Consider the following 249,866-nt stretch of genomic DNA (forward strand, 5'->3'; position numbering starts at 1 on the left):
CTTTTAGTTTAAAACCATCACCTCTCGTTGTGTCCTGTTAGTTATCACTGGGGTGACATCCTCCCTACGAGGGGCTCAGGGAGAACTGTGTTCATTGCACTTTTCTGCTCTCCATGCCCAGATGTTCTGCAGAACCCTTGCAGTAATGCTCACCAGCTTCCGCTTTCTACCTTCCCAGTGAATTATGGCCCCGTGATTTTTGCTCTGTAAAGGCTGAAACCTCAGAGTTCACGGGGAGTTTAGTGTCTCCATACAGTGACATGCCATGGCAAATGCATTTGGCTTCAGCTGCGCTTATCGCACAAGGCAGGCTCAGTGCTGAGCTGAATCAAGTTAGCTCCTCAGGACAGAGAGCAATCTCTTCTGCAAAGAAGAAAGCAGAGCAACACCCAACACTAGGGCCATGCTTGCCTTTTTCCTCTTGGAATGATCATGAACTTCTGGCAGATCCCTCAGCTCCATGCAACACTATCTGAGCTAACCAGAAAAAAACAGCTCAGTCAATGGGGAAATAGTCCTCAAAGACTGAAAGGGTTTCCTGGGGGTTTCAAATGCAGCAACTACATTTTCTTCTGTGCAGTTTGCACTTTGCTTTCAAGGTGGAAAAGCCACAGGTTTGGGGTGTCTGTGTGCGGGAGTGTGCATGGGCTTGGGAAAGGAAAATGCAGGATGGATCAGCCATGGGATGGTCCCACACAGTCCTTCCAAGATACTCTGGGGGGTCAAACACTTCTGAGATCTGTTTAATCTCAGTATCTCTTCTTTTAGTGCTGCTGGTTTCCAAGAGATGCCCAGTGGTTGAAATGCAGTCTCAGATCTCAAGGATGCTCAGATGCCTGATTCTCTACTTGTTTCCATGGGCAGTCCAGAAAGCAAGTATCTTTGAGCTCCTGGGAATCACTGTTGGCAGAAGAGCAGTATTGCTTCCCAGCAGGAGAGGTGCTAACCTCAGGATGCATTCCCCAGAAATCCGGGCTAGGATATCCTGGATTGGATACCTCTGATGGGTAGTGTGAGAACTGGATATTAAACCACCAAGGCTGGCTTGAGGTGTGGACAAAGAGGCAGACAAATGACACTGTTTCTGCATGGATTTCCTATAGAAAAGCAATGAAAAGCTGTGATTTGTCTTCCTGTAGAGTCCTTAAAGCCCGTCTGAGAAGGGAACCAAGCAGACAGGAAGTGTGTGCCCAGTGTAGCAGCCACTCTCCAGAACACAAACCAAGCACACAAGAGGGTTCAGTAAAACCCACCCAAGCTTGAACCTCCCACTGTCTGATGGAAAACTACCATAGAGAAATAGAAATATCTTCTGCAAATTGAATGTGAGAGTTTAGGTTTGGGTTTTTTTATGTGAACATGGTCATTGTGCATCACTATTATTTTACTGCAGTTGATTCAGACCCGCAGTTCTGGGACCAGGACAAACGCAGAGCAAAATGAAATCCCCTGACCAAGAGTCACATTTCCCTGCCCACCTTCCCCCTTTACCTTGTGCATTAGCCTAATCTAAAGAAGAAGCCCTGAGGTTTTCTCTGTGACAGAGAAAATCAAAGACAGCAAATGCCTGACATGCATTGCTGGAAGGGCATTCCTCAACAACTTGGGGCTCAGGATTTCGGTAGCCTAAATTATTTTAAATATTTGTAAGGGAAAAGAGAAATTTTTTTTCTCCAAAAGTTAAACCTGAGGTTAAAAAATTAAAACAAAAATATTAAACCTTCCAGCAAAAATTAAACCTGAGATTTTTGCATAATTGCATCACTCCAGCAATTGTGATTATAACCCCCCCATCCCGAAAACAAAGTGTGAGGTCATGCAGGAGCTGACTTGGCATTCAGCTTTCTCAGCTCTTCCACTGGCATCTCAGATCTTACTTTGGTTTTGTCCGCATCTCGATTGAAATTTCACTCACCAATAGACAACAGTTGAACTGTTGAACTGAAAAGGGAGTCACCAGCAAGGCGTAGCAAACTGTTCTCTCTTATCATGGTGGAAATCAAGACTAACTTCATTTGAACAACAGATAATAAAGCTGATGTATGGGAAAGAATTAGATGCTGGAGTTGTTTAATCCTTCTATAGACAACCTGATCCAAAGCCGGGGAGCTCTGGCCTTCTGATGCATTTGCACACTATACCTGGCATTCAGGAGCTGTGACTGGCAGAGCTATTTCCCCCAGGGACAGGCATGTGACTGAGTCAGAGATTGGTTTAGCCAACCTTGGGTATATAATAGGCACAGAATAGTCTGTTCCACTTTCAGCCCTTCTCCTTCTGCCGCCAGCAGAGAGAGGAACCCTTGCAGAAAGCCAATGATTCACCAAAAGCAGGAGAAATGACTCATTGCCAAGGATGTAGTGTGTCCTCATTGCATCTTAAGATCATCCAGTTCCATCCCCATTGTCATGGGCAGGGACACCTTCCACTAGACCAGGTTGCTCAAGGCAATGAGCAAATGCCCTTTTGTTCCTCAGTTTCCCTTCCCTTTCAGAAGAAGACTTACACCGTTTCCCTTTGAACACTACAAGAAGACAAGGGACTTTGCTTTGGCAGAGCGTGCTCATGTGGGTTTAACTTCTACCGTTCCCCCAAACCTCTTTGAGGTCCACATGAATTAAGTAGCCCTCAACCAACAACTCATTCATTCATGCTAAAAAAGTCCTCTGACAACCCGATGCATGTCCTCAAAGCCCAGGGCATCATTGCTCCTTCTGCACGTAAGGTGATTGATGGTGGCTCTGCTGATAGGGAATGGTTCCATCAGCCAGCACTGGCCACAAGGTCACAGACCAGAAGCTGGGCAATGAGCTCCTCTTGGTCTACCATCATTCCTCCGGAGCTGCAGTGTCCCAATGGGTTGCAGAGGATGGGGTGGGTCTCCAAAGGAGGTGAAGCTAATTCACGTCCACTCCCTCAGAACACACTGCTCTGGTGTTTGCAAACTCCCTCTGTTCTTTACTTACCCTTTGGGATCTCAGGGGATGCCCCATGACAAATTGGAGCTCCCTGGTGAACCGATTGCTTTTTTCTTCCTTTTTTGTTTTTTTCACTGCTAAAGATGAAAGATTTAAAATGCAATAATGTTTTGTCTAAATTCTTGTGGAAATAGCTTCTGACCTTTCATAGAGAAATGTGGTTTCAGCTTTCCGGTAAGAGAGCTCCCAGCTAATGATTTAGCTCTATTTTCTAATAAATAGTTGGCAAGAGACGACCACTCTTATACCCTTTGTCATTAGGGACCTATTATTTATGACTCAGAAATGAATCATTAGGCTTGGCAAACAGCAATTTCTTTGTGGCCAATGTATTTTTCCACTCGGTAGCAGAGTGTGCTTGTAAATTCTTCCTCAAAATTACCCTTAAAGTATCTCCAAACAGGCTCTCCCCCACACTGCCATAAATTCTCTCCACTTTGGTGACTATTGGTGGTCTTCCCACCTCGGGAAAAAGGCTTTCGTTTTTGTTCTTAACGCCTTTCACATTTCCTCCCAGCTAATTACACTTTTATTTAATCAGGTAAATGCATTCTGTTTTCCTTATGGTCCCCCCCCACCCCTTTTCAGGATGAAATGTTTCCTTCTGACGGAGCCTTCCTGTCTTCTGTATCCTGGCTAACTCAAGGCCTCCGAGCAATTAGAGCTGGAGAAGAGCTTTGCACTTACACTCACTTGGTAAAGTCCCCTTGCCATCGGCTCCAAAGAGTCCTTTTCATGGGAAGGCATCATGACACGTGCTGGACACGAGCCATCCGAAGGGAAAATATCCCCAGATTCGAAAAGCCTGCAGGAGAAATGGCCAGCCAGCAACTCATTTGCTCTCTCCCTCTCATTCTTAAATCATTATTCACCTAGTTGAGAGACTTCTTGAATCCGTTCCTTCCTTGTGCTGTGAGCGTGACTCAGAGGACATAGAATTTATCAGCTAATCGGGGCAAGGGAATTTAAAACAACATTGAGGGGTATGCTTCAGGCTTTGTTCTGCATGCAGATTTTACCAGTCACTCACTCGTGTCCCAATCCAGGAGACTGCTTTTTGTTGAAGAATCAGCCTGATTGTAAGGATTTGATCCCAATCCCAACTTTTTGGACATTTGGGAAACTGCAGATCACAGGTGGGGCATCAGGTTATGGGGGATTTCCAAGCAGAAAGCAGAAGACAAGAAGATTTGAGACAAATCAGGGGGAAAAGTGCAACTGGAGGCTTGTGAGTGTTGCAACCCTGCAGTGACTATCCAGAACGGTGGAATAAACCACATGTGTTTAGACTCACAGATTTTAACCACCAGATCACTTAATCTGACCTCATCCAGAGTGATTTAATCTGTAGGTTGGGATCCCCTTAGTGTATCTTGCTTACCTGTAACATCAAGCAAAGCCTTCTTTGCCTTGGCTATCAAGCAAAAGGAAGTTTTGGGGTAGGGGGCAAAGGAATGTTAAAGCTTGCCAGTGTAAAACACAAAATAATCACTGCGAATAGGTTTTGCTGGCCAACAGCAGCAGACCAGCTTAGTCCTGGCCCAAATAGAGAATAATGCTCTTTTCCCAGTCCGAATAGCAATTCTTACTTTAAATACGTTCAATTTAGTTTGTCTTCTTATTCATTTCCGTTCATGGAAGGCCTGCAGCTAAAACATACATAATCTAAAGAAAAAATACCTTTTAACTGAAGCTTGCCTCTTGGCTTGTTGGGTTGGGGTTTGAGTTTGGTTTGGAAAGAGAGCAGCATTTCATTCTTAAAAGGTGACTAAAAGTTAGTCCATAGGTCAAGTGAGAAAAGATGGAAGTGAGGAGTAGAGCACTGAAACCTTTGGGGAATAGAAGAAGGAGCAAAAGGCTTGCATGAACCAAACAGACATAGATTGTAACAGAGAAAACTATAAATTTTAGCATCAGAAATCTTTTACAAAGTAATTAAAATTGAAACACAGGTCTGAAAAGTGTAGACATGAACATGGAAACACCTTAGATGCCTCCTGGATTTGTTGGAAAAGGAGAAGGGGTAGCTGAAGGTTGTCACTGGAATATCTTTGAGCTGGAATACAGAGAAAACAAGACACACACCCAAAAAATCAGTTTCTTTCTGAAATCTGGGATTTCATTTAAAAAATACCACAAAGTTCTGGAATCTCCTGATTTTGATTTTTATTTTTAAAGATGAAAAAAACCAACCTCTTTCAATAAAAATCTGGACAAAAATAACTTATTGTGGTCCAGGATGTGTCTGAGCATCTGTCATATGGAGAAGATCACTGTGTTCCCTGTCGGATCAGATCAGAGAGTCATCTCATGGGACCGTCTGCTTGCAGAGATGTCCTGAGCAGACACTTTAACAGCAGCTATGAAAACTTCTCCCCAGAAAATTACAGTTTCACCTGTTTATGGAGAACATTCCCATTTATTCCTTCTTCCCTTTCTCCCAGTTTCAATCACATGTCAGGGTGGTGCTCCAAGTTAAAAGGATTCTGCTTTCTTCCTAAACTGTTTCGTATTTCTTTTGATGCTTAATGCTGGTTTTGTCTGGAATAGAGCTCATTTTCTTCCCAGTAGCTGGTATGGGGCTGTGATTTGGATTTGTGCTGCAGTGTTGATAACACAGGGGTGGTTTAGTTATCAATGAGCAGAGCTTACACAGAGCCAAGGCTTTTTCTGCTCCTCGTCCCACCAGCGAGGAGGCTTGGGGAGGACACAGCCAGGACCCAAGGGATATCCCAGACCATATTGTGCCATCCTCAGTATATAAAGCTGGGGGAGGAAGAAAGAAGGGGGGACATTGGGAGTGATGGGGTTTGCCTTCCCAATTCCCCTTACATGTGGTGGATCCCTGATGTCCTGAAGTGGGTGAAGTGATCACCTGACCACAATGGGAAGTAGTGAATGAATCCTTCTTTGCTTTGCTTGTGTGAGCAGCTTTTGCTTTACCTGTTAAACTGACTTCATCTCAACCCATGCGATTTCTTACTTTTACCCTTCCCGTTCTCTCCTCAATGGGGGGGACTGAGCAAGAGGCTGCATGGGGCTCAGTTGCCACTTGGGGTTAAACCATGACAGTCCTTTAACTCAATACCTTTGCTCCCCATGTAGGTAACTAAGCTTTTGTTGACTCCTGCAGAGCTCTTCAGCCGTGGAGTAGTCTTCCAGAACCAGAAAGCTTTCTCCAGGTTGAGAACACAATCACCAGTGTCAGAACGATACCTTTGTGAACCTGATCCAGTGCCTTCACAGCAGAATGCATCCAGAAGAGCCAAGGTTTTTCACTATAGAAGCAGCATCTCTCTGCCAGACTCCATCCCTGGCAATGTTCAAGGCCAGGTTGAACAACCTGGTCTAGTGGAAGGTGTCCCTGCCCATGGTAGGGGGTTGGAAATGGATGATCTTAAGGTCTTTTCCAACCCAAACCACTCTATGATCCTATGACTTGCATATAACGTGAAGTGAACCCATACTGAACCTTATTTGAGGTTTGTAAAAGTTTGAATAACCTTTTTCTGCTCAATATTTTCTTTGTGCCTCAATGTTTTCCAGTTCAGGACAGCATTGAGAGCATCTGTGCCAAAATTCAGGAGAATAAAACAAGGAAAGAAACCCAACCAAAAAAGAAACCACCCACAGAAGAGCCCTCTTCTCTCCTGGGCATTCCTGGACCAGCTGGAAGCTGAAAACACTGGCAATTTCACAGGGAATGAAAATCTACAGACCCAGGAGGTTAAATAAACAGCATCCAGGTTCTTGTTTGTCAAGTTGTTTGCCAAAGCCCAGAAAGAAATACAATGGAGGAGTTCATCTTTCCTTTTTTTTCTATCTGTTTACCTAAGTTTAATCCCGCTAAATTGTCCTTGTTCCTGGAAATATGTTATTTTGCTACATATTTAGTAAGAGTGAGCATGGATCTGGCTTGTAAGGAAAGACTCACCTTAGGGACCGTGGCTGCTGATAAGGTGGGCATCTTGTCTAAGCCGTTTGTCTGGGCCTATTAGTGAGAAAAGGTCACCTCCAAAGGGTGGTATTTCTAATGCATGGGTGCCCAGGTAGATGAGGTCAGAGAAGTTCATAGAATCATGGATTCATAGGATGGTTTGTGTTGGTGAGAACCTTAAGATCATCTGGTTCCAATCCCCTTGCCATAACCAGGGACATCTCCCACTAGATCGGGTTGCTCAAGGCCATGTCCAGCCTGGCCTTGAATATCCAACCTACTGGACATACTGCAACTGGCCTTGAAGTTATCTGTAGATAAATTGGAAATTGCTATGGAGAGCAGCTTCCTTGATAGAGACAATGCTGGTGACATGACCCAAGAGCTCGTAAGATCAAGATCAGGTCCTCCCTATTTCAGGCATGAAACACACTGCTTAACATCTGATGGGCGTCCTTGGTGCACCGCAGTTCATCCATGCCCAAAGCGTTGAATGCAGAGTTCAGTGCTAGGAGGAGCTGTAGGGCTCCTCAGAGAAGGAAATCCGGTGTGTGAATGATGCAGCAAACAGGGCAAAAGCTTCTAGTGACAGGCACAAGCAGGACAGCACCTTGGCAGTGACAAGCCACCCCACACTTGCCTTTGAGAGCAGCAACTTCATGATGTCTTGGACTGGGTCAAGTATTGCCCAGTGTGCTGCTGCCATTCATAGAATCCCAGCATGGTTTGGGTTGGAAAGGACCTTAAAGCTCCTCCAGCCCCAACCCCTGCCACGGGCAGGGACCCCTTCCACTGGAGCAGCTTGCTCCAAGCCCCTGTGTCCAACCTGGCCTTGAACACTGCCAGGGATGGGGCAGCCACAGCTTCTCTGGGCACCCTGTGCCAGCGCCTCAGCACCCTCACAGGGAAGAGCTTCTGCCTAAGAGCTCATCTCAGTCTCCCCTCTGGCAGGTTCAAGCCATCACCCCTTTCAAAGACACATCCTGCTCCTCCAGAAGTGGTGCTGGAGGCAGAAGGCCACTTTTTTTCCCCATATCCGACCACTTTCTAGTTTATGTTTCTTTTTCTTTCTCTTAATATGGCTTCCTTTGTTATTTTCCACCCATGTTTGTCTTCCCCCTGAGGAACAGCACCGCCTCTTCCCTACCCTGAAACACAGGCGAATTGGACACGCTGTTCCACAGCAAGCCCCCCAGGGGCAGTGGGACATTATTTTAGTCCTGTTTACGCTTGCGATCATCAGGCCCAGCAAACACCCACAGGCTGGAAACCCATCCTGATCGTTGTGAGTTGTTCTGGGCTTTTTCCCCTGGTGGAAAAAGTCTGTTAGTGATTAATCATCACCAAAGCCTTGGTTTTCAGCAGCGCTGAGATGTCTATATTGCATCCAGGGAGTCACAGACAGTGTGAGAAGAGGCTGTATCACGGGGATGCAACAGAGAACCTGGCTCCAAGAGCTATTTAAGTAACTCAGCTTCTTAAAGTGCCCTGCCACTCTGTTCTCAATAGATAAAGTCACTCCTGGCCATAATGGTCCCAATGGGGATATTTGCTTCAAACGTTCCAACCCTCCAGAAAATTCCGAATTAGCATCTCCTCATCCTGCCAAAATCCAGTAAAACAAAGGTATTATTTATAACACAATATAAACTGGAGACTAAGTAATAAAGCATTACTCTAGCCTTTGATGCACTCAGATTCTGTCATCCTTTCTCATGGGTGCCCCATCCCTGGCAGTGTTCAAGGCCAGGTTGGACGCAGGGGCTTGGAGCAAGCTGCTCCAGTGGAAGGGGTCCCTGCCTGTGGCAGGGGTTGGAACTGGATGATCTTAAGGTCCTTTCAATCCAAACCATTCTGTGATTCTATTTATCCCTTTATCTATTTATTCATCCATTTCTGTACACACGTTATCTGTTATCATTGCGTATTTATCAGTCCAGGGCCATACATGCAAATGCACACACTGTTTATGTGTGTTCTGCCAGCCTTTGGAGCAGCAATAGACCTCATTTGGTTCAATGCCATCTATCCCCACTGGAAATAACCAACAATGAAGAAAACAGTTGTTACACACTGACAGCAGTGTGTAACAGCCCAGGCTGCCTGGCTGTAGCATCTATGGAAAAGTGTAAGGATGTGGGACCTACGGTTGTTTTAAAGGCATCTCTAAATCACTGAACTGCAGAAGAAGCTGGTTTTCAGAAGGAGCTGCAGAAATAGTCTGCTCCTCCAGCTGCACAACTGGGCAAGCAGGGAGGGGAGGAAGATGCATTTAGTCCTAAGGACACACAAAGCCAACACCAATGTATAGTCCCAAAGAGCTGAAGGACAGAGTATTGCTGGTGTGGGAAATGAGCTGTGGAGGTCACTTCAACAACCAATGGGTACAGCTGCTACCTGTGACCAGCAGCCTGCAAAGCAAGAGTGAACACCCCATCCCCAGCAGTGTTCAAGGCCAGGGGCTTAGAGCAACCTGCTCCAATGGAAGATGTCCCTGTTCATGGCAGGGAGGGTGGAACTGTATGATCTTAAGGTCTTTTCCAACATAAACCATTTCATGATTCTGTGACCTGCAAAATATGCCTGCATCCATCCTTGAATCATTTAAAAAAGCCATTCCTCCCCGTGGAGTACAAGTGGCCACTCTCTGGTGCTTCCAGCAGACACATCCTATCATCCTGAAGGGCCTCCAGCTGAAATATAGCTCTGTGTCTGAAAAAGGGCCCAAAGCCACGCAGCTCTGTGCACTAAGCCCTGACACATTGCTGGAAAGGTCCCCCTCGCTACTCTTCCAAGAATAACAAACCTTTGCAATGTACTCTCATATATCATCAACAGTTAAGGACAGTAACAACCCAAACAGCCATCTCTCCAGGGATGGAGGGAGGGAAAGACGACTTATTAGGCCCTCGAAGAAATGTAAACCCAGCACCGTGCTGGCCTTGGAGCTTCTGCCTGGTTTTGAGAGGCTTTGTGTGATTGGGACTCCTGGTCTCCTCAGTGGCAGTGTGGCTTGAAGGGGATGGATGGTGCGCCCCAAAGCTGCCAAGAACATCGCCTTGGATGGATGGATGCTGAGACCCAAGTCTGTGGCACCTCATGCTTCCTCCCCTTCTATTTCTTGGACCTCAGGAGGCATTGATCTCCATCCAGCCCGTGCTGTGGACAAGGTGCAATCCATGCACTAGGCAGCGGCATGGGGCTCTTTGGTGCACCCGCCTGTTGGGCTGCTCTTCCCAAAGCCCACGAGCCAGATTCAGGGGCCAAGCACGCCGTGCAATTACTTAAAAGCAGCTAATTGTGCCCCAGGACAGCTGAATGGGTGCAACAATGGTTTTCCAAGGCCTTGCCAGCCCTGCTGTCCTGTGATGTGGTTTAACAGGAACAAGAAGCCTACTGGGAACAGCTCTGTGGTGTTGGCCCACGGGCACTCCAGGAATGGAGCAGACAGACAGGCTCTAGTTTTCAGCCGCGCCTGACGATCAGTCAGCTGCAAACAGGGCTGTCTGGATGGGGTTTTGGGTGGAATTGCTCCCATGGTTCTCCTGGAACAAGTGTTAAGTCCCCACTGCAGGGGCTGTAGCTTGCTCTCCTCCCTGTCCTAAGGACGGCTTGGCTGCTGCCATGTCATGTGTGAAGACATGGGACATCAGGGCCATAGCCTGAGGGGTGTGAGAACAGTGTCACACCTCCAAATCAGCCCTTCCATGTGGAAGTAAGTGCAGAAAGCTCATAGGAATGTCTTTTCCCATCCGGTGCCCCTGCTCCTTCTCCCTTCCCAAGCACCTTGGGGACTTTTCTGATCTACTTATAAGTCTTCAGAGCAAAGGTAAGTGTTGGAGGTGGTTGCTCTGCTCTTTCATGTGTCTATTAACCTACCCAGGCTCATGAGCTGGGAAATGTTTCACAACCCTTTCTTAATCTCCAAGGAAAACCATTGGATTTGGACCTCAAACACGTAGGATAGAGCTCTGCTAAGGGCTAAACACCCACCACTTCAAGCAGCTCCCTAGATGAACCCTTTACCCATGTACCCTATTGCTCCAAGGTATGTTTTTGTTCATTATTGCACAAATCCTGCCCCATGCTCTGCTGTTTTGTGCCGTGGGACCATACCCACCATGATCACATCCATCAGGTAGTGGCTCGCCAACCCCAGCTTTGCAGCTCTGCTCCGCAATAAGCACTTGGGAAGAACAACCTCTGTTAACTTTGTGCTTTTTGGCACGGGTTGGCGGACCAAGTGGTTCCATATTAATCACACGTCTCTCTTAGGTCCCCGTTGGGCTTCCACGTGAGGCCAGGATCAGGCCCCAGGTTTCTTAAACCTGGCTCCTCGCCTACACGCGCTGCTGGGCCAAGGCACGTTCTGAGCTGGCCTGGTGGAACATTTTGGATGGGACAATTTTCCATTGGCAAAGGCTGCCTCAATGAAACCCAAATATTTTGCGGGTGTAGCTTAATTTCCATGAAATTCTTGACAAAAATTCCCCAACCCCTTTTCCCCCTCCCTCACCCCATCGCTGCAACTTTGAATTTGCCATTTCCCCTTTCTCCTTTACTTTCCGGTTGCCAACGCGCTTCATCTGATAAGGCAAAGCCCGCTGTGCGCAGACATCGGCGCTTTGGGGGGCTTTGTTTTGACTTCTAGAAACTGCTTTTGGTAACAGCTTTACTATTTCATGGCACGCTGTGATTTTGATGTAAAGCATTTTTGTCTTGTTGAAACGAAATCTGCCACGATGTCAAAATGAGGCGGTCGGGTGCTATCAAATAGAAACAGCCCGACGATGCTGAAATGCAATGAGTCGATGCCATTGACAAGAAGCGTTTTGGTATTTCCAACCAGAGCGTTTTTGGAAGTGCCATTTCACAAGAAGTTTCAGATTTTCACTTCAGCGTTCCAGTTTGGAACAGAAACAAAATATCAAAAAACTGGCATTTCCCTTGGGAAGGAAATTTGATTTTCCAAAAAGTTTTAGTAATAACCTGGGTTCAAGAGAGACATTTTAAAACCTGTTATTAAAAAATGATTGTTCAGCCAGTAAAAATGGTGTGAAAGGAATGGATTTAAATATAGATTTGCAGGTTTTTTATGTTTCCCCTCCGTAACCAACATATCTTTTTATAGCTATATTTCACCTTCCTAGCACTCCTTCTTTGTTACAAGTACCAGGCATTTTCACCCTTAGATTCTCCGACTGACCTGATCAACAACTGTGAATAATTGTTCTTATACTTTCATTTCCCTGAGACAATTGCAGCTTTGATTTCAAAACTGAAAAGGAATTTGTGTGTGAAAGCTTTGTATTTTCAAAATACACCATTAGATTCAATCAGAAGCATTACCTCTTCCTCCAAGCCTTGCATAATTGTTAATGCAAAACAACTGATGCAAGAAAAATGCCTGTTGTTCCCAGTGTGTGCAGAAGTTATGCTGAGGTTGCATCACGTCCAGCTACAGCACCGGTCTGACACCACGAGAACAGCCGCACCGAGTCAAACTGAGGGCTTACCCCATCTCTGACAGTGACCAGCCCCACATCCATAGGAAAAGTGCCTAAAGAAGAAAGTGAGATTAGAGCAATCCTCTGGGATTGTGCTACCCCAGGAGTGGGGAGTCAATGATTTTGGAATTTACCAAGATTAAATTTACATCTGGACTATCATGTTTAATAGCCACGGATGGATTTATTCCCCCTAATTTATCTGAGATATTTTCAATTCAGTGGACTGGGGTATGTTAAAATAATTCAATCTGAATTATAATTCCTGGTTCTTTTTGTTTTAAAAGTTCATGGGGGAAAATGTTGCTCACAGTCTCATTTTAACTTTTTCATATTTTAAATTACTTTCCTTTTATCCCTTCTATCACAGTCCAGTGAGCTGCATTTTATACCAGACAAGACTGTATATACCATTTAGATAGATAGCTAATATTTAGATGCTTCTTTTAACTCTTTAATGCGTCATAATTGAGCTGGAAAGACCTCTTAGAGGCAGATGTTTTTTGGTCAGAATGCTGTTGTTTCTAACTCCCCTCAAATAATAGACTTTATTCACTTTGTATGCCATAAACGTGTTTGGGGGGTGATCCATTTTGGAGGAGCAATTTTCTATTACACTGATGTAGTGCACCTATCGCATCCTCTCTCTTCAATATAGATAATGATGCAGGGAAGACAGCATGGAAAATACATTATGTCTTTATGGATAAATTGCTCTGTTATTATGTGTAGTCATAGGTAAGGCTGCAAATTTAGGTTCCCAATCCTAACTAAGGTGCTTAATTGAGAAGAGACCTGTTGGAAAGGAGACCAGGAAAAGTTTCATTGAAGAGATGAAGATAAGGAGCTGGTGGAGGGATTCTTGGTGAGGAAGTGGTATCTAATTCGTAATCCAATGAAACCTAAAGCAAAAAACTCCCATGAACTGCAATTTAGATGAAATTATTTTAGTATGTTACAGGCAGCCCCTGATGTTTTTCTCTCCTGTTCATAAAATCAAGAGCAGTCACCATAAAATATGGGGACGGCTCTTTATTAACTATATGTGAAAATGAGTGCACGTAATCTCTAAGGGAAACTCCTGAGTCCGGGCTAGCAGTCAAGCCTGGACCCTTAAATCTTAATAAACTAAGACATGACTTCTTCTGGACGGGGATCAGGAGGAATCAAAGCCAATTGCCTTCTTCCTGGCTTGGATCTTAAACGCAGAGCCAGCCTTTGCTTGGGGTTAGCAAGCTGATCGTCAAGCCTTAAGTAAAATAACCCGTAAAGTTAACCCTGCAACACGTACTCGTGTTGAGGGGAGGAGCAGGTTAATCGGCACCTTTGTTTGTTTGCTTCTTTTTAATACAGACAGCCCCAGTAAGCCAAATGCATTCCAGATGTTGCTCAGTTGACCCCAGAGGGGTTATTTTGCATCGACTTTGATAGAGTCATGCTTGGGGGGAATTCATTTGCAGACCTGCCACCTTCCATGAAACGCTTGCCAAGCCTCCCTGCCACAGGGAAATCTCCCTGCTTCGCTGGGCTGCCTGGCCCTTCTCACTGCTGCCTCCTCCCAGAAAGGCAACTTGTTCAAAGGCTCTCTGTGCTCCTGCACTCATGGAGTATCTCTACACAAACATGGGCTGCACCCCATCCCACGTCCATGCTCCTGCATGGCTCACACACGAGGTCACACTCGGGTCTGGAGCAGGTCCAAACACTCAGCAGAGGCAGAGACTGACCATGCTTGGAATAAAGCAGTGATTCTAAGTCCTGGACAGATCATGCATGAGCATCTCTTCTGCACAGAGGTTAGACTACCTGGTAGTGTCTACACTAGTAAACAAGGAGCAATCAGGGTACAGTCTTGGGCACTAGCATATGAGACTCCAGACATCTTTTTTCATGCTCCCTCGCCACCATCACTTTTCCAGGCATTCCCATGCACAGCTAAGAGGGTAGTAATGATGTGTTAGATAGCTCCTAACACATAGAATCACAGAATCATCTATGGCGGAAAAGATCCCTAAGATCCTTGATACCAACCATAAACCTAATGCTGCAAAGTCCATTACTAAATCATGTCCCTAAGTGCCACGTCTACACATCATTTAAACACCTCCAGGGATGGTGACTCCACCACTTCCCTGGGCAACCTGTTCCCATGCTTGATGGGATGGATGAGGTCACCATTTTTGGAGGAACATGAGTTTAGCTGTGAGGACCTAATCCTGGCTGAGCAATTGCTTTGCACTGGAACCAAAAGGCCCAAAAGATTTTGTGTCTTGGTATCTATATAGCTTTGGGACTGTGGCACCACCAAACTAGCAGCCTGGACAGACATTCCATGGATGTGGGGCTCAGCACAGTTTGGTCTGACCTTGAACTTGCTCTTTCACCTGCAGTGTTGGTATCTCCATGCACCCACTGGATGAGGAGTCAATCTGGGAGTCATTCTCATAGAGTAAGAGAATACTCTATCTTTAAGGAGATAAAAGGTTTTCCAAAGCTGGACAGCTATTGCAGTCATTGTGGGGCTGGGTGTAGCTGCATCCAGTCTGGGTTCAGATCCAGTTCAACCCATCACACAGATAAAACAAATGTTTTGTTACCAGAACAAACCAGTCAGGACCAACACCCATCAAACTCCAGCCTCGGTTCAAAACGGAGCGATGAAATGCAAAATTAAAGCTATTGTTTTGTGACCATTCGTTTATTTTCTGACTTTAACACCAAAAATTTCCCCAGTGCTTCTTTTTGTGTGTGTTGTCAAATAAACACAGGTTTTTTTAGGAGCACTTTGTTTGGTGAAATAAAGCAACATCTAATACATCCTCTGTCACGCTGCGTGTCTGCAACAGAATGATGAATGCGAGGGCTGAAAACGCTCTTTCAGCACACACTTGTGTTGCTGGAGCTGCCAGAACAACTTTTGCTCGTTGACACGGCTCTGGCATGGCGTTTTTATGCTATTCCCAGTAGATTAATATGTCTTTTTTTCCCTCATTGAGACATAGCTCATCTGCAAATGAATCAAAACTTGGCCCAGTCCTTTGGGGATCTTTCCTTCTTTCCTATATCTCTTCTCATTTAGAGATCTCACGAGCTCTAAGAAGACATTCCAGACCTTCATCTGATCTTTCAACTATAGACACAGTCAACACCAGTTCTGTGACGCTGTCTTCTGCTTCTGTGTGAAGTATTTCCATCTGCCTGATATTGAAAAAGATTTATGTAAAAGAGAGATTTTTTTTTCCCTTTTTTTTCCTCCTTAGTTGTAAGTAATTTTTCAAAGGCAAGCAGAAAAGTTCCACATTTCCCATTGATACAAGAAAGCACCCAGCACAAAAGTCAGCTTTCAACAGCCTTCAGACACTGAAAAATGTTTGTTTTCACCTTGGTCTTTCCAAAAGCTTGTGACACATCTAACACATCTTTATCCTCTTCTGGCACAAAAGAGATGGTTTGAGACATCCATCAGCAGCCAAAGCTCCCGAGCTCCAGGGGTCATGCAAATGTGTCATTAGTAGGGTGGAAGCTCTATGAGAAATAAAGGCAATACTATTAAGAAGGAGGGAAATTGCAGCATAAGAGAAGGGAAGATGAGGCAAGCGAACCAAATTAATTGGTGGCAATGACAAAGGTGGGCACAAGCATTTCTTAATGCTCTGCCAGTGGAGCAGAGGTTGCATAGGCAGACACCAGCTTCTCCTGGACTGTGCCATGCTGCCTGGAGGCCTCTAAACCAAGTCCTGTGCTAATAGGGCTCTTTCCTGTAATTCCATTGGGAAAAGACTGTATGTTTTAGGAAGAGAAGAAAGAAAAAATTATGTACTCCCCTCGATGTCAGTGCTGGGGCTTAAGTGTGCCAATATAAATGCATTTGGGCAACAGAGGCTTTATTGTTCCCATGGCCCTGCTATTTTCCTAAGTGAGTGAATGTATGCTTTGGAGAGGAAGGTTTTGACAGTGCTGGTTAAAGACATCATACGTTAAAGGGAGTTTGGATGTTACCTCCTTACTCACCCCACCTGTCACTAGGTCACCCTGCTATTCGTCAAGAGGGAAAAATCTGTGTTTGCTAGGAAGCGGTCATGAGTTTGAGAGAACTCCTGCAAAACTGCTGTTTTGTTTTAACAGGGGGAAAAAGAGGAGCTGTAGTCACTGTTATGTCATCAACAGGACCCTGCCGCCTCACAAAACCTGCTGGAACTTGCTCAAGACATACAATCACAGTGAGCCTTTCAAGAAGTGATCATCTGGTAGAATTTAGGGCAGCTTCCAGGGGTCTGGTTTCAGGGGAAGTGCTGTCTGGGTGCAAATAGGGAAGAGGGAGCCTGTACAGATAGAAAGCAAGCTCCTAAATATCCCTTCCTGGGAGACATGGGACTAGCTTCAGCCTCTTCCTCACTATAAACCCGGAGGCTTCATTCTTTGAGCATGCACTTTGAGGTGCTGCAAGCATGCAATCAGAGGATTGATCAGAGAGGGTGAAATTCCCTTTGAAAGGTGACATGACCCAAACTTCAGACCACACAAGACTGGCATTTCCACTGTCCTTCATGTTTGTGCCAGCTCCTTGGAATTCCTCTCAGTGGTGGCTGGACGTGCTGGGATACAGATGTGGTTCCCATAGGCACAGCAGCCTGCCAGCCATGTGCCACACCAGATGGTGACTGCTCTTCATGTTAACACATCACTTCAGAGACCTCCACAGCCTCTGCAAAGAGGGAGGACAGAAATGCAAAGGGAATGGTGCTGCAGTCACGACCTTCCCTTTGACAGATGTGCAGCTGCTTCTTCTCCATTGCAGACGATTCCCTTCATCTCTGCAGGAGAGAAGAAATGTGTCAACCCATTTGAAGGTGTCAGCCAAGGAAAATAGCATACAACCTGGCTCCTAATTCAACTGCACATGAAAGTGGATGGGCTGCTCTACCTTGTCTGGGCGATGGTATACTGTAAAGATGCATACTGCATCCGTAAAGATGCATAATGCATACAGTATGCATACTGTAAAGATGTAAAACATAAACCTGATCTGTCCAGGCCCGGTCTGAACTGGTCCTCAGTTAGTCATGAAGGAATATTTGTTATCTCAAGAAGCAAGAAGAATTAACGTAGATCAATTTAACAATGATGTGTTCTTGTAGGGTTTGAAGCAAACCAGTGTTCTGTGTATCTAGGAACGCAGTGGAATCTGTTAACTATTAACATCTATTAGGAAAATTCACCTCTCTGCCCCAATAAAGTAAGGATACTCTGGAGAAGATGCATACAAGCTTCCTGAGCACTGCAGAGATCAAAGGTAGGACACATTGTCCAGGATCCTTCTATCTACCTACAATGGTAGCGTTACACGTCTAACACTTGTTCCTATGTTCTTGCCTCCTTGTACACAGCAGAGTGATATCACCTTTCTATTTACTTATTCAGCTGAAAGCCAAGGGGGATATCAAACTTATAACACGTGTCTGGAGGTGAGCAGGATACTTGACCTCCGTTTCTGGTCAATGAATATCAACAATATGATTCCTTTGTTTGGATGCCGGTGTCTTAGTGTTGAGGTTTTCTGGTGTGTTCAAGAGACCTGTATGGATTTCCTGGAGTGTCTCAAATGGGAATAAATGATTATGTTTAGCCCTTGACAACTTGCTTATGTAAAGACTCTTTAATTTTGGTCTCTTAATCTGCATGCAGAACAGTACCTTGGCACTTAATCATAAATAGCCATTTAAATAGAGCCATGAGCCTGCAGATAGCCTCATCCACCTCTGATACAGATACCTGCAGATGGGATAAAGCACATTCTGTAACTACCAACTTCTATCGACCAGAGACAGATCCAAGACGATTGTCTCAGAATAGACAACTGGCTGAAATCAGATAAACTGATATCCAGCTTGGTTAGATTTAGATGAAACTCCATTCTCCATCTGCATATCAGCATCTCCATGTCAGGAAAGGCAGCAATATGTTATTTGTAGCATTTGCTTTGGAATTTGGTGTGGAGAAATGTCCCTTTTGAAGCTGAATTGGCACAAGAAACCCTTCCAGGAAAAAAAAGGCATGCAATTCCAGTGGGACTGATAAGTGTCAGAAATCCCCATCAGGAACATGACATCAGTAGCAAAGGCCGTGACAAAGTCCTGATAGTGGCATTTCTGAGAGGCAGCGTGTACAACTTAAAAGCACAGGAAAGTAGCCAAGCAACACAAGACAACAGTACTAGCTTAGAAATATCTCCAGAAAGGGATGTTTTGGTCAGAATCCAAGGGGAATGCATACAACTCCCATAAAACTGCCAGATTAGAGAAGGGTCTTTCACATCTAAGGCCTCGATGGGAACAGAGACAGAAAACAGCAAGTTACCCTGGGAGTGCTCCTTGGATGGGACCTTTGGAAGCAGAAAACACTGCTCAGGCCTCAAAGCAAAAGCAAAATGTGGGGTGAAGAACAGAGATAACAGCGGGAGGTGCTCAGTGTGCAGAATGGGAAAGAGCAAAGGCACAAGGCAAGGTTCAGACAGATACACAGGTAGTATGTCAGGACACAAAGGAGTACACGGAGGAGTTCAGCTTCTTCCAGAGCAGTGTTTAAGGATGGAAGGAAATCACTGGCCTTTGCCACCAGACACCAGCGATTTCATCATAACACAGAAATGGCTGCGCCGCAGACCTGAAACCGATCCCAAATTCACACCTCTGATGTCTGAGCTGTTGAGACTGCAGTGTTTGACCTCACTGCCTCTTGGGGAACATTGGCAGGGAAAACACCAGGAAAACCTCCCAGCAATTCCTCCCTTGCGCAGTGCCAAAGTGCAAAGCCGCGGGAAGACCCACAGGAATGTGCTATCGCTGTTACCAGCATCAGTAAATCCTTTATCAGAAATGAGCTCTGCGACGATACAGCCAGTCCTTCGTTTCACTTACTTCTTTTCCTGAAGAAACAACAAAGTCCCAGCGATCTGCATAAAACCACAAGTTCCGCTGGCACTTGGAGGAGGCTGGAAGGGAATGAATCCCAGGGCTGCAGTACGGTATCAGCTGCGCTAAAAGGGGACTGAGCAGCGCGTCCAAGGAATGTACAGCCAGAAGTTCTGAGAAAGAGTCAGATGTGCTATGAGAGGGATGGGAGGAAGCGTAATTTATCAGCTTGAGTAAACCTGCAGGTTGAAGCCATGGTCTGGATTGCTGCGTAGAGGCATAGGATGGTTTGGGTTGGAAAGGCCCTTAAGATCATCCCGGTTCCAGCCCCCTGCCACGGGCAGGGACACCTTCCACTAGAGCAGGTTGCTCGAGGCTCTGTCCAACCTGGCCTTGAGCACTGCCAGCAGATACTCCCCAAGGTCAGTGAAGATGGAAATCTTGCCTATCTGAACGGACAGGTTGGTGGGCTGCAGGACACCAAAACCCTTGGAGGTTTCATGGCACCATGAAGGAATCAAGCCCAGGAAATGCCAGTGTGAGGCATCTGTGCTGCCAGCTGCAAACCAGCAGACACATCCCAGGAGGAGTAACACAGGATGGACATTACTTAGGGGAAATCATCAGCACCCAAGGAGCACTGCTTGATGAGGTTGTGTCCACTCTTGGTGATACCTGTATTTAAAAGAAGCATCCAGCACTCCACATGGACTGCAGGCATGAAACCTGGATAAACCTTCTTAGTGCTGCTTGAAAGCATTTTTAACTTGCCTTTTCCTTACCACCTTTTATCACACGAGGGTTTGCAGAGGGTGATACTCTGTGATGGGTGCAATCAACTCACCTCCCATCTACCCCAGAAACAAGGTCCTCATTCAATGCCTTGACCATCGATTGCTGACAGGCAGAAGTTGCCATGCAGAGCTTCAGAGCATCACAGATACCTTGGGGTCAAGATATAACATCAAGAAATAACTATGCTAAAAGGAAAGTTGACCCCAGCAGGCAACAATGGGAGCTCTCCTCCCATTTCCAGGCTCTCTCCATACTCAAGCAAGGTGGTGTTACACGTTCCCTTTCCTTTCCCTTTTTCTATGCAGCAAGGTCACCAGCTGCTCCCCCCAGTCTGACCAGTCCTGCCCTGCACAGACACTGATGTGGCTGTGGAAATTGAAGGTGTGAGAGATGCCAGAGTTGAAAGAAAACACAGAGGGCCCTGGGTTTGCCTATTTATAGCAGACAGTTCAGAGCCTGCCACTTAAATATACATTCCTGATAAGTGAATAATCTCTGGCAGGGCATAAAAATAGCTCTGTGGCTCCAACCATAATTACACGGTTATGGTTCAGCAACCTGGCCTGTATCAAATAGACTACAACTGTAGCTGATGGGAAAGGACAGAAGCAGTGAGGAGAAGGGGGACAATTTAAAGTTCAGGGTAAAATATAGTGCTGGAAAAGCTAAATATGACTATAAAGCTGCAAGGACTGCGCTGAGGAATGCTGCAAGAAGTCCTCTCGATTTGGGGACTGAGCAGAGACAGAAAGAGGCTGCACACTTTGCATCCTGCTGGGAGGAAGATAACCTCTTTCTATCCCCATATAAAACACTGAGCCTTCTTGACCTCTGATGGTTTAGGGACAGTTGGTGGAGGCATCAAATTCATCTCCTGATAGCCCTGACAGGGAAGACAGGAAGGAGGTGTCAAGACAGGCTAGTCCCAAGGTCCAATCTGCCCAATATCCTGCCTCTGATAGCTGTAGAACCTTCGTGTTTTCTGAGGATGGTGTGGGAAATCCAGAGAAGAGAGATGTGGAGCATCAGCCTTTTTTGGCTTGGTTTTCTCTTTCACTGGGGAACTGCCACAGGAGCTGGATGAGCCGTGCACCCGCTGCTTGTTATTACAGTGTCTCCCAGCTTCTCACCCATCACTGCTCAACCCCACTGACATATATTACCAAGAGAAACTCTATAAACTAAGAGAAGAAGAGAGCTGAGCTCTACTTGGTGCTCTTTCAAACCACAGCATCTGAAGTGGCACAGGGCAACATCTTAGATGTCAGATCATTGGACCACATGGTTTATATTAATCACTTGATTACACAGAAAACCTCTTTGCTTGCTTCCAAACTGTGCTTTAACACAGAGCTTTGCAAAGTCTAAGTTTAGGGAGGTGTCTGGTAGGAGGCAGCTTCTATTTTCCTTCCCTGAAGAAGTCCAGAGCCAAATCAAATATTCCACATGCACTTTGGTTGGGATGTTTGATATTCTTAGGATTGTGTGACTTGGTGTGATCACTGAGATCCCAAATGGCACTGCAAATGGGTGAAGTGCTGCACACTCCCTGTCACTGACTGCTAAGTGAGTTCATTGCTTGCTTTGCAATGAACAGTGAACCTTAAATGTCTCCTTCTTGCCCCATTTAAGCATTTTGGTTTAGAGCACAGACATTCACAGCTGATCTCCCATGAAACGTGTCTGTTCCTCCATCACTCAGCCTCTCCTGGAGGTTGTAAATCAGACCATGAATATCACAGCTTGAGTCCTTCTATGGGCGGATATGAATCATCCAAATGATGCCAAAGGCTCTTTGTGTCCCTATTCTCACCCTACATCCAAGCAGAGTAAAGATGCTCTAAAGCAACCATTGCCTGCTGGCCCTAGCTGAGGCCTGAGCCAACCTCAACAACTCTGAGCTCTCCCTGAGGGTATCTGAATGTCATTTTCCCCCCATGGACCGGGTATATAAAGCTTATGGGACCCCATGGACCATGTATCCAAAGCTTATGGGACTCTTCTTTGAAGAGGGCGAAGGGACGGTTTGCAACCTTTCCACCATGGAACAATAGGGCAGATGTTACCACTCACTGACCATTGTGAGACACTTTGATTGAAAAGCTCTGTAGGATTATAATGTATTTGAAGAGTTTAAAAGTCCAGAGACTCAGCTGGTGCTTGGAAACACTATCAGAGCCAATGCTTGACCAGCCACTCACAGTTTATTAAAGGAAAAGCCTTTTATACTCGACTCCATCCTGCCTTAAGTAAGTACTGCTCTGGTTGTGCCGCACTACGAAATCTTTACTCACATCCTCGTGCCTCACCCCAAAGACACCACTTGTGCTGTGCATGGACACACGTAGACATTTGGCATAGACACCTGCTTACCCAGTCAGTCGAGCTCCAGCACTGCCACCTCTTGGCAAGGCCCTTGAGATCTGGCTACCACTGGACCTGGCAAACAGCTATTTCAGGAGAAAAGTGCCAACATTACAACTGGAAAGAAGGCATTAAAGCAATGCTCTCTATAAGCTGATGGTATGAGCCCCCTGCCCCACAGCTTGAAGGAAAGCCACAGTCCCCCATGTCCCCCCTTTTCACACGCAAACAAACCTCTCCCGCTTGTTAACTCCGGTTCGCCGGCTCCCCTTCGGGGTTGCATCCACGTCGGCACTGGGGAATGTGTTTGTGTTTGTTTTGACTTTTGCCCTGAGCCACCGCAAATCCTCAGGGCCAGATTTCAACTCGACCCTGTTCTGGGGAAGGCAGCCTGTCATCAAGGCCTTTATTTTCTAGGAGGGGAAACTTGTACTTAGCATTAGCCCCGGAGGAGGAGGGAGAGGAACTGCTGCTCTTTTTTGCCTTCCAGTTTGGGGCCCTTTGCTCTGTCCTTGGCCTCCTTGTTTCCAGGTTCCTCCTGGACGTGTCTCCTCTTTGCCCTCCCTCTGGAGTCAGAGCTGCTGGAGGCTGCTCCCAAGTCCCCCACCTATGGAGGAAACCACAGCACCGTGTACCCTGCCCAGATCCACGGACGGCAGCATCCCAAGGTCAAGCATCTCCTCCAATACTTCTTGCTGTGCTCAGCCCAGGAACAGCCATCAACCAGGTTGCTCTGTTTCCCATGAAAAGGGGTTTTGTCTGTATTGATTAACTTGATTTCTTTCTTTTAAGATGATATTTTTTCTTTTCTTACTGCCAAAGCCACTGGAAGGGGTTTTGATTTGCCGACCTCCATGCCAGGCAGGAAGCATGAAGTCCGTTGAGCCTGAGCCCATGCATAGCCCATGTACTCCCACTCCAGGACCCAAGTGCCCAACCCAACACAATGGATCTAAAGCTTGGCTCTGCAGAACAAACGCAGGCTGAGGTGCCAAGCGTTTCTTGTCTTACTCTGAGCTCATTTAGTCTATAGCAAATAAAAGGCAGTTGGCAGATGAAGGTTTGTTTGCTTTTTCTCCTCCCTTACATCCAATGACACAGTCTTGACCTGCCAGCCAAAAACTGGAGAGAGCTCACTGTTGGCATGGCCAAGATGGCAAAGGAGAGCATCCTCAGTGACCCAGCTCAACACCCCATGACCCTGAGCACTGTGCTCCTCCTTTTAGCAGCACTGTGCAAGTCTAACAAAGAACAGAGCCTGGCCTTGGACCTTCTTGTTTCTAGATTGCCAGTTTGTCTGTATTCAGCAGAGAGCTCTTTAATTCAGCAGACAACAGCTTAACAAGCTCCAATGGCTGGAAACCGAAGCCAGACAAATTCAATCTGGAATAAAGCACACTTCTTTCTCTTTCAATACGATAATTAACTACAGGAACAACTTACCTAAGGCTGGTGTGGGTTCTCCCTTTGAAATCAAGACAGGATGTCTTTCTCAAACACATGCATGAAGTCTCCTGTGAGTTATAGTGCAGGAACTCTGGGGCAGGCAGCGGGATTTATGTGGGAGGTCAGGGATCTTTCCTTGTCTTACATTCAATGAATCTACCATTTGCTACAGGAGTGGGATCCTTTTCCCCTCTGAAAGGCTGCATTTCAGGTGATTGATGTCCAGCAAGATTCCTTTAGTCTATCAATCCAGTTCAGGTTTTCTTTTCTTTATTCTAAGCTTTATCCTCATAGGTAGAGGACACCACCAGTGACTTCAGTGCCAGCTCAACGTCCTTTTCACCACACTGCTTTGTAACTGCTGCTTTGTCTTGCAGTAATCATGTTACATTTCTCTCTTTGAAGAACTAATGATTCTTTGGTCTCTTTTTCTGCTGTACCCTCTGAAGCATCCATCAACATGGAAGGAAGTGCTTTGGCTCCTCTTACAATGGTGCGTGTAGTGAGGTGTCTGCCACACATACTCCTTTTGGCAGAACCACCAACTTCCACATGATCCTTAGCTGCAGGAGCTCAGTGCCTGCCTTTATTCTTCCAGAGCAGCTAGGAATTCCTGCTCAGCTGCAGACACGTATGGATTTCAGCAAGCCTGCAAGAGCGGAGCTAATGTTTTATCCTTGACAGTGAGATCTATACATTGGTTTGGGGCCATTCCTTAGTTCTGGGGTGCTGTAAATCTAAAATCCAATGCCTCACTTCGTTTCCAGCTAAATTAAGTCTCAAACAGAGAGGTGGGAGCAGCAAAAGTGTTTATAAGACATTTCCTTATTATTTTAATTATTAGTCCTGAACCTCTATTATTCCAGAGGTTGGCCCATACATCCCTGCTATGGGATAAAGCCAAGCCACGGTGTGGGTAAATCTCTGAGTGCTCCCTGCCCCAGCTCCATATGTCCATACTGTTTCTGAGAGGCAGCCTGCAGCTCCAGCTACCAATATTCATAGTATTTAAGAGATCACACTGCTTAAAGACTGGATTCAGGCTGCCTAGAGATTATATCTGTCATTTCAGTAGGAAACATCTGGGCTTGTCTAGGGATGGCCTCAGGCATCTCATCTGCCTGGGGCTGGGGTACCTGGTGGGGCAAGGCTGGTTACAAGTCATGATCCCACTCTTGGAGACTGCTCTGTCTAGCCAGAGAGCTTAAAAACCTTCTGCTAGCAAACCAACCTGCCTTCTGACTCCATAGAGAAAGAAAATAGTATGGGTGTTTGGGGGTTCATCATCTGATGCTCCACAGCAGGCACCCTCATGCCAGAATCTTACTGGCAGGATCATAGACTGGTTTGTGTTGAAGGGACCTCAAAGCTCCTCCAGCTCCAACCCCAACACCTTCCACTGGAGCAGCTTGCTCCAAGCCCCTGTGTCCAACCTGGCCTTGAGCACTGCCAGGGATGGGGCAGCCACAGCTTCTCTGGGCACCCTGTGCCAGCACCTCAGCACCCTCACAGGGAAGAGCTTCTGCCTAAGAGCTCATCTCAGTCTCCCCTCAGGCAGGTTAAAGCCATTCCCCTTGGCCTGGCCCTACAGGCCCTCGTCTAAAGTAAAAAGAAACCCCAGACCTGCTCCCTGTCCTGGCACAGGGCAGGTTCCTGCATTCTCCAAATCAAGCATGTGCCAGGCAAGAAGGTAGCCCAAGAGGCTGCAGCCAGAACACACACACACAGTGCCAGGCTGTGCACCCCCAACACTGCAGCTCTGCCAGCCAGCAAACTGCCCCTTGGCTTCAAGGGTAGGGAAGAAACAGCAAAACTGGGCTGGGGAGGAGGAGCAAGGACCCAGGACCCAGCTGGGTGAGTCTCTCACATCAAGCCCATGATGTGGCTGAAACTCAAGAGCTTCCATCCACACCAGAGCTGTGCTGAAAGGCTGAATCCTGGGATAAGCCCAAACTGGTAGCAAAAGATTTTAGGCCATTAAGGTCTTTTGCTGTCTCCTCTGTGCCCAGCACTCCCAAATGCCCTGTGTTCCTCTCCATTCCCCTCCTTAGCCACCAGCACTGACTCCATAAGCCGCAGCCGAGGATGGGAGGAGGAGCTGGGGAGCAGCAGAAAAGGGGTATCAGTAGGAACCCTACAAGCAGAGAGCTGCAGTGAGTCCCCAGGCAGGAGGGGAGAGGGAAGGTGTTCTACATCGTGAGTGATCACCCCAGGCTGGCCTGAAAGTAGGACAAGCTCTTGGATAGAAGTGGGAATGTCACAGGGATGGGCCAGCCAGTCACAAGATGCCATGAAAACAGCCTTTCCTGGCATGGACTTCAGTGATTCCAGCCAGAACAGGGAAGCACAGAGACACAAAAAAACAGTGGAGGAAGAGGAGAGAAGCAACCAAAGCACCTACAAAGGCAGGTCAGGGCAGGAGGAGACGTGGCCTGAAGCACGGGGCCACCTCAGAACGTCCCCCAGCTCCCTCCTGTCCGTGCCCAAGGGACAAGGGGGACGTGCAGACTGCGAGGATCCAGCGCCTCGCTCAGCTTTGATGAAGGGGTTTTGCTGAGAGCCAGCTCCCAACCGCAGGTTTTAGCTGTTAGAACCTTCCTCCCTCCCCTCCCCAGTGTTCCCACTCACATCTTCACATCCCCGGGCCTATGGCGGCTGCCACCCAAACCACAGCCTAATTTGATGTGTCAACATGTCCCGCAGAGGCGCATCCGCCTGATGGAAGTGGTTATAAAAAGAAATGTTCCTACTATAAATGCCTTGGGATGAAATAAGGTTGTAAGAGGAGAGGGGATGAGAAGGCCACATTCTCCTTTTCGGGGAGTGTCTGGCATCTCGCTGCAGAAACCATTCAGGATTAGGGTTTCAGAGCTTCACCCAGCCTTCATCCAGCGCTTTAGCCATTGCAGTGGCTATGAGTGGTCCATAACTCACCCTGTGATGTGTCTCCGGGAGATGTAGCATCCTTTGGGCTGCTCAGTTATGTTCAGCAACAAGGATGAAATCCTGGGGATGGAAAACATATGCGTATGTAAACACATATGGAATATGGATCCCTGCTGGTTTAACACAGCAGCTGGCCACAGATCCCCTGCTCTCCCAGTTGCCTCATGCAATGCAAACTTGTCTCTGACAACTGGTTCAGACTTAGGAGCCTACCAGCAGCCAACCCTCAGGTCCCACAGCCTCTCCAGTTGCTGGGCTGTGACCCTTGGTGCCACTGGTACCTGGTCCTCTGACACCTTTCTCATAGGCTCACAGACTGGTTTGGGTCGGAAGGGACCTTAAAGCTCATCCAATTCCAACCCCTGCCACAGGCAGGGACACCTTCCACTAGAGCAGGTTGCTCCAAGCCCCATCCAACCTAGTCTTGGTTTTATATGCAGCTAGACCCTTTCATCCCCTTATCCCTCTGTTTTCCCCACACTTGCTCATCCCCAAACCACCTTGATCCCTGTCATTGTCCATCTTTGGTTTCTCCCTCAAAAGTCACATTATATGTTAAACTTACCACAATAAGTCTTATCCTGAAATGCATTTCCTCTGAATTCCCTTGGTCTGAGAGGTGCTCTGGAGACCACCTCGTCTTGACTAATAGTGATGGATGTTACCCCATCCATCTGGCCCCCTCGGACAGCCAGACCTGGGTTGTCCTTCGCATTTGTGGAGATGAGCCCTTTTTCACCTAATCTAACACCCACAGCCTCTTCTTTACCAAGGAAACCCCATTCTCCTGCAGTTTCCAAGAGGCACATACTTGGGAATTCAGCCTGCAAATCTTCTGCAGGCAAGTGCCAGAGCATGTATGCAGCATCAGCACCACATTTCAGCCTATCTCTGCATGGGGACATCCATAGAGCAGCCAGGTATGCTGAAGAAAACCTTCTCCTGATGCTGTCTCCTCTTTCTTATGATAGACTTTATAACTACAGATATCATTCCCTCCTTGCCAGTGCTTTGCACTCTCCAGCATCTTTCAACCCTAAAGCTCTCATGGCACTTGAATGACTTCTTTGCTGCTTAGGTACCTAATCCAGCCCTAAGGGCTGCAATCAGTGGGACAAACTGCTATCAATCACAGCTGTCATATGATAGGAGCCTCTGACCACTTGCACCACAGCCGAGTTACAGCACACTCAAAGCACTGAATGTCTTTCTGGCATGGTAAAAAGAGGATTCTTGAATCAAGAAGCTTGCCTAGGCTTTAATCATCAGGCAGCAAAAGCTGGGGCGGAAAGAGGCACCATCCCGAGCCTTCTGTCTCCATGGTCCAAACCCCAGAGCAGCTCCAGGACACCCCTAAGCAATCAGGTGTGCAGCACCCTGTGCTGGACCCATCATTTGTGCGCCTCGGGGTTTGCAGCCCTTTCACTGCACAGCCCTCCCTCGTCCCAGCGCCCTGGAAGCCAGGGTGCAGAGAGCAGTTAATATCACCTCAGCTGGAATACACCAATTTGCTCGTACTCGGAGCATATTCCTTTTCACTAAAGCCTTTCTGTGGTTTTGGCTGGGTGCCGGCCCCGAGCCCCAGAAGCTGGCAGGCCCAGCACACGCACAGACACACACACTTGAAGCGGTCCCAGCGCGAGGCTGCTGGATGACAGCAAGGAGCTTGTGAATTTACTGGCTAATTAGGAGACGGGCACATTTGGAAAGGGAGGTGGGAGGTGGCGGCAGTGACTCAAGGGGTGGCAGGTTTCCATCTCCTGATGGACCATCCTCGCTGTACTAGAGCGCGCTGAGCCGGCGAGGAGAAGACAGAAAAAGGCTTTGTCCCAGCTCGGGCGTTCAGGAGGCTGCGGCTTCCCTGTGCTTTGCTTTGGTTTTCTTTCCAGGGGAAAGGTGTTAACCTCCTCCTCTTCGTCCCTCCTGGAAGCTTTCCCACTAGGGTAAAGTACGCTGCCGTCTCTGCTCCCTCATCCTCTTGTGGCATCTCCACTCTACAGAGCACATCACATACCTTATCGTCATTGTCACCCTGCCCATGAAGGTGCTCGAAGCTGGAAGTACCTCCTGCTTAACGGGTTGGACTTGATGATCTTAAAGGTCTTTTCCAACCTGGTTGATCCTATGATTCTTAATAACTTGTGTCTATTCTCAACCCTGAACATCTCACCTCTACAAGTCAAGAGGCACTTCCTTGCTCACAGATCATAGAATCATAGAATAGTTAGGGTTGGAAAGGACCTTAAGATCATCAAGTTCCAACCCCCTGCCATGGGCAGGGACACCTCACACTAAACCATGGCACCCAAGGCTTCTTCGAATCTGGCCTTGAACACTGCCAGGGATGGAGCATTCACAACCTCCCTGGGCAACCCATTCCAGTGCCTCAGCACCCTCAGAGGAAAGAATTTCCTCCTTAGATCCAATCTAAACTTCCCCTGTTTCAGTTTTAACCCGTTACCCCTTGTCCTGTCACTGCAGTCCCTAATGAAAAGTCCCTCCCCAGCATCCCTATAGCCCCCCTTCAGATACTGGAAGCTGCTCTGATGTCTCCACGCAGCTTCTCTTCTCCAGGCTGAACAGCCCCAACTTTCTCAGCCTATTTGATGCATAAGGGATGCCAGTCTGTAATCAGTAACTAAACCATTCTCAGCTCACATTTGCAGTTCATAGAGATCATGAGTCTAGCTCCTCAGACAGGCTACAGCAGTCCCAGGAAGCCCCACAATCACAGTGCTCCTCTCATGTTCTCTAGCAGCTCAGATATTCAAGAGCTGTGATGCCCACATTCAAGAAAAAAGGGGATTAACCTCCAAATTCTGACTCTTAGAGGGCACAGAGGTAACATTTCTACTTGGGAATGGTCACCTTTCACAAATTTGGGTTGGTTTTGGGTTTTTGTTTAGTTTGGATCAAAGCAATTTAAGTTTCAGTTGAAACAGCCCAACCTGGGCTCAAAACATGAAGGGTATTTTTTCCCTTTTCCTAGGAATGTTCATTTTGCAATGTAAATTGTTGCTGGTGGTCACTTTGTTGCCAGAAGACTAATTCTAGGCCTGAAATCTGTGCTTCTCACTCTCCAAACACTCTTAGCCATAGGCTGTTAAAGGGAGCAAAGCCACTGCAGCAGCAATTCAGGGATGATCTCCAAGGAAGCTGTGAACAACACAACTCTTCAGTGTTAGAGCTGTGAAACTGGCATTAAGAGGAAGGAATGGACTTGTTCACAGTAAAACTCTCCATGGAGCCTTCTCCAGGATGCACAAGGCCTTAAGTAAACCCAGGAGTTAACCCTCTTGGAGATATCTGTTTGGCAAGTCTCAATAGTGACCAGACTATGGGGCAACGTCTCACCTGCCTGGGTTTGCAATTCAAAATCCTGCTTCAGGACTCTCAGAACAATGAGCATTGAGGAATGCTTCTAACATTTTCTCCCTTTTAAAATGCTGATTTAGGCAGCACTATGTCTCCCAAAGGACTGACAGACAGTGATGGTTAGTGACCTGACAAAGATCCCAATAGGAAGGATGTGGAGGAATAGGGACTTCAGTCTGACTGGTAGCAACAAGTGCCATGGAATCACAGGCTAGTTTGGGCTGAAGGAACCTTAAAGCTCCTCCAGCTCCAACCCCTGCCACGGACAGGGACCCCTTCCACTGGAGCAGCTTGCTCCAAGCCCCTGTGTCCAACCTGGCCTTGAACACTGCCAGGGATGGGGCAGCCACAGCTTCTCTGGGCACCCTGTGCCAGTGCCTCAGCACCCTCACAGGGAAGAGCTTCTGCCTAAGAGCTCATCTCAGTCTCCCCTCGGGCAGGTTCAAGCCATTCCCCTTGTTCTGTCCCTACATCCCTTGTCCCAAGCCCCTCTCCAGGTTTCCTGCAGCCCCTTTAGGCACTGGAGCTGCTCTAAGGTCTCCCCTTAAGAAGACTCTTCTCCAGAGCTGAACAAGCCCAGCTTTCAGCCTGTGTTCTGGCTGTTGAACCCTCAAGTCCCTTTCATGGTTGACCAGCATACATAGGCAAAAGCCAAATCATGGCTGCTACCTGCAAGAGCTTGTTTTCTTTATAATCACAAGGATAGGTCAGACAGGAGAGATAGTTTAAGGGTTATGGTAGAAGCAAGAGAGACCAGAACAGTGCTATATTCAACCAGCAGCCCTAACTTGCCTGACAGCCTAGCACTGACCAGAGAAGCAACTTCCAAGCCTCCTTCCTTGGCTCTGAAATTCCAGGCAAGAAGAATAATAATGCAGTTGCAAAGTGCAGTTATCTAATGTGCGGAGGAAGAGGTGATCAATGCATGACTGGGGAGTCAATGGAGATCCCACAGGTCTCTCAATCGTACACACCGAAGGGAAGATGTCGTTTCCTGATGTGCTACCATGCAATGCTCATCACCAGAGCTGGCTGCAGGCTCTGGATGCAGCCTAACAAGCGCTGTTCAGAGGTGGGTAATTGCTTTCCCTAAGCTCCTGGCTGTGCTGGTGCCAGCACAGCCCAAGATACTGCTGGCCACCTTCGCTAACCAAGGCCTGTTTATCACCAGGACCACCAGATGCTCTTCAGCAAACCTCCTCCCCAGGCAGACACCTCCCAGCCCCAGTTTTCCCCTAGTCCATTCTTTCATAAGGAACCTTAAAGGCTCTTAAAGCATAAAGACTCTTCTAAAAGAACCTCACTGGTTCTCTACTGATGAATGACATGGCAACTTCTGCACCACATCTACCTTCCTCAGTTGGGATGATTGGAAATCCCATTTATCACACGGCACTTGGAGTGGTTGGGTTTTGTTGGTATTTTTTTGCCCAAAATGGTCCCGGATCTCATAACTTTGACTCTTCTGCCCCAAATTCACCATGATTAAAATCAGTGACCAGGTATCAAAGTTCAGTAGAAACAATCAGGTAGAAGGATGTGTACACAAGGCATGGCCACTTAAGCTTAATTTCTTTAGGTGGTCAGGCCTAAAACTCAAACTGCATGTAATCCCTTGGAAAGGGAGCAACAGAACACTGGATTTTGGTTAATTGGGATTTTGAGATGTGGGGTAGCCTGGAGGAAGATGCAGTTGCTTGCAAAGCATGCCTAGTATGTGGTGCTGCTCAGCAAAGGAGAAGTAGATGGATCTGAAGCACAGAGTACTGTGCAGCTCTTGCTTTTAACCAGTTCCCCTCCTTTTGGGCATGTCTCCAATGAGTTTAAACAGCCAATGGCTCTATCACAGGTATATAGCAAGTGTAGGAGCCCCTGAAGTTCTCCTTGTGACAGAGTGAGGCTCCATAGCTCTTGGGACAGAGCTCAGCCGCTGCAGGGTCTGGGATGAGCTCTCAGCGTCCCAGCCGCACGTCCACATAATTCTCAGGGCAAGGGCTGAGCAGTGCTTCTGTTTCTGATCTTTTTTTCTCTGCTGGCTGCGAGGGAATTTGTCTCTGGGCCAAGCCATGTTAGAGAGCAAGAGTGGCAGAGGCAGGAAAAAGGCGGATTTGGCATCACGCTTTCGAGACTGTTCATTAGGTAGAGCGCAGACATTGGATAACGTTCATGGAGCCTCGACATATCATCCAATTTCCTCCTCCTGCCCCTGGATGTGAACACTTCATGGAGAAAGACTGGGAATTCAGGCAACAGCTGACAGGGAAAAGGTCTCATTTCAGAAAGCAAAGGGCAAGGACAGCTCTTTTCCCCCCCGTCTTGGTACATTCAGAGCTTTCAGTCTCCCCTAATTAATGCTGATTTAAATTGCACTGAAAGACACACCCTGTGCTGTAAAACACAACCCTCAGGAGGTGCAATAGCAGCCCCTTTCTGACAAGCATCTGGAAGGTAGAAGAGGTTGTGTCAAATTCTGGGCCCTTGAAGTGCGCAAGCTGGAATAAATCCGTTCAAAAGGATAGTTCTCGGAATGGAAAATCGTGGGAAATTAAAGAACAAAACACTCCTTGGATGTAATTCTCATGAAGCTTGAGAGGTTTTCATCAGCATGAATCCGAGTGCTGTGAGACCCTGGGAAAAGTCACCCACCTGGCAAGCCAGGCTTTGTCATTAAGCCCCATTTGGAAGAGGGGAAAGCCACCATCTACAGGGTCATGTAAGGGACTCCTAATTAATGTCGATGGAGGATATAATGTCTCCCAGCTGAGACACATGATTTGGTTTCAATTCTGACAACTCCAAACACATGGAACCTACAATTATTTCCACGCTACCTTTCCTCAGTATCTCCATACACAAAAATCACTGTTTGCAGAAGACCTGCCTATAAACAGCATTGGGGATTGTTTACACCCCTCTTTTGGTCTCTGGAAAGAGATTAAAGAATCACAGATCGGTTTGTTTTGGAAGGGAGCTTAAAGCTCCTCCAGCTCCAACCCCTGCCACGGGCAGGGACCCCTTCCACTGGAGCAGCTTGCTCCAAGCCCCTGTGTCCAACCTGGCCTTGAACACTGCCAGGGATGGGGCAGCCACAGCTTCTCTGGGCACCCTGTGCCAGCGCCTCAGCACCCTCACAGGGAAGAGTTTCTGCCTAAGAGCTCATCTCAGTCTCCCCTCGGGCAGGTTAAAGCCATTCCCCTTGGCCTGGCCCTATAGGCCCTTGTCCCAAGCCCCTCTCCAGCTTTCCTGCAGCCACTTTAGGCACTGGAGCTGCTCTAAGGTCTCCGGATCCTGCATAGAAAGGCTTTCATAAGAAGTCTGGAAAGAAAAGAAACTCAAAAGCTGAAAACAGACTCTCCCTTTAACCACAGTCTTCCCAAACATCATTACCTTCATCTTTACAGTCAAAAATCAGTGGGAAATCTACAGCAAATATTTCAGCTGGAGCAAAGTAGAGGTGAAATTCCCCACAACTCTTCTCAGTTGCTTCTTAAGACACTGTTTCCCAAGTGTTCTCTGCATGGCATTTGCCTCTAGCTTGAGAGTACCTACATTACCTTCATATAGCTGCCCACATTTTCTTTGGAGGAAGCTCGGAAGAAAATGCAGTATTTCATTTGTATCTCAGTCAAACCAGGGTAAAACATCACATGGGCAAAGAAAAAGTTCCTTTTAGCCTCATGACTATGCTGGCGTATCAAAGGATTGCTACACATACGAGACCCCCAAATTTCACAAGTCAGTCTACCAGGTTTTACCATCACCTCTCACCTACACAGGGTAATACAGTCTTCAGGAGGACTCTGCTGTCTTCTTCTATTTAGAGAAAGCAGATGGCAAGCTGCTCCTCTGTTCAAGTTCTCAGCAGTTAAACTCAAAATGAATTACAACTGAAGAAGTCATCCCCCTCACACATGGACTTACTTGAAGCATTAACAGACAGTGGAACTAATCACCATGACAGTTGCAAAGGGCAAGAATACAGAAAGATCCAAAAAGTTAGCTGGATGCCAGATATATGAGCTAAAGGAATATCAAGACCGGATGGAGATGCTAAGTGTTGCAGATGGTTTAATTGCCTGTTCGGAACAGGTCTGGAAAGGGTTAAAATCTCAGAAGCCATGCCACATCACTAATAACCTATTACTTTACAAATTAACCTGCACTGGCTTTGTTGATATATTTTCTGTATTGCTATTCGAAGCTTTCTGTTTGGGTCACCAGCACAGACAGGACACGCAGCTGAGCCTGGGAATAGCCTACAACCATCATTCCCTTATGAAGGGAAAACCCCGTGATCATCATCTCCAAGGAGCAGGTGATGAAGATAAGGTTGAGAAAGCTGGGGCTCTTCAGCCTGGAGAAGAGAAGCTGCATGGATACCTCAGAGCAGCCTTGCAGTGTTTGAAGGGGCCTACAAGGATGCTGGAGGGGGACTTTTCATCAGGGACTGTAGCAACAGGACAAGGAGCAATGGGTTCAAACTTAAACAGGAGGAAGTTCAGGTTAGATAAGGAAGAAGTTCTTTGTTGTGAGGGTGTCGTGGCTCTGGCACAGGTTGCCCAGAGAAGTGGCAAATGCTCCACCTCTGGCAGTGTTCAAGGCCAGGTTGGACAGAGCCTTGGGTGACAGGGTCTAGTGTGAGGCATCCCTGCCCGTAGCAGGGTGTTGGAACTGGATGATCTTAAGGTCTTTTCCACCCCAAGCCATTCTATGACTCTAAGATGGAGCTGGGCTCCCAGGCCCCAGCACTTGCATCCCTGGAAACGTTATTAGCTTTGGCTCATTGACTTCGTATTCATGACTTTCCAAGTCCTCCTACCCACCTCTTCCTCCAGGGACAGCCCCACCCTGGCGATGGCTTTTACTGCCGCCTGGCCCAGCGAGTGACAGAGTAAGTGAGAATCCAGGAGGGAGGAAACACTGGAGCCGAAGACATCTCCTCAACCAGAGCAGACACCGCTGACTCAAGAACCTCTGAGCGTAAGCCAGCCGCAGTCAAGGCTGGATGCGCTTGCGACACTTCCTAGCTCAACCCAAAGTGCCGGATAACCCAGGGAAGGGAGGGAAAGATGGAGTAAAAGAGTGAAAAAAGGGGATCCGGGGGGAAAATAGCTCACTGCTCAGCATGAACTAGTTTGTGTGACACGCTGTGAGGTGCTGCTGGGAAGCTACTTCATGCTCCCATCCCTGTAGCAGCATCTCTGCTCCAGCGTATGCAACGGGCTGGTCAGCAGCTCTTCCCAAGAGCTGCAGATGCTTAATGCATCTTGAGAGACAGCCAGTCCTGGGATGGGGAACAGCACTAAGGAAACCATCTCTCGATACATAAACCCTTCAACGCCATAGGGAAGGAGGGGCAGCCAGTGGGAACAAGAAGATCTCTTCAAGAAAGCCCTTCTGTATTTATCTTGTGACATTCACCTTACCTGACTTCCAATCTCCGTGTCAGTCATCCAACCTAAGCTCACAGCCTGCGCTTCCTCTGCCAGGAGAAAGTAACACATCCCAAGGGCTGCTCATCCCACCCCAAGCTGGATGTTGAGGAGGATGTCCTCAGAAGTATGGCTTTGTTTCCAATGACAAGGGCATCCCATGTAACTGCTTTATACCAGTACATCTAACAAAAGTTATTTCCAATCCTCTGCCAAACCTTGCACTGCCCATATCCTTAAAGCCATTGTGGAAATCCAAGGATATTACTTGTTAGACTAGAAAACTCACAGATATTTAATTTAGCCCAAGTAGGGATGATGGAATCCATGACATCATTAAGCTTCATCTCTGCATGAATAACCAGACCTTTTAAAGCTAACAAAGTATTCTGACAGAAAGAAAGGAAACATTAGGTCCGATTTGTTTCTCCATAGTATCTCTAGGACACAAAAGCTAAAGAGACAGTTAAGTTTCTATCATTTGTCATAATATCTAACAAAAATCAAAAGCCTTAAGAGAAAATGGACAACAGTTGATTGGAAAGTCGATTCCAACTTTTCTGATATCAAAACTTAAATACTGTATGAAACTGATTTCTAAGATAGAAGTGCACTTTCTGAGAAGAGAGTCTGCCTGTTACAGCGTTTCTGAGTAACTCGATTATGTATAAATCCAGAGAAAACAACAGCTCCAGCAACACTTCCCTGCCGAAAGGGCTCCTTGCCTACCTCCATCAAACCGCTAGCATCCTCACCATGTCTGTTGAAATGGGGTTGAATGGCAACACAAAGCTCAAAGGCCAAAGGGAAGTTGAAATGTTTGGATTCTTTGTCATTATCCAGATCACCTTCCAGGTTGCCTTTGCAGTGATGGTCCAGCCACATGGTGGGAGCAGCAAGACTTTGCTGTTAACAGGGTCTGCATCACATCCCTGCTTGAAACACCTTCACTGTTTCGAGATCATGCATTTAAATAGGTCAGGACCCCACAGATCTCTCAGTCAATGCCTCTAGAACTAAGAGAGCAGAATCCTACCCTGTGAGTACATTATTTAAGTCAGTCTGGAACAGATTAAGACAACCTTCCCCCATTTAGTACAAGTTCATCAATGAGCAATATGGCTTTGTTGTATTTCTGGACCTTCCCCAAACAACAGTTCAGAATCAGGATCACTTGCTCCAAAACCCCTCTGCTTTTGATTTTGTGGGGGAAAGGATTGACTGATAGTTACAAAACCAAACCAAGCCCAGTTTTCCCATTCTGCTCTCCGCAGGCCCAGTGGTTCTGCTGAAATAGCCATCCCTGCAATGCCCCACTCTTCTGCTTTTGATCTCAGCTGGAGCCAGGAAACACCAAAGAAGCCACAAAACAGGATGGGGAAGGGAGGAATGGGGAAGACTGAGCAAGAGAAGTTAATTGGACTTTTCTGAACCACAGAAAATGTTCATGGGATGATCTCATTTTATGGGTCTATAATCTATGCGCCAGTCCCTCAATCATCTTTAAGGGCTGAAATACATCAACAGTTTTCCATGGAATTTGGCAAATAAGGGAAGAGACCATGAAGTAGCAGGAGAAATATACCTTCCATGCATTCAGGGCTGTAGAAGCTTCCAAGATCAAAGCACCATCCAGGAGTCTCTCCATCAGTGGTCTATTTGCTACTTCTGACACTGCCAGCGGTCTCCAAGAAGAGATATTTCCTGCTTACTAAAAGAACCCAGGATTATTTTAAGCACAATTTTCTATGGACAAGGTGAGCTTAAAGTTTTTCCAGCTCCTCCATTACCTGCTTCCTAGCTGTCCTGTGTTCAGCATGGCTTTTAAGTCTGGATTCAACATCATATCAGGGCTTACTCAGTGTTGAGGTGCTTCAGAACAAAGGTTTCACTTCACAGCCATTGTCAGCATCTGCAGACCATGCAACTTTTGTGTTGGAAGCCTATGAAGGAGGGTGGACTTTCAGGGTTGCAGGATCATCAACCGCTGCTGGTGCCAGCTGCCACAGTAAAAAAGGTTTTTATTGCTCATAGACTGGTTTGTGTTGGAAGGGAGCTTAAAGCTCCCCCAGCTCCAACCCCTGCCACGGGCAGGGACCCCTTCCACTGGAGCAGCTTGCTCCAAGCCCCTGTGTCCAACCTGGCCTTGAGCACTGCCAGGGATGGGGCAGCCACAGCTTCTCTGGGCACCCTGTGCCAGCGCCTCAGCACCCTCCCAGGGAAGAGCTTCTGCCTAAGAGCTCATCTCAGTCTCCCCTCTGGCAGGTTCAAGCCATTCCCCTTGGCCTGTCCCTACATCCCTTGTCCCAAGCCCCTCTCCAGCTTTCCTGCAGTCCCTTTAGGCACTGGAGCTGCTCTAAGGTCTCCCCAGAGCACAGCAGAGGGGCAGGATCCCCTCCCTGAGCTGCTGCTCATGCTCTGGGGGTGCAGCCCAGCACACGGAGGGGTTCTGACTCAAGCACACACTGAAGCCAGGTCATGGGGACCTTCTCATCACCCACCCTGGAGCAGAAGCTGCAGAAGGTGGTACAAGAGCAGGTACCTCACCTGCAGGGAAGAAACAAATAGAGCCAGGGGACACACACTGAGCTCTGCAGGGAGTGCAGGGAGAGCTGGAAGAGCTATAGTAACGACACTGCTGGAATTGCATGGTACAGTGATGCATCCAGAGCTGACCTGGGCACAAATTCAACTACCCAACTACCCATAAATCCAGACCAATTCCATCAACTTCCCATCCAGATGACACCAGATTATTCCCAATTTAACCTTGCAAACCATCACTGGGTGCTGACAGAACTCACCCTATATATCATACAGCAGTATTTGCTTTGAGAGTTTTCTTCAGCTTAGCATGATGTAAAAGAAAGCTTCCTAAGGGGAACCCCAGCTGTGTATCTTTTCAATGACTGTTCACTGCCTAGTTCCTGAGCCTCATTTCTTCCCTCGCCACTGAGAAAACAAAAGGAGAAGAAAGGAAGAGAAAAACGAGCCTTACAAGCCAGCAATGGAAGTGATAGTCATTGATTTTTCGCAGTTGTTACTCAAAGGCCAGGATTACAAGTTCATGGGGAGGCCACTGGCACTAACCCCAGTCTGCAGTTAATGCGTTCCATCCAGAGACTCCCTTACAAAAGCCATCCAGCTCCTCTGGATCTCCGTGATAAGTTGAAGCTACCCCTGCAGATAATGGGAAAAACATGTTCAAAATGCAATGCACCTGCCCGATTACACAAAGACTTTCCCAAAAGAAGAGGGATGCAGAATGTATGGGTGCATAACCACTCACTGGATCCAGCTGTCCCACCACATGAAGCTATCTCTCTGACCTTGGCATCAGAGGGCTTTCAGGAAAGAGTTAGGGTCCTTTCGGTTGTGATTATTTCCCCACCAAAAGGAAGGAGATGCTTTAGTCTGGAATGTACGAGGAGCTGACACATACTGTGGGCTTTTTTCTTCCCCCTCCAGTGGATGGTGCCAAAATCAAAGGTTAGTTGTTTCAATTGCACTCATCACCCAAAACCGTGCTTGTTTTGTATTGGAATTGTCTCCAACGTTTACACCTGAAAAAGGGGGGGAAAAGCAAAAATAAGATGAATTTCCAGTGGCCTGGTTTGGAAAGCTGCAGAATAAGATTCCCACCAATTGTCTGCAGTAACTCCCTGCTTTAAAAGTAAATAAGTAAGAGACCAAACACCCATTGGATCATCCCTTCCATCTCTCAGCTAATGTGGATTCCTGCCCCTGGTCACATTGTCCATTTTGATACTAAAATCTGCAGCCAACGTGGCTCACGCACGCACACCACCCACCTCCCCAAGGACAGCTCCAAGCCAAGTAGATTTCAGTGATGGCCTAAGTGATCATCTTCATCTCATCCTATTGCCTCATCATTATAACCTCATCAGACCACACTAAGCAATACATTACCCTCCACGGTGTTGACCTCTTCACTTTTGTTAAGCTATTATCATGTCCCAGATTTAGCTTGGATCTCCTTTCCAGCTCACATTCATCACAGACCCCGGGTCCAGTGCAGGATGTTGCACTTTAAATCTTTCTTCTTAAGAAGAGCCCCGCCAGCTCTTCAGTGATAGCTGCTTCTCTCAACTCTCTCCAATTTGTCCACGTGTTTCTGGGCACATGTTGCACAGAAGTAAACACAGCAAGTCAGATTTACTGAAGTATTCACCCTGGGTTAGGCCAAGGCAACTTCAAGGTACCAAACTCTCGCCAGGAGACCAAGGAGCAGATGGAACATCTGGTTTCTCCGAGCGAGAGCCCATCTCCCTTCACCTAGCTCGGTTGGAACAACATGTGGAGGTAAGGCATGAGCCCTAAGGTCATTCAACAAGCCATTCAACAGAGCAGTTGGTGGGCAACAGCAAGTCCAAAAGTGGGACCCATCTGCTCAACTTCATGTTGCCTCCTTGACTGAGTTGCAGTTTTCATGGCTTTGTAGTAAAACCCCATTCATTTCCTGCTTATTGCAGGGGGGTTCCTGCTCATGGCTGGGGGGTTGGATCAGACGACCTTTGAAGGTCCCTTCCAACCCAAACTGTTCTATGATTCACATGGGGCAGCATGATCGAGGGATGAGGTCTTGTATGTATTTAGTAATAAGAGATCATACTGCTTCCATCCAAATGAGATTTAGGCCAGCTGATGAGAACATACACATACACTCACAGGTATATACAGATGTGTATCATGGGTACAGAGCCAGAGAAGGGGGAAAGTCCCGTGAGGATCAGCTACAGCCTCAGAAGGATTTCTGTAGAAACTGGTATGACCAAGCCAGAAACGTGTCTTTACTTCACTGATACGACCCAGACAAATCTATTCACTTGGCTCTGCCAATCACTGCAGACAACGGTTTTGCTTTGCTGTCAATGTACAATCATCTCAGGTTGGCCCAAAATACTTGGCTCTTACCAAGTTATTTTGGCCTTTCTTTCTTTTTGTTTTCAAATCTTAAAAAGCCACTTGCCCATGGACAAGATAAAGGGCTTCAACTCCCATTTTCTCTTTCCCCTCCCCTAGCTCTCGTTTCCACCTGAAATAATTCCACTGAGTTCCAAAGCAGCATTTTTCCGGATGGATTTAACTCTCCCCAGAATTATTGCCCAGCTTTATTCTTCTGAAGCTGTGGTTTTAGGCAACCTTGAAAACATTTAAATATGTAATTATCATAATTTACAATTCCCTCAACTACCCCCTAGACAGCAATTCCTGCACAATAGCCTTTCCCCTTTCTCCTACTATTCCCTAGCCCCTCTGCAAGAGCAGGGGAGAACAGCATACTGCACAGCATAAATCATAATATCTAACAGATTTCTGGACCACAAGTCTTGTCAGACCTGTAGAAATATATCATATTAATTACACCTAATAGCAACTATTGCCTATTAGATAACATTTTATGTGTACACACGCTAGTCTTTTATAGAACCACAAAGAGGACTGGAAGCCAACAGTACTGAAGTTAAACCTTTGCCTGAAGAGCTCTTTTGCACGCATGTCACTCTGATTGAAAACAAACAACACTACCAGTGCAGCGAGCTCTCCCCCACCGTAATTGCAATGGGGAAGCAATTATACTATATACACATGCCTCTGCTGTGATCTGCAAAGGGAATCTGCTCTTGATCTAACATAGCTCAACATTTTTACCACTGATGTAAAAGAACATATGAAATAATTGCTGTTAAAGATGACACAAAAGGGAGTGAAAAAATATATTGCGTTACTCTCCTGGCATTTTCCACATAAATCAGACAAAAGAATGTCTCCCATCACTTAATATCCAGTTTATACGTCTAAGGCGGTGGGTGCTGCTCCATTCTCACCTTCTCTGTCACATATGTGTGTTCTGGGGTCACCCTTTCATGCAGCCAACAGACAAGGGAGTACATGAGATTAATACCAGTTAGGCTTGAAGGCACCTCAAGAGGTTCATGGCTGCCCCAAATCAGAAACATGCATACCAGACCCATATGAATAACTCAGTGCTGAGACCCCAGAGGGCTTGGCTGGGCTTTCTGCAGCAGCCTCTGGGTCACATCAAGCTGCCATTTTCTGCCCCAACCACGGGCTGGCTTTTGCTTTCTACAGGGCTGTGATTCCAGAAACAAGGAAAGGTCACATTCAGCAAGCACATTCCCAGAGAGTCTGAAATCCCAAGACACGGCTTGAGGTCACAGATGATGAGATGGGACCCAAAGTCCACCTCTGGGTGCGTACGCAAACAGTGAGAAGGAACGTGGCATGTCCTTTATGTACGGCGTTCATGAGACGTGGCTGGAGAGACTGTCACATTCTGGCGTCCACATTCCAAAAAGGACATTGGGGTGGGGAAATAATAATTGGAAAAGGTTCAGGAAAGAGCTGTAAGTGCAGTTTGAGGTCTGGGAAACCTGCCATAAGTACCTCAAGCTAATAGCATATCCAGGAGAAGGTTAAGAGGTGACTTGATCACAGCCCACAAGTACCTGCATAGGGAAGAGATTTCTGATAGCAGACAGCTCTTTAATCAGCCAGCTGATGACTACATAATGAAAACCAAGAGTCAGAAGCCAAAAGGAGGCAAATTCAGGCCTGAAATGCAATTGAAATGTTCTGACAATGGGGGGAATTAACTTATGGAAGTGTCTCCCTCAAGATGCCCTGGGCTTTTGGTTGCCTGGGGCTTTAAATCAAACCACTTATCTGTCAAAACACTGGGTGAGATCCACATCACCTCTTTCTTTCTGCAGCTGCTAAGGAGGAGTCCAAGTATTTGGTTTAATGACCCCCAGAGAGGGGAAATTCCAGATGACAATTTGCCCCCTGCTTTTTACCTTTTCCTTCTTTTAGAAAGAAGTATCTATCAGTGTTTTCCCCTCCTCGAAACTGCATTAGCATACGGAGATATCAACAGCTCTTTCCACCTCTCGGGAGGCACCAGGCAGGTCATGGCATACTCTATGGCAAATACATGGATTTACTCCTGAGAGCTGCTCATCCGTTTGGTCCTATGTCAAATGCAAGGCCTTTAACCCATGGGGCTCACGGGCCAACTGCGTGTCCACATTGATCGGTTATGCTTGGGTTGGAGGCTACAGCTCCACTAAGCTTCCTGCCTTGCGTCGCTATGCCTCACTGAAGACAACCTAGAAGAGCTGAAGAACAAGAGCTCCAGACGTGTACGTAAGTACAGGAGCACTCCTTCCCCGCTCCAGCACAAAGGCAGCCTGGAAAACCGAAATCACTGCTGCTTGCTCTGGGAATTTCCACATGGTTTGCAATCCAAACTCCATTTACGGGAAAGCTCAAGCAATGGCAGCATCCAACTCCTCGAAGACCTGCGAGCACACTCCAAGGCAGCGCCAGGGGAAGGCAGGAGTCTCAGTAGTTGGGATCATTTCCAAGCAAGGGTTGAAGCTTGGATACAACCAGCAGCTCAATGAACAGCATAAGCATCCCTTGGGTGGAACCAGCATTCGTCTACCGTAGCCGACGGCTCCGCACGGTTGCTGGAGGATTCATTCCTTTAATTAGTGTTTGAGAGACGCTCAAAGACGACAGCACGAGGGCTGTAACAGCAGACAGATGAACGCTTGGAAGTGTTGGTAAACGGTGTCAGGAGAACAAAACCCTGCCCTTTCCTGCTGAGCTCCTGGCTTTGCAAGTTTAGCCAGAGCAAGATGGTCTCCGCAGGCAGAGCCTGGGGTTGTTACAAACCAAACTGCAAAGGGAGACCATAAACTTGACTCCCTTTCATCTCCCTCACCCCAAATAAATCTTGGCCATTTGCATTTAGTAGCCAGTGAGCTATTAGGAGACAGTAGACTTTCCAGGGCATGTTTCTGAACTGCAACAGCAGACAGAGCAATTGTTGCTTGGGGACTCATAAGGGTTTTTACAGTTTCCATAGAAAACTGTGAGGGTTTGTGGGCCTTTAAGTTTGCTTTTTAGCTGAATTCCAGCCCGGTGTCTGTTCAGACCTGCCTCCAACATCTCTCCTTCCTCCTTTTTACTGTGCACTAACTTTCAGACAACCCAAGCTCACCGCTTGCTCAAATCTGTCTCATTCTCACAAATTGCCTCTAAACTGCTTGATCTGGCAACAACTTGCAGCTCCAGAGCAGGCACGTGTGTGCTGGCCACAGCTCAGCTCCCTGGCCAAGTAAGGCTTGAGCACTCACAGCTCTCCCCATTTGCTTATTGGTATTAGTAGGGACGAGGAGGGATAAGAGGGAGAAGTTTGCAGCCGCCTCTGGTCAGTGTGGCTGGGGAATTGCTGCAGTAAAAACCCATCCCAGGGGGTTCTAAGGGCTTGGAACAGCACCAGAAGGTGTAAGGGAATTGGGGGATTTCGCAAAACTATAGCAGCCTATGTAAGCAACAGCTCCCGTGGGCTTTAGGAGAGCAAACCAGACTGGTTTGGAAGCCCTGGGGTGCTTAAGCAATAGTCTAAAACACCATCATGTAAGATGGCCAAATGACTCAGTTTCTGGTGATTTCTCGCAGCCACGTCCATCAGAAACAGAACCCAGATTTCCTGCTGCATGTTCACCCTATAAAGCTGGAGAGGTGGGATCAAACCACTCCTCAAACGTGCAAAACCCCAAGACTCCTGGACTGTGGAGGTTTGAATTGGACTCCGAGTTAAGGGACTGGACCCCAATCCAGTTACAACATCAATCTACCAAAGAGCTCGTGTTTGGAGCATCTTTCACAAAGCAAAGTCCAACTCAAGACAGTGACTCAAGTGACCTTTCTGGTTGCTGGATCAGACCCTGTCTCCTACCATGCAGGAAGAGTTGCTGTCTCCAGAGGCAGAGATGCAGTAGATGCCGATGCTAGACAAGAGCAGCCTTTGGTTTTGCCATGATCCTGCTGGCGCTGAGCAGAGCAGCCAGTGCTGCTGTTTTCTGCAGATCTGAGAAACTGGAAAAGAGATTTGCTTCAGGTCAGACCAAAGCAGAGCTACTTCAAGATCTTCAGCAAATCAAAGAGCTGTAAAAGTGTCACTGCGGGGTCACACGCAGCCCATCACCAGGCTTGGAATGAAATAGCTTGTTTCCTCCTTGAGCTTATTAAAAGCTTTTATTAAAAATACAAATGAACATAAATTTTTACAGAAAATGTCACTTTAAATCTAAAGTTGAAAGTTTTTGGTTAAAAAGACTGAAATCATAGAATTGTTTAGGTTGGAAAAGGCCTTTAAGACAATCGAGCCCAGCCATTAACCCAGCGCAGCCAAGGCCACCACTAAACCATGTCCCTGTTTGCTGCATCTACATGTCTTTTAAATACTTCCAGGGATGGTGACTCCAGCCCTGCCCTGGGCAGCCTGTTCCAATGCCTGAGCACCCTCTGGGGAAGGAATTGCCCCTAATCTCGTCTAAACTCCCCCTGGTGCAGCTTGAGCCCATTTCCTCTTGTCATAGAATCATAGAATGGTTTGAGTTCGAAAGGACCTTAAGATCTTCCAGCTCCAACCCCTGCCACGGGCAGGGACCCCTTCCACTGGAGCAGCTTGCTCCAAGCCCCTGTGTCCAACCTGGCCTTGAGCACTGCCAGGGATGGGGCAGCCACAGCTTCTCTGGGCACCCTGTGCCAGCGCCTCAGCACCCTCCCAGGGAAGAGCTTCTGCCTAAGAGCTCATCTCAGTCTCCCCTCTGGCAGGTTCAAGCCATTCCCCTTGTTCTGTCCCTACATCGCTTGTCCCAAGCCCCTCTGCAGGTTTTTGCAGCATCAAAGCCGCAATCATCAGAGCATTGGAAGGCATAGGAACACCCCTCACACCCATGGTCAAAGAGCAGAGGTTTTGTCCATAAGCAGAGCGTGCATACAAGCTGTGGCATGAAGTTGCATTAACACAGTGTAATGACTCCCTGATATGGCACACAACTGTCAGCCCCATCTCAGGCTGTGGAATTATAGCAGAGGAGAAACGCTGCCCCAGTAGCACCCAGTCCAGCAACCACTACCAGAGGGACAACTGCTGCCCTGAGCTTCAGCCATGCTCACTCTGAGGCCGTGTCACTGCATCAGCACAGGGAACAAGGAAAGTTCTATGAATCTCCCCCCAAAACCACTTTGGAGCAAAGCACAGTTAATGGGACTTGTGCTCCAGAGTCAGCTGGGGACAGTTTAACATCGCTCCTTCTGCCTAGGTGACGGACTCGGTCTCTGTTACAAAGCCAACATGCTCAATTTAAGGAACACTGATCCCCCCCCCCCACCTTTGAGCAAATCCCTTGCAGCAGGATATTGTGGAAGCCAGACAGGGGCCACTCTTAAAATGAAATGCCACGAGCACAAAGGATAGTGCTTACAGCAGAGAGCCCGGGCGGCTCCATCCATTCTCCTACGCTATCTGTACGCACACATTCTATAACTTTCCAAGTGCTCTGATTCTCTGCCAGCCGCTGTAAATTTCACCTGGAGAAGGGGATCAAGTCCAGGCCTCATTAGGTTTTTATATCCTTTCTGATTGCTTTTGCAGGCCTCCAAACCTGCCTCCGAGGGACCCCAGGGTTCAAAGATCAAATAAATTGTCTGGCAGATTTATCAGGTCTCATGGTAGGTAGCCATGTAGTAAGCTTCCTTTGCCTCTCTCCCCTTCCCCCTCTATGCAACAGCAGGAAACACAAGGGACATTAAGAAGATGATGGGATGGCATCACCTACTTTGTCACCTCTCTGGTTGTAGGATGCTGAGCGCCCGATGCCTTCTGTGCAGCTTTCGCTGGCAGAGAGCAGTAGCAGCACAGGAGGAGAGCAGGCAACAGCAGCAGAGTGAAACAAGCCCGAAATAAAGCTGTTAGACCGAACATTAAGGATAAAAACCCCAAAAGGCATTTTCAAACCCATCCCACTGTTTCTCACGGAGCTTTCCTCTGGGTCCGCACCCTGGAGTATCCCTGCAGAGGCTGTTGCAAAGCAAGGTGCGAATCGGCGCTGCCAGATGCTTGGAAGCTGCTCTGATCCCAGCAGATCGTTAGCTCCAAGAGCTGCTTTTACCCTCATTACACAGCTTCCACCCCTGTGCTGGCATGCAGCTGGCCAGGAGGAGAACAGGCAGCACAGCCCCGTGTCTGCCTCCAAAAGGCCATGTACACACAGGGCTTGGGCTCTCCCTCCCCACTGCACTCCTGTAGCTAAAGCAGAGGAACAAGTTTCCTTTGTTCCCAGTTTTCAGTGATTAGCCAAAAATCAAGAACAGGCAGAACTGCTCTTAGGTTCTCTTTGAAGAACTTTCAAGTTGCACACTCTCAGCCTGGAGCGGAGTCATTCCCGTTCCTGGGGGATGGCACAGCCCAAAGGTCCTGGTTAGGAAGAACAAGCCTGAGAACCTGGGACAACACAGGGCTCCCAGGCAGTGAACAGCAAAAGCAAATGAGGAAAAGCAGGCAGGTTTGAGGAGCAGCAGTGGGGTTTCAGCTGTGATGGGCTGAGGATACAGCAGAGGCAGTGCTCATGTGTGATCAGTGATGTGGCAAGGGAAGTAGTATCGATCAGGAAGAGAAACCCTTAAGGCTTAAAACACAGGCAAAGCCAAGGGGACATGGTTTTGAAGGCTGTCACTATGGAGAAAGAGGCTTCCTACCACAACAGACACCTTCTGACTGTCACCTCCAACAGACACTTGACTGTCCTGCCATTAGATTGCATGAGATTTTTGGGTGTCAGGAAAGCAACATACATTCATATTTATATTTACACTTCCCCATCACCCTTTATGCTTAACAGCATCTTCTGCCAGCCAGCATGGGGTCATCTATGCAGACATCACCCTCAGCATTGCCTCCCCTCTGCTCTTCACCCTAGAGCAGCAATACAGGGTTGAGCATCACCTCTTGACAGCAGCAGGGAAGGATGTGTCAAGAGGCATGGGGTTTGCACACGGAAGAGAGCAGCTGCAGTATTTAACATGAGGGTAAGCAGGTTGTAAAAGCAGATGAAAACTGTTCCGAAGCACAAACCTGAGCAGCTCACGAGACCCAGGGATGTTCTTGCATCAAGCTTTGACCGGTCAGTGTCGTGATTTCCAGATTTATTGCTGCAGTTAAGGGGATGAATGCACAGGACCAGCATTAGAGACGTTCTTGCGCTAACAGAAACCGGGGGGGGGGAAATGCGTCCAAGCATTTTATTTAGATATTTTTAGATATTTTAGATTTTAGATTTTATTTTTAGATATTTTTTATTTAGATATTTTTAGAGAGAGGTTTTGTACCACAGGGCTCCCAAAGCAGACTGATGGTCTCTTGACCAGTTTATTCACAAGATGAGCCAGGAAAGAAAAGCTTTCACACAGCAGCTGAGCCAGGAGCAGAAACAGGGTGGAAATGAGTAGAAACACAGGACTGGGCAAGACCAACTGCCCTTTTTTCCAAGGAAAAATGGATTCAAGGGGGTCACTAAGTCCCCAATTCATCCTCTCACCCCATTTACCTACTGGGGTAGCAGGCCATACAAATGGGAGCTCCCAAAGCTCCACTGATGCTTGCTCAAAGTCAAAAGTGAGTTGAGTATTGTCTCCATCCTTAGACTCCAAGCAGAGTTATACCTGCATGGTGGCTAGTAAAGACATCCTAAGGTGACTCAATTTGAGGAACACCTTGGTCCCTAGCCAACATATGCAGAAGACAACACCAGAAGACCTCAAAAAGGAGCATTGACTCCTCCACAGGGCTGTCTTCTCCCTGATGCAGCTGCTCCAAAGCCGCATCCAGTGGCCTCCTACCCATCTGCTCAGCTCTGTGCAATACAGAGTCTCCTGGAAGACCATCAGGGTCACCCACAACTGCCAGGCCATGGAGACTGTGCCAGCTTTGGCCTCAGCACTGCATAAAGTAGTCTGTGGTCAGCCAGAGCCAGCTGGACCAGGCTTTGTCCTCATCTAAGCCCTCAGATGGTAACCCTGAACCCAGTTAATCAACTGTAGCCTTCTGCCCCAGAGCTGCTGTTCTTAGGGGAGGAGGGAAATGATTTCTATATATAGGTCAGTGAGCACGCTGGGAATGGAAGATTCTTTATGAAAAGCCCTCTTCGACATAGACAGCATCAGCTGTGCTTTCCAGGAGAGGTTTGGGGGTTTTCTTCTCCCCCTTTTCAAATGATTTTTCCATGCACCAGCTGATCTGGAGTTATCGAAATGAATTTCCACAGGCATAAAGCTTAATCTGCTCTCCTTGCTGACTTCCATATATTTTTAATATGTCAAGCAGTGGAAATTTCTCAGAGCGAGTCAAGGGAGCTGTGAGGTTTATACTGCTCTGCAAGATCAGAAATAGCTTATCCATCTAGCAGACTTGCATAGGAAAGCAGTGCATTTGAAATGGGATGTTTGAAAACAAGCAGGAGGCACAGAGCAGTCACCGAGATGGAGCTCCATTGTGGTGTCCATGCAAAATTGGGATTAAAGCAGGCAGAACATTTTCCATTGATTTTTTGTAGCGTTTTCCCCCCTGCTTTAGTAGGGACTTGCACTAAAATACTAATCTGTTCTGATGAAAACAGAATTTAAGTCCTAAATTGAAAGCTTCTTTTTTCCCCAGCGAGCAGCCTGTATTTCATCCTTCCATCCAGATTTTACATTGATGGTTGCTCATTTCCTGGCAATACCACTTGTGTTAAACGTTGTGCACAGGTCTCATAGAGCAATAGCTCCTGCCTGAACAGGCTCCAGAAAGCAGAGCTCAGGGAAAGATGAGGTGATGCATAAGGCACACAAGAATTAGGGGTTTCTTCTGGGCTTGCCGGTCCCACCCACTATAGATCAGGTATGTCAGGCCCTGTGTTAGGACCTAGGTTTTCCCCAGATGCCATCCCCACACCAAGAGCATCCTCGCATAAGGCCATAGAGGTGTCAAAAAGCCATACCTTAAAAAGGATGGGACCATCTCGCATGCCCATTACTGAGCCAAATGAGGATGCAGACCACTGCCTTGTGAGATGCAAGTGAACAAGAAGGTCCCACAGACTCAAGCTCGTAGTGTCTATAAGGTGCCATGGCAGAGCTCATTCTCTTCTGCTATGAACAGCTCAAGTTTGGGTCCTAGAGTAAGTTACCAGACACCTCTTGTGCAAATCAGTAGACTGCTGTAACGAAAAGGAGCTCAACTATGCACCGTCACCTTCACTTCTACCATGCCTGGTGACCCTCTTCCATGGGGGCCTCTACCACTGCACCAATGCACTCCACAGCTTGCAGGTCACTCTGCATTCAGGAGATCTGATGAAGACTAGATACCCATGACATTAATGGTGAGAGTCCACTAAAACCTAATAAAACATTGCCTTTTCTTAAACCTGGAGGAGAAAAAAAAAACTTCTATTCCCTCAAAGCTTGTAGAACATAGCGTTCTCCTTGTCTAGTCATTACAATCTTAAGTACAACTGTCTCCACTTCAGGTTGGAGGTCCAATTTTATCTTCTTCACAATATTTCTTAAATAATCAATGGAAAGAAGCACCTCCAGAGTGAGATATATCTCATAAAGAAGAATCCCACCCTAAATCCTTTGGAACCTCTTTTACCTTATGAAATCCTAGTGAAACAGCCCCCAAGTTATTAGGGAGGGTGACAAAGAGACACTGTAATTGCATTAGACTTTCTGGCTAAGAAAACCCACCACAGAAAACAGGAGGGTGGAGTTTCTCTTCCACTGCCCAGGCCAATTTCAACACAGAGAAATCCCACCCATGCTCTTTTGCTGACACAGAAGGCTTGCAGTATCCCTGCTGCCTCTCCAGGAAGGAAAGTGGGTGGAAAAATTACATCATGATTCAGTTTCTGCCCCCCTTCCCATTTTATGTAGACATTTAATGCTAGAAAGTGGCTTTTACCCTTTTATTTAAGGGGGTCTAATGCTAGAAAGTGGAAGGAGCAGCCAGCATCACGGTTACAGGCAGCAAGGAGGACTCCATCCAGACAACATTCAATTGCTCCATTGTGCCTCCCATAACAAAGATTCAGGGGGGACCTCATCACAGTTTTCCAATACCCAAAGGGCAACTACAAGGAGGATGGAGGTTCTCTCTTCACAAGGAGCCTCATGAGGGGACTAGGGGTGATAAGAACAAGTCACACCTCAAGAGGGTTTGATGTAAGAAATAGAACGGACAAAAACGAAGCCTTCCTTAAAATGAGAGCCGAATTCAGCTCAAAGTTTCCTTCACAGCTTCCGTGAAGACACAGAATCATAGAAGAGTCTGGGTTGGAAGGGACCTTTTAGGATCATCTAGTCCAAACCCCCTGCATGGGCAGGGACCCCTTCCACTAGAGCAGCTTGCTCCAAGCCCCTGTGTCCAACCTGGCCTTGAGCACTGCCAGGGATGGGGCAGCCACAGCTTCTCTGGGCACCCTGTGCCAGCGCCTCAGCACCCTCACAGGGAAGAGCTTCTGCCTAAGAGCTCATCTCAGTCTCCCCTCGGGCAGGTTAAAGCCATTCCCCTTGGCCTGTCCCTACATCCCTTGTCCCAAGCCCCTCTCCAGCTTTCCTGCAGCCCCTTCAGGCACTGGAGCTGCTCTCAGGTCTCCCCTTCAGGAGCCTTCTCTTGTCCAGGCTGCCCCAGCCCAGTTCTCTCAGCCTGGCTCCAGAGCAGAGCTGCTCCAGCCCTGGATTAACACCTGGACCTCATCGTTAGGGTGCTCCTCAGGCAACATTTCCTTTTCCCAGTCTTTTCCCTGTTCGTCTCCTCATTTTTGGACTGCCAACCTAATGAATTCCTACCTCCCAGTATCACCCTGGTATCTGCCTGCTCTTCCTCCAAGCTGGTGGGCATTCACCTCCAAACCTCACAAGCATACAAGCAAGCCTGCTAACAAATTAAGCTTCCCATCGTTCCTCCAGCCCAGCAATCAGAAGGAAAACACAATGTTTTCTGCATCAGGCACTTGAAAGAGCACAGATCACCTACAAGTATTTTTATTGAGGGAGTTTTGTTCTTGTTCCGAACTGTAAATAGTTTATGTCTTCCAGGTGTTGGCTCCTCAGCTGGGGATGGAGTGCATTTCAGCAGCACATCTGGAATATGCAGGTGTGTGCAACTGGCAGCCAGCATGAAGCTAAACAGCTGTTGGACTGGGGGAAACTGGAAGTCATTCTCAGTCCTAATGAAGATGGTTCCTTATTAAACTCAGAGCCATGGCATGGAGTTGCACAGGCCTGGAGCACATTTGCATCTAAGAGCAATTCCCTCACAAACACTTTTGGAGGCTTAAGTAATGGAGGACGGCAAACAGCTGGGGGTAGAGAGGTGACAGAAAGCAGCACTGGAGAGCTTTTGCATGGTCAACACACACCAGCTTTCAGACACAACACAAAGCTGCTCTGTGGATGGTGAAGGACTGGGAGGTCTCTTCAAGGGCAGCACAACACATTAAGCAGCACAAGACCAGCACGGTCAAATCAGGATGAGGAAGGGAGAAAACTGTACCCACCTGTAATTTTAAGAGGTATTTAGAGGAGCAGAAGTGTTCACTTGGGTTTGCAAAGAGGCCAGATGCTAAATCACATAAAAGCACAGGATCAAACAGCCCACCCAGATGGTCAATTCCTCCTCCCGTAGAATAGTTTGAGTTGGAAGGGACCTTCAAAGCTCATCTAATCCAACCCCTCCGCAATGAACAGGGGCATCTTCATCTAGATCAGGTTGCCCAGAACCACATCCAGCCTGGCCTTCAATGTCTTCGACACTTAGTGATCTCTCACTGTAGTTCAAATGCAGTCTTAAGACACAGGATATCTACAGGATGAAAAGACATCAGCTATCCTAGAAGGAAGAATAATCTCCCCAGGGAAGTGATGATTCCCTACTGTTGGGCACTGTTAAGACTGGGCTGGGCAGGGTTTTGTGCCATCTAGCCTAGGTCATGCTTTGCCTAGAAAGGTTTGACCAAGGTGATCCTTGAGGTCCCTTCCAGTTGGGAATCTGTGATTCAATGAAGGCAGCTCTAAGGTGCTCTGCCCACAAGCACCAGGGCCAGCCAGGAGCATGTGGCAGAGATGGGGCCAGGGTCAGATCAGATACATCAGACTTAGGCCAGAGAAGTTTAAGAGCTGATAGCAGAGGAGCAGAAAACCCGGATTTGCCTTTAGCGTTCCTTATAACCAAGTGGAAATTTGGCACCTAATTCTTCTCAGCCAGCAGCAAATCCCTTTTCCCCAGCTCCATATACAGTGCAAGTCAACTGGGCGGCACTGCCACAGAAAGGCACAGTTCTGGTTTCCCACCACCCCAGGGGGTATTCCCAGGGCCACTTCATCTCAGGTCAGTTCTCCAGACAGGTTCACTCACCACCCAGTGTCAGATCTTTGTGCCATTAACAAGGATCCAGTGGGACTGGTTTGATCACTAGGTTACCTTACAGCCCAGGCCTTTCTTGGTACTGAAAATGAATCAATTCAAATCGCATGTAGAAATCTGAATACGGAAGAGCTAACAGCAAACTTCCTTGCTGCGCAGAGAGGAGAGGCAGATCCTTTTCAACTGGACCATTTGGTGAACGGGTCTTTGAAGCATGAGTTCATTTCCTAAGGAATGAATAATCACTCATTGCCCATGGGCAACTATCAGCTTAGAAGCTCTTTGCTGTGCATCTTAATCCTCCAATCCATAGGTAAAGAGTGCTGAGCCAGTCCCTAGCAAAGCTAGAACGAAATCAGTTTTAATCAGGTTTAATCACCTTCCAATAAAGACCTTTTTTTTGCTTTTGAAAGGGAAATTGCTTCTAAGAAAAGCCCAATCTGCTCGGTTTAAGAACGTGTGAAAACAAACCCTTGGCCTTAATCTTCAAATTTCCTGAACTTTAGGACTTTTTGCAGTGCTCTTAATTAAAATTGGTTGGGTTTATGTATATACATTGCAGCAATAAACCAAGCCTTAGGTGCCTCCTCTGTAGTGGAAAATGGGCTGTGGTAGAGAGGGAACATCTGCAGCCCCTGGAGTCATCCAAGGCCTGGCTGCACACGGTTATTAAGATGTCAGCCTTAAAAACCAGAGAACAGGTTAATTCCCAGAATTATCCCTCTAACGTTGGGCAGATCTGGACCATCTGAAAACAGAGGAGTTATCACTTGTTCTCCCTCCCTGTGATGGCTCCCACCAGCTCCATGATGGATGGAGTGTAGATTTCACCACTCCATGCATCGCCACCAAGCAGGTACATGGGGAAGGGTTCAGCTTTCGTGCTTTGCAGTACATCATGTCCTGGCTTGACGCTGTTTTACTGTAGGCTACAGGCTGGTTTTCCATCAGACTTGGAGGTTTTCACTAAAACCCCATCTCTCTATTTAAAATAAGGTCATATTTTCCACAAGAAATAGTGGCTTACTAGTAAAAGGACTCTAAAATGCTCTGAGCCAGCTACCAACCACTCAAGTTTGTGGTTCTCTTTGCTAATCAGCTCAGTAGCAGCTCAATCTCCCAAAGTTCATTATATAAGGAGAGACACCAAAGGGAGACAATACCCACTGTGAGAAGGGCACAATCCTTCCTGGGAAATGCAGTCTGACCTCAGAAGACAACCTACAGATAGACAGGACTGGAGAAGATGCCTGACAGATTGAAGCAGCAGCAGCTACTGCATCATCTTGTACCTCCAGCACAGGGTCCATCTCCATGCATGCACATGGCCTACATCAACAGGCCATTTCCACTCCATACCACAGTAGATAACTCGGAGTATCAAATCCATAGTCAGGACTCTGCTGTAACTGGCTTCTGCTTGAACTGAAGGGCAAAACCAGCTTAAAATAAAACCTACATCATGCTGACGCTAGCAAACATATGGTGTTGTTATAAACTGTTATAAATATTATTCATTGTTATAAATAATATACTGTTATAAATAATATATTAATTATAACATATTGATATAAATAATATTTATAACAATTCTAACAATATTTAGAAAAATAAATAATATTTAAGATATTGCTATAAAGCTAAGGTCTCCATCTTGTGCATCAAGTCATTACTAAGCTTTAATTAAACATGCACATCCCACAGAGCAATGAATTCTCAGTTGGGTCACACTGCAGTCTTAAGCTCCAAAGATCCAACTTAACACATAGCTTACCATCAGGACCCATGTTAGAAGTCTAATGAGTGGAGAGGAGCCAGCATGACTGAAGGATAACCCAGGGGACCTCAGTGAAGTGCTTTGCCTCTTCCCAGCAACCCCACAGTGCTCTGGACTCCTGAAGGTACATTCAAGCCTCCAGAATGGGTGGTTCGAGCACCAAGACCAAGGGTTTGCCTGCACGGACACCTCAGCCAAGCTTGCACTGGTGAGGTTCACCTAAAAGCTGGGATAAAGCTCTCGGAGCACCAAGCGTTACTGCTGGTGGTGTCCAAAGGACAGCAACCATCATTCCTTTTGCAACCATGGGAGACCCAGACACAGGACATTTCTAGGCTCAGAGGTTAAACCCCATCGTGCCAGCTCCCAAACACAAGGAGGCGCATCATAGCCATAAGCTTCCTGGGGCAGGAGCTGTTTCTTTATTACACACTTGAATATCACCCACATAGGGGCTCCGATCCCCAGGTTTGGTTCTGGATGTAAAGCCATTTCCCACAGAGCTGTGCCTGCCAAGAGGCATGTTCCAGACCATGCTTACCTCATACATGAAATGGGATCATAGCAGCACAGGCTGCTGTCTTAGATGGGTCACAACAGCTTGAAAAGAAGACATTTCAAGTGCATCCTTTGCCAAGTACACAGGGCCAAGTTAGAAAGACCAGTCCTGAATTGTTTGAGCACATTATAATATAGAGAAGAAGGAAAAAAGTGTTTCATTTTGCCACATTCATATTGAATGCTTAGGCAGATCTTTTCCTTCTATTTAACCTAATGGGCTAAAGTCTTTCAAAAAGCCCTTACCATCTGACAATGGAGGCAAACAATTCTTCAGCAGAGAGGAGACTTGTCCTGGAGGTCAGGCTCTAAAGGTACTTTGTATTTCTTCTTGTTCCTCACCAGGCCAAGAGGTGAGCTCTATCACTTGCAGTTTTCTCCTTGCAGGTCATGGTTTCTGATGATTGAATACCCTGGGCAATTCCTTACATTTTAAGCAGCATTTTAACAATGGACTGAGAGCAGTTCTAGACCTCAAAGCATGTTTCCAGTATTCATCCTCTTCATTTAGGGTAATAACCTTCATAAATTTGAGCTCAACTTAAGGAGAAATTATTCCATTTGATGGAGGTAGTGATGGATGATTCCAACATACTTCTATGAGGATTCTGCTATTCAATAGACTAGCTGGCTTAGACCTAAGGCAACAGAGCTAAATTTTACCTTCCTCCAGGCATTTTAAGCTGAGTTGGAAAACTCTTACCCCAAAATCACTCAGGGAACCTCACCAGGCTTCCCTTAGTGCTAAGGAAGCAGAAGCCTACTGGGGCCAGGGGATACAGCACAACTCACAAGCGGTATCTGGCTCTGGGTAAGAGCTATTGGACATCTCTGCCTGTTCCTCCGCAGACCACAGCTTCATCCACAGCAAACCATTTCACACCACACATCATCCCCACAACATCTGCATGAAGGTTTGTTGAGACACTGAAGGAACTGGATGCTGACCCTTAAGGTGTCCCTTAAAAACACTGAGCAGCTTCCTCTTCCATCACCTCCCACGGGACAAGACCACAGGGATTTGTACAACCTGAGGAGCCACTCTCCCTGCCAAAGCATGAGATGGTGAAAGGACAATGAGCTACAGTGAGCTGATATCATCCTCCCTACAGGGCTCAGGGCTGCAGGTGGAAGGAGGACAGACACTAAGAAAAGAAGGCAACCAAGGAAGCAACATCACAGCACAGCAGCATCAAAGGAACCAGATTCCAGAAATGAAGGACTGAAAAAGGCAGACAAAGGTTTAGAAGCCACTAATAGATGGTAGGGCAGCTGGGTCCCCTTACTACTGCAAACCAGCTATTGTCACCACAAGGTACCAATAACCCCCCCTTAGAAAAGAGAATCGGTGTAAGATTCTACTCCAGACAGCCAAAAAGTAGACACATACACCTAAGGCAGCCATCACAGACATTAACTCAACAGTGTTAGACACAACTTCACAATGCAGCTAAGGTTTAAAACCCAATCAACAAGCTATTGACCCAAAACCCACCATGAACCCATCAGAGAAAAAGCCTCTCACCTTCCCACTACTCCTCAGAGCTCTTTTATTACCTCCCTCCCAGTACCCACCCTTTTTATAAGCTATAATGATCAGCCCTGCCCTATACAGCCTCCCCAGCCCTCCTATTTCCAGTCAAACCTGGCACCATCAGGAGCTCATAGGGGTCAGCTGCTGAAGAAGGGGTATTTCCTCTCTCTTTGCAAGCTGTTTTTTTCTGCTCTTCCCCTTTGGTTTTTAGAGGTGTTAATACTTTAATGACCTTGAAGGTATCTTAGCAGATGCAAGACTGCCCCTTGAAACCCCCTTTCTCATCCTAACATGCTCTTAATAGTGCTTTGGTGCTTAAATACCATAGCGAAAGCTGATCCCAAAGGCAGGTCAGCCTATGCTATCAATTGCAGGCCTTCGGCTGAAGCAAAGGGATGTTGCACAGAACCAGAGCAGGGTTCAGTTTTGCATGGGCGTGCTGAGAAGCATTCTCCTTCCAATTGGAAATCCCAGGATTTTCCACTTGTTTTCATCCAGGGTCAAAATAAAAAGTTGAAATATAAAATATCCTCCTGCAATCATGTTGAAGGGCTACTGTGGTCTGTTCCAGGAACCTTTCCTTGCTGATGTGAAGGAGGAACTGGAGATTTCTAGAGCATGAGCAGCACCTTAAAGTACTACTGGGAGGTGAGGGCATAGGAATTAACATACGCTATTAAAAATTGCTTCTGCTCATAGCAGTGTGCTCGAAATGGTCGGTATTCCATTTTGGACCAACCTGCCTTTACCTTTGTAGCGAATAAAAGAGGGAGAAAAGTACTGTGATAGTGGTAGTAAATGACTAATTTTAAAGCCATCTCTAACTGTCCTTCTTCTGAGCCACTGCAGCTTGGCTGCTGGCATGGGCAGAATGGGATGATGCTTAAATGGCAGTGTGTAGTGGATTGGAAGGGACATGGGAGCTGTTCCCTGAAAATGGATTATTAATGCAGGATTAGGAGGGAATTGGAGGCAGGGATTTGACATTGAAATGCAGGGGGAAGCAGCAACAGAAGGGGTCAGCATGTGATGCTTCCCATGGGAGGAAGGGACAGGAGTGAAGGAGTCATTCCATGTTGGGTGACTCTGGTTGAGTCAAGGGGAAAGAGAGGTACTCTGCCATAGGAGAGCCAGGAAAAAGCTGGAGGGTGGTTGAAAGACTCAATGACCAAATGAGCTGAAAGGAAGGAAGAGAGCATGGCTGAAAGGATGTGGGGTTGATGGAGGAGCAGGAGCTGGGCTAAATGAGAGAGGCAGCAATTAGAGCTGAAAGAGCAGAATGAAGGAGCCTCTTATGGTGCTTGAAGTCTTCCCACTGACTTCCTCAGATCCCCTTGAAAAGCAGCCTGTGGGTAGGTGAGGTGATGCAATTGAAAAGGTAATTGAAAAGTCCACAAGCAGTCTGTGTTTTGTGCCTGGTTAAGAGCTCAGCACCATGTCTTTAGCCCAGAAGATCCCAGGTTAAAGATTTAGGGATGCTTCTGGAAAGTGTTACCTATTTCAGTGCCTAAAGGGATGTAGAGGAAACCTGCAGAGGGGCTTTGGCCAAAGGCTTGTAGGGCCAGGCCAAGGGCTTTAACCTGCCAGAGGGGAGGCTGAGATGAGCTCTTAGGCAGAAGCTCTTCCCTGGGAGGGTGCTGAGGCGCTGGCACAGGGTGCCCAGAGAAGCTGTGGCTGCCCCATCCCTGGCAGTGTTCAAGGCCAGGTTGGACACAGGGGCTTGGAGCAAGCTGCTCCAGTGGAAGGGGTCCCTGCCCATGGCAGGGGTTGGAGCTGGAGGAGCTTTAAGGTCCCTTCCAACCCAAACCAGGCTGGGATTCTAGGATTTGATTTAACCAGGCCACCTTGGCACCTAGATCTTGCTGGGCTTTAAGGAGGGATCACAAATGTGGGAAGATCATGGTGCCAGGGCAGTTTTTCAGTGAGAGCAGTGCGTCCACAGGTATTCAGGAAGGAAGTGGCAGGGCTGAAATGCTAAAGGAGAGTTGAATTCCAGCAGAAAGATTTCCAGGCTGTCTCGGGTAACTTCCCCACCCATAAGTTGGTATTTCAATTATCAAAGACAGTGATGGGCATGGGGGCAAGTTGGATTGATGCTTACTTCCTTCAGGAGATTACTCCAAAGGGAACTTCACAAGTAGGATCTGGTCCCTGCAGTCCATCCATGTCCCTGTACCTGTCCCCACACGCTTTGTGCTCACTCAGGTGTAGCACAGAGTGGGATGGAGATGGCAGAAAGCCACCAGGTATTCCTTGCCCAGTCACCACAGTGGCTCTTCCTCTTGGCTGCTGTTGGGAAAGGCTGTGTGCACTGTGGAGACCTCCCCAGAGGCTGGGATCATAGATGCTACCGTGTGGCATTTGGACAGCTCCAGCATCTGCAGTGCCCTTTCCAAGGAGATAAATGTGCTGGCTTCCCTCCTGCCTCCCTCGATTTCCAGGAATTCCTCTGCCTTCCATTGAGTTCCCACTCGCACACTCCCTTTCTCTGCCAACCCAGTAAATAACCTGAATTGCTCCCCAAAAATACGCAGCGTTTCATCTGGCATTAAAAGAAGTGATGCGCAAGAGGCTAGAAATGACTTTAGATGCTGAAACTCTAGGTGTTAATGGGGAACACGCAGGCTGGCCAGCTGGGCTTGAAGGCAGGTAGACCTATGAATGTGGTTTTTATCAACTCATCTAATTTCCTTGACAGATGTGGGGGGAAATAAAATCCCTCTTTGATTTCTGCCTCTGAGCCAGACCTGAGGGATGAGAAATCTCGAGCTTTCAATAAATGTTTAACATGGATAAAAACTCTATTTTGGGTTCTGCTGTGTAAAAACAAAAGAAAATGAAGAACATTGTCCCTGCTGGAGTCGAGCTTTGTTTCTCCTCTTGAATTCTTTTTCCTTTCCACGCTGTGAAGGGAGCACGCCAGGGGTCAGGCACAGTTCAGGAATACATTCAGTCCAGGCAGGGGTTTATGATTCCCCTCTGCAGGAAGATTGGTTCTTCCCCGACTCCCACATCCACAAATGAAATGAATTTCTTCCTTAATAACGAAATCTGGCCCGTTCCAACACAGAAATGGCACCAGTACAAGGTAGAAATGAGTCCAAAGAAGATGGTCTTGAAATATCTGCTACTGCTTGTTCTTCGATTTCCTGCAAGAGCTACAATCTTCCATTAGGAGTTTTATATCAAGGAACGGCTTCGCCAGCAGTTGTTTGACTGGAGCACAGTGAAATGCTCTAACCTGGCTTGCTTTCCCCTAATCCCCTAAAAGGGGATTAAAACAGATGAGTGAGTTCCTATAATGCTGAATAACTGTGAACAAAACAGCCTATGGAGGAATAGAGCAGCCCATGCGATGCGCAGGAGCACAGGGGGAAAGACAAACAAGTCTCAGTTTCATTATTCATGCCTCTCCAATTCATTGTTTCTATTCAGCCACCCGTAGGAGACAGTGCAACAGCATCATCTAGGCCTCAGGAGTAGAGAAGAGCCCCCGTGAGCTTGGAGGAGAAGCATCTGGCCACAGGGATGTACCAGGAGAGCTGTTGGGAGTGTGGTAATGGAAGAAATCATAGAATCTATGAATCCCATGTTAGAAGGGACCTCAAGGATCATCTGGTCCAATTTTTCTAGGCAAAGCATCACCTGGACAGCCCAGCACCCTGTGCAGCCCAACCTCAACAGTGTCCAACGCTGGGGAGTCACCACTTCCCTGGAGAGATTATTCCAGTGGTTGGTTGTTCTCATTGGGAAAGATTTTCCTCTTGTGCCCAGTTGGGATCTCCCCAGCAGTAACTTGCGCCCGTCACCCCTCATCCTTTCCATGGGACTCCTTGTACAAAGGGAGTTTCCATCTTTGTAGCCACCCTTTAAACACTGGCACATGGTGACAAAGTCTCCCCTGAGCCTTCTCTTCTCCAGCTGAACAGTCCCAGCTCTCTCAGCCTTTCCTCACACACTTCCTAGCCCTTGGATCACCTTTGTGGCCCTTCTCTGGACCCTCTTCAGCCTGTCCATATCTTTTTTTATATGGTGGGGTATCTCCTTTTCCACCTCTGGATGGGAATGGAAAGAAATACCCCCTCCAGAATACCCATTTCTGACAAGAATGGTTCTGTGCTGGCCACAGCTGGTTGAGGTTGGGAGAAGACCCCTGGGCAGCCTCAGTACTTCCCTTTGTGCATGGCCCACGCTCTGCTTGCTGTGGACGTTGGAGACCAATCCCTCTCTCATTCCCCGTTCTACATCACCCCATTTTTGGGGGTGATATTGGTACTAGCTCTACCCCACAAACCTCCCTGCCTTGTTGTCCCCCCTTACCTCATGGAACAGGTACCGCTTGCACAGCCTGAAAGCATCCCAACAAAACAGATGTAGCAGCAAGGAAATAGGATAATCCAGGCAACCAGCAGTCCAGGACCGAGCCATGGCCCACCTATAGACTCCGCACTGTCCAGCATCCAGCCTTGGATCTCCTTCCAGCTGATACCATACACAGGCAGCCTATTCAAGAGCTTGCCTTTGGATAGAGCCTGCTGGAATCTGTGCTGTTTTTACTACTTCTTCAGGCCAGTTTTTTCTCAGTCTTGGCCAGCTCTCCTGATTTCCAGCCTCATATCACACTCTGGTATCGTTCCATTTTATTCTCAGCAGCTGCTTGAGCTTCCAGGCGGGATAGACAGGAACTGAGTGTGTTCTTGGAGAAGCCTCTCGCTTCAGGGGTGGGTGATGGTTGTGCAGCCAGCCTGAGATCCATCAGTAACAAAGAAACTAAAACCTCACACCAGGCTCTGCATCACTTCATCCCCGAGAAAGCCACCTGATGGGAAACCAGGGGGAAACGTGGTCTGCTGAAGGTCTTTCCTTACTCTCTCCTCACTGCCTTATTTTCCTACCTTGACCAAGCTGTTATCCCTCCCTTTGCTGCTAGTCCATGGGGCTCTGAGAGGGGATGTTGGTACCACATTAAGGAGCTGGCAGGGCTGTGTGTGCTGGGCATGATGCCTGCACCTCCTGTTGGAACCCTGCCGCTCATAAGCCCTGCTGCTTCTTCAGTCCTCAGCTGGCAGCAGCACGAGCATCCCTGCTTGTGCTCCATTTCCTAATGTCACCGCACCTTGAGTGTGCACTCTTCATGTGACAGCACTCCTATGAACCATGCGGAAGCATTGTGTCAGAACAAGATTCATCCTCTCCCAGTGAAGCTCAGACTCCTTTATCCAGCCATTTCCTTGCTCACTTGCCCAGCAATGGGTTTGTGTACAAGCAAAGAGAGATAGGAGACTGAGCTGAGCTCTGAGGCAGAAGCTCTTCCCTGGGAGGGTGCTGAGGCGCTGGCATAGGGTGCCCAGAGAAGCTGTGGCTGCCCCATCCCTGGCGGTGTTCAAGGCCAGGTTGGACACAGGGAGATATGGTAGGTGTGCTCCAGCAGTGCTGGGCTCTGTGCATCTACAGGAGAGCTCTGATCTTGGAAGGGAGAAAGGAAAAATGTCTCAGTGACTGTTTGATAGAGAGACCACCCTTCCTGCAAGACACAAAAACACAGGATGCCTTGGGAATCTTCTGATTAACCTGCACTGGGAGATGCCTTCTGCACAGCAGAGAAAAGAAACCCCAGATCCAGTTGCATCTGAAGGGGAATTGGGTGCTTGGAGGATAAATACCCATTTTCATTTTGGAAAGCAGACCAGGTCACCCACGGGCTCTGGCAGAAGCTCATTGGGAGCGGGGAAGGGGGTCAAGGCTTTGGTTTCACCTCTCATTGGAAATAGGGCACTCGCCCCTCATTCCTTCCCCTGGCAACAGTTTGCTTCATGCTGGCTTGGGGGAATGTCCCCTTCCAGGCCAGCCCCTGTTTTCCTGCAGGATTGCAGGTTCTCCAGGTTGGCTGCCCAAGAAGAGGCCAGATCTCTGCAGGGGCTGCTGAGAACACAGCTGGAGGTGGCAAGCCTTGCAGAGAGAAAGAACTTGCTGACAGTGTTCAGCTAGGGAGGGTTTATTTGGCTTCTTTTTGGGTGGCTGTTCCAGGCCTAAGGAACTCCCTGTTCTTTGCACTCCAGAAGCTTCTGGCATCATAAAACATGGAGCCGAAAGCCATGCATGGGAGCTGGGAAACAGAGGAACGGAGAATCAAGTGGGGTCCTGCAGGTCTATTCCTCTACCTTCTGGAGACTCCATGTAAGGTCCTTGAGGGAGTTGCGGATGGCTGGGCCTGAAGACGAGGCTGAGACACCATTAGCAGCTTTTTGCTGCTGGGAGAATGAACCTTTTCCCTCAGTCTGCTGCCATGAGCTATTCCCATCGTGGCTGAGCTGGACAAGGCAGTCTGGAAGCAGGAGAAACCTGGAGTCATTGTTCCTGGAGCACATCCTTGCCTGAGATGTGCTCCAGCAGCCTTGGATCAAGCTTGCTGTGCTTCAGCTGCCACTGTGGATCAGGTTTTTGTGGTCAGGTCACACGTTTTCTTCTCCAAACACCTCTTGCTTCTAATATAATCTACTGAAGTGCAAGGGGATGGTGCCATAAAGAAGTGATGTGTAACCCTTGCTATCAACAGGCTCCATAGCTTTGCATACGAGCTGAAAGCCATATGCCTTAGACCTGCCTCTGTCTCCAGAGGACTCCTGGAGACCAATGCCTTCAGGAAGGCATGGAGACCAACTCGCCATGCCCAAAGCTTCATTCCCCACAGCAAAGCATTGCTGGAAAGGATTCCATGTTATTTTACCCCCCAAGCCAAAGGCTTTAACACGTCACACAGTAAAACTTCAAGCTGGTGCCTTGTCTAAGTGCAGGGGTTGGAGGGTCTTATGAGGAAGATTTCATGATTGGTTTCCATTTGTTTCATTGTTTTTCCAGGTTGGACAGAGCCTTGCGTGACATGGTCCAGTGTAAGCAGTCCCTGCCCATGGCAGGGGGGTGGAACTGGATGATCTTAAGGTCCTCCAAACCATTCTATGATTCTAAATTCTCAGGTTATTTATGGATGTGGCATGAGTCTATTCTGTCATTCACCTTTCCCAGGTCCCCTCTGGGTCCAGTCTGAGAGCACTTTGTGCATCCCAATTTGTTCCTTAAAATCTTGATCTAAATTCCATTGCACATGTATTAATCTGGATGATTTCAGAGCAGACCTGGAAAAAAAAAGTGGAATTGCAACTTTTTATTGTCACACCCCTTATTATTATCACATATAAATAGCACTTCCTTTGGGTCCCATGAAGGTCACCAATCTAATTTGGGTAATAATGTTCAACCCCAAAACTGGGTGTTGAGCTTTCTTGCCTATGACTTCACTTCTTCACCTTTTTTGCCTTTTCACTTGCTGAGAATTCCCAGGAAATCCAGTCATTCAAATTTCCTTATAAAAAATCCACAAAAGATGTTTGCTGACAAAGCCATTTATCTCCCAGCAAATGAAACCTGACCTAGCCCAGCCTGACGTGAAAGCAGCCTTTGACTCCATAATGAAGACTAAAAGGGCTTTTGTTTAAAGAGCTGCTTTTTCAAAGTGGTCTCGAAGGCTCATATATCAGTAGATTGGCCTGAAAATCGCTGCAGTGCCTTTGTAGCTGAGGTGGGTCTCGTGGTGCAAATCTGGAGTCACTGTCTCTGGTGGGTTGGGACAGATCCTTCCCCAGTCTACGTATTTGGCATTTCTGGCCTCCAGATTTTACTGGTTCTTCTCTCAAGCTGTAGACAAAACAAAACAGGTGGGACTTGACCCAAAAAGTGAGCTCATTGTCCTCCTCGGAGCCAGGGAACGGCATGGAGAGCATTCCCTGCTCGTGGCAGTGTGAGAGTTCCCTTCTGGTCCCTTCAGGCTGCTGCTGTGTCCAACATCTGGCACGCAGCAATGGAGATGTCTGAGCAGTCAAGGTTCAGGTCTCTTCTAAGCTATTTCAAAGCCGTGCAGCCAGAGAAGCTGAAGTTTTCTCTATAGCTGGCATGAGCACCCCTCCACGAGCTCTGGGTAGGACTCATTTGTGCCCCATGCTCATAGGGAAAGAGAAGCAATGGAGAATATCTACTTGTCCCTTGCGGGGTGAAGTCCTTCCTCCAGGACTGGGTTTCAATATGCCAGATCCCCAGAGGCTGGGGAGGAAACCTCAGACAACGGTGTCCAGGCATTGAGCCAGACCCCGAAGAGCCCAGTTGTCTCCTCGAGAAGGCCTCCATCACAACTGAGATAATCTAATCTAATCTAATCTAATGTGGTTTTGTGACAGGAGGGGACTCCTGGATTCAGGACACAAATGCCTCCTGAGACCTTCTCCAGAGAGGAAAGCTTTAGTTTAAATGATGATCCTTTAGGAGTGGGAATGGGCAACAAGCCAGCCGACGGTTGAAACCAGTAGAGAGCACTATAGGCCACCATTCTCCCACTCTGTCCCAAGACAAAACCAAATATAGAAGGACAGAAACATCGATCTTGTCCTCCAGCAGAGATTGAGCCACCAGGATGCTGGGCCACGATGGGGACAGGGACACCGCTCAGCTCCAGGAAAGCCCATTTACCAGCAGCAAGGTGTGCGTCTGCTTCTCAAGCACCGAGTAGCTTTGGCAGGATCTCCACTCCTGACGGCTTTAAACAGAGCACAAAGGAAAGGCTGTTTAGGAGAAAAAAAAAAAAAATAAAAGAAAGAAGAAAAAAGTCCTTATTTTAAAAAAAGCAAGAAGAAAAAAATTGTTCACATTTAAAACTCTTTTTATTGCCCTCATTGCTTAAGATAGCGTTACCATAAATCGACTCGACCATAACAGTATTTGGAAACCAAAAGGATTACCACATCTATTAGAATATTTAAACCATATGTGTGGGGCTGGGAGCTCCCAGTCCCACAGAGCATGCACACACCGGCCAGCAAGGCTTCTGCTCCTGTTGGCAAGGAGCTCCTCACAGAGGGGAGGACTCTGTCCCTCTCTTGATGTGGCAAATTGGGCATTTCTTTGTTCTTTGAAGGCAGCATTTAGCCAGGGGCCACGATGGAATTCATCGATAAGGTCAAAGCCACACAACTCCAGCATCCTATTAGAGCCTGCTGCCTCCTGCAAGGTGAGTGACTCCAAATGAGCAGGGAGAGATCGCATAAATTCACCTGGTTCCTTTAGGCTCCAGAGTAGACCTGAGGTGGAGCATTGTCAATGACCCCACTTGGAGCATTGGGTACAGTTCTGGTGTCCCAACATAATGGAGCGACTGGAGCAAGCCCAGAGGAGGCCATAAGGATGATCAGGGGCTGGAGCACCTCCCATATGAAGACAGGCTGAGAACATTGGGGCTGTTCAGTCTGCAGAAGAGAAGCTGCATGGAGACCTCAGAGCAGCCTTCCAGTAACTGAAGGGGGCTACGAGGATGCAGAGAGGGACTCTTCATCAGGGGCTGTAGCAATGGGACAAGGGGTAGGGGGTTAAAACTTAAACAGAGGAAGTTTAGGTTGGATATAAGGAGGAAATTCTCTCCTGTGAGGGTGCTGAGGCACTGGAATGGGTTGCCCAGGGAGGTTGTGAATGCTCCATCCCTGGCAGTGTTCAAGGCCAGGTTGGACAGAGCCTTGGGTGCCATGGTTTAGTGTGAGGTGTCCTTGCCTGTGGCAGGGGATTGGAACTGGATGAGCTTTAAGGTCCCTTCGAAACCATTCTGAGATTCTGTGTCTGTCTTTAGGACTCCAAGTTATGGAGTCTTACGGGGACACCAAATTGGTTATGAGTAGAAAGCACGCAGATGTTTCAATGCAAGATTCCCCATGGACAACATTTGTTTTTTGCCAGAGCCAGCAGCAACCCCCAAAACACCTCACCTTTCTCCCTCCTTGTATTATTATAGGCTGGCTTGAGACCATGATTGTACAAACACCTTCATCGACATATTGGGATGGGAAGAGCAAGGATGGAGCCTCCGCAGCAGGCACAGGTCCTCCCTAGCCAGGCTTGGTGAGGAAGGATTTGTGTCATGGCATCCAGGCATGAAGTCCAAACCATGTGAAATGAAGCATTGTGTAGGATTCATGTTACGATGATGTTCAGCAGCACCTGGAGTGAAGATGACACCACCAGAAAGCGTGTGGGCTGTGGGAAGACAGTGAAATACCTGATTAGATAGCCTGTAATTATCTATAAGCACTGTACCACCATCTAAATGGGGTGAGTTGTCCCATCTCCTTTTGAGGCTCTGTTTCAATAGCTGATGAACCTGTCCTTCTCCAGCCCTCTGGTCTGACCATTCTCCCATCGTGTCTACCTAAAGCAGCATTTTTCTAGTCAAGTTCCAGCAAAAAGGGCTCTACCATTTCTGAAAATGGCATCATTAAAACTAAACCATTTCACACCCCAGGGAACAGAAGAGCTTACAGCAGTTTCCCCAGGAAATTCCAGCTGGAACGAAACTTGAAGCCAGGTTTACCCCATTCATAGACACTCCTGCTCTCCCAGTTCAAAAGTAACTCAGGATGGACAAGTTATAGATCTCCCATTCGCTCCTGCTCTCCTACAAGGAGAATGCTCCAAATCATGGCCATCACAGCCTGCAGGGCTTCCCCAGGCAGGGGTCCCCTGACTAATGTGGTTCCTGAGGTCAGGAAAGACCATTTGCTTTCCCAGTGCCAAGGATGAACAGGTCGAGGGAGGGCAGCTGGGTCTGAGGAGGGATGAAGCACGAGAGGAATAGGGTTTGGAAGATAAAACCTGGGACACTTGGAGAGGCTGGGAAAGGACCCTGGGACAGGGAACAGGAGAAGGGCATTAGAACAAGGGCAGACGGTGCTTTCAGGCACACGATGAGAAGGGTTTGGAGGGGAGATCTTGGGATGGTCTCAAGGTGAAGACAATTGGATATCACCCATGAAAAACAGATTTGTCTGATGGAAGAGATGGGTCCTCATGTGCTATAACAAACCTCTTTGGAGGGCTTGGCATGTTTTAAACCTTCACTGAGTAAGGATGTAACACCATAGTGAAGACAAGGGGGACTGGCCAGGTACCCCTCATCCTCCCTTCCCAAAGATGCTCTTTAAAAACATTTTAGAAAAGGCCATTAAATGGTCCCCAATGCTTGAGCATGTGGGAAAATTGACTCCATCCCACTCTGTCCAGGTCCCAAAGTAGAACATGGGCATCTTCTCTGCTTTCTCATTTAGATCTGTCTTCAGTTAGCATCTTGGAGGCAAACCAGTCTCATCTGCAAATACAAATATCTGGATGTCTGTGCAAAGAGGCCCAGAAAGGGAATCCCTGGAGAAGCTCTGTGAGGACAAAGACATCTGCATTCAACAGGGTCACACTCAAATGCCTGTCCAGCACCCGTGAGCTGTCCTCGGCCCTAATGTGGCATCTTCAAGGGTGGCCGCACATCCAGATCTCAATAGGGGATGGGAAATTGTGCATCAGAGTCCTCCTGGCTCCACATCTCACCCTGGGAGGGTATTTTCCAGGATTAACTGGAGGGGGTCTTCTCTCCAATCAGCCTCCAAGCCTTTTTCCAGTGTTCCCTCCAGCCTGGCAAGCAAACTGAGAGTGTCCTGGTGAGGTGGAAACTGCCTTGAGGGGGGGAATGGAGAGGAGATGCTTGAACAGGCTGAGGTGGAAGGATTTTTCCAGCCAGGATATAAGCTGGGGGTGGGGATAATGTTATATCAGAGGCTCCTCGTCCTCAGGAGCTTGGTGTCAGGCTGATCTGTCCAGCTCGTGTCCAAGGGACAGTTAATAGAGATAGCCCTGGATGGGGCTGGGGGGTCCCTGTCCCAGTTCACACAGGCTGGGAAGAGCTGGAAGGTGAGACCAGGGCTGCAGACACTGAGGTTTAGCCTCCAGCTCCAGCCCGAGCCTGGTTCCTGCCTCATCCGCAATGGAAGGGCTCCCTCTGGTGCAACCAGGAATCCTCTCTGCCTCCCTGCTTTCCTCCTTTTCCTTCCCCAGGAAAGGCACCTTTGCTGCCATGTAAGTGTCTGGAGGGAAGAACAGGGCTCACTCAGCGCATCCTCTTCTTCAGAGGCAAGAAAACCCAATTCCTTGTTCCCCCATGCTCCACTGGAATATCCTGCCCATCCATGCCTGCCCTAGGAGAGACCATACCCCAGGAAACCTTCCCCAGGGGCACAGGGCACCCTAACCCTAACCCAAAGCTTCATAGCCCTCTGCTTTAAATCCAGTTACTTGTGGTTGTGTCCAGTGAGATGTGAGCCCAGGTTAAGAAATATCCCAGTGCCTGGGTACCAAACCCAGCTCCCTGCATTGCTCCCACCTCTTTCCTTTATCTGACTGGAGCTGGACCCCTGAAAGTGAAGTGGGAGAAAAACTCCCGAGAGGAGCTTTGGGATGGGGCATTCATTACCCACGAGAGCTCCACCAAGGACGATCTGCAGCTCGAGGTGTTGCTTGCCCTCTGAATGAGCAATTCTCCTGGGTTTAAACAGGCTGGAAGGACAAGAGGTACTTAAGGACATGGTGCTGTTGGAGCAGGTCCAGAGGAGGGCCATGAGGATGATCAGGGGCTTGGAGCAAGCTGCCCTAGTGGAAGGTGTCCCTGCCCATGGCAGGGCTTGGAGCTGGAGGAGCTTTAAGGCCCCTTCCAACCCAAACCATTCTGTGATCCTCAGAGAAGGGTCTGAGCTCTGCTCCCCTGGACCTGCCAAAAGGTCATCAAACAGACGTGTCCAGAAGATGCCACAGGACAAGAACCAGGAACAGGCTCTCATCTCCACCAGCTCCGCACTGCTGCCTATCACCACCCTCCTTATCTGCTCCCAGACACCAAGCCAGGCAGGCATCAGCCCTCAAACTCTTCACCCATCTGAGGGCTCAGTGCGCCCAGTGCAGAGCCAGACCCTTGCCTGCAGGTTTCCATCCATACAGGGTTTAAGTCATTCCCTCCTGCTCACAGGCCCTCCCTTCCCCGGGAATCACTGCACTGCTTTGCCATAGCCAGAGGTGGCTGGAGAGTGGTGCTGGGCAAAACACACCCTCATGAAATAGCAGGGAAAGGGGCCTGCGAGGCAACAAGGATCAAAGGTGCGCTGCAATATAGCAGCTGCTGTCACGGATGTCTTACAGATGTGGAGGGGCACGGCTCCATCCAGGGCTAATTCATCTTTCCCTCACAGAACCGATCTGGCAGGGGAGGATTTGAAAGTTCCCACATGATTTTTGTTGTTTGTTTCATCTTTTTCTCCTGGTTGGTTTTTTTCCCCCCCCTTTTAATTAAGTTTCTCCTGATTGCAAAACCAAATGCAAGAACTCGCGAGGCTGGATGGCCCCAGGGAAATGAGCTCTTGACAGAATTAGAATTCCTGCCTCGCCGGTGCACTGAGGGAATGTGCTGGATGTGAAGGAGTTGAGTGTATTAATTATGGCCATAGATGGCACTGGGATTTAAAAAGACAGGAAAGGGATAATTGCCTTTAATGTCATTGGAACGGAGCAAAGGGGTCGGAGGTGGAGCCCAGTGCAGTCACAAGAGGAAGAAAGCTTGTATAACCTTAATAATATTTAATAACTGTTTAATGAATTATTTAATGATTGTACATAGAATCACAGATTTTTTTCTTGAAGGGACCTTAAGATCATCCAGCCCCAACCCCTGCCACAGGCAGGGACCCCTTCCACTGGAGCAGCTTGCTCCAAGCCCCTGTGTCCAACCTGGCCTTGAACACTGCCAGGGATGGGGCAGCCACAGCTTCTCTGGGCACCCTGTGCCAGCGCCTCAGCACCCTCACAGGGAAGAGCTGCTGCCTGATACCCAACCTACGAGTGTATTTTAACCTGATTTTCTAAGGAGATCAATCTCATGCTGCAGCTTTAGGCTAATTTTGCATTAGCTGGCTTATTGCTGCATAGGTAGGGGTGTGCACATGCTGATTTCCCTATAGGCATTAAGGTAGCTGCTGTTTCAACCTAAGGGAAAGGAAAAAAAGCCAGTCCAAGAGCCCTGCTGTGATGGAGCTCGTCCTGGGAAGGACCTGGAGGGGCAAAGCAACCAGGGCTGGTGCCAGACTGAGGATGAGGATGCCTGGGACACGTTTTTATCTAAGAAAGCAGCAACTGGGATGAACCAGAGGACCAAGGGCATTTTTAGTGGTACCCTCCACACCCCAGCCAATCTCTGCATTGGGATGAACCTCATGGTCTCCTTTCAGCAGAAGGACAAGCAAATAGCGGTTGGACAGCCTGGGGTGTCAGCTTGTCCCCTGTATCCCCACTCTCCCCACTGCATCCTAGCTCCATGCCTCCATGTCTTCTCCTGGTCTGCACTCACTGTTCCCCTTGTTTCTAACCTTGGCAGGAAGAGCAGAGCTTGGCTGGGCCATGGTGCATGAACCTCCTTATGGCTTGAATCCATCTCTCCAAAGCTACATGAGAAGGAAGCTGTGCTGGGAGACCTGAATGGGCGCTTGCTGTTCTCTGGCCAAGGGGAGAGCTCCAGTTTGGCAGAGCTGCCAAATCCATAACCAAATGCATTGAAAAACAGCAGCAGTGAAAGGCCCAAAGCTCCCTCCGTCTTCTGAAGCTCCTTTCTTGGCAGTATCCAGGCAGCTCAGCATCCTTCCTGGGGAAATGGGCTTTACATTCCAGCCACGCATCTCTGGACTTAGGGTTTTCAGACAGAGCTGTGCCTCTCCTGCTCTATGCAGCCCCCTGTCAGACCTTCCTCTTGCTGGAAAGGCCAATTTGCTGCAGGGAATGCAAACAGAAGCTCACCACAGAGGTGGGTGATGTGTTACACAGGGGCTTTGATGTTGCTTTTATTTCCTTTAACTATGGAAAACCACCCCCAAAGATGTCATAACATGTGCCAGGATTCAGTGTGGGACAGGCAATGGAATAAGATATAAAATATGGAAAATACGAGTGTGTTCAGAGAAAGAAAGAGGGAGAGGGAGATACAGAATTAGAAAAAAATAGTGAAAGAATGAAAAAGAGAGAAAAAGGGACAAAGGAAAAGGGAAAAATAAAGAGAAAGAGAAAAGGAAAGGGAAAAAGAAAAACAGAGAAAGAGAGAAGGAAAATAGAAATAGAAACAGAAACAGAAATAGAAATAGAAATAGAAATAGAAATAGAAATGGAGGAAGGGGAAAGAAAAAAGGAAAAAGTCAGCAGCAGAGAGTGAAAAAGCTGCCTGGGTTCTTCTGGTTTGCATCTTGCAAAGGTTGCTCCTTCTCTTCATTGCAGGTGTTTATTGTGAGACATGAACATCAAGATGCATCATCAGATCCCACATCCCAGCACACCAAAGAGGGCACTTCGCACGCCTAAAGGACTTTGCACACCTAAGGGACTTTGTGCACAGAAGGGAATTAGCTTTACAGTTCTCAGACCTGGTCTCAGCTCTTCAAGTCAAACCAGGGTAAAGTCATACCCAGGTCCTCAGATGTGTTGGTCTCTGCACCCAGACAGCGATGCTCCACTGAATGATGAGTTCTGACCAGCAGTGATCTAGAGGCCACCAAACAAACAGGTTATATCTGAATCAGATCCTCTGCCCTTGGGATTTATTTGATGCAAATGTCCAGAACTGGCTTTGTTAAAAAGAGAAAAGAAAACAAATATAGATCCCAAGGTTCCAAGTCTCAAGCTTTGGCTCTTGATTTCTGTGGCAATTCAGGAGTTAAGCTTAGTCTATGGGGTAAGCAGGACCTTAAAGTATTATTCCCTGCGCCGTGCACCTGGAATCATCTCCCATCACAAGTTTTACAGCTGACAGACCACTGGATTAACCTTTCTAAGGCAGCCGATAGCCCCCTGGAGACCTTGCACTCTGCAAGGCATATCCGCCAGGAAGGCTTCCAGTTGGACCAAGCACAGGATACGACCACGGTCCTCAGAGCATCATGTTCTAATAGCTAATTGCTGTCACCACTGGAGGAATGAAAAGTGCTTTATTTCCACACCAGGTCTGTGGTGGGTGCTTGTGACCAGACCGATGCAGCCGTGGCATGCTTCTTCTCTTATTTATCTCTTTCACACTCGCTTTGAGCAACTTCATCTGGGCTGGGGCCCCACTGTGGTAGGCAGGCTATAAATCCAGCCCTCCACTGCTTCAAGCCATGGCTAACCACCCACCAGCCTGCATGGAAACTCCATGACCCGCTCCCTCACACCTGTGAAATTCCTCTGGCTCCGGAGCAGCCCGTCCTGATTCCAAACAGCCACAGGGACATCACTTCAAATAGGGGGACACCTAAACCTTACATCCAACACCGTCCGTGAAGAGGGGTGTCCTGTGAAGGAATAGGTGAAGAAGGAGGAGGAAAACTGAGTCAGGTCAGCGACCAAAGCCGTGGTTCCTCCACACTTAGCAGTTTTGCTCCATGTATTTCATTTATGGCTTGCTTTATTGACCAAAGGAAGCCCTGGAAACCTTGCTTTCCTTTGCGCCGCGGTAGCAGCAGCCCGGTGAGACGTGGGACTGACCACAGGCACATCTGAGTGTAATTCCCTACAAATTCCAGTCAGTGTTTTCCTAGTGTGAAAACTAATAGTAAGTAAGCAAACCCCCTCCTCCCGGGAGCAGCTAACCTCGCTGTTACCCGAGAACATCCTGCTCAGCTCCACCAGCTACTCGGCCTCTCCGGTGGCACCTCTGGGCTTTGCTGGGTTCAGGTTGTTGTTGGCGCAGCAATAGGACGAGGGGTGATGGGTTTGAACTGAGATTTAGGGTGGCTCTAAGGAAAAAGCTCTTCCCTGGGAGGGTGCTGAGGCGCTGGCACAGGGTGCCCAGAGAAGCTGTGGCTGCCCCATCCCTGGCAGTGTTCAAGGCCAGGTTGGACACAGGGGCTTGGAGCAAGCTGTTCCAGTGGAAGGGGTCCCTGCCCGTGGCAGGGGTTGGAGCTGGAGGAGCTTTAAGGTCCCTTCCAACCCAAGCCATTCCATGATGCTATGATGTTTAGTTTCTCCACCGCCTCCCTATAAGTGTGGGACTTGCTGGCTGCTGCTGGAGATAGGGAGGACTTTGGGGAGCAGCACCGCACCTTGGAGCTGGTGTCACCGTGGGTTTGTGGTGACCACGCTGAGTTGCCACCCTGGGTCGGTTGAAGCCATGTGGCTGTGGAGAAAGGGAAACCTGCAGAGCTGGAGGAAAGAGGGAAGAGAGAGGCCAGAGCTGAGCGGACCATAGGAGATAGGAGAAGATGCTGAGGATGGGATGCTCCTGCTCTGCTTTCATGGAACTTCCTAACAGGCATCACAGCAACCCTGTGGAAGGGAAACGGAGGCAAAGAGGCCTCCAAGACCGTGCCTACAGTCAATGAAACCTCACACAGAGCTGGGGCTGGGTGCAGCCCCTTCAGCAGGACCTGTCCATCCCATTCCAGCCCAAGCTGGTAGGAATGCAGCAGGGACTCTCTGCCTGTTGGGCAGTTTATCAGCAGACACAAGGACTCAGCAAGGCATCCTCAGCATCACTTCTGCCCTGCAAGGCAGGAGCCATCCCTGGGCAGCAGGGACCATTCAGAGGGGTAAGTAGGTGGATTCAGACACACTCAAGAGAGAGTTCCCAATGAGCTGCCCTTGCTCATTTGGTTAAAAATAAATGCTGACAGCACTATCAAAAGGCTCTCAGGAACTCAGAGGTGCTTGAGCCCTGTCAAAGCTTTCTGGAAATAGCTTCTTTTCTGTCTAATTAAACTAAGAATTAAAATAGGGCAAGAAACAGCTCTTAAACAAAACCTACTGGTGATGGAAGCATCATGCTGTAGAGCATCCAAGCCTCTGACAAAATATCACTCAGTGGCAGCTTCTTCCCTTGTTTTCCGTCTTGATCCATATAAAAAGCATCTCCTGTTTCTTGTTTGCCAACGCATCAGGAAGGGAACGAGTACAAAGCCTTTTGAAATGGTTTAGTAATAAGGGTCATCTTGTTATAGCAGAGAATTCATTCAGAAGATGCGTCCTCCACGAGGCTCTTGAACTCATTTTGCTTAGCAAGGTGAGTCAGTTTACAGGAAGGATGTACCCTCTCCTGTGGCGTCTTCCAGCATGGGATGGATCCGGCAGCATCCTCTCCAAGGCAATGGCCCAGTCAACACTATTGCAACTGCAGGGCTACAGAAATCTGTCCATCAACATCTTCCATCTTTCAAAGTTGCTCCCACTTTACCAGCTCTAAACTGAACCCATCTCAATGGTTTTAGGTGAATTTGTATCCGAAGCCTTCTTCAGAAACTAAAGATTTCAGAAGTAGTTTCAGAGCAGAAAATGTGGGAGTGCTCTGGTTTGAAAAGTCCTGAACAAATAAGATTTCAGCAATAACATTTCTTCTCTATGAGGTATAATTCTTCAGAGAAAAGGGAAAATGTTCTTTTCTTTCCCTTGAGAAAAGATAAACCCTTGCTTCAAAAAAGCTGAACTTTAGTCTATGTAGTGCTTTGCCATTTTGCCATCAGTAAGGAAGCAGTAGAAGAGAAGGGAAGTCAATTGAGCTCCTCTATAACACTTTTCCTCATCAGAAGGCAGAAATCATCACTCATTTTGGGGAAAAGGTAAACCAAGGCAGGCAATGGAAATGTTTGCAAACCAAGGTCTATTAGGAAAGAGAAAATGGCCATGAAGCTTTTGGTTTTGATAGTTCTAGTAGGGTTTTTATTTGCTTAGAACCTCCCCTCAAAAAGAAAAGAGAAATATCTCCTTTTTTTCCCCCATTTTTCCTCTCATGAGGAGAAACATCTTTGTTAAGAATAGGCAGAATAAAGTCATTAAATCAGGGAGATTTATCACTGTTTATTACAGAGATGAAGCAATGTCAAAGTTTCTGAGCAAGGTCTAGGACTGCGTGAGAATGATGCAAAAAGATGGGCTCCTGCATCAGAAAGCTTAAAATAAGAGGGATTGAGGAGTGGGAAATGGAGGTGGAGAGTGGGAATTGTGGTCACGGACAAGTTGGGAATGGGAAGAATGAAAAGTGAAAAGAGGAGAGGAAGAGAATGAAGGGTGGGTGGGATTCAAGGACTGGGACATGGAAAAAGCAGAGACAGGGCTCACACCAGCCATCACAGCAGGCAGCATCTGTGCTGGGTGTTTCCAGCAGTGGGAAAGGACAAAGCTTCTTTTCCTAAAGCAAGAAATGAAATCCAGCAGCACGTTCTGCCTCCTGGAGCTGTTGAACTCCTCCAAATTCAACCCAATTTGCTGGAAGGGCGAAAGTCTCAAAACCAGCTTTGTTTTGGAAAAGCTGACACAAATCAGTACCTGGGTAGAGGAGGAAAAGAGCCAAAGGGTGGTCCCAGCGAGGGAAGGACGAGGAAAGCACTTCCATGCCAGGAAAGGGGAGCAGGAAGGACGTTCATGCTGGGTGGGAGCCCTCTCAGGCAGCATCTTCCTCCCTTTTGCATCCTTGCCGTGCATTCCCCAATGTCTGGTCTGTGTTGTGCCACAGAAGCAGGGAGCATCTTTGCTGAGGGTTTGCTGTGTGTGCACAGCTCCGTGGGTGTGTGTTTTCATGTTCTTTCTCCATTCTAGAGGGGGGAGAGGTTAAAGCAGCTGTTTCTGCAGAAAGGAGAACCCTGGATTAAGGTAATGGTCAGGAGGCAAAAACTTGAGGTCCTGCGATTTGTTCTTCTGGTTCTGTAGCTCAGGACATTGCACAGTAACGGCTTGGACATTTGTGTCCTGCCACATGTATTTGTGCAGAAGCTGTGGCTGCCCCATCCCTGGCAGTGCTCAAGGCCAGGTTGGACACAGGGGCTTGGAGCAAGCTGCTCTAGTGGAAGGGGTCCCTGTCCATGGCAGGGGTTTGGACTTGGAGGAGCTTTAAGGTCCCTTCCAACCCAAACCAGTCTGGGATTCCATGATTCTATGTGTGTTGTGTATGGACATGTGTTTCCCACGTGTATATAGAGCACAAGACCCATGGTAAAACACAACAGGGGGGCTGGTGGGCTGCAAAACCCTTTCACATTGTGGGCAATAGCATTTCATATGTTCTATTTCCCCCCCCCCAAAAAAAGGATGATAAACCAGGAGTTGCTTCTAGTGATGGGACCTGGCACTAGGAAAATCATAGAATCAACTAGGTTGGAAAAGACCTTTAAGATCATCAAGTCCACTTTGCCTTGTTGAACCTCATACCAATGAGGTTCAATACAGGAGGGTCAACACAGAGCCATAGTACCCACCTGTAAGAGCCAAACCAGACCCTGACTGGAGGGGTCCATACACCAGAGACACAGACCTTTTTCCCTCAGATGGCAAGGAGAAATCAGGGAGCTGTGGTAAGAACTGAGTGCAAGCCAAGGAAGAGCAGCAAACATCTGGCAGATGTTGGCATCTCCCTCAATGTGGGTTTCAAACTCCTGACTTTAAAGCAGACATCCAAGACCCACAGGCTGAGAGAGTCACTGTTGTAGGACACCCAGCCTCAATCCTCATCCTTCTGGGTGTTCTTCTGGCCTCCATCACGTTGGGTGGGAGTTGTTGTGTCCCGTTGGACAACTTCATGTTAGCAGAGAGAACTGATCAGTGACATTGGCTGCGGCCACAGCCCAGATGCATCCAAACCCCTGGATTTTGGAAAGGCTCCTGTGGACAGGAGAAATCCCCCACAGCCATGAGTCACCGGCCAGCAGCAGGGGACGTTGCCAGACATCTGAAGTCCACATGAACCTCTGATGATGGCATGCAAGCTCACTTAAAAGCAGATGCAGGCAAAGGCAAAGAGAGATGGAGCCAAACGTCCGCTTCCCCACAGGGAGTGAACACATTCAACCTGGCCAGCGTAGCGGGTGACAGCTCAGCCTCTCCATGCTCCTTCCCAGATGAATCTGGGATCATGACTGGAGCATCCCTGAATTCCTGGGTGAGACTAGACTCGGTATGTGTCCATTGCCCTGTGGGGTGGCAGGTTGTGGCACACAGAACACCAGCAGCTTGAAGGAGGATCAGAGGAGATGGGAAATGGGAGTGGTGAAATCAACTGGTTTTCCTTGATTAAGAGCTTAATCAAAGCCTTAACGATGTAAGGAGTACAGTCTGGGGTTGATGCCCTGATCAGCAGAGGGGTAGGAACATCCCTAGACTCAAGTTTTCCCTAGGCACTGAGAGGTGAGGTTTCACCAGCCGCAGGAGGTTGCCCCTTGGGGGCTCTCCACTTAGGGCTTGCTCAAGCCAGTGACCACAATCCTAATAGACCCCTCAGCACCAGAGTGCATCCCATACTTGGGTCTCCATGGATTCTTGGGGCTCTAAGCTAAGGCAGTTTGGATGATGCAGGTCCCCAGACAGAACCTAAAAGGCATCATAAGATCAAGCCTCACTGAAGCTGAGCAGCAATGTGGTGAGATGCTGCAAGCAGAGCTTTATATGGTCGGAAAGGCTGAAGAGCCTTTGATTTAAGGCTATGATTGCTCATCTTGGCCACAACCAACCAACCCAACACCAAGCCTACTGCTGTGTTGTGAAGGCAAGATCTCACTGAGGGACACCCTGCTTTCTATGAGACTTTTAAATGGAAAACTGAGTTCCACCCAAAGTCATGGAAGGGATAAATCAGTGCAGAGCTGAGGCTCTGGTTGCTCCCAAGACATAAGATCTCTTGCATTAGACAAGAGCAGCTCTCTGGGCGGGTTGGCACATTCCCAATGCAGATGACCTTTATATGGAGGGTCTTTAGAGGTCCCGTCCAACCCAAACTGTGAGTCTGTGATGATTCTATACACAGTGGATATTCATATGCATCACCATGTGGGAAAACTCAGGTCTCCCTGGAGCCACCTCTTCTTTTATGGTTGATTTTTCTTTCCCTCTTTAGATTTCCCTATGCAGACGGATGGGAGCTGAGGTGGGTTGGGAAGGAGAGGAAGAGGGAAGCTGACTTTTGTTATCCAAGAAAACGTGTGTAAAAGGGGATATTAACCAAGTTATAAATACAGAAATGAAAGCAAAAGTGTCACCTCCCTGAACAATGGGGGCATTTATGGGATAAAGTTACCGCAAATTAAGGGCTGGCACGAGCTGACTTGGGATCATAATTTATAGCGTAGCCTAAATCCTGGCTCGCAGACAAGTGGGATAAAGTTGAGTTCATTGTGAAGCTTCTATTTCCATAGCACAGGCAGGGTGAGCCCAGAGAGCGGTGGAAGAGATGACTTGAGGGACCTGGGGGAGGCTCTGCCTACTTTGTGGTATTTATTAGTCCTACCCAGAACCTTCCTTGTAAAGAGGGAAGCCCCAGGTTGGACTGAGGCTGCGTGACCTCCCCGACCAGCTGGTACAGCTGGGATCTGAGGAATGGGGAGTACCTCCATGCATTGGTTTTAACCCAATGAAGTGCATTTAATAGCAAGGAACTTCTTCCCTGTGCTGTCCAATGGGACAAATCTTCCCAGGCACATTCATAGAATAGAATTAGAGAATGGTTTGGGTTGGAAGGGACCTTAAAGCTCCTCCAGCTCCAACCCCTGCCATGTGCAGGGACCCCTTCCACTGGAGCAGCTTGCTCCAAGCCCCTGTGTCCAACCTGGCCTTGAGCACTGCCAGGGATGGGGCAGCCACAGCTTCTCTGGGCACCCTGTGCCAGCGCCTCAGCACCTTCACAGTAAAGAACTTCTTCCTTATCTCCAACCTGAACTCATCACCCCTTGTCCTATCACTGAATGATGCAGAGCCCCTCTCCATCATCATGGCATCATGCCCCATCCAGCATTATGGTGACATTCTCCACTAAGGAAGGGATGGAAAAGGGGCTGGAAGCTCAGCTCAACGGTGTTGAATGGATGTTCAGCAATAAATAAGAAATTGCTATTTGAGGTGGGAATTCACTCAGCCCAAATTCCACCAGGACAAGTGGAGATGAGGGCAGGATTGCTTGGCAAACACTGGACCAGGGGAACTAAATGAACGAAACTTCTCCAGGTGCCAATGTGAGATGATGGACAGGCTAAAGGAGGTCATGGTCATGGATGAGGCCCCGTTGTGCTTGGTGCCATAGAAAAGCTCTGCCCTGAGGAATGCTGAGTCTATAATTGAGACAAGAGGTTTCAGAAAGGAAAGCAAAAACTATGGCGAAACAAGGAAAGTGCATTAGCCAGCAGGAATAGCAGTGGCCCAGCAACCCATGGGCTTCCATAGGAAACACAAGGTTTGCAGAGGGATTTCAGGGCATGAACTAGAGGAATTTTTAGAGCCCCACCTCTGGGAAAGCTCCTCACTCTCTCCTGTGTCCTCAATGGAGAACATGACCATCTCCACCACTGGTTTGCTCAGTCCTTTGGTTTAGAGATGGGTGCCCACTTGCTAAGTCTGCATCACTTGGTAGCAGAGGTGGGCCATCACCTCTTTGAGGTGTAATGGGATTTCAGCCCATTTCAGCTGTATTAGGATTTCAGGGCTGTAGCAATAAAAGAACCTCAGTAGTAGGAACATCAGTGCCTCTTCATGTCCCCTCCCCATCCAAGGTACTGCCTTTGCCTCAGTTTCTCCTGCCTCTGACAAGAGAAGAGGAAGGTAAGTACAGAGTCTTCTATGGCAGGTTTGGATACAGGTGCAAAGAGCTCTCCATCATGGTTCACAGTTATTGCCTTTACCCTCCAGAATAAATATGAGCAAAGGTTTTTATATTATATAAACCATAAAGCACTAATCAGAGCAATTTTGTGGCTTTGCTTTTCTTTTTTATAATGCAAAGGTAAAATCTTAGCGCAGATTTGTAGCAGCCAGATGTGTGTGTGCAAGGCTTTTATGTAGCTTCAAATCAAGGCTGATTGAAGCATGGCCACTTGCCAGCGGTTTTAAAAACTCCCAAAGCCAAGCTCAGCTACTGGGCTCTAAAAATAGCATTTACTGATAAATTCCAAGCTTAATAGTAGCCTCCGAGGGGCTGTTTCTAGGCTGCTGTCTGCCTTGGGACAGGGTGTATGGGGTTACCAGGCTGGTGAGGTGATGTCTTATGGTGTAGGCTTCTTGCTGAGCTCAAATGGCAACTTCAACGGTGGGTCTGGATGTGGCTCCTGAGGGTGTCAGACACAACTCCTTCTGTTCACAACAGCAGAAGGCAGGGTTGAGTTACAGTAAGTACCACGTGCCCCCAGGGATGGTGGAGAAGGAAAAAGAGAGGATTGTGTCTGGAATCCAACGTCACAGAGCAATTATGGTTTGTCAAACATCATGGATGTCCACTGCAGAGATAATGAGGCTGGAGGGTTCTGTGGGGGCTGGGATTCTTAGGGAAACACTCCATCAGTTTCATCTCTTAATACTGCTTCAGGTTAGTATTTAAACAGGCTTGAAGGTCCCATGCTCCTGGACAGATTGTCCAGGCATTGCCGGTCAGGGCAGAGGAGGAAGAAAGAAGAGATGTTACCTTCTGAAGACCTTCCCTTGCTTGCTTTGCTAGCATAAGATCAGAGCTTTAATGTTTTGGACCAAATGTTCACCTACCCCAGCATCCCCTTTCTTGCAGGGTCCAGAACAGATGCAAGCAGAGGGAATCTAAGAAGGTGGCACACATTGCATGGGTCTTCTGGTTACATCCTCCACTAACCTGGCCCTCAGCAGGGGAGGGATGAAGCAAGAGTTTCCATTTAGACCATGGTCTTGTTGCCATCTTCATTACATACAGAAAACAGGCAAGTTGACTGTTGGAAGTAGGAGGAAACTCAAAGTAAACCAAGGAAGTGGCCCTTTATATACGGTAGAGCCAAGAGACAGAGTGGAACTCTGAAAACCAGAAGGTTACCTGGCTTCTGGAGATGACAGGATGAGATCATGGGGACAAAAAGCCATCAGGGTCTGTTGAATACGAAGCTTCAATCTCTCTCATAGGAATTCCGTGATTTTCAAATCACTGGAGTCAAGGAAACTATTCTGCAGGAATATTCCTCTATGTTACCTTGTTATTACCCTCATACTGGTTGGTCCAACCTAATACAGTTGCACTTTTGTCCGTAGGAAATGCCATTGAGCTTGGCAAATCAGCCCTCCCAATGTCTCATTCCCCATGTGTCAACTCGGAGCTGTAACACTTCCCTGCCCAGGAACAGTGATTTATTGGAGACTCCAGAGCAGGGCAGTGACTCAAGGCTTGAGGAATGCACCTTGCGTGGCCAGGAAATCAAACACCCAACCCCTTTCATTTAGTCAAGATGACTGGTGACTTTTCCTCTAGTCTTAAGGATCAAACCTAGTCCACATTAGGTGCCTGGCCTCCATCTATGGTCAGTGGGAGAGATCAGCAGCTCCAGAGGGCAACGGCTTAAGCTAGATCTGCAGCTTTTGTTCCTACAGCTTCCAGACAAGAGGAACCAAGCGTTGCATTAGGATGGCTCGGAGCCTGGTGCAGGTCAGTCCTCTCCTCCTGAGGTTTCCTATGCCAAGCATATCCCTTTTGCAACAGACCCTTTCGAAATGATTTCAGGGCTGACAACTTGAGGCTCCGTTTTGGGTCTGCAAACTAAATCAAGGATTTCAAGCAGGGTTAGTGCCACAGTCTGAAAAGAAAAGGGAACTTTTGGTTTCAAGTCAAACCCAAATTTGCTACATTACACACACACACATACACACAGGCTTTCTTTTTCTGACTTGCTTTGTTTTCCACACCAAAAAGTCTTTGTTTTCCACACCAGAAAAACACATTTCCTCACTTACTCCAGCCCCCACGTTTTCAGGTCACTTGCTGAAGAGAAAGATCTGTTGTTCACCTGTCTCTGGGCACCATAATGAACTACTCCCTTGCTTGGAAGAACATGAACAGGCTCCAACTGCTTCAGATTTGGGCATTTGCACAAACTCTTGCACACAACCTCTGTCCGTGGCTGATTCCTCCATGGATTCCTCCCCAGGAAGGCTGATTTTCCCCACTGTTGCTTGATCTGCAAGCAGGATGCTCCAAGCCGGACCAGGCTCTCCTGTTACTAGGAGTGCTCAGGCTCATTGAACACAGCAGAAGAGAGAAGCCCCAACTGCAGAGATCTAACCTGGGAGCACTATGAATGCCTCTTGCTCTAGATTGGGTGTGAGCCCCCCCCCAGGACTCTGGTACCTGGATGGAGTGGGAAGGAATGGTGGGAAACCACTGGAATGGGAAGCAGGGACCAAGGGATGGGAGAAGATGCAGGGTTAGAAGCTGAGAGCTACAAATACATGAAAGGTGGGGATAAAGGAAGGGGGGAACAGCTCAGAAAATGCTTTCAACAGCACATGACAATAAAGTATTTGAAAAGAGAATAAAACTAAGGAAAGAATAAGGAATTAGAGGTTTGGCTGTTCTGTAATGTCAAATTTTGCCCTTTATCTCTATTCAAAGCTCCCATTGAGGCCAGGGCTGCTGTTCTGGCTGTCTGGAACCTCCAAGGCAATAAAGTTGGATAAACTCCTCAGCCAAACTCCCTGGCTGGTAAACCAGAACTTAAACAGCAAATAAAGAGGCAGAGGAGAAGGGAAAATGTTATTGGCATTTTCTCAGCTGAAAAAAAACAAGATACAATGAGCAGGAATGGCACAATTTGGGGCTAATTTTGGCAGTCTGAAAGGTGGGCAGTTATATCCATTGGCTTTCAAGGAAACCCACCCCAGCTCCCAGTTCTTGCATCAGTTACCTGGAGTCTGCTGGGATCCAGCATCCAGAACCTTTTCCCATGGAGGTGGATCCCCACCCTGCAGCTTCCCATGGGCAACTGGGAACTGGAGTCTTCCCTTTGCTCCCAAGTTGAGCTTGCTTTATGCATTCCTCACTTCTTCAGTTGCCCAAAGAGGTGGTGGATGCACCATCCCTGGAGACATCCAAAGCTAGGCTAGATGTGATTCTGACCTACTTGAAGCTATCCCTGCTCACTGCAGGGGTGTTGGACCAGAAGGCTTGTAATGGTTCCTTCAAACTCAAACCAGTCTATGATTCCCAAAAGCAGACCTAAACTCTGGGATCATTGATCCCATGGGGACAGGGTTATTTCAAGCACCACTGGACCCATCCAGTTGTGGTCCCCTTTGGAATGAAGTCTTCCCAGCTCCTTCCTCCTGCCAAAGTGGTGGGGACCATCTGAACCTGGCTCAGCATCCTTGTTCCATACCTCTGTGACAATGCAAGGGGCTCAGCAGACGAACACCAAGGTCATTGAGCCGTGGTACCCGCGATTCATTCCTGCTTGCAGTGACACGTTTCCCATGGTGGCACTCAGCCTTGTGCACAGCCGATCACCTTCATCACTGCATTGCAGCAGCCAGAGTCCAAACTGCTGTGGAGCAAATGCCAAACCCTCCAGAAAGGTCAGAAATCATGCACAGATGAAATGTGAAAAAGGCTGTGGTTAGACGGGAGATTCTTGGACGTATCAGTCACTCCAAAAAACCTATTCAAGATGCTGTAACAGCAGCAAATGATGGATTTTTCCTTCTTTTTTTTTCTCCCCCCCTCCCTTTCCTTAATCATAGTATTGAAAATTCCCTGCCTGAAAGCTTTCTGATGGCAGCATGACGGGAGCTGAACGTGCTCTTTATGTGACAATAATGACTGTATTTCCACTGGATTAAGTGGCATTAAACTGGCTTATCCTGCCTTTTTTGTTTAGCTGCAATGAACCTAAACAGTATGTTCCTTGCACGGTAGGTCAGGAAAAGAACAGCGATGGCAGAGCCAAGAGCTGAACCTAGCTCCCATTGAGGACAACCCGGAGCCTCTGTGATTTTGGATGATGGAAAACACCCTTCCAGGCTAAACTCTAGTGCAAAAGGAGAAGAGCCTTAGTGCCTGGAAGAAAGATTCCATGGGAAAAGCAGAGAAGGAGTGGGACACAGACGGGAATTCATGCCTTTAAGCCAGGCTGGTTATCACCTACAACAGGTAGGAGATGAGGTTGTCCTGGTGGCACAGCACATCCCAGGCTCATCGCTCTCACACCAGCAAGGGCACATAGCTCATCAAGCAAATTAACCCCCAAATGTGGAGACTTTGCCCCAGAATAACCCTTCTTTTCCTTCCATTCACAAGCGCACACCTTGCCTGCGTGCAGCACCAGCAAAGCAGGGATTGGAAGCGGTTTGGCATCCACATCCCTTCCATATGGCCACGGGACATGAGGCAAACAGAAGCCAGGCTCGGAGGTAAAGACTAAACCAGAGAGGGGGCCTGTGGCCTATATGGCAACAACTGTTAGTTGTTTACCTTCCCTGGCCATAAAACCCCACCATGGAAATAACGGCTGGAGCTGGCAAATCGGGCACCAGAAATCACTTCACTCGTAAAAAAATTATGAGCCCAGAAACAGAGGTTTGGAGGGGGAAAAGGTGAAAAAAGCCAGAGGAGCTCTTGTCTTCAGACAAACTGCAATTAATGGGGGTCGTGTCAGGGCATGGAAACCATATAAAACAGAGCAGAGAGGGGAAAACTCTGACTGAGGAAGCCAAGATGAAGTGAAGTTGGATTTGGGTCAAGTAAGCATTAAAACACTGTCAAGAAACCTGCTTTTTTAGCCAAAAAATCAAATTCCAGATAGAAGCTCAGATAGAAAGAGGTTCTGCTTTTTTAAAGGCAACATCCAGCACGAACAGACGATCCCCAACCATGGCTGTGCTATTGCAGGGCTATAAATAGCTTCCTTGTTAAACCCATCTCAGATCTGGAGTTTTAAGCATTGCACAACTGTTCACACCAAAGATCCTTAAGGAGAGACTCACCTTTGCTCTGCTCCTCTGTGTCTATTGTCCTAAGTGATTTATGTGACATTATGGGGCATAATCTCTATTTTTAAACTCAATTTACATGCATGAGCACTTTAAGGGCATGGGATTGAAGGTGGGGCATGGCATTGAGCACTGTTGGACTTCACTTCCCGGGTGGTGAAGTCAGGTCCTGAAGTGGGATGCGGATTTATAACTCATGAAGGGAGATGTGAAACACTGACTGCCTTCATGAAGGAAAGAGGTAGAATCATAGGATCACAGAATAATGGAATCATGGGATGGATTGTGTTGGAAGGGACCTTAGAGATCACCCAGTTCTAACCCCCCCACCATGCACAGGAACGCCTTCCACTAGAGCAGGCTGATTTCCAGCACTTCCATTTCATTTATTCTTCAGGATTTGGGTTTTCTTTCAAGGCAAGGACAGTACAGGGTGAGGTATTAATACAGGAACACACAGACCTCAAATCCATCCTAAGCTCCATCAGTGATGAAGGCAGCCCTGAGCAAGCCTGTTAATGATGATGGTTCTGTGATGATTTAATATTTCACTCACTTTATTACGAGAAAAGATGAGGTTTCTCTCTATTATTCTCTTCCTTTTTTCCTTTTTCTTCCCTTTGTTTCCTCTTTCTTCTTCCCAGAGGTTATGCTCAGGGCATAGGAAACAGCTGGAAGGTGGGAATCATCTCAACCTGCCTCTTGAGCAACTTGACCCCATAATTTACCTTGCAACAGGTATTTATGGAGCAGCAGGGAATGGCACCCAGGCTCCAAAGTGGGCCAGATTCCCATGGTATCCAACTGTGAGTATTCACAAGCTACAACCCTCCAGGGGAGAAAAGGAAGAGGAGAAAAGGGAAAAGGAACGCATTTAAAACACCATTACCGTACACAATTAAAGCTACCCCTTGCCACAGGTTGTCTGGCCTGGATCTGGCCTTTCACATGAAATCACTATTACTTTGAGAGCACATTCTTCTCTTTCTCGGAGGGGATGGAGGGGGGTAAAATTTCAAGCAGGCCTCCAAAGCTTGCTGCACCTCGAGCCTGTTTTGAAACTTAAACCCTCTACACCAGCGGCTGCCTACTGTACCCAGAGGCGCAGATGCCTTGCGGCTGTGATTTAAATCAAAGCCAGGCACTGCTTTTCATTCCCATCTTCAAGCCCCTGCTGCAAATTGACAAACAATGGCCTTTGCCAACAGCTGCTAACAATGCTGCTAATGAGCATTCATCGGGAAGGAATAAACAGAGGGACATGAAAAAGCTTTGGGAGGGAAGAGAAGGGAGAGAGGGTATTTTCTCAGTTGCCTCTTGGCATCATTAGAGCCCATCATTTTAACTCCCAGTCAGCAGCTCCCCTTCGCAAGAGCAAACTGGACAGGAAGGGGGACTGTGTTGAGAAGTCCTGTGGGCACTCAGGAGCCTTAAACTCTGGCGACCACCGGGATAATGCCACCTCGCAGAGACTTCAGGTGGCTGTAAGGGGTTTGCTGGGTCCCCTCTGCTCTTGTGAGACCCCGCTTGCAGCACTGTGAACATTTCTGGTGTCCTTAACAGAAGGACATGGACCAGAGGAGGCCACAAGGATGCTCGGGGGCTGGAGCACTTCCTGTATGGAGCCAGGCTGAGAACACTGAGGCTGTTCAGCCTGGCAAAGAGAAGCTGCGTGGAGACCTCAGAGCAGCTTCCAGTGTCTGAAGGGGGCTACAAGGATGCTGGAGAGGGACTCTTCATCAGGACAAGGAGTGGTGGGTTCAGACTGAAACAGGGGAAGTTCAGGTGCTTTTAGAAAATGAAAAAACTGAGGCAGTCCATGTAGTTGGATCAATATTCCAAAAGAATCCCGAGTACCTGAAGTCTCTTTTCTGGACACCAGGATCTGAAGCACCATAAAGGTAAGTGTGGAATGTCTTTTAGCCCAGTATTTCCCCTTTCATTGTGACCAAAAGCAGATTGTATGACCAGGGCTGTGTAAGTGGTGCCCCTGAGCAGACTGGAGGCCAGGCTGCCATGAATTCCCTCCAGGAGCACCCTTAAAAACCGGCTCTGGATCTGCCCAGTTCATGGGGAAGTCACAGGGATGATGTGAAGCAGAGGATGGTCATGGATCCCTTCCAGAAGAAATCCCTGTGTTATCCACTGGGATTTGATCAAAGCATTCTGTGCACTGAATTTAAAGGCATTCTACCAAGCGTGAAAGCTTGTTCATGCACCTGAAGACTGTTGTGAGATTTAGGCCATCAGATCCATGTTAGATCTGGTGAAAGCAGCCCAGACAAACCCAGTGAATGTCCCAGAGAAACAGCAATGGAAGGACACTGCTCTCAGAAGGACTGGTCCCTGCTATTTCAAGCACCACATCACAAAGCCCTATTCCAGATGCATCAACCGGTGGCTTTCTAGATCCAACCTGTGATGCTTTGTGTGTCCTTTAAAGGGTTTTCATTCAGGTGGTGTGGGCAGGTGAGGACCTGGAGGACCAAGAATCACAACTCAAAGACTGTGACAAGACAGAACCAGCTCTTATCAATCTTATGATGCCTAAAAACACCTTCAGAGGGCCCACGGCAGATGATCTCTCTCAGAAGATGCTATCACACGAGAGGTCATTTGTTCAGAAGCTCTGAGAGGGATTGTCCCAAAGCCTGAAGAGCTGAAAGGAGTCCCTGGGTGAAACCCAGCTGGCAACAAGCAGACAGAGCTGGTTTTGTCGCTGTGGTGTGTTCCACATTGGGGGCTGAGCTTTACTGGGACTCCCAGTGAGTTACCAGCAAACCCATGAGCCTCGCCTGGGACGTCTGCTCCTACAGCTCCTGCCTGTTCCACTCTGGTGAAATCCATCTCTGATCTTCTCTCGGGAGAGGAGGATTTCTCTCTCTGTGCCATTTTTCCCATTCCTCTGGCAGTACCTACCAAGCCACAGACCTTAAATGCTGGCCGGGCTCTTGTGCTCGCTTCCAGAGCACTAAGATTTACAAGGAGCCCTGAAGAACCGGTAATATCTCATCTGGGATGATAGGGGTTTGAAGGGACGTTTCTCTTGTGCTGTCTCCAGCAGCCATGCAGCTCTCAGCCCTTGGGGGAATGTCGGTCAGAGACTTTCTGCACGGTTTGGTTTGCATTCCAGTATCTATATAAAATCCACTTAGTGAGGATGATTTTGCATTCCCCCTCCATGGGTGAATGTGTTGGCAGGAACAGTTGAAGAACAGCTACTGGGGAGGCTTGTCTGCAATGGAATTTCTGAGTTTTCAATGTATTCCACCTAATCGTGTTACAACCCCCTCGCTAGAGAATGGATCTGTGTCCCCCTTGTGTCATGGTGATGAGCTTCACTTGCTGTATAACCCATAAACCAGAACACTGAAGGACTTGGGCCCATAGAACTCGTGCCACAGAACTTGGGAAATAGGGAATATCTGAGCCTGGAAGAGCCCTCAGTCATGTGTCACACCCTTGGTCTGGAAACTCTCTGTTCCTGACCTGCACACAAGCTTGTCCTGACCATCCTGATCCATCTTCAAGACCATAAGCTGGGGTATGGAGAATAGCATCATCACAGAAGCAGCAGCAGGGGCTCCAAAAGGTGCTTAGGACCACATAGAGGAATTGCACAGGGTCACCAGGTAGAATCTGGGTTGGGCAACCCCTGGTATCAACACAGGCTGTTGGATGAAGGGATTGAGAGGAGGACTTGGGGGTGTTGGGTCAGGAGAAGCTCCCCATGACCTGCTTCAGTGTGTGCTCGAGCCCAGAACCCCCCCTGCAGCCCTGATCCAGCTCTGGGGCAACAACACAAGAGGGACATGGAGCTGCTGGAGCAAGTCCAGTCCCCCTGCTCCTAAAATGGGTATGGGTATGACCTGGAGGGTTGTTCCTGCTGTTAAAGTGATGCTCAGGGCTTGCTAATGCTATGGAGCTGCTGAGCTTCACGTGATGGTAACTGAACTCTTCAGAACCACATCAGGGGGCATCACCTCTCCACCGGCTGGAGGAGGAGCCCAGGGAGCATCACATGGGGCCATCTGCCCTGTAGATGTTTGAGGCTGGGTGAAACGACCTACTTTTTGGTGCTAAGGAGTCTGTGCCATGAGAAACCCGAGCAGTTTCAATCTTACAAATCAGCTATTTTGACATAAACCGAGTCTGGCTGCAGAAACTGAGCTCCTTTTCTGTATCTGGGCCGTGTTCTGCTTGGCCACCTCTCTGCTTTTGGGTGCCTGTCTCCCAGCTGTTGTACCAAGGAACCGCCAGCACCGCTCGAGCTGGCAGCGATGGGGCTTACATGGGTAAGCACAGTCTGTTCCCACCTCTTTCCCGCAGTGAATTCTCCCATTCCTTGCTCCAAGAAGAGCAGATTTCCCTTCCTTCCCTTCAGCAAAGCCCTTGGAAGAGCCGCGTGCGGCTCTTTTTACAGCGTCTATTTTTAAGCCTCCTGGGGACCAGGCTGTGTAAGGAATCGAAGCCCAGCTGTAAGGGGAAACCAGGAGAGAAGGTGCCAAGCAGACTTTGGTCTCAAATGCATGCAGAAGAATCCCTCAGAAATTGGTTCCAGATAAGGGGTGACCCTACCGGCTTTGGCGGCTGCGCCTCACCCAGCTGCCACTGCACCAGCCCCAAGTGCATCCAGATGTGCCACCACCGCCCCCCTGCACACTGGGGCCAGAGCTATGAGACTTTCCAGCCTTGCCGTGCTCCCCAGCACCAGGAGGAGCTGGGCCGAGGCGTGCTGACATGATGGATGGTTTGCTGCCCCATCCCAGCCTCTGGAGAGGTGGTATTTTTGGGTGTTGGGAATGCTCCGACAGCTCGGTTCTCATTGTCACGGTGTTACAGTCAGCGATCTGATTGCTGCAGAGGGAAACAGGCCAGGCAGTCACAAGACTTGCCCCATCTTTGCTGCTAACTGTGCCTGAATGACCACTGTCAAGCCCCCTTGTTCCTTATTGCCTTGGTTCATCTCCATCTGTCTCCTCTGAGTGGACCTGCAAGCTCTTTGAGGTCCGGACTTTTGTACCTACACCTGGGAGAGCTCGGATTTAAGTTAGAACATATAAGAAGAATAACATGAATGAGCTCAACTGGTAGATAACTACCACACAGCAGCTGAAATGAGCCTGTGTTTAGGACATGACAAATATATTTGTGGTTAAAAATCAAATAAACACACCATAAACGACAGCCCATCGAAGAGTCATTGCTGGAGGTTTCTGCCATCTAAGAAATGCTGCGTCTTCCCTGAGATTTATTTCATTGTGAATTGTATGAATTAAATGTATTGCCTTCAGGGCCACCCAGCATCAAATGTCACTAGAGCAAGAGCCTGTACAGGTTTGGAGATGGAGCTACTCTGCCCCAAATTGCAGAATCAACAGGCAAAGCATCTGAGTGGAGGAACTGCAGTTGTAAGGGTAGCAGATACCAAAGTGAAGGCCACAGCTTCCAGCAAAGTAATTTAGGTATCAAAACCTGTGGCTTACAAACAGCAGTTTTCCTGATTCACGTTCTCAAGCCATTTCTACTCACATTCCAACCTGGCCTTGAGCACTGCCAGGGATGGGGCAGCCACAGCTTCTCTGGGCACCCTGTGCCAGCGCCTCAGCACCCTCCCAGGGAAGAGCCTCTGCCTAAGAGCTCAGCTCAGTCTCCCCTCTGGCAGGTTAAAGCCATTCCCCTTGGCCTGTCCCTACATCCCTTGTCCCAAGCCCCTCTCCAGCTTTCCTGCAGCCCCTTCAGGCACTGGATCTGCTCTCAGGTCTCCCCTTCAGGAGCCTTCTCTTGTCCAGGCTGCCCCAGCCCAGCTCTCTCAGCCTGGCTCCAGAGCAGAGCTGCTCCAGCCCTCGCAGCATCTTCCTATATGAAGGTAACTCCCATTTCCCTACCCAGTGAGTGAACTGAGAACATTTAACTCTGTAGAGAGCCTCTGAGGACTTTCACACGCCTTAAAACCTCATTGCCCAAGGATTGTGCCACTTCCCGTGTTTCTTGCCCTCGTGGTTGCAAACTTACCTGGATAATGTGAGCTGATGATCGTAAGCAGAGGGTGCAACAGCCCAGAAACAGGGGTTTCAGAGGGGTAAATGAACCCAGTGAAGGCTGTTCACAGCTTGCTCGTACCCGCTTTGTTACTGGTAGCTGGAGCTGAGAAGTCCAGCTCATGGGCTTCCCATGAGATCTCAGGCTCTCTCCCACACCTTCTCAAGGGCCAAAGCACACACCTCTTCCCAACCTTCCAATATTCACACAGCATTCCAAATTAAAACGCAGAGCCCGCGGCACGTTCCAGAACAGTGTGTGAAATATGCTGACTTTAATATCACACTCACTAATACAGGGGCTGCTGGGCTGGGTCCTCCCATTCATAATCTACCTGTGGCGGGTGCAGAACTGAATTTCCCCTTGAGCATCCCCAAGGACCTCAGGGAGGACCTTGGCTCCCACATCCGAGAGGGAAAGCAATGAATGTGTATGCGTGTGAGTGTGTGTATGTGTGACCCTGCATGGAAGGAGTTGGAATCGGATTCATTGAGGTTGGAAAAGAGCTTAAAGATGATCAAGTGCAACCATTCCCAGCACTGCCAAGGCCACCACTGCCCCATGGCACTGAGGGCCACATCCATATGTCTATTAAACACATTCAGGGATGGTGCCTGCAGCCCTGCCCTGGGCAGCCTGTTCCAATGCCTGAGCACCCTCTGGAGCAGGAATTGTTCCTCAGCTCCATCTAAACCTGCCCTGGTGCAGCTTGAGGCCATTTCCTCTTGTCCCATCCCTTGTTCCTTGGGAGCAGAGCCCAGGCCCCTCCTGGCTCCATCCTCCTGTCAGGTCACCCCATTACAGGGCTCCCATTGAAGCTGCTGGGGAACGCCAAGGAAACATTCCCTAATGTGCTATATGGTTCCAATGAATTTGGAACATCCTCACAGGCCAAGGCCAATGTCCCAGAGCCATCAGCATGATGGTGATCATTATTATTCTGAGTTACTGAATGGGATGGAAATGATTATCAGGTTTTTAAAGTTCTCAGGATCCCAATATTATTATTATTATTATTATTATTATTATTAATTATTATTATTATTATTATTATTGTCATCGTTATCATTATGATTATGATTGTTATATAAGGAGGCAGGGGAGCAGAACTGAACCCCCCCATATTTCAGGTGACACAGCTTGACCTCAGGGGTTCTATTCACCCCAAAAGAGCTGAAGAGCAAGACGTGCCAAGCAGCCTGGTGAGGACAGCAGGGCAATGCCTCACCTCCGAGCTTAATCCATGGATCAAACCCATGTATTCCCAGCTGATGCATTTAACAAGGATTTCGACAACATGAGCTCAAGTCCCAGCTCTGACAGTCACTGCATGAATTGATTCATGTCCCTGGCCCCTGTTTTCCCACAGGGACAACCAGGCAAGTCAAAAAAATAATGAATTTTCCAGTTCAGCAGCAGCTCTAAACCCCCCCCCTTTCAAATGAATTCTCCTAGAAATGAAATGTTTTCCTTTCAATCTCAGGACAGCTTTTTCTTCATTTCTTCTTTTTTTTTTTTTTTTTTTGTGCTTAAAATAACTTGGAGGAAATTTCAAAACAGGGACTTGCTTCACATCGGGACAGCAAAATGTTTTGTTCCCAAAAAGGTCGAAGCAAAGTAATTCCACATTTTCAACTGGGCTTCTTTGTCTTTTCTCGGCTTATTTTGAAGCAGTCTGGTGGCACAAAACCCTAGTCACAAAAAGTCCATAGTTTACCAAATTTTCACCAAATTTGCCACCAAAAAAAGAAAGAAGAATCCAGGCAAATCCCAGTGTTTTGCCTGGCACTGGCTGAGATTTACACTCCAGGAGGGATGGGGGGAATTCATCAGTCGTGAGCCTGAGCTGCTCCAAGGAGCCATAAAGGAGTTCAGACTCTGAGGCTCTTGTGCAAGCTGCCATCTACTCTTTGACCCCTCCAGTGACTATTTCCATGTGCTCCCAGTGTGTTTGCAGTGGGAAACAGTGGGAATGCCTTTCCCACTTGTAGTGCTTGGGCTTAGCACCACAGCCCAGCCCATGTGGGTACCACACACAGGAGCATGGGGATGGCCGGACCGTGCCAATGAGGTACGTTCCCATCATGGTCAAGCCAACAAGGGTGTTTTGTCATCTGTAGTGATGGATTCTGTGCTTCCATTTACATGCTCTATATTTGGGGTCAAGTCAAATCTGCTTTCAGAGGTATTTAAGAGCTGGAGACCAGACAGGGTGAGCTGCCTCCCTGTCAGACCCTGCCAGCTCCTGGTGATGAGCAGCTGAGAAGCTGCTGAGCTGGGTTTTGGCAGAACAGAAGGTAGCAGAGAGCCCTGGCATCACACAGCAGCCAAGCTGTGATGATCGCTCCGGGGATGAAGTGTTTTGGTGCAGACCTGACAGACAGAACACCAACCCAGGTGGTGAAACGGGCACGGGGCATTCAGCAGTGGTGAACCCGCTCCAGACCAGCTCCCTGCTGAAGAGGGGACCGTGGTAGATGTGCAAAACAAAGGCAGTGGCCTGGTGAGGGTCCTGGAATTACCCTCTCTGGCATGACACCACGTTGGCTCCATCCCCTGGATGAATAAGAGAATCATAGAACGGTTTGGGTTGGAAAGGACCTGAAGATCATCCAGTTCCAACCCCTGCCATGGCAAGGACACCTCACCCTACACCATGTCACCCAAGGCTCTGTCCAAGCCGGCCTTGAACACTGGAAGCAATGAAGAGAAGCAACAAGGCAAAGGGAAGAAGCCACCATTGACAATCGGTGGTGCTGCAGTGCTGGGAAAGGTGGAGGAGTGGCAGAAACACCTTCAGCACATCACCAAAGCTGTGGTCCTTGTGCAATCACAAGGCTCTGGGAGCTTGAAAGAGTGCTTTGCTCTGCAGGGCCTGATCCTCTGCTTATGATGTTCTCCTTGAGCCTGGTCATCCATCCTGGTTCCCCCAGACTGACCCAGGGCTGTTCGCTTTGGGCTATGGATGTTGGGAGAGGGTCTCTAAGAAGAGGATAAGAGGAAAGGAAAAAGGAGAAGGAAAAGGGAGGTGAAAGGGAAAGGGAAAAAGAAAGGAAAAGCAAAAAAAGGGGGATGGAAGGGGAAAGGTAAAGAGCAGGAAAGGGAAATGGGAAGGAAAGGGAAAAGAAGGAGAAACGGAAAAGATGGAGAAAGAGGAGGGGAAGGGGAAAGGGAAAGAGGGGAAGGGGAAAGGGAAGGAGGGGAAAGGGAAGGAGGGGAAGGGAAAAGGAAGGAAAAGGGGAGAAGAGAAAGAAAAGAAAGAATATTTTTGTTGGAAATTAAACCACACAGAAATGGATTTGTTCTTATTAGACCACAGAGCAGCTAATGAGAACCAGACATCCCACCTCTCAAATCATTTTGGACTGGGGATGGGAGCCCTGAGCCAGGGCTTGTTCCTGCCCCAGGTGAGCATCCCTGGGGAGTCTCCTCTCCCTCCTTCTGCTGTCTCCTGTTGTTTCTGCATCTCAGGTCTCTGATATCCCCCTCCCAAGCAAAGCTCAGACACCAGAGAGGCCCAGGCCACCTCTTGCCCCAGTGGGAAGCACCATAAGGCTTTGCCAAGGCTGCAATCACTGTCTGCAGCAGCAGGGTCTGTCCTGGGTGGTATCTGCCCCCTTTTATCTTCCTCCAGCAACATTTTGCACCTCTTCACAGCAGCTTTTTGCTACCAGGGATCAAAACCCTTCTCTCCATCAGCCCCTCAATGCTTTCCCTCTTCTAGGTCCTCCTCTAGGAGCCACCAAGATGTGTGTTCGTGGCTTTCACATTGATCAAAGCCATGGGTATCCGTTTTCTTTTCTTCATTTGGGGGTTTTATTGTTCCTGTAAAACACTCCAGGGTTCAGGCCCCCCCTGCTCTCCTTTTGGAGGTCCGGGTGCTGGTGGTGTTGGCAGGCCATCAGCAGGAGCATGGACCTCATAAAGGAGCTCAGCGTAGAACTTCAGTCATGCATTAACTTGGCACCCCATCCACGTAAACGCAGACCCGACTTCCATTACCCCAAATCCCAGCTGGAGCAACTGGACTCCTATCGTGGCAATTAGTCTTTTGTCCAAGTTGGCAACTCTCTTCCCGTCAAGGTTTGGATGATTTACTGCGCTGGAATGGGCTGGTGAGGAGCTGCTGGGAAGGTCTCAACTGTTTAACTCTGTCGGCAATAAATCTCCGCTTTCCTTGCCCATCCTCATCCCCTCTTTGCCTTGTTCTCATTCTCTTGCTGCCAACATAGACCAGGCTTTTCCCTTGCCACTGAGTCCACTGGGTGGTTCTGGCAGGGAGGTCCACAGCGAGCCCATGCCTTCCTGCTCCGTCAGGATCATGGGATGGGGACAAAAGGACGCCCTGAACTGGAGTTGAAGAGCAGATGAGCAGCAAGTCAAGGGAGGGGATTGTCCCCTTGTGTCCAGCTCTGGGGCAGCAGCACAAGAGGGACGTGGAGCTGTTGGAGCGAGGCCAGAGGAGGCCATGGAGATGCTGCGAGGGCTGGAGCAGCTCTGCTCTGGAGCCAGGCTGAGAGAGCTGGGCTGGGGCAGCCTGGACAAGAGAAGGCTCCTGAAGGGGAGACCTGAGAGCAGCTCCAGTGCCTGAAGGGGCTGCAGGAAAGCTGGAGAGGGGCTTGGGACAAGGGATGCAGGGACAGGCCAAGGGGAATGGCTTGAACCTGCCAGAGGGGAGACTGAGATGAGCTCTTAGGCAGAAGCTCTTCCCTGGGAGGGTGCTGAGAGGCTGGCACAGGGTGCCCAGAGAAGCTGTGTAGGCTTCCCCTTGGCACCGAGGTGCTGCAGCATCATCCCATCGGTGCTGGATCCTCAGGCATTACCCTAAATAATGCAGCCTGTCACAGCTTGGGCAAATGGCACCAGGGAAAGTCAAAATATTTTAACAAAACTGAAACCTTCAACCATTTCCTTTTGTTTCAGAACTTGCCTGTGAACAATTTGTAAAGGGGTTTGAAATGTTTTGCTTTGAACATTAACGTTTTGAGTTATCCCTGTTAAAGTTTATGATGGTTTAAAGAAGTTTAATCAAGTTTAGCTGTGATTTTATTAAGTGGGGGTTTATCTTATTGTTATTTATTCATTTTCCAGCCAATTTGAATCTCAGGTATTTGGGGGGGTTTCAGTCTTCTTTTTCACTTCACTGAGAGAAACGTTGAGTTTCCAACTTGGCCAATGTGAAGAGGGCTTTAAAGTTCATATCCTTTGTTTCATCAAGGCAGAAAAACAATCTCAGCTGTAGCTGGAAAAACTGATCAAGTGCCACACAAAAAGCAAGGACTACCTGGGCAAGAGAGGGGGTTGGTCTGATTGCTTTATCCTCATTTTTCAGAGGGAAAAGATAGGAAAGAAGGTCAGTAATAACTGCACTAATAATCACAACAATGATATTATAACAATAATATTATAGCAATAGTATTGCACTAATAATCACAACGATATTATAACAATAATATTATAACAATAGTATTGCACTGATAATCACAACAATGATAATAGCAATAATAGCAATTATAACAATAATGCCACTAGCATGTTTGATTTGGCTAAAACAAGAATAGCTGCAAACAGTGCTCGCTCAGTTGCACGTTTTCATGTTGAGTTCTACTGTTTCTACCACAAAAGACAAGGAGTGACATAAAACCAGCAGTTTGGGCTGGGAGCTTTGGGGCTGTTCAGCCTGGAGAAGAGAAGCTGCGTGGAGACCTCAGAGCAGCTTCCAGTATCTGAAGGGGGCTACAAGGATGCTGGAGAGGGACTCTTCATTAGGGACTGCAGTGATAGGACAAGGAGTTTAAGCTGGTTTAAATCTAAGCTTAAACAGGGGAAGTTAAGATTGGATATAAGGAGGAAGTTCTTTCCTGTGAGGGTGGTGAGGCACTGGAATGGGTTGCCCAGGGAGGTTGTGAATGCTCCATCCCTGGCAGTGTTCAAGGCCAGGCTGGACAGAGCCTTGGGTGCCATGGTTTAGTGTGAGGTGTCCCTGCCCATGGCAGGGGGTTGGAACTGGATGATTTTAAGGTTCTTTCCAACCCAAACCAGTCTATGATTCTATGGTCACTGTGGTTTCCTCTGGTCGAGCCATGGGGAGGATACCAGCTGTCTCCATCACCCATTAGAGTTGTGTCTTCTGGGATTTCTTAACAAAGCTGGTGCTGGAGTTGAAGGAAATGTCACAATGGTAAATCTCATGCAAAAATATTTATATTTTTAGGGTTTTTTACTGAAAATAAAATCTTGGAATTTCAAATCCCTGCTTACTCAGGCAGCCAGGAAAGGAAAAGAAAAAAAAATAATTAGCTTTTATGTTGTTCTCTTTTCTTTTCTCCAGATTGCATAATTCCTAAAAGAGCAATGGTTCTGAGGGGCTGGGTCCGGATTGCTCAGAGTCCCTGGGGGGACCAGGAAGGGATGAGCAGCACCAGACCTGGCCTTGGTGGCATCTCGCCCAGCTTCCAGCACTGAAGACGTAGACCACAAAGCCACACCAATGACCTTCCTTGTCCCTCCAGAGCCATGGGGCAGCTCCACATCCCAGGACAGACCCATCCCACCGCTCTGAGCCATGTCTTCAGCTGCAGTGACTCATCCCCACAGGTGCCAATTGTTCTCTGTTGACTATAGAGGAAGACAATCAATTCAGGCTTTGTTTTCCAGCCTACAGCCATCTACATTGCAAGCAGATGACTCTCCCCACTGTGTTTTCATTGGCAAACAGCAATCGTAAATCTCTTGCTTGTTCAAGAGGGGTTTTTTTTCCCCTTTTCCATATCCACCAAATCCTATTTGTCTTTATTTGCTTCAGAGAGAAGCACAACCTTGAGCCTGCTCCAAAGGACAAAGCAAAAGGGGATAAAGAGGCTGCTGCCTCCTCCAGCACTGCAAAGCCAGGCACCGGATCCAGTTTAAGTGCCCTGGCTTCATACTTTTCATAAACACGGGATTTGCTGTTTCCAGAGAAAACCACCAAAAGGTCCCATTATCAGGAGGCAGGAGAAGAGATGAATTCCTTTTACACATGCTCTGAGGAGAAGGACAAAGAGGGAGGCTGGCTTTGGAAGAGCTGGGTCTTTCCTAAGCGGTGAGGTTGTAATTCTCCATTCCTCCTGGGCTGGCAGTCTTTGGGGACAGGCCTGGGCACAGTCTGATGGCAAACTACAAGTGGGAATGGAGGAGACGGTGTAGGAAAGAGGCAGGAATGACCAAAGAGTGAGGGAAAGAAAAGGGAAGGTAAAGTCTGGTTGCACATGGCTTAGGGGAATGCTTTGAGACCTCACTTGGAGCACTGTGTGCAGTTTTGGTGTCCTCAACGTAAAAAGGACATGGAACTGTTGGAACAAGTCCAGAGGAGGCCACGAGGATGATCAGGGGCTGGAGCACCTCCTGTATGAAGACAGCCTGGAGAAGAGAAGGCTGCGTGGAGACCTCAGAGCAGCTTCCAGTATCTGAAGGGGGCTATAGGGATGCTGGGGAGGGACTCTTCATTAGGGACTGGAGTGACAGGACAAGGGGTAATGGGTTCAAACTGAAACAGGGGAAGTTTAGACTGGATCTAAGGAGGAAATTCTTTCCTGTGAGGGTGGTGAGGCCTGGAATGGGTTGCCCAGAGAAGCTGTGGCTGCCCCATCCCTGGCAGTGCCCAAGGCCAGGTTGGACACAGGGGCTTGGAGCAAGCTGCTCCAGTGGAAGGGGTCCCTGCCCGTGGCAGGGGTTGGAGCTGGAGGAGCTTTAAGGTCCCTTCCAACACAAACTAGCCTGTGTTCTATTATCTATGATTCTATGAGACACTGACTTTGCTTGGATAATACCTAATACCAAGAAATTAATTTGAGGTACCCAGTAATCACCTCAAGCAGTTCTGATCCAGGTCTTTCCATCAGAAAAGCTGATTAAGGTTCACTTCCTATCAGGGGCTTGTACAGGACCCAAAGGTTTCGGTAGAAACAGTCTCTCACAGCCTAAACTTGATGCCAGGGCAGAGTTAATCCATCCACAGCAGAAGAAATGCCTGCTGTCACCTAGTGCCAAGGAGCTGAGCAGCCTGGGGATCCCCCTGAAGTCAGCCCAAAGGCCAAAGCAGAGATCAAGATGCACTCAAAGGCAGAAGAGTTTGCTCTGCAGCAAAGTGTGTTTAAAGCATTGGTTATTTGAGGAGGCTGGGATGTGAATGGGAAAAGCAGATGGGGAAAGGAAAGCTCGTTTTCCTTCTGGAAGCTCATGCATGGTGGAGACGAGGACACGGTAGTTTCACGCCCCATTGCTTGGGTGTCTCCATCCTCACTCAGTGCAGAGCAGAGCCATGCACTGATCAGCTCAAATCACCCCCTAACTCCATGGAGTTTGGCTTGTCTGGGAGGAAGAGAGGCTGCAGCAACAGGGATGAGGCTGGTGGCTGTCCTGGCAGTGATGGCACGGGTTATCCATGGAGGAGCTGATAGGAAGCTCGGGCTATCAGGCCAGGAGCTCCAGAGCCAACGGAGCAGCCTTTATACTCATCATAACCCTCTGTACCAGGGAGGCCATTCCAGCAATCACCATTCTGAGTCTGGGAGTGTTTTAAAGGGTCAGACCTCGAGTGAAGACTGAAATGAGCTGTGTCACTTGCGGCCAAGCCTGTCCCCACCCTCCCATCGGAAGATTGATGGACTTGGGGGCCAGGAGGCCACAGTGTCCTTCTTTACAGCCCATCCCATTGTGTCAGCGCCATGGACCAGGCGTGTTCCCCTCCTGTCAGCAGGCAATGAGCAAAACCAACCGCAGGCCCCCTCCACAGGGGTTAAACCAACAGCCACAGCTCCAAGTGGCTCCACAAAGCAGGTTTATGGCAGTGCCTTGACCCCGTTCCCACCCTCACCCTGCGCCACCTCCCTCCCCTTGAGCCACTTCATTGCAAGCCACCCTTTTGGGTGGAAACCTCTCGCTTCTGAGCAAATGAATAGAAAACGGTTGTTATTGAAGAGGAAAACCAGGTCAGCTCCTTTTGCTGGGCTTTGTTTTGTGCGAGGTTAAGGGAGTTCAGCCCCTCTGTGTGGTGGCAGCGTTCCAGCTCCTCATCTCGCTGCCCTCCGGCTTGCGGGGCTGAGCCCAGGCGGTGTGAAACACAACGGGGTGTTGTCAGGGTGTCCCCAGAGGAGCTCCCACACTCCATGACTAACCCCAGCCTGGAGTCACACACAGCATCGAGCTCGGAGGCTGGGAACCGATAGGAAAACCATCACAGGGGTGCTGGAGCAGGGGAACGTTTTGCAATCGACTTCAGTGCATCCCCATGCACAGGCAAGCCCTGTCCCCTCATCCCATCTGCCTCTTCCTCCTCAACAAGGACCATCTTTATCATGCCTTCATGATATGGCTGGTCCCCCTCTGGGACTCCCCATTGATATGTGGGTATGAGAGGCTGCAGTGGGGCTGGGCAGGCTGGGTTTGGACAATGCCAGCTCAGGGTGCATGCTTGAACCCTCAGATGAAGCCTAGGACACTCAGGTCCCCTCATTCCCTGTGTCCCGATGCCAGGCACCATCCCAAAACGTGATGCAGTGGAGGGGGTCTCTGTGCTGAAGCAATGGAAAGTCATTTGAAGATCCAGGCACAAACAGCCCCAATCCCACCAGCAAATCTCTCTGCATAACTGGAGCATCTCCTGGACACAGCCTCTTGGTGCTGAACAGCTCCAAAAAGGTGTCAGAGAATTAATCCTCGGCTCACTCTGGGTGATGGGTCCTTCTGTCCAGGGAGGAAACAGACCCAAACCCAAAGGGATTTGCTGCTCTTTGAGCCAAGTCCAGAAACCATAGGACCACTGAATCAACCGGGCTGGAAAAGCCCTTTAAGCTCATCCAGTCCAACCGTTCCCAGCACTAACCCATGGCACTGAGGGCCTCATCTGCATGGTTTGTGAGGAACAGAGACAAGCAGGGGAAGTGCCTTTCCTTGGGTTGGGAGCTACTGGGGCTGAGTCGGGATATTCACATTCCAGGAGCTCAGGGATGTGTGCACATGCACAGAGCAGAGGGATGGGGTGAACTCCTTCTGCCCTCCCCGCTGCAGCAGGAGGGTGAAACCTATGGGATTCTTTTACCCTGTCCCATTCCCATTCCCTCACCTCCTCTCCAGCCACCCCTGGCTTCCCATGGGTGCATTTTGGGTGTTCAGGTTTATAGACAAAATGGGCATCAGCTTCTTCCAGGAAGATGCTGGAGGTTGGCTCCCAAATACAAAGGCAGCACAAGCTTCCCACGGCTCCTTCACCCACCCCGCTCGCATGCTCGTGTCTCCTCCTGACTTAAAGGATGCTCCAGGTCACAGATGAGCCTTGTGAGCCACCAAACGTGGTCAACCAGCTCATGGGACGAGTTGTGGGACTCCACATAAATCCTGCACCGTGTCCCAGGCCAGGGCAGCACTCACGAAGAGGGAAGGTGCTGGAATTCCATGCACACAATAAAGCACAGCAGAGAGGAGAAGGTTTCAGAGCATTTCATTTGTAACCACAGTGCATTTTGCATTACTGCATATAAGGCAGAGAGAGGTGATACGAACATCTTTGAGCCATTTCAAACCCTACAACAGAGAGCCATAGGGAATACTTCACCCAGGTCCTGCCTCCTGGCTGGCTTTGGTGGAGAGACATAACCAAGCTACAGAGGGCCCACAGCCTGGCAAAGAGATGGATGTGGCTGTTCAATGCCAATGGGATCAAGTTGGTGTTTCCAGCCTGCTCTTACCCACCACAGTCCCATGGAGTCTTCTTGGCCCTGCGGCCTTGACTGGGAGCACAGAGGATTGCATCGCATTTGGACTATGACCTTTGAAGGTCCCTTCCATCCCAAACTATTCTATTCTATGCAGGGATGTAACCCTTTCATTATCCTTATGGAGTTGGGTCCCCTGGATCCTGCTCTCCCATCATCAATGACTCATTCTGGTTTGTCAGGGGAAAGCTGTTGGGGAATAAAATATGGTTTCTCACTGGGAGAGGCTTGGGGAGGTAACACACAGATGTGTTTTGGTAGGGTTGCTTGTCTCAGCTGGCGTAGAGGGTGGTTGCTGTGATAGGACGGGTGATGAGCATCCAGATATAAGCAGTGTTGTGCATTGGGGCACTCACGTCTTTGGGGCTCTTGGCACCAGGATTTTGTTCCTGAAATAGGATGGGGTCCCAGAGCAATAATGCCAGGGTGGGAAATGTCACAGTCGCTGCAAACCAAAGCAAGGAGTGGAATCATGGGCCTGACCTCCCCCTGTGGATAGGAGAGCAAGGGATGCCCGTGCTCGCCAGCAGAGCTGGTCCTGGTGGGATTGGTGCCAGGATCAACCACACCAAGGTGCCAACACAGGCAAACTTTGTCCTCAGCTCACCAGGCCCTCAGGGGGAAAGCATATGGGAAAGCTCTACCAAGACCTGGTAGCTTGATAGTGGTTAATAAACGGATGGGAATGAGGTTGGGAACGAAGCATGTAACTGCACAACAAAGGGGACACCCTCCCTGGGATGTGCAAGCCCAGCGCCATCCACACCGCTCAAGCTCTTGGGATAGGGATGCTGGATCAGCCAGGCCTCAGCAGCAAGGACAGGTCTCTATAGCTGCACATTGTCCATGGCAGACACCGTGTGCTGGCACGGCTGTGAGCTGCCCCGTGCAAGCCGGGTGCTGTTACAGTACTGAGTAACAAGGGATTTAATGCTCAACGCAGGACATCCCAATCCAGCAAAGCAATTAGGCGTGTGCCTGGCTTTTCTCCCTGCCTTCCACTAAGCCCAGGCTTAAGTGCCTCGCTGGAGCAGGGCAGGAGCTGACATTAGCACAGTTTGTCCTGAGAAACTCTGATCCCTCGGGATCACTTCCCACTGCTACTGCTCTCACGTCACGCTGAGCAGCGACAGCTCCAGGGGGCAAATGAAACCAAGGGAGACTCCTCTCATCCTGCAGAAGGATGGGAGGGAAAGACCTCGAGGAAGAAATCCTTCCCTGGGAGGGTGCTGAGGCGCTGGCACAGGGTGCCCAGAGAAGCTGTGGCTGCCCCATCCCTGGCAGTGCTCAAGGCCAGGTTGGACACAGCGGCTTGGAGCAAGCTGCTCAAGTGGAAGGGGTCCCTGGGGCTGGAGGAGCTTTAAGGTCCCTCCCAACCCAAACCATGCCATGATTCCATGATGCCAGCAGAGGTGAGGGATCAGAGGGAAACAAGCCCCAAACCCCATGAGCCAGACTGTGAGGTCCTTCCTGCGCACAGAATTCAATGGGAGCTCTGATTTAGCGATTCCCATCGGCTCCTGCCTGCGTTTCGTGTCTCAGCCTTTTCCCTGGGCCCTGTATCCACGGTGTTTGCTCTCCCTTTGGAAAGGCAACGTGGCAGCCCAGGCTTTCAGGCCGTGCAGCACATCTTGTCTTCAGTAGGCTTCACACATCCATAAACCAGGCAACACACAGTGCATGGGGAAGGAGAAGAGAAGCGTGCTCAGAGGTTGAGAGGGTCTGGCTTGCACGTGCTGCCCACACCAGCAGCCCGCACCTCCTCTAAGCTCTGTAACACGGCTCCATGCAGGCTGCACGTGAAAAGGCCCTTTTGTCCCCCACCCCCTTCAGTTCTGCTTAACCAAAAACAACCCCAAAGAGAGGACAGACACGGAAGGAAAACAAGAGGCGTTTGAGGGTAGGTATGGTTGGGATGCGCTTCCGAGGCGGGTGCTGGGGGTGGGATTCCTTGTGTTGCACCAGCGTCAGTGGGATCTTCATTTGGGCAGCAGCTTAGGGCATGAGTGAAGCTGTTCCTTCTCCACCTCCACCTGCAGATGGGATCCAATGCAGAGCCACGGAGTCCTTCCAAAGCCCCCAGGCAGGCACCGGACCGTCCAGGCTCTTCCCAGCACAGCTTCAGTTGAAAGGCTTCACCAGTTTCATAGCAGCATAGTTCTGCAGGGATGGAAGAACAAGGGAGAGAACTGAGCTGCAGCAGGTACAGCAGGGCGGCTGTGGAGGTTAAAGCATCTTTGGGAGCACAGAAGTGCAGATGGAGCTGCCTTCAGGGCAGGAGTGCTGCCGAGCTCCCAGCCCAGAGACAAGCAAGCAGCAGTGCATTCCTATGAGCAAGGATGGTAAAAAGGGTAATACATGGCAGAAAACAGGTCTTGCCTTCTTCTAACAGAGGCTTCCAGTCACAAGCCCCAAGCAGCAAGCACCAGGAGTCACTCCTGGGATTTCTTTGTTCCTTCCACAAGTTTTGAAGATAAATTCCCCCCTCTTCATCCCCCCATAAGGAATGTGGCACCTCCCCATCAGCTCCATCCCACTGAGCGCACAGGTGAGGAGACAACACCCAGCTCTTTGCTGTGCTGTTCCTGGTGCCCCTTTGCCTCCAATGTCTCCTTGTGCAGCTCCCCCAAACCCCAAGGTTCTCTATCCAAGCCCTGGCCTCACATCCTTATGGCTCCATCTCCCCACAATCACCCCAAAATGGGTAACCTCATAGAATAGAATCCCAGCCTGGTTTGTGTTGAAAGGACCTTAAAGCTCCTCCAGCTCCAACCCCTGCCCCGGGCAGGGACCCCTTCCACTGGAGCAGCTTGCTCCAAGCCCCTGTGTCCAACCTGGCCTTGAACACTGCCAGGGATGGGGCAGCCACAGCTTCTCTGGGCACCCTGTGCCAGCACCTCAGCACCCTCACAGGGAAGAGCTTCTGCCTAAGAGCTCATCTCAGTCTCCCCTCGGGCAGGTTCAAGCCATTCCCCCTGGCCTGGCCCTACAGGCCCTTGTCCAAAGCAAAGATGTTCTCTGCAGGGTGCTGCTTCCCACGAGGCAAATCCTGCACCCAGGATCCCACCAGCTGGGTCGGAACAACAAGAGGATGGTTCTCAATCCCTGCCCCATCCTGGAGCAGTACAGCCCCAGCCCGCAGGTCCATGGACTATCTCCAAAGCAGGCAACCAAGGACAGCAAACCTATTGCTGAACCCTTGTCCTCTGCCTTCCCTGCATCCCTCAGTGCCTCAAGCACCTCCTTCTGCAGCAGCATTGGGTGTGGGGTTTGTTCCTCAGAGCAGACCCTGCAGCAAGACCTTGCTGTGCCTGTGTTCTGCAATCTACTGTCTCTGTTAGTGCCCAGTGAACGATGGGGCTCATGGAAAATGAGGTGTCGCAGCATTTTAGCCTATGGGACCTGCAATTCCTTCCTTGAGAGGAGATGACAGCCCTGGGATAAAGAATAAGCTGTGTAAACTCTGCTTATCAAGACCACAATGAAATACAAAGCCTCCTGCTTAGGTCATTTGGAAAGAGCTCTATTTGAAGCAGCTCTGATTCAAAGCCCCACAAGCACAACCCAGCCAGTTTGGAAGTCCCTCCTCAGCACATTGAGTTTAATTGGTACAGGATGTTCTAGCACCCTGTCACTTGAAAGCAAAACAGCTTTGGAAACAGCACATCGTGCTTGTTACCCACAAGATCTTTGGAGGAACAGGGGGGAAACAGAAGGGAAAAAGCCCCCAAAACACAACTAAAGTCAAGCCTGACCATAGGCATCTTGATAAATTACAACGTGCAGCAAATGAGGAGGCAGTTTGCCAATGAGGACTTCTAGTAACGCCATAAATCAAGCAAGCAGCGTTAGGGCACTGTACCAGAAGGCATTAAAAAGGCCTCCAGTGACACATAACCTTCAAATTCATTATCCATCCATTTGTATCGCAGAGCCTATCCACCAAAGCACTCCTCGTTGGATGCTGTCACTGGTGGTATAATGGAGGGCAGCAAGTTTGTGTCCAGCTTGGGCTCTGTGTTAACAATGTGCTGAAGGACATGGAACTGTTGGAACAAGTCCAGAGGAGGCCACGAGGATGATCAGGGACTGGAGCACCTCCTGTATGAAGACAGGCTGAGAAAGTTGGGGCTGTTCAGCCTGGAGAAGAGAAGCTGCGTGGAGACCTCAGAGCAGCTTCCAGTATCTGAAGGGGGGTGCAAGGATGCTGGGGAGGGACTCTTCATTAGGGACTGCAGTGACAGGACAAGGGGTAACGGGTTCAAACTGAAACAGGGGAAGTTTAGATTGGATCTAAGGAGGAAATTCTTTCCTGTGAGGGTGCTGAGGCACTGGAATGGGTTGCCCAGGGAGGTTGTGAATGCTCCATCCCTGGCAGTGTTCAAGGCCAGGTTGGACAGAGCCTTGGGTGCCATGGTTTAGTGTGAGGTGTCCCTGGCCATGGCAGGAGGTTGGAACTGGATGATCTTAAGGTTCTTTCCAACCCTAATGATTCTATGATTCTATGAAAGCCAAGCAGGATTATCCATCAGCACAGGGCAAGGACTGTCGTTGGAACTGATGGCAATGGAAGCAGGGCTGGGCTTGCAGAACGCAAACAGAGCTTTCAAAGGCAGTAAACACGTGAATGGTGCTGCAAGGCAGAGCTGGCTCCAGCGGGAAGGAGCAGTACCTATCCCTGTGGTCACAGCCACCGACATCCTTACAGTAAGCACTGCTCTGGGGACAAGACTTTGCTGTTGTATTCCCTGCATGTTACAGAGGCAGAAACTGCTCAACGAGGGCAGATTTAGGTGGGATATCAGGACAAGCTCACCCCTGGGAGGGTGCTGAGGCGCTGGCACAGGGTGCCCAGAGAAGCTGTGGCTGCCCCATCCCTGGCAGTGCTCAAGGCCAGGTTGGACACAGGGGCTTGGAGCAAGCTGCTCCAGTGGAAGGGGTCCCTGCCCGTGGCAGGGGTTGGAGCTGGAGGAGCTTTAAGCTCCCTTCAACCCAAACCATTCCATGGTTCCATGATTCCAAACCCAGGAGTTTTACAACCTTTTCTTCTGACCTTGTGCAGCCCAAGGCTTTGACTCAACCATCCCCAGAGCAGAAGGCAAAGCTTTTCTGAGCTATAGCAATGATGGATGAAAGGTCCATCAAATCCATTGGCCCTTCCCAAAAAGCCTGCAGTGCGCCATAAATGAGCACTGCGGAGCAGGAGCATGGGGTGGAATTGGACCATATCTTGGAGGAGGACATTCAATCTCCATACATGGATGCCTCAAGCAACAATGAATTAACCACAGCCTTCAGCACATTGTTCCAATGGTTCATTAACCTTCATCTGCCAAATTAGCATCCTCTTTCCACTGGAAGAGTTCCCCTCACTTCATCATCCAGCTACTGGAGCTCATTCGACGTTCATCTGTTGGTTAAGGAGTGTTCTGAGCTCCAGTTAAACCTAAGGATAAGGAAATCATATAGGAAATACCCAGGGATCACTGCTCCCAGAGTCCTAGATTGTGTAGACCAGAATGACAGCCACTCTGCAAAGCAGACCAGGAGTAACCTGACACTAAGACTGGGTGGAAGAGCCCAAGTGAAACTATGAGGAACCTCAGAATATCCAATTTTCATCATTTTTTCCCATTTTTCACAGAAGCAGACAACTTTTTTAACGGGAATTTGCAATACCAAGCAGTTTTCCACCCAAACCCAAAGGTTTTTCCAGTTGGAAATGGCCTCTCAGCCACTCAAGGGAGTTGCTCTGTAAACAGTTGTGCTAATGATGACTGATTTCTTATGGACTTGTGCCTGAGTTTCCCATACCGTTGTACTCCCAGCTCCCCACGGATCCTGATCACCTCCTCTTCCTCCCAAAGCCCTCCCAGACCCTTCCCCACTCCTGCAGGTCTCCCCCTGCTCCTTCTGGATCCCACCAACGCAGCCAATGCACATTCCCTGCCTGGAAAACAACTGCTGCTTGCACAAAGCTCCCCTGGGAAAGAGGCTTTGGGGAGGAGCTGGGATGAGGAATGGGAAGATCTTTATTCCAGCCCATGATCCAGCACACGTACTCCGTGTCCTGAGGACAGCAGAAGCCCAAAGGCACCACATCTTCAGAGGTTTCTAGTTCCATGTAAAGGCTATTTGCGGAATAACCTGGAATACAGCCTTTAGGAAGTACTCCCCTGGGGTGTAAAGCATCTCTTGATGGGTATTTGAGCAAGACCAAGGCATCAGCTCCATCATGCACTGAAAAGCCTGAGCTTTTGAAGGGAATAGGTGGTTTGGAGAACCACAGCAGCCCTTTGCCATTCCGGGTGGAAGCACACAACTTCCAAATGGGACATTTGCTCTTACGCCCTGACCACAAAGCTGGGACTGTGGTTGGAAGCTTTCAGCACTGCATGGGGAATAGAAATGAATAAGAAGAAAATCCCATTTTCATACTAAGAGCCAACGAAAATGCCCTGTGTTTGTGTTCAGGGGAGATCCCATCTGCTTGGGATGGAGGTGACCTATCCAGGGTTAGCTTAGCTGACGGTGTCTTCAGGCAGAGTCCCAACAGGACAAGATTTGGAGCCAGATTTGGGACACAGTGGTCCAAGGAGGAGAGGCTGTAGGCAGGGAGGGATTTGATCTGCAGCAGGGATTCAATCTGCAGCAGGGATTCAATGTACAGCAGGGATTCAATGTGCAGCAGGGATTCAATGTGCAGCAGGGATTCAATGTGCAGCAGGGATTCAATGTGCAGCAGGGATTCAATCTGCAGCAGGGATTCAATGTGCAGCAGGGATTTGATCTGCAGCAGGGATTCAATCTGCAGCAGGGATTCAATCTGCAGGGAGGGATTTGATCTGCAGCAGGGATTCAATGTGCAGCAGGGATTCAATATGCAGCAGGGATTCAATGTGCAGCAGGGATTCAATGTGCAGCAGGGATTCAATCTGCAGCAGGGATTCAATGTGCAGCAGGGATTTGATCTGCAGCAGGGATTCAATCTGCAGGGAGGGATTTGATCTGCAGCAGGGATTCAATCTGCAACAGGGATTCAATCTGCAACAGGGATTCAATCTGCAGCAGGGATTCAATCTGCAGCAGGGATTCAATCTGCAGCAGGGATTCAATCTGCAGCAGGGATTCAATGTGCAACAGGGATTCAATCTGCAGCAGGGATTCAATCATCTGCAGCAGGGATTCAATGTACAGCAGGGATTCAATGTGCAGCAGGGATTCAATCTGCAGCAGGGATTCAATCTGCAGCAGGGATTCAATCATCTGCAGCAGGGATTCAATGTGCAGCAGGGATTCAATGTGCAGCAGGGATTCAATGTGCAGCAGGGATTCAATGTGCAGCAGGGATTCAATGTGCAGCAGGGATTCAATGTGCAGCAGGGATTCAATCTGCAGGAGGGATTCAATGTGCAGGAGGGATTCAATCTGCAACAGGGATTCAATGTGCAGCAGGGATTCAATGTGCAGGAGGGATTCAATGTGCAGGAGGGATTCAATCTGCAGCAGGGATTCAGTGTGCAGCAGGGATTCAATCTGCAGCAGGGATTCAATCTGCAGGCAGGGATTCAATCTGCAGGCAGGGATTCAATCTGCAACAGGGATTCAATCTGCAACAGGGATTCAATGTGCAGGAATGACCGTGGAGGTCCTAGTGAAGGTCCCAACAAGCAGAAAGCTGTGGAAGAGCTCTTCATGCAAGGCCACAGCAAAAAGGGCAATAGAAGCAGGAGAAGAGTAACTCCACTTCTGTATATGCCCCTTAGCATCCCTGTATCCCTGTTCCTTGCCCTCTGCCTGCTCATACTGATGGTCCACATGTCCTAACAGGATTCCCTTGAGGTTTCCCTCCCATCACCCACCCCTTTGCCAGGATGAGAGGGGCAGGACACACACACAGAACCCTCTACCTGCAGTGTGGGACCTCAAAACTGCACGTAAAGTGGCAGGATTACATCTACAGTGTCAAAAGCAGCGAGGTCCTTACTTTGAACAGGACCTGATGGTGCTCCCACAACACAGATCAGAACAGAAGTGAGGAGGGCTTGGTTTTCCATGCATTTAATCAGGGATGTGACAGCGAGCCCTGCCAAAGGTCAGGATGCCAGGGGCATCCTCATAGCAAACCATCACCAGCGCGACAGCTGAACTTAGCGCCTGATGGAGCAGGAAAGGAACCAAATCTCCAAGTCGATGCAGAACCAGTGACCTCAAAAATCCAGGGGAAGCAGCCAAATAGACATAAACGCAGGGAAATTCCATGAAGCACGGCCTGACTTTGTCAAAACACAACTAAAACCTGACCCGACCAAACTGAAACTGAATACAGCAACAGTGAGCTGGAAAGAGGGACCCTTCCCAAGCGATAATGAGTGTAAATCAGTATGCAGAGTTTGCAAAGTTTTCTCCTCTTGACGTTGGTTTTATATGATCCCACTGGAATGGCTGCAAAGCCACTTGCATCTGCAGGGAAACACTGAGTTCTGGGTCAAAAAGGCTTGGTTTCTGCCACTTGACATGGAGGGAGTCTCTAGGAATGGCTCCAAGCACAGTGCACGCACAATTATTTCCTCCTTTGTACTCTTTAGCACCTCCAAAACCCATTTCTCCAGTAGAATTACCCCAGCTTTCCCCATGGATACAAGGATACAGAGGTAGGGAAAGCCTTGATCTAATCCCAACCCCTATTTTCTCAATGGGAACAACGGAACATACACGACTTCAGATCATCTGAAAGTGATTATGATGGTGAGCAGAAATTCCACACCTCGCTCTTTGCTTGCACATTGCAAGCGCACAAAGGCATCTGCAAGAGGCAGCCACGTTCTCTCACATGAAGTTATAAAGTACCCCAATGAGCTCCTTTAGATATATATACATATATATATATATACACATAAAGAAATCCTAAACAAGGAGGAGAATTTGTTAAGTGCTGGAAGGAGAGAAACGGGTTGTTTTTCTTATCAGTCTGAGAGGAGGGGAAATGGCATCCAAGAGCCAGCATGAATTATTCCATTGTGGTTGAAACAGAGGAGGATACAAACCCCCATCCATGGCCAAAGTGGAAGGCAAAGGGCTCTGTTATTTATCTATTTCGGTTTGCCAGTTTCAGCAAGGCAAGAAAAAGCCACTTTAGTGATGAATGAGGTGAAAACTCTTCCCCTTGTTTCAGACATTGCATTGGTGCAATGTGCTCCAAGCCTTGAGAGTGAGACGGGGTTGCCCCAACATCTACAGACTTTAAGATCTTTAAACCTGCATCTTTAAGCTCTTACAGACCAATGTGGGGTTTGCCACTGCCCAGCCCTGTCAAATGCTCAGTTTCATTCCTAATGCATAATAATAGCAATGAAACCTGAAAATGCAATATCCAAAGGGGCTACAGGAAACCTGCAGAGGGGCTTTGGACAAGGGCCTGTAGGGCCAGGCCAAGGGGAATGGCTTTAAGCTGCCAGAGGGGAGACTGAGATGAGCTCTTAGGCAGAAGCTCTTCCCTGGGAGGGTGCTGAGGCGCTGGCACAGGGTGCCCAGAGAAGCTGTGGCTGCCCCATCCCTGGCAGTGTTCAAGGCCAGGTTGGACACAGGGGCTTGGAGCAAGCTGCTCCAGTGGAAGGGGTCCCTGCCCGTGGCAGGGGGTGGAGCTGGAGGAGCTTTAAGGTCCCTTCAACCCAAACCATCTGGGATTCTATGATTCTAATGAGGAATTTGCTTCATTCTTAACTAGGCTGTGTGTTTGTCAGGGATTTTCCCACCAACCTGCAGCACCTCCACTATCAGCTGCTGGAACCTCATTGAAGACCATCAATTAAACCTCAGCATCGTTACACATGAATTGAAACACGGGCACAAAGAGGTTAGCACCTTGCAGTGAGTCTGCAGCAGAGCCCAGAACACAAACTCTCCTTCTGACCCATCACGTTGTCCATCAGAGACCACCATGGCACTTTGCAGCCACCTGTGCTGGGACCATCTCTGTCACCACAGAGCCAACCTTGGTCACCCCCCCTGTCCTCTCCCACCCGTATCGTACCGGGAAGGCGTAGATGAAGATTCCCAGGAAGAGCAGCAAGATGAAGAGCACGATGGCCAGGATAACCACCCACTTGTACCGCCGCCACAGGATGTACTTCAGGGTCTTGTATGGGGAGGTGAACCAGAGGAAGGAGGTTTCTGGGCGCCTGGAACCAAATGAAGTTGAGGTCACTTCCGAGCCTCACAGTGGTTTCACCCTCCTGGACCCCCAACCCCATGAGCATGACCTGTTGTAACGTGCTGGCTGCTCATCCTGCAAACCCACATCCAAGGCCAGGCTGGACACGGGGGCTTGGAGCAAGCTGCTCCAGTGGAAGGGGTCCCTGCCCATGGCAGGGGTTGGAACTGGAGGAGCTTTAAGGTCCCTTCCAACCCAAACCAGTCTGGGATCCCTTTGGGTGGACTATGTCAAATCTCCACTCCCAGCCACCCTGGATGGTCTCAGCTCACAGAGTCTGAGCATCACCAGCTCAGCATTGGAGCCTACACAGGAGCAAACCCATTGCAGACTCCAAACTGGGAACCCAGGTTTTCAATTGCTCCTTGGGAACTCTGAGCCCTGGTGGTTACTTTTCCATTCAAGCTGCTCTTACTTGGGGTCCTCCAGCTTGGGGTTCATATTCGGCTCATCCCGACCCATGCCAGCCGGCCGCTCCTCGTGCTCTTGTTCTGCCACGATTTCCAAAGTCATTTCCAATTTGCCCTGTGTGGGTTAAACAAAAACCAAACTCATGAACGAAACCAAACCAGGAAGAAAAGGGAGAGGTGAGAAATGACCAAAGTACGATGCAAAACACTCACTGGAGAAAGAAAAACTGCCTTGAGCATAACCCAACCACTACCGACGAGGACCACGAGGAGCCCAGTAAAGCAGATTTCATACAGATCCTCCACTGCTCACTACAACATTCTCAGATGCTCCAGGACATCTCAAATGTCACCAACACCCAAGTTCATGTAACCAAGTCCATGATCTTATGTTGAATGACTGAACTCACTGCCTGGACCCCCTTACCTGCATTGAACACTTGCCAAAGACTTGAACGGGAGCCCAGATACTTGCACTTAAATAGATCAGCTTGCTAGCTGGAACCTTTCCATGCTACATGTCACAACACAATATCATTAAGAACAGACGAGGTACAGAGTCAAATTAGGTGGCAAGTTCCAAAAGCCACAGCAAAAAACCCACAGAAGAAATCATTTCTTCTGATGCTTTTGCACGGTGCAGGACAAGTCCTGGAGAACATCCAAGTGGCAAAAGCTGGTCCAGTCTGTAAAAGGTGCAGCCCATCACTGTGTTTCTTGCCCTGGCCGTGGCATCCTGCACATGCTTGGCCTGGCTGCATCCCTTCTCAATGCTTTGAGTGAGTGCCCCTAGGAGAACATGTCAAGAGGCCACCTTACCGCCAGGATCTTCTTCTGATCCTGCTCAGCAACACAGGGCCACCATCCCTTGACTGTTTTCTGCTCAAAGAGCGACACAAAGCGGCTTGAAGGCCAGGTGTCATCTACTAGGTCCAAGGAGCACTTCTCAGCAGTCTTGGCAGGTTTGGGCATCCTGTTGAGATCCATCTGAATGGAGCCTGCAAGGAGCAATGTTACTGGGTAGACATCTCGGTGCAACGAGTCCTTAAAATGTGGATTCCTTCCCAAAAGAACTATTCCCTGTGGCACCCTCCTGACCTCAGGGAGCTTGGGAAGATGCCCACATAGCAAGGGGGAGAGAAGGATTAAGTGTGGCTCTATTTCCAAGCATAGGGTTAGTTCTAGCCAGTGCCTATTCCTAGGAATTGAGCACTTGGCATTTCCATGGCAAGCTGGGCTTGTTCAGCCTAGAGAAGAGAAGGTTCCTTAAGCGGAGACCTGAGAGCAGCTCCAGTGCCTGAAGGGGCTGCAGGAAAGCTGGAGAGGGGCTTGGGACAAGGGATGGAGGGACAGGCCAAGGGGAATGGCTTTAACCTGCCCGAGGGGAGACTGAGCTGAGCTCTTAGGCAGAAGCTCTTCCCTGGGAGGGTGCTGAGGCGCTGGCACAGGGTGCCCAGAGAAGCTGTGGCTGCCCCATCCCTGGCAGTGCTCAAGGCCAGGTTGGACACAGGGGCTTGGAGCAAGCTGCTCCAGTGGAAAGGGTCCCTGCCTGTGGGACTGGAGGAACTTTAAGGTCCCTTCAACCCAAACCATTCTGTGGTTCTATGTCAGAGCCAGAATGGGAAACACACCTTGGAGAGGTTATTTCAGTGCTCAGCCCAGGTAATTCACCAAGGACAGGATTTGAAAGGACCGTGATCACTTCCTTCCTCTGTGAAGCCTTTGATGTTTGAAGGATTTCAGTGGCAAAAAGAATGGTAGAACAAGATCCAACCAAAACCCACTCATATTCAGGAGCCTGCAGGTTCCACACAGATAATGTGCTGCATGGCTCTATGTCCTTGCTATTAGAGGGGTTTGGTTTCTCCTCTCCTTGACCTAAACCTAGATCTCTTAAGTTTACCAGCACTGAAAGAGGCAAGCGTTGGACTGAGTTGTGTTCATGTCTGAACATCCAGGTCAATGATCCTCAAATCAGGTCAATGGCCTCAGCCCACATACATGTAGCCCTCTTGAGCCCATTTCCGCACACATTCAGACAAGTCATGGAGAATGAGGGTGTTCCTGGAAGGTGATGCCTCTGTTGGATTCAGTGATGCTCTCAACATTATGTCAGCCCAGGAACAAGCCGCTGCAGGCTGAGACTGGAAATCTGCCTAATACAAACCACTTATCATCAGTCCTGAATGCATCCCAACACTGAATCCTCTTCAGGGGCTTAAACTGGTCTTCCACTTACACTTCCTTCATATCCGGAGAGAACTCCATAATTACTTCATCCCTGTCTGCATCAATGGGGATGGAGACAAAAAATTCTCCCAACTTACCCAAATAGTCATCAAAAGAGAACTTGTCGTTGTCCCAGATCTGGAAGATGAGCTGTGGTGGAATCTTGTTTTCTGTCTTGTCCAAGCTCCAGAAGTGCTCCTAAAATCACACCAGACAAGAAAACAAGGACAAACAAAAGGCTCATAAATAGAAGTGGGCAGAGCCCGGTTATTCCCATCCCACAGCAGTAGAAGTCCTGTGGGATAATGCTCTCATGTGTCCTGCTATGTTTCTGCAGGGCCAGAGCCACACGGGGGGACAAGGGGGGGGGGCTCTGGCCAGTTCTTGGACAAGGCTGCTCAGTGGAAAACCCAAGATGCTTCTGGAGGTGAGTGGGCATCAATTTGTGCCTTAATATAGTGACAATACTTGGGCAAACAGGCACCATGAGCTTGCAAATAGGAGTTTTCAGAGTGAGAGCATCGTATCAGATAAGGGTGACTCTAAGGTAAAGAGAGCAATGGGTGTTGAGTGATAACGCTGCCCAACTTCACCTTCCTCTGGGAAATATAGGAAGAACACTCAAATTAGCACTTGTAGTAAGCAATTCAAACACATCCCTTCCCCTCCTGCCCATCTCTCAGCCCAGCTCTGCCAGCCAGAGCCCTACACAAGTCCGGATCCATCTCTGGTGTGATCACTGTCAGGTCTGTTGTAAGTGGTTTGTGCACAGTTGGCCAACTCCAGCCCAACAAACACCTCTACTACTTGTAGTACCTGTGGTTCCAAGTTTAGCTACTAAACATGAATACATAACAAAAGAGAGCAAGGCTTTCAAGGCCAGGTTGGACACAGGGGCTTGGCGCAAGCTGCTCTAGTGGAAGGGGTCCCTGCCCGTGGCAGGGGTTGGAGCTGGATGTGCTTTAAGCTTCCTTCCAACCCAAACCATTCCATGGTCCTATGGTTCCTCAGTGCTCAAATGACTTTGTTCATCTTTTCTGCACATCCCCCAGGTTTTCACCCTCAGGACAGGTGAATGCTGGAGCTGGACATGACATCCCAGTTAATCTGCTGTTAGCATTACCTGGGTGCTGCCAAGCTACACACACTTGTTATAGTTCCTACCACATCTAAGTTCAAGAAAGGAGCGATTCAGAGCACAGGAGAGTCATGACTCTGGTGCAACGGATGAAGCAGTGGCACTGTGACACCTGATTTCAGTCCTCACCCTGTGAGATCTGTCACTGTCTCTATATCCTTCTCATTCCTGTTAAATGGGCAATTGTTTGTCTATCATCCCTGCCACCAGAGCTGCTGTGGCAGCCCATGGAAAGGTTTTGGAGCAGCTCCACGAGCCTATTGGCAAAGCACCTCGAATGCAAATTACACCATGAGCATCCCCTCTGATTGTCATCATTGACCTGGCCCTTGCGCAGTGCAGGAGCCATCACACATCCATCCCTTCTGCAACCCTGCCACAGTACTAAGGAATTATTATTATATAGGAATTATTATAATATATTATCATTATATATGAAGAATTCTTATTCTTTAGTAGTAGTAGTAGTATTAACTGCTTGGGAGACAGCATCCATGTGGGAGCTCAGCAATGGGATGAGGTAGCGTTTTCTGCTTCCTGGGATGGAGATGATTTACAAAGCACCCATGAGAAGTCTGCAACTGCAGTGGCCAGGTTACTACAGTGAGTAGGTGAACAGCAAAGCAGATGCTCTGCCTTCGGGACGGTCACACCAACATCCCTCAAAAGCCAGTTAGGGGGGATTAAAAGTTAAACGTGGATTTAAATCAGATGTATCTCAAAAGGAAGGTTTGAATCCCATCACTGTGACCATGATCTTGTGCTCCCATCATTGTAACCTAGGGTGGATTCGTGTCGCTGCCCCAGAACTTGCTATTTCTGTGGCTGCAGGCAGTGATATTTCCCACCAGGATCTAACACCACTTTGGGATGCCACAAGATGCCTTAGAGTTAGGGCCTAAGGGGTGTGAGGACAGAAGGAGAGAGTCACAGAAAGCCAAGGTCTTGTTATTCCTGGCTCAAGCCAAGGCTTGCAAAGAGGAGGCAGAGGCACGACCCGTGTGTCCTGGCACAGCTCAGAGGTGTGTCCTGTGCCCCATGGGTCCTGCCACACGGCACCATCATAAATGGAGCAGGTTTCATTAAACCCAGGAAATGCAGCATTATCCACCACACATTTGGAGCTCCATAAATTCACCAAGGTGGCTGCAGGACCCGGACTCATTCTATAGTCAATAAAAACCAGGGGGGGAAAGACTGGGTCACACTCCATAGGAACATAAATACCCAGGCAGAGAGACTGTGGGAACTTAAAGCCCATTGAGGCTGTGGGCACTTAAAGCCTCTTGAGACTGGGTTCACTTGAAGAGATCGCTCTGGGTGGCTGTATTTCAGTCCAGCTCCATTCCCTGCCCTGCTCTGGGACAACGTGCCAGCATTCTTGCAACAGAGCGTTTTATTTATGCATTTTAGCTACAGAAAGAAAATCAAGTCAATGGAAACTTCCATCTCTCCCCCTCTGCCCATTGCAGTGCATTAGAGTGTGTGTTTATGCAAAGGGGGGGGGGAGATTTCCCAGGTAATAAGTCATTCTAAATTAAAAGTGCTTAAACGAGAAAGAGCTTGTGGTGATGGCTGGGTCCTGCACTGCAGAAGGGTTGCTAGTCATCCAGAGGAGAAAAACCCTGGAACCTTGTGCCAGGTTGATGATCCTACCACGGGTTATCATTGAATCCCAGCCTGGTTTGGGTTGGAAGGGACCTTAAAGCTCCTCCAGTCCGAAACCCCTGCCATAGGCCTTGAACACCGCAACGGATGGAGCAGGATGGGGCTTGGAGCAACCTGCTCTAGTGGAAGGGGTCCCTGCCCATGGCAGGGGTTGGAGCTGGAGGAGCTTTAAGGTCCCTTCAACTCAAACCATTCCACGTGACTATGAAGGACATGCCCGCACTCCAAGCAAACAAACCCCATACCTTGGCCAAGGAGATGCTCACTGCATCCCCTGGCTTCCCCAGCACCGCTGCTACCCCTGGAGCAACAACCCCTTAGCTGGGGACTCCCTGGCTGATGAAGGATGACTCAGGCAGGATTCGACCCTTTCCAGGTGGCAACGTGGAACTTGTTGGCCTTCCCTGTGGAAAACCCCTGTGCATGTGGTTTGGCTGGTGGTGAAGTTCCCTCCTCGGAGGCCCGGGGAGCTGGGGACCAGGCAGAGCTGGAAGGGCAGGCAGGGAAGGAGGAATTCGATGCTGAGCTAAGTTTATGGGTCCGTTTCAGGCAGTGAAAGTGGCCTAAGGATTAAATCCACCTACAAGAGTTCGCTGTAAAAACAGCCCAGGGCAAGGAATTAATTTCCCAGCCTTTAGCAGAGAATGGGAAGGACAGGGCTTGAGTTATTGTTTGGGGGTTTGCTTTGCAGGGCTGGGGGGAGAGGGGAGGCGGAGGCTGGTGGGTATTTTATGGGTGTGAATAATGCAGCAGGGGAGGCAGGGAAGAAACAAGCTCACAGCACCAGGATGTGCTGACAGCACCTCATTTCCTCTGGAATGCCATGGAATACAAAAGTAAGGAGGAACTTGGAGGTGGGGAGACCCCACCGTGTTCACATCCAAGGAAGCTGGTCCCATCCCATGGGCATGTGGGAGAGCATAAGGTCCCTCATCCCACAGCAGCTGGGGAGCCCAAACCATACAGGAGACCCCCTTCATAGGATGGCCAAGAAGAGGTTCTTATCCTGCCAGAGCCAGGACAATCCTGCAGGGCCATTCCTTCGAAGTGTTGAGAAACTGCTCCTCTGACCCTCATCCCGTTGGGATACTTCATGTACTCATTACAAGCAGACAGCCCATAGCACTCATTATTGCACTCCTACTGCACTAACTCATCTCTTTGACCTCCCTGTGGTTGTTAACTCCAACAATGGCATCACAGGTCTCATGGCACTTGGCTTTCTGCATCCTCCCATCATCAGGATGGCAGATCCCAAGTGTTCAGCACATGCTGAACATCCAGGCACATTGGCAATAGCTACAGAAAGACTCCAGGCATCATCACAACTCAGTGTGAAATACCCATAATATTCACCTTGGGGCACACAGTCTCATTTCAGCCCCTAGAATCACTCACTGCAATGCTATTTTCTCAGCCTCCCATGCCTTCCTTCTGGCAGTTTATCAGGCTTTGCCAGGAACATAGAATCATGGAATGGTTTGGGCTGGAAGGGACCTTAAAGCTCCTCCAGCTCCAACCCCTGCCATGGGCAGGGACCCCTTCCACTGGAGCAGCTTGCTCCAAGCCCCTGTGTCCAACCTGGCCTTGAGCACTGCCAGGGATGGGGCAGCCACATCTCCTCTGGGCAATCCCATTGCCAAGCAGGAAGCTCCAGGCTCCCAGTCCTGGCCAGTTTATGACCCACGCTGTTGCACCTTCAGCTCTAGACAGAGCCAGGCTTTGCTCACCCCTTTCCATACATCCGTTGGAAAGCAACGTTCGCAGCAGTAGCTCCTGCCTGAATATCAGAGGCTGCTGGTGCATCCCAGCTCACAACTGCTGCCCCTGTCCTACTACAGAAGGCATAGTCTGCTTGCTGCAGTGCCATTAAAATACAGAGTAGGTGACAGCCGTGTCCAACTCTGCCTTCCTCTGGAAAAAAAAGACACTCAAAGCCCATTCAAAATACTGCATTTTGGGTAAAAGAGGAAGCAAAGGAACACTTTGTGTTTCACTTTGCTTTCTGGTGTCACCAAGGAAAACAGGGATAAAGGACAGGGCACAGGAGAGGGAGAAGTCCAGCACTGAAAGACAATAACCTTTTCTTTTTGCTTTCTGACCCCAAAGAGAACGAATATTTCAATCTAATGAAATATGAACTGTTTCTAACAAAAAAATCAGTGCTTAATACTCAAGATTTCAAACTAAAAGCAACCGGAGCACAGAGATTGCCTCGTCCACCCCGGCCCACTGCAGCTCAGAACTGTCAGCACCAGGAAGATGTCAGGACACTGGAAGGACTCTGCAGACAGGGTAACCAGGATAGATGGAAGCAGATGGAGCTGGGAAAGCCTCAGTGCCAGGAAGGGGGGGATTCATTCTCCACTCAGCAGCAGAACAAAACAAGCTCTGAGTTACAGCTCCTTGTCTTCCCTCATTAAATGCCTTTACACTTTTCCCTCTAGGTGGGTTTAAGACCCCAAACGTTCCTCTTTCTCATACCAAGACCTATCTCTAGTATGATTCAGAAGTGGTGAATGCTCCATCCCTGGCAGTGTTCAAGGCAGGTGGGACAGAGCCTTGGGCAATATAGTCTAGTGCGAGGTGACACTGCCCATGGCAGGGGTTGGAACTGGATGATCTTAAGGTTCTTTCCAACCCAAACCATTCTGTGGTTTCTGAGATGCCATCAGCTGATCAGTTATAGAAAAACCCCTTGCACATGTCAGGTTTGCTGTTACATTCAATGCCCAAACCAGCAAACTTGGAGACTTCAGCTGCACCTTGCAGAAAGAGGGGCTCAGTTATTCAAAGAGATATGTGCAAGCATCACTATGGTATCTCACTGCCACATTCCAGGGGTTAACCTATAGAACCACCTACTCCTAGCCATGCCAAATGCCAGCTATCCAAAGGGCTCCAACTCAAAGACAGTGTGGGTTTGTGCCCTGATAGGTTGCAATTCATCTGCTTGAAACACTGATGGGCCCCTTTAGTTGAGAGCACGAAGTGGAAGAAATGGAATGATTGTAAGAGCTCCTTGAAGAGCCTCACCACAACCACCCCAACCTTCCCACTGAATAAAGCAGGCAGGTTCTTCTACAGCAGTGGGATGGGTCCTCTTCCAACAGCTCTCTGTCTCCACAAACCAGAGTATTTTGTGTGCTGGCATCACTACTTCATTTTCTTGTTGACACCTAACACCATAGTCTTAGCAGCGGAACAAGCACGAAGACAACAGCTCTGTTCCTTGGTCTGGTTTCTGCCACTGCCATGGCATGACATGGATTTGCAGTTGCCAACAAAGCTCCCATTCACACTCATTATGTTCATCTCTTGCAATTTATTTTAGGCAGCGCTTCTCAGATGCTATCATATGAACAACCCGGCCAGGTCTTGGAAGCTCCAACCTAGTGGTTTATTGCCAGCTCTGTCCAAGCACCACTGGTGTTTAACTTGTCCATTGAAATCCTACCCTGAATGTTCATTATGGCATTTGTTCAGACACCCGGTGTTAGGCTTTTTCTGCCCCTCAGGACAGCCAGAAGGAAGCTTTGGCAGCTCCATCCAGCTACGGCTGCAACGGGCACTTGAAGCTGAACATTGCAAATGCAATGTCATGCATTTTGCCCCTACAAAGTGCCCATGCGATGGTCCCTGGTTGGACCATGACCATCTGATAATGCTGTCTGCACATCAACACCTGCCAGGCTTAGACCTGGGGATCTCAAGTTTAAACCCTGCTCTTCTCTCTGCTGGCTGGCAGTAAAGCATTGCATTCACCAGGGCCCTGGACCCGCCTGTTCTTCCCCTGTTTAAGTCAACGCACAGTGTCATGCAGCCCATGACGTACCCAGCTCCCCCTGTGAACGAAGAGCACTCCAACATGCAATGGGGATTGACCCTTTCCCCAAACTGACTGTGATTTGCAACCTAAGGACTGTCTTCTTGGAGGACTTGGCGAGCTACAAGGGTGCTGTGGCCACACAAATGACATGGCTTGACTTGGCCATGGCTGCTGGAGAAAGGCGGCACAAGAAGAAGTGAGAACAGAGGGAGGAATAAATGCTGGGAGGGGGTGGTAGAGAATCACAGAATCATCATGGAATGGTTTGGGGTGAAGGGACCTTAAAGCTCCTCCAGCTCCATCCCCTGCCATGGACAGGGACACCTTCCACTAGAGCAGCTTGCTCACCTAAACCAGGGGCACCCTCACTCTTTGGGGAGCGCGTCTGCAGCCTGGGTTGGGGTGACCCTTTCCTGCAGTGCTAAAGGGAGCTCCACTGGGCGAGGAGTGAGCGGAGCAAACAAAGGAGAGCAAATGGGAGCTGCTGCAGGGAACTCCACCGGGTGCAGGTGGCTTTTAGCAGCTCAGCCTTTGCCATCGGAGCGGTTTGATTTAAGCCCCACTTTCCCTCGCCTGCGTTTCAAGTCGGGCGCATGGGCTTTTACAGCAGCAGTAATGAACCTGGAGTTCAAACAGCACATGGCGAGATCAAATATTGCCAGCAAGGAATGCGTCCCACAAACACAGAACATGGCTTTCCCATTCATTAGTTTTGCCTTTACAGAGAGCTTTTACAAGCTGTTTATTTTCTGGTACAGTGTTGGCAGACATGTGGTCGGAGGAGAAGCAATATCAGCACAGTGGGATGGAGTTTCCGAAGCGGTTTATAGGGGGGTCTCTGCTTTTTCAAAGGGGGATAATTGAATGTAGTACACACTGTACTTTTGATTTGTTTAACATGAAGCGTGAAATGGGCCCAGCTCGGATCCTGTCCATCACTTTAACTACCCAGCCAGCCAGTTGGAAGCTCGCAGGGATCGTCTGGCTCCAGGGATGGGGAATTTGCTCGGCATCTTCCCTGCAAACACCCCAGCTCCAGCCCAGGCCATGCTGGGACCTTGCTGGCCCCACAGAACAAGCTGGGATGGGGGGGCCCGGGTGTGGCTGCAGATGGTGCCACTGCAATGAGGTGTCTTTGGGCACCCTGTGTTCAGTGAACGCTGAATGTTCATGGTCCTGTTCCCAGCAGCAAGGCAGGGAGAAGGGATGAAGAGTGAAGGGGGCTGAAGGGGGCTGAGCTTGCAGGGAGGTGTCACAGAACAAACTGTCCCTGCTGTCCACACAGACACAGAAATACTCCTCTGCGTCTCCACACGATGAGCAGGAAATGTAAGTGAACAGATCTCCTTTCCCTACAGCATCCCGAGAGACAGTTTTCACCAGCGTTGTCCCATGTATGTACCCAACTCCATCCCCATTTCCTTCCCTCTGTGCAACTCCCAGTCCACATTTGATCATCACATGCACTAACTTGTCTAAGGACACCACAAGCAATAGCAAGCTACAGATGTAGGAATGAAGGGGTCAATATCACACCCACTTTTAACTCCCCAGCTGAGCATACAGCTCTCTTTTAGACCGAGAGCATCTTCACCTTGAATCATAGAATCATAGAATAGTTAGGGTTGGAAAGGACCCCAAGATCATCTAGTTCCACCCCCCCTGCCATGGGCAGGGACACCTCACATTAAACCATGCCACCCAGGGCCTCGTCCAACCTAGTCTTGAACACTGCCAGGGATGGGGCATTTACCACCTGAACAACCTGCTCCAGCACCTCACCACCCTCATAGTAAAGAACTTCTTCCTTTCATCCTCTTTAGCCCTTCTGTGAAGCCATTGTACAGCACAATGTCCATTATGCCATGCTGGAGACCAGAGGTGCACACCCCACCATCCCCATATAGATGCCACCTCCACCTTTGGAGTAACCCTGCTGTTGAGTAGGCATCTTGGAAGTCCCATGCACCAGCCCTCAACTGCCTCCAGTTCAGAGGAGTCTTTCATTGCGGGGTCAGTCTCCAGTCTCGACCCAAAGCCACCTCTCATTCTGACCCCACAAAGGTTGCATTCAAAACGTGGACCCATTTCCCCATCAATCCACGACTCCGTGTTTCAAATAACACAACGGCAATGCTGAGCCTTGCACAGCTCCAGCAGCTGGGCAGGTCTTGGACCATGCAGCACGTTTCACTCTATGAGAAGACAGGAACATCTCTCCAGGGCCACTCACCTTTTTGGCAATGTAACACATCTGCTCAGCAGGGAGGTAGTCAAAGGGGAAGACGAACCTCCAGTTGAAGTTGCCCTCTCCTCCCATTGACCTGTAGTGCACATCTGTCTTCTGCTTGCTCTCCTCGTGGCCAACCAGCCAGCTGCAAAGGGCAAACACATTGCATCAAGGGCCAGAACCACACCAAGGGGTTTGGAGCTCGCTCAACGTCACAGAAGCCATGAGTGGGCAATGAAACATTTCTTATCCCTGTTGCTGTTATCTGCAGGGGGAATCTGGGGCCTGTAGGAGACTTGAAAGGGGACACGATAGTCCCTGCAGTGCTGGGAGGTGAACCAAAGCTGGCAATAGCAGCCCAAGGAGCTCTGCAATGTCTTCTGCCCCTTCCCCTGAGCTTTAGGGATGGTTTAAAGACTCAACACTGCCTTAAGCTCTGCCCAAAGGTGTCATTTACCCATTCATAAGCCCACATCAGCTTCTAACCTGCTTGCTGGGAGCTCCCTTGCCCTGTGCAGCCACCCCACCAAGCTGATCTTGTAGTGACCCCTAAAGCCAGTCCTGCTGGTGAGGATGCAGCCACGTTAAGGCACCAAAGAGCCATTTGCCCAGCTGATTTCCCAAAGATTGTTCTTTGAAAGTCCTAAATGGCCAAGAAGTTGTTCCCAAGCAACTCCCAGAGTGGCCAGAGCCGGATGTGGCCATGGAGGTGCCCAGCCGCTCCCATTGGAGACAGCTCCTCACGGCACAGCTCCCCTCCTGGTGTATAGGAACTTGCTGTGATCGATCCACGACCATCCCAGGGGCAAGCTGAGACCTTTCCATAACAACTCCTTTTTCCCAGCTGTGATTTTCGCAGCTGCCAGGGTTTCACTCTACCCCATTCCCCTGTCCAGGGTGTTTCAGTGTTCAGCAATCAGCAAAACTAAACCCCAGAACACATCCCCTTGTGTATTTAGAGCCTTTCCGGAGGCAAGCCAGGAGATCCAGAGAGAAACTCGACTGAAAACCATTACCTTGCTCGATCGCTTGCCACTTACATTGAAAATAAAGGGGGTTTTCCCAGCTCTATAAATGATTCCCTCCTCTCCAGCGCTTGAGAGGAGCAAATGTGTCATGGGGAACAGGGAAGGGAGGTGTACTCGAGTTCATCCTAACGGGATGCAGCCCATGCACATGTGCTGCACAGACTTGGTGGCGGTGGGGACTGGGTGAGGAGGTTACACTGATCCTTTAGTTGTGGCTGGATTGTGTGACGGGATGTGATAGGATGCGAATGGGAGGGCTGTGCTCATCCACACCCCTCCAAGCACGATAAGAGCCCTTGGAGGATGCGGTGTGAGCGCCCTCTCCTTGCAGCAAACACAGGGACAAAGAAATGCTTTGATTGAGAATCATGGAATCAACCAGGTTGGAAAAGAGCTTCAAGATCCTCAAGTCCAACCGTTCCCAGCACTGCCAAGGCCACCACTGCCCCATGGCACTGAGGCCTCGTCTCCACAAGTGTGAACACTTGGAGGGCCGGTGCCTGCAGCCCTGCCCTGGGCAGCCTGTTCCAATGCCTGAGCACCCTCTGGGGCAGGAATTGTTCCTCAGCTCCATCTAAACCTGCCCTGGTGCAGCTTGAGGCCGCTTCCTCTTGTCCCATCCCTTGTTCCTTGGGAGCAGAGCCCAGCCCCTCCTGGCTCCATCCTCCTGTCAGGCACTTGTAGGGAGCCATCAGGTCCCCCCTGAGCCTTCTCCACAGTGAACCCCCCAGGTCCCTCAGCCCTTCCCCATCACACTTGTGGTCCAGGCCCTGCACCAGCTCCAGTGCCCTTCTCTGGCCCCACTCCAGCATATTTGGAGGCCTCTTTGGCATGCGTTGGGTTCTGATTGCAGAATTTGCTGCACCCTCCCCACTGCAGGAAGGAGATGCAGAAATCAAAAGTATTCAAGTCATGGTGCCACAGAATTAAAAGCCTAACATAGGGATGACCACGGGGACCAACCAAAGACCCATCTTGCCCAGCATTCTGCCTCTGAGCAGGGCCATCAGCAGACATCCAGGTAAGAGTATGGGACTGGGGCAAACACACCCTGATACCTTCCCAACACGCTTCTCCAGCCTCCAATAATTCACAGCTCAGACATTCCCTGAACTGTAGACAATAGTTTTGTGCTTAACTGATGTCCATCATCCATCAAGAACTGGATGGATTTTTAGCCCATCACTTCATCCATTCTTTTCCAAATCCTCGTGGCTTAAGCTATCTGTAATGTTCGAAGGCAACGTCTTGAATCTAAGGTGCGACTTTGTTCTCAAAACTCACATACCTCCCTCTCTGCTCAGCCCATTGGAAGGTGTTGGAGGACCTGGGTCATCCTTTTGCTTAGGAATCCAAAAGAGGATGCAGGTGACTTTAAAGATGCCCCATAAAATCACATGGATCTTAGTACTGATGGTTGGTTGGAGGGGGGATCTGGAGACTTGCTCTGGAGCCAGGCTGAGAGAGCTGGGCTGGGGCAGCCTGGACAAGAGAAGGCTCCTGAAGGGGAGACCTGAGAGTAGCTCCAGTGCCTGAAGGGGCTGCAGGAAAGCTGGAGAGGGGCTTGGGACAAGGGATGTAGGGACAGGCCAAGGGGAATGGCTTTAACCTGCCCGAGGGGAGACTGAGCTGAGCTCTTAGGCAGAAGCTCTTCCCTGTGAGGGTGCTGAGGCGCTGGCACAGGGTGCCCAGAGAAGCTGTGGCTGCCCCATCCCTGGCAGTGCTCAAGGCCAGGTTGGACACAGGGGCTTGGAGCAAGCTGCTCCAGTGGAAGGGGTCCCTGCCTGTGGCAGGGGTTGGAGCTGGAGGAGCTTTAAGGTCCCTTCAACACAAACCATTCCATGTGACTATGATTCTGTAACTGAGTTCTGCCTCAGGCTTAACAGAAAAGCTCCTATTCCATTTACCTGCCTGCCTGATTCAATGATAATTCACATATAATGTAGAAGATGATGTCCAAGAGATTCCAGCCCTGGCCTTGTCTGATGGGTGGAAGATAAACTGGCAATAGCCTCAGAGAAGCACTTCTGAAGGGCAGCCAAAAGTAGAAGCTCCATTAGGAATTGAGTTCGCTCTAAAGCAGGCTCCAGCCCTTGCTCAGGAGGCAGCAGTGGATGGAAGTGGTCCCCACCAAAGCAGCACCACACCATGGTGATGAAGGCCACTTCGCCCACTGGATCCCATCTGTAGGCCAGACGCTTAAACACAAAAAGGACCATTGCCTCCTTCGCAATAGGATTATTGAAGCCTTATCCAGGGATGCTGATGATGCAGTCATTTGGGGGGGAAGGTGAGGAAGGTGAGCAAGGTCTTTAACTCATTTCCAGCAGTGTGAGGTTTGCTTGGTCACTGGGGATGCTGAGAGCCAGGAGAAGGACATCAGTGAGGGCTGGATGCTCTTGCTTTCCCCATAACAGCCAGCGAGCACTATTTCAGAGCCCTGAAGTGCACAGAGCAGCTGAGCTGGGGCTGATAACAATGCACTTGATGGGAATAGCAGGTAAGCAGCGCGCATGCTGGATTTACAGGAGGAAAATTGGGATTGTAAAAGAGGGATTTACAGTCTGTTTCCAAATCCTACCTCTTCCTGTCCATAAATCCAAGGGACGCACAAAATCAGTAATTCCCTTGGCTGGGATCGCACCATTTTACACAAGATAAAACACAAATGGAGGCAGCAGAGAAGGGAACGTGCCAGAGGAACTGCTGCTTGCCACGTTTTTGTGTGTTTCAAGGAATAAAAGGGAATTCCAAAGAAAGGAGCTATGCAAACCAGCCAACCTCTACGTATGGAATGAGCCCACGGCTCTTCTGGGAGAGGAGGTGGGAAGGAGATGGCACTGGAGATGCAGACTGTGCGCTCCTCTCCAGTGGCTCTGCTGCTTCCCCACATCTCATCTCTCTAACTGTGAACACCATCCTGTGAGCATCCTAGAGATGCAGATCAAAACGACATGAAGCAGTTCAGCCCAGCAGAGACATGTCTGCCTGCATGCTGGATGCACAGTGGAGAGGTGTGAAAGGCCCCTTGATCCCAGGGAGGGTCATGTAGGACCCGGGGTGATGGGTTTAAACTGAAACAGGGGAAGTTCAGGTTGGAGATAAGGAAGAGGTTCTTTGCTGTGAGGGTGCTGAGGTGCTGGCACAGGGTGCCCAGAGAAGCTGTGGCTGCCCCATCCCTGGCAGTGTTCAAGGCCAGGTTGGACACAGGGGCTTGGAGCAAGCTGCTCCAGTGGAAGGGGTCCCTGCCCGTGGCAGGGGTTGGAGCTGGAGGAGCTTTAAGGTCCCTTCCAACCCAAACCATTCCATGGTTCTACGTCTACAACAGCAATGTTGATGCAGGGGCCATGTTAACTGCCTCACTCCTACTCTGGCACCTTCGGGCTATGGTACCAGGAGGTACAGAAGAGGTGGCTCACCCTTTGACGTAGATGTCACTCATCTTCTCCCCGGTGATGCTGAGGTCATCGAGGATGACGTCCTTGGTGTTCCAGATGATGCAGCGCAAGTAGAACCTGGACATAAGAAGGTGGAAACCTTGGTCTGGAGCTCCCATAGACAACTGCTACTCCGCTGTTCAGCTGAGCGAGCTAAGACGTGGGGCTTGGAGCAAGCTGCTCTAGGGGAAGATGTCCCTACCCATGGCAGGGGGTTGGAACCGGAGGAGCTTTAAGGTCCCTCCACAACCCAAACCATTCAATGAGCTATCTTTCTCTGAAGATGAGCCCACAGAGATGGTTCTCAGGTGAATCCCTCCCCATCTGACATCTCCAAGCCCTCTCCTCTCCCCTCCCAAACAGTGGTGCAGGAACCAGCACTGCAGTGAGTAAGAAATGAGCAGCATGTTACCTCTTGGCTTTGCGTGGTGTGATGTTGAACGGGGGGCCAGGCTGACCCAGGGATTTGGGAAACAGGTCCACCCACATCTGCAGCTTCCCCTGTATGGAAAGAGACACATGAAGCTGATGAGCCTCTTACTAGGGTTAGTAAGTAAGACCAAAGAGTGGAGAGAGACAATACCAAGTTCTTCAGTGTTCCTTAGCTGAAAATTAAGGTTTCCTTAACGGAAAAGTGCCATTAAATGTTATATTCAAACTATTTTAGTGATAGGTGGTTGGATGTTCATGGCTTCCCATATATAAGCAGTTGGTCTGGATGAGCTGAAGGTGCAACCAGCTTTACTTTCCATGGCTGACTGCCTTTATATAGGGACAGAGTAAAGACTGGGTCCATGGCAGGTGTTGGCAAAGCCAACAGCTCACTTGTTTTCCACGCTGGCACCAGCTGCGATGCTGATTTATGGCTTTCTGAGCATGGGACTGGAGGATGGGATGAGGAGAGGGGAATGCAATCCCTCCAAGGGCAGGTTCATGCTGCAGAAATCACGCTGCTGCTTTGCCAAAGCAGCCCATGGTGTCGTTACCACTACAGGGGAACTCTGCATCAAGGCTTCAGATCAGAAGTGGCTTTTTAGCCCCTCAATAAGAAAAAGAAATAAAAGATTGTGAGCAAATGCTGCTGAAAAATGAGCCCAGGAGGCTGGAACTGAACCGACTCCCCCCCCCCCCCAACACCCTGAGCTGGCCATGGAGCTGTATCTGATGGCCAGTGCTCCGTCCCGTACGATGAGTCCCTTCCATGGGAGAAGCCCATCCCCAGGGCAGGTTAGGGGTGCATCAAGAGGAGGTGATGCTCTCAGCCATGCCCCCACCCACCTGCTCGATCTCCGGCTGCAGAGGGCTGTAGAGAGGCCTGGTCTCCACGTGCTCGGGCACCAGCCCCTGCTTGCGCAGCACGAACAGCGCGAGCCGCTCCTCCACCGGCCCCAGGTGAGGGTTTGGGGCTTTGCCATCCTCTGCACAGAGCACAGAGCGCTGTTAGACCGTGCCATGGGTGTGAGGGGCTGGAGCCCACCACCCCATGGGAGCAAACACGAGCCCACCGCTTCCATCTGCAAATCCACCATGGCCACAAACCCTCCTGGGCACGGGGCAGCCCAGTGTGGGACGTGGGGGCAAAGCATTGCACAAGGGGACAATCCCCGTGCAAGTTCCCCCCCATATCATAGAACCATGGAATGGTTTGGGTTGGAAAGGGTCTTAGGAGCATCCAGCTCCAACCCCTGCCATGGGCAGGGACACCTCACACTAAACCATGGCACCCAAGGCTCCATCCAACCTGGCCTTGAACACTGCCAGGGATGGAGCATTCACAGCTTCCCTGGGCAACCCATTCCAGTGCCTCACCACCCTTACAGTAAAGAACTTCTTCCTTAGATCCAATCTAAACTTCCCCTGTTTCAGTTTGACCCCATCACCTCTGGTCCTTTTATACCCAGTGGGAGCAGTGAGAGAAGCTGTGGCTGCCCCATCCCTGGCAGTGTTCAAGGCCAGGTTGGACACAGGGGCTTGGAGCAAGCTGCTCCAGTGGAAGGGGTCCCTGCCCGTGGCAGGGGTTGGAGCTGGAGGAGCTTTAAGGTCCCTTCAACCCAAACCAGGCTGGGATGCTAGGATTCTACTTGCGGTACATCATCAGAACAGGCCAGCACAGAGCACCCCCAGCAAACACTGAGCCACCCATGAGCAATCCCCACCCGCTCCACACCAAACCCCAATCCCATTATCAATAATGGACATTTCTGCCTTCTCTGCCCCAGCATTTGGGATCCCTTACATCCATCCAGGTACAGATCATGGCCAACTGAGCCTTAGCCGAGCCTGCTCCTCCTCCCCACCCCAGGTGCCACGCTGGGGCCGGTGGAGGGCATCACCCCCGAGACAAGCACAGCATTGCAGGCCGTGTACCCCCAAGGACCTCGGAAACACGATGTGCTCCACAAACGCTATCACAGCGCGGCAGCGTTCAGCCCAGCTCCCTCCTTGGCTGAACCTTGAAGTGGTTAACTTCAGACACATGGGCTATTTCCCAAGTGGAAACCTGGCTCTGCTGTGTGTGTTTATGTGCAGGAAGAAGCAAGAGCCCCTCTCGGAACACAACAAATGTGGGGGTTATGGAACAAGGGCCGGGTGCAGGGCTTGTAAAAGCCCTGCTCTCGTGTTTAACGGCTCCGCTTTATGCGGCCAGGTTCAGATCTGAGGCTGCTCTGTGAAGCAGCTGCTTTCCAGATCCTGCAGGTCGAGCATCAGGCTTTGTTCTGGGTTTGAGCTGATTGCCATGAAAGCAGAGGAAGGTGAGAGGCAGGGCTGGCAGAGGGGGGAGCACCCCGCTCGCCTTCACACCTTGCAGCCCCTTTCCCATAGCGAGAGGCTGCAAGGAGCTGTTGCTTCCCCATCCTCCTCCTCCTCCTCCCCAGGGGAGAACCATGACTTTGTGCCTTGATTCCCAGGGAGAATCCAGCCTCAAATCGAAGCCAAGCCCCAGGGATTTGATTCCAAACACCTCAATTCCCAGGCAGAGGGATCAGTCCTAGGTTGCACCATGGGTGCTCCTCCATGGCTCTGCAATGGTGTGGTCCCCTTAATCAAGGCCATGGGGCAGGGGGTTCATCTCCCCCTTGCACCAAACCACCCCTCCCATGCTTTAATGCAGAGCTGTCTCTAAAAGGCAGCTCCTGCCCTAGGGATGTCAGATGGGCCCGAGCTGATGCCCTGGCTACTGCAGGTGGGTTCTGTGCGAACCCGAACGTGGCTCCCAGCACTGCGGGATGTTCCCTCCTCGCTGGCAGAGGCTGATTTGGGGTTTCCAGCTGGAAAGCATCTCACCGCCCTCCCTAGCCTGGGCACCTTGTGCATGATATTGTCTCCCTCTAGTGACTCCAGCCCCACAATGCAGAGATGCAAACACCAGTGCTCCTCCAGCAGGTGGAACATCAGGATGGAGACTCGCAGCTGTGATGGACCCTGCTGCTCCCAGCCTGCGTGGATCTCATGGAACCATAGAATGGGTTGGGTTGGAAGGGACCTTAAAGCTCCTCCAGCTCCAACCCCTGCCACGGGCAGGGACCCCTTCCACTGGGGCAGCTTGCTCCAAGTCCCTGTGTCCAACCTGGCCTTGAGCAGTCCCTTTTCTTCCATCCTTGCAGATGCTGGATCTCCATCTCCATCTTGACCCCTGCTTGTGCTGAAGCAGAGCCCCCTACATCTAATCCCAGTTTGTCTGCGAGACCTAAGTCCTACTGACATGTGAAGGCTGAGCAGCAGGTATTCCTCTTCCTTATCTCCGCTTTCCCTGGTCCCTTTGGTGCTTCCAGCTCGGACGGACACCCTTGTTTGAAAACAACGTTGTCTTCTGCCTTTTGTCACCTTTGTGGCCCTACTTAGAGCCAAACACTCAACCCAAAGCAGCCCCATCCCTTACCCAGCTCAGAGAGGACGTATTCCTGCTCCCTGAAGATGACCCGGTCGGACTTGTAGGTGGGAGCCTTGTAGTTGTGCTGCAGGGAGAAGAGGTGGAGCAGCTGGGAAGGACGGAGCTGGTCCCGCCACTGGTTGGGTCCAGAGCTGAAACCAAAGAGGAGGGAAACAGCAGCTCAGCACGTGGTGAAGCATCCTCCAGCCTCAACAAGGGGCAGCACCAGCGCTGGGGCTTGGAGCAACCTGCTCTAGTGGAAGGTATCCCTGCCTGTGGCAGGGGTTGGAGCTGGATGGTCCTTAGGGTATCTTCCAACCCACGCTGGGATCCTATGATACACTAAAAGGGGTGACGATGAAGGAGCAGCTCACGCTGGGTCTGTGTTCACTGGTGAATGGGGCTCTATGTGGGGAACACAGCCTCAGCTTGCAGGGCTGGGGTGCCCTGATATCCCCACTAGACCCACCACATCACCTTCCAGCTGGCCCTGTGCATGGGGGTGTCCTCACCATGGTGTGCCCAAGAGGCATCAGGGATGTAACAGGGTCTTCCCGAGGACATTAATGTCACTTGAAGCATTTCATGCTTCTGGATGAGACCCAGGGCTCAGGGAAGGTCCTCAAATGAGGGGCTTCTCTGCTGTGAATCTATCTCAAGGCACTGGTTTGGTCCCCTTGGGACAGCCCTGGGACAGCAGAGCAGACACCCCTGACCCCATGGCCGTGTCAGCCCCACAGAGCAGTGCCAGAGCCCCCAAGCCCCCAGAGGTACCCACACGCAGTAGGTTTGGGGGAGGCCACAGCGCGCCCCGTATTTGGACAGGAAGCGGTTCTCCAGGTCTATGATGGTCTCCCCGATCTTCTCATCCTTTGAGAGGAGGTCGTAGTCGTAGAGCGTGATCTTCAGGTCCTTCTCGAGGGGCAGAGTGCAGCTCAGCTCGAACATCCTGCAAACGGGAGAGCAGAGACACCCAGGAGGTGGAGGTTGATGGTGCCGAGAGCCCCATGGGAAGCAGGCACATACCCCATCCCAGTGCGCACACACTGCACATCGCTGTCACACTGGTCCAGTACTACCAGTGCTGGTGTACTGGCTTAGCCTGAGGATGTGCAAAGCCTCCCTAAAGCAATAATCATAGGATCTTGGCATGGTTTGGGTTGGAAGGGACCTTAAAGCTCCTCCAGCTCCAACCCCTGCCACGGGCAGGGACCCCTTCCACTGGAGCAGCTTGCTCCAAGCCCCTGTGTCCAACCTGGCCTTGAACACTGCCAGGGATGGGGCAGCCACAGCTTCTCTGGGCACCCTGTGCCAGCGCCTCAGCACCCTCCCAGGGAAGAGCTTCTGCCTAAGAGCTCATCTCAGTCTCCCCTCTGGCAGGTTAAAGCCATTCCCCTTGGCCTGGCGCTACAGGCCCTTGGCCCAAGCCCCTCTCCAGGTTTCTTGTAGGCAAATGTCCAAATCAGGACCCAAGCCTGCCTGGGTCCAGCCTGTGGTCAGAGATTGACCCCTGAAGCCTCCTTATCCTCCCCTCAGAAGGGGAGTATTAGGCCTTGTCTAATGCACACTGTCCTCTAAGGTCTCACCAGTATCACCCTCACCATCCTTCTTCCTTTCCCTCCATCCCTGCAGATCATAGAATGATAGAAGAGTTTGGGCTGGAAGGGACCTTCAAAGCTCATCCAGTTCCACCCCCCTGCCATGAGCAGGGACATCTTCAACTAAGTCAGGTCAGTCCAAGCCCATTCAACCTGGCTTGGGTTGGAATGGGAAGCTCTGGCTGGCCCATCCCTACTCCCTCAACATAACATGAAGAATCACAGGGACTCCAAACCGAATCCAAACTCACTTCCCAAAGACGGGCTCCAGCGTACAGGGCAGGTAATTTTCTTGGTCATTTATGGATTTCTTCCCCACTGAAATCTTCACGTAGGGATCACACTAAAGACGGGCAGGAAAACAAATGTAAGAGTTACTGCACGGCAATACTGGTGACAAAGGAATAACTCTGCTTCTCCTTGTCCCAGCAAGCAGCATCTTCCACCCTTCAAGGAAGGCTAATGCCTGCTTTCAAGGGCAGGACCATTCTGACCATTAACTACAAATCTGTGACCACCACTAAGATCTATCTGCTTTACAACTCCCTTTTGAGGATGACCAAAGGACCAGTTAGCAGTGTGGGACAAAAGTCCAAGCTCATCTGAGCTCAATGGGATGGCAAAGGAATAAAAGAGCATGAATAGAACCCTATTCATAGCTTCTCTGATGGATGAGCTTGCTCAGGATGTTCCTGTTCTCATGTGAGTCACTCATCTGGAGGTTCCATTGAGGTCATCATTTATTCAAGTGTGAGGTCTACTCAAAAATAGATGCAGGGGCCTAAAATATCAAAGGAAAACCATTTTGGTTCCAGAAGCGTGGCTCAAACCCATTTACTGCCAAGAGGCTGCAGGAAATTAATGGAAAACTAATGGCAGCAGCATCACATAAAGCCTCGTTGTGCATTTAAACCCTCTATCAGATACTTTTACCTATTAAGTCGGTTTTTAAGCTTCCCTCTCCCAAGTAAACCTCTCCTGGGAGAGCTGCCTTAACCTGGGACGTGGTGGGATTCACTCGAGTCAGCATTTTTACTAGGGGAAGAAAAGAACGACTTCACCTAAAAGATGCCACCCAGCTTGAAGCCCGTGCCACCCCGCAGCATCTGAAAAGGCAAAGATGCTGGCCAGAAACCCCCAGGGCAAGCTCCTCATCACTGTTCCTTCACCTGCAGATCCTTTTAAGAAGCAAAGGATCACAGAATGATGGGATCAACCACGTTGGGAAAGCCCTTTAAGCTCATCCGGTCCAACCATTACCCATCACTGCCAAGGCCACCACTGCCCCATGGCACTGAGGCCCCGTCTCCACACTGTGTGAACACTTGCAGGGCCGGTGACTGCAGCCCTGCCCTGGGCAGCCTGTTCCAATGCCTGAGCACCCTCTGGGGCAGGAATTGTTCCTCAGCTCCATCTAAACCTGCCCTGGGGCAGCTTGAGGCCGGTTCCTCTTGTCCCATCCCTTGTTCCTTGGGAGCAGAGCCCAGCCCCTCCTGGCTCCATCCTCCTGTCAGGCACTTGTAGGGAGCCATCAGGTCCCCCCTGAGCCTTATGTTCTTCAAAGGAAGGATGGAAAAGCAGTGCTTGGGGAAGGTCTCCAGTGTGAGGATGAATGGGGCATCCAGGTCTTTTGCTTCCCCTTGACTGAGATGAGCTTCAGGAGACACCACAGCCTAAGGGCACAGACTGTGGAGTCAAGCTTGGATCCTTGGTTTTGGTTTTCAGTGTGAAAAAAGCCTTCTTCTACTCCTCTCGTCTGCTACTCAGGGGTTTTCTATAGGAGATTTCTAAGACATTGAAAACTTTCATCCCAAACCCATTGCCAAACCCAGGGGAGATTAAAAAGCAGGTTTGGTTTGTCCATGTCCAATTAAAATGAACATTTTTCCTTCTGAACTGACACAATTTTCTTTTTTTGCCCTGATTTTTCCTTCCTGACAGGCAAAGCCTTGCAAAAAACCACGCGGAAGACCTGATTTTGTCTCCTTGAGCACCAAAATGAATCAAAACCCTCTCGTTTCGCTACTTTAACTACAGAAAAATCCCTTGGGATGGAGGAAGAGCTGGCTCCTGGGATTCCCAGATGGGTGACGGAGGCAGAAAGACGACTTCCTCCTTTCTGCTGTCACCATGATCTCTAATTGCTGGCTCAGGGCTGGCCTGCCCAAGGAGCCCACCCCGAGCCAGCACTGAGCGTCCCCAGCAGGATACCTTCCCATTGGTGTCCTTGGGCTGCAGGCCGAAGGCTCGGATGATGTAGACCCGGACGAGGCATTCCTGGGGTCCCCTGGCCGGCAGCTGGTGGAACTGCCGCGGGGGCATCGGGACCCGCGGGTCATCCGGGAGAGGGTAGATCTTGAATGAACCCTGCCAAGGACACCAAGCGTTGGGCTGTGAATGGGTGGTTGCATAGAACCATGGCATGGTTTGGGGTGAAGGGACCTTAAAGCTCCTCCAGCTCCAACCCCTGCCACGGGCAGGGACCCCTTCCACTAGAGCAGCTTGCTCCAAGCCCCTGTGTCCAACCTGGCCTTGAACACTGCCAGGGATGGGGCAGCCACAGCTTCTCTGGGCACCCTGTGCCAGCGCCTCAGCACCCTCACAGGGAAGAGCTTCTGCCTAAGAGCTCATCTCAGTCTCCCCTCTGGCAGGTTCAAGCCATTCCCCTTGGCCTGGCCCTACAGGCCCTTGTCCCAAGCCCCTCTCCAGGTTCCCTGCAGCCCCTTTAGGCACTGGAGCTGCTCTAAGGGCACGTTCCTCCCCACCACTGGACAGACATCTCCAAAGGGAGAGCTCAGCACCAGTGTGGTGTGACCACGAGTACTCACACATGCTCCCACTACCACCCCAGACAAAGAAAACGCTCCACTGCTTACATCCAGCCTTGGTTTCAGATGGGTTTTGCTCCAGGATGACAGCCCAACCTAGGCTAGCTTTGATGTATCTGGGAATACAGCAGCCAGACCCACACAGGCAGGTTCATGCAACGGTTTGGGTTGAAAGGACCTTAAATCTCCTCCAGCTCCAACCCCTGCCACAGGCAGGGACCCCTTCCACTGGAGCAGCTTGCTCCAAGCCCCTGTGTCCAACCTGGCCTTGAACACTGCCAGGGATGGAGGAATCAATCTGTTCAGGCTGGGGCCAGTGTTCTCCTTCTATGGCCCATTTCTCTCTGGACTCCTACCCAAAACGATGGGTTGGCATCACCCCACTCAGCATCAAGACCTTCCACCTAGAGCCCATCTCACCTTGAACTCCCCCACGACCGAGGGGTCATCGTTTGAGTCCTGTGAGCGGCCACGATAGAGCTTGAAGGTGTGGCAGAAGTCAGAGAGATGCTCAAAGTCCTCCACGTTCTCCAGCTCCGTCTCATAGACCTGGGGAGGGAGGGACGGGAGGGGAGGGCAGGGACCAGCACCGGGTCCCCACCAATGCAGGACATGACCTGACCCAAGCTCCTTGGTCCTGGTGAAACACAACCCACAAGGATGGAGACTGGGCTCTGTCACCCTTGTTTCCCCCTTCGGACGGATGAAGAGCAGCCCTTCCTGCTGGGAATGTATTCGTTAAGACCAGGCAAGGTCTTCCCCATTTTAGTCCTATTTGGCCTCTGTGTTAATTTAGCACTTGCAGTAAGAGGGTACCTAAATCTTCCCCTTCCCTAAGGAATCGGGTTCTCCTTGTTGTTCCCAAACACTTTCCAGTTCCTCATCTCTGCCTCTTCAGTGACAACTCCTGAAGGCTGCAGAGTGGGAAGTTACCAGAAAGGGTTTTGTAAAGAAAACTGAGTTTCAAAAATTGTTCTTTTTAAACACAAAGATCTGATTTCTGGGGAAAATTATGGATTCTTTTTTACCTGGAAGGAAAAACAGCTTCAACATGCAAAAAAATACCAAAGCTTGTGGAAAAGCATCGTGGAGCGTGTGGGTCCAATGAGGCAGGACCAACCAACACCACTTACCTTGAGGGTGTCGAAGCCCTTCTCCAAATAGCAGCCACATTTCTCCCTCTCTCCTGTGGAAGCATAGAACTTGCTCCACCAGTCAATGAACTCCTCCTCCTGCAGCAGCAGATACCAGAGTTACACATCCCCATGAGCAAACGCCAGTGATCAACCACAGCAGCATCTCCCATACCTGCTAGAGGTGAACTCCAGCCCTGGGCACCGTCCCCATGGGTTTGGTGGGGGATGAAGCTATCGTGAGCCCAACCTGCAGCTCCTCACTCCCTGGTTGCAAAGCGGTTTGGGGATGCTTCCACCCAAATCCAGCTATTCCAGCCACAGCAACCCCATGGACCTGGACCCATCAGCAGAGAGGAGGATGCTACACGGGAGGATGAGGTAGAGCTCACAGGAGAGCAGGCCAGAGGCAGATTTTGGCCATATGGGTGATGGTCTTTTGAGGACCTCAGTGCAGGACCCCAGAGGGATGAGACAATTTAACCCTTGTGCTCAGATGGTCCTCGCAGCCTGGAATACAGGGAGGATTTGGGGCTGCTCTTAAACGCATTCCCTGCTTTAGGCTTCACCTGGAGGGTTTGGAGTCTCTGGGATGGGGATTGACTTTGTGGTTTGGGTTCCAGCATCATCCAACCTCCCCACCCAAACAAAGCCCATGGGGAACGACTGAATACATTAAATGCATGAATTCCCACTAAAAATGAGGTCCTCGGGTGCTGCCCCTCTCTCAGAGCCCTCTTCTGGATGTTAGACAAAGAAAGGGGCAAATCTCACACAACCTCACAATGCCCCAGTGCCACTGAGGAGCATTTGCCTCATCTCCTAGTCAGACTGCACTTCCTGGGTGCTGGGAGTAGCTCCAAAGATGCTATTCCAAGATGAAAGCCAGAGGCTGGACTCAGCAAATGCATGTATATTATCAGAGCCCCAGTTCTGACACTGATACAAGGGAGGATGAAGGGGCTTTGATTGTGATCCACGAAGCATTCCTGACAAATAATGATGTCTTATTTTAGAAGGCCACAGAATTCCATCACACTGACCTCATGGAGGAACCATAACAGCGGCTTATGGGGTTTCTGTTCTAAGCCAAGGGTGCAGCTTTAAATTGGTGTCTTGAACAGACATTGGCTTGAACAGGACAGGAATTCACTGGGAGGCCTCTGCTGCCTCCTTGTTTCTTGAGGAAAACAGGAATCAAAGTTGCCTTTCATCACTTCCCTTGTGTTACGGGTTCAGAAGCTGCTCTCTGCCCAGCGTGGTTCCATTATGACATTCCACAGGTACTGAGTTACAAGGGAAGCATTGAAACTGAGCCGATGACTTACCCACAGGCTCTTCTGCAGCCCCAAGACAAAGGATTTGGTTAGATTTTACTGATTTCTACTGGTGTTACCAAAACAAAGGGGGATTAAAAAAGGAGGAGGCAACGGAGAAGCAGATGGAATGTTAATAGCGAAGGACATGAATCCATTTGCCTGGAAATGGGAAAGCCAGCGCCTGGATTCAGGGGTTTCATTCTGCAATCAGGCAATAGAGCAAATCACCTCCAGTGTTTTATCTTGGGCATGGAAAGGAGGGTTCTCAGTTAGGACATCCTTCAGCCCTGCCCTGGGTGGCTAGAGGACCTCCAGCATCCTGCATGTCCTCTTCAACCTTCTGCATGGACCCTATGGAGCTCCAATGGGACACGCACCCCTGGGTGAGCATCACTTGTGGATAAACTCAACGTCAAGTGAATGGAGCCTCCAATTTCAGTTTGGAGAGAAACCTACCCATGGTTATCAGGTTATCCACATGACATGGCATGGCTATCAGAAGGTTTGTAATGGGTACCAGAAGGTTTGCTGTCTTGCCATCACCATTCATCCCTCTTCCCTCAATCACCACTCCCATAGAGCAGGGACCACTGTAATGTGAGCTGGAACCACATTCATGGAGGCCTTTTACCCAGGGCTATCCACTTGCTGTTGAGGGTATTGAGATTCTTCCCTTCCCTGGATCCCAGCATCCAGGCCTGTGTCACCCCAGAAGCTCTCAAGACATTTCCAATCCCATCTTGCTTTATCCAGAGGGAATACATTGGTTTTAACCTCATTTTTACCAGGGAGGCTGAGCCAGAGCAAGGTTTTCCCCATTACCCAGGGTTTCCTGTGACTGCAAACCCATCCCATTGGATGCATTCCCATATGGGGATAGCAGGAGTCTGGGCTTGTCCATATGTCAAATGGTCATTTCCATCTGGAGCAAAAGGTGTGGAAAGCTGAGGAATTCCCATGCAACAGCTATATCAGCTTCTGGTGGAACTTAGTCCTTGTCATCACCTTTGAGGTGGGGGAAACTGAGGCACGGAGAGACAGCAAAGCCAGGAGCAGAGCAGGGGATAACTGGAGTCTGAATGCTTCTGCTTGCTCTCCTTGTGATCACACACCATTCCCTGGGGGAATACGGGTACTAAATCCTGCCTCTAAAGAAGCTGAGCTGCTCAGTCCCAGGTAGACCCACACCTCACATCTGGGAGGCAGATTTCCTGCTGTGGGGAAGCTCTGCAGCTGGGATGAGAAGATCCCCCTGGAAACAGCTTGGACATTCATAGACATGAGTGCTTGTTGAGGAGATGACAGCCCTGCATCTCCTGGAGAGGGTGGTGTCAGCATCCTCTGCTCCAGTCAGAGGCAGCCTGGTCAGCTCAGCTCAACACCCGACCAAAGTAACCCAGCCCAGCCCTGTCCTCCTGACGGGGCAGAAAACTCCATGGAGAATCCATAGCAAGCAGCTGGGAACACAAAAAAGGGCTTTAAACAGCACAGCCGAGCTCATTGGGGTTTTCCAACCACATCCTAAATCCCTCTGTGGCTCCGTCTACATTGCTCCAAAGGTCAGCAAGCCCGGGCAGGAAACGGAGCTTGGTTTGGGGTGGTTTGCGATGGTTCTGCAATGGAATGGCTGTGACGAAGGCCATCAGCCACCCAGCACCCAAGCAAGGGGATCCACACAGGGGGAGCGTGGCACCCTTGGGTGCAGGTGGGAATGGCTTTAACCTGCCCGAGGGGAGACTGAGCTGAGCTCTTAGGCACAAGCTCTTCCCTGGGAGGGTGCTGAGGCGCTGGCACAGGGTGCCCAGAGAAGCTGTGGCTGCCCCATCCCTGGCAGTGCTCAAGGCCAGGTTGGACACAGGGGCTTGGAGCAAGCTGCTCTAGTGGAAGGGGTCCCTGCCTGTGGCAGGGGTTGGAGCTGGAGGAGCTTTAAGGTCCCTTCAACCCAAACCAGGCTGGGATTCCATGAAAACCACTTGCATCCACACAGGGAGGCTGCAAGAGGACTTCCTTATCCTTCCCTTAACCCTCAAGTGTGAACCCTCAGATGTTCATAAAGACAAATCACCCATTTATGGCTGTTTCACCCTTTTTTCCCCACCGTACTGGGAATTCTGCTTAGAAGAGGACAAAACTGTTTGGGTTTAGTGGGGTTTTGTCCCTCCTGTTTAATCAGCCCCCTGTAGCCAAAGGCAGCCCCCAGGCACCTTCCTGCCACTGGTTTTCCTCTATCATAGAATCACAGAATCAACCACGCTGGAAAAGACCTTTCAGATCAAGTCCAACCCTTACCCCAGCACTGCCAAGGCCACCACTAACCCATGGCAATGAGGGCCTTGGCTTCAAATGGGGTTTTTTCCCCTGTAAACCTGTTGGGAAGCCAGCTTGCCATGCAGGCTGCTCTAGGAGGGCTTCCCCCCATCACCCACGGCAGTGCCATGGACCATTCCTCAAACAGGGCTTAAACACCGGGAGAAAACAGGGCATGGGGAACGCACCAGGGGCAATGCTGGGCTGCGGGGTGGCTTGGCCACCGTGTCAGCAGGAGATATCCAACACCCAGAGCTCTTCCAGCTCACAGTAACGGGATAAGCCGTGAAATCCGTGCTCTGATTTGGAAGCAGCAAACACAGCAAACAACCAATTACTCCAAATGGTTCCCAGATTGTGACCTCTTGCTTTTGGCCTGGGTCAGCTCCTCTCACTTGTCACTTGATGGGTTGTTTGTACTCCCTACAACCAAAGCAGAGCCAGGCAAACTAACGGTGTGAGTGAATAGAAAGCACCTCATAGTACTCCTCAGGGGAGAAGGGAAGCTTCTCACTGCACTTTCATAGCTCAGAGGTGTCTGAGAGCTCCTCACAAGCTTCTCTCCTCTGGGAGACGCTCCCGAGGAGCATCCGGAGGAGGTCTTTCCGTGCCATTTCACATCTGGGAATGCAGGAGCTGCTTGGGCATTGACCATGGGGGTCCTCTGCCAAGGGACAGCTCCCCTAAAACCTGGGTCCCTCCGCTCCCGCCCTGGGTTTCTAAAGCCAGGTTTTCACTCACCAGGACTCGAAAGCTCATTTGGGCTTCTCAAAGGAGCCTGTCTGCCCCTTCCATCCTGAGCCCGCAGGAGGAGACACGGACAAGGATGCGCTGCCAAAGGGGATGAGGGACCTCGAAGGCCCTCAGTGGCACACTGGGGCTTTGCAAAATGCAGTGTACCATGGAATCAACCAGGGTGGAAAAGCCCTTCAAGCTCACCCAGTCCAACCATTCCCAGCACTGCCAAGGCCACCACTGACCCATGGCACCGAGGGTGTGTGAGCACTTCCAGGGCCGGTGCCTGCAGCCCTGCCCTGGGCAGCCTGTTCCAATGCCTGAGCATCCTCTGGGGCAGGAATTGTTCCTCAGCTCCATCTAAACCTGCCCTGGGGCAGCTTGAGGCCGCTTCCTCTTGTCCCATCCCTTGTTTCTTGGGAGCAGAGCCCAGCCCCTGCTGGCTCCATCCTCCTCTCAGGCACTTGTAGGGAGCTGCATGCACAGAGAAGCCAGAACCTCTCGGAAGACATCTGGCCTGGAGCACATGTGTAATTCTGCCAGCTCCACAAGCACAAGAGGGAGAAAACGTCCTCATCCCCATCCCAAAATCCACCTCATGGCTTTGGCACGAAGGCAAAGCGATGGCTGCAGTGCACATGGACCTGAGCAAGAGGAAATGGCCATTTTCAAGGGGACCTTTCACAAAACACCTCTATTTTAACACACATATATATATATATGCACATCAATCATTCATAAACACCATTAAGCAAGTAAGTTAGAACATAAAGCAATACATACATGAGGCTGGGCCCAAGAAGCTGGTGTGTTAATTAAAGCTGAGCTGGTCAGACCTTCTGCAAGCTACAAATTCAAATGAGGGTTAGAGAAACAAGGATTAAACATCAGCAAAACCCCACTTTAGGAGCAATCGAATGAAGGAACCTGAGTGGTGCCACCTTCCCCCTGCCCCTGGCTGTAAGGTTGAGGTCTCCTTGAGAATGGGAGCTGGGTTCTTACTGATGTTCATCGGGTGGGACAGGGTTTGAAGGGGTGCAGAGGATAAATGGGGTGTTAAAGGGAAACTGGAGTAAAATCAGTGCTACAAAAGAGCTGTTAAATAGACTGAGATGAGCTCTTAGGCAGAAGCTCTTCCCTGGGAGGGTGCTGAGGCGCTGGCACAGGGTGCCCAGAGAAGCTGTGGCTGCCCCATCCCTGGCAGTGCTCAAGGCCAGGTTGGACACAGGGGCTTGGAGCAAGCTGCTCCAGTGGAAGGGGTCCCTGCCCTCCAGAACACCCCTGTCACTCCTGGAGTCCAATGGAGACAGCTCCTCTGTGCTTTATCATGGAGCGGAAGGAACAAATATCTGCTCATCCCTTGGGCTGCACGTGGTTTTCCTTCCTCAACTGCTTCCCATGGGGATGAGGACCCAGGAAAGGCATCAGAGAACAAGGGGAGGCTACGGGATATAAGGAATAAGAACTGATCCAGCAGCCACTTGCTTGTGCAAAACCCCACTCCATGGGCATCTCCCAGAGAGGCAAACAAGAAGGGCTTGGGCAGGAGACCTTGCTGTAGGAAAAATGCCTTTCTGTAAGTCCTAGGAGCTTCTTTCCCCCACATTCAGCACCCATGACGCTTCCACGGCCCACGTGCACGTGGACTGGTTTCAAGCAGACCTCAGGCTGAACTTCTCACCCCACTTGGCCGCGATGGACAACACTCGGCAAGCTCAGAGCAGGGGGGGTCGTGTTTGCTTTCCCTGTTTCGGATGAGGACAACAAAGTGATCCTTTGTTCCAGGCATCCATCGGGGAGGGAGCCAAGCCAGGCTTGGCAAGGAGGGAGAAAGGCTTTGGAGCCACGCAATGAAACACACCCATGCGAACACGCAGGGCAGGAACAATCCTGGCTCCTGCTTCCAAGGTCACCACTGGAAGAGCGCGCGGTGCAGAGGCTGCAGCCCTGGGCATGGGCTCCTGGCCCTGCATCTGCCTCCTTCCCAAGGAGAAGGAATAAGACGGCCTCTGGAGACTGGAACTCCTCCTTCACCCTCAAACCTGGCCCCAAAGAGGAGCAGAGAGGGATGGAGGGACCCCCACTAAGCAAAGCCCACCCCAACCCGTGTCCATCACCAGGAGAGGGTGAGCATGGGAGGACCAGCACTGAGCCAGGATGGAGAGGTTAGGGAGGGAGATGATGGGAATGGTGCTTTGGCTTTCCAGGAACATGTTCCATCCTCCTCTGCTCCACACACAAAGCCCAAAAGAGAAAGGCAAACAAACAGAGAGGGATGGATCTGGGCTCAGAGTGGAGAATTCCACCCATTGCAGCGTGTTCTGTTGCTGTCAAGAAATGGCCAAGTCTTTCCCTGTGGAACCTCTGCTGCAGGGCTCTGGCTCTGCCACTTCCCTCTCGCCCTTCCCACCTTCCCACCTCCCATTTAAACTCTTCCCCAGTTTTAATCCAAGGTTTGGAGGTGCAAACTGAGGGTCCCACCAGCCCCACAGACTGTGAACATCCAGCGCAGCCTTGGCCAGGCACCTTCAGCATCGGATCACAGAGGAACCCCATCTCCACATCAACCCCAAACCTGGGTCTCACAGTGGCCACATCCCCCTCTGCCCCAAGCAGAGCCTTCACTTGTGTGGCCTTTATAAAGGGAATTCATGGCAGGACATTATCCTCTTCTCACCTCCCCAAAGAGCATCCCATGAATTGCCTTTATAAACCCCCGTGCTCCCAAAGGGAATTGCATTTCCCTCTTGTCACCTCCACCAAAGTCATTCAAGGAGCAGGAGCAACCCTGGAGCAGACATAGAAACATCAGGGGTGGGAAATGGTGCTGGAAGAGGAAGGTTGGAGGGAAGGAATTGGCTTGGAAAATCCGTTGTGTTTAACACAGGGGTTTGCCACCAGAAAAGGCAGGAGAGGAACTCACGGAGATGGTCATTCTGATGCTCTCAAAGAGCAACACTGCACCTTGGAAGTGCTGCAGGTTGGTATATGGCTGCAGAACAGCAGCTTTACTGAAAATCGACCCAAAAAAGCAGAAAGGGGGAGAATTTAAAGTGTAACTTGGGGCTTGGAGCAAGCTGCTCTAGTGGAAGGTGCCCATGGCAGGGGTTGGAGCTGGATGAGCTTTAAGGTCCCTTCCAACCCAAACCATTCCATGATGATTCTATGAACATGCCCCCCCAAAATATAGTCAAATCAAGTGAAAGCTGGGTAGGTTCTTCTATTAACACATAAGAAATGATGCCCAATGCAGCCCTGGGGGAGGCTCTGGGTGCCACCAGCTTCCTGGGTGCAGCAAAGGGACATCACCTGCAGCAGCATCACGGAGCTCATCAGAGGTAAAGGCAGGTCCTGCATCCCATCCCTCCTGTGCACATTATTCCATGTCTCCCTCTCTTTTCTCTACACTAGACTAGGAAAAGGGCTTTTCCTTACTTGCAGAAGTGAAGGTGCCTGTTCTAAGCCTGGTTTCGGTGTGGGTTTTAGACATGCTCCAGTTACTTCACTGACAGAACCTGAAGCACTATGGTAAACCACGAAGACAAATGCCAAGGTAACAGGAAGCCAAGTGGGTTGCCAGGAGGGGTTTGTTCCTGGAGCTGCTTCTTCCTTCCAATGCCACTTGCTCTCTTGGGCCAAGGTTTTCCAGTTCCTATTGGATCCTGAAGCCTCCCAGACAAGATGCCAGGGAGCTGAGCTGGACATCCCACTTCTTGGCTGGTGGGGAACCTGAGAAGCCAGCCCATTCCATGTGCCTCACCATGGGGTGACCTTGCCTGGGAGCACCAACCTGGATCTCATCAGTGCTTGGGATAGGGAGGCACGAGCAGGCCCAGCTGCAATCAAGCCCACAACAGGCTGAGTCCCACAGCCACCGCTCTGGCTGAGAACTGCCCAAAACCCTGGCTCTTCCTTAACCTAAAGCCTGAAAGCCTTGAGCTGGGCAGAGGCTCCAGCATCCAATACACACAGTGTGCGTGTGAAGGGGAGAGCCTGGCATGGAGAGTCTGTTGAGCAAAGACATCTCATACTAAGGGTAGAGGTAGAGGATGAGTTTGTGGTTGGTTGTTGTGGCATGGTGGAGGAGAAGGGATGGAAACAGAGGTGGAAGCTGCAAAGGGAAGGTTACAACCAGACATGGCCTCACATCTGCACGAGTTCCTCCTCATCACATGAAATAAGAAACCCATTTCCTATTGATGGGATATTCTCCATACCTGGACAGGAATAAGAGGCTCTTTGTCATCGATGTCAATGAGGACGTCATCCCTGGGCGTGAGGCTCACATCATCTGCAACCAGAGCGAGCAGGAGCATGACCAGGACATCCAGCTGACAGACACCCCAAATCACTGCATCAGCCTTGCCCGGAGCCTTCACCCCACCCAAAGCTCATGTTAATGCACATTGAGCAGCTTGGCCAAGGGACACCGAGCCCATCTCACAACCAACCCGGTGCTAAACTCCTCCTTGGCATTGATTTGGCTTTCAGAACCAGAACGCAGCTGGAGTGAGTGAAAAGCATCCCCACACAGCGACCCCCAGCTCCTCCTGGATGGTTCCACGGGTGGGGAACCAGCGTGGTCCCATTGCCAGCACGTACCTGTGTGCTCCTGGGGGCTGTGGCTGTCCTCCTGGTAGGGGTCACAGTAGAAGTCCCCCAGGGCACGGATGCTGCACTGCCCCACCACGGGCCGGCGGCCGAACGGGCGGTTGTCGATGATCTTGACCACGATGGGGGGGCTGTAGAGGCTCTCCTTGGGCAGACGCTGTGGGCAGAGGGCAGGAAACGTCACTGCACAGGACGGGGACAGCAGCTGCTCTGCACAGCACCAAAGGGATCCCAGGCTGGGCAGGGCACAATCAGCTTCACCATAGGAACAACCGGGTTGGAAAAGCCCTTTAAGCTCACCCAACCTTTAAGCTCACCCAACCCTTCCCAGCACTGCCAAGGTCACCGCTGCCCCATGGCACTGAGGCCTCTTCTACACGGATGGTGCCTGCAGCCCTGCCCTGGGCAGCCTGTTCCAATGCCTGAGCACCCTCTGGGGCAGGAATTGTTCCTCAGCTCCATCTAAACCTGCCCTGGGGCAGCTTGAGGCCGGTTCCTCTTGTCCCATCCCTTGTTCCTTGGGAGCAGAGCCCAGCCCCTCCTGGCTCCATCCTCCTGTCAGGCACTTGTAGGGAGCCATCAGGTCCCCCCTGAGCCTTCTCTTCTCCACACTGAACCCCCCAGGTCCCTCAGCCCTTCCCCATCACCCCTGTGCTCCAGGCCCTGCACCAGCTCCATTCCCTTCTCTGCCCCACTCCAGCCCCTCAAGGTCTCTCTTGCAGTGAGGGGCCCAGAACTGAACCCAGGATTCGAGGTGCATCTCACAAGCGTATGTACACCACGAGATGCATTTGCTATGGGCCCTCAGAGGTCCTTCCCAAGCAGCTCTGCTGTGACCCCACCACCGCAGGGCACTCACCACTTCCATGAAGAGCACGGAGACATCGAAGTTGGGGTTCTTCTTGATGTTCTTGATGACACAGGACTGCACGAACTGGCCCCCGCACTCCACCAGCAGGCTGGGTGAGGTGACACTGGCCAGCTGGTAGCTCTTGAGGTTCCTCAGCCCCCAGGCCAGGATCTGAGGGGAACAGGCAGCAAAGACTGAGCCAAGGATCCAGCTCCAGGTCCCTCACGGAGCTCCTCAGCAATGGAGGTAAACCCGACCGTGAAGGAGAGGGGAATCAATCGTGTAGGACAGCGGTGCTGGGAGGAACCAGGTCACACAGCAAGCGTTCCTGTGCTTGCAGCAATACAACAGGTCCACAACTGCTCATCTCTTAATGGAGCATGTCTGCCTTGGGCAAGTATCACCCTGGTGTGAGCCAGCCTGTCCTAAAGAGCAAGTGTGGTCCAGGCTGTAGAACTTGACTGCTTGGTGAGACATCTCCCCAGTGAGATAACACTGTTCTGACAGACAAGCCATGAGCAGAACCAGCTCCCAGCTCTGGTGGCACTCTGTATCCACAGGGTCCAGCCTGGATCCCACCTCCCCATCAGGGACACACGTCTGGGGGTTATTCCACGAGGGGATGAGCTGCGCTCCCCATCACTCACCTCAACGGCCGTGCGCTGCAGGACCGGTTTGATGCCTTGGGGGACCATGTAGATGTTGGGTTCTCGCTGGGGTGGGGGGTACGGCAGGTCCGAGTCCTCAGACTGCAGGAGCAGAGAGGCAAAGGACACATCAGGGCATGCCAGGGGACACCAACCCCTCCCGGTGATGGGTGCCACCACTCTCCTTCCATGCAGAACTCATCTTCCCCCAGCAGTCCAGTGGGACAGGGGGAGCTGAGGGTTGGGGCATGAATGTGCTCCAAACGGCTTCTCTCTGTTGAATGTGACCCTGGAAATATCAAACACCTACTGCTGGGAGCGATCCCTGAGCATTCCCAGGGGACTAAGAGGATCTGCCCTCCATTGGGGTTCAGCTCCCCTAGAGGAGGAAGGGGTGGAACAACATCAATCCCACACCAGGACCATGGTGAGACAGGGACCAGGGGATGAGGAGAGGGGAGGAAGCAGCAGCAGGGGGTCATTAGTGGAATACAGCTCCTTGAGCTGGGCACAGTGAGATGCTGCGACCAGCTCCCCAAAAGCAGTGATTTAGTGTGGGCAGCACCATGGGATGGAGGTGGGCATTGCCTGTGGATGCAGGAGGGGCCATTGTTCGTACCACAGCTCAGCTATGAACCATAACTGGCAGCCACCAAGCTGATGGGCACAGGAGAGGCCTTGGATGAAGAATCATGGAATGGTTTGGGTTGGAAGGGACCATGAAGCCCATCCAGCTCCAACCCCTGCCCCGGGCAGGGACCCCTTCCACTAGAGCAGCTTGCTCCAAGCCCCTGTGTCCAACCTGGCCTTGAACACTGCCAGGGATGGGGCAGCCACAGCTTCTCTGGGCACCCTGTGCCAGTGCCTCAGCACCCTCCCAGGGAAGAGCTTCTGCCTAAGAGCTCATCTCAGTCTCCCCTCGGGCAGGTTCAAGCCATTCCCCTTGGCCTGTCCCTACATCCCTTGTCCCAAGCCCCTCTCCAGCTTTCCTGCAGCCCCTTCAGGCACTGGAGCTGCTCTCAGGTCTCCCCTTCAGGAGCCTTTTCTTCTCCAGACTGCACAAAGCCACCTATGCACACACATGCAGATTTCCTTCAGGGTGAGCCCGAAGCTGGTCAGCAGCTGAGGGGTTCACACTTCACCTTCACCTTGATCTGCATCTTCAAGTTCAGGCTCACCAAAAAGGCAGGACTGAAAGCAAAACCTCTAAGAATGCAGCACCCAACCAAGGGCAGTGGGAACCAGTTTAGGAACCAGCATTCTTTGCATTATTGCATTAAATCCAGTGTGTATACATCCCAACTATGGGATTGGCTCAGGTTTGTGTCTGTACACATACAATGCTCTACAAAGGGATGTCTCATGGTGGCATGTTAGATATGCCAGATGCTCAGCTTAGATTTGCATTGGCAGTGGCTGGTGGCTGCTGAATTGAGGTGCTTGGTAGCTGTAGTCGGTAACTCCATTTCAGGGCAGGTATCTGGGTTGCCACATAGGGAAGATGGTAAATCTGGGGCAGGGAATCCTCCCTCCCATGGTCCACATGCTCACAGGAATGGTTAGTGCCAGCAGGGAAAGGGCAATGCAGGAAGTGAGCACCTAAGGAGAAGGGATTGGTGCAGAGCATCCCCAGCATCACTTGGGCGCTCAGCACTCCTGGTGTCCCAGCTGCTTACCCAGAGCCCTTATTTCAGGCTGCTCAGACACTGCACCACCAACACTGATGCTTCCTTGGGGTAGAGGAACAGACCTAACGGCCCTTGAAGAGCTTTTGCTTGTGGCCCATAGCACTTAGAGCACATCAAGCACGGACTGAACCAAGAGGAGCCTCAGTTTCTCCTTGTACAGTGACTGATCTTCATTTCTCACTTTAAACGCGCTGAAGTTGTCTTTAAGTTGCATAATAGAGATCATAGAACCATGGCATGGTTTGGGGTGAAGGGACCTTAAAGCTCCTCCAGCTCCAACCCCTGCCACAGGCAGGGACCTCTTCCACTGGAGCAGCTCGCTCCAAGCCCTGTGTCCAACCTGGCCTTGGACACTGCCACTTCTAAACCCTTCCCACTCCCTGCTGCTCCCCTCTTGCTTTGCCAACAACAGGAGTCATTCCCCTGGGCCTGAGCTGAATGCTCCAGCATTGAGTGCTCCACCAGATGGGAGAGGAATGAGCAGTGAGGCCTGGGATGAGGCAGGGGCAGGGGGGTTCAGGGTGATAGAAGGGAACAAGCAATGCCCAGACACAGCAGGCTGGATGGAGCAGCCATCCATGGAAAGGGTCTGCTGCAGCTGGGATGGCTGGAACAAGGACACGCCAGAGGGAATGAGGGGGGAATGAGGGAGCTCTGGGGATCATCTAATCCAACCCTGCCCCTGATACAGGGTTGGAAGAGAGAGGAGCAAAGTCAGCAGAGACCAGCCCAGTCAAAACAGGCTGGAAGCATCTCCCAGGGTGAGTATGGAGCTGGGCCATGTTGTTTCAAAAGGGACTCAAATCCCAGTGCTTGGAGGGGATGCAGCCCCAAAAGGCTGCTCCTGCTTGTACCAAAGAGAAAGGCAGGAGCAGGAGGTCTGGTGCCAGCCTGTTCAGATGTGTCATGAGCCCAAATGATGTATTTAGGAACCAGATTCTCCATGAGACTTCTTATTTACTGCTGAGGGCCTGGAGACCTCAGGCTGGCATCATTGCTTGGGATGCAGCCTTGGCGAGTTGGTGTAGATGGGGCTCCTGCAGGAAAGGTGGGTTTGAAGGAGCTCGGGAGTCTCTGTCGGGACTTTGCTTGGTCTGTGGGCAAGGGCAGAGGAGGAGAGGAGAGGACATGGAAGGTACCCATTGGAGGAGCCCCTCGGAGAACAAGGCAGGGGTGCAGAGCTGTGCAGGGCCCCATCCGGAAATGGCAGTGACAAGCAACGGAGGAGAAAGAGCAGAGAGATGGTTATGATTACCTGAGCTCATCCACCTCAGCCCATAGGGAACACAGAGGTGAGCCCCACAGCATCAGGAAATGCTGCTTGGGTGGAAGAAACCCGTCCTGCCGAAGCGTGGTTATCCCATCCAGCTCCCCATGGAATTGTGGCCAGGCTCTGTGCATGCCTCACATCCCTCCCTGCTCGTCTCCCACACCCTGGGGCTAACTGGATCCTAGGAGCAAGCCAACACTCACATAGATGTACCCCTAGTTCAGTTCCCAGCTTACCCAGACACGGCTTGGTTCAGCCCATGACCTGCTCTATGGATGCACAAGGTCTGGGAAGCAGCTCTGACAGGTTGCCCAAGCAGTGTCTCATGATGCTGATGGGAGCATTTCCTTCAGAGCAGCTGCAACAGTCCCACAAACACCCCAATTCCTGGCGAATTCCCCATGGAAAGCCACAAACTTCAACTGGGATTTTGTCTGGGGTCCAGCCAAAGGCCAGCCCGGCACTTTGGCTCTTGCATGCTTGGTTTGGAAGGGTTGAACACCAGGAAACCTCATGCACACGCGTCCCACAGAGGTTAAATGCTCCTGGGCTGGGCATGGAGCCCACCTGCCCTGTCCTGCTGGTGATCACTCATGCTACTAAAGCCTCATGCTCTTGGCTTGACCCATGTGAAAAGCAGAGGCTGCCCCATGGAGACACAATCTCAACAAGCTCAGAGCAGAAGAGACAAGTAAAGCTTGTAGACTCACCTCATCCAGGGTGGAGGAGAGCTCATTCTGGAGAGGAGAAGCAGAGTAAAGCATTAGAGCAGCTCCTATCCACACTCCATCCTAAGGCCTGTAACTGTAGCTGATAACTGAATACCAAAGGATGCTTTCCAAGCTCCTGCACACCAAACACCCTGAGGTTTGAGAAGAAACCAGTGCAGGTGGCTTAAACCCATTTACAGCCCAGCATCAGTTCATGCCTGTGCTCAGACACACGCTGGAGCTGTTGGGAAGCACAGCCCTTGCGATGGGAATGCTGACATGATCCCAGGGTGGGAAGGCAGTTGTGTGTTGACACCTAAGGAGTTATATCTGGGGTGGGACACATTTACCCTGTCTCATGGATCAGAAGCGAGCTGCCCCCCCACTGCAGCTCTCTACCATCACCTGAAGGAAACTGGCATCTCTACATGGGAATTCCTTCATCCCAAGGGAAGTCCCTAAGACAGGATGGATGGATGAGGGCTGCAAACAGAGAACTGATGGAGCTGGGAGCCGGCAGGGGCAGGGGAGGGGATGGGTTGAGGGGTGCAGAGCCTGCAGACAGGAGATGGGCATTACCTCGAAGCCAGGGATGTGGTGCACAGCCGGCTGTGGAGAGAAAACACAGGGTTTCCATTCACACACGGGGTGACTCAGCTCTGTCCAACATGGAAACATCAGCTCTCCCAGACTGGTTTGGGTTGGAAGGGACCTTAAAGCTCCTCCATCCCCAACCCCAGCCACAGGCAGGGACCCCTTCCACTGGAGCAGCTTGCTCCAAGCCCCTGTGTCCAACCTGGCCTTGAGCACTGCCAGGGATGGGGCAGCCACAGCTTCTCTGGGCACCCTGTGCCAGCGCCTCAGCACCCTCACAGGGAAGAGCTTCTGCCTAAGAGCTCAGCTCAGTCTCCCCTCGGGCAGGTTCAAGCCATTCCCCTTGGCCTGGCCCTACAGGCCCTTGTCCCAAGCCCCTCTCCAGCTTTCCTGTAGGCAGAATGAAATGAAATCCACCCGGGTGCCTTCTGCCCGGATCAGACACAGCCTTTAGAGGACCCCCAAGGTCTTCCCCACCCAGTTCAGTATCTTCTGAGGGGTAAGGAGGAAGAAGAGGCCTCTTGCAGATGATTCTGTGCCCCACCCCACAGCAGACACCCCCCGATGCCCATCCAGCAGCCCCTCAGTGGTGCATCAAGGCTTCAACCCAGCACATCCACCCCTGCAGATGCAGCAGCATCACGCACAGCATCCCTCCAGCAGCAGAGCTGCGACATCAGAGAGACCAAGGAGGGAGCTGTGGGACCCTCATTGCCAATTAACACCTCCCTGGGAGGGAGGAATGGGACAGGGAGTTTAGCATCCCAATGTATCCCTTTTCCCTGGCACAGAGGCACATCTGGGCTGCAGCCAGGCACTGTGCCCAGTGGAAAGGCGGAGATCGAAGAGGCAAAGGGCTGGCGCATGCAGGTGACAGGGAGGTGGGGAAGCACATGAGGGCACGCGAGGCATGATGAGGAGTCTCCCCCACCCAGGCTGGCTCGGAAGAGCATCCTCCTCCGTGTCTCCTTACGTGGATGGCCAGCACTGCGCGCTGCAAGAACAACGACCCGCTGTGGCTCCCAAACCCCCTGCAGGCACCAACGGTGAGCAAAGGGCAGCCGCAGGCACTGGGTGCTGCAAAGTGGGTGCCGGTGGATGGGAGCTCACCTTCTCCCTCTGAATCAGCTCGAAGGCAGCCAGCAGCTCCCCGACGTTCCTGTTCGCCTTGAGGACAGGGTACCAGGAGAGGCGCGGGGAGCGGGAGGCGCTGGGCTGGCAAATGCAGCGCCCCATGAACTCATCTGCGCCCTGGAAGGAAGCAGGCACAGGAGGCTGCTGAGAGCCACGGGTTGGGGTGGAAGGGACCTGAAGATCATCCAGTCCCAAACCCCTGGCAGGTTCAAGCCATTCCCCTTGGCCTGTCCCTACATCCCTTGTCCCAAGCCCCTCTCCAGCTTTCCTGCAGCCCCTTCAGGCACTGGAGCTGCTCTCAGGTCTCCCCTTGAGGAGCCTTCTCTTGTCCAGGCTGCCCCAGCCCAGCTCTCTCAGCCTGGCTCCAGAGCAGAGCTGCTCCAGCCCTCGCAGCATCTCCATGGCCTCCTCTGGCCTCGCTCCAGCAGCTCCACGTCCCTCTTGCGTTGGGAACACCAGAACTGCACACACCACTGCATGTGGGGTTATCTTGGCACCCCCCAGATGCCATCACTACGAGGCACTTTGGATACCTTTGGGCAGCTGAGCAAACCACAGTGCCTGGTCCCCTACTTGCATGACCGCTTTACACCTCATCCCAAGCTTCTCCCACAAGGAAACATGGTCAGCTTGGCCACTCTGCATAGATGCAGCTTCGGTGACTAAAGCAAGGCCACCAAGGACATCACTAGCAGAGACGTCTTCTGAGTGTCCAGCTCGGTGCCTGAGCCACCCAGAGGTGCTACACTGCATTCCAGAGGGCAGGAATGGTGACACGTTTGTCCCATCCACCCCAGCGCACTCACACCGTGAAGTCCAGCTCATGCCAACACACTTACGTAGGTGTCTTGGTCATAAAGTTCCACCACAATGTTGGGAGGGGACTCAGCCACGTTCTGGGGGTCCCCAAAGATCTCGATCTCATAGAAGATGAGAGTCTGGTCCCAGGTGGGGTTCAAGGTGTTCTTGATCACCACTGTCTTCTGGCTTTGGTGGAGGAAGGAGACGATGGCGTAAGGATCTGCAAGGGATGTAGGACAAGAGGCAAAGGATGAACTGGAGCCACCAGGGAGGAGAAAGCAATCTGTGGTCATTGAAGGGCTGAGAACAGGATCTGGGGGTCTCCTAGGGACAGCAATGACATTCCCATCATGGCCCAGGCAACTTCAACTGAGAAGGGGATGAGGCCAAGTTCTCCAACACTTATCCCTACACATCAGGTATTCCCAGCTCCGGTACTTCCCAAGCTGGATGTGATGTCTCTATGGACCCCTCCAGGGGGTGTCTTCCATGGCCTTCTCCTGCCTGAACCCACTGCATCCCCTGGTGAGGTCTCAGATCTGTGTGAAGGACCAGCCCCTCATGGAGCTCTGCGGTACCCAGCTCCCTCCATCATCACTCCCTGAGCACCCCCAGTTCTTGCATTAGGGGAGGAGGCGCAGTCCCCCCCTGCCCACCTGCACTCACACTTGGGGTTCTGCAGGTTCCACCAAGCCAACCATAAAACTGAAGCTGAAGAGTCTCATCCTATGGAATTACCCCTCACAAGGGGCCAAGGCTGGGTGAAGTGTTTGAAACATGCCATGGGATCACGTTGTAAGGCCCCATTGAGACTGGACACCCTTCATAACCTGATAGCACCTACAGGTCCTTGGCAGGGATGAGACCTCCACAACTGCAGCATCCCATCCGACTGGTCCAGGGGAACCCCTGAGCTCTGGTTGCCTGCAAAGCCCAACCTCCACAATGAATGGAGGCATCATTGGCCTTTATGGAAGGACACAGGCAGCACGTGGCACCCAGCACGACACACGGATACCCCAAACCAGTGTTTGAGGTCCAGCAGCACCCAGCAGCCCAACCCAAAACCAGTTCCAAGAGCCCTGCCGGTGGCCAGGAGCATTGCAGACCCTACACATGCAACCCTTGGAGCTCCAAGCCCCATCCAACCCGGCCTGGAGGTGTCCAAGGGCAGGTTGGACACAGGGCCTTGGAGCAAGCTGCTCCAGTGGAAGGGGTCCCTGCCCGTGGCAGGGGTTGGGGCTGGAGGAGCTTTAAGGTCCTTTCAGCCCAAACCAATTTGGGATGCTGGCTGAGCAGGGATGCATCCCATGCGCATCCCTCCCCTCTCCCCAGGATAAAGGAGATCCAGGGGGATGTATTCCCTTCCTGGGCATCTGGCCCTGCAGCAGATGTGTTTCAGGAGGCTGATGCTCCAGGTGGGGGCTGCAGGGAGCACTGTTCACACTGGGAAGAACCTTCCCCACTGACACGCGTCCTTCCAGGCAGAGCAAAGCAAAACGCATTACAATAAACAAGAAAACCAGGGATTTGGATGTGGAATTTTTGCCTTCCCCCCCCCCCCCCCCTTCTTCTTTTAAAGGAGGCCTCCATAAAGCCTCTTTGTTCAGCCCCTGCCGTGCACAGAAGGTTTGTTTGTAGAACTGTGTAGAGCCCCCTTAATGAACTCCTTTATGCTTTGTTAAGGCACAGGAGATCACAATTACACATTGTGGCACCGTGTTGCTCATGTTGTCCTTGGCTGGCTTCTTCCAAGGGAAGGGACTCCCCTCCCTGCTCCACTGATCGCAGCCGTGGGATCACCCCGGTCCCCCCGCTCCCAACAACCAGCCCTTTGTGGAGGTGCAGAGGGGACGGGGCACAGACACTGGGGAGCATTGGGGTGCTCTGCACCTCCCTAGGGCATTTCTGACCACCCCAAGGCCCTCTCCTTCAATGGGAAGCAGGAGCTCCTCGGGACTGCGGTGCTGGTGCCCAGCAGGGTGATGCCCAACGGTCCCCATGGGCTATTCTTCACTGTGGGTCCCCACACTGTCCCTGTATCCTGTTTGAGATCCATCACTGGTGCCCACTCCCAGTGCAAATCCTCATGCAGATGGTCAGGGACACCTTGGAGGGAAGCTGGATGCATCAGTGCAGAGGAGGGTGGATGCTCCATGGATACCTGTTCACATCCGAGACATGGCCCCATCACAGAGCAAGGCCAGCTTGGACAGAGCCTTGGGTGACATGAGCTAGTGTGAGGTGTCCCTGCTCATGGCCAGGGGCTGGAATTGAATGACCTTAAGGTCCTTTCCAACCCAAACCATTCCGTGATTCTATGATGGGGTCTTTCTGCACTGCCCCAGCTCCAGCACCAGCTCAGGGGTAGACAACAACACCCCCACTGTCCTGCTTTCCCACCTCAAAAGGACATCCCAGACCACTAATGGGGACCACTGAGTGGGATGGGGAAGGGATGTGGGACCCTCCGGCTCAAACACAAAGGGACCATTCCTGGCACATCCACAGCCGCGCTCCAGCCTCTGCTGAAACAGGATGATCCCAAACCCACCCCCTCGACACCCAAACACCTCCCAGCACCCCGAGAGCTGCCCAACAGATAAACCCCATCTTACTGTGACCTCAGTTCCTAAGCCAGAACCCACGAGCACAGCACATCCCGAGCACAGCAGCCCAGGGATTGCAGGTCCAGAAGTGCCTGAAGCTGTGCTGGGGACGTGCTGAGCAGCAGCACATGGAAAGCTGCCCCACGGAAAGCCCAAAGAACACCCAGGACGCCCTCTTCTCCACCTGTGACCGTGCTTTTATCCATGAAGGGGCATTTCTTACAGCCCAGTCTGAAGGATGCCCCGTTTTCCATCAAGGAAACCCCCCAGCCCCATTGCAACATTCCCAGGATGGAGAGCAGAGGAGCAGCAACTCCACTGAATGTTCAGCCATGCAAACAAGCCCAAACTGGTTTATGGATCAGCCACCGTTGGGTACGCTCCTTCCCAACTGCATTTTCAATCAGTTCTTTCATTCCTAATAAAAGGGGGTTCTCTTCTCCAGCCTGCCCCAAACCACAGGACAAATCCCATCTGCATCCCCCACACCCAGGAGGCTGCTGCCCCCATTCCCTGCAAGGATTCAAGCACCCGGATGCTGAGGGCACATAAATCCAACCACAGACATCAGGAGGATGCTGGAGAAGAAGGCGCCCGTCTGCTCCGAGGTCCCAATTCCCACCTCTGAGCACATCTCATGGAGGTTCCCCCCTGTGCTCCATCACCTTCACACCAGCCCAGAGCCCTCCCTGTGATGCTGCTGCACATGGGGGTGGTCTGGGGCAATGTGCCACTATAAACACCACTGCCCTCTGCTCTGGAGCTGTCTGCTACCCAACCGTGCTACCCAGCATCACCTCCTGCCACCCAGCGTCACCTCCTGCCACCCAGCATCACCTCCTGCCACCCAGCGTCACCTCCTGCCATCCAGCATCACCTCCTGCCACCCAGCATCACCTCCTGCCACCCAGCGTCACCTCCTGCCACCCAGCATCACCTCCTGCCATCCAGCGTCACCTCCTGCCACCCAGCATCACCTCCTGCCACCCAGCATCACCTCCTGCAGCATCACCTCCTGCCATCCAGCATCACCTCCTGCCACCCAGCGTCACCTCCTGCCACCCAGCGTCACCTCCTGCCACCCAGCATCATCTCCTGCCCCCCAGCATCATCTCCTGCCCCCCAGCGTCATCTCCTGCCACCCAGCATCACCTCCTGCCACCCAGCGTCATCTCCTGCCACCCAGCGTCACCTCCTGCCATCCAGCGTCACCTCCTGCCATCCAGCGTCACCTCCTGCCACCCAGCGTCACCTCCTGCCACCCAGCATCACCTCCTGCCACCCAGCGTCACCTCCTGCCACCCAGCATCACCTCCTGCCACCCAGCGTCATCTCCTGCCACCCAGCATCACCTCCTGCCATCCAGCGTCACCTCCTGCCACCCAGCATCACCTCCTGCCACCCAGCATCACCTCCTGCCACCCAGCATCACCTCCTGCCATCCAGCATCACCTCCTGCCACCCAGCGTCACCTCCTGCCACCCAGCATCACCTCCTGCCATCCAGCGTCACCTCCTGCCACCCAGCATCACCTCCTGCCACCCAGCATCACCTCCTGCCATCCAGCGTCATCTCCTGCCACCCAGCGTCACCTCCTTCCACCCAGCATCACCTCCTGCCACCCAGCGTCACCTCCTTCCACCCAGCGTCACCTCCTGCCATCCAGCGTCACCTCCTGCCATCCAGCATCACCTCCTGCCACCCAGCTTCAACTCCTGCCACCCAGCTTCAACTCCTGCCACCCAGCATCACCTCCTGCCACCCAGCATCACCTCCTGCCATCCAGCGTCACCTCCTGCCATCCAGCATCACCTCCTGCCATCCAGCGTCACCTCCTGCCACCCAGCATCACCTCCTGTCACCCAGCATCACCTCCTGCCATCCAGCATCACCTCCTGCTACCCAGCATCACCTCCTGTCACCCAGCATCACCTCCTGCCATCCAGCATCACCTCCTGCCACCCAGCATCACCTCCTGCCACCCAGCATCACCTCCTGCCACCCAGCTTCAACTCCTGCCACCCAGCATCACCTCCTGCTACCCAGCATCACCTCCTGTCACCCAGCATCACCTCCTGCCATCCAGCATCACCTCCTGCCATCCAGCGTCACCTCCTGCCACCCAGCATCACCTCCTGTCACCCAGCATCACCTCCTGCCATCCAGCATCACCTCCTGCCATCCAGCGTCACCTCCTGCCACCCAGCATCACCTCCTGTCACCCAGCATCACCTCCTGCCACCCAGCATCACCTCCTGCCATCCAGCGTCACCTCCTGCCACCCAGCTTCAACTCCTGCCACCCAGCATCACCTCCTGCTACCCAGCATCACCTCCTGTTACCCAGCATCACCTCCTGCCACCCAGCGTCACCTCCTGCCACCCAGCGTCACCTCCTGCCATCCAGCATCATCTCCTGCCACCCAGTATCACCTCCTGCCACCCAGCATCACCTTGGGTCAGGGAGAAGAAGCAATGAGCAAAGCAAGCAGCTCTGCCTCAGGCCTGCCCTGGGTAACTGCCGGGTTCTGTTGGCCTCTCAGGTGAGAGCTCTTGCAACTGATGTGTTTTGGCTGATGGGAATTCAAGCTCCCAGGCTTGGGAAAGCCTCGTGCCAACGTCCTCTGCTGCTTGGCTGCGGAGCACTGCTCGTTACACATCAGTGCATCATAGGAACAGAGTGGTTTGGGGTGGAAGGGACCTTAAAGCTCCTCCAGTCCCACGGGCAGGGACCCCTTCCACTAGAGCAGCTTGCTCCAAGCCCCTGTGTCCAACCTGGCCTTGAACACTGCCAGGGATGGGGCAGCCACAGCTTCTCTGGGCACCCTGTGCCAGCGCCTCAGCACCCTCACAGGGAAGAGCTTCTGCCTGAGAGCTCATCTCAGTCTCCCCTCTGGCACCCCCAGCGTTCGTTACCACACTCATTACAAGCACAATCAGTGGAGGGCAGCATCTGGGCTTACCCGAGAAGCTGTCCTTGTCCATGGCGATCAGGTCCCGTGCCTGGTACATGTAGCAGCGGAGGTGGTACCTGTTCCCACCTGCAGAGACGAAGGACAAGCAGCTCAGAGATGCATTTTGTTCCCATGTCTGGTTCCCTATGGAGCAATGCAGGGCACCAGGGGAATAGAACCCCAGAATGGGTTGGGTTGTTTCACACTAAACCAGGTCACCCAAGGCTCTGTCCAACCTGGCCTTGAACAGCACCAGGGATGGAGCCTTCACCAGTGGGCTCTAACCAGCCCCAGGCTCATGTCTGAGGTTGGCTTAATCCTCCCTATGGCTTCCCAAGGGAGCATCAAGCCCTGAGCATGTTGATGCTCCCAGCAGGACAAACCATGCCCCATCCTTCCCCACCCTCCCGCACTCGAGGTGGGTGAGAGGAAGCGGATGGGAACACTGAGCTATGGGGACCTCAGCGCAGGGGAACATCGCCCTGCCCTCCATCCCCTGGGGCCTTACAGTCAAATATGCAGGAAATGGTGGGTCTGTTGACACCAAAACTGAGGGTGGAGATGGATTTGCCATCATCGCTCTTGTCGTCTGTCACTCCCCCCTGCAGGAGGAAACAAGGCATGGTCAGCGATGGGTACTGCGGGGTAGCATCCGCAGGGGTGTCCAAGAGGACGTGGGTCTCCCGGTGCCTCCTGGAAGCCCATCGGGGGACCCTCAGGCTCTTCAGCCCCAGGAAAGCAGAGAGGAACCAAGAGGTCCAACCGTTCCCATCACTGCCAAGGCCACCACTAACCCATGGCGCTGAGGCCTCGTCTCAGTGGCTCACCAGTGACACCAGGGGATGTTCAAAGCAACCAGGACCCCCCTGGCACCACATCGGCAAAGCACCGGTGCCACATGGCTTTAATGGGGCTTGTCCTCCTCTTCCCCTTTGCTTCAGCTTCTGCCCCACACATAGGGAAGGGATTTCCCTCCCTTGGGTCTCCCCCACATCCCCTGGTACATGGCGGACCCCGGATGGGTCCATCAGCATCCAACCCACAGGCCAGTTTTGTAGGTGAAGTGTGTGATCAAGCAGAGACCAAACAGCTCCATCAGAACCCTGCATCCAATTCCAGAGCCAGGGATGGGCATGGAGGGACCCAGCACCGCCCCATGGATGTGCATGGACACACACCCCACGTTATAGGGTTTTCCAGCTAAATCCTCCCTGATATTCCCTGCTGAGATGCAAAGGGAGGAAGCATCTGGCTGAAGATCCCATCGACGGACCCCAGGGGGAAAGGGGAGAAGATGGGATCCCACTGACAGCCCTGGGGGTGGGCAGCTGCTGGGACCCCCATCTATGGGGCAAGCACAAGATGATGCCTGTGAACACCACGGAGCTGCTTGTGTCCCAAAGGAGCTGCTGGGTTCAAACACTGGACAGGGTTGAAAGGCAGAGCAGAGGAGGAGGAAATAAAGCCAATGGAGGTGCGGGGGGGATAAGAAATCCCATAATAGGGGCTTTGTGCTATGGTTGATTCGCATTTAGTTATTGGAAAAGGCAAAGGATTATGAAATCCAGGGAATTAAGAAAGCCAGAATATTGGCTAAGCAAAGAGCGGCGCAGGCAGCAGATAGCAATGGGCAGACAATGGGCTTTGGGGTCCCTGGGAACCATCTTATCTGGGATCCCTGGGACTATCCCATATGGGCTCCCTGGGGGACCATCCCCTCCAGGTGTCCCTGGTGAACATCTTATCAGGGCCCCCTGGGGGACCATCCCATCCAAAATCCCTGGGGACCATCCCATCCAAGTATCCCTGGGGACCATTGTATCAGCAGTCCCTGGAGACCATCCCATCCCAGTATCCCTGGGGACCATTGTATCAGCAGTCCCTGGGGACCATCCCATCCCAGTATCCCTGGGTACCATTGTGTCAGCAGTCCCTGGGGACCATCCCATCCCAGTATCCCTGGGGACCATTGTACCAGCAGTCCCTGGGGACCATCCCATCCCAGTATCCCTGGGGACCATTGTACCAGCAGTCCCTGGGGACCATCCCATCCCAGTATCCCTGGGTACCATTGTACCAGCAGTCCCTGGGGACCATCCCATCCCAGTATCCCTGGGTACCATTGTATCAGCAGTCCCTGGGGACCATCCCATCCCAGTATCCCTGGGTACCATTGTGTCAGCAGTCCCTGGGGACCATCCCATCCCAGTATCCCTGGGGACCATTGTACCAGCAGTCCCTGGGGACCATCCCATCCCAGTATCCCTGGGTACCATTGTGTCAGCAGTCCCTGGGGACCATCCCATCCCAGTATCCCTGGGGACCATTGTGTCAGCAGTCCCTGGGGACCATCCCATCCCAGTATCCCTGGGGACCATTGTGTCAGCAGTCCCTGGGGACCATCCCATCCCAGTATCCCTGGGGACCATTGTACCAGCAGTCCCTGGGGACCATCCCATCCCAGTATCCCTGGGGACCATTGTACCAGCAGTCCCTGGGGACCATCCCATCCCAGTATCCCTGGGGACCATTGTGTCAGTAGTCCCTGGGGATCATCCCATCCCAGTATCCCTGGGGACCATTGTACCAGCAGTCCCTGGGGACCACCCCATCCCAGCATCCCTGGGGACCATTGTACCAGCAGTCCCTGGGGACCATCCCATCCCAGCATCCCTGGGGACCATTGTACCAGCAGTCCCTGGGGACCATCCCATCCCAGTATCCCTGGGTACCATTGTGTCAGTAGTCCCTGGGGATCATCCCATCCCAGTATCCCTGGGGACCATTGTACCAGCAGTCCCTGGGGACCATCCCATCCCAGTATCCCTGGGTACCATTGTGTCAGCAGTCCCTGGGGACCATCCCATCCCAGTATCCCTGGGGACCATTGTACCAGCAGTCCCTGGGGACCATCCCATCCCAGTATCCCTGGGGACCATCCGGGCATCCCTGGGGCCCACCCCATCCCATCCGCAGGAGCTGGGGGGAGGTGGGTACACACCAGGGCCCCCTCCAAGGCGAAGACGGCGGCAGCCCCGGTGCGCTCCAGGGGCTCCATCCTGCGCCTCCAGCGGCGGCGGCGGAAGGTGTCGGTGCGGCGCTGCTTGAGGTGGAAGCGCCAGCCGAAGAGCGAGGCGTATTCCCAGCCCTCGCCCTCCAGCTCCTCCTGCTTGTGCTGCCGGGAACAGGGTGGGAATCAGCGCAGGGATCAGCCCCACCTGCCCACAGCCCCCCTGCGCTCACAGCGCTGAGACCCCGGCACAGCCAAAGGGCAAAGGCACTTGAGCACGGGGCTCTCCAGGGGTAAGACTGAGCCCACCCAAACCTGGCGCAGCCTCTTCAAGCTGTTGCCTGCTAGGGATGTCCCACCCCCTGTCCTTCTGTATCTCCACCTTAGAACCATTCCGCTTGGAAAAGAAACACTTAGGTTGGAAAAGACCCTTAATGCAGAATCCTGAAATGGTTTGGTTTGAAGGGACCTTAAAGCTCCTCCAGCCCCAACCCCTGCCACGGGCAGGGACCCCTTCCACTAGAGCAGCTTGCTCCAAGCCCCTGTGTCCAACCTGGCCTTGAGCACTGCCAGGGATGGGGCAGCCACAGCTTCTCTGGGCACCCTGTGCCAGCGCCTCAGCACCCTCACAGGGAAGAGCTTCTGCCCAAGAGCTCATCTCAGTCTCCCCTCGGGCAGGTTAAAGCCATTCCCCTTGGCCTGTCCCTACATCCCTTGTCCCAAGCCCCTCTCCAGCTTTCCTGGAGCCCCTTTAGGCACTGGAGCTGCTCTAAGGTCTCCCTGGAGCCTTCTCTTCTGATCTTTCCCACCTCTGATCCCCCCCAGGGCCACCACAGCTCTGCCACCGAGGGACATCCATCACAAGCCCATAGAGGCTTTATCTCCTCAGAGCTGTGTCAGCTCCCTGGGACACCTGCATCCCTTGGGCAAACGGGCTGGCAGGGGCTCCCGGTGCTTCCCAGCCTCTGTTGTATGGAAAAACCACTGGAAAGGGAACCAGTGTCCTGGGGAAATGGTTTGGGAGGGGGGGGGGGAGATATCCCAACTCTGCGGCGGCATTTACAGCCCAATTGCACCACCTAGAGGGAAGCAGGACCGGCACCAGGGACACACTGGGGATCTCTCCCTGCTCCTACGCTGGTGGAGGTCCCCATCCCACCCCACAGCCCAAGCAAGCACGCCTGGAGGGGGCTCCACCTCTTGGAGGTGCTGACCCCCATGGTGGACACCGAAGGCTGCTGCCTGCTAGGGCAGGGAGAGCCCGGCCACCCAGAGCCCAGCGGGGCCCTGCAGAAGGCCAAGCAGCTCCGTATGGACACGGCCCTGACTCATTCCCACAGCCCCATCCCACCTTCCTCATGGTCTCCATGTGCGCCAGGTCCCGGCGGCGCAGGCGCACCCAGCGCCGGCGCCGGTTGGTGTGGTACATCTTCTCTGCCGGCACCCAGGCCTTGGGCTTGCGGTCCGGAGGGATGGTGATGCCGTATTCCCAGCCTGGGGGAGAAGGAAGCAGCTGGTGAAGGTGAGAGATGAGCCCCAGAACCTTCCTGCAATCAGGAACCTTCCTCACACATGGAACGGGTTGGGATGGAAGGGACTCATCCCGTTCCAATCCTCTGCCACGGGCAGGGACATCTGGACATATCCCGACTGGAATAACTTTGATAGCAAAGGTTTGTCCAGATGCAGCCCACGTTCCCAGTTTGACAACGGCCTGCTTGTGCTGCTGCTCAATGCAGGTGTGCCTCTGGGGATGCCCGGATGATGGGTTCATGGTGTCCCACCAGCCCTTGGCTCTGAGCCACAGCTTGGGGACTTTCCTCTGTGCCCTTCCTTCCTCAAGCAGCCCCAGCCCTTGTGCCCACGCTCGGATGCTCTCTGACTGATGCTTTCCATTCCTCTTTCACCCAAAGCCAGGGGAGATGCCTGGACCCCAGCAACTGCCCACCCCATAGCCCCAGAATGAGCCAGAGCGAGGGGGAGATGACTGCTCCTGAAGCCATCAGGGCAGCCACAGATGGGATGCTACCATCCCCTGGTGCTGGATGGGACCGTGGAAGGAAACACCACAACAGGCAAAGAGGATGAAACCAGGAGGGGTGCCCAGAACTGATCCTGATACCTTTCTCATCCACAGCTCTGTTGAGGTCCGTGTCCCACTCCACATCTTCCCATTTCCAGCCCGGAGGACACTCGATCTCATCCTTATGCAGGACCTTCTCCCCGTTCTGTGGGATACAGGGATGTTTTCCATCAAGCAATGCCCTGATCCCATGGGGGTTCCTACCACTGCACCCCGCATTGCTGACCCCCCCGAGCTGCCCACTTCACCCTTACCACATCAGTGTAGGCATCGGTCATGTGGATCCATTGGCCTCCAGGCAGCCGGAGCTGGTTCTCGAACACCTCCTCCACGAAGCTCAGGTGCCCTGCATCTACATCATGCAGCAACCTGCACCCCGGGGAGATGCACAGCGTCAGGAGCTCCCTCCCTGCCCCACAGGGACCCTGGGTCCGACCCCCTATTGCATCCTGAACCTCTTCTACCCCAAGCAGAGCTCCCATGGAACCTCATCCCCTCAGCTCAGTGAATCCCACCACTAGATCCAATGCAAGAAGCTTGCAGAGCTGTGCTGAGCACCCACATCAGTGCCCCACAGGGATCCCACCTCCAAAGCTCTTCAATGTGGGGTTTGCACAGGCACCCCAGTGAGCTGGGGCAACCGTGACCATGAGTGCCATGGTCACTCAGCAATGATCCATCCTGCACTAATGCTGCTGCCTCCCAAGGATGGGGTAAGGCAATGAGGAACCCCCACGGCACCCCAAGCCTCCATGCAGCTTTGTGGGTGACCTCACACAGCTCAGCATCACTTTGGGATGCCCAGGCCAGCCCGTCAGGCTCTGCTCCTCACAGAACACCATCACTCACGTCTTCTCCGGGCAGATGAACCAGTCCCCAGCCCAGGTCCAGCCTGTGGAGGGGCGGAAGCTGTCCTTGGGCAGCTTGATCTTGCCGGTGACATCCGAGTACTTGGGGTAGGTGAGGCCAGTGGTGCCCCAGTTCCCCACCAGCGCCAGCTTGGTCTGGTTCTCGTACTGGGGGAGCAAAGGCAGATGATGGTGCCACATCGGAGGCACAAAGCCCCATCCCATGAGCAATCCCTTCCTTCCTGCAGAGCCCAACCTGAGGACAGACCTCTTGGGAAGAGCCTAACCCCCCCACCAGCCCCCTGACCCTATGGGCACCCTCAGGTTACCCCTCAAAGCATATTGAAGGAGATGTGAAGCCACCAACCTCTCCCCAGCCTTTTGGCTCTTTCTTCTCCCCACTGGTAGGGACTGATGTGACCCTCACTTAGCAGTGGCATCACCCATGGTCCAGCCCACCCCATCCCCTCATGATGATGACGATGCTCCCACCAAGGAGAAGAAAACCCTTCTTCGTGGTCCCCATTGGATGCTCACTGTTTCGGCAAAGACGGAGAGCTTGCCCTCGGCGAACTGGTTAAACTCCTTCTCATCCACCGAGAGCCCGAACCAGAGCTGCACCCGGATCTGCGCCGGGATCTTCGGGCCCATCACCTCCTCCTGGGGGTACTGCCAAAGGCAGAGCCACATCAGTACCCCCGAGGAGGGTATTAACAGGGGATGCTTGGGATGTGAGGCTGAAGTAAAGCCCCCATAGCCCCGGAACTGGGACAACGTCAACAGCATGAAGAGCGCTTTGGGGAGGAGCTTCAAAGCTCCTCAGGGTGAGGACACCGAGCCCAACAACGTACTTAGAATCACAGAACGGCTGGAAAGGACCCTGAGATCACCCAGTTCCAACCTTCAGCAAGAACACACAGAATAAAGAGGGAGATGTCTCGCTGCCCTGTTTTCTGTCACTATTTTCCCCCTCCAAGTGATGCTGGTTTTCCATCCAGAGCTAAAGGACAGAAGAAAACCCAATGTATTTTTGTTCTTTTGCTGCCAGTGCGAGGTTTGGGGGTTTATTTCATTGATTTCACTTCACTTTGGGTTTTCAGAGCTGGCTCAGCACCGATTGCCTGCTCCCAAACTGGCACAGAGGGAAAGGGCAAAGAACCATCGCTTGAGATGCGAGAAGCTGGGTAAGAGCCTGGCAGAGGAGGCCTCAGCTTGGAATCCCTGGGCTGGCAGAGGGGCAGGAATGTGCAAAGACATCAAAAAACATTAAAAAGTTAAAAATGAAACTAGGTTTTGTCTCAAAAAGCACCATCTGGGACAAAGAGCACCCGTGTTCGATGCTTGGAACATGCAGAAAATCTGGGGGTTGGAACTTGATGATCTTCAGGTCCTTTCCAACCCAAACCATTCTGGTTCTATGATACAGAGCTATCCACAGGGATCTGCTGCACGGCCATGGCAGAGGAGCTGGACTCTGCCAGAAGCACCACCAGGATTTACCATGCAGGAACCTCCTTTCAGAGGGTCAGAACCGGGTCTAGGGCTTCCTTGGAGCCCCACACTCTCACGGGTTGATGCTGAGCTGGGATTTCAGGCCTCCCTGCTTGGCTTTCCCTCCCGTTTTAGGGACGGACGGGTTCCATCCATCACTGGTGCGCACACCCCAAGAGCCCTGAGGGTACCTTCAGGAAGATGGTCTGCAGCTTCCCGCAGTTCTTGCCGCAGCAGTTGGAGATGTTCCTGGAGAAGAGGACCTCATGGGCGGGCACGCGGGCGTACGCCACGCGCTTGTCCCCCTGCAGCATCCAGATGACGATGTCGGGGAGGCTGTTCTGGGGCTGGAAGACACAGAGGCCGTCGTGTCCAAGTGGGGCTCTGATCTAAGGCTCTGATCTGATCGGGCTAAGAAAGTTGGGGCTGTTCAGCCTGGAGAAGAGAAGCTGCGTGGAGACCTCAGAGCAGCTTCCAGTGTCTGAAGGTGGCTATAGGGATGCTGGGGAGGGACTCTTCATTAGGGACTGGAGTGATAGGACAAGGGGTAACGGGTTCAAACTGAAACAGGGGAAGTTTAGGTAGGATCTAAGGAGGAAATTCTTTCCTGTGAGGGTGGTGAGGCACTGGAATGGGTTGCCCAGGGAGGTTGTGAATGCTCCATCCCTGGCAGTGTTCAAGGTCAGGTTGGAAGAAGCCTTGGGTGCCATGGTTTAGTGTGAGGTGTCCCTGCCCATGGCAGAGGGGTTGGATCTTGATGATCTTAAGGTCCTTTCCAACCCTAATGATTCTATGATTCTGTGATCTAGAGCACCAGCCATGGGGGCATGAGGGAGGCCCCGAGTCCTGCTGCCAACCCAAGCCCATGGAGTGAGACCTGCCCACCCAAACCCCAGCTCAGCAGCTCCAGATCCCATCTGGGTCTGGCCAGGGATGAGCAGCCTCCTGTTTCCCCAAGCCCTGGCCTCCACTAAAGCATTCGTTGAGGGTTTGCTGGCCATGCTGTAAAGATGTGCCATGAACAAGGTTAAACCTCAATGACTGGGGGCCAAACGTGTTGCCTGTTGTGTTCACACCACATCACTTGCCTTGGCTCACATAGAAACATAGAATCCCAAACTGGTTTGAGTCGGAAGGGACCCTAGGGACCATCCAGCTCTAACTCCTTCCACAGGCAGGGACACCTTGTACTAGAGCAGCTTGCTCCAAGCCCCGTCCAACCTGCCCTTACACCATGGTGATGGAGGGCTTGGGAAGCCCATGACCCTCCGCAAGGTGCAAAGCAGCTCCTGCCACCACCACAGCAGCGTTACCTCCTCCGCCATGGCCTTCAGCCTGGAGAGCCAGTCCTCTGCCTGCTCCAGGGCTGCCGAGAGGCTCGAGTCCTCGTGCTTGAGCTTCAGCGCGGTCTTCACCATCTGCTCCAGGTTGCTGCTGCGGAACCGGTACAGGTTCTGGTCCAGGTGGGTGCTGGCTGGCTTAGCCAGGACGTCCGGCAGGGTCAGGCTGTGGCGATGGGCAGAGATCACAGAATACAGAAGGGTTTGGGTTGGGTTGGGTTGGGTTGGGTTGGGTTGGGTTGGGTTGGGTTGGGTTGGAAGGGGCCTAAGAGCTCATCTCAGTCTCCCCTCTGGCAGGTTAAAGCCATTCCCCTTGGCCTGGCCCTACATCCCTTGTCCCAAGCCCCTCTCCAGGTTTCCTGGAGCCCCTTTAGGCACTGGAGCTGCTCTCAGGTCTCTCCTTAAGGAGTTTTCTCTTCTCCAGGCTGAACATCCCCATCTCCTGCTCCAGCCATCAGACACACAGCACCCATGAACAGCCAAACACCCCTCTGCGTGGGTGCCTCCTGTGCAGGGCACACAAGATTCAACCAGAAAGCCCCATCAGTGCTCCTCACCCCACCACCCCTCTGGCTGGGCTCCTGCCCCACACCGTGCTGCTCGAATGTCACCATTTCAACTCCATGCCTTGGCTCAGCAGCTTTTGAAGCCAACAGTGGCCAATGACCCACAGTTTTCTGAGAGGAAGGAAGACCTTGTCCCTTCCTAGATAGCCAAGGGCAGTAAATGCCACGCTAAGGCTGACGCTGAAACGGGGCAGCACGTACCTGCAGTCAGCGATGGTGTCATCCAGCAGCTGGGCACACAGGGCATCCAGCTCACTCGGTGAGCGGTTGGCCTTGAGAGCCAGGTGGACCTTCTCCAGGTTTGCTTCCTGCGTGATAGGGAGGGAAGAGGAGGAACTAAGGAACCCCCCATCCCTGCTCCACCTTGAGCAGGTTGTCCAGGACCACATCCAGTTGAGTGCTATCTCCAAGGATGGAGGCTCCACACTCTCCATGGACCCTCCCAGTGAGTGCCTGGAGCTGCTCCCATGATTGGAAACCCCAGGCTGGGTCCCACCAGGGCTCTGCACCTCTGGTTTTGCTCCTGTTGGAGCTCCAGAGGGAAACAACAGCAAGAAATCCCATCAAGAGCTCAGGAGCTGAAGGAAGGTCTTTGCCTCCTGCACCTACATCAGTAGGCAAAGCACTGTGCTCACACCCCAGTGCAGACAAGGGTGGTCCCTTCCCCTCCATCACTCCATGGGCAGAGCACAGCACCCAGGACACCAACAGATTCCCCCTCCACAGCACAACAGTCATCAAACCCAGCCCTGACCCAGCCTGGGGATGGCCTCAGCCCCTCAAGAAGGATGGAGAATGGAGGTGATGATGCTCCCGGCTACCACAGCACTCACCAGCCTGTCTGCTGCGTGGTGGAGCAGGTTCTGGGCATCGGTCCGATAGCTGATGTCCTCCCAGTAGGATGACAGCACCACCACGGGCTTCACGTTGCCCCAGGGCAGGTAGTAATACTGACAGCCTGGAGGAGACAGCACATGAGTGAGCTCCTCGTACTGGGGTGATGGGCTCCCCACCCATCACCATCTGTCATGGATAGAAGCCCATCTTTGGAGCTCTTTTGGAGCAAGAGGATGGGAATTGTGCTCCCCAAAGCAACCCAAGGTCCAAATTGATCTGCATCAACCTCCATGGCTACAGCAGCTCCTGCAGAGCAGCAAGGCCAGAAACCAACAGAACAACCCCGATGCAGTGGGGACATCTCAGTCCAGACCAAGAGTCCCACAGGAGCCAGGGAAAGGCCACCCCAGAGCAGTGCCTCTTCCTTAGAGAGAAATGGGCACTGTTAGTGCCTGAATGCTGCCCAAGAACCACTTCAAGAACTGAGAGAAGTAATCCTGGATTCCCCACTCCTCCCCAGCCACATATTCCCCCATCACAGCACGGTTGAGGCGGGTAAGAGACCATCCCATCCAGCCCATGCTCAGGCAGGATCACCTTGAGCAGGGTGTCCAGGATCACACAGAACCACAGAAGGGTTTGAGCTGGAAAGGACCTTGACACCATCCAGTTCCAACCCCTGCCATCCAGTTGGGTGTTGAGTATCTCCAAGGATGGAGCCTCCAAACCCTCCCTGCGCATCCCACCCATCGCTTGGTGACCCCGGAGCTGCTCACCATCGAAGACAGCCCGGCTGTACTGCGTGGTGGAGGCCAGGGGCAGGCACGTGGTGTCGAACTTGTTGCCGTAGTTGCCGATGCTGACCTCGAACTGGATGGCATCATCCACGTCCTGCAGCATGGTGGCCGAGTAGAAGGCGGCGAACAGGGAGTACTTCCGGCGGCGCAGGTACTTCTGCAACAGGCAAAGGACCGTGGCCATAGGAGACACCACTGGGCTCCCCAGCACACGCAGCCTCTGCTGTCCCAGTGCACAGCAGCTCGGTGAGGCCTCCAAGGTGGAAACGTTTATGGGAAGGAAGGAAAACAGAGGTTGGAGAAAGGGAATTTGGGGTGAGATGTTCAGGAGGAAGCCGACAGAGGAGAAGGGTAGAACTTCCCCTGGGAAATTCAGCTTAAAGGTGAAGAAACATGGGCAAAAGGAGCAAGATATCTGTGATAGAGCCTGAGCTGAGACACACAGAATCACAGAATAGTTTGGGTTGGAAAGGACCTGAAGCTCATCAAGTTCCAACCCCCTGCCATGGGCAGGGACACCTCACACTAAACCATGGCACCCAAGGCTCTGTCCAACCTGGCCTTGAACACTGCCAGGGATGGAGCATTCACAACCTCCCTGAGCAACCCATTCCAGTGCCTCACCACCCTCACAGGAAAGAACTTCTTCCTTATATCCAGTCTAAACTTCCCCTGTTTCAGTTTGAACCCGTTACCCCTTGTCCTATCACACCAGTCCCTAATGAAGAGTCCCTCCCCAGCATCCTTACAGGGCCCCTTCAGATACTGGAAGATGCTCTGTCTCCATGCAGCTTCTCTTCTCCAGGCTGAACAGCCCAAACATCTCCAACCCCTCCATGGTAGTCAGAGAATCATGGAATGGTTTGGGTTGGAAGGGACCTTAAAGCTCCTCCAGCTCCAACCCCTGCCACGGGCAGGGACCCCTTCCACTAGAGCAGCTTGCTCCAAGCCCCTGTGTCCAACCTGGCCTTGAGCACTGCCAGGGATGGGGCAGCCACAGCTTCTCTGGGCACCCTGTGCCAGCGCCTCAGCACCCTCACAGGGAAGAGCTTCTGCCTTATCTCCAACCTGAACTTCCCCTGTTTCAGTTTGAACCCATCACCCCTTGTCCTGTCCCCACAGTCCCTGATGAAGAGTCCCTCTCCAGCATCCTTGTAGCCCCCTTCAGACACTGGAAGCTGCTCTGAGGTCTCTCTCAGCTTCTCCAGGCTGAACAGAACCAACTTTCTCAGCCTGTCTCCATACAGGAGCTGCTCCAGCCCCTGATCACCCTCGTGGCCTCTGGACTTGTTCCAACAGCTCCACGTCCTCCTTATGCTGAGGCCACGATGCTGTTCACCACGGTCTGCTCGCTACCATGCAGCAGCTCAGGTGGAAACACAGCAGGAGAACCCCTCCAGGAGCCCACCAGGACATCACCCACCAAACCAGCACCTTCCACACCGTGCTGCTGGGGGCTGGCCCCAGACACCCCATAGGGGCCCCGTTACCTCCACACGCAGGACGTCATCCGCAGAGATGTCCTCCACCTTCTGCTCCACGTGCTCCACCAGCTTGGTCTCCAGCTCCACCAGCATCCTGCCGCGATACGCAACGCCCTCGCCCTTGGGGTAGACCAGGGACAAGGCGTCAGGACCCCGGTGTCCCCGGCCCATGGGCGAGCTCTGCCTTTGCCTTCAATGGGCTTCACTGCAGAGGAGCAGGACCAGGGAAGGTGCTGCTGCAAGAGCTTCCGAGGCGGAGCTGGGGCAATGGCAGGAGGTGTTTGGAGAGCGGGAGGAGGCAGGGCAGGAACCGCAGCGCAGGCTCCTCACGACAAAGCCAGTCCGGGTTAGAAGCGGCTGCTTTGGGCAAGCAGGAGCAGAGGTTTAGTTGAGGTGGTGCTGGGAGAAGCCGGGGTCACCTTGCCCAGGTTGAGCGTCTCATACGGGTCAGGGAAGCCGGTGAACTCCCGGGGGCTGCCGTAGAGGTTGATGTAGCAGGGACCAAACGTTGGCAGGAACCCGAGGCCGTCGTCCACTGCGGGGAAAGAGATGTTAGAGAGTCCTGAGCACCGCGGGGATGAGTCCCTGGGGCTGCGCTGCACGGGGACCGCGTGCATGAGGCTGGAGGCCACCAGAACCATGGAGCTGCTGCGAGGGCTGGAGCAGCTCTGCTCTGGAGCCAGGCTGAGAGCTGGGCTGGGGCAGCCTGGACAAGAGAAGGCTCCTGAAGGGGAGACCTGAGAGCAGCTCCAGTGCCTGAAGGGGCTGCAGGAAAGCTGGAGAGGGGCTTGGGACAAGGGATGTAGGGATGGGATGAGGGCTTCCAGCTGGAAGAGGGAAGAGCTGGATGGGATACAAGGAAGTTCTTCCCTGTGAGGGTGGTGGGACACTGGAATGGGTTGAATGTGCCTGCCCCATCCCTGGCAGTGCTCAAGGCCAGGTTGGACACAGGGGCTTGGAGCAAGCTGCTCCAGTGGAAGGGGTCCCTGCCCGTGGCAGGGGTTGGAGCTGGAGGAGCTTTAAGGTCCCTTCAACCCAGCCCAGGCTGGGATTCTAGGGAAGAGCAGTGGAGCCCTTTCCATGCTCCCACAGGGCAGGAGGAGGCTGAGCTGGAGCTGCCCCCTCGCCCCATTCATGTGCCCGGACACAATGCACCGATGCTCCACTAACTCCATCCAGAGCCCTGGTGGCACCTGAACCAAAGCCATTACCGAGCTCTACTGCAAACCCAGAGGCTAAGGGGGACGTACGGTCTGAGGCTTTCAGAGGCTTCGCGAGAGCAGGAAACTCATCTGAGGCACAAAGAAAGGGAGAGAGGTCAGGAAAGGCAGCAGAGGAGCATGGAGGAGGGATGGAGGGGTATGGGAGATGAGGGTGGATGTTCTCATGGGCTTTGGTGCCAACAGAGACAGACAGAGAGAGGAAGGGGAGGTTGGTACAAAGCCCTGTGACCCTTCCAGAGCTGGAGGGCTGGTGTGAAACAGGAGGATTTGAGCATCCCTGAAGGATGCTCCATGTGTTGCAAAGGCCGGATGCAGCCTCAGCTCCCCAGCCCATCCTGGGTACCAAGCAGGTCTCAGTGGTAGGATGGGATGTGCTGGTCCTGGGTAGACCCCTCAGAACCTCCTCTTCCTCCCTCCTGGCCTCTCTGTCTCTCTCAAGATCAGCCCAGGAGCTGCATTGAAACTGGGAAGAGTGGGGCTGGACTCACAAGAACCGTGCTGCACCCAGCTCCATGCCTGCATGCACAGCCATCAGTGGGACACGTGGCTGCAGCTTCACCCCATGCTTGTGTCTTGGCTCATGCCCCTGCAGAGTGGGGATGCTCGTGATGGGACAGGGCTTTGCAGGGTCTCAGAGATGCCCAAAGCAAAGGGAGCAGAGTGAGAGGAGTCCCAGTGAGGTGGCAGATGCCAGCAGGTTGTTAGCAGCAGGAGATGCTCATGCAGGTTAGTGCCTCTGTGCTGGTCCTTCACTTCAGAAAGCCCCTGGACTGGAAACAACCCCCTCAGCACAAGCTGGACCTGAGCCCTCACCCCATCCTCTGACATCCCCTAAATGTCACCTAAGGAGGAGCCACAAGTGGGGGCACACACAGGTGGGATGTGGCATCTTCAGGCATCCTGTATCAGCACCAGTGCGGCAGCAGGGCCAGGGCAGGGATTGTGCCCCTGCACTGGGCGCTGGGGAGGCTGCACCTCGAATCCTGTGTTCAGCTCTGAGCCCCTCACTACAAGAGAGACATTGAGGTGCTGGAGAGGGGCCAGAGAAGGGCAATGGAGCTGATGCAGGGCCTGGAGCACAGGGGTGATGGGGAAGGGCTGAGGGACCTGGAGGGTTCAGATGGAGAACAGAAGGCTCAGGGGGACCTGATGGCTCCCTACAAGTGCCTGAGAGGAGGATGGAGCCAGGAGGGGCTGGGCTCTGCTCCCAAGGAACAAGGGATGGGACAAGAGGAACCGGCCTCAAGCTGCACCAGGGCAGGTTTAGGTGGAGCTGAGGAACAATTCCTGCCCCAGAGGGTGCTCAGGCATTGGAACAGGCTGCCCAGGGCAGGCCTGCAGGCACCGGCCCTCCAAGTGTTCACACTTGTGGAGACGAGGCCTCAGTGCCATGGGGCAGTGGTGGCCTTGGCAGTGCTGGGAACGGTTGGACTGGGTGAGCTTTAAGGGCTTTCCCAACCCAGTTGTGATTCTGTGATCTCTGGCACTGGTGACTCCAGCACCTGTCACAACCCCACAGGGGAGCGCAGCCACATTCACACCTCAAAGCAAAGAGGAAGCAAAACCCCCCCACACCGTGGTCCTGCACCCCCCTCCCTCCCAGCACCACTGGCAGGACCTGAACATCTTCAGAACCACAAACCAGGAGGGGCCAGGTCCATGCAGAAAACACAGCAGCAACCCCCAGCACCCCAGCACCACTAAGAGGGCAGGGACCATCGCGTTGGGATGTCCTCCAAGCCAACACCGCCAGCCACGAGCATGCAGTGCTCCTCCATGGCCATGCATCCAAACCCCATCCTTCTGCCGCCCCCTTACCCTCCAGCTCCCCTCCTGGGGCCGAGATCTTGGACATGCAGAGGTGGGCAGTGCCAATGACATCGTTGTGCGTCAGACGGTCCCTGCAACGCAACCGGTGATGCCATCGCACCGCGGACCAGGAGGGGCTGCCCGTGGGGGCTCCCATTGCCCATCCCGCTCCTCCAGCTCGGTTTTCCTATCCCCACTCACCAGTCGGTCACCCGGATCCTCATCTTCTCACACATGGAAGGGAACTGGGGGAAGAGGGAGAGGAGCAGTGAGCGGTGGTGGGGCCGGGTGGGTAGGGACCATCGGGACACCCGTGCTCACCATTGCCGGTAGTGTCAGGCACTGGTTCCACTGCGGGTTGGCGTTCTTCTCCAGGATCCTCGAGTAGAGCTGGGGGTGGAGATGGGGATGGGAGGTCAGTGCTGCTCATGGATGTGTGCGTGCCAGGAGCTGCAATGTCCCCAGTGCCCCAAACCCCCGGCTCCATTCAATGGGGGGCCTCAGGGGGCTCTGCATCGCGTGGGGAAACCCCGCTGTGCAGCCACAGAGGATGCTGTGGGCTGCTCAAGGAACTTCCCCACCTTGGGACCACCGGAACCCACACCCTTCCCACTGTGGTTGCTCAGGGCAATGTCCCAAGGCTCTGTCCATCCCCGGGCACTGTCACCAGGGGAAGATCTTTGGGCAGAGGAGACTTTCAGCCTTCAGTGAGGTTCAAAAGACAAGCGGTGGCTCATGGACGTGTTGCTTAGTGAAGGTCACAGCAGCAAAGGAGTGGGATGGGGCTCTACAAAGCCACCAGAGCCACCTCCACACCCTGGCTGGTCATGGGGGGACATTTGGTGGCACGGGGCCAGCCCTTCACTCACTTCAGACAGCACCAAGCAGCAGCAGAACCCTCTGCTGCTGCTCTCTCCCCTTCCCAGCAGCTCAGCTCCTCCATCCCCATTCTTAATGCAGCAACACCTCTATGAGCCCAGTGAAGAAATGACTCCAACACAGCCCAGCACACCCTGTCCACCGCCACCGCTCGGCTTCAAGCGTGCCACAGACATGGGGACATCAGCAAAGCAAACGACCCAAACTTCCCCATGCCGAGACCAAGTTTCCCTATGGAAATCTGCCATCCCAGCCCCGCTCCAGCCTCTCACCGTCTTGCCTGCAAAGCTGACTTCCACAAAGGGATCCACCAGGTTCTTCTTGTTGCTCTCGAAGCCAAAGATCTGCCTGACGTTGTCCATGACAGCATCATCCACTGGGGGGGAAGGAGATGCTGAAAGCTGATGGGAGCGCACGGGATCCCCATGGCCCCGGCTTTCTGGGCAGGGTGTCCCACCAGGGACTGTGCTGCTCCATTGAGCCAGGCGGGCAAAACCAGCGTGCACCAGTAAAAGGGAGGGCTCTGGGGAGACCTTAGGGCAGTTCCAGTGCCTAAAAGGGCTGCAGGAAAGCTGGAGAGGGGCCTGGGACAAGGGCCTGTAGGGACAGGCCAAGGGGGATGGCTTGAACCTGCCACAGGGGAGATGGATGGGACACAAGGAAGGTGGGGGAACATTGGAAGGGGTTGAATGGAGAAGCTGTGGCTGCCCCATCCCTGGCAGTGCTCAAGGCCAGGTTGGACACAGGGGCTTGGAGCAAGCTGCTCCAGTGGAAGGGGTCCCTGCCCGTGGCAGGGGTTGGAGCTGCATGAGCTTGAAGGTCCCTTCAACCTAAACCATCTGGGATGCCATGAGTCATCCCCCAGTACGTTACAGACCGGTATCTACCAGGTCTTTGGACCAAGGCCATGGATAAGGTTTCCGTATCTGTGCCCTTATTCCTCTCCAGCACACTGCAACCCGCTGCAAGGAAAAGGGCCGGATCTGGGATGCTCCAGCCCGGGAGGATTCTCTTACTCTGGGGCAAATCCTCAGCTTTGAAGATCTTGAGGCAGAAGTGGGCCCCTCGCAGGGTGACCCCGGTGGGGCGCAGGAGGTTGCCCTCGATGTCCTCCTTGTCTTCAGAGACCTCCTTCTTCTCCAGCTGCGGGGCAAGAGGAAAACGCAACCAAGCTTCCCAGATGTCCCAAAATGAGGGGCAACGGCCAACAACCAGCGCCACAACGGAGGGAGACCAAAGCTGGGAACAGCCCGGGGTTGGACGGAGCAGGACGGTGGAATTCCACGGCTGGAATCACCTCCATCGCTGTGGGTGCCCAGCACTCACCGGAGCTTCATCTCCAGGCCCCAGCACGAAGAGGCTGACCTTCAGGTAGCCCTTGGCCCCCGCGGAGAAGTCCTCTGGGTCAGAGAGCAGCAGCCACTTCCTGAGGAAAGCGTGTTCTAGGGGAGGAAAGAGCCTGGGATCCATGGGCTGCCCCTCAGACAGACAGGGACACGGCTTCAAGGGCGCTCTTGGGTACGGGGTTGTGATAAATGCTGCTTCCCTTTAGATAGGATGGATTAGAATAGGGCTGGAAATGGAGAGGAGAATGAGAAGGGGGAAAGAGAAGGGGAAAGAGAAGGGGAAAGAGAAGGGGAAAAGAGAAGGGGAAAAGAGAAGGGGAAAGAGAAGGGGAAAAGAGAAGGGGAAAAGAGAAGGGGAAAGAGAAGGGGAAAGAGAAGGGGAAAAAAGAAGGGGAAAAGAGAAGGGGTAAAGAGAAGGGGAAAGAGAAGGGGGAAAGAGAAGGGGAAAGAGAAGGGGAAAGAGAAGGGGAAAAGAGAAGGGGAAAGAGAAGGGGAAAAGAGAAGGGGAAAGAGAAGGGGAAAGAGAAGGCGAAAGAGAAGGGGAAAGAGAAGGGGAAAAGAGAAGGGGGAAAGAGAAGGGGGAAAGAGAAGGGGGAAAGAGAAGGGGAAAGAGAAGGGGGAAAGAGAAGGGGAAAGAGAAGGGGAAAAGAGAAGGGGAAAAGAGAAGGGGAAAGAGAAGGGGAAAGAGAAGGGGGAAAGAGAGGGGAAGAAGGGGAAAAGAGAAGGGGAAAAGAGAAGGGGAAAGAGAAGGGGGAAAGAGAAGGGGAAAAGAGAAGGGGAAAGAGAAGGGGAAAGAGAAGGGGAAAGAGAAGGGGAAAGAGAAGGGGAAAAGAGAAGGGGAAAAGAGAAGGGGAAAGAGAAGGGGAAAAGAGAAGGGGAAAAGAGAAGGGGAAAGAGAAGGGGAAAGAGAAGGGGAAAAGAGAAGGGGAAAAGAGAAGGGGAAAGAGAAGGGGAAAGAGAAGGGGAAAAGAGAAGGGGAAAAGAGAAGGGGAAAGAGAAGGGGAAAAGAGAAGGGGAAAGAGAAGGGGAAAGAGAAGGGGAAAAGAGAAGGGGAAAAGAGAAGGGGAAAGAGAAGGGGGAAAGAGAAGGGGAAAGAGAAGGGGAAAGAGAAGGGGAAAAGAGAAGGGGGAAAGAGAAGGGGAAAGAGAAGGGGAAAGAAAAGGGGAAAGAGAAGGGGAAAAGAGAAGGGGAAAGAGAAGGGGAAAAGAGAAGGGGAAAAGAGAAGGGGAAAGAGAAGGGGAAAGAGAAGGGGAAAAGAGAAGGGGAAAAGAGAAGGGGGAAAGAGAAGGGGGAAAGAGAAGGGGAAAGAGAAGGGGAAAGAGAAGGGGGAAAAGAGAAGAGAGAAATAGAAGGGGGAAAGAGAAGGGGGGGAAGAGAAGGGGAAAAGAGAAGGGGGGAAGAGAAGGGGGAGGGGGAAAGAGAAGGGGGAACAAGAAGGGGAAAGAGAAGGGGAAAGAGAAGAGGAGAAGGGGAGAAGAGAAGAGAGAAAGAGAAGGTGAAAGAGAAGAGGGAAAGAGAAGGGGGAAATAGAAAGGGGAAAGAAAAGGGGGGAAAGAGAAGGGGGGAAAGGGGGGAAAGAGAAGGGGGAAAGGGGGGAAAGGGAAGGGGGAAAAGAGAAGGGGGAAAAGAGAAAGGGGAAGAGAAGGGAGGAAAGAGAAGGGGGAAGGAGAAGGGGGAAAAGAAAAGGGGGAAAAGAAAAGGGGGAAAAGAGAAGGGGGAAAAGAGAAGGGGGAAGAGAAGGGAGGAAATAGAAGGGGGAAAGAGAAGAGGGAAAGAGAAGGAGGGAAAAGGGGGGAAAGAGAAGGGGGAAGGAGAAGGGGGAAAGAGAAGGGGGAAGGAGAAGGGGGAAAGAGAAGGGGGAAGGAGAAGGGGGAAAGAGAAGGGGAAAGAGAAGGGGGAAAGAGAAGGGGGAAAGAGAAGGGGGAAAGAGAGGGGGGAAAGAGAGGGGGGAAGGAGAAGGGGGAAAGAGAGGGGGAAAGAGAAGGGGGAAAGAGAAGGGGAAAGAGAAGGGGGAAAGAGAAGGGGAAAGGGGAAAGAGAAGGGGAAAGAGAAGAGGGAAATAGAAGGGGAAAGAGAAGGGGGAAATAGAAAGGGGAAAGAAAAGGGGGGAAAGAGAAAGGGTGAAAGAGAAAGGGGGAAAGAGAAGGGGGAAAAAAGACTTCAATTGGAAGGGACTTCCAATGATCATCCAGTCCAACTGCCTGACCTCTTTGGGGCTGACCAAAAGCTCAAGCAATTTACCAAGGGATCTGCCTTACACTTCTTAACTCTTTACAGCCAAAATCACCACATTCTCTGCAGTGCTTAGGGCAGGAAGATCTTTATCAGCATCATTTGACCTTCTCTGACATAAATTGATAGATAAAAGAGAAGATAATGACCCAGATTCGAGACAAAATGCAACGAGCTGGGCTGTGCTGATTGAGCTTTCTATCAGCCAGATGGCGGCACGATGACTTGAAAGTCTCAGTGATGCTCATCTTGGGAAAGGGAGGAGAAATGGGTGGTGATGGTGGACACAAGGACACATCCGGGTTCAGGTATGGGAGAGCTTTGGGGTGTGTGTGCATCGCGCTGATGTTTAACCCCAAAAGAGGGTTCCTAAAGCAGGAGGTGACCCTGGCCTGGATCTGACTCACTTGGCTCGGAGTAAACGGTCTCGATGTCCATCTGTGCAACAGAGCAGAGAAGAAACGTCAGTGTCCGGCCATGGGTCAGTGTGGAACAGGCAGGAACAGGGGCACAGGACACAGCACGGCCTTACCCGGAACTCCCCAATCACCGAATCCGTCCGGAACGACCGAGAGTCCACAACCTGCAGGTGAAAATGGGGAGAAAGAGTGAATCCAGCCCAAATCCAGCAGGATGGAGCACCCACCGCGTGCCCAGGGGGGAATAGGGTGTGATTCCCTGGGTGCTGCAGGGAAAGGGACAGGGTGATGGCTCCAGGTTGGACACAGGGCTTGGAGCAAGCTGCTCCAGTGGAAGGGGTCCCTGCCCGTGGCAGGGGTTGGAGCTGGAGGAGCTTTGAGGTCCCTTCCAACCCAACCCATTCCATGGTTCCATGGTTCTATTACCCCAGCCTCACGCAGAGCAGGAGCAAGGAGTGCTGGAGCTCACCGTGATGAAGATGGGAGCATCAAACAGCTCGGATGGTGACTCGAAGACATTGAAGAAGAAGGTCTGCAGGAAGCAAGGGTGAGGGTGCAAGTGAAGGTCTGCCCCAGCCTCTCCCATGCCCCCAGCTCCGTAGGCTCCTTCCTTCCCATTAGGTGAGACCCAAGCCCATGAAAAGCAACATCCTTCCAATGGGGCTGTGCAATCCCCATGGCCACATCCCAGCCTCTGGACTTGCCCAGGATTTCCAGCACTCAGGACCCCGACCCACGACATTCCCAGCCCTTTCCTGGTGCTCGGAGCAGGGTCCCCCCCTCACCTCATCAAAGAAGGGGCTGTTTCCTTTGCGGATCCGCGTCCTCTTGGTCTGCCCCACGGCCGTCACCTTCACCACGGGCCTGATGTTGACCCCCGGGAGCTGCCGGCCCTCGATGACCCTCACCCTGATCTGGGATGAGAGGGAGAACAGGGCAGAGGGTGACGGGGTTGGTGCTAGCACGGGATGGGCACCTCTGAGGTGATGAACCCCACATTGGATGTGCTGGGGGTCCAGAGGAGCAGCTCATGCCCACCAACCTGGAAGTCCTGCGGCTTGTTGGACAGAGGCTTTTTGGGTGAGCTCCTCCTCCTCTTCACCCCCTGGACATGGTGCACTGGGGGCTTGTGGGGCAGGGAGGGGGGCTCAGAGCCAGGTGGCCCCGAGGATGAGGAGGGCTCCATCTCATCCCCTGTAGCTCCTTGATCCTCTGTCTCCTCCTCTCCGGCCGTCTCTGGATGGGGTAAGGAAGGAGATAAGAGAACGGGATTGATGGAGATGAGCATCCCAGCCTGGCTCAGCACCAGTGCAGCAGGAGGGCCAGGGCAGGGATTGTGCTCCTGCACTGGGTGCTGGGGAGGCTGCATCTCAAATCCTGTGCTCAGCTCTGAGCCCCTCACTACAAGAGAGACCTTGAGGGGCTGGAGAGGGGCCAGAGAAGGGAATGGAGCTGGTGCAGGGCCTGGAGCACAGGGGTGATGGGGAAGGGCTGAGGGACCTGGGGGGTTCAGTGTGGAGAAGAGAAGGCTCAGGGAGGACCTGATGGCTCCCTACAAGTGCCTGACAGGAGGATGGAGCCAGGAGGGGCTGGGCTCTGCTCCCAAGGAACAAGGGATGGGACAAGAGGAACCGGCCTCAAGCTGCCCCAGGGCAGGTTTAGATGGAGCTGAGGAACAATTCCTGCCCCAGAGGGTGCTCAGGCATTGGAACAGGCTGCCCAGGGCAGGGCTGCAGGCACCGGCCCTGCAAGTGTTCACACCCCGTGGAGACGAGGCCTCAGTGCCATGGGGCAGTGGTGGCCTTGGCAGTGCTGGGAAGGGTTGGACTGGGTGAGCTTTAAGGGCTGTCCCAGCCTGGCTGGTTCTAAGCTGGGAGCACAGGGTGAGGGGTCCAAGGGGGAAGGACGTGATCCATGGGGCACATCCCGCCCCTGGGCAGCACAGAAGGGTTCTGGTTACCAGGGACAGAGTCGGGCTCAGCAGCAGCCGGCGCTGGCTCGGGGGGAGCCGGAGGAGGAAACAGGGGGGGAGCTCCTGGAGGGGGGATGTAGGAGACCTGCAGGAGGAGGAAAGCCTGGAAGAAAGGAAACAGCGTTAAAGGGGTGTCAGGAACACTCTGGGATCCAACTGGGACGTGCAATGGGCAGGGCACCGCTCACACTGGGCTCTAACTGGGATGTGCACTGGGCAGGGCACCGCTCACACTGGGCTCTAACTGGGATGTGCAATGGGCAGGGTGCTGCTCACACTGGCTCTAACTGGGATGTGCAATGGGCAGGGTGCTGCTCACACTGGCTCTAACTGGGATGTGCAATGGGCAGGGTGCTGCTCACACTGGGCTCTAACTGGGGTGTGCAATGGGCAGGGTGCTGCTCACACTGGGCTCTAACTGGGACGTGCACTGGGAACGCCGCTGCTGCACTCACCCCTGTTGCCTGTTTCTTGGTGTCCATGAGGGGCAGGTTGTAGGATGCGGCCAGGCTGGGCGAGCTGAGCACATCCCGCAGCGGCACCCGGGCTTCCCCCAGGAACCTGCGTGAGGAGCAGGAGGGGCTGAGCCGGGGCTGAGCAACAAACCCAGCCCCAGGGCCCCATCCACAGGCTGGGGACACCCCCAGCACCCCCCATGGGCATGGGGTGAGACCCAGCCCCGGTGGGACAACCCCGACCAGCATCCCCGGGGCTTTATCCCTTCCTCCTCAAGGGGATGCACGTAAAGGTCCACGCTGAGGGACCAGCGGCCCCAGAGCCAGGTGCTGATGGAGACAACCAAGACGCAAGGGGTTGGGTAGCACTGGAGGTGGGAAGAGCAGCTCCATGTCCATGTGCCACCATCCAGGAGGAATTCACACCATGGATTCTCCCCTATGGAATTTCAGCATCACAGCCTCCGGATAAACCCTTCCTGCCCCAGCCAGCAGCAGTGGTTGCCCCATGGACCAGGTCCAGTGCTGCTGCCCCGAGCCTGCAAAGCCCTCAGGCTGCTTAGTGCTGCCCTAACAGCAGGATGGGATCATGGAGCAGATCCCCCTGGAAGACACGGTGAACACAGGGAATGCAGGGAGGTGACAGAGACCCAACGTGCCTTTGGGAGAGAAACAGCACTGATTTCACATACCAGGGCTGGGGCTCAGCTCCTAAGGGAACGTAACAAAGGATTTGAGATACCACGACCTAGACATGCTCTGCTTAAAGGAGCATCACCTCTGGGTGAGGGACACGCTCTGTGGTTACAAAGGATGCTCTCTTTGGACAGGCTATGACACTGAGCGGGTGCAGGATGGTGCTGGAGTTAACCAGGGAGCTGGGGCCCTCTATGATGGATCGACTGCAGCAGTGGGAAGGGGAGAGGCAGAGATGCTCTCCACCTGGGGTCTTCAACAGCATTTCTGACTCGGAATGGAAGAGGAAGGGGGGTGATGGATGGGCTCTGGGATAAGGAATTGGCTGCGTGGTCCAAAGAGCTTGAGCCAGAGAAGGCTCCTGAAGGGGAGACCTGAGAGCAGCTCCAGTGCCTGAAGGGGCTGCAGGAAAGCTGGAGAGGGGCTTGGGACAAGGGATGTAGGGACAGGCCAAGGGGAATGGCTTGAACCTGCCCGAGGGGAGACTGAGATGGGATCCTAAGGTCCCTTCAACCCAAACCATTCCATGATTCCCAATGGCAGCAGCAGCCAGACAGGGCATTAACCGCCAGCCACGGCTCATTCCCCACTTTGGGTGGGCTGGGATCTTCTCCCAAGGGAAGGAGAAGCCAAACTGCCCCATCCTTGTGCCAGCGACGGGACAAGGCCCGGTCCCTGTGGGTCACAGTGGGGCAGCTCCTCCCCACGGAGCCCTCAGACCTCCCGCACTGGGATCCGGTCCCTTTTCCCCATCCTCTCCTCTCTATTTATAGAGCCTCCCGACGCCACCGAGCTGGAATCAACCCAAATTCCATCGCCTTTGGCTTCCAGCCCAGGAGCGAACCCAGCGCCAGCTCCAGGCATGGCAATGGGATCCTTCACACCGGAGCAGGACAGCGAATCCCACCCTCCTCCGGCTTCCTGCCATTCCCTCCCTGTGGAAGCAGCCATCCCGGTCCAAGGAGCACGGCACGGAACAGGGGATGCTGCGCGTGGTCCCGGGGCATCACCATCAGCTCCCGGGCTCCTTCCCGGCGCTGGGAATGAGCCTGGAGCCGCCTCACCCCTCCCGTGGCGGCACAGGACACAAGGGTCCTTGTGCTCCTGCCCTCCTGCCCCCTGTTCCCTGGCCATGGAGCCTGGGAATGCAGCTCCAGCCTGGCTGGGAAGGAACACAGGGAAACCGGGAAGAGGCTGAGCCCTCCTTGTGTGGCTCTGAGGATGATGGAAGGGTTTGGGTTAAAGGGAGCTTAAATCCCATCCAGCTCCAAGCCCTGCCACGGGCAGGGACCCCTTCCACTGGAGCAGCTTGCTCCAAGCCCCTGTGTCCAACCTGGCCTTGAACACTGCCAGGGATGGGGCAGCCACAGCTTCAACCCCTTCCCGTGTCCCACCGCCCTCAGAGGGGAGAACTTCCTTGTATCCCATCCACCTCTTCCCTCTTCCACTTGGAAGCCCAAACTCCTCATCCCATCCCTACATCCCTTGTCCCAAGCCCCTCTCCAGCTTTCCTGCAGCCCCTTTAGGCACTGGAGCTGCTCTCAGGTCTCCCCTTCAGGAGCCTTCTCCTGTCCAGGCTGCCCCAGCCCAGCTCTCTCAGCCTGGCTCAGAGCAGAGCTGCTCCAGCCCTCGCAGCATCCCCATGGCCTCTTGCTCACACCCCACACTTGACGCTGCTCCCACCTGTTTCTCCCCACGGTCTCATGGTCTTTCACAACGATGGTGAGCTCAGCACCGGGGTCCAGGGGAGCTCCCTTCAGGTCCCACTCGAAGCCCTGGAAGGAAGGAAGGAGGAAAGAGCCACAGTGAGCGCCCAGGCAGAGCCGTGATGCTCATATCAAGCAGCTCCGGTACCACAGGGGGGGCTCTTGGAGGTGAGGAGCCCCAAACCCACGTCTCCAGTGCTAAACCACCAGCACAGGGTGCCCAGAGAAGCTGTGGCTGCCCCATCCCTGGCAGTGCTCAAGGGCAGGTTGGACACAGGGCTTGGAGCAAGCTGCTCCAGTGGAAGGGGTTGGGGTTGGAGCTGGAGGAGCTTTAAGGTCCCTTCCACCCAACCCACGCCATGGCTCCACCACAGGGATTAAAGGTGAAGGAGCTGCCAGGCACCATTTGGGCACCAAAACGGTGCCCGTTTGCTCCTCAAACCCCCTTTTCCTCCAGTTCTGCCCCAGGGAAGCAGAGGTCAGGGCTGGGAGGAAGAAGGTGCCGGAACAACCCCCCCTTCCCCGCGCTCGGTGATGGGTAAAACACTTGTTTTCCATGGAGCCGAGCTGTGTTTAAACAGCTTCTCCCAACGGGTGTGCTCAGCCCTGATAACATCTTGATGGAAGGGGAAGGGGCGGGAGCAAAGGGCTGGAGCTGGCTCCATCCCATCCATGGCTGCTGCTGGAGCTGCCCATAACGGGATCAGCCTCAGACCCTCCGCGGGTGCAGCCCTCGGGCATCACCTTGGGCTTGGGGCACCTCGTTGGGCGCGCACCACGGCCCACAGCATCCCCCGGGATCGGGCTGCTCCCTATGGGAATGGGAAAGGGATGGGAATAGGACGGGGACCGGGATGGGGATGGGATGGGGATGGGGATGGGGACACACTCACCTCGTTCCATACGGGGTTCACATTGTTCTTGATGACCTTAGTCCTCTTCTTGACGCCTGCAGGGAACAGCACACATGGCTCAGACCCCAAAGCTGAGCTCCGTCCCCCATGGGAAGGGCTTGGGAGCCTCCAGTGGCATCCCCAGCTCCAGGAGCAGGATCAGGCCCTGCTCCTCACACATAGGATGGGTCATGGTGTGCACAGACGGGCCCCAGGACCCTGCTGGAAACCCCCAGACAAGGCACCTCAATGGGTCAGGCCTCAGTTTCCCCATGAGCAGGGCACAGAAGAGGCCCCCAAAGGCTCTGGGGTGGGTTTTCAGGGTGGGAGGTGCAATGGGGGACCCGGACATCCCCCTCTCTCCACCCAAACCTCAGTACAGCCCCAAAGGGGACCCAGAGCCCCTGTGATCATCAGTTGGGTGCTTCAACATGGGGCTGGCCAATGGACACCCCAATGGATGCAGATGGGGATGCAGGGACGGGGATGCAGGGACGGGGATGGAGGGATGGGGATGGAGGGATTGGGATGCAGGGATGGAGATGCAGGGACGGGGATGCAGGGATGGGGATGCAGGGAGAGGGATGCAGGGATGGGGATGCAGGGACGGGGATGCAGAGATGGGGATGCAGGGATGGAGATGCAGGGACGGGGATGCAGGGATGGGGATGCAGGGAGAGGGATGCAGGGACAGGGATGCAAGAATGGGGATGCAGGGATGGGGATGCAGAGATGGGGATGCAGGGACGGGGATGCAGGGACGGGGATGCAGGGACGGGGATGCAGGGACGGGGATGCAGGGACGAGGATGCAGGGACAGGGGTGCAGGGACGAGGATGCAGGGACGGGGATGCACGGACGGGGATGCAGGGGTGGGGATGGAGGGATGGGGATGGAGGGACGGGGATGCGGGGAGGGGGATGCAGGGATAGGGATGCAGGGATGGGGATGCAAGGATGGGGACTCAGGGATGGGGACGCAGGGACGGGGATGCAGGGAGGGGGATGGAGGGACAGGGATGAAGGGATGGGGATGCAAGGATGGGGATGCAGGGACAGGGATGAAGGGATGGGGTTGCAGGGACGGGGATGCAAGGATGGGGATGCAGGGACGGGGATGCAGGGATGGGGATGCAGGGATGGGGATGCAGGGACAGGGATGAAGGGATGGGGTTGCAGGGACGGGGATGCAGGGAGGGGGATGCAAGGATGGGGATGCAGGGATGGGGATGCAAGGATGGGGATGCAGGGACGGGGATGCAAGGATGGGGATGCAGGGACGGGGATGCAGGGAGGGGGATGCAGGGAGGGGGATGCAGGGAGGAGGATGCAGGGAGGGGGATGAAGGGAGGGGGATGCAGGGAGGGGGATGCAAGGATGGGGATGCAGGGACGGGGATGCAGGGAGGGGGATGCAGGGAGGGGGATGCAGCCTCATCCCTGGTTGCAGCCCAAAGCCAAAGCTCTGCAGCGCTGGGAGGACCCCAGGACCCCCTCACAGCAGCAGCCCGAAGCCACGACCCTCAGGTCACACCGAGCTCTGGCCATGAGCCCGCCGGGGCCACGTCACGGGAGGGACCGGGAGGAAGAGGAAGAGGAAGAGGTGAACAATAGCAGTGACTCAGAGCCCAGGGCCAGCGGAGCCCAGCCGGGCCATGGCGGGATGCAGGAGACAGGGAGACGGATACAGGGAGAGGAGATGGGGACACGAGATGAGATAGAGAGATGATTGATATGATACGATATGATATATGATATGATATGATATGATATGATATGATATGATATGATATGATATGATATGATATGATATGATATGATATGATATGATGGGGTGTGATATCATAACTAGGGATCATAGGATCCCAGATTGGTTTAGGTTGGAAAGAACCTTAAAGCTCCTCCAGCTCCAGCCCCTGCCATGTGCAGGACCCCTTCCACTGGAGCAGCTTGCTCCAAGCCCCTGTGTCCAACCTGGCCTTGAACACTGCCAGGGATGGGGCAGGGAGATGAGATGATAGAGAGATACAGAGGACACAGAGAGACACCATCAAGAAGAGCTATGATCAATTGACATGCTGGATACAGAGAGATGGATAGAGAGGGATAGGGAAGGGGATATACGGGTGCCCCAGGGTGTGGATATGGCACCCGGGGTGACAGGAGCCCAAGCTGCCCGCTCACAGCATCCTCCTCTCTCTGTTCGCTTCAGCATCACTAAACCCCTTTCCCCATTCCAGTTTTAAGGAATCTGCCAAACCTCCCAAGCTGAAGCAGCAGGAGCAGGGCTGGAGCTGGCCGGAGGCAGAGCTGCCATTGCCTGGGTACAGCACCCCTGACAGTGGTACTGAGCCCGAGGGCAGCAACCCCCGGGCCAGGGTGTGCTCCCTGCTTGTGGCTCATCGCCATGGGATGCAGAGCCATGGAATTTGGGTGATGAGAGCTGCTTTCTGCCTTGGCTGAGGATGGAGGGATGGAGGGAGGGATGGAGGGAGGGAGGGAGGGAGGGAGGGAGGGAGGGAGGGAGGGAGGGAGGGAGGGAGGGAGGGATGGAGGGATGGAGGGAGGGAGGGATGGAGGGAGGGAGGGAGGGAGGGAGGGAGGGAGGGAGGGAGGGAGGGAGGGAGGGAGGGAGGGAGGGAGGGAGGGAGGGAGGGATGGAGGGATGGATGGAGGGATGGAGGGATGGAGGGATGGAGGGTTGGAAGGTTGGAGGTATGGAGGGATGGAGGGATGGAGGGATGGAGGGATGGAGGGATGGAGGGATGGAGGGAGGGAGGGAGGGAGGGAGGGAGGGAGGGAGGGAGGGAGGGAGGGATGGAGGGATGGATGGAGGGAGGGAGGGAGGGATGGATGGAGGGATGGATGGAGGGATGGATGGATGGATGGAGGGATGGATGGAGGGATGGATGGAGGGATGGATAGAGGGATGGAGGGATGGATAGAGGGATGGAGGGAGGGAGGGAGGCAGCCACCCTGGGCAAGCACGCAGCACCACAGCAGGATGGACCCACAAGAGATCCCAGCACTACAGCAGCACCATTCCCACAGCTCGCAGCACAGGAAAAGCCCAGTCAGGAGCCACTCATCCCTTTCCTTCCCTTCCTTTTATCCCTTGGGCTAAAAATGGCCATTTCCCACCACCAGGAAAACACTGCCCCATCCCTGGCAGTGTTCAAGGCCAGGTTGGACACAGGGGCTTGGAGCAAGCTGCTCCAGTGGAAGGGGTCCCTGCCTGTGGCAGGGGTTGGAGCTGGAGGAGCTTTAAGATCCCTTCCAACCCAACCCATTCCATGATCCTATGAAAGGATTTTGTATGGATTTACGATAAGGATGGAGCTTAGCAAAGCCTGGATTCTGTGGGGTGTGCGGCCAGGACGTATGTCCTGGCCGGACACCCCACAGAATCCAGGCTTTGCTGGTTAGGGGAGCAGGCAAACCCCCTTCCAAAGCCCTATTCCTGCCCATTCCACCCCAAATCTGGGCTCTCCTCACCTCGGAATGTCAAGCTGGCCACGGGATCGCTTTGCTTGTCCCCCTTCTCCAAGTTGGGGAGATGGGTGGCACGTTGGAGCAAGCAACGCAGCATGGCTGGGCGATGGGAGCTAGGGCGAAGGGGAGGCTAAAGAGGGCAGGATGTGGTCCCCATTGACACCTCCCCATATCCCGGTCCATCCCACATCCCCCCCCTTCTCTGCTTCCCAAGGAGGAAGGAGGAGCCGATGGGGAAGCGGCAGGAAGCGCCTCGATGCGGCTGCTGTTAGGGATGCAAGGTTGGGATGCTGGAAGTCCTGGGAAGGGGGTGAAGGATCGGGATCAGGGATGCTGGGAGGTGTCGGGATGGTGAATTAAAGCAGTGGGATACAGGGATGCTGGGAGATGCCGGGGTGGGCAATAAAGCAGGTAGGACTCACAGGGATGCTGTGAGCTCTGGGGATGCCCTAACAGCGGGATCCAGGGATGCTGTGAGCTCTGGGGATGCCCTAACAGTGGGATCCAGGGATGCTGTGAGCTCTGGGGATGCCCTAACAGTGGAATCCAGGGATGCTGTGAGCTCTGGGAATGCCCTAACAGCGGGATCCAGGGATGCTGTGAGCTCTGGGGATGCCCTAAATGTGGGATCCAGGGATGCTGCGAGCACCAGGGATGAGAAACTAATGGGGACCCATTAGGGTCACATTAGGGATGGGATTGGGACCCAGGAATGCTGTAAAGCTCAAGGATGTCCCAGCACCTGGAGTGGGAATGCTGTGAGCCCCAGGGATGGGAAACTAAATCATCCAGACCTAGGGATGCTGTGAGCTCTGGGGATGCCCTAACAGTGGGATCCAGGGATGCTGTGAGCCCCAGGGACGGGAAGCTAAGTCATTGGGACCCAGGAATGCTGTAAAGCTCAAGGATGTTCCAACACTGGGATCTGGGGATGCTGTGAGCCCCAGGGATGGGAAACTAAATCACCCAGACCTAGGGATGCTGTGAGCTCTGGGGATACTCAAGCACTGGGAGCCAGGGATGCTGCGAGCCCCAGGGCTGCTCTAAGTCCCAGGGATGGTAAATAAAGCACCAGGATATGGCAATGCTGTGAGCTCTGGGGATGCTCAGGCACCAGGATCCAGGGATGCTTCAAGTCCCAGAATGATAAACTAAATCACTGGGACTCAGGGATGCTGTGAGCTCTGGGAATGCCCAAGAACCGGGATGCAGGGATGGTGACAGCCCCAGGGATGGGAAATTAAATCACTTGGACCTGGGGATGCTGTGAGCTCTGGGGATTTGCAAACACTGGGATCCAGGGATGCTGCAAGCCCCACAGATAAGAAATAAAACCACTGGGACCTATGAATGCTACAAAGGATGTCCCAGCATCAGGATGTGGGAATGCTGCAAGCCCCAGGGGTGGTAAATTAAATCATTTGGATCTGGGGATGCTGCGAGCACTGAGGATGCCCAAACACTGGGATTCAGGGATGCTGCAAGCTCCAGGGATGGGAAATTCAATCATCAGGACCAAGGGATGCTGCAAACCTCCAGGATGCCCAAGAACCAGGATCCGGAGCGTCTGTGAACCCCAGGGATGCTCTAAGCTTGGGGACAGTGAATGTATCACCTGGATCTGGGGATGCTCAGGCACCAGGATCCAGGGATGCTGCAAGCACCAGGGATGGGAAATTAAGTCATCAGGATGGTAAATTAAGTGGTAAATTAAGTCATCAGGATGGTAAATTAAGCCATCAGAGGGATGCTGTGAACCCCCAGGGACGCCCAAGCACCAGGATCCAGGGATGCTGCAAGCCTCCAGGATGATAAATTAAATCATCAGGACAAAGGGATGCCGCAGGCTCTGAGGATGCCCCAAGCACCTGGATCTGGAGATACTCAAGCCCTAGGGATGGGAAATTAAATCACATGGACCTGGGGATGCTGCAAGCTCTGGGGATGCCCAAACACTGGGATCCTGGGATGCTGCGAGCACCAGGGATGGGAAATTAAATCATCAGGACCCAGGGATGCTGTGAAGTCCAAGGATGCCCAAGAGCCGGAACCTGGGGATGCTGCAAGCCCCAAGGGTACCAAAAGACCGGGATCCAGGGGTGCTCTAAATAGAGCCCTGGGATGCTGCAGGCTCCAAGGCTGCCCAAGCCCCAGCACCATAAATAACTCACTGGGATTTGGGGGTGCTGCAGGCCCTGGGAATGATGACTAAATCACTGGGATGCAGGAATACTGTGAACCTCGAGGATGCCCCAGCACCGGGATCTGGGGGTGCTGCAGGCCCTGGGAATGATGACTAAATCACTGGGATGCAGGAATGCTGTGAACCTTGAGGATGCCCCAGCACCGGGATCTGGGGGTGCTGCAAGCCTCAGGGATGATAAATTAAATCATCAGGATGCAGGGATGATGCAAACCCTGAGGATCAGAGGGGTCAAACCCTGGGGTGCTCCAGCACCAGGATCCAGGGATCAAGCTCTGGTATGGTAAATACATCACCCGGATCTGGGAATGCTCCAGGGACGGTGAATCAGCAGGAACAGGGGTGCTGCGACTTTGGGATGCCCGAGCACAGGGCCCAGGGATGCAGCAACCCCCGGGGATGGAAATCACCCGGAATCAGGGATGCTGCAGGCCCCAGGGGTGCAGGACCACGAGCACCGGGGATGCTGTGAGCTGGGGGTGACCCCCCCCCCCCCGAGATGGGACCCCCAGACCCGGGGCTGCTGCACCAATGGGGACACAACAGCACTGGGGGGGGGGGGGCGTGAGCACCCACCAGCACCCACCCAGACCTCAGGTTGGCCTCACTGTGAACCCTCCATGGGGTCAGGAGCAGTCTGGGGGATACCGGGGGGGGGGGGGGGGCACACACACGTTGGTACCAGGGGGGTCCCCATTGCCCATCACCACCATACGGGGGACACTGAAGGGGGGGATCCGGACCCCAACACGCTCCCCCTCAATGGGGAGGGGGGGGTGTTACAGGGACAGGGGTGGCAGCGTCTCGCCCCCCCCAGCACGGAGCAGGGCCACCGCTCAGCTATGCCCGTGTGCACGCTGCCTATGTGCCTATGTCCGTACGTGCCCCCCCCGCCCCGGTGAGGCCGGAACCGGCACCGGGGAACAACGGGACCCACGGAGCTGGAACTACACGGACACCCCCCCCCCCCCCGCGCTGTACCCTCTATGGCACCCCCAGAACTGAACCCCCCCCCCGCTTCCCCCCTATGGACCCCCCCCGGTGCTCTCACCCCCGAGCGCGGCGGAGCAATAGGCGTCGCTGATGTCCGCGTCCGCCGTGCGGACGTTCTCGGCCTGGAGGATGAAGACCCGGAGCATCGCCCCGGCCCGGCCGCCACCGCCCCACGGACCCCCCCACAACCCCCGGCCCGGCCCCGCCTCCCTTAAAGGGGAACGGCCCCGGGGCGGTGCGGAGCTGGAGGCTTCCCCCCAGATACAGCCGCGGGGGTGAATGCGTGGCCCCCTATGGGGAGGGGGGGACCGGTCCGCGCCCCAGCCCCGCTGCACCCCGAGATGCGCTTTGCCGCAGGCAGAAAGGTGCAGGGAGCCCCGGGTCAGCCCCAGCCCATCACCGTGCAGCCGGGGCTGCGCTGGGGGGGGGACGCTGCTGTAGGGTGGGATAACGGGGTTTTGGGGGGGGGGAGCTATGTGTACAACGTGGGGCCACCCCCCAAGCGCCCCAACGCGGGGTCCAGCCCCACGTCCTCCCCCGGCCTCAGTGTCATTCCCACCCCCCCTCTCCGGGATGGGGCATCTCCCGTTTCGGCCGCACGGTGACAGCTGGGAATGAGGGACACGGCCCCGGCTATTCCTGGGATGTTATTTTTATCCCTGGGTTTCCCAGCAATCAGCTCCTTCCATGACCCCGGCCAGGACCCACCACCCCACGGTCCCCATCCCGTTCCTTTCACCCCTTTGGCTTTATCCAAACCCACCTCATAGAGTGATGGAGCTCCAGGAAACCTGGAGCAGGGCTTGGGACAAGGGATGCAGGGACAGGCCCAGGGGAATGGCTTTAACCTGCCCGAGGGGAGACTGAGATGAGCTCTTAGGCAGAAGCTCTTCCCTGGGAGGGTGCCCAGAGCAGCTGTGGCTGCCCCATCCCTGCAATGGAGCCAGGTTGGATGCACCAAGATCCAGCTAGGAGCTGCTGCTCCCAACTCTCTTCTACACGAATTGCCAGGAACCCAGCAGTAACCGGTAAGTGGAGGAGCAGTGATTCAGTGGTTAAATAAGGAACCCATTCCCCTGGGATGACAGTGCCACCTATCAGGGAAGAGGAAGCTGGCCCTGGCCTCCAGCCCGTTCTTCCCCTGAGTCATCCTCCCTGGCTTGCCAGGAATGCGCTGGCCCAAATCCCACCCTCCCAGGGCCTAAACGGGAGGCAAGAAACCCGGAGAGGGGATGATGCTTCAGCACAGGAAACACTGCCGGCTCCTGGGGGGAAACACTGCCCTCCATGGGAGATGATGCCAAGAAGTCCCTCGGATGCAGAGGAAGTTGCTTTAGGTACCCATCCATCACCTGATGGCTGCTGTGCAAGGGCAGATAGAGCTGGCTCGGAAGGCTCCAGAGAACCTGGCTTTGGGCTCCCCACACAGTTGGTGGCCAAGAGGTTACAGAGCTTCATCTGCTGACAGAGAACCCCAGAGTGGCTCATCCAGCCCCCTTGGTTCATCACTGCCCTTGGCCTGGCCCTACATCCCTTGTCGCCAGCCCCTCTCCAGCTTTCCTGCAGCCCCTTCAGGCACTGGAGCTGCTCTCAGCTCTCCCCTTCAGGAGCCTTCTCTTCTCCAGGCTGCCCCAGCCCAGCTCTCTCAGCCTGGCTCCAGGGCAGAGCTGCTCCAGCCCCTGCAGCAGCCCCACGACTGCTCCACGTCCCTCTTGTGCTGCTGCCCCAGAGCTGGATCAGGGCTGCAGGGGGCTCCCCCCAGAGCACAGCAGAGGGGCAGGATCCCCTCCCTGAGCTGCTGCTCACGCTCTGGGGGTGCAGGCCAGGACCCCAAGCCCCAGTCAGTGCTCCGGAGCAGCAGATGCAGCACAAGGAATCCCTTGCACAGAGAGCTCCATGAAGCAGCACCACAGAGATCTCTCACCGGGTTCCTTCCTGCGCTGCGGCGTTAGCAGCAGACAACAAAGGACACCAGGTGCAGCCACGGTGTGAACTATACAGTAAGAACATTTAATTCAGGTTGCCACCGTGGAAGCCTCGCTCCAGGGGGTGAGCCGATGGCAAACACGAGCCACCAGCCACGCTCGTGGTTTAGCCTCTGCTGAGCTCAGATTTGTACAGGCTGAGGGCTGCTGAAAGGAAAATACAGATCAAACCAGAGCAAAATACACACAGTTCACTGGACCCTAAGGTTTGTTCACCAAAAGAGCTCCTCTTGCCTCTGATCACCTCCAGCTCCTCTGCTCCTGCCCAGGCTGCTTGGCCATGAATTTCTGTGGAGATAAGGGGGAAACAGTGAGAAGGAATCATGGTATTCCTCAGTGCACAAGGAGATCATCTCAGGAATGCATTGGCCAAAGGTCACCCTGCTTCTCACACTGGCAGTGCATGATCCACACCAAAACCTGCTGCAAAGGGTTGCTCCAGGCTGGAACACAGGCACATAGGGGCAGCGAGTGGGGAAGGGGGGACATGGAGGTGATGGAGCGAGGCCATGGAGCTGCTGTGAGGGCTGGAGCAGCTCTGATCTGGAGCCAGGCTGAGAGAGCTGGGCTGGGGCAGCCTGGAGAAGAGAAGGCTCCTGAAGGGGAGACCTGAGAGCAGCTCCAGTGCCTGAAGGGGCTGCAGGAAAGCTGGAGAGGGGCTTGGGACAAGGGATGTAGGGACAGGCCAAGGGCAGTGAGGAACCAAGGGAGCTGAAGGGGAGACCTTATCACATGGGTCAGTGTTTAAAGGGTGGCTACGGAGAAGATGGAGACTCCCTTTGGGCAAGGAATCCCATGGGAAAGCGAGGGGTGATGGGCACAAGTTACTGCTGGGGAGATTCCAACTGGACACAAGAGGAAAACCTTTCACACTGGGAACAGCCAGAGACTGGAATGATCTCCGCAGGGAATGGTGACTCCCCAGCGTTGGACACTTAAGACTGGGCTGCACAGGGTGCTGGGCCATCCATCATGTTGGCCAAGAAAGGTTGGACCAGATGATCCTTCAGGTCATTTCCACTGGGATTCATGGATTTTGGGATGCAAACAGGTTGGGATGCAGGAGCCTGGGAGGGGGCTGCCCAGAGAGCTTGGTTCTGCCTAATGTGGTGCTTGGCAACAGAACCTGGGCTAGAGGAGGAGCAGCAGCGTGGGTTTGACTTCCAAGGCCTTGGCTTTTGAGCCTGGCTGAGCATCCCCCTGCTGTGGGAGGAGGTCGGTGCTTGTCCTTGCCTTGCTCATGGGTTGTGATTTAACAGTGCCTGCAGCTGGGTTTCAAGCTAAAAACCCCAGAAGTCTTAACAGGAGCTCCCTTTGCCGTTAGGATGTTACAGCCCTGGTTAAACCAAACGTGGTCAGAAGCAGATTCCTCGCCTCCCGCTGTGCCCCAGCAGCCCCAGCTTTACCTCCAGGTTCTGCCTGTGAAGTGGGGTCTTGCAGTGGTTTTTCACAGAGGTTTCTTTCGCGTAGAACAAGGAGCAGATCTGACAGAAGAAGCCAGCCTTGGGCACCAGGTAATCCAGATCTGAGGAGAGAGCACGCAGCAGTCACAGATCACAGCTCCAGAACATCCAACAGTCAGAGATCACAGCTCCAGAACATCCAACAGTCACAGATCACAGCTCCAGAACATCCAACAGTCACAGATCACAGCTCCAGAGCATCCCAGTCACAGATCACAGCTCCAGAGCATCCCAGTCACAGATCACAGCTCCAGAACATCCAACAGTCACAGATCACAGCTCCAGAACATCCAACAGTCACAGATCACAGCTCCAGAGCATCCAACAGTCACAGATCACAGCTCCAGAACATCCAACAGTCACAGATCACAGCTCCAGAGCATCCAACAGTCACAGATCACAGCTCCAGAGCATCCCAGTCACAGATCACAGCTCCAGAGCACCCAACAGTCACAGATCACAGCTCCAGAGCATCCCAGTCACAGATCACAGCTCCAGAGCATCCCAGTCACAGATCACAGCTCCAGAGCACCCCAGTCACAGATCACAGCTCCAGAGCACCCCAGTCACAGATCACAGCTCCAGAGCACCCAACAGTCACAGATCACAGCTCCAGAGCATCCAACAGTCACAGATCACAGCTCCAGAGCATCCCAGTCACAGATCACAGCTCCAGAGCACCCCAGTCACAGATCACAGCTCCAGAGCATCCAACAGTCACAGATCACAGCTCCAGAGCATCCAACAGTCACAGATCACAGCTCCAGAGCACCCAACAGTCACAGATCACAGCTCCAGAGCATCCCAGTCACAGATCACAGCTCCAGAGCATCCCAGTCACAGATCACAGCTCCAGAGCACCCCAGTCACAGATCACAGCTCCAGAACATCCAACAGTCACAGATCACAGCTCCAGAACATCCAACAGTCACAGATCACAGCTCCAGAACATCCAACAGTCACAGATCACAGCTCCAGAGCATCCAACAATCACAGATCACAGCTCCAGAGCATCCAACAGTCACAGATCACAGCTCCAGAACATCCAACAGTCACAGATCACAGCTCCAGAGCATCCAACAGTCACAGATCACAGCTCCAGAGCATCCCAGTCACAGATCACAGCTCCAGAGCACCCCAGTCACAGATCACAGCTCCAGAGCATCCCAGTCACAGATCACAGCTCCAGAGCACCCCAGTCCAGATCACAGCAGCCCCAGTCACAGATCACAGCTCCAGAGCATCCCAGTCACAGATCACAGCTCCAGAGCATCCCAGTCACAGATCACAGCTCCAGAGCACCCAACAGTCACAGATCACAGCTCCAGAGCATCCAACAGTCACAGATCACAGCTCCAGAGCATCCCAGTCACAGATCACAGCTCCAGAGCACCCAACAGTCACAGATCACAGCTCCAGAGCATCCCAGTCACAGATCACAGCTCCAGAGCATCCCAGTCACAGATCACAGCTCCAGAGCATCCCAGTCACAGATCACAGCTCCAGAGCACCCCAGTCACAGATCACAGCTCCAGAGCACCCCAGAGTCAGAGATCAGAGCTCCTGTGGATCCAACAGTCACAGATCACAGCTCCAGAGCACCCCAGTCACAGATCACAGCTCCAGAGCACCCAACAGTCACAGATCACAGCTCCAGAGCACCCAACAGTCACAGATCACAGCTCCAGAGCATCCCAGTCACAGATCACAGCTCCAGAACATCCAACAGTCACAGATCACAGCTCCAGAACATCCAACAGTCACAGATCACAGCTCCAGAACATCCAACAGTCACAGATCACAGCTCCAGAACATCCAACAGTCACAGATCACAGCTCCAGAGCATCCAACAGTCACAGATCACAGCTCCAGAGCATCCCAGTCACAGATCACAGCTCCAGAGCATCCAACAGTCACAGATCACAGCTCCAGAGCATCCCAGTCACAGATCACAGCTCCAGAGCATCCCAGTCACAGATCACAGCTCCAGAGCACCCCAGTCACAGATCACAGCTCCAGAGCACCCCAGTCACAGATCACAGCTCCAGAGCACCCAACAGTCACAGATCACAGCTCCAGAGCATCCCAGTCACAGATCACAGCTCCAGAGCATCCCAGTCACAGATCACAGCTCCAGAGCACCCCAGTCACAGATCACAGCTCCAGAGCACCCCAGTCACAGATCACAGCTCCAGAGCATCCAACAGTCACAGATCACAGCTCCAGAACATCCAACAGTCACAGATCACAGCTCCAGAACATCCAACAGTCACAGATCACAGCTCCAGAACATCCAACAGTCACAGATCACAGCTCCAGAACATCCAACAGTTACAGATCACAGCTCCAGAACATCCAACAGTCACAGATCACAGCTCCAGAGCATCCAACAGTCACAGATCACAGCTCCAGAGCTCCCAGAGATCACAGCTCCAGAGCATCCCAGTCACAGATCACAGCTCCAGAACATCCAACAGTCACAGATCACAGCTCCAGAGCATCCAACAGTCACAGATCACAGCTCCAGAGCACCCAACAGTCACAGATCACAGCTCCAGAGCATCCCAGTCACAGCAGCTCCAGAGCACCCAGTCACAGTCACAAGCCCCAACAGATCACAGCTCCAGAGCATCCCAGTCACAGATCACAGCTCCAGAGCACCCAACAGTCACAAATCAGAGCTCCAGAACATCCCAGTCACAGATCACAGCTCCAGAGCATCCCAGCTACACACCACAGCTTTACAAATGACTCAAAATCACATCACATGGAGCCAAATCTGTGCAATTTGATCTCACTGGAATCCATTCAGTTCTAGTTTCAGTATTCAAAAAGTGAGGTTTCTAATCCGAGCTGCTCCCCTGCCCTGGATCAGTGAGCAGAGGATGGGAGGGAACTGATGGGAACAGAGGATCTGACCCTCCTGGATCTGAGGCTCTCTGCAACCCCCTCAGCACCTTCTGACCTTAAAAGCATTGCCCATGGACAGGGGGATGAGAACCCTCAGCAGGCTGCTGAGGACACGGAGCTGTGCGGTGTGACCCACACGCTGGAGGGAAGGGATGGGATCCAGAGGGACCTGGACACGCTGGAGAGGTGGAACCTCATGGAGTTCAACAAGGCCAAGGGCAAGGTCCTGTCCCTGGGCTGGGGCAATCCCAGCACAAACACAGGCTGGGGAAGAGTGAATGGAGCAGCCTGAGGAGACCTTAGAGCAGCTCCAATGCCTAAAGGGGCTCCAGGAAAGCTGGAGAGGGGCCTGGGACAAGGGCCTGTAGGGGCAGGCCAAGGGGAATGGCTTGAACCTGCCACAGGGGAGATGGATGGGACACAAGGAAGGTGGGGGAACACTGGAAGGGGCTGAATGAAGAAGCTGTGGCTGCCCCATCCCTGGCAGTGCTCAAGGCCAGGTTGGACACAGGTGCTTGGAGCAAGCTGCTCCAGTGGAAGGGGTCCCTGCCCTTGGCAGGGGGTGGAGCTGGAGGAGCTTTAAGGTCCCTTCAACCCAAACCATTCCATGATTCCATGCTTCTATGGAACACAACTCATTTGCTGTGTTGAACCCCTGTCCTGCCGGGTGTTACACAAGCTTTGTGGAATGTGACTGTTACACAAGGCACTGAGCAAGAATCCACGTTTTCCTCAAAACCTCTGTTACAGTTCCAGTGTTATCAGTAGCTTTATGGGAAGGTAATTTTAGAGGAAGATTTGGGGGAAAAAACATATATATACACATAGAACCTTCTAAACCAGTGTTAGCAGTTCCCTCTCCATACTGAAGCTGGTAATACAGCACTGACAGGGTTAGAAGAGTGGGAATTATGCAGCATTGTGAAGTATTATAAATAAGATATATTTATATACATAAATATATAAGCGATATATATTTATAGAGAGAAATTATCAATGTGTATTCATTAGGAATGAATTAATCTGTATTTGGAAACTATAGGGGGGAAAAGACCTTTTCACTTTGCTGCTGCTATTAAGCCAACAGCAGAGACTGGAGTTGAACCGGATGAGCTTCCAAGTCCCTTCCAACACAAACCAGTCTGGGGTTCTGTGAAACACCCATCTGTAGGAGCCAAGGTGAAAACACAGATTATGGGCCACGACCTTGGAACTCAATGTGGCAATGGGGCAAGGGAGGTGTTTCCAAATGGGCAAGCAGCAGTCTCGCAGCAGGAGCAGCACGGAGCGTGTGGGGTGTGTGGATGTGGGGATACCTTTCGGAGCACTCTGCGCCTTTGATACACCTGATGAAGGCAGTTTCTTCTTCTTAGACTTCAGGTCCTTCCGTGCTGATCCCAGGTGACCTACTGGGGGCAGAGACACAGTTAAACACAGGCATTGCCTCAGTTACAGGTATCCTATACCCAGCTGCAACAAGCTCGGCGCTGCTCGACACCAACACCATCCACACGGCCTCACTACTGTCTACATGAGTCAGTTTGGTCTCTCCAGAGAGGAACCTTCCAGAACTCCCAGCACCAATCCTGCAGGTGGGACAGCACTGGGCCACGTACGGCGCCAGTGCTGCAGTGATGTAAGATAGATATAAGGAAGTTCTTCCCTGTGAGGGTGCTGAGGCGCTGGCACAGGGTGCCCAGAGAAGCTGTGGCTGCCCCATCCCTGGCAGTGCTCAAGGCCAGGTTGGACACAGGGGCTTGGAGCAAGCTGCTCCACTGGAAGGGGTCCCTGCCCGTGGCAGGGGCTGGAGGAGCTTTAAGGTCCCTTCCAACCCAAACCACCCTGGGATTGGATGCTTCTATGATGTTTAAACCCCTTTGGTTTAACAAAACCCCGGATGCTTCTGGAGCTCCTCCATCCCTGCACTACTCAGCCTGCCCTGCTCTGTGGGGATGGTGGATGGGAGAAAAGCTCCTCCAGAGCAGGAGGACGGAAGGTGCTGGGTCAGTCAGAGCTGGCTTCCAGCAGCAGGGACAGAAAGGACACGTCACAGCAGTGGGCTGCATTGTGCATGGCCTGCACCCACGCCTCGGCCAAGCCCTTTTCTAGAGCTCTCCCTGCATTAGGCTTCCTTAACCCTTTGCTAACTCCAGGCTAAAGAGGATGCTCTACGCTTCTCCCTCCAGATCCAGCTTGGATGCAGTTACATCCCTGTATCCCTGTGTCTAATTCACCTCACTCCCCTGTCCTAATGCAACTTGGCTCTGGAACTGAAGACTGTCAATAATCTGCACAGCGTTAGGTGCTTCGCCAAGCCCAAAGGCAAGAAAGGAAATGATCTTCCCCAATTTTAGCCACCGTAAGCACGCCATGAAGACTTCAACACACAGCTTAGTTTTGCACTTCACAAAGCATCTTCCTTTGATGTGTATTAATAACAATGACAAGCATCTTCTTTCCCCTCTAGAACTGCAGGAGGTTCCTCACCTTTGGACTTTGAGACTGCAGTAATTTTTTTTTCTGCAGTCGTATCTCCTTGGATCTCCATTTCTTCTGGTCCTGCAACAGCACCACTGTCCTTCTTCTCTGGTCCTGCAACAGCAACGACATCTTCATTGCCTGCATCCTGAGTTTTCCCTGGGAAAGAGTTTTCTTCCTCCTCGTCCTCCTCTCCGACTTCATCCACTGTGACAAAGTTCAGTTCCTCTTTCAGGCGATTGAAATCAGCCAGAAAATCATCCTCATCCTCGTTCACTTCATCCAAAGTCACCAGAGGGTTGTCCTCATTGTCCTCCTGTATCTCATCGACCGTCACCAGCGCGCTGGGATCATCAGGCACCGGAGGGGAAGCGCCATCCCTGGCGTCCTCGGCAGCCACCTCATCGTCCTCCCTGGGCACATCCTCAAGGCTCAGGTCCGTCGGCTCGTTCAGAGGCAGCTCCTCCACTTCCCCAATCTCATCCACAGTGACCAAGGGTTCTGCCTTCAAATCCTGCTCCTCAAAATCCAACCTCGCCGCGTCCTTCTGGGAACCAAGATCCTCCTGCTCCGAGATCTCATCCAAAGTAACAAGCGACTGCGGATCCTTCATTGCCTCCGAGAGCTCCTCCTCCTCCATCACTTCATCCACTACAACCAGGCCCTGAGGGTCACCGAGGGCTTCTAAGGTAGCAACTGCCATGAGTGGGGCTGAGCCCTCCTCTTCCTCCCCAATCTCATCCAGGGTGACAAAGGAGAGCTCGCTCTCAGCGATGTGGGCCATGGATCTCTTCCCTTTCCTCCTCTTGGAGCTCGGCGCGGCGGCGGAGTTGCCTTTAGCTCCTGCTTTTCTCTTCGCCCTCGCTGGTTTTCGCCGTGCTTTAACAGGAGGCTCGACTTCCTCGACCACCTCATCCACGGTAACAAACTCATCCAGGTTAAACGGGAACAGCTCTTCCTCCTGGGAAGCAGAAGGATGCGAACACAGCAAGGTTTAGCACTCACCCAGCGACACCAACGCCTCTCCAGCAGCATCCCCAGGTACCTGCTCAAAAACCTGCATGCTGAACGTGGCTGAAGGGGGGAGGAAATGGCACTTCTCAGGCCTTGAATCCCAACTGGAAGAGTTTTCATTACCAGCATTTGTGTGGTGCAGCAGCTTTAATTCAGGCACCCCAAGTGGTTTTCAAACACACACCGGATGAATAGACACAAATTGTGGCTATTAAAAGAACTGGGCTGGTGCCATGGATACTGCTCTGTGTTTCTGCCCTCACTTGCAGGAAGACAGCAAATATCTGAGAGTCTCCAGAGGATCCCCAGGCTGAAGGGGGGGGGGGGACTGGATGCAGCAGCCCTGAGGAGAAGGACTTGGGGGTGTTAAGAGACCTGATGGAGCGAGGCCAGAGGAGGCCATGGAGATGCTGCGAGGGCTGGAGCAGCTCTGCTCTAGAGCCAGGCTGAGAGAGCTGGGCTGGGGCAGCCTGGACAAGAGAAGGCTCCTGAAGGGGAGACCTGAGAGCAGCTCCAGTGCCTGAAGGGGCTGCAGGGAACCTGGAGAGGGGCTTGGGACAAGGGATGTAGGGACAGGCCAAGGGGAATGGCTTTAACCTGCCCGAGGGGAGACTGAGATGAGCTCTTTGGCATTTGACCCCATAATGCTCTTTCTAGACTCATCAAGATGGACTTTTATTCCTATTAACTACTTTCTGCTTTTCTTCCCCAAAGCCCAGCTTATGTAAGAGGGAGAACTGGATACGTCTTTTCAGTGCAGACTTTTCAGCCCACAGGCTCCCAAGCCCGTCCTCAAACCACCACTGCACCAAACTGTCCCATAACCCATCCTTGCTCTGCAGAGCCTGCAGGCAGCATCTCTGCATGGAAGAAGTACCTGGATGGGGATGGGTTTTGTCCCTCCTGTCAGCATCTCTAAAGAGCTGGAAGACATCAGCCTGCCTTCCCCTTCTCGCAGGGTGATGACAAGCAGAGATCTCACGCAGAGAGAATTAATACTCTCTTTCTCCACGAAATAACATCCAAGACCCAAAAATAACTCCTTTTAACACACTTCTTGGATACAGCTTCTCTTCCAAACGACTCAACCCTACAGCTCTATGCTCACCGTTTGTAACAAGAAATTCCCCATGGAAGGATGCTAAAGGTGCTTGGTACACACACACAAACCCATGCTCTCAAGAGAGCCTGGACTCCGAGCCCAACTGTGGTTGTGTCCTTACCTCCTTTGGTTTCGCACTGCTGGCTGTGCCACTTTTTGAGGGGTTAGCATCTCCATCACCAGAAACCTGCAAGATCAGACAGAAGCTGCCATAAAACCAGCTCAGCCAAGCAGCCTGCCCACAAGAGAAGAGTTACAAAGACACTCAGCTAGGGCTCTGCTCCCTTAAGGAGCTTTGAGTTGTCCAGATTGCTGCTCCTGATCCCATTCTTGGCAAATACACCACTAAGCCAACCATCAGCGGTAGATCCAGGCACCAAGTCACAGGTTAACAGCCTCTTTGCAGTAAGCAGGGTCTGTGCAGGGCTTGACAAAGCAAATACCAGCTCACAGAAGGACACACAGCTCATTAATTCCCATTAATCCAAGAACATAAAGTTACGACACTCAATGAAGGCTCATTCCAAAACCTCCTTCCTCAACTTCTATCCAAGTAGCGTTCTCAAAGCAGTTACGTACCTGCGTTGCTCACATGGCATCTAAAGGTTGGCCACCATCTCGCTATTCCAGCTAGGCTGCTGGCCCACACCAGCTCGCTTATGGATAAGGGATGGGGAACATAACCTCATGGTCCCAGACAGCATGGAGTTAGTTACTCATGAGGCAACGGAACCGGCCTTCCTGCCCTCCTCACCTTAGTGCTGCTGTTGTCTTTCTTCATGCTGGAGGGTCTACTCTCTCCCTCTTGAGTCTGTTTTGAACTAGCCCTAGATTCCACTTGGGACTCCTCTTGCTGAGATGAATTCCTCCCATTGCCTCCCTTGCCATCAACAACAGAGCTCCTGCTCGCTTCAGTGCTGCTGCCATCTCCCAGGCTTGGTCTGCTGCCATCAGGTTTGGGGGCATCACCTTCTTTCGACGTTATCTTCTTCACCACCATTGGGCTTTGGGGCTCAGGCTTCGAGGGGGTTTTCTGCTCCCCTCCTTTACATGGCGAAGGCTCATTTCTCCACACTGCAACCCTTGACTTGGCTATGTCTGGAAGAGACAGCACTGCCCTCAGGATCGTTTTAGCAGCAGAGGAACATTCTTTGACACACGCAGGGGAGCTCAACGCAAGAGCTTTGGGGGCTTCATCAGCTCTTGATGCTCCTGCCCCTTTATTTGGATGGGTTTCGACCAAACTTTCCTCATTCTTCTCACTGGCAGCACTTGCAACCTTCACCGTAACAGCCCCAGCCTTGGCCATGGGCTGCTCCTGTTTCTTCTGTGTCTCTGCCCCAGCCCTGACCAAAAGCTTTCTGGGGTTCTCCTCCACAGCTCTTCCAGCTCGGAGCGCAGACTCTTCTGCTCGCACCCCTCTGCCTGCTCCAGCTCCATCCAGCTTCTTCTCCGCGGCTGCCCAAGCTTTAAGCACAGGTTTCTTCTCTGCTACCACAGTTACAGACGGTCCAACTTTGAGTTTCAACCCACAAAAACCAGGTTTCTTTACAGGGGCAACACATGACACCACCTGCACTGGTGCCAGGCCAGAGCTGGGGGGCATCACCTTGGGGACAGCCGCCCCTGAATTCCCTCCTGCTGGGGTCACAGCACAACCTGATGGCACATCTTCAGCCTTGCCCACATGGGACAGTTCTTCTGGTGGCTCAGCAGCAGGAGGGGACAACTCTTCACCTTTCTCTTTAACCTCCTTCTTTGGTGCAGACACAACAGCAGGTTCAGGCAGCACCGGTTTGGTATCACCTTGAGCTGCCTCCTCTTCCTCCACGTTGGGTGGTGGTGGTGGTGGCGACATCTCTTCCAGCTTCACTTGGGGTGGTTCAGTACCAGCGGGTTTGATGGATGCTGCAGTCACTCCAGTGCCCACCTTCTCCACCGGCGCCTCCATCAGTCTCGCAGCAAGGTCCCTTCCTGCTCCTTCAAGGTGGGACTCAGAGGGCTCTACGAGTCCTGCTGACTCCTCTTCTTTGACATGAGAGATGGCAATGGCTCCTTCCTTTGCCACACTGGGCTCTACTGGAGGATTAGCAGCTGCTCTTTGCACCACTCCTGATCCCTCTGGATATATTTTCAAGCCAGAGCTAAATGCATTTAAAAGAAACAGAAGAAATCAAACCAGGTTGGAGAATTCTACAGTTACCAGCAAGCTCTTGACGCCAATGGTGGGGGGTTCCTGATGCATTTAGTGCTTGGAAATCTCCCCTCTGAGCGTTACAACGCTTACAAACCTGGAGGTGAATGGCTCATTGGGTTTATGCTTTGGTTTCATTCACCTCAAAGCCTCTGTCCCTGTGCTACCTGCAGTCGGACCCCTTGAGGCACCTAAACCTTAGATGCCCTGAAGCAGGCAGGCTGGGAAAGCAGATCTACAGGGAAAATAAAGCTGCATCCTCCCTGTTTCAGGGATTACTGGGGTTTTGGTGTGTCCGAGGACAGCAAATTCTGCAGACAACATCCCAGAGAACAACTCCAGGTGCTATAAAAGCCTCACAGTTTTAAGCTCAGGTTTAGGGGAAGGAAGGGGCTGCTTTGGTTTTAACTGCATTAACTTCATCCAAAACATGCCCAGAGGCTCCTTTTGGCCAGGCTCTGGTTGACTCCATAATCCCACCAGCAGCTCCTGGGATAATAAAGCCCAAGATGACAGCACAAGGATAGAGCTTTCCAGGGAGCATCAGTTAGTCAGTGCTTTATTCTTCTCTGCAAGAAAGAACCCTCCATAGATGATATTGAGAAGCACTGGGATTAGAGATGTCTGTGGACCTTTCCCTACAGAGCTCAAGAAAACGAGCATCCCAGCACCTCACACATCCCCAGGTGGAAAAGAGCTGCAATGCCAGTGTTGACAATCCCCTTAAGTGCTGAAACAAAAGCAGCAAAGCCACTGTTCATCAGTGGTTACACACTTGGAGCTGCTGAGCTGGGGCTTCTCAGAACCCATGGGGATGAATAAAGGCTGCACTTGGGATAACCCCTCCTGACAACAGAACTACAGCAGAGAAGCCTGACACTGGGTGATACTCCCACCCAGCAGGATGCCAGTGAGACAAGGGGAAGCCAGATCAACTGGAGCTCAGTGAGGATGAAGATATCCTCAAGTGGCCAGATGGGGGATGAAGACCCAACACATGGGGTCAATGGAGGCATGAGAACAGGCAAACTCAGTTAACACCTCTGCTACAACCCAAACCCAAGCTCCAAGGTTTCCTCTGGACCAAGGGCACTGTCCCCTGTGCTACAAAATGTAAGAGGAGAAAGAAGGGATGTGAATTCTGCCTCAAAACCTCTTGAGACACCATTTAATGCTGGCAGAGATGTACTAGACCATGACTAGATGCCCAATGGACACACACAGAGAGCATGATTCAAGGGCACTCCTGCACTAGGAAGTGGCATCCTGCAGCTTGGCTGGAGTGTGTGTGCTCCAAAAACTGCTGGGAACATCCCCTACAGCCACTCACAGGAACTGGAATCTTGGGAAGTAAAAGCAGCCTCACCCATTCCAGCATCCAGCTCATCCCAAAAGGGCTCCTTAGACCTGGAATCAATCTAAACCCTCATAGGCAGAAGGTCCTCCCTGTGAGGGTGCTGAGGTGCTGGCACAGGGTGCCCAGAGAAGCTGTGGCTGCCCCATCCCTGGCAGTGTTCAAGGCCAGGTTGGACACAGGGGCTTGGAGCAAGCTGCTCTAGTGGAAGGGGTCCCTGCCTGTGGCAGGGGTTGGAGCTGGAGGAGCTTTAAGGTCCCTTCCAACCCAAACCATTCCACGGATCTACGTTAGCCTCTGAATCCTCAGGACTTCACATCTCCTTCCATGCCAACACCCACCCTGTGCCTCCCACAAAGCCCTGCTCAGCCCCAAAATACACGGGGAGATTCAAACCCGGGTGAGAAGTGGCTGAAGAAGAGCTCTGCAGGGATGGCAATGTGCAGAGATGAGGGTGACCGAGGAGCCTGAGCAAGCATCAAGGTGCTTGGCACTTAAAAGACCTGCCAGGCATCAGGAAAGCAGCAGCACGGAGACCTGCAAGACACGTTTGCTGCACAGGAGTTAGTGCAAAGGGGAAAGCAGGAGTACCTGGGCTTGATTCCTGCACAGGATGCCCTGCACCAGCTGCTGTACACAGCTATGGAGTTCGCAAGGGAAAGGCTTGGGATCAGCCCTGGAACCACCAGGTGCTGTGCCACAGGAGGGACACAACCTGCTTCCTACTCACGACTGGAAGGAGCAGTGGGATGCTCCTGGAGTCTTCACCTGGCTGGGAAAGCCTCAGCTGAGGAGAAGAGATCCCATCCTTGCCAAGAGCAGATGAGTCCACATGAGCACATCAGTGACCTCAGCCCCAAGGCTGGATGAGCTCCCTGCTGGGCCGGACAATACCCGAGCTCCCAGCAGCATTCCAAGGTTTTTAAGCTCATCTCCTCATCCCGGACAAGCAGGAGGGCAGCTCCTTCTGCTCCCAGGATTCACTATTCCTTCCCTCCTCAGAAACCTAGGACAAGGTCTTCATAGCTATACTGAAGGTATTTTCTGCTTCTTATTAAATGTAACTAAGGTTCAAAGGGTCACAAGGAGAAGAGTTGCCTCAGACAAGGAGGCTGGGTGTAGGGATATTTGTATGGAAAACTCTTGGATCACCCTGCTCCTCAACAGCCACTGCAGGATGCAGGGAAGCAGCTGGGATTCATGGAAGAGTTGCTTGTTTGGATGAATCCCAGCACTAGCTAAAGCCTAAGCCTGGGATCAAAGAGGTTACCTGCACTTACGCCCACCTGCGAGTCGGAGACAGCTCTGATACTAAATGCTCCCAACTGGAGCTGAGGAGAGGTTTCCTGAAGTTAGGAATGCTTTAACTCTGCTTTCACAAAGAACAGGGTTTGGGGATAAAACAACAATCCATGACAGTAGAATGGCATCACTGGAAATGCAACTTTAGGATCATTATTACACACTTTGGGTTTGATGCAACTTAGCCAGAAATAAGGATTTGAGTCACAGAAAGTGTCTGAAGTCATATTCATTAATAAAACCTCTCATAATCATCTATCCAGTCATTAAAAACACATAATCCAGGCTCTGAACCCAACAAATATCCCACAATTAGGGATTTTGCTACCAGCAGTATCCGTAAAACAGTTGGCAATGGAGCATACCAATCCCACCGTTCCCCATGTGTAGGTTCTGATGTTAACACAGCACCTAAACATTGGTTCTAGATCAGCTCAGGACCTGTACCACAGCACGGAGTGAAGGTTAATCAGTTAAACAAGGAAGTTCCAGTTTATTTTTAGCATTTGGAAACAGCAACAGGAGAGCCAGATGCTCTGACAGAGGAAAGCGCTGGAGGATAAAACAAGCAAGTGCTTTTTGGTTCAATACAACAAAAGCGGAGCTTCCCAACACGTACATCCCAACATAGCTCCCAGGAGCTGGGGTAAAACCCTGGCCAAATGAGGAGAACAATAATAACTCCAGGGATTTACAGAGAAAAGAGGGTTTCAGCCCGTGGTCTCCCAAAGGCATCACAAACACGACAGCTCTGCGGCAGCGCACGCCACGTCCCACGCACAGAACACAGGGAGCTCCAAGCAGTGACACAGGGAACAGCCGATGGACCTCGGAGCAGGATTTGCATCCAGCTTAGCTAGAGATGGCTCAGGAGGTGCTTCCCCTGCCACAGATAACCACCACCAATATAGATACATTGACAGACAGCATAGACAGGGGAAAGGCATACCTGCCCAGGCTCGGCTCCTCCTTCACTTCTTTCTTCACAGCTTCAGCCTGAAAGGCAGAAATCAGGGTCAGTTCCTGCGGCTTTCAGAAGCATCAGCAGAGAACTTGAATAACCCAGCAAATAACAGAGCTCCCCATGAGCCATCAGTGAGTGCTCACAGCCCAGAACCCCCTCATGTGCTGGGTGCATCCCCAGTGTGAGCAGCAGCTCAGGGAGGGGATCCTGCCCCTCTGCTGTGTGAAGGGGAGACCCCCCCCCTTGCAGCCCTGATCCAGCTCTGGGGCAGCAGCACAAGAGGGACGTGGAGCTGTTGGAGTGAGGCCAGAGGAAGCCATGGAGATGCTGCAGGGGCTGGAGCAGCTCTGCCCTGGAGCCAGGCTGAGAGAACTGGGCTGGGGCAGCCTGGACAAGAGAAAGCTCCTGAAGGGGAGACCTGAGAGCAGCTCCAGTGCCTGAAGGGGCTGCAGGAAAGCTGGAGAGGGGCTTGGGACAAGGGATGTAGGGACAGGCCAAGGGGAATGGCTTGAACCTGCCCGAGGGGAGACTGAGATGAGCTCTTAGGCAGAAGCTCTTCCCTGTGAGGGTGCTGAGGCGCAGGCACAGGGTGCCCAGAGAAGTGAAGTACCTCAGTCTTTCCCTCATCCTCAGTCACCAGGCTCCCCCTGGTATCCAGCAGAGGATGGAGTTTCTCCTTGGCTTTCCTGTTACCTCTAATAGACTTGACAAAGTACTTTCTGTTATCTCTGATGGCAGTGGCCAGATGTAGTTCCATTTGTGCCTTTGCCTTTCTAGCCTTCTCTCTATATAACCTAACAAATGCCCCATCCCTGGCAGCGTTTAAGCCTAGGCTGGTCAGAGCCGTGGGTGACATGGTGGAGTGTGAGGCATCCCTGCTCATGGCAGGGCTTGGAACTGGATGAGCTTAAGGTCCTTTCCAACCCAAACCTTTCCATGATTCTATGCTCTTCCACAAGTGACAGATTCTCCTTCCTTCCCCAGGTTCCAGCACTATTTCCCTGTTCAGCCAAGCTGGTCTCTTCCCTGCACATAGGGACCACCGGCTCCTTCACCTTAAGGCTTTCATTCCTGAAGAGCCTCCAGCCTTCCTGGACCCCTTTGTCCTTCAGTAATGCTTTCCCAAGGAATTCTGCCAACCAGCCCCCTACCCAGGCCAAAGGCAGCCCTCTGCAAGCCTAAGGTGGAGGTTTCGCTGACCTTCTTCCGACTGCTCCAAGGATGGATAATTCAGTCATACTGAATACTGAATCATATGGGGCTCACCCTGCCCCAGCCAGCCTACACCCATCACATCACCCACCAGTCTTCCCCCTGTGAGCAGCAAACCCAGGCGGGCAGCTCTCCTAGAGCTGCTGTGCTGGACCTCAGCTCATTTCCAAGAACCCAGGTTATAGCTGTGTGAGATGATGCCAGATGCAGGTTTGGGTACATCTTTTATTAGGCTGAACAAAACAGCCACATCTTCATACTTCCAAGCTCTTCCTCAAGTCTAGACCATAGGAAAAAGCTCCCTTAGCACTGAAAAAATTAACTAAACGGCATGAAAGTGCTTGTGCTAAGGAATGCCTGTCAAGGATTCATTGTGGGAGCACTGTGACTCCAACCTGCTCTTTATAGCAGTTCCCTGTATCTGCTGTAGCAAGAGAACAACGTGTCTTTGTCACTACAAGCATTGCATCAGGGTTCAAAGCCAACAGAACAATGGCATCCTCACTCTGGCTCCCCAACAGTGCTTCTTCCCAGCAGTACACAGTGGGTGACACAGGGTGCTGCTCTGGTCCAGGGGCTGAGCAGCCTGACAGGGGTCAGAGAGGTACAGTGACAGTGGTAACATCAGTGCTCCCTTAACCCCATCCTTGTTTGGTTTCTGTAATAGTGCTGAAAATGTCCAAATTGAGTACTGCTGAAGAGAGAAAAGGATCTTAAGGTCCTTTCCAACCCTAACTATTCTAGGATTCTATGAAATAAGGAGAAGGAGGATGTGCAAATGGAACACAGAATTAGCTGCAAGTGGTGGTGTTCCCACCTCTGTCAATGTGACTGTCACAGCTTCTGCGCAAGACATGGGATCCCAGACTGGTTTGGGTTGGAAGGGATCTTAAAAGCTTATCCAGTCCCAACCCCTGCCACAGGCAGGGACCCATTCCACTGGAGCAGCTTGCTCCAAGCCCCTGTGTCCAACCTGGCCTTGAGCACTGCCAGGGATGGGGCAGCCACAGCTTCTCTGGGCACCTTGTGCCAGCGCCTCAGCACCCTCCCAGGGAAGAGCTTCTGCCTGAGAGCTCATCTCAGTCTCCCCTCGGGCAGGTTAAAGCCATTCCCCTTGGCCTGGCCCTACAGGCCCTTGGCCAAGGCCCCTCTCCAGCACCAAGAGGAATAAAGCAGATGAATCAGCCTAGATCAGATGAACTCTAAACTCACTGATCGCACCTCTTCTAACCTGTATTAAATCACTGCTTTCCTCCTTTCTCTTTTCATCCTTCATCAAGAGGTACTTTCCTCCATGGAAAGAGGTTCCACACATGTATGTAAAATACAGAAAGAGACAAAGGCAGACAAACAGCCCTCATCCTCCCTCCCTGTGCCACATCCCACAGGAGCGAGTTAACCCAGTTCCCACTATGACCCAGGTCTCACTCTCCTCCACGGTGACAGCAATCACTGCAGGAGCTGCTCTCCATGGGAAGGTGGCTCTATTCCATAAGAACAAGGTATCACTGAAGGAATCTCACCTCAGCAGCCTCTCCCCTGGGTGACAGCATGCAGGTCAGGGTGTGCTCACCCATGCTGTATGGGTACTGCCTCAGGAAGTTGTACATGGATCTGGCTGAGCTGGGACTATCCAGCTGCAGGATTGCCTAGAAGGAAAAGCAGCACAAGCTTCAGCTCACTGGTACATCAGCTGTTTCTGCACTGCAGGACAAGTCTAGCACATGGAGTGGGTACAGCATGTGATACCCAGTGTTCCTGAAAGGTTTCGCCTCCTCCACTTGAAATTCATTTGAAGTGAGCAGCATTTTTGGATGGAATCCTGTTCTGGATACAGACAACACCAGACTTTTTCCTGAGAGGCTGAAATCTCTCCATCTGGAATTATCTTTAGAACTATACCAGGAACTACATCACAAGCCAGTGGAGCTTGGAGCATCCACAAGGGCATCCCCAGCAGGGATGAAGGTGTCACTGTCCCGCTCTGCTCAGCACTGGTCAGGCCACACTGGGAATACTGGGTGTAGGTTTGGTCCCTGCTGTACAGAAAAGATGCGGGTGGGCTGGGAGGGGTCCAGGGAAGGGCCACAAAGATGATCCAAGGGCTGGGAAGTGTGTGAGGAAAGGCTGAGAGAGCTGGGACTGTTCAGCGAAGGCTCGGGAAAACCTCGTCACCATGTGCCAGTGTTTAAAGGGCGGCTACAAAGATGATGGAGGTTCCCTTTGGGCAAGGAATCCCATGGGAAAGCCGAGGGGTGATGGGCACAAGTTACTGCTGGGGAGATTCCAACTGGACACAAGAGGAAAACCTTTTCCAGTGAGAACAGCCAGAGACTGGAATGATCTCCCCAGGGAAGTGGTGACTCCCCAGCATTGGACACTTAAGACTGGGCTGCACAGGGTGCTGGGCCATCCAGTCTAGGTCACGCTGTGCTTAAAAGGTTGGAACAGAGGATCCCCAAGCTCCTTCCCAACACAGAAATCATGGCAGCATGGGATTTTCTGGTTCAGGATGAGTGGGAACCAGCTTGTTCTCTCAATAAGGGAACCTTCTTGGCACTGGGAGGTGACTTTACCTTGTTCTTGTTCTTCAGCACAACGTAATGATCCACTTTCCCAAAGCGAAGCCCCACACACACTACTTCGAGCTCTCTGTAGCCAGCATCCGGCAGGTTCCCCAGATGCACAAACTGGCTGTGAACGGTTTCAGTATCCACCTAAAGAGAAGCAATGACAAAACTTGCTTTAACTTTGTATCAGCACTGAACTGGGGTAGAAAAACCCCGCAGGAAATGCCCTCATCACTCAGATCTGATGGAAAGGAGCATTCACACACGTCCAACGTTCCCCCTTCCACATTCACTCCAGATTTAAGGCCCCTTCCAAACCAAACCATTCTGGTGCTGTGATTTTCCATTTCCTATGCTGTATGTCAAAAGAACCAGCTGTGCTTCCCACGAATTGAGAGCAAACCTGACAGGATCGAGTTGTTCTATTTTAAGGGAACACTGCAAGATCAGAGTCACAGAACCCTGGAATGGTTTGGGTTGAAGGAACCTTATATCCCATTCAGCTCCAACCCCTGCCACAGGCAGGGACCCCTTCCACTAGAGCAGCTTGCTCCAAGCCCCTGCATCCAACCTGGCCTTGAGCACTGCCAGGGATGGGGCAGCCACAGCTTCTCTGGGCACCCTGTGCCAGCACCACAGCACCCTCCCAGGGAAGAGCTTCTGCCTAAGAGCTCATCTCAGTCTCCCCTCTGGCAGGTTAAAGCCATTCCCCTTGGCCTGGCCCTACAGGCTCATGGCCAAAGCCCCTCTCCAGGTTTCTTGTCAGCCCTTAGTGCAGTGCAGGAGCAGAGGGCCAAGAAGGGAGCCTCACTGCATTGAACAAAGCACAGAGGTGGGTTTGATGCTTTAACCATAATAGCTGGCTAGAAAACCCACAGGGAGAATGGCTGGTGTTACAAACAGGTCAACACCATGCATTGACTGAGCTGCAGGTGCTATCAGAGCATGAAAATGACCTAACAGAAGGGGATGTTCTCCCAAGACTCCTGTTAATGTTTAATTCCTTGGGCTTTATGCATGATAGAGTTAAACTAAGTGAACGCTTACTCCTTCTAATCCCTGCCCATCCACCCATGAAAGCATAAAGCAACATTTAATTCCGGAGAAAGCTGAGGTAAATGCTAGTATTTCAGCATGAAGGATAGGAATTCCCATTTAAAACCCAGGATTTGGGAAGCAGCAGGAGTCACACTTACCTTGGGGTCAGAATCTTTAATGAGAGCAGTGAATAGTGCTTCCTGCAACAGAAAACAGCAAAGAAAGAGACATGATCTCATGTGTAAAACACAGCTTCAGCAGCAGCACACTACCGTGACCAATTCCTTTATCAACAAAGCCAACAGCATCAGCACTCCTGATGTCTGTGCTCTTCCTGGGTCAGAAAGGCAGGACCCAAGGAGGCAGTTACCAGCATCACTCTTCAATAGGAGACACCAGCACAATGCATAAAGCAGCGTACAAAAGTCGGCTCCAATATAAAATCCTGCTCCTCATCCGAATGCTACCCCATCTGCTGGAATTCCAACACATTTGCTCACTTACTTCATCTTTGACACTCTGATACTGGGGCAGCATGGTGATGCAGAGCTGGTTTCCATCCAGAGACATGGGAAAGCAGGTGTAGAATTTCACCATGGAATCTGCACATTTTCTACTGATTTCAAGATATGCCTTTTAAAACAGAGAAAATGGACATTATTAAACACTTTAACCACACACTGGTGCTTCCTGAGCTACAGCATCACACCTGTGTGTGTCAGAAACACATTTACCGCTTCTTTAGGTGCAATCACTACTAAATACCACTTAAAATACCTTCTTATGAGATGAGAGGATGAGCACATCCCTCAGTCCCCCGAAAGGCTTTGCGAGGTTGGAAACGTCCTCCACAGAGAATCCTTTCTCCGGCAGGTTCGAAATGAGGACCACACAGGAATCATCCATTTCCTGACACAAAATGAAGGGAGTGTTACCAGTATTCCAAACTGATGGAGTTCTGAAGAGTGTTGGGTCTTACTACCTAAACCCACTGCAGCTGGGGCTCCAGACTCTTGTACCAAGAGATAAGGTTCAATAGTAAGTAAATGCAAACTGATAATGGCAAGAAAATGAATGGATGTTTCTCTGTCCATCCTCTATTACAATCACTCCAGTTTCATCCCAAACAGTCCATATGGAGCAAGCTGCTCTAGTAGAAGGTGTCCCTGCCCGTGGCAGGGGCTTGGAACTGAATGAGCTTTAAGGTGCCTTCGAACCCAAACCATTCCATGATTCTATGATTCCCTTTAACTGTGGATGTATCTACCCAAGGGAATTCTGACACTCCCTCATGTCAACTCATCAAAAACTCATCAAACCAATCCCCTATATGTACGCCATCACTTTATAGCATGACATGTCCACACATCAGACACTGCAGGACTGGATGTGCAAAGGCTGCATCCAGAGAAGGAACCCGCAGCAGGGCACTGCTGATGTTCAGAGCACAGAGGAGCTCTGGGGTCACTAACGACAGCCCCAGAGGGAGCTGGTGGATGCCTGTGAAGCCACAATCATTAAGGGGAAAATAAACCCACTATTCCTCAAGGAGCTTAACAGGTTGGGGATGTAAATGGGAGGTTTTAATGCAGCACATGGGAATGGCACCACTGTCCTTAGAGCTTCCAGAGTCACCTTTACACTGACCTGGACTCCTGGGTCTGTGGGTTCTTCACTCTTTATTGTCGTTACGGTGGCTTCTAGAACACAAAAGTGGGAGCAGTTTAGTACCTGAGGTTTCCTGAGGCACTGCAGAGCTTTAAGAGCCTCTATCATTACATTCTAGCCCCACCGCTGTTGTGACAGACTCAATATTCCTCCATGGAACTTACAGCGACAAATGACACCAGTGAGACACAGCCAGCGTGTGGTAAATGCCTCCAGGAATGCCAGCTTTAAGTGGAGATACAAAATGAACGGATATCCCTGGATCCATACACACACACACTCTGCTGACATTGAGACCTTATCAATTCACAACTGAGGCCTTACCAGTTCAATCAGTCACAAGCACAACACCTTGCTGTGGGCACACAAGGACTGTGTACGTGCCCAGCATGTCCCCACATCACCTTTTCCTTCTTTTTCCTGGGACAAGGCCAAAGGGATATGTGAAAGGCTCCAAAGAATAAGTGGGAAAAGCGCTGTCGCTCAGCAATTGGTGTTGAGACTGGGCCAGGCCAAGGGGAATGGCTTGAACCTGCCCCAGGGGAGACTGAGATGAGCTCTTAGGCAGAAGCTCTTCCCTGGGAGGGTGCTGAGGCGCTGGCACAGGGTGCCCAGAGAAGCTGTGGCTGCCCCATCCCTGGCAGTGCTCAAGGCCAGGTTGGACACAGGGGCCTGGAGCAAGCTGCTCCAGTGGAAGGGGTCTCTGGCCGTGGCAGGGGTTGGAACTGGATGAGCTTTAAGCTCTTTTCCAGCCCAAACCAGTCTGGGATCCTGTGAAACAGGGTAACATCAATCATATGGGATAAGCAAGTGCAGGTAAAGGAGAATCACTTTGTAAAGTGTTTGTCTCTACCCCTAACAAGTCCAGAAACTGCAACCTTGCCCCATCTCCACTATCACACTCGTAGTGTAACTGAAAATTAACACATTCATGCTATGTACAAAACAAAGTCTGTTACAAATCAGTTATAAACTATGGGGAAAACATCTATGGAACCAGCTCTAGGTGGCAACAGGCAGCAAAGAGAACAAAAGCATCAGTGGGGGAAGCTGCAAACAGGACCTACAGAAAGCCTGGACCCTTTGCTCTGATGAGCTGTAAACAGAAGTCCCCATGTAGCTCCAAGTAAAAACACCATGTCTGCTGAAAGATGGAAATCGTGGGGGTTTTAGGCCCCTCCATGGTCACCTGAGCTCCTGGTCTGTGTTTCAGTCAGTGAACCTTGAGGAACAGATCTTTCCCTGGGTCACTTGAGTTTCCTGGCCTCAGAAGCATTCTCTTTTAGCTCACAAGATCACGGGGCTTTAGGACAGATTAAACCCTGTCCATGTACAGCTTACCTTGATCAATTAAAGCTTTATTTAACTCATTCAAGTCCACTGCTGCCACCTGAGGTATCTGGGAGAGTTTGTCTAAGAAAGGGAGGAAGAAGACATCACCACATGAAAGTCCACATCACTCACAACGAGCTCAGTCAAAACCAGCATGATCATCTCAGAGTTACCCAGCAGAGCTGCAGGACTGGTGGCTCCTTTGGCCTGAGTCTCTGCTGGCTTCCCAGGCTCTGGATCTCCATCCCCTTCCGTGATGGTCTTTGGCTCTGACAGCTTTGTCTCCTCAGCTTCCATTTCAGCTTCCACTGGGAGCTGGACATCTTCCTCTAGAGATTTGGCTGGTGGGTAACAGCAGGAAGAAGCATCAGCCAAGCCACAAGAAAGGTGTCTAACATCTCCTGCAGTGGCCAGTACAGTGACAGTGGGGGAAGCTCAGGCTACAACCTCAAATACCTGCTCTGGAAAGGGGAGCAGGGAGGTGGAAAGGAACCAGCCCATGTTTTCCAGTAAAGAATAAGAGTTCTCACTTATCTTACCTGCAGTGTTTGAGGTTTTCTTGGTTTTACTCTCTCCTGTCAATGCTGATTTCTTAGCCTTTTCTTTTTTACCTGCATAAAATAACCAAGTGTCAGAAGAAATGCTTATTGCAGAATCACTTACAAAGAATATAAAGATACACACAAAAACAGGTTAACTTGCAGCAACTCAACCGATATTTTTACTACTGACTTTTGATAAGGGCCTGTAGGGCCAGGCCAAGGGGAATGGCTTGAACCTGCCCGAGGGGAGACTGAGATGAGCTCTTAGGCAGAAGCTCTTCCCTGGGAGGGTGCTGAGGCCCTGGCACAGGGTGCCCAGAGAAGCTGTGGCTGCCCCATCCCTGGCAGTGCTCAAGGCCAGGTTGGACACAGGGGCTTGGAGCAATCTGCTCTAGTGGAAGGGGTCCCTGCAGGTGGCAGGGGTTGGGACTGGATGAGATATAAGGTCCCTTTGATCCATACCAGTCTTCCACTAGAGCAGGATGCTCAAGGCAAGATGATTTTATTGCTACTTGAGGGTTGGGGTTTGTGGTGTTCTCTAAAGACAGGAACATGAGGCTGCATGAAAAAGGCAACATTTCAAAGGATGAACCAGGCATTTCCCAGCAGCTCCTGGACTTGCTCAGTCCCTGTGATGAAAAACACTCATGTAAAAGAAATGGGAATAAAGAGGGAAGGGAATAAGAGAGGCATCGTCAGATGGAAGGTAACCACAACCTCACCTGCAGTTAATTTCTTTGTGGTGGAGTTCGGATCTTTTCTATTACAGAGGGGGGAAAAAGAAAGAAAAATCAGTTTTAAAGATAATTAATGCATATAAAAGAGCTGAAAAAGCTCAAACCCAGTACAACACAAGAAACCAAAGCAGGAGCATCCTATTTGGTTCCCAGTTGTTGTCACTAACACTGATGTGAGTAACAGCAACACTTACTTGGTGCCTGGTGCTGCTTTCTTAACGTTCTGAGCCCGTTTCTTTATAATCTTTTTGGCCTGAAAGGGGCAGAGAGAAGAACTTTTAGTGCATCATTTGTATTTCATGTATAAATGTGTGTATATACATATATAAAATATATATAAAATAGTACTGATAATCATTAATAGTAATTAATTATATATATTAATGCAGGTTGCACCTTTCCCTGTTTGTTAAATGGGTACTACTCACAAACACCAAATATAACCAAAAAAAGGGAAATGTGGAGGTTTAGGTTCCTCTGCACAATCGTTCAGCCTGTTCCTTATGGAAAGGACACAAAAACCCCATTTAAAAGCACTAAAGCCATTCTCCCGGAGCCCCTCAGGTGATGGAGCAGTGTGCTGCTCCGTGCCCATGGCACTCACCTGCCCGGGAGGAGCTCTGGGTTTCTCTGCTATGCTGATCTTCACCCTCTTGCCATTCACCAGCACTGGCACCGTTTCCCCGTATTTCACTGCCGCGATCACAGCCTCTTTGTAGTTCATCTCCAGGAAGGCCTGAAACCAACGGAGAGTTCAGTGCTTATCTTACACACACAACAGGCCATCCACTGCAGGCCCTCCTTAGGCAATCTGCTCGTGACAGAGCTCCACATCCATCCATAAATGAGCTCACAGGGAGTGTGATGAAGTCCGGTTTCTGCATCATAAATTCCCTTAGGTTGGAAAAGACCTTTAGGATCAAATCCAGCTGTTAACCCAGCACTGGTTAAAACACAGAATCCCAGCCTGGTTTGTGTTGGAAGGGACTTAAAAGCTCCTTGTCGTGGTTTACACCCAGCCAGACGGCTTGTTCACTCACTCCCCCCCTTCTTGCCCTCCCCCTACTCCCAGAGGGACAGAGAGGAGAACCGAGAAGAATGCAACTCCCCCGGGTTGAGATAAGAACAGTTTAGTAACTAAGGTATAACACAAATCACTACTGCTGCCACCAATGATAACAATGATAAAGGAAATAACAAGGGAACAGAATACAGCTCCTCAGCACCAGCCGACCGATAACTCACCCCCCCCCAGCCCAACCAAGCACCGACCAATACCTCCCTCCAACCCCGCAGTGCACCAGCCCTTCTGGGTAACTCTGTTACTTCCTGGCCATGACATGCTGTGGTATGGAATACTTCTTGGGCCAGTTTGGGTCAGGTGTCCTGTCTCTGCTTCCTCCCAGCTTCCCCTCCTCCCTGGCAGAGCATGAGGCTCACAAAGTCCTTGGCCAAACCAAAACATCCTTGTTATCAGCTCTGTTCCCAGGCCGAAAGTCAAAACACAGCACCGCATCAGCTACCAAGAAGGAGAAAAATGACTGCTACTGCTGAACCCAGGACACTCCTCCAGTTCCAACCCCTGCCATAGGGAGGGACCCCTTCCACTGGAGCAGCTTGCTCCAAGCCCCTGTGTCCAACCTGGCCTTGAACACTGCCAGGGATGGGGCAGCCACAGCTTCTCTGGGCACCCTGTGCCAGCGCCTCAGCACCCTCCCAGGGAAGAGCTTCTGCCTAAGAGCTCAGCTCAGTCTCCCCTCTGGCAGCTTAAAGCCATTCTCTACAGGCCCTTGGCCAAGCCCCTCTCCAGCTTTCTTGGAGCCCCTTCAGGCACTGGAGCTGCTCTCAGGTCTCCCCTTCAGGAGCCTTCTCTTCTCCAGGCTGCCCCAGCCCAGCTCTCTCAGCCTGGCTCCAGAGCAGAGCTGCTCCAGCCCTCGCAGCATCTCCATGGCCTCCTCTGGCCTCACTCCAACAGCTCATCCCCCTTGTGCTGCTGCCCCAGAGCTGGATGCAGGATGTCCTATTTACACGTATGTTAAAACTCTCCAGGGACAGTGCCTCCACCACTGCTCCGGGCAGCCTGTTGCAGTGCTTGGTAACAGTCTTGATGAAGAATACCTCCTAATATCCAATCTAAATCTCCCAAAGACATCCTACTTTCTCTATCCATTACTAACTTGGGTAGCAAGATGAATGGAATTTATAAAATTAACACTTCCAGCTATTCCAAGACTCTGGATGTGATCATTAATGATGAAACACCAGGAAGCCTTACCCTATATTCACCTGCAGACCCAAACAAGACACGTTTTCATTGCTAGAATGGGGGGGGGGTTGCCACTGTGACCCAAAGCCACTGCGGGGAGGGGGGGAATCTCACCTCGTTCCTGGAGCGAAGCACAATGAGGTCACTGACTTTGCCAAAAGGCTGCACGATCTTTTTAATGTCCTGATCAGAAAAGCCATCATCCGGTAAATCCGAGATCTGCAGCACGGTCCCGCAGGTGAGCAGCTCCTCCCTCAGCAGCTGCACACAGGAAACAGAACACAGAAGCACTTGCCATGTGGTTCTTACCTCCTGTATGGAGCCAGGCTGAGAACTCTGGGGCTGGTCAGCCTGGAGAAGAGAAACTGCGTGGAGACCTCAGAGCAGCTTCCAGTGTCTGAAGGGGGCTACAAGGATGCTGGGGAGGGACTCTTCATTAGGGACTGCAGTGATAGGACAAGGGGTGATGGGCTCAAACTGGAACAGGGGAAGTTTAGATTGGATCTAAGGAGGAAGTTCTTTACTGTGAGGGTGCTGAGGCACTGGAATGGGTTGCCCAAGGAAGTTGTGAATGCTCCATCCCTGTTCACGGACAGGCTGGATGGAGCCATGGGTGCCATGGCTTAGTTTGAGGTGTCCCTGCCCATGGCAGGAGCATTGAAACTGGATGACCTTAAGGTGCCTCCCAGCCCTAAGTATTCTATGATCTATGCCAGGCACAGTGAAAGGAATAAAACAGGATCTGGCATGAAGATGATTCCAATGGAGATGTCTGGTTCACTGAGGTGCTGTCGTGGAATCCTAAGATAGCATGGGTTGGAAGGGACCTTAAAGCTCTGTCGTGGTTAAACCCAACTGGCAACTGAAGTACCATGCACCAGCTTCCTCACCTCTCCTTCCTATGCCAGGCAGGATGGGAGGAGAATGTAAAAGCCACACGTTGAGATAAGAACAGTTTAATAACTGAAGTTCAATACAACATAATGCTAATGATAGTAATAAGGGAAATAATGTGACATATATGAAACTAAAAGGGGAATGGGAACAAAACTCCAGTGAACAGCAGTGATGCACAACCCAGTTCCCACCACAGCTGAGCACTGCCTGGCCCCAGCAGCAATCAGGGGCTCCATCCAAGTCCCCCCATTTTCTCTCCTGAGCCTCATGTGCTGTGGGATGGGATGGGATGGGATGGAATGGAATATCCTTTGAACTGGCTGGGCTTCAGGTCTCCTGTCTCTGCTCTGCTCCCTCCCAGCTTCTCGTGTTCCTCCTCACTGGCATAGCATGGGGCTGAGCAGTCCTTGATCAGGGCAAGTGCTGCTGAGCAACAACTGAACACCGGGGCGTTATCAGCGTTGTTCTCAGAGGGAAGCCAAAACAGCCTTGGGGCAGTGAGCAGGGAGAATTAACTCCATCCCAGCTGGAACCAGCACAGTCAGAGCATCCCAAGGATCACAGACTGGTTTGGGTTTAACAGGACTTTAACGCTCATCCAGCTCCAAACCCTGCCACAGCAGGGACACCTTCCACTACATCAGGATGCTACTTTCAATACCATCCATCAGCTACCCACAGCTCCAGGCAGCGTTCTCTTTGCTTGTCATCTAGAGGATAGAAACCACCAAGGACTTGCATCTCCAATAACCAAACACTATCTGGTTTATAGGTGGTGTTCCCAAGAGACCCAAATGATCAGTAGGATGGCCATTGGCTTAAGAGCCTTCTTACAGCAGCAGTAAACATCTCTGCTGCAAACAGAGCCCATCACTCACCCCTCATCCAAACCACAGTAGGAAAGCACCAGAGAGGTTTTGCTTCCCTTTCTGAAAGACCCTTGCCATAGAGATGACCACACGTACCTGCAGCCAGCAACCCTTCGCATTAAGCTAGCACCATCTATTGCATGGAATCGGCAACCAGGATGGTTCTTCTCTCCACATGACCCCCCCCAGCCAAATTCCTAACATCCCAGATTAAACCAGGAAGGGACTCACCCTGTTGTAAGAAGGTGGACAAGGTGCACTGGTTCCTGGGGGTAAACCTTCCGCCCCCCCCTCCTCCATCCCTTCACTCTGGGGCAAATCATCAGCTTCAGCAGGTGAAGAGCTTGACCCAGCCCCATCTTTGGAGGCCTTTGAAGAAACACTTGCTTTCAGGAGCTTCTTCAGGCTTCCAGGCACCTTCCCCAGGAGTCCTTGAGAGCTTGAGGACTTTCCTGATCCTGAAGATCCTTGTCCAGCAGCTTGAAGTGATTTATGTTTATTGAATGCTGCTACAAAGCCAGGCCCCAGAGTTTTCATGACCGCCTCCAGGGCTGCCTTTCTGTCTGTGGGAGAAGGGAGACACCAGCCTGGTGGGTTTGCTTTGAAAAGAGAACTTACAGTAAGTTAATGACGAGTTACAGTAAGATAAACTGGAGATGCAGGGATTTGATGGATGGACCACTCGGTGGACAAGGAATTGGCTGGATGGTTACACTCAGAGAGTTGTTGTCAATGGCTCAAGGACCAAGTAGAGGACCAGTGAGGAGTGGTGCTCCTCAGCAGGCACTGGGGATGTCCAGCCTCTCTGCAAGTGACATGGACAGGGGGATGAGAACCCTCAGCAGGCTGCTGATGACACGGAGCTGTGCGGTGTGACCCACACGCTGGAGGGAAGGGATGGGATCCAGAGGGACCTGGACACACTGGAGAGGTGGAACCTCATGGAGTTCAACAAGGCCAAGGGCAAGGTCCTGCACATGGGTGGGGACAATCCCAGCACAAACACAGGCTGGAGATGGGATGGAGCAGCCTGAGGAGACCTTAGAGCAGCTCCAGTACCTAAAGGGGGCTACAGGAAGCCTGGAGAGAGGCTTTGGACAAGGGATGTAGGGACAGGCCAAGGGGAATGGCTTGAACCTGCCACAGGGGAGACTGAGATGAGCTCTTAGGCAGAAGCTCTTCCCTGTGAGTGGAAGGTGTGGAAGGTGTCCCTGCCCGTGGCAGCGGGATGGAACTGGAAGAGCTTTCAGGTCCTTGAACACTTGAACCAGTGTCCAGTGTCTGTTTTGCTGGGATCAAAGGCAGCTTCCCTCTGGCCGTGTGCACCCGGCCCTTACCCTGGTACCGGCTTGACCTCCTCGATGACCAGTCATAGCTGGAAGATCTCTGGGGCCGTGAGCTGGTTCTCAGGGGGTTTCTCGAGCGCTGTGGGGACCTGGATCTGTGCCTGGGGCTGAGGCGCCGCATCTGCCGCGGGCTCCGGCTTCTGGGCCTTGACCTGAAGCGTCCGGAGCTCCGGGATCGGGATCGGCGTGGAACATAGCTGGAGCCGGAGGCCCGCGAGCGCCTGGGGCTGGGGCTGGAGGAGCTGGAGCGGCGCTTGGGCGTCTGGTTCTCTTTCCTGTCACCAGCATTCCTAAAGGAACACAGGCACCGATGGGATTTGACAAGGTGGAAAAGAAGAGTTAACCCGAGGCTGTTGTTCAAAGAGCTTTAGTGCAAATACAGAACCAAAACTGGCAATGTTTAGGGCCTCATTTGTTATCAAACATAGGGGTAGCATGTTTGTTACGTGGATTTAGGATACACAGAACTGAAAAGAAGCAAGTAGGAGAGAACAACCTACATGGAACAAAACGGAGGAATTTAGGATGGACAGAACTGAAAAGAAGGAAATAGGAGAGAAAGAAGTAAGAAACAGCAAAGGGAACTGAAGTTAGAAGCTGCAGTGCTATGAAGCAATAATGGGAAGAGGGAAAGGATCCACGATGAGTAATGAAATAAGACACTTGAGAATCATAGAACGGTTTGGGTTGGAAAGGACCTTAAATCCCATTATTCCTGTGCCAAATAAAAAGATGGATGCATTAACGCACCAGGGCACTTTATAGAAGGCAGAGCCTGCGAGGTGATGCATCAGGGTGGCAGCAGCACACAGGAAGCTCAGTGACCCTACCCAGGACACGTGTGGTCACCATGAGCCTGCAGCTCCATCCTCACCCTCCCAGCTGGAGCAGTGCTGTCAGTGGCAAGGACTGAAGAGAGCACCACCCTACAGAGCAGCTCTGGCTCCATCAGCAAGCCCAGAGATCCCTCACACACAACACAAAACACTTCCCCAGTACATCCAGCCAAGAGCAGTTTCCTCGCCTGGGTGTACATGACATCCCCAGCCCCGAAGAGCAACTTCACTTTGAGGGTTTAAGATATGCTGCTTCTCCTGAGAAGTTTATTTGCTCTATTTCTCTCTTTAAAGTCTTATTTCTCCCTGTTTGTAACATAGGGAGATCTCAGATGCACCCCACAAATAAACCTGACTCACATTTCCCTTGAGCTTTGCAATACTGCTTTTGTAAATGAATTTGGTTTGAACTCATGTCAAACTGATTACTGCAGAGTCACAGGACAAGCCAGCACAATCCCAGTCCTCTCATTCCTATTAGGACACACATTGGAACACATAGAGATGTTGAAGCAGTAAAATGATCCAGTCTTAGAATCACAGAACCATGGAATGGGTTGGAAGGGACCTTAAAGCTCCTCCAGCTCCAACCCCTGCCATGGGCAGGGACCCCTTCCACTGGAGCAGCTTGCTCCAAGTCCCTGTGTCCAACCTGGCCTTGAACACTGCCAGGGATGGGTTAAAGATCAAGATCTTGCTGAGATTTAAGCAGCATCAGCTCACAGGGTGTGTTTCAAAACACAGAATACTAAAGGGCATCATTTTATAGGGCAGAAGAGCCACGATGAGCTCATGGATTCCAGTTTTCTCAGCTTGGGATCACGCAACTCCCCAAGGGACCTGTGCACTGCAAAGGATGGGAAAGCAGAGCCAGCGCTGGCTCCTCAAACAGGTTTCCAGTTGAAAACAAAGAGTGGCTCGACTGGAAAAGAGATTAAATGTAAAAGTCTGGAATCAGGGTTTAATCAGTGACCCGAGACTGGTCAGACCCGATCGGTCACTTCTGTCACTTATGGCTTGAGTATGGGGAGAAGAAAGGCTCAAGGTGAGGCTGCCAACAGGATCAGTGCTCAGGATTTAGTTTATCCTCATCCTTGTGGAGGAATTTCAGGTGTTTTGCCACTTATTAACGGGATCATTGCATCAGAAATGGTTTGGGTTCAAGGGACCTTATATCTCATCCAGTCCCAACCCCTGCCATGGGCAGGGACCCCTTCCACTGGAGCAGCTTGCTCCAAGCCCCTGTGTCCAACCTGGCCTTGAGCACTGCCAGGGATGGGGCAGCCACAGCTTCTCTGGGCACCCTGGGCCAGTGCCTCAGCACCCTCATAGTGAAGTTTCTGCCTTAGATCTAAATGAACTCAGGATAAAACCCACTGAAACACCCCAAAGAATTCCATAACCAAACATGACACCACTGTAGATAGCAGGGCAAGAAAATAACCACATCAATAACATATTTATAGCAGGAACACATCAAATGAAGCTGTAACCAAAATGCAGTTACCTCTTTGAGGAGTGAGACTCGGGGTTCCAGTCGGGGTATCTGTCAAACATGAAGAACACACCATCAGTGAAGCAGCTCCACCTGCCCCTCAAGACAAGGCTGTGCTTACATGCAGTTTACAGACCCATGTTCCCATTCAGGACTCCAGAAGCACCCAGTGTCAGTTCAGCTTTGACCCTGACGGGCTAAGATCGGGATAGCACTTGGATAAGGAAAGCCAAGGCGCTTCCCCAGACCACGTGTGCACAGCCAACACCAAGGGAACTTTGGGAAGGGATTCCTTACTGTTGACGTAACTGGCGGCAGCTCTCGATGTGAGAAGGGGTGTTCTGATGGAGAATCCAGTCCTAGGTGGAGAGAAGACATCCAGAGAGGTTTGGTTAGCACATAAAACGGTGGCACTGGACCTCAGCTGGTGGTTACGTGTTGTGGTATTTCACCTTCCATCACGTTTTACCTTCCATCACGTTCTACCTTCCAACTGATCTTCTGTCAAAGTCAGGTTTCTCACTTAGGATGAACACTCTTACAGGCAAAGGACTAAGATACTGCTTGATTATCAAAAGCTGGTGCAGAACTCAAAGGAATCGAAGGGGAAGGGGAACCAAGTGCATCATGTGAAATGAATCTGTGACTTCCAGTGACACGCTGGGAGTTGTAAGCACATTGGTAACACAAAAGGGTGACCCAACAGCCAGACAACTATTAGAGGTCTCCATGGGTTGGCAGGCTGGTGAACCCATACACAGCAAAATGAGCTGAACAAATCAGAGAACCTGACACCAGGTGGTATCTTTAAGCACTGTTTGTACAGAGGAATGACTGTGCATGCCTTCAGCTCTAGAATCCCAGGATGGTTTGGGTTGGAAGGGACCTTAAAGCTGATCCAGCTCCAACCCCTGCCACAGGCAGGGACCCCTTCCACTGGAGCAGCTTGCTCCAAGCCCCTGTGTCCAACCTGGCCTTGAACACTGCCAGGGATGGGGCAGCCACAGCTTCTCTGGGCACCCTGTGCCAGCGCCTCAGCATACAAATCAGAGAATGGTTATATAGAAATAAATTCATATAAACACATCGAAATTCATATAGAAATATAGAAGACTTCAAATACATACATTGAAATAAATATAAAAACCAATAAAGGCATGTAAATTCATATAAATAAATACAAAACAGGCAATGATGGCAGAATAATGCAGCTGACAGCAAAGCTTCGCAACATAACTTGCGGTTGTGACATTCCCTATTGCTCTTCCTAAGCACAAGCTGGTTTCCAACACAGGAGATGGCAGAACGCCAGCACCAAGCCCTCTGCTTCTTGCTCCAAATGCTGAACCTGTGGTTAGAAGCAAAGCTCGTGATGGTTTACTCACAGCCTGTGAGGTGGATGAGTTACTGTGAGCAGCACACGGTTAGTTTTGGGTGGTTTGGAAGCACACGGGGGTGAAAGCAGCAGTTCCCCACACCCTACAACGTGCCAGAGACACCTCCTCAACCTTCCTTACTCCACCTATAAACCCAGAGCTACAACACAGTTTAAGCTCAAAACTGACTGTGATTTCCTCAAGACACAGATAACAATGGTCAAACCAAGCTCGGAAAGGCACCGACTGATTTTATAGTTGAGCTCATGGAATTCTGCACATTCCAGCTGCTCCAGTAACATAGTCCTTGGAAGACCCTCTGCGCTAGTCCCATTAGTTGAACCGAAGCACGTCAGGAGTTGTGGAAGAGGCTGATAAAACACCTTGAAGCTGTGGAGCCGTGTGTCCCATGAATATACAGCAAGGGAAGAGAAAGGAATTCACTGGTACACACTGGTGTTACTGAGGAATGTTGTTGACCGCTGGGTCTCTAGTCTTAAAGTTAGGCAGGAAAACGGAAGGCTATTGCCCAAGGGCTAAAACAAAAGGGAACTGGGCTTTGAGCATCCCCTTCCATGGTCCCGGATGATGGAAGCGCCAGCAGGGCTGGGAGAGCCCGTTTTGCTTCCCAGTGTCTTCAGCCACTGGTCCAAGGAGTGTTAATGGGCCCAGCAGGATACAAAGAGACATTCTCCTCCCTCACAAACACAACATTCTTCTCTTCTTCAAGCCTCCATTATGCCAGTGTCCTCTTGGGTTTCCTAGTACAACAGGAGGCTCCATTCACGCGCATTCCTCCTCCAGGATTAACTCCTTGTCCTTCCCAGTCTTCAGGAATATTCCATTCCCTCCGGGGACTCTGTCCCCAAGGATGGATCCTTCTCCCCAACGGAGACCATCCTCTCCCAGGCACAAGGAGAGGATCTCCCATTACATTCCAAGGAGAGATGAGACCTCCCAGCAGCAGCACTGCTGCTCCATGGCCGGACCCACTGGGATGAGCTCCTCCATCGCCACGGTGGCCAATTCCAATGGCAAACCTCCTGTTACTCATGGATCACCACCAAGGTGTCTACAGTCACCAACTCACCTCTTCTGCCAACAGGACAATAACAGGACACCAGGACAGCACCCAGCACTTGTCTGTGCTGGGTTTGTGTGTAACAAGCAGGAGTAAAATGGAGTAGACCTCATGCCGTCCCCCTCAGCAAAGGAATCCAAGTGCAATTTGCCATGGAAAACACCGAGTCTCCAAGACTTCACACAAGTGAAAGCCAAAGGATCACCCTCACTGTAAATCCACTCAAGCTAGAAAACAGAACTTGTCATACACTGCAAGTCTGATCCCTCACGGTGACAGTACTGCAAACGCACTTGATTCCCAAAGTGACACACGGTTGAAGACACAGGAATCCATTATCCCAGTAAAGCCACAATTTCAAGTGGAAATGAAGCTGTTCTGTGAAGTATCCATAGAATCCCTCAGTACATTGGGGGGGTGGAAATAAACTCGAAGGAGACCACACCAGGGTGAGATTCCATCCAACCAGGGGCAAAACTTGGTGCTACCCCCTAAAGATACACTGCAGGACATGCATGCACAGGTGTCTGAAGACACCTCCTGGATCAAAAAGCCCCCTCAGCAGCCATTAAGTTTCCACATTCACTTTGTAGAGCTCAAAAGGCCACCTACCTTCACCTACAACACAATATTGCAACCAGCCACCTCCAACAAACCTTTCCAACACAAGGTAGAAGCAAGGACAAACCTTTCACATTCTGAACACTGCTCCAACAGCACCAATGAGACCTCCAGTCCATGGCAACCACTATTTAGAATCCCAGACTGGTCAGAGTTGGAAGGGAGCTTGAAGCTCCTCCAGTTCCATCACCTGCCCCAGGCAGGGACACCTTCCACTAGAGCAGCTTGCTCCAAGCCCCATCCCTTTACTATAAACCCATGTTTTGGACATGGAAGCGGCCTGTTGGAGCTGCTGGCCTGCAGCGTGTCACTGCACACAGGAACAGCCACAGGCCTGTCAGCAAAGGGCCAAAGTTGAATGAAATGAGGTGTTTTCCATGGACAACATCAGGCCACAGAGATGAGAAATCCTGTAGCTTCTGACCAGTGTAACAGCAAAACACCACCTTCCAGTGTATGCAAATGGTTCTGTAGGAGAGACCTTCAGAACCCTTCTGAGATCACAAATGGAATCCATTTACTTGCTCCTCCATATGACACTAAGAGCTCTGATTTAGGAATACTGCAAGTATCTCAAGGGCTTTCTCAGCTGGGATTCCATCAGACCTCATTAATCCAGCAACCTGAGTACTTCAGAGGGACCTGCAGGGAGAGCTGAAAGGATGCCCTGGGGAACAGCAGGAGCATTCTTCACTCCAAGCCAGGGTTTCACCACATCGATGAGAGATCCAGGCTGAGGAGGCAGTGCAGATGATGCAGTTTCAGCAACCGACAGTCACTGCAGCTCCAGAGGCAGCTGATTGCTCAGGACCATGAGCTGGGTCCCACATCCAGCTGGAATCCTGACCTTTTCATGTCCCAACGCTAGAACACACTTCAATTCTCTTCCAGTTGGCAAAGCAGCTTCAGCCACAGCCAGGACACAAATCCCAGAGGAGTTGGCACCTTGGTACAAGGCTGGATTAAGTCTATGACAAAAGACAGCTTGCTGAAACTCTGGTTTTCAGATATCCAGGATCTTCAAGCATTGATTAAAGAGCAGTTTTTCTTCATTCAGCATCCTTCATCATCTTCATCCATTCTTGTCTCATGTTATCCACTTTGCTTCCCTGTTTCCTTTCCAGTCTGCCATGTTCCAAAGACATCTGCTCACAGCACAGCACTGGTAACCTGCTGTTACACGAAGGAAGGGACCTTAAAGCTCATCCAGTCCCAGCCTCTGCCACAGGCAGGGACCCCTTCCACTGGAGCAGATTGCTCCAAGCCCCTGTGTCCAACCTGGCCTTGAGCACTGCCAGGGATGGGGCAGCCACAGCTTCTCTGGGCACCCTGTGCCAGTGCCTCAGCACCCTCCCAGGGAAGAGCTTCTGCCTAAGAGCTCATCTCAGTCTCCCCTCGGGCAGGTTAAAGCCATTCCCCTTGGCCTGTCCCTGCATCCCTTGTCCCAAGCCCCTCTCCAGCTTTCCTGCAGCCCCTTCAGGCACTGGAGCTGCTCTCAGCTCTCCCCTTGAGGAGCCTTCTCTTCTCCAGGCTGCCTCAGCCCAGCTCTCTCAGCCTGGCTCCAGAGCAGAGCTGCTCCAGCATCTCCACGTCCTCCTCTGGCCTCACTCCAACAGCTCCACGTCCCTCTTGTGCTCCATCCCAGTGCCCACATCCCTGACAGATGTTGAACAGCACCAGTCCCAACATCACCCCTGAGTCATCACCAGCCTCTGCCTGGACCTTGAGCTGTTGACCACAATTCTTTGAGCACGACCCTCCAGCCAATTCCTTATCCATGGGGTGCTTTCTCCATCAAATCCACGTCTCTCCAGTTCACACACACGGATGCCACGTGGGATAATGTCAATCGCCTTGCTACTACACACCAGAAACCACATCCAATCACTTCAGCCTAAAAACCCCTCTGAGGCTCCAGGCCACCTGCAGCCGTGCTGGGCAGACCAAAGGTCCATCCAGCTCACCCAGCACCTCCTCTCCCATGGCAGAGAGGAGCCCAGCACCACAGAGCTGCTTCCCCAGAGCACACCTCCAGCTTGCTGCCCACCGTGCCCCTCTCTGCAGGATTTCTGGAGCATCTTCTTCCATCAACTCATCATTTTTCATCCAACATTTCACAGCACTGCAGCAAACGTTACCTCTGCAACAACCACCTCCCAGCGCAGGTCACACCACACACACCTATTCCTGCTGTTCCATCTCCCCATCACTTCCAGTCTGAAGGTTGCACATGCTTCCTCCCTAACGCTTCGCACAACTGAACATCTGGGTCCCCTCTAACCACGAGAACTGGGACAAAGACAACTCCATTTGGAAACCCAATGGTAAAGCTGAAAGAGGTGGAATTCTTCACGCTTTGGAGTTCACAAATACACCAGGGTAGCGTTTCTTGTGCAAGCTTTTATTTTCTGCAGCAAGGAAAAGAAACCAACTCACTCACGTGGTTATTTGGCAGTGCTGTTGTCTAAACAGGGCTTGTCCCATGGGCTCAAACCAGACGGAGCTGCCCACACAGCAGCAGCTCTGTACAAAAGATACTACACAAAGTAACACACACCCAAGGCAGGAGCAGCACAACAGGGAGGGAAGGCTCTGGAGAACATGGACTGTGCTTGGAGCCCTCAGGACAAGGGACAACCTTGAATCTCCCCAGCAAACATCACCGCTGATTCCTCAGTGCTTTTAGTAACAACATTCACTACATGTGTAAAAGCCCTGTGAGCATCCTGCGGAATAACCCACATCCCAGTGGATGACACGGCCCCACACTGCTTTTTATTACCTCACATGTACCACCCTGCTCAGTTGTCCCAAACCTGCCCAGCTCAGCCTTCAGGTGCAGAACCACTTAAAACCTCCACTTTACTCCAAAGCTCTGGCACCATCTCAGCTGCTCACCCTGGTTTTAACACACAGCACAAACCAGGCCAAGGAATCCTGCACATAAACCCCTTCAGCCTTCCCCAGGCTTGTTGAAGGCTTCTTCATACCTCTAACATCAAACTAAAACTGAACGCTTGAGTTTGCTCTGTGACAGACCAAGCCTAAAGCTTCCAGATCAATCCACAGCTTTCCGAAGGCTTTGCTCTCTCCCAGTATTCACCAGTTCCTTTTCTTCCTTCGGGGGCTGGAAGTGTTATTTGCTTCAGAGCTGAAGGCTCAGCTGAATGAGAGCGGTTTGTGTGTCCCTCAGAGCTGATCTGCAGCCTCTGGAGCAGTCCCTGGCCCACAGAGCACATCTGGAGCTCCCACTCTGGCAGATGAATGGGCTGCTTTGTTTTGCAAGGGTTGGGGAACACACAACATCTCAACTACCCCTTTGGATACACACATTTTACTCACCCCACTGGCGTTAGTGCTTTCCTCCACGGAGAACAGGGGTTGGCACTCGAAACCCACAACAGAAGCCACAAATAAGTGAGAAATGGTTTAGAAACTCAACGGTCACTGCAACTCGGAGATGCCATTCGGAACCGAGCGGCTTACAATGACCTCCCAGCAGCGCTTCGGAGCGTGTGGGACTACTCCAAGGGGAGAAGAGTAGCCCCACAACTCACACACCGCACAGGGAGAACATTAGTGCCTACAACAGGGCAGCAGGGAAGATGGCGAGTACAAGTTTAGGCAAGAATCTGTGAAAGCCACTCACCTTCATATGAGTGCATTCAACGTTACACAGAGAACACATATGTGGGAATATTCTCGGAGATGTGGCATAGTAGTCATTCATCATTGATGGAGTGGGCAACCTTTTTATCTTCTGGGAATCAGACTGCGGGAACACCGGGAGCCACGAAGCCTTCACAATCCCAAAAGGAGACTTAATAGGCCCCTCGAGCTGTGCCTGGAAAGGCTTTTGTCCCACTCCTGAGCTGCTCTGGGCACTGGATGAGCTTGTCCCGGGGTCGTGCTGGGTTCTTTCATGCCGGCTGATGGCTGCGAGGAGCTCAGGAGAGAAGGGTGGCTGGGTCATGGGCGGCATCACGTGCTGCGGGATGGTCTGCTGCACCATGGGAGGCATCACCGGCTGCATCATGGGCTGAGCCATGGGTGGCATCAGAGGTGGCATCATGGGCGGCATGACCGGCGGGATGGCAGGCTGGGATACAGGTTTCACCACGGGGAGCCCGGCGGGTGGCGGGCACAACCCGGGCACCTTTCCCGCGGTCTCAGCTGGGAAAAAGGAGCGAGGATTTGAGGGCTCGTTCTGGAATCCCGTCAGCTTTATTAAATCTTCAACCGGGAACACCTGGTTACACATCACGTTGGCCGGCGGGATGCCCATGGGTGCGCTCTGCGGCATGTTCTGCTCTCGGGGGAAGTCTTCCCGGTTCTCTCCGCTCGATGCTTCGGGATTAAAGACACGTGCTTCCAGGGGATCTTCAGGGAGCACTTCGGGATTGAACGCACGCACATCGAGAGGATCCTCGATGTAACCGTATTTACTGGCATGGCCATAATCAATCACTTTACTCTTGACACCAACCGCGTCTTCCCCTCGGCTCTGCGCGCGCAACCCGGGCATGGAGGGACTCATCTTACGAACCCGGATTTCCCTCAGGATCCGTGGCATGTTCTCGGGAGTTAACTGATCATCGGGATAGCGGCTGAGCTCCTCCAGGTCTTCATTAGAGAGCCCGAAACTCGCCAGGATGCTGGAGGCGCTCTCGGGTGTGTAGCGGGTTTGGGCATTGGAATTGTGCTCCGAGACCCGCGCGGCGGCCGGTGCCTTCTGTCCCGTTCTCCTGGCTGAGCAGGCGGGGTTCTCCCAGCGGCTTGTGCGGGGCTCTGCCTTCTGCTCCTGGTGCAGGTTTGTCTTCTCCTTCACCTTCCTCGGATCAGCCCTGTGCAGGGTTACCCGGACGTTGATCCTCTGCGATCCCGTCCACTGAAGCGTTTCCTGTCCCGAGAATCTCGGCGGCGTTCCCGTCCCTTGCGGCGCTCCAGGAGCGGGCTTCCGGGGGTGACCTGCGGCACCTCCTCCCCGGAGGGATCCCGGAGGCTTTTTCCCAGATGGATTAGGTCCTCTCGGCCTCTGAGGTAAAGTTCCTCTGGGGCTAAACATGGTGCTTTTCGGAACTGCCTGGTTTAACCAAGCATAAGGAGGTGCCGAAGGGTTGGGAGCAACTGAGGTCAATTGCTGAAGAGCCAAGTGGGTCTTAATGTGAGCAAGCTGTAAAGGAGGAGGGCCCAACACAAGTGGGCTCCCAATGCCAAGGTTCAAGGAATTCACAAGTGGTGCGAAACTTTCCAAGAACAACACAAAGCTGAAAGTTAAAAGACAAGGATTAGATTAGGGGATCTTTACACCTCCCTTACACAGCGCCTTCTAGAACCGGGGAGAAAACAACAACTGGAGCCACCAAACAGGAGTGGAAGCACAGTTTAAATGGGAGTTGGGAGCTTGAACAACATTTGCGTTCACTGCATAGGATCTTAATACGCAGTGAAGAGAGAACACGATTAAATGAGCTTTACCCAAGGAGTTCAGCGTCACAGACAACATTCCCAGTGATGACAATGCAAACACTTCAGATCTTTATGACAACACAGTTTGGATTCAGTTACAATTAGAGCTGTGTTACGAGCAATAAACCAAAGCATCAAACCTCTCTGCGGGTATTTATGAGGTGTGAATTGTGACAGCAATAGGCAGAGAATTCAAAGTGGTTACAACTCCATGTGAAGTCGCTGTGGGGTTGGGGTGAGGCCAGAACCAGCTTCAGGAGGACACTGCTGCACCCCAAAAGCATTCAGAGGCTGTGGCAGTATTTGAATCCTGCGGTTAGAAACTTTCCGCGTCCCAGATGTGAAAGGCAAGTTCTCATCTTGAAACAGCTTTAAACAGAAAGGGGTAAGATCAGACCGAAACTGCAACCACCTACGAACGAGCATAAAAAGCACAATGGGAACGAGAACTGGAACCTCTGATTTCGGCTGACACCACCGAGAACTCCAGCCTGTAAAGCAGTAAGAGAACGTACGAATAGAGGCAGAATGAGACAAAGTGGGTAAATAGCACAGTCCTGGGGATGTTCCTGTAGGACACTGCTGTGGTTGAACCCCAACCGGGAACTCGGCACTGACAGCCAATCGCTCACTGCCTCCCTTTCCCCCCCACTCCCAGCGGAACAGGGAGGAGAATGGAAGGGATGTAAATCCCATGGGTTGAGATCAGAGCAGTCCAATAACTAAAGTATAACACAAAACGACTACTACTAAGGGAAATAATAAGGGGAGAGAATGTAAGACTAAAAGGGGAAGGAAATAAAACACTAACCAGCAGTGATGGCCAATGCAATTGCTCAGCAGCCGCCAACCGAAACCCAGCCCGACCCAGCAGCAATCTGCCCTTCTGGGTGGCTCCCCCCAGTTCACTTACTGGACATAACGTGCTGTGGGATGGAATACCCCTTTGGCTAGGATGGGTCAGGTGTCCTTTCTCTGCTCCCTCCCAGCTTCTTCTGCCCCTCCTCACTGGCAGAGCATGAGACTGGAAAGACCTTGAGCGGGGTAAGCATTACTTAGCAACAACGAAACCATCGCTGTGTTATCAGCGCTGCTCCCAGACTAAAGCCCAAACACAGCCCTGCACCAGCTACAGGAAAGGAGAAAAGTGACTGCTACAGCTGAACCCAGGACACACACACAGAGCAAAGGCCTCATCTCCCCCCGCACTCCTGCAGGGTTCAACACTGCAGCAATGAAGAACCAGGCAGCCCCAGTCTCACACGGCCCTGCCGGAGGGATGAGGAGGAGCTTTGGGAGAGGGAAAACCCACCAGAGGGATAAGAACAGGTTGATAATGGAAATAAAGTCAATAATAATAACAGTAAAGAAAAGGGAAAAAGAAAGAGAGGAATAAAGCCCAAGAGGGACAGGAGATGGACACAGCTCTCACCACCGCTGAGCACTGCGTGGCCCAGCCCCAGCAGCGATCGAGGGCTCCCAGCCAATTCCCCCAGTTCCTCTCCTGAGCCTGACGTGCTGTGGGATGGGATGGGATGGTCAGGAATATCTCTTGGTCTGGTTGGGGTTCAGGTCTCCTGTCTCTGCTCCCTCCCGGCTTCTTGTGCCCCTTCACTGAGCACGAGGCTGAGCAGTCCTTGATCAGGGCAAGTGCTGCTGAGCAACAACTGAACACCGGGGCGTTATCAGCGTTGTTCTCAGAGCGAAGCCAAAACAGCCTTGGAGCAGTGAGCAGGGAGAATTAACTCCATCCCAGCTGGAACCAGCACAGTCAGAGCACCCCAAGAACCACAGAATCCCAGCTTGCTTTGTGTTGGAAGGGACCTTAAAGCTCCTCCAATCCCAACCCCTGCCACGGGCAGGGACACCTTCCACTAGAGCAGCTTGCTCCAAGCCTTATGGAAGTGGTTCAGGATGCTGCTGTGGCACGTACCTGGTCACAGCACTGGTGCAGAAGGGTCCACACTGCCTGGAGATTTAACTGAATCATAAAAGTTCTCCCTAGGGCAGTTGGGGTTTCATCCTGAGCACATCCCTGGGAGATTCCTAATCCACTGAGCTGAGGTTCAGTTCCAAACCAGCACGTTTGGTTTAAAATGAGCTCTATAGGTATGTTCATACTTGCTCCCCGTGGCTTTGATGCTGTTCTCTCTCCAGCTACTCCCCAAATGAACATGCTGAGAGGCTCTTTTGCCCTCCAGAGAGGAGAGCTCCAGAGAACAGCAGAATTGGGTGGCAAGGGGCTGGAACTGGATGAACTTTAAGGTCCCTTCCACCCCAAACCATGCCATGGTTCTAGAATGAAACCACCTGCTTCTACAAACCTCCTATCAGAGGTCACACACCATCAGCCTCCACAGAGATGGGGATCCAGGAGTCAGCAGGGAGAAGATCCCCCCAGAACCCTGCTTGTTCAGCCTGGATCACAGCACCACAGTGAGCTATTTGCTGGCTCAGTGATTTTTAAAGCTATTGCTCCCTCAGACTCCTAAGGAACATGATCACGTTCAACAGGGAATATCGCCACATCGCCCCAGTGTGTGCTACAGGACTCATCTATCTAGAAGTGAAACAGATTGAATTAATCTTGCTTTTCAGTGCTGGGACACAGGCACAGGGTGCCCAGAGAAGCTGTGGCTGCCCCATCCCTGGCAGTGTTCAAGGCCAGGTTGGACACAGGGGCTTGGAGCAACCTGCTCCAGTGGAAGGGGTCCCTGCCCGTGGCAGGGGTTGGAGCTGGAGGAGCTTTAGGGTCCCTTCCAACCCCAACCAGTCTCTGATTCCATAACTTCTTCCCTCCTTTGTGATGGTTTGGCTGGGGCAGAGTTAACTTCCTCCACAGCAGCAGCTCTGGAGCTGGGCTGGAAACCGTGTTGATAACAGAGATGTTTTCCTTATCGCTGCGCTGTGCCTACACACAGTCAAGGCCTTCACTGCCCCTCATCTCTTCTCTCTGGAACCACAAGGATTCTGGGGGGACACAATATGGACACCCAAGTGACCAGGGGATACCCCAGACCATGGGGTATCATGCTCAGCATGCAAAGCTGGGTGAAGAAGGAAGAAAGGGAGGATGCTTGGAGTGGTTTGTCTTCCCAAGTCACCACTAAGCCCTGCTGCCCTGGGGATGGCTCAACACCCACCTGACCATGGCTGTGGTGAATGAATTCCTTGTTCTGCTTTACCTCTTACACTGGCTTTATCCCAACCCATGTGTTTTCCCACTTTAACCCTTTCCATTCTCTCCCCATCCCACCAAGCGGGAATGAGTGAGTGGCTGAGTGGGGCTCAGCGGCTGCCTGGGCTTAAACCACAACAGGCTTAGCCACAAGACACCATAAAGACTCAAAACCATCTATTTTTGATACTAAAGCCATAAAACAGCCTTACTCAGGAGAACAGAGCTCCAACCTCCTGTACCCACCAGTAACTAACAACTGATGCTACAGACATTGCTGCAGGTTCATGTACTTCCTCATAAGTCCTGAAGCCACAAGCCTCAGAAGCAACAGGACCACCAGAGCCACCTGCTCAGGCACTGCAATGTTGTTAGACACACACCAAACCCAATCTCTCCAGTTGAATGCGGCAGAGATGCGGCACCAGTGTTTCAAACCACCCTCCCGGATCAGGAGAACTGAGAACAAGAATTCCTCTCAAGCTAAAGGCGTAGGATCTCTATCAGTATTAATAACTGAAGAAATCCCTAAGACAGATTTGTGATTTCTATGAACAAAAGGCTGGATCCTGCAGGAATTCCAAACACAAGTACAAAGCAGCCTTGAGGAGAAGGTCTTAAGGCATCCACCCTGCGCTGTACAGGCCTTCACAATTCCAAACCCATCAGCAGTGAAACCCTGAGGACTTCACTCAGCCCCACCACAACACAAATGTACTGAGCGTATCTAAGGCTTTAGTTTCCTCCTAGCCTGGCCCCACCTGCATCTGAAGTCACAGGAAACAGAGACCAAACTGCATGAATCCCCATGGAAGTTGTGTGATCTCAGTACTCTCCTGACATCCATCCCGTGAAGCCTTCACCAGCTCAGGGCTGACCTTTGCAGAAGAAAGGCTGGAAGTGACACCTGAAAGGGGAACAATGCTCGGGATGTTCCAGGCCAGGCTCTCGCCTTCCTCTTCAGCAGAGGCTTTGTTTGGGGTGGGCCTGGGATCCCTCAAGCTGCTCTTCCTGCTGCACTGAAGCTGCCTCCTCCTGCAGCAGGGACCCAGCACTTGCTGATGCTTCATTGGATGTGAATGAAAACCAGGGAATTCCCAGACAGGGCTGTGCTGACACCACCTCTGGAAACAGCAGTCTTGAACCTTCAGAGGATCCCAGAAAGGCCAAACAATGCACTTGTTGCTTCCCTTCAACTCCATCAGTCTGTTTTCCCAAGCTTCCCAATAGAGGTGGATAAAGAAGGATGTGGAGCTGTTTGAGTGAGGCCATGGAGCTGCTGCAAGGGCTGGAGCAGCTCTGCTCTGGAGCCAGGCTGAGAGAGCTGGGCTGGGGCAGCCTGGAGAAGAGAAGGCTCCTGAAGGGGAGACCTGAGAGCAGCTCCAGTGCCTAAAGGGGCTGCAGGAAAGCTGGAGAGGAGCTTGGGACAAGGGCCTGTAAGGACAGAACATGAGGGCTGGAGCTGGATCAGCTTTAAGGTGCCTTCAATCAAAACCACTCTGTGATGGTTCTGTGAAATGAGAAGCTCTGGTACCTGCTCACACACTGGAGAGCCCCAACAACTGCATCTGCTCACACTGGGAGTACAGGATGGTGCTGCCCACTTCCTGGTTTAAGGATACAGCTGGAATATGCTTTCACCCTCTCCTTTTAACCATCCTAGAATCATAGAATCATTAGGGTTGGAAAGGACCTTAAGATCATCCAGTTCCATCCCCCCTGCCATGGGCAGGGACACCTTACGCTAAATCATATCACCCAAGGCCTTGTCCAACCTGGCCTTGAACACTGCCAGGGATGGAGCACTCACAGCCTCCCTGGGCAACCCATTCCAGTGCCTCACCACCCTAACAGGAAAGAATTTCCTTCTTATATCCAACCTAAACTTCCCCTTTTTAAGTTTTAACCTGACTTTTAATCCTCCCTTCCCAGGGGCCCAGCTGCCTGTAGCTGAAGGATCCAACATAACCGTGTTCCACAGCTAGGCTGCTATGGAACAGCAAGAGCTGCAGGGAACAGCTGTGGAGGCTGCAGAGTTAAACCCAGGGCAGGGGTGGGAGGATGATGAGCAGGGATGTGCCATTTGCTGCTCAAGGATTCAATGGGAGAAAACCCAACTGAGAATGGTAAAAAAAGAACCCTGAAGAGTACAGAACACAAGGAGGAGGTGTTGACGGATGGTGACAGGATGCTCTCCTGGGTTCAGCAGCAGCAGTCATTTTTTTCTCCTCCTTAGTAGCTGGTGCAGTGCTGTGGTTTTGACTTTCAGTCTGGGAACAGTGCTGATAACACCGATGGTTTTAGCTGCTGCTCAGTAACGTTTAGCCTGACCAAGGACTTTGTGAGCCTTGTGCTCTGCCAGGGAGGAGGGGAAGCCAGGAGGAAGCAGAGACAGGACCTGACCCAAACTGACCAAAGGGGTATTCCATACCACAGCACGTCATGCCCAGGATATAAACTGGGGGCAGTTACCCGGAAGGGTTAGATCACTGCTCGGGTCGGGCTGGGTATTGGTTGGTGGGTGACAAGCGGTTGTATTCTCTTCCCTTGTTATTTCCCTTATCATTATTATTATTATTGGTGGTAGCAGCAGTGGTTTGTGTTATACCTTAATTACTGGGCTGTTCTTATCTCAACACGTGGGGGTTACGTTCTTTCCATTCTCCCCCTCATCCCTCCAGGAGATGGGGGGGGGGGGGTGAGCCAGCGGCTGTGTGGTCCCGAGTTACAACCACAACACAAGCTGACAGCACTGAGGAGCTGTGTCAGGGAGCAGCAAGGCCAAGAAACAGAAGTTCAAAGCTCCTCGCTCCTGGGAGTCCCGGATGTGACAGTCACAGGCAGCAGAGCTGAAGCAAACACAAGAAGTTCTGCAAGGAGAGAGAGGAAACGCAGCTCTGACCTGCAATAGCAGCGAGTTCTTAGTGGTGAAGGGGAAAGAAACAGGCACCTCCATCCCGAGGCCAGCTCAATGCTTGTCTATCAGCAGCACCTCCACGTCAGCAGAGTAATAGGGAAATCAGTTAAAAACACACAAAATGGGGCTTAAGGCCCAGGTTTGGCACACAGAGCTGGTGGGAATGCGGAAGCTGCTTCCGCAGTGACAAGGGAAGCCTTTATCTGCAGAGAGTCTGGCACGGCCACTGAAAGGACCATTTTCTGCTGGCTTGAGCCTAGAAATGGCACTGAATTTTGAGGCCATGTGCTAATCACAGAGCATTCAGCCTGCATTTCAGTCTAGCACACTGGGAACTCAGAATCATGGAATCCCAGACTGGTTTGGGTTGGAAGGGGCCTTAACGCTCCTCCAGCTCCAACCCCTGCCACGGGCAGGGACCCCTTCCACTGGAGCAGCTTGCTCCAAGCCCCTGTGTCCAACCTGCCCTTGAGCACTGCCAGGGATGGGGCAGCCACAGCTTCTCTGGGCACCCTGTGCCAGCGCCTCAGCACCCTCACAGGGAAGAGCTTCTGCCTGAGAGCTCATCTCAGTCTCCCCTCTGGCAGGTTAAAGCCATTCCCCTTGGCCTGTCCCTACATCCCTTGTCCCAAGCCCCTCTCCAGCTTTCCTGCAGCCCCTTCAGGCACTGGAGCTGCTCTCAGGTCTCCCCTTCAGGAGCCTTCTCTTCTCCAGGCTGCCCCAGCCCAGCTCTCTCAGCCTGGCTCCAGAGCAGAGCTGCTCCAGCCCTCACAGCAGCTCGTGGCCTTGCTCTGACCCACTGTTATCAACGTTACTGTCAGACTGGAGCCAAACCACAGCCCTGCACTGGTGACTGGGGACAACATTAACTCTGTCCCAGGTAAAACCAGGACATCAACAGAGCAGATTCAAAACCAGGACCGCAGAGAGCTCAAGTGCTGCCTGGAACTCACTCCTGCTGATTTTCCTCTTTGGCAAAAGCAAGAAAGAGATTCCTGGAGCTGCAGCAGACCCCTGGTAGAAGGAGGCTGTTAAATCACATGCGGCTCAGTGCCTGGCTACAAAACTCAATGCTCACCCTCTTTGCACCCAGCTGGACTTGCTGTCAGTACCCAGGCTCTGGGTACAAGCATCTGTGAAGTGATTTCCACACACCTCATGCACCAAATGAGCAGCTCTGTGCTAATGTTATCAAGCCTGAGTGAGACACAGACAGAAACCATTCCTCTGTCCCAAAGAAGAAAGCACCAAGAAAAAGTACCAGGAGCTTCCCAGGTGTAATAAACCAGGATCTGCATCCATGTGGTGGCTGATGGAGTATTCACACAGCCCCTGCTTGCTCCTCTGTGTTGCCAGACAGGGAGAGAAGAGGAAGAGCAGGAAAACACAGAGTTTAACCTAAAGACAGTTACAACAGCTCCTTCAAGCACTCCCACATAAGAGCATGAAGCAACCACGAGCAAGGCAAGGACAAGCACCGACCTCCTCCCACAGCATGGGGATGCTCAGCCAGGCTCAAAAGCCAAGGCCTTGGAAGTCAAACCCACGCTGCTGCTCCTCCTCTAGCCCAGGTTCTGTTGCAAAGCACCTCATTAGGCAGAACCAAGCTCTCTGGGCAGCCCCCTCCCAGGCTCCTGCATCCCAACCTGTTTGCATCCCAAAATCCATGAATCCCAGTGGAAATGACTTGAAGGATCATCTGGTCCAACCTTTCTTGGCCAACATGATAGATGGCCCAGCACCCTGTGCAGCCCAGTCTTAAGTGTCCAACGCTGGGGAGTCACCATTCCCTGCGGAGATTATTCCATCTCTAGCTGTTCCCAGTGTGAAAGATTTTCCTCTTGTGTCCAGTTGGAATCTCCCCAGCAGTAACTTGCGCCCGTCACCCCTTGGCTTTCCCATGGGACTCCTTGTACAGAGGGAGTCTCCGTGTTCTTTGCAACCACCCTTTAAACACTGGCACATGGTGACAAAGTCTCCCCTGAGCCTTCTCTTCTCCAGGCTGAACAGTCCCACTCTCTCAGCCTTTCCTCGCACACTTCCCAGCCCTTGGATCATCTTTGTGGCCCTTCTCCGGCCCCTCTCCAGCCCATCCACATCTTTGTACAGCAGGGACCAAAACTGAACCCAGCATTCCCAGTGTGGCCTAACCAGTGCTGAGCAGAGTGGGACAATGGCATCTTCATCCCTGCTGGTGATGCCCTTGTTCATGCTTCCGAGCATCCTGTTGGCATTCATTGCTGCAGCCACACACTGGTCACTCCTATGGAGCTTGTGTCCACCACATCCCTTTCCACAGCTGCTCCCATCTAGGCATATCCCAGCCTGTGCTGCACTCTGGGATTCTGCTTATCAAGGGGCAAGACCTGACACTTGTCCTGCTTGAACTATAAGTTTCTCATCAACCCATCCTTCCACTTGCCTAGGGGCACAGGGATAAAGCCCTGATGATGCCCAAGCCCTGTCCACCAAGAGCCAACCCACCAGTGCTCACCTACACCAATGCTCCCTCCCAGCTGGAGCCAGCACCACAAAGCAACACAATCCACTGAAGCATTCCCAAAGGCCTCAGGTCTCCCCAGGGTTTTACTGCTCAAGGCTTCTAGTTCACATTCCTCAGAGACCCACACACCAGGGAAGCAGCAATTCCTTTACTGTCAGCTGCTGAGGACACGGATGTGATATCATGGACCCTATCCACGGGGATGTGCTGATGTCCATCTTTCCACTTCAGCCCAAAGAACTGGATGTCTTCCGCAAGTCCCTTTGCTTTGCTTTACAACCAGCCTTTAGAATGATTTACTCCCTTCCTTTCTCAAACACTTTCTACTCCTGGTTGGAACATTCCTTATCCAATTCCTGCCACAGCAGATCTTCATTTGGAGGAAGAGGAGAAGCATCCTCAGCCCTTCTGCTGCATCTGGGGAATCACTTGACAGCCCTGGAGCAGGACCCCTCCTAGTGGGACTTTTTTGGGTGCTGGACATTACCCGGATCTCTGCAGGTTGCTGTTGACCTCCATCACTTCCTGCAGATGACAGGCAAGGTGCTTCACCTTCCACCAGTCAACCAGGCCCTGCTCGAGGGGACACCCGCCTTCAACAGGAAATGCCTGCGCTGAGTCACTGGTTTAGCCACGGTGTCATCCTCAGATCCAGCTCCTTTGAGGAACACAGGCCTGGAAAGCACAGGGCAGATGACAACACGGCACAAGACCTGAGTGTGGATGAGGTGGCAGCATGTGCAGGGTGTGGTGGCAGAGGAACACTTGGTACCATTACAGAGACTCAAAACCAAACCCAGTTTCACACCATTGGTTACTCCAGGACGTTGGAGACACCGAGGAACCATCACAACAGGCTTGGTAGGTGAATCCCAGGAGAAAGTGTAGTTGCTGATGGTCTCCAGGGGGTGGTTCCTGGAGGTCTGGGCTATGGAATGAAGATGCCAAACAGCAGAGCAGGCTTAAAGCACTACTTTTATCACAGGCTCCCCAGGGAACACAACCCAGCAGAGGCTGAAAGCTGCTGCTTCAGAGGAGTAAGTTCAATCTGGCACTCTGCAACCAAACCTGTCCCATCACAACCCTCTCACTAAGAAAAGCAAGGACCAAGGTGTGCTGACCACAGAGCCAATAGCTCAGCCCACTGCCCAGCCAAGCAGGACAGGGGGGAAAGGGAGCACAAAGGCAAGAAAACACACGGGTCATGATAAGACAATCCAATACAAGAAGGAAACAGGAGAAAACAACTCCAGCAAAGCAAAAGTGATTGTTACTGACCTATCCCACATGCAAACCAGTGCCCAGCAAAGCAACAACCACCTTAGAAGCCAAAGCCACCTTTTGCTTCTTCCTCCATGTCAGTTCTCACCCCCAAACAGGATGGAACATCCCTTTAGCTGGTCCAGGTCTGAGGACCCTTCCAGCCTCCTGCCCACTCTCAGGGTACAACTGAGGTTGTGCAAGCCCTGCTCAGCAAGAGCCAAGGATGCTGGTGGTGACCACCCCAAGCCCACAGAGCACTAACTCCATGCCAGGCAGAGCCACCCTTGGTCACATCCTCCATGGGACACTCCAAAAAGCCTTTGTTCTGTTCTAGCATCCACAGGGTTCAATGCATCAGGGTTAGAGAGGCCCACAAAGAGAAAGCACGCATCTTTCAGCAAGTCAGTCCTAAAAAGAGCCCAAAAAGGGCATTTTAGCACGTTCAAAAGGACATTTTGGTGCCTTCATGGCATGACAACAGCAGAAATCTAGTGGCCTTCCTCCGTTTTCACTTCCCAGGTCAGATCTAGAACAGGCCACATCCTGTCTGCTGTTTCACAAGCACATTTATACCCCTCACGCCTCTGAGCACATCGCAGACAAAGCAAATAGGAGTTATTTTCCCCTAAAACTCACTAAAACCACCCAAACTCCATTCAGAACATTTAACTTGATGGCAAACAAAGAAGAAACCATTTTATTTACCTTCAGAAGTGAACCACTGAACAAAAAGCTCCCAATGTTCTGTTTCATACAGCTCCTCATCTGGTGAGGACTGACACCAGCTCAGCCCCAACCCAAACTGCAGGATACTTGGGAAGCAGGAAGGGAAGGAATCCAGTGTGGAACAGGGAGCAGCGAGTCTTGGAAGCACTGGGGAACCCCACCCTGGGATAAACAGGCCTCAGCTGCATCAGTTGTCATAGAAGTTGGAGATGAAACTCAGTGCAGTTCCTTCCATCCTCCACCCTTCAGTGGGATTGTTCTGCCAACTGATTTATTTCTTTTAAATGGAGGAAAAAAATGCAATTAAAGATATTTCTTGTGCCTGAAAAGTGTCTTTTTTATAGGGAAAATAATGACCTCACTCTTACATCCACCCTCTTGAAGATCTCACTGTTACATCCACCCTCCTCAAGACCTCACATCACAGATATAACCTTTTAAATGCCTACTGAACAGTCATATACCAGTGAGACAAACACAACCCAAGAGTGAACGCATGTTTCCACATCAGTTCTGAGCTGGAAACCAGGAGGGACGGTTAGGTTTGGGGTTGGTTTTTGGTTGTTTGGTGGGGTTCAACAGACACGATGTGTTTTAAGTAGCTCAGTACTGTTGAATAAGCCTAGAGACAAAGAAAACATTAACAACTTACCAACCCACATTCCATTATTGTGTTAAAATCACCACAACCGAGCCAATCCACTACAGCAGCAAGTGTCTGAGCTGCAGTAAGAGGTCACATCACACACAGGAGGTCCATGGGTGACCACCACGACCCGGATCATGCTCCAGCGCTAAACCCTTAGCCTTGACAAGGGATTTTTGGTGCTGTTTCAGTCACTTTGACCATCTCAGCTCAATCACGCCCATCTCCCAAGCCAACACATGGGGAAACCCCTCTTCAACCCGACCCATGAGCTGCGGTGCCGGGAAATGAGTCCCATCCGGAGCCCCTCCGGGATGCCGAGGTGAAAAGGAACCTTTACAGCGGACATAGGTGACTATAACTGCGTCCAACAGCCGATTTTAAACCCCAAACCTCTATTTCCACACCAGCAAGCAGCTGCGTTTAGGGGAATGTGGTACATTTACGTGCTTTTATTAGCCTGAGCTCCCACCGCGACGCAGCCAGGCCGAGGTAGGGCGCGGGCAGGCCCCGAGCAGCCTTTCCCTATCTCCCCCACCACATAAAAGCCGAGATTGAGCAAACACACGCCGCCTTATCAGCCCATTAACACCGCAACGAGCCAAGCCTCGGGCCGCACCGCCAACAACAGCCCGCTGCTAACCCCGCACCGGGACGACCCCAACCCGCTCCCCACCGCCCGCGGGGCTGAGGGCAGGCGCCGGCCCCGGGCGCCCTCCGCCGCCATTACGCGCGTCCCCTCAGCACCGCAGCGTGCCCGGGGACCGGCACCGAGCTCCTACCTCCGGCGGGGCGCAGCCGGGCCGCCATCGGCCTCGCTCCCTCCGCTGCTCGCTCGCTCCCTCCCGGCCGCTACCTCCGCCGCCACCGGCCCGGCCTGCAGGGGGGACGCCGCGGCCCTCACTGAGGGGACGCGGAGGGGGGGGGACGGGAAGCGTGCTGCTTGTTGTCTCGTTATTGCGCTGCTGGCTGTCACGGGCTTGTGGTGCTGTGGTTTATAGAACCACGGACTGGGCTGTGGTGAAGGGACCTCAGAGATCCTCCAGCCCCAACCCCTGCCACGGGCAGGGACCCCTTCCATAGAGCACCTTGCTCCAAGCCCCTGTGTCCAGCCTGGCCTTGAGCACTGCCAGGGATGGGGCAGCCACAGCTTCTCTGTGCCAGCGCCGTTCACCTCAGAGCTGGACTGAAGGCAATGGCTCCACTTCATGTTCCTGTGTGTTCACCCTTCAGCCCCAGCTAAAGGTACGGCGCCCTCTGCTCGCCTCCTTCCCCAGGGTATCCCGCCTTTGACCAGGAGCCTGTGGCTGCTCCCGGTTTATCCACTGAAAACCAGCATGGAGCAGGAGTGCTGTGAGGCAGTGACTGAGGGGTTGTCCGTGCACTGCCTGGGAGGATGCTTCAGAGCAGCAGTGTTGGTATTGGTACCTCAACCAGGCTGAGTGCCCTGGGCCCCCAGATACAGGCTTCACCTCAGGTGGCCCTGCGGGGTCCCAGCCCTGCCAAGACCACCACTGCCCCATGGCACTGAGGCCTCGTCTCCACGGGGTGTGAACACTTGGAGGGCTGGTGCCTGCAGCCCTGCCCTGGGCAGCCTGTTCCAATGCCTGAGCACCCTCTGGGGCAGGAATTGTTCCTCAGCTCCATCTAAACCTGCCCTGGGGCAGCTTGAGGCCGGTTCCTCTTGTCCCATCCCTTGTTCCTTGGCAGCAGAGCCCAGCCCCTCCTGGCTCCATCCTCCTGTCAGGCACTTGTAGGGAGCCATCAGGTCCCCCTGAGCCTTCTCTTCTCCATCTGAACCCCCCAGGTCCCTCAGCCCTTCCCCATCACCCCTGTGCTCCAGGCCCTGCACCAGCTCCATTGCCCTTCTCTGGCCGCTCTCCAGCACCTCAAGGTCTCTCGTGTGAGGGGCTCAGAGCTGAACACAGGATTCGAGGTGCAGCCCCACCAGTGCCCAGTGCAGGGGCACAATCCCTGCCCTGGCCCTGCTGCCGCACTGGTGCTGATATAAGGAGGAAGTTCTTTACTGTGAGGGTGGTGAGGCACTGGGATGGGTTGCCCAGGGAGGCTGTGAATGCTCCATCCCTGGCAGTGTTCAAGGCCAGGTTGGACAGAGCCTTGGGTGACCTGGTTTAGTGTGAGGTGTCCCTGCCCATGGCAGGGGGGCTGGAACCGAATGATCTTAAGGTCTTTTCCAACCCTGACTATTCTGTGATTCTATGATACAGGCCAGGATGCTGGGGGCTTCCTGCCTGCCTGGGCACAAGCTGCTCATGTTCAGCTCCATCAATCCAGGCCCTTTTCCATGAGCAGTTTCCAGCTGCTCTTCCCTGAGCCTGGAGCATTCCATGGGGTTGTTGTGCCTCAGATGCAGGACCCAGCACTGAGCCTGGTTGCACTTCATCCCATTGGCCCCATCCCATGGATCCAGCCTGCCCAGAGCCTCCAGCAGACCCACATTCCCACCTAACCTGGAGGGATTCACTGTGCCCAGCTCTTTGCCTGGGTGCTGGAGCAGATCCAGTGTTGCTGGAAGCTCTCAGTGTGGCAGACAGCAGGAGCCCACTCAGCTGCCTGTTCAGCTCAGTGGGAGTGGGATGAGCAGCACCCATCCACTCGGATCCACACGGATCTCTCTAGCCTGGAATCCACTTGGGTGTTTGCATCTGGAGATCCCACATACACCCAGCAGGTGATTCACTGGTGCTGGGGCTTGGGGCTGACACAGAAACAAGTCACTGGTCGCTGTCTCCAAACCCGTTCTGGTTCCTCTGCAGCACATCACAGTGAGCTGGAGGTTCCAAACCTGCTCAGGGCCATCCAGTCCTGCAACCCCTGCAAACCACTGCAGCCCCTCCCTCCCACCAAACACAGCAAGGGCAAGGAAGGGGATGGGATCATCCTGGAAGCTCGATTTCCTGAGCTCCTGCATCCAGTTCACAGCTCAATGACACAACCTGCGTCTGTTTTGCCACTCCCAGTCTGAAGCTCTGCACTCACAAGGCGCTTTGGAAGGGAAGGTGTGTTGGAAACTACAGGATGGGATCAGCCTTAAATGTGGGTTTAGGAGCATCCCAAGCATGAGCTCTGCCTAGTTCCTGCTCTGGTGACTCTTTGGGAGAGAAGCATTTGGATCAAAGCATTATAAAAGCAAGGAATTTGGGAGGTGCAAAGGGACTGGAATAATATGAACTTGTTGTTCATAAGAGCTCGAGGCACTCAGGCCCTTGGGATGCTGCACAGGCTCTGTAATCCAGCTCTTTTTAGGTGTTTGCTGGTTCTTTGCCAGGCTCCCCATGTTCCTGACTCCTTTCCAAGCTGATGGAGGGTGCCCAGAGCTCAGCTCTGTGACCTGCCCTTTGCAGGTCTCAAGTGAAGTGGCCCCAGGGCACCCTGCCAGGCTCATGGGAAGGGGTTGGATCCATTTAATGGTAACAGGAGCTGGATGACAAGGATGTAAAACTCCATCCTGAATATGCGAACATGGATAAGGGATCTCAGAGTGGGAAAACAACAACGGATCCAGCTTTTCCTGAGGGTGCTGAGTAATCCCAAACTGTCGTTAGCCCTTCAGCCCTGACACGTGCTGCTCCTGCTCAAAGTAAGGTCACAGAATCACAGAATGATTTGGAATGAGACCTTAAAG

The 249,866-nt window shown here is 51.8% G+C and overlaps 2 protein-coding genes across 9 annotated transcripts; both read right to left on the reverse strand.

Annotated features, from left to right (window-relative positions):
- Positions 1–104,134: 104,134 nt before the first annotated feature.
- Positions 104,135–193,030, reverse strand: DYSF (dysferlin). Of its 8 annotated transcripts, none has more exons than XM_057401287.1 (56): positions 192,925–193,030; positions 186,181–186,236; positions 185,265–185,356; positions 182,886–182,991; positions 182,419–182,533; positions 181,501–181,694; positions 181,244–181,372; positions 180,928–180,990; positions 180,572–180,622; positions 180,447–180,477; positions 177,788–177,903; positions 177,478–177,604; positions 176,734–176,837; positions 175,904–175,972; positions 175,784–175,827; positions 175,592–175,674; positions 173,801–173,842; positions 172,970–173,085; positions 172,557–172,670; positions 171,046–171,223; positions 170,266–170,390; positions 169,634–169,740; positions 168,840–169,032; positions 167,718–167,873; positions 166,573–166,704; positions 166,037–166,203; positions 165,442–165,556; positions 165,227–165,332; positions 164,456–164,598; positions 163,096–163,269; positions 160,603–160,696; positions 160,104–160,181; positions 154,571–154,752; positions 153,708–153,848; positions 152,583–152,612; positions 152,004–152,030; positions 148,336–148,437; positions 147,698–147,859; positions 146,830–146,995; positions 146,445–146,518; positions 143,011–143,073; positions 137,867–137,965; positions 137,154–137,282; positions 136,117–136,272; positions 134,157–134,248; positions 133,086–133,256; positions 132,317–132,459; positions 129,715–129,854; positions 128,849–128,937; positions 128,419–128,514; positions 123,975–124,116; positions 115,205–115,304; positions 113,697–113,875; positions 112,883–112,992; positions 112,288–112,435; positions 104,135–104,414 (listed from the first exon to the last, which is right to left on the reverse strand). In XM_057401287.1, exons 1-56 carry the CDS (start codon positions 193,010–193,012, stop codon positions 104,376–104,378), a joined length of 6,288 nt encoding a protein of 2,095 aa, XP_057257270.1. In that variant the 5' UTR covers positions 193,013–193,030; the 3' UTR covers positions 104,135–104,375. The 8 variants fall into 8 exon arrangements, with proteins under 8 accessions (XP_057257270.1, XP_057257269.1, XP_057257272.1 ...); XM_057401286.1 differs by lacking the exon at positions 192,925–193,030 and adding an exon at positions 189,674–189,915; XM_057401289.1 differs by lacking the exon at positions 173,801–173,842.
- A 2,011-nt stretch (positions 193,031–195,041) lies between these two features.
- ZNF638 (zinc finger protein 638) lies at positions 195,042–235,691 on the reverse strand (the record flags this gene model as incomplete). The annotated part of the gene is made up of 26 exons (XM_057401295.1): positions 195,042–195,139; positions 196,258–196,376; positions 200,541–200,630; positions 201,712–202,663; positions 203,940–204,005; positions 204,573–205,962; positions 209,618–209,664; positions 212,368–212,493; positions 213,421–213,561; positions 214,611–214,652; positions 214,957–215,085; positions 215,230–215,361; positions 216,100–216,152; positions 217,462–217,533; positions 217,626–217,793; positions 217,992–218,063; positions 218,717–218,754; positions 218,926–218,984; positions 219,336–219,467; positions 221,112–221,258; positions 222,995–223,326; positions 224,101–224,399; positions 226,453–226,491; positions 226,738–226,799; positions 233,168–234,785; positions 235,408–235,691. Coding segments are annotated over 26 exons (6,657 nt in total), but the record flags the coding sequence as incomplete, so codon positions are not given.
- Between the last annotated feature and the right edge of the window lie 14,175 nt (positions 235,692–249,866).

This window comes from Pezoporus wallicus, unplaced genomic scaffold (genome assembly GCF_028554395.1).
Source record: "Pezoporus wallicus isolate ANWC-B61680 ecotype Strahan unplaced genomic scaffold, APGP_CSIRO_Pwel_v1 contig_8837, whole genome shotgun sequence".
In the NCBI taxonomy this organism is placed as follows: domain Eukaryota; kingdom Metazoa; phylum Chordata; class Aves; order Psittaciformes; family Psittacidae; genus Pezoporus; species Pezoporus wallicus.

Bases quoted from the DNA above. Each gene is read 5' to 3' on its own strand.
- DYSF (XM_057401286.1), bottom strand. From the start codon at position 189,767: ATGCTGCGTTGCTTGCTCCAACGTGCCACCCATCTCCCCAACTTGGAG. The intron at 182,992-185,264 runs GTGGGAGCAGCG...CTCCTCACGCAG, and splicing joins GAGACCGTGGGGAGAAACAG to GTTCCTGGGGGAAGCCCGGG. The intron at 165,557-166,036 runs GTGAGTGATGGT...CCCGGGGTGCAG, and splicing joins TTCATCTGCCCGGAGAAGAC to GTTGCTGCATGATGTAGATG.